General features: G+C 55.3%; 5 protein-coding genes and 4 long non-coding RNA genes across 24 annotated transcripts; 4 read left to right on the top strand and 5 right to left on the bottom strand.

The window, feature by feature from the left end:
* Positions 1 to 23,020: 23,020 nt before the first annotated feature.
* WNT7A (Wnt family member 7A) lies at positions 23,021 to 72,223 on the bottom strand. The gene is made up of 4 exons (XM_051852676.3): positions 72,020 to 72,223; positions 66,832 to 67,058; positions 55,303 to 55,574; positions 23,021 to 25,638 (listed from the first exon to the last, which is right to left on the bottom strand). The coding sequence occupies exons 1-4, from the start codon at positions 72,088 to 72,090 to the stop codon at positions 25,159 to 25,161; spliced, it is 1,050 nt and encodes a 349-aa protein (XP_051708636.1). The 5' UTR covers positions 72,091 to 72,223; the 3' UTR covers positions 23,021 to 25,158.
* A 9,736-nt stretch (positions 72,224 to 81,959) lies between these two features.
* LOC103349155 (uncharacterized) lies at positions 81,960 to 109,242 on the top strand. 5 transcript variants are annotated; one of them, XR_016214985.1, is made up of 5 exons: positions 81,960 to 82,353; positions 82,463 to 84,811; positions 88,049 to 88,320; positions 103,152 to 103,345; positions 106,405 to 109,242. It is a non-coding gene; the product is annotated as an uncharacterized LOC103349155 (long non-coding RNA). The 5 variants fall into 5 exon arrangements; XR_011379618.2 differs by lacking the exon at positions 82,463 to 84,811 and having other exon boundaries at positions 81,997 to 82,353; positions 106,405 to 108,328; positions 108,686 to 109,242; XR_016214986.1 differs by lacking the exon at positions 82,463 to 84,811 and having other exon boundaries at positions 81,998 to 82,353; positions 107,740 to 109,242.
* Positions 107,316 to 137,178, bottom strand: LOC127492463 (uncharacterized). Of its 3 annotated transcripts, XR_016214988.1 has the most exons (3): positions 136,305 to 137,178; positions 117,784 to 119,556; positions 115,607 to 117,042 (listed from the first exon to the last, which is right to left on the bottom strand). It is a non-coding gene; the product is annotated as an uncharacterized LOC127492463 (long non-coding RNA). The 3 variants fall into 3 exon arrangements; XR_016214989.1 differs by lacking the exons at positions 115,607 to 117,042; positions 117,784 to 119,556 and adding an exon at positions 107,316 to 109,242; XR_007922005.3 differs by having other exon boundaries at positions 115,607 to 119,556.
* LOC149124406 (uncharacterized) lies at positions 111,020 to 116,701 on the top strand. The gene is made up of 2 exons (XR_016214990.1): positions 111,020 to 111,631; positions 113,462 to 116,701. It is a non-coding gene; the product is annotated as an uncharacterized LOC149124406 (long non-coding RNA).
* A 4,055-nt stretch (positions 137,179 to 141,233) lies between the features above and the next one.
* LOC103349154 (uncharacterized) lies at positions 141,234 to 162,432 on the bottom strand. 3 transcript variants are annotated; one of them, XR_016214983.1, is made up of 4 exons: positions 162,306 to 162,432; positions 154,004 to 154,188; positions 152,165 to 152,298; positions 141,234 to 141,454 (listed from the first exon to the last, which is right to left on the bottom strand). It is a non-coding gene; the product is annotated as an uncharacterized LOC103349154 (long non-coding RNA). The 3 variants fall into 3 exon arrangements; XR_016214982.1 differs by having other exon boundaries at positions 141,234 to 152,298; XR_007922003.3 differs by having other exon boundaries at positions 141,234 to 152,298; positions 154,004 to 154,770; positions 162,306 to 162,425.
* Positions 162,433 to 162,456: 24 nt separating this feature from the next.
* Positions 162,457 to 207,883, top strand: WDR48 (WD repeat domain 48). 2 transcript variants are annotated; one of them, XM_008260280.5, is made up of 19 exons: positions 162,457 to 162,514; positions 175,611 to 175,751; positions 178,747 to 178,825; positions 179,894 to 179,976; positions 180,094 to 180,223; positions 182,485 to 182,573; positions 182,910 to 183,011; positions 186,234 to 186,458; positions 188,936 to 189,010; positions 189,662 to 189,764; positions 190,406 to 190,503; positions 196,648 to 196,755; positions 196,996 to 197,092; positions 197,807 to 197,902; positions 200,232 to 200,337; positions 201,171 to 201,258; positions 203,555 to 203,631; positions 204,938 to 205,130; positions 206,012 to 207,883. In XM_008260280.5, exons 1-19 carry the CDS (start codon positions 162,467 to 162,469, stop codon positions 206,105 to 206,107), a joined length of 2,034 nt encoding a protein of 677 aa, XP_008258502.2. In that variant the 5' UTR covers positions 162,457 to 162,466; the 3' UTR covers positions 206,108 to 207,883. The 2 variants fall into 2 exon arrangements, with proteins under 2 accessions (XP_008258502.2, XP_051708618.2); XM_051852658.3 differs by having other exon boundaries at positions 162,457 to 163,029.
* On the bottom strand, positions 207,877 to 216,734 carry GORASP1 (golgi reassembly stacking protein 1). Of its 3 annotated transcripts, none has more exons than XM_089306541.1 (9): positions 216,558 to 216,734; positions 213,744 to 213,824; positions 213,185 to 213,274; positions 211,969 to 212,055; positions 211,701 to 211,831; positions 211,310 to 211,499; positions 210,265 to 210,415; positions 209,883 to 210,035; positions 207,877 to 209,649 (listed from the first exon to the last, which is right to left on the bottom strand). In XM_089306541.1, the coding sequence occupies exons 1-9, from the start codon at positions 216,618 to 216,620 to the stop codon at positions 209,381 to 209,383; spliced, it is 1,215 nt and encodes a 404-aa protein (XP_089162667.1). In that variant the 5' UTR covers positions 216,621 to 216,734; the 3' UTR covers positions 207,877 to 209,380. The 3 variants fall into 3 exon arrangements, with proteins under 3 accessions (XP_089162667.1, XP_089162666.1, XP_051708632.3); XM_089306540.1 differs by having other exon boundaries at positions 213,071 to 213,274; positions 216,558 to 216,732; XM_051852672.3 differs by lacking the exon at positions 216,558 to 216,734 and adding an exon at positions 215,823 to 216,466 and having other exon boundaries at positions 213,071 to 213,274.
* Positions 216,735 to 216,903: 169 nt separating this feature from the next.
* Positions 216,904 to 252,366, top strand: TTC21A (tetratricopeptide repeat domain 21A). 3 transcript variants are annotated; one of them, XM_051852632.3, is made up of 29 exons: positions 216,904 to 216,930; positions 218,813 to 218,942; positions 219,686 to 219,796; positions 220,319 to 220,485; positions 222,016 to 222,138; positions 222,590 to 222,747; positions 227,115 to 227,199; positions 230,259 to 230,357; positions 231,491 to 231,683; positions 235,867 to 235,964; positions 236,100 to 236,300; positions 236,943 to 237,072; positions 239,309 to 239,466; positions 239,682 to 239,897; positions 243,681 to 243,919; positions 245,513 to 245,585; positions 245,679 to 245,789; positions 245,950 to 246,088; positions 246,223 to 246,326; positions 247,679 to 247,867; positions 248,732 to 248,842; positions 249,453 to 249,534; positions 250,175 to 250,325; positions 250,485 to 250,643; positions 250,759 to 250,951; positions 251,044 to 251,268; positions 251,749 to 251,869; positions 252,043 to 252,110; positions 252,196 to 252,366. In XM_051852632.3, exons 1-29 carry the CDS (start codon positions 216,904 to 216,906, stop codon positions 252,271 to 252,273), a joined length of 3,939 nt encoding a protein of 1,312 aa, XP_051708592.3. In that variant the 3' UTR covers positions 252,274 to 252,366. The 3 variants fall into 3 exon arrangements, with proteins under 3 accessions (XP_051708592.3, XP_051708591.3, XP_069907106.2); XM_051852631.3 differs by having other exon boundaries at positions 246,220 to 246,326; XM_070051005.2 differs by lacking the exon at positions 251,044 to 251,268 and having other exon boundaries at positions 246,220 to 246,326.
* A 3,192-nt stretch (positions 252,367 to 255,558) lies between these two features.
* CSRNP1 (cysteine and serine rich nuclear protein 1) lies at positions 255,559 to 268,020 on the bottom strand. 3 transcript variants are annotated; one of them, XM_089306538.1, is made up of 5 exons: positions 267,996 to 268,020; positions 260,795 to 261,036; positions 258,492 to 258,751; positions 257,722 to 258,039; positions 255,559 to 257,630 (listed from the first exon to the last, which is right to left on the bottom strand). In XM_089306538.1, exons 2-5 carry the CDS (start codon positions 260,994 to 260,996, stop codon positions 256,653 to 256,655), a joined length of 1,758 nt encoding a protein of 585 aa, XP_089162664.1. In that variant the 5' UTR covers positions 260,997 to 261,036; positions 267,996 to 268,020; the 3' UTR covers positions 255,559 to 256,652. The 3 variants fall into 3 exon arrangements, with proteins under 3 accessions (XP_089162664.1, XP_051708623.3, XP_089162663.1); XM_051852663.3 differs by lacking the exon at positions 267,996 to 268,020 and adding an exon at positions 267,162 to 267,332; XM_089306537.1 differs by lacking the exon at positions 267,996 to 268,020 and adding an exon at positions 262,260 to 262,398.
* Between the last annotated feature and the right edge of the window lie 10,497 nt (positions 268,021 to 278,517).

Here is a 278,517-nt window from a genome sequence, read left to right as displayed (position 1 = left end):
GGGCTTGTGCTGCCTCTGCCCCCAGCTCACTGACCGGGCCAGCAGAGGCAAAGTGTGCAAGGCAGTGTGAGACCAGCTTGGTTAGGGGGAACAGTGTGAGCCTCAGGTGTGGGACTTCGTGGAAGTCACATTTGAAATTATGGAGGGGGGCGGGGGATCAGCACTATGACACAGCAGGTTAAGCCTGTGCCCACAATGCCAGTATCCCATACGGACACCAGTTCAAGACCCGGCTGCTCCATTTCCAATCCAGCTCCCTGCTAACGCATCTGGGAAAGCAGCAGAGGATGACTGCAGTCCCCAGGCCCCTGCATCCACGTGGGAGACCTGGATGAAGCTCTTTGCTCCTGGCCATTGTGGCCACTTGGGGAGTGAACAGCAGGTGGAAGGTCTATCTCTGTCTCTCCTCCTTTCTCTATAACTCTGCCTTTCAAATAAATAAAAAATAAGTCTTAAAAACAGAAGAGATGAACTGTAACGCTATAATTTCTGTAACTCCGTGTGATGGTGTGGTTTATTCATGTAGCTGAGAATGTGATCACTCCAACACGTAAGCTGTATTTGAAATACGCATGCTGCTCTGCTTACAATGTGGCACACCCTGAAGAACCCCTTTTAAGTCAAAAATACCCTAAGTCAGAAACACATTTAAACCCACCAAACCCCCCAAATGGCATCAAGCAGCCTCCAGGCCGGCAGGGCCGTCATACCCAAAGCTTCTTTGTAATCGGGTGGGAGATGGCCCCGTCGTTGTCGACTACTGCACTGAAAGTGACAAACAGAACGGTTGTGTGAGTTCACACCAAGTCACAAAAGCATAGCGTTGGCTGGCGCCGCGGTTCAATAGGCTAATCCTCCACCTGCGGCGCCAGCACACCAGGTTCTAGTCCCGGTCAGGGTGCCGGATTCTGTCCCGGTTGCCCCTCTTCCAGTTCAGCTCTCTGCTGTGGCCAGGGAGTGCAGTGGAGGATGGCCCAAGTGCTTGGGCCCTGCACCCCATGGGAGACCAGGATAAGTACCTGGCTCCTGGCTTCGGATCAGCGCGGTGCACCGGCTGTGGCGGCCATTGGAGGGTGAACCAACGGTAAAGGAAGACCTTTCTGTCTCTGTCTCTCACTGTCCACTCTGCCTGTCCAAAAAAAAAAAAAAAAAAAAAAAAAAAACATAGTGTCAGGAACCTCCTGTCCCACCCAGGAGACATCTTGCAACCCTTGTCCCCACTGTGCTTTGAGGTCGGCTGTGCGTTGGGCACTCACAACCCACCTCTGGGCACACTTGGCACTGCTCAGGTCCATGGTAGCCCCCGGGGCAGACGGCTGGCGTGCTGGGCGGCACAGCTCTGAGGGGACCTGTGGCTGTGGCCACGGCCTGTGCGCAGGCTGCTTGTGGGTTCTGCAACTGCTTCCATCGTGAATAGGAGCCCCGTGATTCCCAAAGGCCTGGCCCGGGGCTGCTCTCTGGGACCCCCTGGTCATTCCTCTTCCTCCCAACCCTGGCCAGCCCCGGGCACCTTGTAGCAGACTGAGCCCCCACTGCATCTGTACTCTGTCCCTGGGAGGGGGTGCTGTGGGCCATGGCACTGGGGAAGGGTCAACCTACATGGGTAGCTCCTAAGTCAGGGCGGGGTCCCCAAGGCCGTGTCGCTGTGCGAAGCTGCCCACACAGAACCTATTTTGCAGCACTGGAAACAAAGGCCTGAGGAAACTCGCACTGGCCTCTTACCGCTGGGGGTCTTGCCCACCCCCAGTTTCCTGAAGGGCCTCCAAGGCTCCTTCACTTACAGAGTGGAAGCCCGCAGAAAGAGGCAGCTGGGGAGAGTTTGCCACCAGGAGTCAGGGCTGCTCCCACCCCTATCCCTGCAACTCCAGGTCAGTCACTGCCCCTCTGCCTGGCACTGGCCAGGTGCTCCCCACAACAAGTTCAAGGTCCTCCTGGCAAGGGCAGGGTGGGTGGGCACCCTTCCCGGCTCTGGGTAGAATGGCACGCAGGGGTACGGATACGGCTCTGTTCTCCCCCGCACCCCAACCCTGCACCATCGATCTGAGGAGGCTCGCATCCTCAGAACCACAGGCTGGGACGCTTTGCCAACCCCAGCTCCTTTCCATTTGCGATTGGATGACATCCAGGGCCGGAGCTGGCACAGGTGATAATGGAGCCCGGTGTGAGTTATGGAGCCCGGGAGGCCCCTCGTGGGTACCGGGGGCTGGGCTCAGTGCAGCTAAGGTGCTCCCCTTCCTGCCCCATGCCCTCCGCCCTCTGGCTCTACCCACACTCTTCAGCTGAATCTCCCAGGTTGGCCTGGCAACTCCATTTTGCAAAATTGGAGACTGAGGCATGGAGGAGGAAGGCAGTTTGCCCAGGGCACATGATAAATGAACTCTGGAGTCCAGGGCCCTTCGTGCCCTGGTCTGGAGGCTCTTGGGGACCACCCCCCACCATCAGCAGCCTGAACCTCATGCTCCCCACTCACCTGCTGTAGTGCAGACTCCACAGACCCTAACCCTCTGGCTTGGGCTGCCTGCTTCAGGTCCCATGGCTTCCCAGCTTTATGCACTGTGCGCCTTTGGCCAGCTCACCACATCTCAGTTTCTGCCTCTGTGAAATGGAGAGAATGAGCCGTCCCACGCCTGGGCACACAGTGCCTGGGACTATCTAAGAATGTTTGTGAGGGCCTTGGTCCTTTAAGGCATGCTGGGAGTGCCAGGTTGGCTTCATCGTGTTGGAGACACCCAGGAGATGCTCAGTGTGCAGGATGACGATGAGATTCAGGGAGGCAAGCATGTGGCTGAGCCGTCATGCCCTCGGGTCCCATTTACCAAGGTCTGTGTCCAGAAGGAGGGAGGTGAACTTAGCGCTCGATGCCGGCCGGCGTCCCTGGGGCTGCCTGGGAGGAGTCTGCCAGTGCCCTTCGGCAAGTGGCACTGGGCAGGGCTCTTCTCCCTCTGTAGGATGTGGCTGTGGGCAGAGGCCCCAAAGGCTGTCCAAGGACAGGGGGGAGGAGACAGGGCTCCAGCGGCCAGAGCAGACAGACAGGTCCCGGTGTGGTGTGGGCACTGTCCACTGAGGAAGGAGCCGCAGGAAGTGTGTGTGGACAGCCTCTCGTGGAGCGGGTGCAGGGTGGGGGCTGGGCTCTGGGAGCCGTGGGGAGTCCTCCTGCTCAGAGAGGCAGCTTCCACCAGGAAGCAGCGTTCCCAGGGAGCAGCAGAGAAGCCTAGGCTGTGTACAAATGGCTCTGCGTTGTTCTCCCGTTTCCATGGTGACAGCAGGCCTCGCATCTTAAGCAGCAGCAGGATGCAGCGGGGCCGTTGCAGCTCTTCAGGGTCCTTCACGTCCTGGCTCTGCTTACTTCTCCCCTTGCCCCCTCGACTCCCCCATTCCTGCCCTCACTCAGACTCTCGTGCCCCCGCTCACTCTCGCCTGCTCTGCACCTGGCGTCAGGAGTCACACCTGTCTCCTGCTCCCTCTGTGCGTCTCGTGCCTTCGCCCTGGAAGCCATCACATCCCCAGGCTGAGCTCAGTATCTGTAGACAAGCAGGGTGTGAGCAGGGGCGACCCTCTCCATCCCCACTTGCCCAGTGTCAATACTTCCTCCTCCAGAAGTCTCTCGATTTCTCCAGTCTGTTCGTTCTCTTGCCCTTTCTAAGATGGTCTCCAGCAGCCAGCCACAAGTGACTGCTGGACAGTGGAAATGTGCCTGGTGCCAGGGGTTGAGATAATATTGGGCCATATATGGGGTTAAATGACATATACTAATAAAGTGGATTGCACCTGTCTGTTTCTGTTTTTAGAAAATTTCCCATGGCCTGTGTGGCTCACGTTTTATTTCTATCGAAAATGGTATTACACTGAGTAGTGGGGACCACGGCAGGTGCTGGGGATAGAGTACAGTTATTCGAGAGCGGTGTCCATGCCTACTCCGCCCGACAGGTGACAGCGAAAGGCTCCAAGGAGGGGAGCAGCTTGTGCACGGTGCATAGCTCCGGCGGGGGCCTCTGGCCCTGGTCTCTGTCAGAGGCTTTTGGAAATGAAGCAGACAGATGCAGTGCTGAAGGGAGGGAGCCTGGAGCTCTCGCTGGTAGGGGTGAGGGTGTGGTGGGTGCAGCACCTCCCAGCAGGCACTCAGGTGGGTCGTGATAGCCGGATACTCTCCAGGTGTCCAGGACACCAGGTTGGGGGTCACCGTCAACCCCAGTCACCCTGAAACACTAGCTTAAGTTCCTGCTACAGCCGCACCTAACATCAGATTGCCCCTGCTACTCTGCCTGCGGGTGACACGATGGCCCCACTGATATGCAGCTTCATTGCAACTTGGGGCAATTCTGTCTTGTGAACCTGCAGAGTCCAGTGTCTCTGCGGGCACAAGTCCTTAGAAGGACACGGCAGGGCCACAGCTCAGCCTGCTGTGGGGCTGCCCCCTGGGCCCAGCCTAAGTGGCTTCGCGGAGTTTGCGTGGCCAGTCACGGGGCTGGTGGTTTTTCATTTCCCTGCCTCCACCCACTCCTGCCCCCTCTGTGCTGTGCTGCACATCACTCTGGCTCCCCTCCCCTTCTGCTTCCCATGGAGCTGGGCCAGCAGGGGAGGGCTGTGGGGTCTGTGTTGCTGTCACCTCCCTCTGCCCAGTTTGCCCGAGCTGGCTGTGTGCCTGCCCCTTCTGCAGCCACAGCTCCTGCCTAGAGGACCTTCTGTGGCTCCAGCACCAGCCAAGTTCCTGTCCTCCTGCCTCCCGCACCTTTGCAAACCCCAGGCAGTCACAGCTGCCCACTGTGGCTGGCCCTGGTGGGTGCAGCTCCATCCCCGGAGGGCTCCCTGAGGCCTGCCTGCACCCCTGGCTGCAGTGCCTGTCCCAGTGCTCCTCAGTCACCTGCTCTGAGGGAGCTGTGTGCTTCCTGCCTGGCCCTGAGGGGCAAACCTGCTGCCCATCCATGGCAGGAACTGGGCTCTCAGGGAAGGCGGCTGTGGCTCCCCAGCCCAGCCTCCCTGCCTTGGCAGCCACCTCTCTGACTGGTGGTACCTCCTGCCTCCTCTTCCTCCGGCTCCCTCACTGGATCCTGGAGACCTGAAGGACAAGGCCTGGGTTTCCTCTCCCCAGCCTGTGGCTCAGGATAACTCAGTCCCGCCTGGGAATCCAGGGCTTCTCAAACCCACCATCCCGGGCCCAAATCTTACTTCTCGACCTAGGAGCCTGGCTCTCAGTTGACCTCAGGGCATTTTGTTCAAAGATAGAACAGATGAAGTCCCACAGGCCTGTAGAAAGTCTAGAAATAGTGGTGGGACTGTGTGTGTGTGCCCAGTGTGTACGTGGACCTGTGTGTGTGTGTGATGGGCCTGTGTGTGTTCCTAGAGTATGCACAGACTTGTGTGTGTGCATTGTGCCCAGTGTGTGCGTGGGCCTGTGTGTGTGTGCATGTGCCCAGTATGCACAGGCCCATCTGTGTGTGTGCATGTGCCCAGTGTGCACAGGCCTGTGTGTGTGTGTGCATGTACCTAGTGTGTGCATAGGCATCTGCACACACATACCTGAGGCTACACAGGATCAAATTCACACACTCCACACATCAGCACATGGAAGGCTGCACAGTGCATGTCAGCAAAGACATCTCACCTTGGGCAACCATTAAGGAAAGTCAAGATAGGCCAGATGCCCTGGAGCTGAGTTAGTACCAAGGGCTTACAGCAGGGTGGAGGCCAGAAGGCTTGGAGCAGCCTCCAGAGCCCGTGAGGTTCACTCTGTAGCCTGCAAAGCACGAGGTGCCTGGTGTGCCCTGCATGGGGAAGCACGAAGTAACCAGATGAATGTTGCTTGCTACACAGAGGCACGGTGTCCTTGTGGGCGTCAGCCCTGAGGTTCCTGGCTGGCCCTGGTCCCTGAATACAGGGAGCTGGGGGCCAGGAAATGCAGGACGCAGGGCAGGTGCACGATGCTGGCATTTTCCGGCTCCACGGACACAGCCAGGCTGGCTCTTCTCTGTCAGCCCCTCTGGCCCCTGCCCCCCTGGCTGTGCCCACCCTGCCCTGTGCCTAGAGGCTGCCTCCACTGGCTCCCAGCCCACAGGCTTGAGCTGGCCTGAAAGTGGGTAGGAGGGCGAGTGGAGCTCCCTGCCTCCTTCCTGCTGGGGTGCAGGTGGCTGTGCCCCCCAGAGCTGCAGCTCTGGGTGGATGCCTGGCACCTCTCAGGCCTGGGCGGGCACAGCTGCTGCCCACCGCTGCCAGCCCCTGGTGCTTCCCTTGCCAAGCTCCCTTCCCCCCAGGCTGAGGAAGGGGGTGGGGGAAGGACAAGGGAGGAGTCAGAAGCTTGGGTTCTGGAGCCAGATGGTGTGGGTTCAAATCCTGGCTGCAGGGCCGTGGGCTGAGTACTCAGCGTCTCTGTGCCGCACCTGTGCAGTGATGACAGCACCTGTCACGTGGCCGTGTTGTGACACCCAAGGGCTTGAACATCAGTCAGCGTGTGAACAGCAAGTGCTGGCAAACACTAAGTGTTAAACAAGCAGTTGGTTTCCACAAGCATTCATCCCATTGCCATTACCTCGTGGCCTCCAGACTCCCCACCCCCAGGGCTGGTCTCAGGGTCTCAGCAGCATGCATCAGCAGCCACCCACGGCCTTGGCCCCGTGGAACAGACAGTTGGCTGACCACCACCACTCTGGAAGCCGCCTGCATGCCCACCTTCCATATTCTTCTCAGCGTTCCATTTCCACCGCGCAGTCGGCCGCAGCCTCAAGTCCTGGGCTTGTATGACCTGAGGCATGGGGGCAAGCCCACAGCTGAACACCCTCTTCACACCTGCCTACCACCCGAGGCCTCATGCAGCAAGGCGCACGGAGGGGATTTCAGCCGGGCCGGCAGCTCCATGGGACCTCCCCGGAGCCAGGTGCCCCCCTGCCTGGCTGACTGTGTAACTGGAGCTGCAGGCAGTGGAGCCGAGTCCCGGTGGCCAGATTGTACAGGTATCAGCTGACTGCCCCTGTCCCGCTTTCCCTCACTCGAGGCACAGCTAACAATGGCTGACAGTCCTCACAGGGGCCCGGGCCCCCCCAGGGAGAGGCCCCGGTGTGCTATCAGGCCACATGATCTCACTCCTTAAAAGGTCCTGCCCGCCCTGCTGACATCTCGCACAAATGGGGCCTTCACTGGCTGCCAGCGCCCGTCTGCCGCCTGGGGAGCGCAGGCGGAACCCGGCCCTCATGCCAGCCGGGCCGCTCGGTTAGTTCTTCCCCTCCATGTGAACCTGCCTTCACGGTGCACCTGACCATTCTTCTCACCCCGGCCTGGATTACACCCCGTGAAAGCCCTTTGTTCCACGCCCTGCACAAAATGGGGCCTGGCACCACAGGGGCTGTTGCCCCGCCTCTGCCCAGGCAGCCATCTGCCAGTGGGCAGTCCCCCAGCCTCCAGCCACTCTAGCTGGGACAGCAGCTCTGGGCTACAACTCAGGTTGGGGTGGTGGGTGAGGCTGTGATTGGTCCAGGTAACCCTGCTTTGTCTCTTTCTTGGCTCAAGATGCTGGAGTCAGGCTCTGGAAACTTCTTTGCAGAAGCCATGGGAAGTCTGGGTTTAGGGTCCATTGTGGCCGTGGCTTTCCTAGATAGATGGACAAAGTCTTTGCACCTTGCTGAGTCTTTTTCTTCTTTATCTGCAAACTGGCCATAAAGACAGCTGCCTCCCAGTGTGGCTACAGGGCTGAATGTGCATGCCCTGCACACAGTAGGTCCTCAGTCAGTGCTGGCCATAGGCGTGAAGGCCTGATTGGGGACAGACGGGAGTGTGCCCGGGGTGAGGATTGCTATACAGATGGCAGGGAAAGGCCTGGGCTCAGCTCCTGCATTTGGGGTTGAGATCTGTACAGATGCACCTGTCTGATGGGGGGGGGGGCGCATGGGCTAGGAGGGCTTCCATTGCAGGCAGGAATCAGGGTCTGAGTCCATGAGAGAGCCCAAGACCTGGTAGACTTAAGAGCTGCTCCGTCCAGCCCTGTAGCCTCTAGACCCATGTGGCTATTCACATTTTATAAACTACAGATAAAAAGCACTGTTCCTCAGTTGCACCAGCCACATGTGCAGCACTTCCGCCGCCACCCATGGCCAGTGGCCACCACTCCTGAGCAGTTGGAAGCCACCATCTGCCAGGAGGCCCTCACTGGAGACCAAACAGAGGGGCCAACGGTCTCAGACTTTCAACCTCCAAATCTGTGAGCTGAAGCAACCCCCTTCACATGCCCCGAGCCCCAGTTAGTCAGTGACTGCAACAGAAACCTGACCCATCCCAGTGCCTGGGAATGGTGGCCGCTGGCCACCGGTGGTGGCTGAGTGAGAGGAGCGGGCACGGGGCTTGACAGGAGGCCAGGGGCGAGGCTTATTCCTGCTACAATTCCCTCCAGGAGAGCCGTGGGACTCCCTTCAGAGGGAGCACCCCCACGACCTCGGTCCCTTCCCCTTGTGCCATGTCCTGTGGGTCACACCACCTCACTGCTGCTACTTTGGGGACCAGGCCCCAGGCCTCTGGGGCACATACCCCACCAGCATAATGCTCTGCAGCCTGCAGGGGAATTAACCCAACACCCACTGGTGCGGCATCTAGGACGTGCCAGGCCCTGGCTGGGCCACCTGTGCCCATAGCAGTCATGGGGCCCTGTGTGTTTCTGTTACCTGCTTTCTCCATGACTGTCTCATAAGTATGACCAGGCCGGGGCTCCAGGGAGAGGCCTGGGGCTCTGTCCTCAGCAGGTTCATGGGCCAGCAGTGGTGTCTGGGTGTGGAATGTCCCCCGGGAGATGCATGGGCTAAGCCCTGGAGCCTGGGGAGGAGCATTCACCTTCACTGGGTCCAGGAACATGCTGGATGGAGCAAGCCCTCTGCGCCCGTGAAGGACAGCCCTGCTCCGCTGTGGTGGGTGGGCTAACAGCCCCCTAATAAGTCCATGCTCTAACCCCCAGAACCTGCAGATGGCAACAGGGACTTGGACTCTGTGAACGAATTGAAGGTCTGGAGATGAGGAGAAGACCCTGGATTATGCAGGCGAACCTGAAGTTATCGTGGGGAACTTAGGAGAAGTGTGTAGCCTGTCAGCTTTGGAGGAGGGGGCTGTTAGATGATGGGGCAGGGATTGGAGGAAGGGGCTGCATGCCAAGGGGTCCCGGTGCCTCTAGAGGCCAAACAAGGCTGGGAGACGCACTCACCTCTCAGGGTCCCTGGAGGGACTGAGCCGTGCCCACACCTTAACTTCAGCCAGAGGTGCTGGCTTCAGGCTTCTGACCCTCTGGACTGAGGCTGAACCTGCCTTGTTTCAGGGCTTCTAGTTTGTGGTCCTTTGTCACAGCAGTGAGAGGAAACAGGCTCAGTACCCACCCCCAAGTCTCTTAGCCACGGTTTTGTTTTCTGTGGTCCCACTTAGCTGTGGTCAGCCGTGATGTGAAAATGGTGGGTGCGAAGTTCCTTGTTTGGAGAGAAGGAGCGCTGGTCGCCTTTTATTGCAGTGCACTGGGGCCGTTGTTCCAGTTGCTAACTGATTGTTGTTGATCACCCCGCACCTCGCTCATCTACTCCTCGCAAACACGGATGGGTCTGCATGGATTTTGACACTGTGGCACCCCAAGTAAACTTACCTTTTAATCTTTGTGTCCACCAATTTTTCAAAGTACTCCTGTATGTATAGAAAAAAAAAACATAGCATGTTCTACTCATGTGGGGTCTGGCAGTAGGCATGGTTTCAGGCTCCCACTTGGAATGTATTCCCTGCAGACAGGGGACCGTGTGTCTGAGACTCCTGGGCAAGGGGCTCCATGCTTAGCTTATCTGAAGATGGAATTATAATGAGACCCTCCCAAGGAAGACATTGAGGGGCTCATGGGAAGTGAGGCACACAGGTGATTCCCAACACGCTCCCTGCTGACCTCATTTTCTCCCTTGGGGTCAAGATATGGTCGATGGAGAGTGCAGTGTCCAGAGAACCAGAACATCTGGGCTGTGAAATCATCTCGTCCAGCCTCACTCTCTATCTGTAACATTAGGGTGATGACAGCAGGTGCTCGAAGTGAAATACTCTGTTTGTGGTGCTAAGAATTGGGCCTGGGCTCTGGGAAGTGTTTTGTCAACACTAATTATTATCAATGTTATTTAATTCCCAGGCCCAGCCCATGATCCTGACAGCGAGGCCCATGGGCCCGAGCTGGGCATGCGGCCACAAGGGCTGCCCAGCCATGCCCTAAAGAGGAGTCAGGCAGGGATGGGGGCACAGGCTGGGACCACGGCTGGGCTGGACTGGGCTGGACCGGGCTCGGCTCTGCGCTTCTGCTCTCTCTGCCCCCGCACCCCGCAAGCTGTCCAAACACGGGCCGGGCGCCCGAGGAGGACTCCCAAGGAATGGGCCTGGGAAAAGCTGGCTGGCCACAGCGTGCGGCTGGAGGAAGCGGCCCTTGTTTGCTTTCCCGCAGCCCCGGGAGCTTCCTTCCCTCCGCGTGTTTGCTTTGCTTTCCAGCAGCTGCCCGCTGCGAGGGCCCTGGAGCCCCGGATGCTTGCAGACTTGCGAAGCCTCCTGGAACAACAGTCCGGTCCCAGCCTCGGCTTCTAGAATCCCCTCTTGGACTTGGCAAAGCCATGGATGCCGGCGGGCGCTGCTTCCCCGCTGGGCATGAGGCTGTGATCTCTGTGCACACTGTGAGCCCATCACTGTGTCCCCATCTCCCACACGGGAAACTGAGGCATGGAGCTGGCAGGCGTTGTGCCCCAGGTGTCAGAATGAACAGGGGCCGGACTTGGTCCTCAGCAGCCTCCTGTCAAAGCCTCTTGCTCTGGGCGACCTCCCTGAGCCTTCCACTTACGAGGGGGACTTTGAAGAATTCATGGAAAAATGGGATTCAAAGGTGAGTTTATCTTGGTGCAAAAACAATTTTTTAACAAATCCATGCATATGAGAGTTCTTCAGAAACTTCATGAAAAACGTGAAGCACGAGAAAACTGTGTATGGATTTCAAAAAGTTTTGCGACAAAATAAAGTTATCTTGTAATCCCATTTCCATGAACTTTTTGAAGTCCCTGGTCGCAGGAGAGACTGAGAGTCACGAGAGCACAGCGTTTGCACGCAGCATCACAGGATCCCGGGGGGGGGACGGCAGCCATCTCAGCAGTGTTACGGGATCGGCCATAAAATCCCAGCGGCGTCTTTCTCAGGCTGGTCACAGGTCACTGCCAGCGGAGACTCCATCGGTCACCCTTCTTGCCTCTCCTCAGGATGCATTTTCCTTACCTTGCAACCTCCAGAGCCGTGCTCTCCCTGCCTCCCCGTGATGTGATGGTTAGAACGGTCTCCCCTCCTCCCCTTACTCCTTGCCTGCATAAATTAGCACACACACACACACACACACACCCCACTGCCTATGAACATCTGGTGACAAACAGTGGCACCAAACTCTAAAGGGCTGTGCATGTCTAGTGTAGAGTCACAGGGCTGTCGGGGGGAGGGTGGGGAGGTTCCCACCTCAGGCTGCCGCCCCCCCATCCCCCACAGCAGGCTCGTGGGAGAGGGAGCTGTGGATGATAGCTGTGAAGGAACCTCGTGCAACTCTCAGCCAGATCCATCCCCGAAAGGTTTGTAGGAAAATAAAATCTGTTAGTGCGAGCAAGCAGAAGTCATCCAGGGTGACCCGGGCCTTGCTGGAGGAAGCTGTGCACCCAGCTGGGGAGGGGAGCACTGCTGGGAGCCCCTTGTTTCCCTCCAGTGGGGGGAAGCTCACTACCTCCCCGGCTGGGTGGGGTTCAGCCAGGGTGGTCCTGTTGTGTATTCAGCCCCTCCTCCAGGCTCTGATGTCCTCTGTCAGTCAAGAGTGTTCCCTGGGGTGGGGGGGTCATCTCTTATAAGAGGGGGAATCTACCAGAAATGTCAAAGCCACCCCGTCTCACTCACCCTCGTGCAGAAAGAGAAGCAGCCCAGGTCCTTTGTTAAGATGTTCTTTGTGGTTGGTGGATGCACAGCTGGAAGCCCCTGCCCGGCTCCTCCGTTGGCAGCTAAGGACGTAGATGCGGCCGCTGAGTTGCTTTGTGCTGCTACGAGGGAGCCTCTCTGGTGGGGTCCTATATAAAGGACAGAGGCCTATTTGGCTCACGGTGCTGGAGGTTGGGATGTCCAAGGTCTTTATTTTTATTTTATTTATTTTTTTGACAGGCAGAGTTAGACAATGAGGGAGAGTGACAGAGAGAAAAGTCTTCCTTCCGTTGGTTCACCCCCAAATGACTGCTTCCTCCTGGTCTCCCATGCGGGTGCAGGGCCCAAGCACTTGGGCCATCCTCCACTGCCTTCCCGGGCCACAGCAGAGAGCTGGACTGGAAGAAGAGCAACCAGGACAGAATCCGGCGCCCCAACCAGGACTAGAACCCGGGGTGCCAGCGCTGCAGGTGGAGGATCAGCCTAGAGAGCCGCGGTGCCGGCCCTGAATTATTTCAATAGTGATGGGAAAGCCAGTCACTGTGAATGAGGCTGACAGGTATGAGGGCAGAAATTGTTACCCAGTCAGTCTATCACCAGCTGGGGGGACCGAGCAGCAGGGAGTCCCAGGAGCCCTGGGGAGTGGCGTGCCAGTGCCGGCTTGCTAAGGAGAGGACACATGAGGAGCAGAGCTTGGCCGCTGGGAAGCTCAGGGGAGGTTTGGCAGGCAGCGGCCCCAGTGTGAAATGGGCCAAAGGTAAACCAGAACTTGCAGAAGAAGAGACAAAACGTGTAGGAAGATAAAGGCAGACGCCATAGGAACCAGAGAGATGCAAATTACAGTGATGGGGGAAGGGAGGACACTGTACACTGATGAGAGACTGGCAGGGATTGGAAAGGTGGGCAGTGCCCATGGATGTGCCCCACAGTGGGGGAGGGGGACAAGTGGTGACTCGGGGAACCAATCACGAAAGCTGCCTGCCAACCTTCTGGTTCTTATGCAAATTAAGTTATATCAGCAATTCTGCTTCTGGTTATTTAGCCCAAGATGTTCTCCCCTGGTCACAGGCAGTGTGTGAAGGTACACCCCTTGGGCACCTGGTGCCCCCGGCTTGGGAACTGGGTGGACATATCCTGGCACCTCGGTGTGCCAGGCTCGGAGAATGCACTTGACTTTATTCTTTCCTTGCAGAAAGAATTGGTTCTCGTCCCCATTTTACTGCTGAGGACAGTGAGGCTCAGCAGATGGAAGCCTGGCCCAAGGCACACAGGGTTGGAGGCTAAGGTGATTGGACCCTGGGGGCAGCTGGCAGCTGGCAGTGATTTCACTCTGCTCCCGCTAACGGAGCAGCTCCTATGGAGACAGAGTGAAAGGCTGAGTGGAACTCAGAGGGACTCCAGGGGCCCCAGACAGGAAAGGAAGAAACAGGCGTGATGGAACCCTCCAGGAGCCCTGAAGGAGGTGGGACGGGAGAAAGACAATGGAATCTTCAGATGTTCTTCCACCTGCTGAATGGGCCTGCTTGAGGACTCTGCAAACTTCTGTGCAAAATGGGCGATTCCAATGTCAGTTCCCTGATTGGTTCACGTAGATACCTCATTAGCATACACCTCAACCAATTGGGGAGAACTTCCTGCTTTAGAAACATTAAAGTCTGAGCCAGGCAGTCTGAAGCTGCAGCTCAAGGCAAGCAACCTTCCGGGGTGGGCAGCCAGGCAGCCCCTTGTGGGCAGGCGGCCCCTTGTGGGCAGGCCCTCCCGGCTGCACGAGAGCTATCTCTGCTTCCATCTATAAGCTTCTTTTACTTTGTTCACTCCTTCCTTGTCCAGGTGCCTCATTCTTCGTGGTCACAGGACAAGGAGAGAAACTAACTCAGGAGGCTGCAGCACTCCTGTATGAACCCCACAGAGAGGAGAGACCGCAACACGGGAGCTGTGCTCTTCCTCAATAATCTAGCAGAAAAGATGAATCTGCCACGCCTCTCGGGGACCAGACGCAGATTCCTGCCCCGACTCCTGCTCACAGCCTGGCTGGTGACAGGAGCCCCGCTTGGGATCCTACAGCGTGGCTCAGTATCCTCAGGAGTCTCACCCGTGAAATGGGCAAAATGAGACTCCCCACAGAAGCATTAGCGAGGTTTCTTGTGCCAAACACAATAGACGTTTCCTTCCATATTCCCCACTCAACTTCAAGGAGAAATCGCCCATGGCTGCCCCAGTCCTGGACAGGGAAGGCTTCTTGGAGGGGGCATGTCTAATGGAAACCAATTTTGCAAAAGTGAGCTCCAGGCGTTGGTGTTAGTATCTCCATCTCTTCCACTGTTTAGCACGGGGGCTTGACCAGCTGGGCCAGGTAAACAGTGCCCCTCTCACCCATCCCATCCTACTCATTCAGGGATTGGGGGTCTGGGGGCAAAGCCAGGGCACACTGTGGAGGAGACGGGGACCCCAAAAGAGTGTGGGCTCCTTTGTGTGCTGACATAGGGGGCATGCTTGAACAGCTCCAAGCAGCCAGAGATGAGGCTCCCTCACCCTCTCTGCCCAAATGCCCCTCTCTCCTGTATCCACCTTCTGGCACCTGTGCCCTTAACCTGACCCACAGGTGACCTGTGGTGTTGAGCTGCAAGCTGGGCCAGTGGCAGCAGGAACTTGGTTAATAAGAGGCAGAAACAGAATCACCTGCTGTGTGGCTCCTGGGTTCAGACACTGGACTCAAGTCCTGGCCCTGCACCTCACAGCCATGCCCCCGGGGGTCCTCTCTCCTCTCTGTACTACCTAGGGGACAAGGGCAGTTCCTAGTCACTGGGTTGTTCTGACAAAGTGGGGGCGCAGAGGATTCTAAGCACACTGCCTCCACCAGCCACCAAGATCACTGCTCTTGCAGGCCCCTCCCCAGAGCCGATGGGCACAAGCCCCAGGGGAACTTGCACACCAGGACTGCACAGCCATTGTGTCAGGACCAGAAATCCCTTGGCATCAGGCAGGAGTAGCCAAGTTAGGCTGCAGTAAGAAATAGCCCCAAGTTCCAGGGGTTCTACACAACAGAAACTCCCCTCTCGTTCACATCACACGGCATGCCCAGGCCAGGATGGCTGTGGCTACGCCCTTTTCCGTCCTCGCTGTCCTCGCTCTTGGTCATCAGGAACCCTGCTGGTCATGGGGCTGAGGGGACAGCAGAGAGCTGAGCGGCACTCTGGCTCCTATGTGCCTGCCTGGTGATGAGGCTCAGTACCTGCCCTCCCATTCATATAGTTGTTTTATAAAAATTTGTTTGAAGGGCAGAGTGACAGGGGGAGGAAGAGACAAAAAGGTGGAAATGATGGAGACAGAGACGGAGATGGGGACAGAGATAGAGGGGGGAAGTGGAGATGATAGAGATGGAGATGGTGGAAGGAATAAGCAATAGAGAGATGGGGAGAGAGAGGTAAAGAGAGAGAGAGAGGGAGAGAGAGATTGTCCATCTGCTGGTTTACCAGTTCAGGAGCCCAGAGATCCATCCAGGTCTCCCATGTGGGTGGCATGGGTTCAAGAACTTGGGCCACCCTCTTCTGCCTTCCCAGGTGCACGAGCAGGGAGCTGCATCAGAAGCAGAGCAGTGCACGTGGTGGGTTAACCCACTGTGCACAATGCAGGCATCTCCCCTCCCTTTCAAAGTGGCTGGAACAAGTTACCCGGCTGACCCAAGGGGCACGAGGCACAGCCTTCAGGCAGCAAAGGGTGTTGTGGAAGGTGGGGAAATGTGAGAGGTGCTGGGGACTGTCATGCCTGCAGTAGTACTGTTATTGTTGCTGCTGTTGGTGGTTTTTGGTTTATTGAGAGGAGATACATAGACACGTGCACATGCAGGCGTGCACACACACACATTCACCCCTCTCTGTCTGCAGGGGATGGGTCTCAGGGCCCCTGAGGGTCTCCAGATCTGTAGACATCCATGTCCCTTGTATAAGGGGCTGCAGCAGTGGCGGGAGAACCACGCTCTTCATCCTGCAGACTCAAACTCGCCCATAGACTCCTTAGGGCGACCAATGCAAGGTAAGTGCCATGCCAGTTCTTGTTACATTGTGTAACTTAGGGAAGAAGGTAAGGGCATGTGTTCTGCCTGCATGGTACGGCAGTGGTGCTCAAGACAAATAAGGGGCTCAGGCCTGTGCTGGTGGGCAGCGGGAGCTGAGGGTGCCAGAGGCCACAGCAGCGTGAACCTGCCGGTGCCTTCGTGCACCTCAATTCAATGCTCAGAGCAAGGCAAATTTCAACCTTTGCGTTCTAGAGCTTTCTGGAATTTTTGTAATATTTTCCAATGATGGTTGGTTGAATCTGTGGGTGGGTAAGCAGGGCCAAAATGTTTCTTCATCTCAGGCCTTGTTGCTGGCGCATCCCAGGCTTTCATCGCTGAAGATCGTTTTATGTGTCTTCTCGGTCTTGGGAATGTAGGGGTTAGGCTTGCGGTAATTGCTGCGATGTTCTTCTCCGTCAGGGCTGCCCCGTGCCAGTTCAGGGCTGGTTCCTATGCATGAATTTCTCTCATCGTGGGTGATGTTCGTGCCCCTCTGCGTGCCTGGTCATTTCTGATTGGATGCTGGCCATTGTGAATTTTACCTCGCTGGGTGCTAGATGTCCTTACACATTTGTGAATCTTCTCCGCCTTTATTCAAAGATGCAGTGAATTGCTTGGAAACAGCATGGGCTATTTCAAAACTTAAAAAAAAAAAACAACCTTAGTGACAGAATGACTGTTCTAAATTTTTAAAAATGTCTTTACTTTGCAAATAAATACAAGGTATTTCAAAAAGATGGTAGGAGATGTAATTTAAAGGTCACTTTATTTTAGTGTATAAAGAACTTTGAAGCCCATGCATATAAGTTTTTCAAAAAGCACCTGTAAAATGTGTTCTGAAGGAAACACTATGCATTGATTTCCAGCTTTCCTTGCACCAAAGTAGATTTATTATTGTGTTTCCATGAGCTTCTGAAGCACCTATGACGTCATACATCACGCTGCACCAGGAAGGCCTGAGTGTAGGCAAAGCAAGGATATCCGCGCTGCTGTGACTGGTTTGATCCTTTGATCTGGTCCCAGGAGAGAGGTCCCGCACCAGGAGGCTGCTCAGTGTGGCACCCAGTGGAGCGGGGCTGCGTCGAGGCTCGCGGGTTGGGGGTGAGGCCGGTGCAGGTAGGCGACAGGGGCCGTCACAGCTGCCCGCTGGCCCCAGAGCACTGGGGAGGCATGCACAGCACTGCTCCAGCGCTTGACCTGAAACACATCGTCCCTGCCCCCACACAGAGAGGGGCGGATCTGCAGGTTTTTTGGAACCTGGTATTTTGGGCAGAGCAGGGACTCTGCAGGAGATGTTCTTGCTCTGTGTGAGGCGGGGCCCTGAGGTTCATGCTCCAGAATCTTCTCTGGGTGTGGCTTCCCAGGCAGGTGGCCCTGGTGTCCCTTCCTCCTGCGCATCCCTGAGTCCTCTCTGCTCCCACTGCATCTTGCGTATGTGCGTGCACACACTCATACTGTGCAGGTGCCAGGGGACTGCGGGTGAACGAGAAGTCAAGCCATGGCCTCCCAGGGGAGCCAAGTTTCTCAGGCCACCAGGAGTCCTGGTCGGTGGCCTGTCTGGGTGGGGTGTGTCCTACAAGTGTGACTCTATTCCCTCTGGGTTGCCTTGTGTGTCTGTGCCTTGGAGCCTCTCATGGGGGTCTGTGTGGGGCTCTGACCGTGGCTGACAGGTGTCTGCACTGCCCTTCATGAGTGGGGGTCCTTCTGGGCGTCTTGGCCAGGGTGTACGTGCAGACCTGTTGTGATGCTTCCTCTGGCTTAGGATCTCTTGCCTTTTGGGGGCTAAGCTGAGGGTGGCTATGGAGCTCTCCTTGTTTCCAGCTCATTCTTCTGGGGCCAGGAGTGTTGCTGTGGCAACCAGTGGCCGCCCTGTCAGTGAGCAGCTGTGCCTGGGACCACATCACGGGGGCCCGGTCTGTCTCCACACCCCTATAGGGCCCGGAGCAGGTGGTAGCTCTCAGGACAGGCCAGCCCCTTGACCTCCAGCCTCCTCATTCTGGACGCTTGGCTGAGCCCACCCCAGCCCAGTCTTGGCCTGGGAACAGCCTCTGCATCATTCATTTTTTTTTTTTTTTTTACAGGCAGAGTGGACAGTGAGAGAGAGAGAGACAGAGAGGAAGGTCTTCCTTTTGCCGTTGGGTCACCCTCCAATGGCCACCGTGGCCGGTGCGCTGCAGCCGGCGCATCGTGCTGATCTGAAGCCAGGAGCCAGGTGCTTTTCCTGGTCTCCCATGGGGTGCAGGGCCCAAGTACTTGGGCCATGCTCCACTGCACTCTCGGGCCATAGCAGAGAGCTGGCCTGGAAGAGGGGCAACCGGGACAGAATCCGGCGCTCTGACTGGGACTAGAACCTGGGGTGCTGGCGCTGCAAGGCGGAGGATTAGCCTATTGAGCCACGGCGCTGGCCCATCATTCATTCTTAAGCATTTGTTTACAGATGCCGTTTATGTGCTGGGCACTGGGGACCCACTAGCAGCTGAGTGAATTTGCATGTGTCTGAGGGAACTGAGTGGCTTCATGAACCCCTGGGGCTCTCCCCGCAATGGCTGCCAGCGTGCCTGGCACCGTGCTTAGCCGTTCCCATGCGTTCATTGATCCAGGCACTGGGGCAGTCCTAGTACAGATGGTGAAATGCAGGCGCAGCGAGGCTGAGCTGCTCCCCTAAGGCACACAGCCGGCCGATAGCAGAGCAGGTTTGAACTCAGGGCATCTGACTGCAGAGTCCGTGCTCTTCATCATAGACCGTACAGCCCCTCATGAAGGAGCAATGCCCTTTCAGGACAGTGGCAAGTGCTACAGAGAAACAAAGAACGGGGGCCAGGGACACAGGGCCAGAGGGTAAGTGCTGGCATTTGAGACCTGCTGGTAAGAAAGAGCCAGCCCCTTGAAGATCAGTGGAAATGGGACGTACAAAGGCCCAGAGGCAGGGTGGGACAGAAGGAAAGGCATGGTGGCTGGAGCATCATCAGGCAGGGCTCTGGCCTGTAAGAGGTGAAGTCCCAAGTCTCAGTGGCCCCCACGATGGACATGCATTCCTTTAAAAAAAAAAAGATTTTGTTTATTTATTTGAAAGTCAGAGAGTTACACAGAGAGAAGAAAGGCAGAGAGTGAGAGGTCTTCCATCCGATGGATCACTCCCCAGTTGGCTGCAACAGCCGGAGCTGCGCCAATCCAAAGCCAGGAGCCAGGAGCTTCTTCAGGATCTCCTACGTGGGTGCAGGAGCTCAAGGACTTGGGCCATCTTCCACTGCCTTCCCAGGCTAGAGCAGAGAGCTGGATCGGAAGAGGAGCAGCTGGGACTAGAACCGGTGCCCATATGGGATGCTGGCGCTTCAGGCCAGGGTGTTAACCCACTGCGCCACAGCGCCGGCCCCGGACACATATTCCTTACATGTGGGGATTCCTGATCAGTGGGTGGCTGTTCTCCAGGTGGCCATGCAGGACCCAACCAAGGCCCGCCCCTCTGTGACTCCATTGCCCCTACCCACAGCCCCGAGTAGCCATGCTGAGCCTGTGTAAACCTGGGAGATGCCGATGGCCAGGAAGCAGGGCACATTGCCTCTGCCCTGAAGTGCAGAGGAGGGCTTGAGTGTGGCTAGAAGCCAGCCAGACTCGGCCACGCTGACGGCTGCTGGGTGTGCAGAGGGAGAGAGCTCAGGTTCGGGCGTAGTTTAAGGGAGCACCAGTGGGACTTGCTGCTGGATGGGGCGGAGGAAGGCGAGACGTAAGCTGGCTTTAGGGTGGTGCAGCCGACCGAGGGGAGGAGCCGAGGCTCCAGGGCGGACATGACTGCCACGCTGTCAGGATCTTCACACTGGTTCTCCGGTCAGGTTTTTGGAAACTGTTCTCCTCACTGTCCCCACGCCCTTTATCACGTGCTGGGGCAGGTCCTCCTGGCAGGAGGTGGCCTCTGCCTCCCTGCACCTTGTGTCTTGGTGGTCCCACAGCTCGCTTTGGCCGGTGGCCAGTGGCAGACCTAGTGCAGTGCCAGCTCTGAGCCTGCGCCCAGAAAGCCTTGTGGCATTCGCTGCCTCTGATGGCAGTCACCTGGGCTCAGATGTTGGAGGATGGGGCACAGGGGGAGGATCCCAGGGTCTTGGCTGAAATCTTCATACACAGCCCCCAGTGAGCTGACCCTGAAGCACAAGACCAGCGGGGTCAACAGCCGGACCCACAGTTGCCCATGGGGCAGGAGGGCGTCCAGCGGAGACCAGAAGAACCTGAGGCACTGTGGACCCATAGATAAAAACAGACTCAGTTAGGGGCGGCGGACAACTCTAGGGCAGCTACAGAACGCATTTACCATGGGGGTCCCGTAAGATTGCAGCGGAGCTGGGAGCTTCCTGCTGCCTCGACTCTCCTGGGCCCAATCTGTGTTCAGATACCAGGCTTCCACGGATGTCCACGGTATCCATTGTGGGGACAGGCAGAGCAGTCTTTGGCCTGGGAACCACCGGTGGGCCCATAGAGCCCAGGTTTGGGTTTGGGTTTGGGTTTGGGGTTGGCTACGTGCACTCCACGACATGCACGTGGGGAGGGACTCACCTGATGCCTCTGGTCAGGACTATGCTTATCGCTGGAGGGCGCCGAGTCTTGGGGACGGAGCCTGGGACTCAGCACTGGCTGACTGCTGCACTCTGCAAGCAGGACAGGAGCGCTCGGCATGGGCCCGGGACGTGGGCTCAGTTCTGTGCCTGTCGGTGACAGCTGTCGGGGGTCCTGGTTCTGATTGCAGCAGGTGAGGATGAGGAAGGGCAAGGCCCCCTGCAGCACACGAAGGCTCCATCTGGGGCACGCGTTTGTCAGGTGGAGAGGAGGGAGGTGAGTGCTCTGGGTGGAGGAAGCAGCAAGGATACAAGACGGACAGGGGCCCGTGAGGACCGCAGGAACCCTGCTGGGAATGAGAAGCTTATCCGGCCGGCACCATGTTCTCTTGATCAGTGGCACTGCTGAGATTGCAGGGCCCAAGGCTGCCAGCCGGGGCCAGGCTCAGTGGGTAGGAGCTCAGATTTTGTCGACAGGGCAATGGGGAGCCATGGCTGGTGGCAGACAGGGTATGGATTGGTCAGGCCTGAGCTTGGAGGCTAGCTTGATGGGGCATGAGGACAGGCAGGGAGACCTGAGAGGAGGCAAATGATGTGGTAGCCATGAGTGATGCAGGTATCTGGGGTTAGTGGGCAAGTCCGTGGAGTTAGTGGTGTGGGTGGGTAGGCGGAGTTAAGTGTTGTGGGTGGAGTTAGTGATGCAGGTGGCTGGGGTTGGTGGGCAGGTCCGTGGAATTAGTGGTGTGGGTGGGCGGAGTTAGGTGTTGTGGGTGGAGTTAGTGATGCAGGTGGCTGGGGTTAGTGGGCAGATCCATAGAGTTAGTGGTGTGGGTGGGTGGGTGGGTGGAGTTAAGTGTTGTGGGTGGGGTTAGTGATGTAGGTGCTGGGGTTAGTGGGCAAGTCTGTGGAGTTAGTGGTGTGGGTAGTGGGTGGAGTTAAGTGTTGTGGGTGGGGTTAATGATGCAGGTGGGCAGTCAGTGAGGGTGTCTAAGAGACTGACAGCAAAACTTCACTCCTGCACTCTATTGACTAAGGTCCTGCTGAGGGGCTCCCAGGGCCAGGATACCCCCAGCAGAGTGGTTCAGAACCCAGTTTACCTGTTCCGTGGAGCCTTGAACTGGCTTTGAACTCAAGTCTGGAGCGTGGGTGTGTGCGTGTGCCATGTAGGAACTTTATCACTGCCACACTCCCCTTTGCACCAGCTTATTTTGCTCCCTTGGTGGGTGCCCTGTGCCCATGAGAGGCTGTACCCAGAGCCTCGAGTCTCCTGCTCTGACTTCCCTCAGTCAAATTTGCTCTGTGGCCTTGAGGAAATCCTGGACCCTCTCTGGGCCTTGGCTTCTCCATCTCTGGACCGAGATTGGGTCCAAGTCAGAGGCTGCAGGCCGGTGGCACAAAAGCCATGGTCAGTGTGCTGCTGGGCTCTGCATGGTCATGCAGGTGTCAGCACACTGACAAAGTAGAAGGTTAGTGTTAGAAAGCTTTCTAAACTTTCCAGGAAATACTCAACGGATCTGGCCTCAGTGACGCCCACACCACTGACCCCAGGCACCTGTACTTTCAACACCATCGCCCTGGCCTTTCTGATGTTTTTGAGTTTGCCTGTTAAGATTGCACCCTTTAAAATGTCAGTTTGCTGAAAAGATGCGTTAGGAATAGATTCAAGGGAGTTATGTTTGCCCCACCTAGAGCCAAATATTTATTCCCATAAGCCACGCTTGAAGAAGCCTGTAATTGTGGAGAGAACAGTGATGACAATAACTAATCATGAGATTGAGCCTTCATCCCTTGCTGTGTGACTCAGAGTGCTGCAGCATCATGACTGGGAGGACCCTGCCCCAGCTGGGAGGGAGGTGGCATCACCATGAGGCCTAGAGTGTAGCTGAGGCGGGCACCCAGAGGGAGGGGAACCACAGTGGGCTATGGGACCAGGTGACAGGCTGCCAGGGTACCTGGCCCTTCTCACAGTTCCAGTGGCCCGTGTGCCAGGCCCATTCCTCACCTGGACAGTAAGGGAAGACATAGTGGTGACTTCTCTCAGGCCATTTTTTATTTCTTTAGCATCCAGCAGTCATAGGGGAGGGGGCTGGTCAGAAGCTCCCCACTCCCAGGTGCCAGTGAAGTCAGGAGCAGAGGGTCTGCAGGCATGGGAAGCCCACCACCCAAGGAGGACATTCTAGGTTTTCTAAAGCCAAGATGAAATGTGACACGCTTCCTCCCCCCAGATGCTCCTGTGTTAACTCCTAACCCACCTACCCAACTGCCCACCCACTCATCCGTCTTTTCATTCATCCATCTATCTACCAGTCTACTCATCATCCATCCATCCATCCATCCACCCACTAGTCTACTCATCATCCATCCATCCATCCATCCACTAGTCTGCTCCACATCCACCCACCCATCCATCCACCCACTAGTCTACTCATCATCCATCCATCCATCCATCTGTCCATTCACTAGGTCTACTCCTCATCCACCCACCTACCCATCCATCCACTAGTCTACTCCACAACCACCCACCCATCCATCCATCCACTAGTCTACTCATCATCTATCCATCCATCCACCTGTCCATCCATCTGCCTACTAGCCTACTCAACACCCATCCATCCCATCCTTTGCTCACATGCCCACTCATTCAGATTTCCAAATAAGGACAAAAACTGTAAAAATAAAAATCCAAGGGAAGGAATCGACCAACCATCCAGCCATTTTTATTTGTTCATGCTGTGATCCAGGCCTGGCGCTGACGGCAGGGAGCTAGACAGAGGTGGTGGGGCTCCCAGCACATGGCAGCATGGGGCTGTGCTCTCGGAGGTCTCTGAGCTTCCCCAGTGGCTGGGGGAACACCATCCAGAGGGGCCATCGCTTATGGCTCAATATGACCAGAAGGGTGCTGCTGTCTGCCTCACCTGCAAGCAAAGACCCCCAGGAAGCAGCAGAGGGGCAGGCACACAGCTCCATGCACAGGCACCTGGAGAGGGATAAACAGATACCTGGGGACACTTGGGAGTGCCAGAAGTGCTTCCAGGTGTGAAGTCACAGAAACATCTCAGGATTCCCCAAGGTGTCTCTCTCTCTCACACTCACACACACACACACACATGCAGACAGACACAGGAGAATGTCCACAGCCCTCTAGGGCAGAGCTTTCATGGTGAGAAGCACTGGGCATGGCTGGCCCCAAGGAGCGGGTGCCCCGCCCACCTCTCCCTACAGGTCTGCCCTGGGGTTGACATCTAGGAAGTGCCAGCGGGCTGTAGCCCCTGCTGCACCTGCTTCTCTGCCCCCTTCTGAGGACTGCACCTCACCCCGAGTGACACACAGGCAATGGCGGGGGTGTCCCGGTGGGGCCAGGGCTCCCTGAGCTGGCTGCTGCTGATGGTGACAGCACACAATGCTCAGGGCAGGACTCGCTCACTATGGCCACTCCTCCCCGGGGTCAGCCCTCATGACCCTCCCCTAACAGGGGCCACAACAGCCTGAGGCCAGGGATTTAAGTTCTTGTTCCATTAACCCCGAGACGGCTCAGCTCCAGTACCCAGGGGTCCTTGGCAAGCAGGACCCAGCATGGGAGGGAGGTGGAGGGCCTGACCTCTCGCCCAGCCTCACCCATCCTTGCCCCAGAGTGAGGCTGAGCATTAAGAGGAGGCATAGGCTGTGGGGTGACGCAGGCCGACTCATTATAAATAAAATATTCATATAAAAATAGCCTCTTACAAAATAGTCTCTTATCCAGTGGCTCACTTTCCAAAAGATAGACACTGCTGGGAATCTAGCACTCCCTTTCTCTTTCTCTCTCCGTCCTCTCTCGCTCCCTCTCTCCCTCTCTCCCTTTTTCTCTCTCTCTCCCTCTCTCTCCCCTCCCCCCCCAACTCTGTATTCCAAACTGAATTTTTCTAATGCTGAAGTCTAAACCGGGGAGGGAAAAGGGTGGGAAACGTTTTCACGGCAAACATCTCCAAGTCTGGACCAGCGTAAAGTTCTGGATAGGTAGCAGCAAACAGCAAAACAACAGAAACGTGCGTGGATGGAGAGCTGTACATGTGTACAGGTGTCTGCTCTCGTCCTTAAACGCCTAGTGGTGAAAAAAGGAAGGGGACACCTGCAAACCCAGCTCGTCGCGGCCGCTGCGTCCAGATGCCTGTGTTTAGTTCTGCTCAGTTCCTGTTCCTAGTGACAGAGTCGGCCTGGCAGGAGAGCACGTGGTCCACTTTGATTGCAGAAAACGGATCCGACGAGGTGGAAGAACTCTTTTAATTAAATAAATTAATATTATTTTGTATCAGAATAAACTGTTAAATATTGCTATGATGAGGCCCGAGGGTCCAGAGTTCCTGCTGCGAAGGACTTCACTCTAGCCACGGAGGGACCTGGGCGGTGTCTGGGGGAGGGTGGAGCAGCATTGGATGTGGAACAGAATCGTCGAGGGCTCTGAGCGATCTTCTCCACGAGCATCCCATCCGCGGGAAACCCAGGAGAAGAGCTCCGCCCCACTCAGCAGAAAAAGACAAACTCAGCGTTCCCGGGGTTCCCCGGGAAGATGGAGGCAGCGGCCTCCTGGGGAGCCTGCAGCCTGGAACGGCGCAGTCCCCGAAGCAGTCTTGCTCACAGCCGGAGGGTGGCGCGCGGCCCGTCGCGGGCTCACTTGCACGTGTACATCTCAGTGCGCTCGCTGCACGTGTTGCATTTGACGTAGCAGCACCAGTGGAACTTACAGTTGCACTGCCACACGCGGGCGTACTGGTGGGTGTTGTAGCCGCGGCCGCAGCACATGAGGTCGCAGCCGCTGGCCTGGGGGGCCGTCTTGTTGCAGGCACGGCCCTGCGTGCCCACGCTGCCCGTCACCGGGTCCTCCTCGCAGTAGTTGGGCGACTTCTCGATGTACACCAGGTCCGTGTCCATGGGCTTGCGGTACGACAGTGGCTTCTTGATCTTCAGGAAGGTGGGACGCTTGTTACGGCTGGCGCGCACCGGCTCCACGTGCACGGCCTCGTTGTACTTGTCCTTGAGCACGTAGCCCAGCTCCCGGAACTGGGGCAGCGTGGTCCAGCAGGTCTTAGTGGTGCACGAGCCCGACACACCGTGGCACTTGCACTCCAGCTTCATGTTCTCCTCCAGGATCTGCAGGGGTGGGCAGGAGGAACACAGCACACATCACTGCACACCAGGGCCAGCGAGTGCAGCACCCCTGCCAGGCACCGCCCCGTCCCGCCTCCAGCGCAGGACGCGTGTTGGAAGGAGGCTTCACCCACCTCATCCTCTGCTGCGTCCCCAGTCCCTGCATGACCCCTGACCACCCCCACCTTCACACACAGCAGGTGCCACCTGTGGCCCCAGTCCTGAGCCATGCGCTGGCCCCGAGGTAGAGGCGAGGGGACCTCCACCCCCATCATGGGATCTGTGCTCTGGGTGGGTTGTGGACCCCAGACACCCATCAGGGTACAAGGCAGAGAGCTGCCCAGTGCCGAAGCCCAGCCCCAGGCTCACAGGCTTCTTCCTCTCGTTTTCCTGTGGCACTGAAGCAGGCCTGTGTCACAGGATGGTAACACGGCAGAGGCCAGCAGCCTCTGTGCCCCGTCTTTAATCCAGGATCCAGAGTGCTGCCACTGACAAGACAGCACTGACCTCTTTCCCTGCCTGCTGCACCATGCTCTCAGCTGCCCTTCCCTGCACCATGGCTCTGGCCTGCGCCCCAGGCTCCCCCGCACCTGGAGATGCAGGCTTGGTGCCTGGCCGGCCCTGCAGGGCCTCAGGGACCCTGAGCAGTAGTTACTTGGGTCTGGGGCATAACGGCCTAGAGGAGTCTGAATGCACCCTGGTGGTGAATTATCTGCGGGCATTCCCTGAGCACCTGCTGGGTGCCAGGCAAGGGGGAGGTTGCACAGGATCATGTCCCTGGACCCTGAGGCCCAGGTGGGAAGGGGGCTCGTAAGCCCTCCTCTTGGGCAGCTCAGAGCTGGGAGCCAGCCTGGCCTCAAGTGAAGAGAGTGGGCTGCAAAGAATGCAGCTGTGTCTGTTCCTCACTTCCTCTGCTGTTGTCCCCTGCCCTGAGGAGAGGGCTGGGTGCCCGTCTGGGAGACCAGCCCCGGCTGGGGCAGCTGTGATTGTGCCCGGCTTACTGCAGTCACAATGCAATCGCTGAAGCTCTCAAAATGCAGCGTCGGCAGGATTAGCCAGGATGTCACCTGACTCGGGGCCCAGTCACTGCCTCTATGGCCCCAGGCCATCAATGGCCACCAAGGTAGAGGGAGGCCGTGTGTGGGAGGCTGCTTGGGCAGCAGTGGCAGCCAGAAGCCCAGATTCAGCCCTGGGCTTATGGCCATGATAACTTTCAGAATCCCCGACTCGTGCCACTTTGCCTCTGAGACTTCCCTGGGACTCCCCACCACCTGTTTTTAATAAAACAACTTTATGAAGATACAATCCACACACCCTATAAAGTAACCACGTAACACATGCATTTCAGTGCCATTACTAGGTCCACAGATAGGGCCGCCATGATCAGTTTTGTGATATTTTCATCACCTTGGACAGAAACCTGACCCCTGGAGAAGTCACTCTCCCTTCCCCCAAACCTCCCCGCTGCCCACCTACCTCTCCTCTGTGCCTGCAGATCTGCCTGTACTGGGTTTTTCCTGTGAAGGAGTCACACTGCTATGCAGTATTTTCAAGGGTAGTCCATGGCCTATCATGTGTCAACCCTTCATCTCTTCCTAGGCCCAGTTAATGTGGCATTTCCTGGGCAGATCACATTGTTTCTCCACTCACCAGGAGGTGGACATCCAGGTGGGCGTTACTTTCTGGCTATCTGGGATGAGGTTGCTGGGAATATGGGTTTACAGTTGTTTGTTTGGGCGTATGTTTTCAGTTATTTTGCGTTAAGTAGTGAGGGATGGGATTGCTGGGTCCTAGGGTAACTGTGAATGTGGAGGAGCTACCAGACTCATCCAGAGCGGCTGCACCCTCTCACTGTCCCGCCAGTGGCGAGTGAGCATGCCCGTTTCTCCACGTCATCACCAGCACTTGCTACTGGCTGCCTTTCTTGCTCTAGCCATCCTGGTGACCGTGAAGTACGCAGCGTCTCGGGGCTCCTCTGGTTGGTGTTTCCCTGCTGACTGATGACACTGAGCATCTTTTCAGGAGCTTGGGGCACTATGCATGCTGCATTTTTATAAACTGTGGAGTGGCGTCTGTGTGTAATAGGAGCACTGAATGCCGTGTCCATTTTAAGGGAATGGTTATAGAGCGTGATCCCTATGAACAGAACCTGGACAGCACCCCCACAGCACCCCAGTGGTCTTCCAGCCCCTCTGCCCATCCACCCCAGACCTGAGATCTGGGCTCCTGTGTTCCTAACTTTATTTTCCTTAAAGATTTATTTATTTGGAAGTCAGAGTTACACAGAGAGAGGAAGAGGGGCAGGGAGACAGACAGAATGAGAGAGAGAGAGAGAGAGAGAGAGAGAGAGAGAGAGAGAGGTCTTCTATCTGCTGGTTCACTCCCTGTTTGGCTGCAATGGCCAGAGCTGTGCCGATCCGAAGCCAGGAGCCAGGTGCTTCTTCTGAGTTTCCCACATGGGTGCAGGGGCCCAAGCACTTGGACCGTCCTCTGCTGCTTTCCCAGGTCATAGCAGAGAGCTGGATTGGAAAGGGAGCAGCTAGGATACGAACTGGCGCCCATATGGGATGCCGGCACCGCAGGCAGTAGCTTTATCCACTACGCCACAGCACCGGCTCAGTTCCTAACTTTTATTTATATTGTCTTCCTGTGGCTGGGCTCCTAAGCAGTGCAACCCAGTTTTGTCTGACCTTGCACTTGATGCAAGTGAAACTATGCTGTGGACATGGTTTACGACTTGATTGCTTCCCTCCACATGGTGCTGCTGAGCTCATTCGGGGTTAGTGTGATTTTCTGTAGGGGTTCTGGTCACTGCACTGTGCATCTCATGGACCTGCACCACACCCACACGGCCCTCTGAGTCAGCATTCCAGGTGCTCCACATCCTGGCCAGTGCTCCATACGTCTGAGTCTGTTCTGAATGTCCTGCCCAAGGTCACAGAGGGTACCACCTCCCTTCCAGGTGTCTCTTCTCGCTCCTGTCTCCTGCCCCAGACAGCCAACCTGTGCGTTGGCATCAGAGCTTGCTCCAGGACACAGGCGTGCCCGGGGGTGGTGGGTTAGGCCTGGGGCACACCACGGTCATGGTGAATGGCTCACAGCAGGAGATCAGAAGGCAGAAGCAGCACAGTTCTGGGAGTTCTTCCCCTGCTGTCTCCCCACGAGACACCCCCGGATGGCTGTGCTCGCCCGGCTGAGTTCACAGCCCCTGCCGGGACAGCCTCACGTCGCTGCCCCCGCATGGGAGCCTCCCCAGCTCCCCACGCCCTCTCTGGCCAACCCCAGGGTGGTGCACCAGCCCTTTCATGCTCCTCCAACTCGGTTCTGCTTCATTCGCAAACTCTCCTTTAACAGCTTTATCTCAAGAGAAGTCCCATAGCACGCGGTGGAGGTAAAACGTACGATGCGGTGGTTTTGTATGGCACTCGTGGAGTTGCTCAACCAGCCCCACCAGGACCCTGGAAACTTCGCCATCAGCCCCACGTGCAGTCTGCGCCCACAGGCAGTCCCCCCTGGCCCTCCTGTAGCTGTCGGGGGCCTAGGCCCACGTGAAGGTGGAAGCATGCCTGGCTGGCTCCGCTCACTCTGCACAGCGCTGTCAAGGTCGGGCCACTTTGTGGCTGGGGTCAGGGTTTCCCTCCTTGTCACAGCTGTGCGACCTTCCAAGCTGTACACCAGCCATGTTTTCTGCAGCTGTTCATTGGGTGTTGGCCAGCCGTCTCCTTTGACACCCTCTGCCCACAGCACCCAGCCACAGCCACGGGGGACACCTGTGACTCCTCCGTGGCAGGCCCGAGCACCAGCCGTGTCCTCCTGGCTTCAGGCCCACAATCCTTCCACTGTGGCTACTCTCACCTCTTCCACCACCTGGCACTGCACCTGCCAGTTTCTTAGCCGGAACTAGGCTGTGTCAGCATCACACTGACAATTCCACTGCGGGCCACAGGCCTGCACAGTGACCAAAAGACCATTGGAACCATCATAAGGATGGAGCCACCAGGGAGACTGGTTTTAATAATGCCAGCAGACGTAGCCACTGGAATGTCTTGCAACTGTTCCCGTGAGGGAGGTAGCTCTGGACTTGCCAGCCGGGGCCCGCTGGCCAGGCACTTGGGTAGGAGAACAGAGCAAGGGCCATGGCACGGTGGTGAAGCAGCTGCTTGTATGGCTGGCATCCCATATGAGCACCGGTTCGATTCCTGGCTGCTCCACTTTGAATCCCTGCTGCTCTCTGTTAGTATGTTTGGGAAAGAAGCAGCAGGTGGCCCCTGCCCCCAGCATGGGAGGCCTAGATGGAGTTCCAGGCTCCTGGCTTCAGCCTGGCCCAGCCCTGACCGTTGTGACTACTGGGGAGTGAACCACTAGATGGAAGACCTCTGTCTCAAGAGACTGTGCTTGTGAGAGCGCACAGTATCTCCGGATAGTTTGTGAGGAGTCAGTAGGAAATGCAGCCTCCAGGGAGGGCCCCATGGGATGCACATGCAGGAGCTTTCCTTTTCCCGGCCAAGGAATGTGCAAGCCCCCAGTCTAATTATAAACTGATGGGCACCGTGGCGTGTGAGGGAGTGCAAAAGAAAAACTGGACCAGGTGGAGGTGCTCTTGTGTGGAGCTTAAGCCTCCCCCAAGAGGGCTGGGAGCTGGGTGTCAGGAAAGATACACTAGAATGAGCCATGCTCTGGAGGCGCACGCGCCAAGGCCCAGCAGCGTGGCTGGAGGGCACAGGGTGAGGGTGACCAGCAGGCCAGGTAGGCATCTGCAGGAATTACCACTGGGCCAAGGGCAGCGACTGGTGCAGGGTACCCTGGGAGAGCATCAGCTGAGATGGTCCAAGCAGAAGCAGAGACCTGGGTGGAGCCCTGCCCACCCCTGGGCCCAGATGGTGGCAGCGGAGAGATGGGAGGAAGCTTACTGGTGGCACTTGGTGGTGACCGCTCTGCAGGGTCTGTGGGTGACCCCTGGGCCTCCATCGGACAGGAGGCCCTCAGTCACGCATGAGCCACAGAGGGACTGGTCTGGAGGAAGCACACTTGCTGAGGGCCAGGGCACAGGGGGACGTGTCAGGCGTGGTGGGTGGCCAGGAAGAGGGGCAACTGGATGGCAGAAGGGTCTTTTTATGCTGCTGAAGTCGGGCTCCAGTCCCCTCCAGGACCCACAGGGCTGTGTGGGAGTGCAGCATAAGGCAGGATTCAGCCCCTGGCCCTGATGAAAACAGGAGGCTGAACCCAGCCCCAAGAGGGGGAACACCTACAATTTGTTATTAAAAACAATAGTTGCAAAAGCACAGGGTGGGAGAGACTGAGAAATGTAGAAAGCTCTAGAGCATGGGCTTGATACGAGCCAAGAGGCCAGGAGCAGTCAACAGCCTGAAGCCATCTTGACTGAGACACTAGGGACTTGTGTCTTGCTGTGGGGTTTCTGGAACTGGGCTGTGCTCCAGGGATGGCCAGAGCCAGACAAAGCAGCCCAGGGAGCTGGAGGCCCTGCACTAACCGAGGGGGAACAGCTCAGGGAAGGAAGTTTGTGGGGTCCCCGGCCACAGCCCCATGGGCTCTGCAGGTCTGTCTGGGGACAGGGTGAGCACGGAGCAGCACCTGGATCCTACCCATTAGGGAGTCACGGGGCTCCAGGAGGGGCCAGCCTTCCTTACCAAGCTCACCAGGGCTGGCGGGACTGCTGGGGAGGTGATGAGCTCCCCATCACGGAGTGTGTGCAAGCAGCAGCTGGGGTTTCTAAAGGCATTTCTGGTTCCCAGTTAGGTGGGGCTGCACCTGAGCTCTTTCCCTGCACGGAGCAGCAGGTTTTCCTGCAGCCCTGGAGGGAGAGAAATCAGTTTCTCTCTGATGGAGCTCCAGGAAGTGGCAGCCACGTCCTAGGTGCTGCCCGCAGCCCAGAATCCACCAGGGTGGAGTTCTCGGGCCTGGGAGGGGTCTGCGGAGGAACTTGGCTCCAGAAAAGTCCTGATTCTTAATGCCAAGGAGATACGATCAAAGGCAGCTTCCTGGGCCTGTCCCAGCCCCTCAGGGCTGCCCGGAGAACCAGGGTGTGTGTGTTGGGGGGTACTTCCTGGAGGGAGGAAGGGGTTTTGAGGCACTGGCTCCCACGCGGTCGGTGCCGCAGGGCAGCCCTGGATGGCAGCCATCACAGGGGCTCTCGTTCTAAAAACAAAAGCTGCGTCCACCTGTCTTGCCCATATGCTTGGAGCGCCAGGCACACTTGGGAGGGCTTCCCACTGCCCAGGAGGACCCTCCTGGTCCCGGGCAGCCACACAGGACCCAGGCCTTCCAAGCCCCACCCTGCCCAGCCCGGACTCCTCCACACCTGGCACCCCTCTCTTGCCCCCTTGCTTTCTAGGTAGCTCAGTGTGGCCCTGCAGGTGGGCACAACTTCTCTCCCCAGTGAGGTGTGGCACAGAAGCAGGCCCTCCAGCCCTTGGCCCTGCTCCCAGGGGTCATCATTGTAGCTCCCCAGATGGCACCAGTCATCGCCAGGGACAAGTGGATGACTCAGGCTGGCCCAGGCCCCTCAGAGCTAGCCCTGGGCATTCTGTGGGGACAGAAAGGAGAGCCACTGCCTCATTCTCCCCAGACAGCAGCAGGAGGCGACGCAGGACTCAGAGCTGGGGAACGGGTGCCCGGGAAGCAAACAGCTGAGTGAGAGGAGGGGGGGAGGGGAGTGCACTGTGGGTTCCTGACACTGGATGAACCTGGATCTGAATTCATGACCACAGGACCACTCGGTCCCAAGGACGCATGAATTCCCTTTGTTCCTAAGCCGCCTGAGTTGAGTCTGTCCCTGACAGCGTAGTGCAGCCCAGGAATCGGTTCACGTGTGGGAGGAGCAGCGTTGGTGAAGCGTAGGGCTGGTCCCTCAGTGAGAAGGTTTAAGTCCCAAACAGCAAGGGGCAGTTGTGGGGAGCTGGGGACCGGCTCCTTATGAAAGAGGTCTCGGGGGAGGCCAGGCCCTGAGGGCTGGAGGTTGGGGCTCTGGCTTAGCTGCACATCTGCTGCTCCCTCCCCGATCCCCTCTGAGGTTGGCCATCCTGCTCCTGTGCAGGGGGCGCTGGGTGTGGAGCAGGTGCACGGAATGCATCGTTAGTGATTTGCCCATTATAAGGTAGGCGTGAGTCTTTGGTCAGAGAGAATGGTGCAGAGGAAGCGCGAGGATGTCTCAGCAGGGTCTGACACCGCGTGTCTCACACACCAGGCTCCCACCGGGAGAGTTCTCGTTTTGTTCCTTGAGTGCTGGGAGGCACTGGCTCGGAGGCGGCAGCCTTGTGCAGGAGAGGAGCCATGGGAGGAGGCCCTGATTCTGCCCCTGCACCGCTGTGTGGCTCAGGCAAGCTGAGAAGGCTGTGCAAGTAAAAGGAAGGCCGAGGCAAGGAGAGCAGCCAGCCACCTGCCCCAGAGGTCAAGGGGGAGGAGCTGATGGCTGGGTGGAGCAGCAGTTGCAGACACCAGGGAGTCACGGTTTGCCCCGTGTGCCCAGTGGGACCCTGCAGACAAAGCTCCAGCCCTCGTTCTCCCTCCTGCCTGCTCCCACACCCGGGCTGACCCCTCCAGGAAGCCCTCCTTTCCTAATACCCCGCCCCCGGATCCGGAAGGGTGTCTGCACTGCAGGTGCCCCCACCATGATGCCACTGCTGGCGTCCCCTGTACTCGGCAGCAGAAGGGTCCCTGAGCCTTCCCCAGCAGAGCCCAGCTTGGCCGATCCCATGGAGGAGGTGGGGGCTGGTCAGGGACCTGCACAGAAAGTGGGGGCAGGTGTGCGGTGGGCAGCTTCCTCTCGCGGGGATGATGCTCTGGTTTGTCACAGATCCCAGGGCCCTCGGGCCAGGAGATGGCCCTGGAGTCCTCTGGCTCTGTCTCCAACCCCAGTGGCCCACAGTTCTCACTTCCAGCCCAGCACACCTGTACCCTCCCAGCGAAACACGCGGCCCCATCCTCGGTGTGTGACTGGTGTCTGCCCTCGCTGTCACTCCCTTCTCCACCCTGGGAGGCTGACCAGGTCACCCCTTCCCTGGGCGCCCGTGGAAGGAACAGCCTATGGGAGACAGACAGGGACTGGAGGGCAGAGGATGGGGACCAGGGCATATCTGGATTTCCTTCCGCGGGGCACCGTGGTGGCAGCGCCTGCAGTGTGGCTCCTCTCCCTGGGCTGCACTCTCTCCAGTCCTGGCCCTTCTGTCGCCAGTGCCAGTGCTGCTGCATGCCTTTTGGGTTTCCCCAAATGCCACTGGCTCCTAAGTCACCCCTGCACTCGCGACTCTGCCACCCTGCAGGGCTGGAGCACTGGCGGAAAGTGTGGGAGGCGCCGCACTGGGCACAGGGCCTCGCGCTCGTGATGGTTTGGTTACAGAAGGCACTGCGTGGCACTGTGGGGGTCTTGGGGTCATAGTGGTGGCCATGTCCCAGCCCAGGCCTCAACACTGACCGACTCTGCCTCCATCCACCCGTCCCCCACCGCCAGAGTGAGCACCGCAGGGTGGGAGCTGTGCCCCCTGCTGCTGTTTCAAGAATTTAACACTGAAGCCACCCGGAGAGGCAGAGTCACTGTCACCGCTTCTCAGAGATGAGGCAGCCGGGTGCCCGAGGGTCCCGGTGCTGGCCGTGGCGGCACAGTTAGGATGTCAGTAGGGAACATGACCCCAGGCGATGTGATGCTAAGGGCCTTGTGATACAGCAGGACGAAGGGTGGCCTTGCCTTGGAGCAGACCCACAGCGGGCCCCCGAGACCCTCCAACTTCCTGGGGGCAGCCGCCTCACCCAAGGCCTCCCTGCCTCCGTGGAACCAGTGCAGCCCCACGACAGCTGCGGGCCTCCTCTCTCTCTACCTGCACGTCCTCTCCATGTCAGAGCTGGAGCTGCCCAGCCCTGCCCAGGAAACCCCCGGACGCACGCACATGTCCCCATGTGGGGTCCTTTCCAAGGACCTGGAACTGGACAGGGGGAACCTTGTGGGCAGGCAGCCTGGAGGACAGCGGGGCTGAGGGCCCTCCAGGGGCACGTGGCAGAATCCCCCCCCCAGCTCCTCCTCCTAATCCTCCCTCCGCCTCCTGCCCGGTTCTTCCTCCCCTTGCTCCTCCTGCTCTCATCCCTGGCCCTCCCCCTCCTCTCTCTCTTCCCCCCTCCTCTCCTCCTCTCTTCTCACTCCTCTCCCTCCTCCCTCTCCCCCTCCCCAAGCTCTTCCTCCTAATCCTCCCTCCACTTCCTCCCCCATTCTTCCCCCTCCTCTTCCTTCTCCTTCCCCGTTCTTACTCCTCCCTCTCCCCCTCCTTCCCCTGCCCTTCCTCCCTGTTCTTCCTCCCCTTGCTCCTCCTCCTCCTCTGCCTCCCTTGCTCCCCATTCCTCCTCCTCTTGCTGCTCCTCTCCTTCTCCCCTCTGCCCCCCTCCCCCGTCCCCCGCTCCCAGCGTCTATCCATCACGAGCGGTAAGCTGCGGCTCAGCTCATGGCAGCAGCTGTGTTCCTCTGGGCAACTCAGATGAAAGAGGGGAAGAACAGCCCCCTCTCCCTGGTAAATAGTCAGAGTATTTTCTTGTTAGTCGCATTCTTTAAGTCATACTGGATGCACCGACTACAAGTGAATATTCCTGTCTTACCCAGGTGGGGCTGCTGGGGAAGCTGCATTCCACAGAGAGGGCCACCGCAAGGCATGCTGGGTAGCCCTGACCACACAGCAGGGTGCAGAGGCCAGCCTAGGCTGCAGGAAGAGGGGCTGCAGCCCAGCCCAGAGAGAGATACATTTCCTTATCCAGACCTGGCCTTGTGGAACTCGGCGTCTGTCTGCCAGGTTACGGCAGCTCAGGTGCTGTCTGGATCCCGGCATCCTGGGCCAAAAGCTGAGGTTCTGCGGCCAGGCTCTCGGGACCCCCTGTGAACTGACCTCTGTCCGTGGGCCACAGCGCGTCCCCCCAGGCTCGCCTCCTTCTGGGTCCCCACGTGCACGCACCCTCCCTCACAAGGCCCCCCACTCTCCATGGCCCTGCCCCCAGGACACACGCGCACCTGTTCCTTCAGCCACAGTCTCAGCCACAGCTCCTTCTGCACTCACACACCCCTGCTCACACGAGAAGGAGCCCGAGTGTGGGACCACAGGCCGCTGGCTGGGCCTCAGCTTTGCTCACCTGCCAACTGGGCCCTCCCCGTGGCCACACCCATATCGGAGGCGGAGCTGACAAAGCCCCCCTGAGCTAGCAGCTTGGGAACTCGGGATTGGCTCCTGCACAGGCCTCGCCCTCCCAGCTGCGTCCAGGCTGCCTTCACGTTTGAGGGCCTGAGTCCTGGTGGGCAGGGGCTGGGCAGCCCTCTGGCCCCTCTGTGCCTCCCTGCTCCTGGTGTCCCGGTCCTCTGGACTGAGCCCCCCCTCACATCTTGCATCTGCTCGGGCTTCTGGCCTGTCCGCTGCATGGCCGCCCCAGGGAACTCCTCACGGGGCGTCCAGCACACACCCCTGTGTGCTGAGTGAGACCCTGCCGGGCCAGGAAGCGCCGACCCTCTGACCTCCCTGGCGGTCTGCACCCCCTTCCACACCAGGCCTTGGCTGGGCTCTTCCCTCTGCCGGTGCCACCTGCTCCCCCTGGGGTCCTGTTTCCAACACAAAGGGTCACCCCTCACCACTGCACTCCAGTTGGATCCTCTGTTCCCGCTCTGATCATTCATTGAGCACCTACTTACTGGGGCCAGCTGTGTCCCCGGCACTGGTCTAGGTGCTGGGGACACAGCAGGGGACAGGCAAAACCCCAGACACGGGATGTGTGCAGCCTGAGGTCCAGGAGTGATGCGTGCAAGGGAGCAGAGCCGGGAAGGGCGGGGCAGGGTTCAGAAAGGGCTTTCGGAGAGCTACTATGGTGCAGAGGCCAGAAGGCAAGGAGGCAAGTAGGTATGCAATGCAGAGAGTGAACAGAAGGGCTGTGGGCTGAGGGACAGCAGTACAAAGGCCCTGGGGCAGGGAGCACCTGGTGTGTTGGAGGAATGATAAGCCACCTGTTGTGACCAGAGTGGAGGGCACAAGGGCACAGGAGATGAGGCACAGGCAGCCAGGGATGGCTGGACAGAAATGCAGAGAGCAGTGCAGGGACCCCATGGGCCAAGCCCCTGCCTCAGCAGCCCCAGTGGTTATCAACATTGTCTGCTCTCCACCCTGGCTCTCCACAACTGGAATGGCTTTGGGCAGATCTCAGTGGGATGCCAGGGACAGGGGCAGTGGCTCAACCCGCTGTAGCACAGCACTGGCCCCGAGTGTTGTCAGAGGTCAGAGGTTGGCATCCTCGTCCCGCTGCCCCCCAGCCCCAAGCACAGCATAAGCCTCAAGGGGGCCGGGCCTGTCTCTGCTTGCCTGCCATCAGCCCTGCAGCCTGGCTCGGGGGCAGGGCGCACAGTAGAGTGCATGGATGAACGAAGGAGTCCCTGAGTGCCGGTGTCTGTCGCTCCCCCTCTTCATGGAGGAACGACACTAAACCCTGCCTAGGCTTCATATCCGAGTCACGGCACCATTATGTCGCTCCCCCTCTTCGTGGAGGAGCAACACAGGACCCTGCGCTGTTCTTTCGTCTGCTCGGCCCTCCCCGGGTTTGCTGCTGGTTCTTCCCGGGTTGGCTACTATCCCTTCCACCTCCGTGGAAGGGCAGTTCCCCCTGGCCGCATTCCCCACTTCCGCAGGGGAGCGGCACACCGCCGGCCGGCTCTCTCGGGGGCTGCACAGGTGTTCCTTCAGATGTTCCCCATAGATGTTCCTGGTGCATGCCGTCTCTCTCCTCCTTTATAGTCCTTCTCTGCCAATCCCAACTCGGCTGAGTACGCTGCTCTCCAATCAGGAGCAAGTCCTACAGTTAATTGGTTGAACTGGAGGCAGCTGTGCGGAAGCTGCCTACTTCTCTCCCAGCGCCATATTGTGGGAGAGCAGATGCATAGAATAAGTCCTAATTCGAGTAACTTAGTCTAGTCCGGATTGCTCCCCACAGGTGTCCACTCACAGAAGCTCCCGGGAGGAACTTGGGATTTGGCATCACCCTTGCCCCTTAGCCAGGTCCACACAGGCTTTGCATACTCAGCACCACACGTGCGCACGCTCACACCTCCCCAGGCCCCTCCTCTGCCTGCGGAGCCCAGGCACACCCACAGCCCTCTGTGCTCATGCGCACACAGGCACGTCCCCGCTTCCACACGACCAGCTGTGCTGGTGAATTGGCTACCACCCGCCCAGCCAACAAGGGCCCAGCCTGTGTCTATGGCACTTGGTCACCTAGGTGGCCCTAGCAAACCCTATGCAGACGCACAGCCAGAGAAGTCAGGGCACAGCTGGGCTCATGCTGCACATCAGGTCCAGGCCTGTGTCTGTCCGGTGTCTCCTGCTCTGCTGGCCAGAGACCCGGGCTCTTTCAGGGACCAGCCTGGAGACAGTGGCCCACGGTTAGCCAAGCATGCAATCAGCAAGAAACACGTCCACGCCAACGCTTGCCCTGGGTGTCTCCAGCAGCATGAAACGTAACAGCCACAAGGTGAAGCAGCGCAAACGTGCAGTGATGGGGGGTGGGTGGTCCTGCAGCAAAATGGAGTCCCTGCTGCCACGCCCCACTAGGATGCAGGTGCAGGGCCAGGGACACCTGCTCCAGGGGCTGCCACACGGCCAAGCCAGGGAAACCCCTTGCTCCCTCTGAGCAAGTCCTGACACTCACCGTGACCTTGAGATCACCTTTACCCGGCAGCCGAGCCCTCTGCCAGTCGGGGCTTGGCCCCCACAAGCACCGCAGGTGCCACTGAACTGTGGTCAACATAGCGTGCCTGGATTTCTCGTCCTAACCCACCTTGATCCTGACCCTGCCAGAGGCCGGCGCGGCCTGGGCGTCTGTATCCTGGATCGCCATCCTAGCCTTTGTCTGCATCCCGGGAAAGCTCCATTATTAGAGATTTCTCTCCATATCATGTGACTTTGATGTTATGAAGTGTGGTCTGTGCGTGCACTGGGATAGTGTTCTGTGTAAGAAGAAGCAGGGTTCTGGAACATGCCAGGGCACGGATGAACCTGGAAAACGTCCCAGGACTGAAAGGAGCCGGTCACCAGAGCCACACAGCACAGGATTCTGCTCCTAGGAAACACCTAGAACAGGCAAGTCCCTGCAGACAGGAGGTGATGAGTGGCTGCCAGGGCACAGGGTGGGGCAGTGCCGAGGTTTGCACCCTGCTCGTGGGGGTGTCTCTGCAGCAGTCTGGGTGCCCTGACACCACTGGATGGATGCTGTAAAACCCTGACAGCCCTGGGTCCCAGCTGGCCCAGCATCCCTGGGAGCTAGGAGCACCAGGGCATGGACGTGGCCAGGCTGCCATTCTCTGCGGGCTCAGTCCCTTCCTCAGCCCAGCACAGCCAGGGGCCACGGGTCTCCCCGGCCCTGTGCTTGATCTCAGAGTCGCCTGCAGAGTCGGAGGCTTTCGGAGTTTGCTACTGCCTGTCCCCTCCCCAACCCCCGTCCTGCAGGTTCTGATTGCTGGGCTCAGGTGTGGCCCGGCCTTTGAAATTTTCAAAGGCTTTTTGGGTGACTGTAACATGCAGCCAGGGGAACAGAGCTTGGGGGTGGGGGGAGGGTCCTCTTGTATCCACGCCGCCTTTCCAGAGCCATGCAGAGGGACCTCCCCGCCGCCTGGTGGTCAGGCGGTTTCTGCTGGAGTCAGGGCAGCAAGTCTTCCTATGGCAGACTGGGCCAATGCACACTGCCCTGAGGCAAGTGGGAGTGTACCCTGAAGGCTTCCTAGGGGAGGTGTCCTGTGGGTTGTGAAGGATGAAGAGGAGTTTGCCACTGGCAGCAGAAGTGCTGAGCTGGACAGACCAAGGTGGGGGGATGGTAGAGTAGGAGAGTAGTGTGGTGCTGTGACAGTGGGAAAGGGGGGCAAGCCGAAGGGGCCCTGGATGGATGTGCGAGGTCCTGGAACCAAGCACCCTGCAGAGTATGGATGGGGACACACGGCAGGACTTAGAGGCTAAGGGAGCCCCTCCTGCTGCCCCTCAGCCCTGCAAGTACCCCCTGCGAATGTCAGGCATTGCGGGCCATGCCATGCCCATTCCCACCTTGGCACCCCTGCCACTGCTCTTCTCTCAGCCTGTGACCCTGCTTCCTGTTCCCCAGCTCCACTTCAGCAACCCAGAGCGCCCCTTGCTGGCCACCTCCCTGCCCCGACACACGCCCCCTCACACCACCCTGCTTGACAGCCTCCCAGCCATGCGGGTCACTTCAGGATGACCGGCCTGGCCCCTCTCCCTGCCTGCCTGCCTGCCTGCCTGCCGGCTCCAGAACCGCAGGGCCCGCCTGTGTCTTGCTCTGGAGACATCTGGAAGAGGCCAGGCTTGCAGGAGATGCTTCCCAAGCAACTGCAGGAGACCTGAGTGAACCAGCGAAAGAATGAATGAACGAGCGAATGAATGAATGAGTAAGGGAAGCCTGGATGGGCATTCCACCATGGTAGGATCTGGCAGGAGACTCCCTGAGTCCACAGGCGGGCAAGGGGAAGGGCACAGGGTGGGACGCCTGGACCGTGCAGGAAGGAGCCTGGAGCGGGGACTTTGCTGCGCACCCTCAGTGGCCTCGGCTGCCCGTAGCTGAACAGCCCAAACCCCAGCAGGGCCCCTCCCGGGGTGCCACCTGCCATGAAGCTCTTTGGTGCTCTACTCCAGAGCAGAAGCTTCCGGGGGGGGGGGGGGCTCTACCCATCCCATTCTGTGCTGGTGTCCCGGTGCGGGTGGTGCTGAGCTGAGGTTGCACGCTGCCTGCTGGCAGCCAGGCCACACAGAGCTGTCTCGGGGACAGCCCTTTTCTGGCCCCTGCTGCAGTCAGGGTTCTCCACTGGGGGACACCTTGGTAGTCTCCAGCTGAGCACCGGGCAGGGCCTCCCCAGACAGAGGTGGGGGTCACGGTGGCAGAGCCGCCAGCAGCTGCTGCAGGAGCCAAGACCCAGGGCTTCTGTGCCACCGAGAGCTGAGAGCTCTCGGAGCCCCACCCTGCCACTGTCCCTGGTGCTCAGCAGACACCTGGGCAGCCTGCCATGTCTGCAGGAGTGAGAGTGGGCCTGGAAGTTTCCCTGAAACCCAGTCCCCCAGGGGATCTGTCAGCAGAGGGAGTCGAGGCCTCCACATCCCGACTTCGAGGTCTAAGGTCACCCTATGGGTGTCACTCATTCGCTCCTAGGCTGGGTCTCCAACAAGAGGAGCAGGGGTTGAGAAGAGCAGGCGCCATCTCGGGGCTGCTGTGAGCCTGAGCTGAGCCTCGGCAGGTGTGGGCCTGGCTCCCAGGGCTTGGGGGGAGGGGGTCGGAGTCCCCGAACTGCCGTGGCCTGAGAACATCAACCACCCGGGGTTCACAGAGGCTGAGGCTGGACTCACCCTGCTGGTTCCAGGGGCACTCCCAATACAGAGCCCTCAGGCATGGAGTGGGCTTGCCAGAAGGGAGTGAGCTCCCTGCCACCAGAGGTATTCAAGCTAGCTTTGGATCTGTGTCGCCCAAAATGGGAGACACAAGCTACATGGGCACATGAAGTGGGGCAAGTCTGAACTGAGACATGCTCTGAGTTTACAACACCTGATTCCAAAGACTGATTACGGGGGAAGACAGAACGCCAGGAGCTGGGTGTTTAGATATCCATTACATATTAAAGTCACAATATTTTGGCTGTCTCGGATCGAATGAAACATGAGCTTATATCGAATGTCTCTTTACCTTTTTGATGTGGCTCCCACAACGTGTAAACGTGTAATTTTGCTCACGTGGCTCCTGTCTTGTTTCTATGGAGCAGTCCCAGGACCAGTGTCTTGGTTTTCTGTTGCTCTAGCCAAAAACCACAGCCACAGCGACTTAGCAAGGATGGAGGTGAATCTAGCTCATGGTTCTGGAAGTCGGGGAGTCAGTCCCAGGGCACAAGGCCAACCCCAGCTGCAGCCTCTGGCTGCATCCACACCTGGCAAGGGGCGGTCCATGGGCTGGGGTCTTGCCTCCCCTCCTTATAAAGCCACTAACGCAGTCCATGGTGGGACTGCCTCACCCTCAGGGTCTCATGTAACCCTCATCACTTCCCAGAGGTCCCAGCTCCTGCTGCCATCAACATCTGAACTTGGGGATGAGGTTCCTGACACATGAACTTAGGGAAGATGTGTTCCGACCACAGCAAGCCGCAGCAGGGGCCGTTATCTGGGCTGTGAATGTGGACTCTCAGGGCTTGCCCCTGACCTGCACGTGGAGTGGGAAGCTGCGTGTCCACGCTCTGCACAGCGTGTCCACACTGGCTTGAGCAGCCTGCTGCATGCTGGGCTGGAGGGCTGATGGGCGGCCCCGGCTTCAGGCAGGAGCAGGAGCAGGAGTGCAGGGCCCCGAGCCCAGCCCGTGTAGGCAGGAAGGCTCAGGACTCAGTGTCTCTACCCCTTTGGCGCACTCTTGCTGTGCGTGTCCTTTCTGCCCAGTGCTTTCACCCGGAAGCACACGTGGGTTTGCAGGAGAAGAGGGCTGGCCAGGAGGTGCCTGGGCACCTGCAACGTTCTAAAGGCTGGGAAGTCATCTTCAACAATTGAGAAACACATCTTCGAGCTTGTAACAACCCCCAAATTAGCCGATTCCCCCTCCTTTTTCTCTCTGCAAACTTGGCCAACAAGCACCAGCTGGCACTAAATATAGAACTGGTGAGCAAGTAAATCACTCAGAGGGGTGCAGGGTGCCCAGGGCCTGTTTCACGCTTCAGCTGTAAACCATTGAGAGCTGGGAGCTGTAATGAAAATGCTGACGGCCTCCCAGCTGGGCTCCCGTCCAGGGGGTTCCGGGAGGGGGTGCCCTCGCAGGGGCACAGCACCCCAGGCTCAGTGTTCCGTGCTGCCTTCCAGGGCACAGCCCAACCGGAACCCTTCCCAGAGCCCAGTGGTGCTGGGCCTGGGTTCCCCTGCAGCCCTCACTCGTGAACACACTGCTTTGGGCCCCCGTCTCCGCCCTCTTGCTCCCTGCTCGCTGGGTGAGAGCCACCTCCAGCCCCTTTGCCTCTGGGCACTTGAACTTGCCGTTCCCTCTGACTCAAACGGAACTCCCCAGCGGCCTCGCTTCCCAGTCAGACCTCACCTTCTCAGAGTGGCCTATCCTGCTCCCTCCAAAAAAAAAAAAAAAAAGAAAAAGAAAAAATGCCGCCGCCTTCCTATGACCCGTGCCCTCTCTGCCTCCTTTCTTTTTCGTCGCACCATGTATCACCCTCTGACAATGGACGCTCTCTCTCTATTCGATTATTTGTTTGTCATCTGCGTCCCCCTGGAATGTCGGCTCCATAAAGGCAAGGACCATGTCTAATCCTAGAGCCCGAAACAGTACCGGATGCATAAATAGGTGCTTAATAAATATTTGTTGAACAAATGAATACATGGATTTCCAACCCTTTCTTTCAGCTGGTCTGGTGATCTCACTGGGAAAATGTCCAACTTTCCAGCAATGAGCTCAGCTTTTCACCTTCCATTCAACTACTCATCCTTCCAAATGACTCTCCACCCATCCACCCATCCACCCATCCACCATCCAGCATCCAGCCATCCACCCTCCCAGCATCCAAACATCCAACGTCCAAACACCCAGCCAGCTATCCACCATCCACCCATCCACCATCCAACACCCAACACCCATCCACCCTCCCAACATCTAAACACCCAGCCAGCCATCCACCATCCACCATCCAACACCCATCCACCCTCCCAACATCTAAACACCCAGCCAGCCATCCACCATCCACCATCCAACACCCATCCACCCTCCCAACATCTAAACACCCAGCCAGCCATCCACCATCCACCATCCAACACCCATCCACCCTCCCAACATCTAAACACCCAGCCAGCCAGCCATGTAACCATTCACCCAGCCACCCTTCCAAATACTATCTATCCACTTCCCTAAATTGCTGTCTCTACCTCCCTCCCTTCCTCCCTCCCTCCATCCAACCAATACTCAGATGTAGGCCTCACATTATGGGGTCCTGCGGTTCTCTAAACTTTCTTCTATCAAATCCACTTCATCTTGTCATGTTCCCACACGATAAGTCACCCCTCTCCCTCTGCTCTTCAATGCGAACCCCTCAAAGTGGAAATCACGTCTTAATTGATCTCTGATTGCAAGGCTAAAACAGCTGACACATAGTTGGTGTCAGCGAATGTTTGCTAAATGAATCTCTGTCTCTTCTCTTATTTGCCTGCTCAGCACTTCCTACTAGAGTATGTAGGACCAGTTTTCAGTCATTGGTGGATTCTAAAATCTTGCACCAACACCCACACAGAAATACTCTAGAGATAGTTGATGACTGAGTGAATTCATGTGCCAAAGACAGCAAGCACAGCGACAGTACAGCCCCTGGATCCACAGCCTGGCTCTTCATGACTGTGTGACCTGGAGGGAGTCACTGAACCTCTCTGTGCTATTTACCTGTGTAAAAGGAAGTAAGGATAGCACTCGCCTCGCTGGGTCTTGCGAGGGTTTATAAATGAACGCGTACATTAAGTGCGTAGACTGGTGCCCCGAGTAACACAAGAGCCGCAGCGGTGTTCTAAGGAAAATATCTGTTTACTGTTGCCCCATTGGCACACAGATGGGAGGTGCCGGCTGGAGGTAGGAAGCTGGGGAGGGAGCCTCTGCCCGGGCCTGTGCTGCTCCCGCAGAGGCTCCTGCAGCGGCACTGTAACTGCCCAGCCACACGGAGACTCTGCGGCAAACCCCCAGCCTTTTGTCAGGTGGCTGAACGCGCTGTGGAGACCGAGGACAGAGGAAGGAGCAGGAGGTGCTAAGGCAGAGCAGGGCAGCTTCAGGCGGGGTGGACAGGAAAGGCCTCCTACCAAGGTGATGCTTGGAGGAGGTGAATGTGGCGGGGCAGGGGAGGGAGGGAGGGAGCGCAGAGCACTGCAGGCAGCAAGCAGGCAGAGCCTGCGTTAGGGACGGCCTCCGTGTGCTGCGTGCTCCGGGTGAGCGTGGTGTCGGTGGAACAGAATGTGCGAAGGGGAGCCAGCAGGAGGTAAGCTGAGAGAGACACAGGCACGCAGGTCTCGCGGTGAAGAATTTTGGTCTCTGCTCCGAGGAAGGGGAGCACTCTTGGGCTGAGAGCAGAGGGCGGCAGCATTTAACCAGTGTTTGCACAGACTGGAGGCAGCCAGCTCAGGAGGCTGTGGGTGGCAGGGAAGGACAGGGAAGGGACGTGGCCGGCCTGGGCTGACGACCGGCTACAAGGGTGTAGGTTCTGTAAAGGTGCTGGCCTGTACATCTGTGAGAGCCAGAAGGAGCCTCAGAAGAACACTAGGATTGCACTTTGCTTGTGGCTTGTAAGCTCCACGCACTACGGCCACTACTCCCGCTGTGCTCACCCCACAGCCCCTGCTGTCCTGTGCACTTAAGCCCAGGGCAGGGTGTCAGAGCATCAGTTCTCCTGGCGTGTGCCCAGCTCAGAGGAGTGCAGATTCTCTGCGCCCTTCCCCGATGAGGCGCCTAAGCTCAGAGGGGCACCTGCCCAGGGTCGCACAGTCAGGGGTTTTGAGCCACACATGTGTCTCGCCCGTTCCCCAGTGTGGTCACAGAGGCCCAACACATGCTGGGGAGCACGGGGTGCCAGGCAGGAGCCCGCGCTCCCTTAAGAGCGGCACGGGGTGGCAGGCAGGGAGTGGCCGAGTGCTACCACATCCCTGCGCACTGCTGCCTGGGGCTCTGCCACCATCCTCCGGGGGCCTCTGGGGTCAGGCAGCTCCAGGGGCCTCTGGGGTCAGGACAGCCCCAGAGCTGCCCAGGAACCCGGGCTGCTGCTTGAGCCCCTGCCTGCATCTCAGCTGCCCATCTGTGACGTGACATTGACAAGGACCACCCTCCCCTTCCCCGGATGCTGGATGAATTAAATGGGTTAACCCATGGCGAGCGAGCAGAGCCCAGCCCCTAGAGTACAGCCAGCACTCGTAGCTGAGCCATTCCGATGGGGTACATCTCAGGTGCACCCTGACGGTTTCCAGATGCCCCTTTCTCAAGCAAGGAGCCCTTCTGGGGCATAATCCCCTGCATTTGGCTTCAAAATACACGCACGTGTTCCAGGTCACAGAAAGGGATGGCTGTGGCTCCTGTGCCAGGTCCTCCAATCACCAGGCTGCCCCCTTCCCCTTCTTCCCCCCAGGACCACTACTGCCCCTGCCCTGGCTGCCTCCGGCACCCTCCCCTGAGCCAGACAGATTTGATAACACCCAGGACTCCTGGTCCCTCGCAAGGACAAAGGCGCTAATTGTCTGCAGTGGGCGCCTTCTGACTGGGTCTGACTGCGGTGTAACTGAGCCCTGACTCTAGCTCACCTGGGAGCTACACTGCCCCTCCCCACCCCAGGTCACTTTCAAATGAGCCCCCGGCTGACGATGGCAGCCACACTGGGAATTCCTCCCCAGATGGCCAGCACTGGAGACCCCCAGGCTGGCTGGTGATGGGGTGGGAGAGATCTTCCTGGGTCCCCTTGAATTAACACCAGCACTGACTCTCTGCCCACCACCACAAGTCCAGCACTGCCCCAAGGCGGCCACTAGCCACACGTGGCTACCAAGCCCTGGAAGCGACAGCTGAGGACCGGGACTTTCTTTCTTTCTTTTTTTTTTAAGATTTATTTATGGGGGCTGGCATTGTGGTGTAGTAGGTGAAGCCACCACTTGCAATGCCAGCATTCCCATATGGGTGCTGGTTCAAGTCCCGGCTACTCCATTTCCAATCCAGCTCCCTGATAAAGTGTCTGGGAAAACAGTAGAAGATGGCCCAAATGCTTGGGCCCCGGCACCCATGTGGGAGACCCACAAGAAACTCCTGGCTCCTGGCTTTGGTCTGTCCCAACCCAGGTCATTGCGGCTATTTGGGGAGTGAATCAGCCGATGGAAGATCTCTCTCTGTGTTTCACCCCCCCCACCCCTATAACTCTGCCTTTCAAACAAAATGTTTTTTTTTTTTAAATAAAAATTTATTTCTTTATTAGAGTTACAAAGTGGGAGGAGAGACAGAGAGAGGAATCTTCCATCCAGGGCTGGGCTAGACTGAAGCCAGGAGCCAGGAGCTTAATCCAGGTCTCCCACATGGGTGCAGGGGCCCAAACATTTGGAATGTTTTCTGCTCCTTTTCCCAGGCCATTAGTAGGGAGCTCAATGGGAAGTGGAGCAGCTGGGACGTGAACTGGTTCCAGTCTGGGATGCCAGCATCTAGGTGGCGGTTTAACCCGCTGAGCCACAGTGCTGGCCCCAGGACCTGGACTTCTGATCTGGTGTGCTTGTGATTCCTTTAATTATAAATAGCATGGGTGGCTCGTGGGGGCCCTGCTGGACCACGCAGACACCTGCACTTTGCATTCCTTCCATGATTTTGGCCTCACAGTCCTCCATGGAGCTATTACGGGTTCTGTTTTCAGATGGAGCCACTGTGGCCCAGAGAGGCAACGAAGCACACCCAAGGCTGCTCAGCCAGGAAGCAGCAAAGCCAGGAGCAGACATCTCCTACACTGCGACAGGGCTGGGCTCCGGACATGCCAGGTGACCGCCTAGGACAGGGGCTCTGCAGGGCGAGTGGACGCATGTCTCCGCCTCCCTCCTTCAGGCTGAACAAGCAGCGCCCTCACAGGAGGTGCCCAGGTCTCCAGCCCAAATGCGGCCCTCCTGGACACGTCCCATCGGGCGTCTCCTCATCCAGGCTCACTCCGAATGCACTCACCTGCTGGGGGAGGCAGTGTGCAGAAGCCTCCTCCTCACACTGCCCAGCTCCCCTCCGACTCGAAGGGTCCCCTCCCAAGCAGAAGCTCATGGCCCAAGGCCTGACCCAGGGCCACCAGTGCCCCATGACCCACAGTCCCCGACAGGGGGGTCACTGTCTCCAAACTCCCAATCCAGACGACCCCAGATTCTTGGATAGCACCCTAGAATCACAGGATGCCAAGGACCAGGGAGGGGAGGATCACAGCTTGGGAGCCCGGGCATTCGGAAATGCGCAGCCAGAGAGCCTGCGTGCAGACTGCTGGGCAGTGCTGGCCAGCTGTGCGGCCCGGGAAACTTCGCTTCTCTGTGCCTCCCTTCCTCACTGGTGACGTGGACAGAACAGAGCCAGCTAAGCTCACAGGACAGCTGTGGGACAGAATCAGCGCCCGCCTGTCAGGGCAGCTGTCAGAAAGAAGGGGCTTGATGTTCTCCCAGCGTAGGAGACCGAGGGACCTTACCCCGCCTCCTGGGCACAAGCTCTTTCTCACCCAGGCTGGAACCACCTCCAGCCTGGCGCCCCGCCCTGCCTGCTACCCACCCAGCCCCCCCAGCCCCTCCAGGGCGCTGGGGGACAGTGATGCTGCCCCACTCCCAGGTTGAGCCCCCTAGGCCCTCTCAGGCCAGGTGTCCGGCCACTTCCGCTGGGCCTGCCCCAGGCGGCCCATGCCCGTGCCAGCTTGGGAATGGGGGTTTCTTAGCTGGGGACCACCTGGCCCCTCAGATGTTTCCCTTTTCTGTGGGAGGCACTGCGCCTGCCCTGCCCCCATGGCCTCCCTCCCTGGGCACTGCCCGCCATGATCACCACGGCACCACTGACGGGACCTGGCTAGGCTCTGCTCTGCTTGTGTCATTAGAGAAAACTGGAAAAACCTCAGGCCCCCGCTGTCCTCTGCTGCAGCCTGTGCCGGTCACTCTGGGCTTCCCCCATGCTCCGGCTCCAGCACACCCCGCCCCCTCCTGGCCCTCACTGCAGCCCTCATCCCACCTTGAACAACTGCAGGGAGTAGAGGAGTTCGCAGCCAGAACGCTGGTCCTGGATGTGAATCCTGCTTCTCCACTCCCTGTGGTGTACGGCCTGGGCAAGGGCCCCCTGGATCTGAGCTTTGGCCCCCACTGATGAGATGGGCCCACAACAGGGGAACCATACAATTCTTTTTACTTTTTTTTTTTTTTTTTTTTTGACAGGCAGAGTGGACAGTGAGAGAGAGACAGAGAGAAAGGTCTTCCTTTTGCCGCTGGTTCACCCTCCAATGGCTGCCACAGCCGGCGTGCTGCGGCCGGCACACCGCGCTGATCCGATGGCAGGAGCCAGGTACTTATCCTGGTCTCCCATGGGGTGCAGGGCCCAAGTACTCGGGCCATCCTCCACTGCACTCCCTGGCCACAGCAGAGAGCTGGCCTGAAAGAGGAGCAACAGGGACAGAATCCAGCGCCCCGACCGGGACTAGAACCTGGTGTGCTGGCGCCGCAAGGCGGAGGATTAGCCTAGTGAGTCACGGCGCAGGCTGGGAACCATACAATTCTAAAACAATCCCACAGTTCCCCTCGGCACTGCCAGAGTCAGGGCATAAAGAGGCCAGAAACTGACTCCTGGCCGAACGCTCACACAGTGGCTCACGGAACCTCTAAGACACTGCAGGACACAAGCCAGGCACAGAGGCTAAGCCCGTACGACCCCATGTTCACACTTCCAGGCGTCCATCCTAAAGAATGCAACTTTATGCTGGCAAGAGACGCTCTGTGGGAATGTTCATGCGGCCCGAGTTGTATCAGCCCCCAGATGCAAACTACGCCGGACGCCATCCCGCTCAGGCTGAGTGGTTAAGCCGACGTGGGTGCATCTCCACCAGGCGTGCGTTCAGGAATGAGAGAGAAGGAACCACTGACAGATGCAGCGATCTGAGCGAGAAGTGAATCCCTAAGACTGCGAGTTGTCTGATTGCATTCATAAAACATCGTTGAGTTCAGACTGTGCTGTGACAGGAAGAAGCAGGGTGTTGCACAGACACTGGGGAGACAAGTCGGGGACGGCCTCTCTGAGAAGGTGACATCTGAGAGGAGACCTGAAGGAACTCATCGCACAAAGGTGTGACGGGAGAGTGACAACTGGAGGAAATGTGGCAGGTGCAAAGGCCCCGACTGCTATAAGCAAAACCAACCCCAGGAGTGTGGCCGCACGGCGGTGAGCAGGCCAGGGTAGCTGGGGACAAGATGGATGTGCAGTGGTCCTGTGAACCCTGTGTCCTTCCCGCTGTGCAGGGCCAACCTGGAAGACCCACGCACATACACCCAGGGGAGAAATGAGACCCTGGAGTGATGAGATTTCCCCAAGGCCACTGTTTGCTCCAAGTTCTCCAGGTCACAGCCTTCTGCAAAGGCGGGAACTGTAGCTGTCAGAGGTGGCTCCTCCCAGCCTGGCCAGGCAGTGCCTGGCTCCTGGGGCCCTTGGCGTGCCAACACGGACCACTCCATTGGGGCAAATATGCAAGTGGCCCTTGGGACAGCCGAGGGGGCATAGCTGAGCATGTCTTATCTGGGCCCCGCCCCAGCTGCCAGGGGCTGGGTCCCTAGCGTCCCCTGACTCACTGCAGTCAGAGCAGGAGGGGGAATCCAGCTCCCAGGAGCCACCCGACCCGACAGGGCAGGGCAGGAAGGGACAAGACCCACCGGCCCCTGTGAGCAAGAGGCTGCGCAGGGACTGGGAGGTGACTTTGCACCGGGGGAATTCCATCCCCCTGAGCTCACCTCCCTGGGAGCAAGCAAGCGCGCATTCCAGCAGGGGCCGCCCGTCCCAGCTGAGCCCCCCGGCCCTAGGGCTGCCTCTCCCGGGCTCCCCACTCCCGGGAAGGGGTTGCTGAGGGCCCCACCCTGCCTGAGGCCCCCAGAGCTCCCTGTGGTGCAGGTACCGCTCGGGTACAGCCAGGCTCGCCCCTGGCAGCCAGGTGCAGCGTCTTCACCGCGGCCATGCCCGGGCAGGAGGTCCCGAGTGCGGAACCTGCAGAGGCTGACTCGAGGTGCCGCCTGGGCTTCTGGGCACCGTCCCCCGCGGCGGGGGGTGGGGGGGAGGGGTTTCACAGAGGCTCAAGCATGCCTCTGGAAGGGCTGGGTTCCCTCCTCTTCCTCCCGCCTCCCTGACTCTCTCTCCTGTGTTCCTATTTTCAGCATCCATAGGGCACTCTCTGGGGGCGGGGGGGGGACAGTATGAGACCACCTCCCACTGGTGGCTGCCAGGAAGTCACTGCAGTGAGAAGCCACGGGCGTTTCCCCGGTTGGCCCAAGGATCACTCGCTGCCCTGGAAACCAGTCTCCGCGTCCCCGTTCCTGACTCCAGCTCAGGCGGCGCCCACCCACCCACACCAAACACAGCCCCCAATATGCTCCCTAAACAGCCCTCCCTCCCCAGCCTGAGGCCCCTACTGGGGTTAGGCACCCACAGCAGCCACAGCCCCTGCATTCCGCTCTCCGCTCTGTCCCAGCGAGAGCCCCCCCACCCCAAGTCTCGCCTAGATACCTTGACCTGGCCCTCAAGACCTAGTGTTTGCCGCCAGCCCCCTATGCAGCCCCACCCCGCCACACTGAGCTTCCCCACGCGGCGCTCCTTGAGGACTTCACGCCTTCCCCACGCCTGCTTCCCCCTGGCCTGCCCTCTTCCTTCCCAGCCCAGCATCCGCCTGGAGGACTCCTGCTGATCCTGCAAAGCCCTTTGGAGTGAGCCCTTCTCCCCACTCCTCTGCGCTCTCGCTGGCTTCCTCCTGCGGCGAGTAGCCGCCAACATAATTTCCGCTCCTCTTATCTGACTCTCGCTAGGCTGAGCATCCCGAGGGCGAGGACTGTGCCCGGTTCGCTTGCCCGCTGCCTGCTGCAGGCTGGGAAGAAATGACTCAGCGCCACAAAGGAGCTGCCACCCAGAGATTGCAAATCAACGCTTCTGACGCCACTCTCCATCCTCCGATGCTAGCCCCGTCCGCCAGGATGTGACCCTCACATTCCACCACCCCCAACCTGAGCGGCCTGCGGTTGCGATCCAAGACTATTATGATCCCCAAATGCCGATAAGAGAGACTACAATTCTAGAATCTCCGCTCCCCCACCCCTCAAAGGCTGTGAGCAGCCCCCGCTGCCGTCTCCTAGCCTGAGCGCTCTGTGATTCACATCTGGACCACACAGCCGCAGGGCACACGAGGAAGAGGACGAGGCCCACCTGGTGGTGCCCCTCCCTCTGTAGCCCCGTGGCCCATACCCACCTGCCAGGGCCTGACTCTTCCGGGCTCAGACCCCCCCGGAGACTTGCTGGGGGGAGGGCCGGAGGCCCCCAGCAGCCAGGGGCCAGACCCCGCTGGGCTGCGGAAGGCCCTGGTGTGCCCCCTCCCCGGCCCCCACACCCCTTCCTCCCACACCAGCTGCCAGGCAGCGCCAGAGCCTGCAGTCAGGTCGAGTCTTGTCTCCTGGCAGAGGAGCAGGCGGCGGGCACTGCACGCATCTGTGCTCTCTCCAAGCCACACGCGCAGCCGGGCTGGCGCTGGCCCTTTTGCTGCGGTCTGTCCCCGGGCAGGGAGGCGCGACTCCCAATAAACGCACATCCCAGGGTCCTGGGGACCCAGCTGTCCAACTTGTAGTTGGAGTAACTGAGACCCCAGGAGGAGTCCTGCCCAGGGGGATCCACATCCGGGCCGTTGGGGTGCCCTGCGGCAGGGAGTGAGGGTCTGAGCACCTGGGGCAGGCTCTGGCTGTGCTGTGTGGCCCCTGCCTAGGTGCTGGGGGCCAGCCAGCACCCTCTCCGGGCCTTCACTTCCTGCATGACACAGAGGGGTGGGACTGACAGGCAGTCAGGCTTTCCTTGTGTGCATGGAGGAGCCCCCAGTTCCACCTCCCGGTGAGGGAGGCAGTGGCTGGCTGAGCTCTGTCACCGGGGAGCCACCCTCAGGGGTCTCCCTGCAAGAACGTAGCTGGGCTCTCCACTGGTTCCAGAGCTGGGGGAGCTGGGCCTGCCCAGAACCTTCGGGTGTCAGGTCATCTGCACTCTGCCCAGACCCTGCACCTGGACTAGCCCAAGGCTCCCCTGAGTCTCCCGGGGGTCTGTCTGCCCCTGCCCCTGCCCCAGAACCGTCCGTCAGTGGCTCTGCTGCCCTGCAGGCTGCAGAGGCCTCGTGGAGGCTGTGTGAGAGGCCCGGCTCTCTGTCTGCAGTAAGCTTGCAGCCTGGGCAGGGAGAGTCCCCTGGGCAAAGTGACAGCCGGGAAAAGTGTAGGAAGGGAGTGAAAGGGAAGCTTCCCCGAGGCCGAAACCTGGACACCAAGGAAAAGGCGGCCATAGGGAAATCAAGCAGTTCCCCTGGCCGGTACCTTGCAGGCCACCCCGGCTGTGGCTACTCCTTCAGCAACCCACAGACGAGCAGCCTAGGCTGCTGAACTGGCCCCAGGCCCCACCTCGGGACCTTTGACCCCTACCCTCATCCCGAGACTTGGTTGTCTTCATTTATTCTCTGCTTGGCCAAATCTCACTCATCTCTGGGGGCCTGCCTCCTCCAGGAAGTCCACTAAGGTTGGTCTTATGAACGCAGACAGTGCCCAGGGTCTACCTTGCCCTGGGACTGGTGACGGCCCCTCCAAACAGTGGCCCAAGCCGCAAGGCTGGTGGGGCTGGGCGGTTTGTAAAACTCTCTCCCACCTGAATCTACTACTACCTAGCTACACAGCCCCCAGGAGGAGACAGGCTAAGAAGGGGCAGCCACTGCCATGCCTCGGGGCTGCCTCCAGTGGGTAAGGATTCAGGGCAGGAAGGAGCCTGAGATGGGTTACCTGTGACCTGGGGGCGCCTGACAGAGCAGGGAGAAGGTGCGGCTGGGAGCACTGCAGGTATGCGCCCCCTGGACAGGAGCCCCGGCTGCGACGGGACAGGCAGGGCCTCGTGACTTCACTGGGACAGCATCCCCGGGCAGGCCAGGTGAACAGCTCCCTAGGGTGACTCACCAGGGCCCCCTGGGAAGCTTGACACACCGGAAGTGGGAGGGAAGGAGAGAGGGAGGGAGAGGCGGCCCCCGGCCCCTCCCACTGGCCCTGTACAACGGGCCTTGTTTCCCTGCAGGGTGTGCAGGTGCCCCGGAAACCAGGCCCCATACGCAGCCGCACGACAGACGCACAGGAGCGCAGCCTGGAACCTCACTGTCCCGCGCTGAGCACCTTCCTGCCCAGTCTCCTCCTCCTCTCCCCTCCGTCCTGAGCTCACAGGAAGAAGGGACACAGCTGGGTCTGGACCCAGGCAGCCCCACGGCCCAGCCCCACTCAGGTCACCACGCCACACCTGCGTGCATAGCAGATGAAGCTGCAAACGCCACTGCGGCGGGCAGTGCACATTCTGGCCTTGCTGCTGATGGGCAGTGGGACGCTCCTCAGTCTGTGACTTAGCCGCTCTGTGCCCCCAGTCACTTCACCCGTAAAGCAGGCATAATGACACTGCATCAGGGGACGCTTGAAGAGGAAGTGGGTGAACACGCCCTGGCGAGAAGCCTGCCTGGTCCCCAGAGCCACTCCCACCACTTTGTCACCCAGACCCCAAGCCCAGATGGGCAGCTGTGGCCCAGACTTGGCCAGCAGGTGTGTCTGTTTCAGCCCCTATGGGTGGGTCTCTCTCTCTCCTCTCCTCTCCTCTCCTCTCCTCTCCTCTCCTCTCCTCTCCTCTCCTCTCCTCTCCTCTCCTCTCCTCTCCTCTCCTCTCCTCTCCTCTCCTCTCCCTCTCCCTCTCCTCTCCCTCTCCTCTCCCTCTCCTCTCCCTCTCCTCTCCCTCTCCTCTCCCTCTCCTCTCTTTCTTTACTGTTTTTGTAAGACTTATTCATGACTCCCAGTTTTTAAGAGGCAACAATTAGAAACGAGCTGATTGCCCCTAAAACACCTGGTAGGAAATCCTACGCAGCCACACCTGGGTGGAGCCCAATGCGAGGAGGCACCGAGGACCCGGCCTGCGCCCCGGATTCGGCACAGGCCACACACGGTCTCCCCTGAGGTTGCCGCTGCCCAGACTCTGTGGGTGCCCCTGTTGTGGCCCTGGTGCTAGCTGTCCACATCCCATCACCAAAGCACCCAGCCTGGCTCCCACACACTTCTCTCCAGTGTCCCAGCCAGACGCCAGAACCTTCCCTCCTGACACCTGCCAGCCTCGTCCCACCCCCATCCTGCCGCCAGGGGCTGGGGGTTGGGTGTCCTGAGCCCACTCCCAACCTCAGCCTTGGCTCAGAACACGGCCCACACCAAGCAGCACTGACCTGGGGGCTCCAAGATGTCTGGCCAAGCTGCCTCCACTTGACTACTTCCTGGGATGGGGAGCTCGCTGCTTTATTGAATCAGTTCCTCAGTGGTGGCAGGACCTGCCTCCCCATGACACTCACCCACTCTGTGGGTCCTTGTCCTGTCCCCAGGCTTGCTGACCCCTCTGTTCCTCCCACTAGGGACCACCAGCTCTTCGTGGGACGGGGCCTCCAGCTGCACTTTCCACCCACGGCGCTTCCACTAGGCTCCTAGGACGTCCCTGACTAACGTGGACACAGAATCCAGGAGGAGCTGAAGAGGGAACATTCACCTTCTTTACCTGAGGCTTCAGACCTCGGCTAATGTGACCAAGGACAGGTTAGCCACAGGAGCGACTGCCACGGAACTCACTCAACACCTCCCCCCTCGGAGTGTGGCCCTGTGGATCTCGTGGACCCACGGACCAGAGTCCACGTCTGCCCTTCTGCCTCGCTGAGTTCCAGCCAAACTGTGTCAAGGGGGATTCAGTCATGCAACCTCTCCACGAATGGGCACGCTTCCTGCCCCACACAAATACTGAGCAGCAGAAAGAGGCCAGGGACCGAGCCCTGGGCTCACCACCACCCCCCGGCACCAGCTGTGCATGGCGCGGCCGTCAGAGCCACCACGTCCCTCCCTGGCTGCCTACCTTGCGGCCCGCCTCGTTATTGTGCAAGTTCATGAGCGTCCGGGCATTCTGCTTGATCTCCCGGGCATCCACAAAGACCTTGGCGAAGCCGATGCCGTAGCGGATGTCGGCGGAGCAGCCACCCCACTTCCAGCCCTCGTCCCGGTGGTACTGGCCTTGCTTCTCCTTGTCGCAGCCGCAGTCGCTCAGGTTGCCCTGGGTACAGGCCGCTGTGATGGCGTGGGCCACGCCGGCAGCGATGATGGCGTACGTGAAGGCAGCCTCCCGGCTCCCTGTGGGAGGAGAGAAGAGGGCAGAGATTGTGGTCAGCTCCCTGGGCCCCTCGGGAGAAGGCAGGGCCTGGCCAAGGCGGGAGGCTGAGCCTGGAGCAGTGAGCCCCAAAGTCCACTGTGAGGTCTGCGCTCCTAACATCCCAAACTGCTCCCCTGCAGGGTGATGCCAAGGCCTGAGCACCCCCCTTATGCAGCCACCCACCCAGGCCCCACTCCTTGGGGGAGTCGGCAGGGCAGGGGGTCCCTCTTGCCCCTCCTGCCCGCCCCCCACTGCCAAGCACACTGGACACGTGCTCAACACTCTCAATGTCACAAAGCAGCGTTCCTCAGACACCTGCGGGTGCACCTGCTCTGGGGCCAGAGGCCTGAGCTTACATGCCACGCACAGCAGGGCCTGGGTCTGTGACTTTCAGCTAGTGACTACGCTGCCTGGGCCTCAGTGCCCTCGGCTGTACCATGGGGACATCAGTGCTTCCTCGCAGCAGCGGCGGCGGCAACACCAATAGCATGTCTGGGTCAAGCTTTGGGCCCCACGCTTGGCTCCTGGCACCTGCCTGACACAGTAGGTCTCATGCGGTCCTATAGGCTGTGGTGCGGTGACAGGACCATGCTCGGGCCAGATGTGACGGTGGCGCCATCCTCCCGCCTCTGAGTCCTCCATCTCCCCACCTGCAGAGTGGGACCGGAGCAGGGTCTACAGAATGAAGACTGACCCCGGCCATCTGCAAGAAGCCCCACGTGCACTACAAGCCCCACATGGGCAGTCGGTGAGGAAGCGCTCGCAGCCGGAGTGTGGGGTTGGCTTCCTGGAGGAAGAGGCCCTGAGCCCAGAGCAGGTGGAGGGGGTAGAGATGCCCAGGCCACATGGGGCCAGGAGCAAGTGTGTGGGGTGTCTGGGATGGAAGTGGCCTCACCAGTGGGTGACAAAGTCGATGAAGTGACCTCCACAATGCTTCGAGCCCCAGGTCGCACCAACCTACACTCACACAGGTGCTTTTCCCACCCACCTCCTCGGGTACCGTGTGCCCCCTCACCAGGCTGCTGAGTCACGGACAGCCCGTGCCCTCTCCCAGTATCACTGCTGTCCCCACCACAGGACAGAGCTGTGCTGGACCTTCCATGCCAGCCCACCCCCATGTCCCTATGAACCCGGAGCTCAGCCACCTGGGTTCCAGTCCCAGCCCCAGCATTCACTGCCCGTGACTTGAGTGAGCTCCTTGTCCCACCAGAGCCTCGGGATGCGAAGTGGAGACCATGCAGTGCCTGCCTGACAGCAGCTGGGAGCGGACAAAGGAGAGGGGCAGGCGAACTGCCGAGCCCAACACCTGGCTCAGCAAGCACCTCCAAACAGAGCACTTGTGGGGGACACGGCCCCCGCCCTCTCCCTGCTACTGCACCTCAGCCTTTATGACTTGCAGGAGGGCGTTATCGGGGCACTGCCTGGGTCCCCAACTCTCCACATGGATTGCTTCCTTGGACTAGAGAACACCTGGGGGTGGCATGCACTCAACAGAGGGCCTGGCCCTGAGCAGCAGGGACAGGGTAGCCCCCAGGGCTCAGCTTCTGCTCCCGTGATAGCACCCAGCAGTGCTTTGCTTACATGAAGTGAGCAGGGCCTGGGATGCTGGCGAGGCCCCGTGTTGAGGACGGAGATGACTCCGTCCCACAGTGTCCCACTGTGCACTGCTGCCTGAGTCCCTGTGCCACGGGGGCTGACAACAGCCCCCACCTGATGAACAGTGGGAAGCACTCGGCATGAGAATGTGGCCCCAGCTAGTGCTATGAGCAACAGCTGTGACAATTCCTAACACAGGGACCGCGGGGAGAGGCATGGGATAGCCAGGCCCACCCTGAGGGGCAGCACTGCTACGTTACTGCCCTGGCCTCTGGACGCCCCGTGCAGATGAGAGCCAGGGGTTAGAGGACTCCACGGTACAGTGAGCAGTGCCCCGGCCCCTGTGGGCCAGACACTGGACCTCCCTGAGCCGCTACTTCCTCTGTGAACAGCACCCAGCCTGCAGGGAGAAGCAGACATGGTGGGGCACAGAGCAGGTGCGTCAACAAGCAGGAGTGGGTGTGACAGTGACAATTGCGGGTGCTGCTGTAAGCTGCCAAGGGCAACCTCCCTCACTCTAGCTCTTTTCGCTGCGGCCGTTTCTGGCTGATTTGCTGTCTCCCACCGCCAGATCACCCTCCGGAGGGCAAGCATATTGTCCTGCTCCGTATTGTGTTCTCGGAGCCCTGCACTCAACAGATGCAACCACATTTCCCAGAGACACCTGGCGACGGCACGTGGTTGGGCGATTCTGTCCTGGTGCGAACATCGCGGTGGGCACTCATGCCCACCACCGGACGTGCCCGCCCCCCGAGAGACGGAGTACAGGTGGGACGCAGGTGCTGCCATGCCCGTCACCGGGTGCTCTCGTGTGCAGGTAGTCCTTTAGTAACTCAAGCAGTGATTGCACGGTCCACACGCAAGCCAGTGCCAGAGCCCGGTCCCCATCCAGCGTACTGCACACGTGGGCGTGTCGACGCGCTGGGCCTCAGTGTCATCTCCAGGCAATGGAGTTGCTCAGCCCCATGACAATGCTCTGGGACCCCTGTCATCCCCATGGCCGTCAACGGTGCTACCAGAGGGAGGCGGGGAAGCTCAGAGCCGTGGCCGCCACCAGTGCTCTTTCCTGCGCACTCGCTGTTGGCCCAGAGAGCACAGCTGCCCGTTCCTGGGGACGCAGCCCTGCATCTGCCCATGTTTCTTCGGAAGATAAACCAAGACTCAGCCAGACTCTGACTAGGCAGGTGCCAGCGTTGACGTCCATTGGGGACCCTCCCCCACACACGCAGCCAGACTGCCCCCAGTCTCCCACATGTGGCTGGGAAGGAGCCACTGGGCCGGGCCTAGCTGTCACTGACTCTGGCCCCTCCAGGAACAGCCAGCCCTTCTCTGGGTGGCGTCATTCTGCCCTACAGGACATGCCTCTATCCAAGCCCACCCCTCCCCCACCTGGACCAAGCCACGCAACAGATACTTCACCCAACAGATACTTCGTATACCTACTATGTGCCAGGCACTTTACTGGGGGCTGGGGCAACCGAGGTGGGGAGGGTGCAGCCCTGCCTTGCCTCGCGGCGGTGAGGACTCCGAAGAATGACAAACAGGGCTGCGGTGGGAGCCCCACTGGGGCGCCCAGCCCGGGGACTGGTGAGCAAAGAGGCCACGGCTCCCTGTGGGCAGGGGGCTCCAGCATGAGCCGCAGCCCCCAGCGACAGCCCTGATGGGGTGTGGCTGATGGCAGGAGCAAGTAAACCGGGGTCGGGGGTGGGGGGGAGCAGTGAGGCTATAGCAGTGGACAGCCGTGGTCCTTGCCAGCCCCAACCCTCCTGCCCTGTGCAGAGAACCTGAGTCCGGGAGCTCACAGAGGGCAGGAGAGTCACCAGTGATGCTGAGACTGAAGGCTGAGAACCGGGTCTCCCCAGGCGGGGTCCCTGTCCGCACCTCCACCCCACCATCCTTGACGCTCCGTCCACCCGCGTCACTCTGCCAAGATTCCTTCTGGAAACCCAGGAAGCCTCCGTCTCGGGACACCTGGGTGATTCCAGCCCAGAATCCGGAGAAGCTGAAGCTTGGCACTGCTTCTCCTCCATGTCTTACTTGGCTGGACGGCCCTGAGCAGGGCTCTGCTTCCCCCAAGTCTCAGCCTTCCCGTCTGTGAAATGGGAGCCTTTGGCAGGCCACTGCCAAGGCGCCGTGAAGATTAAACGAGGCTCCCATATAAAGAGCCCCCAGCAGGTGCTGGATGGGGGAGGGGAAGGGTTGTCCCTGAGATGGGGGGCCCTTGCTGACACCCACCATGCATTCCAGCCCCGCACAATTCCGGCGGGCACAGAGGAAATCAACTGATGTCCAAGCCTGCCCAAAAGATTCCATTGCACCGCCCTGTGCAGCCTCTGTAAGTGGTTTGCACCGGAATATTATCAGGGTGTGTTTATGGTATCTTACTGGAAACCACAAAGTGCATTGTATTTTTTTTTCTCTTCTGCTATTTAAAGCCAATGGGTCAAAAAGGGAGCAATCTGCAGTGACACAGGCTGAAATAGATGATGGTGTGGAAAAGATACGGATGGAAAAAGGTTGTTCCTGCCAGCCAGCCCCGTGGCATGGCAGCCCACAGCCCCTCTGAGCCCAGATGCCACGTGTGGCTTTCTCTGTCCCCAGGAACCAGGGGCCGCTCCATGAACAGCAGGGAGATGTGGGGGTGCAGGGAGCTTGCGCCTGGGCTGAGCCTGGTAGGGTGATGGGCCCAAGGAGATGGGGATGGGGGCGGGGGACAGACCCAAGTGCATGGCCCTGGCCTCTGCGCCTGCCTCAGCTCATCTCTTTTCTCACAGAGAAAGTCCAGAGCACGCTGACCGTCTACCAAAGGTCCTTAAATCCTTTGCACCTGCTGATCCCGCCGCCTGGAAATGCCCTTCCTGTCCCACCCACCTGGGGAGGGGCAGCAGATGCATCACGTGACTTCAAAGTAGGCCACATTCCACATCCAGTCCCCAGCGACTGGACCTTGGGTGAGTTAACTCGGCTCTCGGGGCCCCAGTTTGCTCCTCTGTGAAATGGGCATGATACAATGTCTGCCCCTAGGGTTGCTGGGAGGATTAAGTCACCCAATGCACATGGCAGTGTGGGCCTGCTCCTGGTTCGGTGCACTGTTGATCAGTACCACATCCATCAGGCCTGGCTGCCTGTCCCCTCCTGGGGGACACCTTCCCCATCCTCCTTCCCGCCACGTGTGGCCAGCTCCCTGTCCAGCGTGTTGTGTACTGGATTGAATGGCCTGTCTGCTCCCATCCCCTGTGGCGTGAGGAGCTAGATTATGTATCTGTGAAGCCTCAGCAGCTGACTGAATGAATGTGCGTGAGAAAACGAGTGTGTGTGGCTGTGTGTGTGTGTGTGTGTGTGCGCGCGCGCATGCATTCGGGCGTCTCCTGTGTACCACAGGAAAGCTGCAAAGGGAGCATTCTCACAAAAGACTCATCTCAAAGAACGGTGTCAGGAGAGCTCAAACCCAGGAGGAACTGAGGCTTGCAAAAAAAAAAAAATGCTAACGAGACAAAAACTCCTTTGTTGGCCGTGTTCTGAGCAAGAATGGGGGAAGAATGGATCTTTTGCTTGGGCAAGATGGCGCATTGTGAGGGGATGGCAGAGGGAAAGTGGAGCCAGCCCGCCCCTTGCGCCGCGTCTCTCTTGGAGAAGGCTTCCCGTCCGTCACTGCTCACATGCATCAGCTAAGCACACAGCCCAGACGGGCGCAGAGACGGGCTCATTTCTGCCATACATGCGGCTTCCCAGGCCACAGTCGCCTCCAGGAGAGGAGAGGTGGCGATTAGTTGGACAGAAGGACAAGCCCGGGGACCCATGAGTGCTTCCCGGGTCGCTTGGGCCCATCCCTGGTAAGATTCGGCCATGGGGTATCAAGCAGGTGGAAAACTACAGCCTCCCCAGGGGCACAGGTCAGGACACGGCCAAGGCTCTGCTGGTGACACAGCCAACCCGATTCTCTTCCTGCGTCCTATCCTCCCCGTATTACGTCCCTCTGCCTCTTCTCTCCCGAGAAGACCCTCTAGGATCCCTTGGACCCCACTTCCTCCCCAGACTCACTCTCTCCTCTCCGCCCCACTTCCGAGAATCCCCTGCGCCCCAAGCTCTGTGGACCCGGATGGCTCCTGTCTGCATCACAGACCCCAAGCCATGGCCCTGCTGCCCCTCCAGTCCTCTGTTGGGCTGTGACAAGCCCCCTCTGCCAAGTGACCCCTGCGGGCAGCCCCAAGCCATAGTGCACTTGCCCAGCCCCAGAGCACGCGTCAGCTCTGACTTCCCAGAAGTCTGTCCCTGTGGGGCAGAGCCCACAGCCAGTTCCTCTGCTGTTCACCAGCGTTCACAGGTTTTCTGTGGGCATGTTGGTGAACAAGGTGGGAGCCTGTAGGAGTGAGGAGGGGTCTCAGCCCGCGAATGGTTAGCTCGGCAATTGAGCCAGGTGCACCTGGGAGAAAAAGGACCAAGGGTGGGAAAGATCAGGCCTCAGGTGAAGCTTGCTCAGGCTGCTTTCTTGTCAGCAGGATTTCCAGAGCCTTGACTCCGCTAGTGGCCCCTGGTCCTCTAGGAGCAGGGACATCACCTGCTGAGCTTCCCAAACTTGTGGTCCATGGAAGCTTCCTTTTGTTTCCAGGGCAGCCAGCAGCAGGGACGGGGCAGGGGTGGGGACCAGCGTTCTGCTGGGCACAGGTCCGCGTGAGTCAGGCCCCAGCAGTCTTCCTTTAGCCCTGACCTACTCAGCATGTGTACCCCATCGAAACCAAATGCAGTGGGTGCAGGGGCAGCACGGGGAGGCGCAGCACGGGGTGGGGGTGAGTCTGCACTTGGTTCTCCGAGCTGCGGAAACAGCAGGCCTTTGCGAGTGGGCCCCAAAGCCTTCATGCGTATTTGGGTGCAAACAACTTTTGGAAGTCACGCATAGGTTAAGCGCAATACCCATTTCCCGTGAATCTTTTGCAGGCCACGACACTCCGAACAGCACAGCAGAGAGGAGATGCTGGGATGTTCAAAGGCTGATGCGGTTGTCCAGGCAACAGCTGGGTGAGGGGGGAGGTTGGAGGTGGGAGGGGCAAGAGGGGTGGAGAGAAGCAGACAGACTTGGGGATATGTTTTGTAGGTAGAGTCAAAACAGCAAGAATAAAATCTAGAGCAGGCATCCCAGTTCCTCCAGCTTGTGTTCACATGAGATGAGCAGGTGGGGCTCCTGGAAGGGGGGAAGGGCATCCCCCATATCCACAGCCCATGAGGTGCCAGGTCTTACACCTGCTGTCGTGTGCTGCAGCTGCCGCCTGGCCAGGTAGGCTGTATGGTTCTCCCATTGTGCAGCTGGGCACACTGAGGCCAGAAAGGCAAACCCTGCACTCAGCGTCATCAACAAATAAGAGTGGGCCTGGGATGGGAACCTGGCCACGGGACTCCACTTCTGGCCATACAGCCCAGGAACAAAACAGGAGGCTCTCAGACATGCGACAGCGTTGAGCGTCTCAAATCTGGCAGTGCCATGAGTGGCGGGAACCCTCCAGCAGCAAGGAACTCCCTACCGATCTCAGCCCTTCATACCACAGCCCCACGGCTCCGAGCGGCCTCGGCCTCGCTCCAGTCCTGTCCTGCAGGAGTGAGACAGAGGAGGCCCCTCTTTGCAGGGTGGCAGGAGTCAGGGAAAGGAAAGGTGATAGGACCCTCGGTACCACCATGACCCTCGGTACCACCACCAAACCTGAAGGGAGGCCTCACAACCCAACAGGAAAATGGGCAACAGGCAGGAACAGGCGGCTGGGGCAGAGTAGACAGTTGCGCAAGTATAGGAAGGGATCTCACCGCCTCGCTTCTCTAGGAAATGCAAACGAAGCAAGGATGGCACCGTGTTTTATGCCCTTCACTGGGCAAAGCTCTGGAAGTCCAGACAGTAGCTGGTGCTGGACAGGCCCTGGAGCAATGCTGTGGGCTGGCGCAGCCAGAAGTTGGCACAATCCCAGCGAAACAGGATGAACGTGAAATCACTCACTTTGAGATGCATGGGCTGAACCTACACTGTGAGGGAACGGGCAGGCCCAGGCCTCGGGGGACGGGGGGTGAGGGGGGCTCACGGAGCTGAGGGTACCTGCCCATCCGTGCTTTGCTTGTGCTTGGTGGTGGATTCTAGGGGTGGCACTGTGGTGACACTGAAGATGCCAGGGCTTTCTTGAGACCCCAAAAGGTCACACTGGGGCTGGGGCAGCAGCGGCCAGATGGCTGTGGGGGCCACACATCACACTGCAGTACCCACTGGCATTGCGAGAGCTAGGCCGTCACTTCACGTGAGCCCCCAGACTCAAGCCTCGGGAACACAGTTCCAGGCCGTGGGCTGCTGTTACGGCCGTCCGGGGGCATTGGCACACTCGTGAGCAGTCCTGCTCGCCCTGCAGGAGGTCAGGGTGTGGCTCTCAGGCCCAGCCAGCAGCACCATGTTGTCTTTGGCCCCTGGGCTGCATGTGGCATGGACACACGACCGGAAGTCAAGCCCCCGTAGCTGTTCCAATCAGAGGCAGCCCTAGGACACCTGCAGGTGCCGCCAGAGAGAGGCCTAGGCCCTTTCCTGCAGGACTCGGAATTTACAGCCCTGGCTCTGGGGCTGCAATGCGGAGCTGCTGCCGAGAGCTGTAGGAAGCAAACAGGCACTCTGCTCCAGGCCACGCCGCGACAGCCAGCACCATCCCCTGGCCTGCCCGTTTCACAGCCATACACAAATCTTCCCTGTTGCATAAGGCGGTTTCCATTGCAAGCACAAAAGGGCCCTTGCCTGGCACATGCCCACTGCTGGCCGGGATCTATGTGGGGCCCCGGACACAGCCATGGAGCACGAGCAGAGCTGGGAACGCTGGAGAGGGTGCAGAGGGGGCGAGGCTCCGGTCTCAGCATGGAAGAGAAGACCCCTGCCAAGGGCTACTGCTCTCCAACACATCCACTCTCCCTTCCCCCTTGGGCACCAATCCTGGGTCTCACGGTACTCCACATAAGAGACTACACTTCCCAGCTTCCCTTGCAGCTAGGTGCGACTGTGTGACTGACGTGTGGCCAATGAGATGTGAGCAGGGTGTGGGTGGAGCTTCTGGGAGACCTCTTCAAAGGCAGAGCTTGTGCCCTGTAGTTCAGAGCCCGCCCGGAGCAGGTGGCCCTAGTGAGTAGGGCACCCCCAGACCACTAGGAGAGGCCACTAGGAGAGCACTGGGGAGGCACCAAAGGCTCCCGAACCCTAGGCCTGTGGGTCTGTGTGCCCCAGCAGGCTCCCTGGTTACACGGGAGGGAGCTGAGCCCGAGGGGAAGGGACTTCTCCCAGCGCCGAGTCTCACTCTGCTCTTCCTACACTGCCACTGCCACCCTCCTAGCAGCCCCAGACCGCGACGCCTCCTTCCTAGCTGGCCTTCCGGCTCCGTCTGGCTCCCCGCCGGCAGCTCAGCTCTGAAGCCCATGTCCACGGCTGTCCCACAGCCCCCGCCACCGTCACCTCCTGCCCGGAAGACCTGGCGAGACTCCTGCTCCCACCCTCACTCCTCTTCCTGCAGCCGGAGAGCTGCCGCTGAGTCCTGCTAAAACTGGGTCCTGCCCATCCCCCCCCCTTCCAGCCAGGAGAACCCGCACCCCTGAGCCGGCTCCCTGAGCTCCCTCTAACGCCCACCCTCACTGCGCTGCAGCCACGCTGGCAAACGCGCTGTTCTCATTGCCTGGCACACTGCTCCCTTCCCCGCCCCAGACACACCCAGGGCTCACCTGCTCAGGGGCTCCCCTGGCCATACACGCCCAGACAGCAACCCCCCCAGCCACCTGCGCCCCCAAGAAACACCCAGTGAACGCATGAATGAATCAGCAGTGACATCCTGAATGAATTTCTGTACCCATCCTTTAATTCTAGAATTCCTATCAGGTTGGCTCATAGGATGGTGATGTTTCTGTGAGTCAAACACCAAGGAGTAGCGGCCGTTTCCGACGATCTGACCTACACCTTGGCACGCACTCACGCACACACGAAACATTGCATCCGACCCCACGCGCCTCCCAGCTCTGCTTCCCGCTCCCTTCCAGGCCCTCGAGCCTGGTTGCATGAGCATCACTCCCTTGGGCTTGCTTGAATTCCCTGTGGTCCCCTCCCTGCCTCAGCCTGCAGTGGTCACTCGGCTCCACAGTGATGGCCCGCTGGGGAGGGCGCACCATGGGACTGCAGCGGGTGGGAGAGAGGCATTCCGAGGATACTCCACCCCCTTAGGAGTGGTGCCACGCAGCGTTGGTAGGACTTCCAGGGAGTGATGGGGAGGTCCCAGGAGACCCGAATATGGGAGGGAGCAAGCGGCACCCACCCAGTCAGGGGCCAGGGGCACATGGCTGTGGAAAGGCGCTAAGGCCCCGGAAGCAGGACCCGGTGTGGTGCATGTGGGGGCAACTGGGAGTTCATTCTGATAGAAAAAGCCCCCCCACAGGCTGCGAGCAGGGAAGGGACGTGATCTGGTTTCCCTTGAGAAATGGGGACCCCGCCTGCTGGGCACAGGGAGCCCAGGAGGGCCTGGGGGGCCGGAGGGGGAGGCGGGGAGGATGCGGGGTGGGCTGGGTTGGGGGTGGGGTTTCTCAGCATTCCCCTGGATTTGCTGCAGCTGGGGCTAAGGACAACAGGGAGCCTGCGGGTGCCCTGAGGGTGGCCGAGTGGCCGGGGGCACTGCCGTAGCCTGACGCCCACCTCACTTTCAGATAAGTTCCCCTGGCCACAGCGAGCTCAGCATGCACAAGCAAGAGAGACCCAGCCAGGACCGAGGTGGAGACCCACAGCGCTCTCCCCTGTGGTCCACCACAGCTGTCTCACCCCGCGGCAGAGGTCAAGTCTGTGCCTGCACACTGTGCGCACACGTGTGTGTATGTGTGTGCACATTTGCACATACCACCCTGTAAAACAGGGGTTGCAAGATGAAAAGCCCACACGGACCAAGTGGATCCCGTGATGAATTCCACAGGCTGGGGGACTGCAGGGAGTGGTGGCGACTGCGGCAGGGAGTGGTGGGACTGTCCAGGCCCCGGCTAAAGGAACGGTGTTCTCAGTGCCAGCTTGTCGCAACCACGCGGACACACCTGAAAGCCATGAGCGGATCTGCCACTTTTTCAGAAGAAGCCAGGAATACACATTTTTAGGTGACATGATGTCTAAGTCTGCACTTTCACTTAAAACATATCAGAGCTGTCCCTGCGGCCAGCACTGCTGGTTCCCGGCTGGCAGCTTTGCCAATAAGTGGCTGGAGTGGTGAGGATTCGAAGCTGAGTTCAGGACTCAGTTCATAGCTCTTGCGGGACCATCTCAAGGGGGCATCCAAGCAGGGCCAGGGGAGGGGTCCCAGATGGTCCCCGAGGTCATTCTGGTCTCCCCTGACCCTGCGAGGTCCCACACCGCGCACACATGTCCCAGGCGAGCACGCACCTGCCCCGAGCCTGAGCTCCCGCACCGCGCATGCGTGACCGTGTCGGGGTCGAGCACGCACCCGCCCTGAGCTCTTGGACCACGCACGTATGACCGTGTCAAGGTGGAGCATGCACCCACCCTGAGCTCCCGCACTGCGCACGCGTGACCGTGTCGGGATCGAGCACGCACCCGCCCTGAGCCTGAGCTCCCGCACCGCGCACGCGTGACTGTGCTCGGCGGCGAACACGTACCCACTTTGAGCTCCTTTCCGAAGACCGTGCGCTCGCCCAGCGCCGAGCAGTTCCAGCGGCCATTGCGGAACTGAAACTGACACTCGTCCAGGCCCATTTGCGAGCCTTCTCCTATGACGATGATGGCGTCCGGCCGGCTCTGGCAGATCGCCCGCTGTCTGGGAGCCAGGCCTGGGATCTTGTTACAGATGATGCTGGCTCCCAGAGCAACCACCGAGGAGAAGCCACTGCAGGAGAGGGCGACACAGAGAGAGGGAGCATTAGCAGCAGGGTGGGGGCGCTGCCCAGAGACCCTCCCAAGGCGTCTGGCCTTGGCCACCCTGCTGCCCGCAGAAACCAAAGCTGATGCGTGCCACCAACGTCATTTTGCATGAAAAGGTGAGTGGACTTTGAGGTGGAGGTGGGGTTCAGTGGGGATGACGTTTAAAAATGTGGGCGGTTCAGAGGGTTAAGCCACGTTATGGCATTTGCCCAGCCAGCATCTCACAGAGGAGCACCGGTTTGAGTCCCGGCTGCTCCACTGCCGATCCAGGTCCCTGCGAATGTGCGTGGGAAAGCAGCAGAAGATGGCCTAAGTGTTTGGGCCCCTGCCGTCATCCAAATGGGAGACCCGGATGGAGTTCCTGGTTTCTGGCTTTGCCCTGGTCATTGAGGCCATCTGGGGAGTGAATCATTAGATAGGAAATCTCTCTCTGTGTCTCTCTCTCTCTCTCTGTCACTCTGCCTGTGAAATAAATAATTGAAAAAATCAAATAAATAATGAAGACCTGAGAAATAATACCAAAATGGTTTTTCCAAATCGGCTGTGCAGGGAAAGTGTGGCAGCAGGAGGAGGGGGAGGGGAGGGCAGCAGCAGTGCTGGCGTCACAGATTCCCATGAACGCCTGGGGCATGCACTCTCCTCTATGCATCAGTGTGACTATGAAACAAGCCTTGAAAAAGTAGTTGTAAGTAGAAGTTCTAGTAGTTTCTTCCTGCCCGCCTGCTGAGTGGGCGTCTCCTCCTTTGCAGAAGTCTGGCCTGGAAGACCCTGACCACTCTTAGGCTGACACGCAGGCACTCAGCACTCAGACACCTGCTGGGTGCCAAGCTGCGTGCCCCACAGACGGGCAGGGCCCTGCCACAGGAGCTCCGGGCCGAGCGAGCACGCAGGCTGCGGATGAACCTAACAGGTGGTTCCAGACAGCGAAGCCACCGCAGGGGCTGCCGTGCAAGCAGGGGCGGGAAGGCGGGGAGGAAGGGTGAGGACCTGGGGGCAGCAGGTTCAAGTGCACGCATCCCTCATCAGAGCACCTGTTAGCTCCCTGCGGATGCATCCTGGGAAGGCAGTGGGTGATGGCCCAGGTACGTGGTTCCTGCCGCCTACATGGGAGACCCAGATGGAGTTCTCAGCTCCTGACTTTGACCTGCTCCCCACCCCACCCCACCCCCGACTATTGCAGGCATTGGGAGAGTGAACCAGCAGATGGAAGACACAGCTCTCTCTCCCTCTCTTTCACTCTACCTTTCAAGTGGATAAATTAATCCTTAAAGAAACAAAAAAGGGCAAAGGGCCATGTTAGCTGGGGTGACCAGGGAGGACTGCTCTGAGGAAAAATATCCTGGGCACGGGGAACAGAACATGCGAAGTCCTGGGGGAAAGACAGGCTTGAGGTCCCCAAGGAATGGGAAGAACTCACACAAGCTGGCGTGGAACCAGGGTGATTCTGGGGAGAGGAGACTGCACAGGGCTGGGGGCAGGACAGGCAGGGCCATGCTCTGAGGTCCCCTGGGGTAGGGGCGCGGAGCAGGCAAGAGGGCGCAGTGGTGGGGCGGATGCAGGTGGAGTTGATGGACCAATGCGAAGGCAGAGGCAGAGGGAGCGGTGTGGATGTGTCTAGGGGAAGAGGAGGCGCCAGCAGGGCCCCCGTGTGACCCACCAACCATGCCCTGTCTAATGGTGAGGTTGCTCCAATGTCCACCCCCCCTTTTTTAAAAAGATTTATTTTATTTATTTGAAAGACAAAGTTACAGAGAGAGAGAGAGAGAGAGAGAGGTCTTCTATCTGCTGGTTCACTCCCCAGATGGCTGCAATGGCCAGAGCTGAGCCGATCCAAAGCCAGGAGCCAAGAGCTTCTTCCAGGTCTCCCACCTGGGTGCAGGGGCCCAAGCACTGAGGCCATATTCTGCTGCTTTCCCAGGTGCATTAGCAGGGAGCTGGATCGGAAGTGGTGCAGCTGGGACTCGAATCGGCGCCCCTATGGGATGCCGGCACCGTAGGTGGGGATTTAACCCGCTGTGCCACAGTGCTGGCCCCTTGTCTACCCTTTTTATCTTCACCTCAAAACACTGTGCTCAAGAGAGCTTTTAAGGAGAAGCCCCTCCCCCAACCCCTCCCATTGGGTATAGCAGTAAGAGCCTCCCTGTGTTGGGGAGCGCCCCTCTCGGAGCTCAGCTGGGGGAAGTGGGCCTGGGGTTAAGTGAGGCTCCCTGTAACAGTGACACCCAGAGGGGAAGAGGCATGCCTGCTCCCGTCTGCACCCCCCAGTCCTGGCTTCTTCCTACCCAAGCTCTTAGCCCCAGGCCCTGGAAGCCCCCTAATCCCTGCCCCCCCCCGACGTTTACCAATCAGCTTCTTGCCCTCTGGAGTGACCTCCCTGGGAACCCAGGGCCATGGCGCCTCCCTCCCCGCCTCTGCGGCCTCCTGCATTGACGCCCTCCATCCTCGGGGTCTTCTGCCCCATCGTCTCCTTGTGTGCATTTCCAGGTTCCTTCCTTGGTTGCACCTGCCTAGCTCTGCTGCTTCCCTGGCTGCTGCCGGACGCACGGGGTGTGAGCCTCCCTCCCAGTGTCCCTCGGGTGAGCTCCTGTGACATAGCAGGTGCCCCCATGTAGGTACTGGATGCTTGGGGGATACTCTGGGTGCTGAGGTGGCCTGACAGGTGCTGACACACAAAGGATGCTCTAGACTGCACTGGTGGGCTGGACGGACACTCCCAGATGGTGAGGCCGGGCAGGGGGCCCTGGAGGTGGTCAGAACCTCCCCTCAGCCACCAAACAGAACCCACCCACAGCTAGGAGGGAGGGCCAGCAGGGCCCTGCCACGTGGAGGGGCTTTGGTGCGCACCTGGTGCTGACCGGTGCTGCTGGACAGCAGCAGAGACGTGATGATTGTATTCATAGCAAGGACAGTCTAGCGCCTGGGTCTGGCTCACGGGGCTCCCTCTGGGCTTCCTTGGCTTCCTACCTGTGTGACCCTGGGCAGGTTGCATGGCCTCTCTGTGTTTCCATGGCTACAGTAAGGGCATGAATTGGCACAAGTGCCTGCCCCACAGGGCTGCTGTGAGAACCAGGTGTGTTACAACGTGGAGGATGCCAAGTGCCAGCCTCCTGATCAGGATGCTTGCCAGACAAAGGGCTACTGCCGAAGTCCCAGGAACCTCCCAGACAAAGGGCTACTGCCGAAGTCCCAGGAACCTCCCAGGGACCTCACCCCTTATGCCCATTTCATAGATGGATAACCTGAGGTCCAGGGAGTAGCAAGGTCAGGTGCAACCACCACTTCCCAACCTGGACTTATGCCAGCACCGGGGGACAGCCTGGGGCGGAAGGCCTGCGCCCTGCGCCTCTGGGGGCATCCCTCCCTCCCACTAGGGCAGCTGGACCCCGGCGGGGCCAATGAGACCGCGGCGCCGGCGGGAGGTCCGGGGCGGGCGGGGCGGCCAGGGGAGGTTATTTTCTGCTGTTTTCCCTTTCTCTCTCCGATCGCCAGTCCCTCCGCCCCGTTTCTAATTAAAAAGGAGATAAAGCCGCACGCGGCCAGAGCCAATCGGCCCCAGCGGCTTCCTGGATGCTGAACGCGCGCGGGGCGGCGGGGCGCGGGCCAAGATGAAGATCAAAGCAGGGGGCGGGGGTGTGTGTGTGTGGAAGAAAAGCCACCCAGACGCGGGCGAATCAATAACACTTAAAAAAAAAAATCCGGCAGACGGGCAGCGCGAGAGCCCTGCAGCCGCCTCTCGGCCAGTGGTCGTGTCTCGGCCCGCGGTCGGGGCTGGTGGCCGCCTGCCCCGTGCGCACCTGCTAGCCGCCGCCTGTGCTGCCCTCGCTCCAGGGACGCGGGGCGGCGGGGATGGGGTGGGAGTGACAAAATGCAAAGGCTCTGCCACACACACCCTTGTCGCCACAGCGCCTGCGGTCGGCCCTTCTCTGAAAGGGGCGGTCACGGCTTGGGGTAGAGAGGCAGGTTGTGCGGGGCGGGGAGCGCCCCAACCTCTACCAACCCATACAGGCGCCCGTGCGGGCATCGCACGCATTATCTCCCGAGTACAAAGAGGGCCAGGCGGCACAAATGCGACCTCGAGACGCGCCCCAAGCCACCCCTCCCACTCTCCAGCCAGAGCGCCGCCCCCGGCTCCGTCGGCAGAAACGCTTAGGTGAAGCCGGAGGGCCGTTCTGCGGGCGCCCCGGCGGCTCCGGGTATCCAGTTCCCGGGGTCCGGGGTCTCCTGTCTGGCTTTGGCGCTGCCTCTATGGGTGCCCCGGGTGATCTCTCCTCCTGCCTTTGTATTTGTGTGTGTGTGTGTGTGTGTGTTGGGGGCGTTTGGCGCTGTCCGTTTGGGAAAGGGCTCTGAGGGTCCCTGGACATCGGGCGGCGCCAGGGTTCCGGGCAGTAGTTTGTTTCGCCAGCGAACGTCTCTCCCTCTGGGTACCTGTTCCCTGTTTGCACCGACCGGCCCCGCCTGCCACCTGGAGGCTGCCCCGACTCCAGGAGTCTATGCCCGCGCCTCCGAGCGCAGAGTTCCCCTCCCCAGCCTCCGGGGCGGCCGTGGTCTTGGCTCAGTGTCCTGCCGGACCTGCCGTCCCCGAGCCCGAGTCCGCAGGGCCCCTGGCGGACGCAAGCCCGTTGCACCGGCTGGCCCTCTCCTGACGCCCTTAGGCTGATGGCCCTCAAGGCTGCGCCCGATTCTGGAGTTTTCCGGACCCACGCGTCCCGGAGATGCTGGGTGCCCCCCGCCTGTGCTGTGTGCGCCCCTGGGGCGTCCGCCCGCGGGGGGCCTTTGTGCGCCCGCGGCTCGCGCACCGCGCCCACCCAGCCTCTCCGAGGTGCTGAGCAAGTTGGTGGCCGCGGCGGCTCGCGGGCAGCGCACCGCCCTCCGCGGGCCGCTCCAACTTTGCCGAGCCGCGCACGGAGGGTCGCGAGCGGCCCTTACCCGATCCGGAGGTAGGCCATGCCCAGGCTGAGAAAGAGGTGGCCCAAGCAGCGCCGCGCCTTCCCGTTCATAGTCCCCGCTGGTCGCCGGGGCCGCGGGCCGGGCAGTGCTGATCCCGCGGGCCGGCCCCCGCGGGGCAATCCACATAGCCCGCCCGGGAGGCGCGGGCCGAAGCGTCCCCGGGGCGGTCGGCGGCTCGGTGCGCCCGTCCGCGCGCTCCGCGCCTGAGACTCGCCGGGAGCGCGGGAGCCACGGAACGGGAGGAGGGAGGGAGGAGCGAGCGCGGCGCGGGGCGACGCCGGGCTGCGCGCGAGCGGCCGGTGCAAGTGCGCTAGGCGCGGGGAGTGCGGGGGCGCTGCTGCCGCCCGCCCCCGCCCCTCCCTCCGCTCCCCCTTCCCTCTCCCGCCCCCTCTCCCGCCCGCCTCCCCGGAGCGCCCGCCCCGCGCCCGAGTACCCGCGGGACAGAGCTGCCTGCCCCGGGCGCGCGCTCGCGCCTTGCCCCGCGCGCTTCCGCCGCGCCCCCTCCAGCTCCCGGGCGCAGGTGGGAGGCGGGGGTGAGGCACCCCTTGCGCCCCCTCGGTCCCAACTTGCAGGTTGCGGTGTGAGCCAATGTCCAGGGGCTACCCTCAGGTGGGGAGGTTCGCACGCCCAGGCCAACCGCCCTGCCCTCCCGCCTCACCCCTGGCGCTGGGGAGCGGGGAGCTGCTGGGTGCTAGGGCGCGCCCAGGTTTCCCCTGCACCAGGTTCACCAACCCCGCTTCGGGAGAGAGGGGGTGCCCTTCGGCGGAGCTACTGACAGGCAGGGGTAAGGGGCTGAGCCTGTTCCTTCCTCTATTCGAGAGAGGGGCGGCAGGTGGGCACCCAGATGTGGCAGCCTCCTTGGCGTCCCCCTGCCAGCGGCTGGCCGGACTCGGGCTGAGGTCGGGCTGCCCCGCGCAGCAGAGTCGCGCGGCATCGCAGCTGCCCCAGGGCGCTGGGTGCACCTGGCTGCCCAGGACGCGCTCGCGGCGACACCTGGCGGAAGCGGCGGGTGGTGCAGCCCGGCTTGGCACCCTGGGCGCTCGCGAGTCGTCGCTGCGCTGAGGTGTGGCTCACCTCTGCCTTCCGTACGCACCTCAATCCCTGAACCAGGAGGGCTCAGGCTCAAGCTGCAGCAGCAGAAGTGGAGGCCCAGGAAGTGAGCAACTTTTGTTTTCTAAAGTCTCCAGCTAGGGAGTAGCAGCGCCAGATTGGAAACAAGGCGTGCCCAGCTCCAGTGACCCACTTTGGGCCAGCCTAGCATGCATGGTTGCCTCTAAGCCACAAGCACACACGTGTGCAAACATACATGCACTCCTTCCCAGAAAGCCGCTGTTCACATTCTGCTAACGTGTGCCGGGTGCCGGGGTGGGCATGGGGGCTACAGAGAAGGAGGAAGGTAAGGGTGTGAGAGGCTCCCAGGAAGGCAGAGCCAGACAGCGCCCGTTCAAGTGGAGACGATAAACCTGGTAATGGGAGGAAGAAGTGTGGGGGGCAGAGGGTTCCTCTTCTGTGGGAGGAGGTGGCACTGAAGTTAAGACCTACAGGTCAGCCAGTGCCGTGGCTCACTAGGCTAATCCTCCGCCTTGCGGCACCGGCACACAGGGTTCTAGTCCCAGTCAGGGCGCCGGATTCTGTCCCGGTTGCCCCTCTTCCAGGCCAGCTCTCTGCTGGGGCCAGGGAGTGCAGTGGAGGATGGCCCAAGTGCTTGGGCCCTGCACCCCATGGGAGACCAGGATAAGTACCTGGCTCCTGCCATCGGATCAGCGTGGTGCGCCGGCCGCAGCACGCCAGCCGTGGCGGCCATTGGAGGGTGAACCAATGGCAAAAAGGAAGACCTTTCTGTCTCTCTCTCTCACTGTCCACTCTGCCTGTCAAAAAAAAAAAAAAAAAAAAAACACTACAGGTCCCAGGTCTGCCCAGCCTCCTAGGAGAGTGGACTGGCAGGTGAAAAAGCTCCGGGGTGGGGGGTGCTGGGACTGTGCTCCAGAGAGAGGGTGGCCCTTGGGGTCTAAGGGAGGGGCCGTGGCTAGGCAGAGCCTGGGGAGCCGGAGGAGCATGCCAGAGCACCCACATTTCGGCTGGGAGCTCCATGAGGAGTCCCTGCAGGGACGAAGGAGGGGCTGGCTCATCTGTGTTTAAAGCCCCCCCCCACTTTGTTGTGCTCTGAAAACTCCTCGGGGGGATGAGAAGGGGGAGGACCAGGCAGAGTGGAGCCAGGCAGGCTAGCGAGGAGACGCTGGTGCGGGTCCAAGTCCCAGATGGAAGTGGCTTGGGTTAGGGTGATTTTTTAGGACATGGCTGGGTCCTCCATGTGCCCCAGGGAGGCTGGAGGTAGCATGGCTGTTGGGGGACACGGGGCACAAAGGCCTCTGTGGGGGAGGAGGGAGGAAGAAGAGGGAGCAGGGCCTGTGTGTTGGCGGGGTTCCCTGGGTGGCTGGAGGGGGCAGTTAACGGGAGAAGTCAGAGGTTCCGGAAGGAAACTCCTCTTCCTTCTCCTCTTCCCTCACCTGCCCGTGCAGTCAGCACCACGCGCTAGGCACCGGGTGTCTGCCCAACATGGCCTTGCTTTCCTGCAGCCATCCCAGATGTCGGGCTATGTGCCCATGGCCTGAACGTTGGCACAGCAGTGGGCCAACAGAACCCCATCTCTGGAGCAACAAATCTGAGGCCGGTGGCATGGTCACAGCCAGAGGGAGCACTGCTGTGTGCCGGGTGCCACAGCTCAGGGCTCCAGCATATGGACTCAGCTCTGCTGCGCTGTGTTACCAGGCAGGTGCTGCTCCCCTCCCAGCTGCCGCTACCACCACCACCACATTCACCACCACCACCACTACCACCACCATGACCACCACCACCACCATCATCACCACCATCACCATCACCACCACCACCATCACCACCATCACCATCACCACCACCATCATCACCACCACCACCATCACCACCACCACCATCATCACCACCACCACCACCATCACCACCACCACCATCATCACCACCATCACCACCATCACCACCACCATCACCACCACCACCATCATCACCACCACCACCACCATCACCACCACCACCATCATCACCACCATCACCACCATCACCACCACCACCATCATCACCACCACCACCATCACCACCACCACCACCACCACCATCACCACCACCACCACCACCACCATCACCACCACCACCACCACCATCACCACCAACACCACCACCACCATCACCACCACCATCACCACCATCACCACCACCACCATCACCACCACCACCACCACCACCATCACCACCACCACCACCATCACCACCACCATCATCACCACCATCACCATCACCACCACCACCATCATCACCACCATCACCACCACCACCATCACCACCACGATCACCACCATCACCACCATCACCACCACCACCACCATCACCACCATCACCACCACCACCACCACCACCACCATCACCACCATCACCACCACCACCATCACCACCACCACCACCACCACCATCACCACCACCACCACCATCACCACCACCATCATCACCACCATCACCATCACCACCAACACCACCACCACCATCACCACCACCACCACCATCACCACCAACACCACCACCACCACCACCATCACCACCACCACCACCACCACCACCATCACCACCACCACCACCACCACCACCATCACCATCACCATCATCACCACCATCACCATCACCACCACCACCATCATCACCACCATCACCACCACCACCACCATCACCACCACGATCACCACCATCACCACCACCACCACCACCACCATCACCAGCATCACCACCATCACCACCACCATCACCACCACCACCACCATCACCACCACCACCATCACCAGCATCACCACCATCACCACCACCATCACCACCATCACCACCATCACCACCATCACCACCACCATCACCATCACCACCACCACCACCACCATCACCACCACCACCACCATACCACCACCACCATCACCACCATCACCACCACCACCATCACCAGCATCACCACCATCACCACCACCATCACCACCATCACCACCATCACCACCACCACCACCACCATCACCATCACCACCACCACCATCATCACCACCACCACCACCACTACCATCACCACCACCACCACCACCACCATCACCACCACCATCACCACCACCAAAACCACCATCACCACCATCACCACCACCACCATCATCACCATCACCACCACCACCATCACCACCACTATCACCACCACCACCATCATCACCATCACAACGACCACCATCACCACCATCACCACCACCATTACCACCACCACCACCACCACCATCACCACCACCATCACCACCACCACCACCACCACCATCACCACCACCATCACCACCACCACCACCACCATCACCACCACCACCACCACCACCACCATCACCACCACCACCACCACCACCACCATCACCACCACCATCACCACCATCACCACCACCATCACCACCACGACCATCATCACCACCATCACCACCACCACCACCACCACCATCACCACCACCACCACCATCATCACCACCAACACCACCACCATCACCACCATCACTACCATCACCACCACCACCACCACCACCATCACCACCACCACCATCACTACCATCACCACCACCACCACCACCACCACCACCATCACCACCACCATCACCATCACCACCACCACCACCACCATCACCACCACCACCACCATACCACCACCACCATCACCACCATCACCACCACCACCATCACCAGCATCACCACCATCACCACCACCATCACCACCATCACCACCATCACCACCACCACCACCATCACCATCACCACCACCACCATCATCACCACCACCACCACCACTACCATCACCACCACCACCACCACCACCATCACCACCACCATCACCACCACCAAAACCACCATCACCACCATCACCACCACCACCATCATCACCATCACCACCACCACCATCACCACCACTATCACCACCACCACCATCATCACCATCACGACCACCATCACCACCATCACCACCACCATTACCACCACCACCACCACCACCATCACCACCACCATCACCACCACCACCACCACCACCACCATCACCACCACCATCACCACCACCACCACCACCATCACCACCACCACCACCACCACCACCATCACCACCACCACCACCACCACCACCATCACCACCACCATCACCACCATCACCACCACCATCACCACCACGACCATCATCACCACCATCACCACCACCACCACCACCACCATCACCACCACCACCACCATCATCACCACCAACACCACCACCATCACCACCATCACTACCATCACCACCACCACCACCACCACCATCACCACCACCACCATCACTACCATCACCACCACCACCACCACCACCATCACCACCACCACCACCATCACCACCACGATCACCACCACCACTATCACCACCACCACCATCACCACCACGATCACCACCACCACCACCACCATCACCACCATCACCACCACCACCATCACCACCATCACTACCATCACCACCATCACCACCACCATCACCACCACCACCACCATCACCACCATCACCACCACCACCACCACCACCACCATCACCACCACCACCACCATCACCATCCCCTGCAGCTGCACTTAGATTACAAGGAAAGTGAGCCATGGAGGGGAGCAGTAAAGTCCCTGAGTCTCACAGCCAGGCTGTGGGGTTACAACCTAGACAGGCTTAACCTTGCAACTCTGCACCCATCTCAAGGGGCAGGAAGACTGAGGCCAGGGCACTAGAAACGGTGACGTTAGGCGCCAAGAGGGGGTCGCACCGAGGGCTGTGGGAGACAGAGGAAGGGCTCCTAAGCTAGTCTGAGTAGATCATGGAAAGCTTCCTGGGGTAGGTATCCCTAAAATGGGGTCCTAAAAGAATGAGTTAGGGGGCTGGTGTTGCAGTCCGGTGGCTTAAGCCACTGCCTGCAATGCTGGTATCCACAACCCATGCTGCTCCGCTTCTGATCCAGCTCCCTGCTAATGCACCTGGGAAAGCAGAGGAAGATGGTCCAAGTGTTTGAACCCCTGACACCTACATGGGAGACCCGGATGCAGCTCTGGGTTCCCAGGTTCTGCCTGTCTTTGCCATAGCAGGTGTAGCCATTTGAGGAGTGAAGCAGCTGATGGATGATTCTCCTCCCTCTCTCTCTCTCTCTCTCTCTCTCTCTCTCTCTCTCTCTCTCTCTTTCTCTCGGTGTGTATGTTTGTCTCTTTATGCATCTCTCCCTCACTCAGTGTCATGATGCCTTCCAAAGAAATAAAATGCACTTAAAAAAAAAAGGAATGCATTGGCATGAACCGGGTGGAGTTTTGAAAACTCCAGGCAGCAGGGCCCATGGGATTCCGAGGCCAGGAGAATTGGGTGTCAGAAGAAGCTGGGTGGGGACACTTTGGAGAAGAGCCCCGGGCAGGAGTCTGGCGTATTGGCAAGTCTGGGCTTTACCATGGAGAGCAGCAGGTCAAGGCTCCTGGTGGCTGTGGTCGGGTGGACTGCAGGAGCGGGGAGTGGGAGCACCTGGGGGGGTTCACCGAGTGCTCAGCCCGGGCTGGATGGGCTCGGGAGTGCCCCGTCCAGGGGGAGAAGTGGATGGACCTGGGGCAGGGCAGAGGGGCTGGGAAGGCCTCCAGCATGCCCTTGTCTCCCGAGACGGGGCAGGTGCTGAGGGGCACTCGGAGCGGCGAGCTTGGTGTGGGACAGGCTGAGTCCCAGGTGTCAGCTGGGTGCCCCGCCCCGCGGGAGGGCGGGTGTGGGTGTGTGCTGAGAGCGATCGAGCCCGCGGGCAGCTCTCCAGGTGAGGGTGTGATGGGGTGCCTTGGGAGGCTGAGAGAGACCAGGAGGGCAGAGCCCCAGTTGCCCAGCAGGATTTGAAGACCTGGTTGAGAAGAGGATGCCTGGACCAGCCCGGGGCAGGAAGTTCATCCCAGGGCCAAAGAAAGAAAGGAGTCTGCAGGGTCTGGTTTTGCGGGGACAGAGAAGGGCCCAGTCTTGTTACCCCAGCACCCAAAGGTCCCCACGGTCTGGCTCCACTGTGCCCCTCCCCAACCCCGCTGTGCTTGTGTCACAGTAAATCAGTGAGTTCCTGCCAGAATTTACATACAGGGAACAGGACAGAAGGCAGGACATCCCACTGAGCGAGCGTCCACCTGCACGTGGGTGCCCAGGGCGTACACTGTGTGTGTGTGTGTGTGTGCGTGTTGGTGGACTGGGATCAGACAGCAGCAGAGTGAGCACCACTCCATCCCAGCTCACTGGGAAACCTTCCCTGGGTCGGCAGCAGGAAAGTCCTAGGCACTTGCCCCCTTCCTCATTCTTTCATTCACCACAGTTTTCAGCGAGGGCTACAGTGCACCGGGCCCGTGCCAGTGCAGGGATGCAGCATTGAGTGTAAGGGACCCATGGCCCCCCAGGGCATTTCTTCCTTGTGGCTCCCATTGACCCTGTGCTGACCTTGGCAGAGCCCTTCCCAGGCTGAGTGATGCCTGCCCCCCCCTCGCCCTCTTCCTTTAGAACATAACCAGCTTGCGGGAGAGCCACGGCCTCCTCCACGGCTGTGCCCAGCTCCTGCACAGGGCTTGCATCAAGGGAGGACGAGAACTTGGGATCAAACAAACCTGAGCTGTGAAGCCCGAGTCCCAGCTCTGCCACTTAAGAGCGTCGCGATCCAGGACAGTTTTTTTTTTAATTTGTTGAGCTTTCTCTGGGGCTAATAATTTACAAGCCATTGAATCCTTCACTTGACTGGGGCTGCCCCAAGGGGGCGATTTCTACCTGATTCAGTTTAAGAGCAGAAAACAAGTGTTAATAACTGTTTTTTAAAATGTTTGTCTTTTCATCTCTTTGAAATATGGAGGGGGAGGAGGACAGAGAATCTTCCCTCTGCAGTTCACTTCCCAAATGCCCACCACAGCCGGGGCTTGGCCAGGCCAAAGCTAGGAGCCAGGAACTCCATCTGAGCCTCCCACGTGGGTGGCAGGGGCTCAAGTACTTGAGCCACAATCTGCCGCCTCCCAGGATGCATTAGCAGGAAGCTGGGCCAGAAATGGAACAGCCAGGACTCAAACCAGCACTGCAACAGGGGATGGGAGCATTGCAAGCAGTGGGCTCAATCTGCTGAACCACAGTGGCGGCCTCTGAATAACTGTTTTGTGGGTAAGCGGGACCCACTGCAGAAATCCCATATTGGGCAGAATCATGGCAATCCAGAATCTTTCACACATTTGGCTCTCTTTACTTCGGCCAAGGGAAGAGAAGAAAGGTGCCCCTCTCTTCAGCCAAACCAATCAATTGTACCTGGGGCAGGTGCACAGTCGGCTTGGTGCTTTGGCGCCCCCTGCTGGAGACAGGAGATGCTGCTTAGATCCCAGGGTCCGCAATGTTCCTAATTAGCGGTAACTCTCCCTGAGGCCGGTTAGGGGTATCGCAGACGCTGCTGTGAGGGCTCCGGAGGGGTTCAAGCGATGGGCCTACCATTTCTCTGACATTTCTCAGCACGGATTTCGAACCATCAGGATGGCGACTTTATCACCGAGAGCTGAGTTTGCATTTGTGCTAACAGCCGTGAGCCTGCCATTTTCATAATTTGGAGCTCCCGAGATGAAGGCAGAGGGTGATGGTATGTGAACAACGCGCTGAAGCCCGCGCTGTGCCGAGGGAGGCTCGGCGGAGCTGGACTAGATGGAAGGCACAGGAGGCTGATTCTCCCCTTGACACAGGGCCATGCCGGGTGCTGCATTTAAAGGGGCCCATGCAGCGGACAGCAATGCCTTTGGCAAATCAGCATTGTGTGCGGGGCGGTCCGTATCATTCATTTAAAAGGTAGGTTTGGAGCAGCAGTGGTGGTTGTTTCTATTGCATTTGGGACGTGTTGCATTTAGAACAGCAGAGCCTGCACCTGCCCTTAGCACACGGGGAAGCAGTGAAACCCCCGGGAATGAGTGAAGCCTTCCGCTTCATGCCCAGGGAGCAGCACAGTGGCAGCGGCTCCCTCTTAGAGAGACCGCACTCTCTCAAGTTTGAGGAACAAATCCCTGTTGATTTTGAAGGAGCTGTGCACGCTGGTGGTTTGTGAACCCGCAGAGGGGCCACCAGGTGAAGAGGATTTGAAACCATGGCAAGGACATTGGTGAGGGTGCGCACGTGTGCATGCAGACCCGCGTGCACTGTGGGGTCTGCAGGCATCAGAAGCCGCCTGGAGGAGGACTTGTTAAGGGGGAGGGGCGCTCACTGCCTCGCTAAGGGTTGGTCCATCTGGGTGCGGCCCGAGAATGTGTGTTTCTAACAAGTCTCCCAGAGATGCCGAGGGCAGGGAGCAGATCAGTCTGGCCTGGCATCCTGAGGAGGCCCTTTGCCCGCCGTCGTGCAGTGAGGAGTCTGGACGGGTCTGCCTCCCCAGGGAGCAAGCAGCAGCCCAGCGTCCTGGTTTGCAGTTAGGAGTCTGGACCCCGAGTGTTTCCGCAAGGGAACTTCGCGGCCACCCAGGAAGCACCCAGAGGGGAGGGGAGGGCAGGTGGTAGCATCACTAGCCCCCTGCTTTGGAGAAGCCAATAAGCAGTGGTGAAATAGGCCAACTCCCACGTCCGGCCCAGGGACCTGGAACAGGGGACTCCTCCCCAAGGCTTATCCTCATGAGGGAGGTCACGGAGGATTCGCTTCCAGAAAGCACCTGCTACGTGGGTATCCCTGGGCTCCTCTCTGTGCCCCCGGGCACCCGTGGCCTTGCTGCTCCCTGGCCGGCTGCCTGTGGGCTCCTGGTCACCTTGGGAGGAGGGCGCTTATCACAGTTCCACTCCCAAGGTCTTCCTCGGGATGGTCTCCGGCCCCGTGACTCATCTTGTGGGCTGGGCCCTTCCTCTCTGGCCATCACCGTTCCGGGGTCAGGCTCGTGACCGTGGCCATGTGACTTCCTCTGGGAACTGGCCCCGGGGGCCCCTGCCTGCCTGCAGCCCTCCCGTCCCTGGCTAGTGACATATCAGGCCAGGCTCAGCTGGGGAGGAGGAAGCCCACAGCTTGTTGTGCTGGGGAAAAATGCATCCCCACCTCTGGCTTCAGGGGCTGGGCTTCCGGCCGACATCCTGGCATGGCCAAGCCTGTTGATCATCCGCTTGTCGCCTGGCACCCTGCCCCTGGTGCACACACATTCCCTGGGAGGCCTGTGGGGCTGGCTCAATGGCCGCCGGGACCCCCAACCTCATGGAGGCTGCCTTCCTCTGGAGCCAAGGACAGCTCTTTGGAAAAGGTAAGGAGACTTGAACCTGCACCCCAGGTCCCCTGTGGCCTTGCTGTGTGACTTAGGGAAAATGAGTCTACCTCTCTGCTTCTTGTTGTCCCTGATTTTAAATACACAGAAAAATACATCCATGTCCGGTTGTGTCGAGGATGAAATGAGATGATGCAGCACGGTGGGGAACCCCTTGTGCCGAAGGACTGTCCATGGCCGAAGCTGTGGACTTGACTGGTGTGGCTTTGACTTTGGGCTCTGCAGTGTGGTTCCAGCTGGTGGAGTGGATTCGCCGCCCCTCAGAGCCTCTGTCTGCCTGTCTGTGAGATGGGGATAACAGTGCTCATTTTCCAGCACTGTCACGGGACGGAAGCACAGGACTGGACAGTTGGCGGCCTGCCCAGGAGCTCCATCAGCACATCAGGCGAGGACAGGGCCCTGGAGACGGCGCCGCGGGCTCCCTGCCTGGCCCGCAGCGGGCGCAGCCCCTGGGTCTCTGTAACTGTGTCGTCATGAGCGCTGAAGAAGCACCGCTCATCATGGAGAGTGGCATCCACGCCCCTGTGGCCTCCCGAGAAGGCCCAGGCAGAGGGAGGGACTGTCTGCCTCCCTGAAGCCCCCCTGGCTCCCGTGGCTCACTGAGCGTTCTCTGGGGAGTCTGGCAGAGTGGGCACAATCACAGCCCCTACGCTGATCGGCCACAGGCACGGCGACTTCGAGAAAGCCCCGGTGCTTCCTGGTACAAAGTGGGGCCGTGCCGACCAAGGGACAACTCCAGACAAGGGTTGGAGGAGGCAGTGGACTGGAGGTAACTGCCAAGTAGACCCGAAGCCAGGGGTAAAACGCCCAGGGCAAGGGAGGTGGCGGAGTGCATACAGACCTCGGTGTTACAAAGAATAATACACGAGGAAAACCAATGTCACGTAAGAAAAAAAAGGCTCCTGACCGCCAACGTGCAGTTAGCAGCTGCTGCCTATTTCCCTTAAATGTCTTTCATTAAATTCAGATGAAGCCGGATGGAGTTTCGGCACCTGCAGGACGATCTCATGTTAATACAACGGTCTCCCTGCCTTCGTCCTCTCTCCCTCCTCCCCTCAACGGCGCCGATGTTTTCTGCTGTGAATTCTGGCGCTCAGGGCACCAGGACCTGTGGAGGGTCCCCTGCCCTGCTCCATTTTTGCAGCCTCTTGCTGCAGAGCCCGAATTCTTTGAAAAGCCCGGAGTGTTTTTAAAGGCAAGGCGGATAACATCCCCGCAGATCAGTAACCTCCATGCCTGTGCCCATCTTGTGGGCTCTGAATGACGTCATCAGGAGAGCGTGGCCCCCAGACTCCCTGCCAGTGCGGGTCATGTGCCGTACACGCTCCTGCTCTCTTTAGCAAACTCCCACTCGACCTTCAAGGCTTCGTTCCTGCCCGTCAGCCGGCCTCTCTGGACACTCCGCATCGCAGCAGGGGCAGAGGGGCGGCGGGAAGGTCGGAGGGCGTGCACGGCTGCTGAGGTTTGGGGCGCTGACGTCACCCCACGCCGCCCAGCTCTGCTTTTCCAGCCCCGGCTTCAGCTCCCTGTACTCCACGCCCACCCTAGTATCCATCAGGGTTCTTATCTAACGTAGCCCTTCTCGCCAGGCCGTCCGATCTGTGTGGGGTGCCCTGTGGCTCCGCAGAGGGTCATCCAAAGGAGCTATCCTCACGGAGACCCAGGCTCCTGAGAGCTGGGGGGTGGGGCAGACAGTGCAGCCTCGCTGTGGGATGCGTGCGGCTGCAGGACCAGGCAAGCTTGCCGAGGAGCGATGCCCACCTGGGCATCGGGGAATCGGGAGGCAGAGGGCCAGGCCTTTCGCAAACACACCCCCTTATCTACTCTGCGCTGGTCCGCGTGCAGGGGCCTGCGCTGCCTCCAGTAGGCCTGGCGCCCAGAGCCAGTATTGCCAGCTGCTGCAGTTTGCCCATGGAGACAGAGGAATGCCTCCGGTTCATGCACTTGGACGTGGAGGCCCCGAAGGCGACGCCAATTCCACGATATTCCGGAACCCTGGCTCGTCCCTCGGCCTGCTCCGTGCGCACGGCGCCGGAAATGCTGCCAGCTCCCTTGCAGGCCCTTTGGGATGGCGCTCCCCGGAGCGGCCAGGTAGTGCAAATGCGGCCTCCCAGAGGAGTGAATGGGAGCGAGCCGGTAGGGGTGGAGCTGAGCCGTGCTGGGCGCTACCCGAAGTGGGCCGAATCCAGCCGAGCCAGACCTAGCGAGCGAGAAGAGGACCAGCGAGAGGGGCCGCTGTCAGCGGAACCTAGCGGAACCGAAGGAGTGGACCGAGGTGGAGCCGAACTGGGCCGAACACATGGGCCGCGAGGGTCAGGAGGAACCGAGGGGAGCCAAGGGGAGCCGAATGGCTGATCGGAGCGGGTCTGGAGGAGCCGAACGTCCTGGGCGACGTGGGTCTCGGGGCTGCCGAGCGGAGAGGAGTGGAGCCAGAAGAGTAAGAGGCGTGGATGGGGTGGAGCCGGGTGGGGGGGGGGGAACGAACGGAGCCGGGCGATTGGGCGGACGAGGTGCTGGGCGGAGCCGAGCGGGCTGGGCGGAGCCCGAGGGGCTGGGAAGTGGGCGGGGCCAGCCTAGGCGGCACGCGTCCGCGGAGGTGCAGGACCGCTCCGGAATCCCGCCAGCCGCCGCCCTGGGGCCTCGCCCTCTCACACATACCCACCGGGGACGCGGGTCTTTGAGTTCCCGCGGCCCAAGACGGGACTCCTGGCGAGAATCTGTCCGGTCGGCGGCCTCGGTTTCCCCATTTGTCAAATGAAGGCGATGGAGGGAGACAGGCCGCCGCGGCCTGAGGCCTCTGCTGACAGGACTGGATTTAAAATTAGGTTAATAATTGATTTTTCTCCCCTAGTTTCGAGGGGGCGACGGACGTTGCGGGCCGCGAACCTGGGAGGGGTCCGGCGGGGAGACTCGGCCGGTCGGGTGCGGGTGTCCTCGGAGCGCTCTGTGCGGGGCAGGGCGGACGCCAGGGGCGCGGACCCCCCCCCCCCCCCCCGGCCCTCCCTGCAGGGAGTCCCCTACATCGGGGGCTGGGCCTCTGCCTCTGCCCCTCTGCCGGGGAGCAGCCCGGCTGGGCCTCGCTGTGCGGGCTCCCGCCATCATTCTCGAAAAGGCGCTTCGCGGGGGGAGGTATAGGGCTGTGGATCCGGGCAGTAGGACCGCGTCGTCGTATAACCCGAAATATCCTATCGCCCCCGTTTCATTTTGGAACGTCACCTTTGAGGTGCCAGGCACTAGGCAGCCGGGGTCTAGACACGAGCCCACCATGAATGACCCCCGCGGACATCCTAGCAGGAGGCTGCCGTCTCAGGGTCTAGCGCAGTGCCCTAAGGGGCCCTGACCCCTTGGGTCTCCGACCTGTTGTCACCATCCGTGCCCGTGTGGCCAGTGCTGGAATCTTCTAAAGCACTCCTGTCCACATGTCACTTACCTGCGGAAAGGCTGTCAGCGACTCAGATTCAGGCCTCCCGCAGCCGCTGGCCCTCGCCTCCTTCCCCAGGTGCGTCTCCCCCAAATTGTCAGAAACAGCCGGCTTTCCACCAGGTCTTGGGAAGCGCTGGGCTCAGTAGTGGACACCAGGTGGCGCCACAACCGCACTTAGAGCTGGCTCTGCTGGTGCGGAGGATGGGCCTGCCGGAGCCCGGGGTTGGCTTGTTGGAGTTTTCGGAAAGCCACCTTGCACTTGTGTTGTACAGAACGTGTATTCTTAGTACAGCTCCCAGGGAATGCAGGCGTGGAGTTGGGCCTCCAGGAAGGGGCGCGTTAGGACACCATGCGGTGTCCCAGTACCCACACGTGCTCTTGGGCAGGAAAGCACGCAGCCTTACCCGCAAGGATTTGTGCTCACTCAGCAGCCTCTCGCTACTGAACTGTTGTTGGATGCTTGGGGAGCGGGGGCCGGGGACTTGGCCACATCTGGAGACCTCCCCTTCTCTGCTAGGCTCTGATTTTCATGAGCCAAGAGACAGTGTTCTTAAGGCCTGTGTTGTGGTGTAGCAGGTTACCCCTCCCACCTATGATGCCCATATCCCATATGAGCGCAGGATGGAGTCCTGGATGCTCCACTTCTGATCCAGCTCCCTGTTAATGCATCTGGGAAAGCAGTAGGAGATGGCCCAAGTGCTTGGGCCCCTGCATCCATAACGGAGACCCGGATGGAATTCCTGGCTCCTGGCTTCACCCTGCCCCAGCCCTGGCTGGGGAGTGAACCAGTGGATGGAAGAACTCTTACCTTCCAAATAAATAAATCTTTAAAAAAAAAAAAAAAGAATATTCAGTCAGAAGAATCCATATCCCCTGCTTCCCCCCCCCCCAATTAAAAAAACAAATCCCATTCATTTTCCACCAAAGCTAGTCTTAGGTAAAAATCAGATACTACCTGCCATGGTTTCTCAGTGAAATATGTGAAACCAGGGGCTTGTCCCCATCTGAGGGCCGCAAAATGAAATTTCCTCCAAGATGAAATAGCGGGCGTGGCCTGGTCTCGGCTGGCAGTCTTGGTGAGCCCACCGTCCTTTATAGATGAGCTGTCTATGAAGGCAGCGTATTAGGGTGGGGGGATGCTGGAAGGATGGAAGAGGGACTGGCTCATCTCACCTTGTGAGAGCTCTGTGGCCCTATAATTGTCACACATCTGGCCTGTGTCTGCCAGGTGGAAGATGGTTACAGGACAAATGGCCAAGAGTCGTGTTGGATTCTCCCAGGCTCTTCCACCCCAAGGCGAATCACGGGGCTCAAGGGACCCCCTTGACGTATTGTCTCTTGCAAGGCTGTGTATTTTCCACATCTCAGCCTCAGGTTCTCATTTATCACATGGTGCTCACAATCCCTACTCCACGATGCTGTGAGAATTCAGCGAGTTCACATGAGTGAAAAGTTGTGAAAGCTGGCAATGGATGAACAGGGTTTCTCTTGGCCCACAGAGCACCTCTGGATCCTGGTGGATCCAAACCTGTGCTGGGCTGCATGGCCTGGATTCCAGCCCCACTTGCCCGCTTGGCCGAGTCACCCTAAGACATGATCTGTAACCCTATGGGTCAAGTCCAAGTTCATACAGAGGGATCTGCCCCAAACGTGTCTTCTATCCATATACCCCGTGTTTCTACCAAGCCATCAGTGCCTTGACAGAGAAAGATCATCATTTCTGTGTTTTTATTATTTATTTGAGAAGCAGAGTTACAGACAGAGAGAGGGAGAGACATAGAGAAAGATCTTCCATCTGCTAGTTCACTCCCCAGTTGGCTGCAATGGCTGGAGCTGTGCCGATCCAATGCCAGGAGCCAGGAGCTTCTTCTGGGTCTCCTGTGTGGGTGCAGGGGCCCAAGTGCTTGAACCATCTTCTACTGCTTTCCCAGGCCATAGTAGAGAGCTGGATTGGAAGTGGAGCAGCCATAGGGGATGCGAGCGCTGTAGGCGGAGGTTTAGCCTACTACACCACAGTGCCAGCCCTGAAAGATCATTTCTTACCCTCTGCACTTGCCCGCATGGGGCCCTCTGCTCACATGTGCCTGCTCTCTGGGTGATCTTGTGAACTCCTGTGCAACCATTAGCACTTGTGCTAAAAAGGTTTTTAAATCTTCCCAATGTGATCCCTTCCGTCTCTGTCCCCTGTTCGAGCACACTCCTCTATCCTGGCCACAATGCAGTGATTCCTTTTGTTTTGCCTCCTGTGCAGCTTTGGACACAAATGAAGAAAAAACTAGAGAGGGGGCCCCCTCGGCTCCCAGCTGTGTTGGTCTTCAGCTTTCGTGAGCTTGTTCCTGGTGCAGAGTGGACTCTGGAAAGAAACTGCCCGACTATGCAGATGAAGTCGTCGAAGGACCAGAGAGCAAGACTCAGTCACTGCTTAGTGCCCAGCAGGTAGCGACCAACTGACTAGCTGTGTCTCCCAGTTCCCTTCTTGCCCAAGCACTGAACCAAGGCCGGGGAGACGACGCAGTTATGGAGGTAAGAGAAGAGCAGCTGGTGAACAGGCAGGGCCCCGGGTCGCAAGGATGGCACACAGGGATTGTCTTTGCCATGTAATTGTCATCTATATGTGACATACGTTCATTCCCTATCCTTGTGGGGGAAAAAAAACCAGCAATCTCATAAGGTCACTTTGACAAACCCACAACGGATTGTCTCTAAGTTGCTGACCTCTGCCCGTGACTTACGTGTGTGTTGGTTAGAGTGCACGCCAGCTGCAGCGTCACAAAAGCTTCCTGGTCTCAGTTGCTTAACACAGAAAAGTTTATTCCTCACTCACTGGACAGCTGTCCCAGAAAGTGTCTTGGGGTCTGGCTTCAAGGACTTGGGACTCTGGTCAGCACCTTTTCCCTGCTTGTACCTTGTGAGAGGAAGATTGAGATTGAATGGGGTGTTTTGGGGACTCAGTTGGAAGTAGCATGTGCTAATTCCTTCCATACTCCAATATCCAGAACTCAGTCTCCTGGTCTTAAAGTGATGGCCAGGGAGACTGGGAAACATGGTGTTGAGTGGGTAGGATTTAGAAGCATCTGGTAGACCTTCCCAGTCTAGGTCTGGGTGTGAGTAGGATATGTCTTGTGTAACATGGTAGCATGACAGGGGAGAAGTAGAATAAATGTGGCTGGATTGCACTACATCTATAGATTATTGTGGCTCTAGGGCAGATGGGATTTTCTCATGGATTGATGTGGGGGGTGAGGGATAAAAGGAAGCAAAATCATTCCTGAGGTTTGCCTTGTGCAACCTAGGGGGTTTATGGCACCCAACAGTGGACACAGGGGAAAGCAGATTTGGGACAGGGCAAGTATTACTGGCTTTGCGTGTGTGTGTGTTCTGTGTTGATAGACAAAACTTCCATATCCTGGCTCAGTCCCCAAATGGCCATAACAACCATGTCTGGGCCAGGCTGAAGCCAGGAGCCAGGAGCTCCATCCAGGTCTCCCACGTGGGTGGCAGGGGTCCAGGTACTCGGGCCATCTTCCACTGCCTTCCCAGGTGCATTAGCAGGGAGCTGGATTGGAAGTGGAATAGCTGGTACTTGAACTAGCACTCCACTATGTGATGCCAGCTTCGCAGGAGGTAGCTTAACCTCATATGCCACAGTGCCTGCCCCAAGGTTAAATTTCCATGTGAATGTTGGTGAGGACATTCCAACCACAGCAATCAGAAACAAAAAATGGGGAAAATGTTGAAATTATGGCAGCATCAAAAAGTAACACAATTAGGAGTAAATTTTTTTAGAAAGCAGTACTAGGCCGGTGCCACGGCTCACTAGGCTAATTCTCCGCCTGTGGTGCCAGCACCCTGGGTTCTTGTCCCGGTTGGGGCACTGGATTCTGTCCCGGTTGCCCCTCTTCCAGGCCAGCCCTCTGCTGTGGCCAGGGAGTGCAGTGGAGGATGGCCCAGGTGCTTGGGCCCTGCACCCCATGGGAGACCAGGAGAAGCACCTGGCTCCTGCCATCGGATCTGTGCAGCGCCAGCCGCAGCGGCCACTGGGGGTGTGTGTGTGTGTGTGTGTGAACCAACGGAAAAAGAAGACCTCTCTCTCTCTCTCTCACTGTCTAACTCTGCCTGTCCAAAAAAAAAAAGGCAGTACTAGACATACACTCTACTTGTTGAAAGGAATGTAAGTGGTTCTAGAAAAATGGAAATATATTGGATGATCATAAATTGAATTAATATTGTAATGATGACTGCTCCTCAAATTGATCTACAAACTGAGAGCAATCTCCGTCCAAATCCCAATTGCTTTTTATGCAGAGATAGAAAATTAATAATGAAGTTCATAATATTGGAAGGCACCTAAAACAGAACAAAAATATTGAAGAAGAACTGAGTGGGAAATGCATACACTTTCTAATTTCAAAACTTAGTACAAAGTTATAGTAAATAACACGGGTGCACAGAGAGATACTGGCATAGCCGTAGACACAGAGGAAAGCTCATAGAGCATCTATGATTGAACTTGTACGTCTCAGGTGAACAATAATCATTCAAATAATTAAAGTTTATGATGGGTAAATATTAGAGTAGGCAGTATCTGACCTAATAAGCACAAAATGCCACTAAGTGCAGGAAAAAATACTCAGACATTAGCCATTACGGAAATGTAAATAAAAACCACAATGACATATCATTTCACAACTACTAGGCTATACTCAGTACCCATGAAAATAGTAAGTGCTGCCAAGGCCATAGAGAGATTGGAGACTTGAGACATTCCCCCCACATCTGAACAATTCGTCATAGCAGAATTTTAGTATAAGAAATGTTGAAGTAAATCCCCCAGGCATAAAGATGCTAAAATTACATAAAAATTTAAAAACTGCCAGAAATGGTAAATTATAAAAATATGGACAAGAGGCCGGTGCCATGGCTCACTTGGCTAATCCTCCGCCTGTGGCGTTGGCACCCTGGGTTCTAGTCCTGGTTGGGGTGCCAGATTCTGTCCCGGTTGCTCCTCTTCCAGTCCAGCTCTCTGCTGTGGCCCTGGAAGGCAGTGGAGGATGGCCCAGGTGCTTGGGCCCTGCACCCGCATGGGAGACCAGGAGGAAACACCTGGCTCCTGGCTTCAGATCAGCGTAGCGGCCATTTGGGGGGTGAACCAACAGCAAAGGAAGACCTTTCTCTCTGTCTCTCTCTCACACTGTCTGACTCTGCCTGTCAAAAAAAATATATAGACAAGAAAATATTTTATAAAATAAAACAATTAAATAAAATTGTCATGTATAATTGACTTAAAACAAAAGTCATATCAATTAGCCATACTTAAATGAAAAGGTCTGCCCCTCCACAGCCCAGCAAGATTTCAGAGTAGACAGGTGTCTCATTTCCCAGGGTTCTGGATGGGCAGGGCCTGCCTCTTGGAGTGGGTGGCCTCACATATTCACACCCACCAGCACACTCAGATAAAACTCAGTAGAGCTTCCCTGTCCCCAGAGAGAGGGATCCACCATCTTTGTTTCTTTGCTGAATCATACTTTTCTATATCATATAACTGAAAAATATTAATTTAATGAACTTAAGATGGAAGAACCAATCACATAGGTTCTTGCAGAGTTTAAAATAAGGCCTTCACTCATTATACAGCTCTCTGCCTCCCCTTACACTGTCCCAAGAGCACTTCTAAAATGTGATTTTTTTTATTAAAGTTTTTTTTATTAATTTGAGAGGTAGAGTTACAGACAGTGAGAGGGAGAGACAGAGATAAAGGTCTTCCCTCCATTGGTTCACTCCTCAGACGGCCGCAACAGCCGGAGCTGTGCCAATCCGAAGCCAGGATCCAGGAGCTTCTTCCGGGTCTTCCACACAGGTGCAGGGGCCCAAGGACTTGGGCCATCCTCCACTGCTATCCCAGGCCATAGCAGAGAGCTGGATCGGAAGAGGAGCAACTAGAACTAGAACTGGCGCCCATATAGGATGCCGGTGATGCAGGTGGAGGATTAACCTACTGCGCCACAGCGACCGCCCAAATGTGATGTTTATCATGGATGTAAGATCAGAGATTTAGCATTTTGATATTTGACATTGCTGTTTACTCTTTGCTCAGGCATATTCATTTTAGTTAAGGAAGCAGGTTTTCTTTCCTAGATGAGTATAACCTTCAGGCCCTTCTCTACCTAGTCCCAGTGTCCATGTATTTCATCCGAAGAAAGGCCTTTGTGTAGGGCAGTTCAAGTGGTAACAACCCCCCGTCAGCTACTGCGTGTCTGAGAATGTCTCAGTTTCTCCTTCCGATTTGAAGGACATTTTTGATGTTTATGGGTTTCTTAGTCAACACCTTTTCTCTCTACAGTTTGACTATATTGGCCCATTGCCTTCTGGCTCCGGTGCTGGGGTTTCTGATGAGAAATCTGATGAAGATAGGGGAAGTGATGTTGGGAGGTAACTTCTCTCCTCTATGTAGATGTTGATACCGAGCCTGGTGGTGTCTTGGGCAACAGGATGTCTTGTTCTGGTGTCCTGATTGCAGGGAAGTTGTGCCAACATTTTGAGAGTAGTCATTCAGAGGTTAAAGAGAAATGAATTGAATGTTTGGTGTAGACGTCAGGAGGTCTTCAAATGCCAACAGTTATTACAGATTTTCAAATAGGAATGGAATGGCTGTTGAAACATACAATAGGTTTTCATTTCATTTCTTTTTTTTAATAAATCTTTTTTTTATTTAGTAAATATAAATTTCCAAAGTACAGTTTATGGATTTTGATGGCTTCTCCCCCACCCCATAATTTCCCTCCCACTCACACCCCTCCCATCTCCTGCTCCCTCTCCCATTCCATTCACATCAAGATTCATTTTCAATTATCTTTATATACAAAAGATTGATTTAGTATATATTAAGTAAAGATTTCATCAGTTTGCACCCACACAGAAACACAAAGTGTAAAATACTGTTTCAGTACTAGTTATAGCATTACTTCACATTGGACAACACATTAAGGACAGATCCCACATGAGAAGTAAGTACACAGTGACTCCTGTTGTTGACTTAACAATTTGACACTCTTGTTTATGGCGTCGGTAATCTCCCTATACTCTAGTCATGAGTTGCCAAGGCTATGGAAGCCTTTTGAGTTCGCCGACTTTAATTTTATTCCGACAGGGTCATAATCAAAGTAGAAGTTCTCTCCTCCCTTCAGAGAAAGGTACCTCCTTCTTTGATGACCCCATTCTTTCCACTGGGATCTCACTCACAGAGATCTTTCATTTAGGTCGTCTTCTTTTTTTTTTTTTTTTTTTTTTTTTTCAGAGTGTCTTGGCTTTCCATGCCTAAAATACTCTCATGGGCTCTTCAGCCATATCCGAATGCCTTAAGGGCTGATTCTGAGGCCAGAGTGCTATTTAGGACATCTGCCATTCTATGAGTCTGCTGTGTATCCCACTTCCCATGATGGATCATTCTTTCCCTTTTTGATTGTATCAGTTAGTATTAACAGACACTAGTCTTGTTTGTGTGATCCCTTTGACTCTTAGACCTCTCAATGTGATCAATTGTGAACTGAAATTGATCACTTGGACTAGTGAGATGGCATTAGTACATGCCACTTTGATGGGATTGTATTGGAATCCCCTGGCACGATTCTAACTCCACCATTTGGGGCAAGTCCGATTGAGCATGTCCCAAATTGTACATCTCCTCCCTCTCTTATTCCCACTCTTATATTTAACAGGGATCACTTTTCAGTTAAAATTTAAACATCTAAGAATAATTGTGTGTTAATTACAGAGTTCAACCAATAGTACTAGAACAAAACAAAGAAAAAGTACTAAAATGGATAAAGTATTACATTGTACATCAACAGGCAGCACAAGAGCTGATCAAGTCACTGTTTCTCATAGTGTCCATTTCACTTCAACAGGTTTCCCCTTTGGTGCTCAGTTAGTTGTCGCCGATCAGGGAGAACATATGATATTTGTCCCTTTGAGACTGGCTTAATTCACTCAGCATAATGTTTTCCAGATTCCTCCATCTTGTTGCAAATGACCGGATTTCGTTGTTTTTGACTGCTGTATAGTATTCTATAGAGTACATGTCCCATAATTTCTTTATCCAGTCTACTGTTGATGGGCATTTGGGTTGGTTCCAGGTCTTAGCTATTGTGAATTGAGCTGCAATAAACATTAATGTGCAGACAGCTTTTTTGTTTGCCAATTTAATTTCCTTTGGGTAAATTCCAAGGAGTGGTATGGCTGGGTTGTATGGTAGGGTTATATTCAGGTTTCTGAGGAATCTCCAGACTGACTTCCTTAGTGGCTTAACCAGTTTGCATTCCCACCAACAGTGGGTTAGTGTCCCTTTTTCCCCACATCCTCTCCAGCATCTATTGTTGGTAGATTTCTGAATGTGAGCCATTCTAACCGGGGTGAGGTGAAACCTCATTGTGGTTTTGATTTGCATTTCCTTGATTGCTAGTGATCTTGAACATTTTTTCATGTGTCTATTGGCCATTTGGATTTCCTCTTTTGAAAAATGTCTATTGAGGTCCTTGGTCCATCTCTTAAGTGGGTTGTTTGTTTTGATGTTGTGGAGTTTCTTGATTTCTTTGTAGATTCTGGTTATCAACCCTTTATCTGTTGCATAGTTTGCAAATATTTTTTCCCATTCTATCAGTTGCCTCTTCACTCTCCTGACTGTTTCTTTTGCAGTACAGAAACTTCTCAATTTGATGCAATCCCAATAGTTAATTTTGGCTTTGACTGCCTGCGCCTCCAGGGTCTTTTCTAGGAAGTCTTTGCTGGTACCTATATCCTGCAGGGTTTCTCCAATGCTCTCTTATAATTTGATGGTGTCAGGTCATAGATTTAAGTCTTTAATCCATGTTGAGTGAATTTTTGTGTAAGGTGAAAGGTAGGGGTCTTGCTTCATGATTCTGCACGTGGAAATCCAATTTTCCCAGCACCATTTATTGAATAGACTGTCCTTACTCCAGGGATTGGTTTTAGATCCTTGATCAAATATAAGTTGGCTGTAGATGTTTGGATTGATTTCTGGTGTTGCTATTCTGTTCCATTGGCCTATCCATCTGTTTCTGTACCAGTACCATGCTGTTTTGATAACAACTGCCCTGTAGTATGTCCTGAAATCTGGTTTTGTGATGCCTCCGGCTTTGCTTTTGTTGTACAAGAAGGTTTTCATTTCTTAAGAAGAAAATACCCATCTGCATAACCCACCTAAAACAAAAGTATTTGAGATCTCATTTTTATTGTTACGGTGGAAATGGTTCTTAGACCAAAAAGTGAGGAAGCCCCTGTGAACTCTCTCCAGCCAGGGTCAGTCCATTTCTTATGCAATTATCAACACCCTCCTAGGCACCGGCCTGGACCAAGACTTTTTTTTTTCTGTCCTGATATCACAGGAAGGATGGCTCCAGTTGCCACTTTGTTTATATTTTTCTTTTTTTTTTCCCTTTTTTCTTTTTTCCTCATTCTTTATCCTTCTGTTACTTTTATTTCCTTTTTCTTAATTCATGTGTTTTCCCTATTCTTTTCATTTTCCCATATTTTGCTTATTTTTCACATATTTATTTTCTTTGCCTCTTTCTTTGAGAGGTGGAGAGAGAGATATAGAAAGTTCCAGTCCCCTGGCTCACTCGCAGATGCCTGGGTTGGGCCAGGCCAAAGTTGGGAGCTAGGAACTCAGTCCAGGTCTCCTCTGTAGGTGACAGGAACCCAATCATTTGAGCCATCATCTTACCCTTCCAGGAAGCTGGAATCAGGAGCCAGCGCTGGATGCTGGCCTCAGGCTCTAGGATGTGGGATGGGAGCATCCTAGCTGGTGTCTTAACACCAAGGTGAAATGCCTACCCTTTGCCTTTATTTTCTTTATTTTTTTCCTTTTTTCTCATTAAAATTCTTTTAGTTAGCATTGTTAGTATGATTACTTAGTATTAGCATAGTTAACATAACTAGTAGTTGGTTAGTACTGCTAGCATAGTTGTAGTTGATATTCATAGTATTGTTAGTTAGCATCACTAGTTAGGAGTTGTTAGAGCAGTTACTTCTGATGAGGTAACGCTCACTGGTGATTGCGTCTCCCAAAGACCATCGGCTGGGTGAAGCTAGTCACCCGTCTGTTAGCTGGGACCTGAGTGGCCGTGAAGGTCATCCGAGAAGATCATCAGGACTCCTCCAGCCTTCAGCAAGTTTCCATGGAAGAGGCCTAATGAAGCTTTGGGTTACCCAGCATGCTAAGGCTCTTCCAGGCAATCGTAGTACCAGCAGTCTGCACTGATGTGGAGTTCACCCGCAGAGTCTACACTGATGTGGAGTTCACCCACAGAGTCTACACTGGTGTGGAGTTCACCCACAGAGTCTACACTGATGTGGAGTTCACCCACAGAGTCTGCACTGGTGTGGAGTTCACCCGCAGAGTCTACACTGAGTGTAAGAGACTGTGGCTGCCTAAGGTAGGAAAAGGCTGAAAGAATGTCTAGACAGATGGTGTGGGCTGGGTACTTTTGACAGCAGAAGAGCTTCGTGCCCAAGGACTTGACACTGGACAGTGTTGTGAATGATGCCCCCAGTGTAGTAATTGCTGATTTTGGCTTGGGCAGTAGGGCTGCTGCTGGCCAGAGGCTGGGCACGTTCTTTGTCGCTCCCACATATTCTGCTCTGAAAATGTTTCAGGGCCACTAGTATGATGGCTCCGTGGTGGATATGACGGCCCTGCAGTCACAGAGTCTCTGCTGTTTGTCAGAGAGATCCTAGCACAGCTGTAGGAGTGGCTGCTGTGCAGAACACACAAGTTCCATTTGACATGTCTTTGGAAATGGAGAGCCTTCTTAAAAAGTTACTGACCCTTCACCCCACACTAGACCATATGATGGAGGCTTGGATGGCTCAAGATGGGCCAGGAAAAGTGCTGAAGACCATGTGTGGAGACTGACCACCAGGATGCCTGAAGCGTTGAGCTCATAGTCTGGATGAACATAGGCCAGGCCAGATCCAGGAATCCTTCTTAAGATGGAAATTCCATGAAGCCATGGCCACATACCTCATCCTGAGTTAGCAAACCTGCCAGGGGAAAGACTCCACCATGAGAGTGAGGCCGTGAGTTGGGCCTGTCCCAGCCATAGAAGCTCTCAAATTCCATGGAGCTTTGTGTCCACCCAGAGCCTGCCCCTCCCGCCTTTACCTTGTTTCCCTCCCAACTCCAGCTGCCTGAGGAGGACGAGGAGTCAGGGTCCTAGTCCTAGTCCTGCCAGTCCCCTGGCCAGCCAGCTCACTCCCAGCTCACACCCAGTGTAGCACTATGGCTGATTGCTGCACTCTCAGCACCAGGGACAGTGCTTGAGATGCAGAGGAAGGAGACTTCTCCCTGGGAACTCACCGGAAGAAAAGTCCCTCCCTCCTGCCTGGCCTCAGCCACTCCCCACAGAAGAGCCAGGGCCAACAGCATGTCAATAGGAGGACTGTCACCCTTTTTCTGAGGGCCTGTTGTTCCTGCTGGTCCCAAAGATTCACCAATCAAGTGGATCTGTTGAAGCCCATGGACTGCTGAGGCAAGAAGATAAACCAGGTGAGTTCTTAACTGGATGGTTTGTTTTGTTGTTGAATTTCTTGGCTCCTTTGATATTCTGGATACCAACCCTTTAACAGAGACTTAGTTGGCGAATACTTTCTCCCATCTCATTGCCTGTCTCTTCACTGCTGACTCTTTGCTGTGCAGAAGCTTCTCTTGGAGGTCTTTTGTGTTTCCATATGAATATTAGGGTTGTTTTTTCTAGTTAATTCAAGAATGACATTGGTATTTTGATGGGGTTGCATTAAATCCATAAATTGCTTTGGGTAATATGGATACTTTGATGATATTAATTCTTCCAATCCATAAACACAGAAGAGTTTTCCATTTTGGAAGGGGTCTTCTATTTCTTTGATTAGTGTTTTGTGATTTCCTTTTTTTTTTGACCGGCAGAGTGGACAGTGTGAGAGAGAGACAGAGAGAAAGGTCTTCCTTTGCCGTTGCTTCACCCTCCAATGGCCGCCGAAGCCTGCGCGCTGTGGCTGGCGCACCGCGCTGATCCGATGGCAGGAGCCAGGTGCTTTTCCTGGTCTCCCATGCGGGTGCAGGGCCCAGGCACTTGGGCCATCCTCCACTGCACTCCCGGGCCACAGCAGAGAGCTGGCCTGGAAGAGGGGCAACCGGGACTAGAACCCGGTATGCCGGCGCCGTAAGGCGGAGGATTAGCCTAGTGAGCTGCGGCTCCAGCTTGTGATTTTCTTTATAGAGACCTTTTAGATCCTTTGTTAATTTTGTCCCAATGTATTTAATTTTTTTTTATTTTTTGACAGGCAGAGTGGACAGTGAGAGAGAGAGAGAGAGAGAGACAGAGAGAAAGGTCTTCCTTTTGCCGTTGGTTCACCCTCCAATGGCCGCCACAGCCGGCGCGCTGCGGCCAGCGCACCGCGCTGATCCGATGGCAGGAGCCAGGAGCCAGGTGCTTTTCCTGGTCTCCCATGGGGTGCAGGGCCCAAGCACCTGGGCCATCCTCCACTGCACTCCCTGGCCACAGCAGAGAGCTGGCCTGGAAGAGGGGCAACCGGGACAGAATCCAGCGCCCCGACCGGGACTAGAACCCGGTGTGCCGGCGCCGCTAGGTGGAGGATTAGCCTAGTGAGCCGCGGCGCCGGCCCCCAATGTATTTAATTTTTATAGTTATTATGAATAGGATTTTTCTTATAAGTTCTTTCTCATCCAGACCATTGTTGGTGTTTAAGAAATTATAGTTTTGTTTTTTGTTTTTGTTTTTTTGCGTGTGTTGACTTTATATCCTGAACCTGTGTATCCCCTTGATTTCTTTTATGACCTAATGGCTCTGGTTAAAAATTCTAGAAATATATTAAATAAAAGTAGTGAGAGTGGACATCCGTGTCTGGTTCCAGTTCTTAGTGAAAATGCTTCCACATTTTCCCTGTTCAATATGATGTGGGCTTCTTATATATTGCCTATTGTGTTGATGTGTGGTCTCTAAATAATTTTTAAGGTTTCTATTAGGAATGGGTGTTGTATTTTGTTGAATGCTTTCTATGCATCTACTTGGATGATCATATGATTTTTATCTTACATTCTGTTGATGTGATGCATCATATTTGTTGACCTGCAGATTTTGAACCATCCCTGCATCCCTGGGATAAATACCACTTCATCAGGATGGATCATCTTTTTTTTATTATTATTAAAGACTTATTTATGGGGCCAGTGCTGTGGCGTAGTGGGTTAAGCTGCCTCCTGTAGCACTGGCATCCCCTGTGAGTGCCACTTTGAGTCTTGGCTTCTTCACTTCCAATCCAGCTCCCTCCTAATGCTCCTGGGAAAGCATTGGAAGATGGCCCAAGTCCTTGGGCCCCTGCACCCACATGGGAGACCCGGATGAAGCTCCTGGCTCATTGCTTTCGTCTGGCCCAGCCCTGGCCGTTGTGGCCATTTGGGGAGTGAAGCAGCAGATGGAAGACTTCTCTGTCTATCTGCTTCTGCCTCTCCCTCTCTGTAGCTCCACCTTTGAAATGAGTAAGTAAATCTTTAAAATACACTTGAAAGGCAGTTACAGAGAGTGATCTTACATCTGCTGGCTTACTCCTCGATGTGGTTAAACTGTGCCAAAATAGCCAGGACTGGAAAAAGCCAAAGCCAGGAGCCAATAGCTTTGTCCAGGTCTCCCACGTGAATGCAGGAGTCCCAACACTGGGGCCATGTTCTGCTGCTTTTCCAGGTGCATTAGCAGGGAGCTGGATCAGAAGTGGAGCAGCTGGGACTCACACCAGCACCCGTGTGTGATGCTGGCATCACAGGTGGCAGCTTAGCCTGCTAGACCACAGTGCCTGCCCCTGGATGATCTTTTTGATGTGTGGTGATTTTTGCATCTATGTTCATCAAGGATATTGGTCTATAGTTCTTTTGCTGTTGTATCCTTATCTGATTTGGGAATTAAGGTAACACTGGCCTCACAGAATGAATCTGGAAGTGTTCCCCTCCATTTTAATTGTTTGGAATAGTTTGGGAGGAATTGGTGTTGGTTCTTCATTAAAAGTTTGGTGGAATTCAGCGGGGATGCCATCAGGTCCAGGGCTTTCTTTGGTGGGAGACTCTTCATTATTGATTTAGTTTCATCATTGGTCATTGGTCTGCTTAGTTGTTTTTTTTTTTATGTCTTTGTGACTCAATTTTGGTGAATTACATGTGTCCAGAAATATATTTATCTATTTCTTCTAGGTTTCCAATTTGTTGGTTTCTAGTTCTTCACGATAGTCCCTAATGACCCTTTGTATTTCTGGGATGTCAGATATCAGTTGTTACATATCCCTTTTCATCTCTGATTCTGTATTTTAATAATTAAAAAAAGATTTTGTATATTTATTTGAAAAAGAGAGAGAGGTGGTGGGGGTGGGTTCCATCCACTGGTTTACTCCTCATATGGCCACAACATCCAGGGTTGAGCCAGGCCTAAGCCAGGAGCCTGGAACTCCATTTGAGTTTCCCAGATGGGAGGTAAGGACCCAAGTAATTGGGTCATCTGCTGCCGCCTTCCCAGGCTCATTCTCAGGAGGGCTGGACTGGGAGCAGAACAGCCTGGACTTGAACTGGTGCTCCAGTGTACGAGGCCAGCATTGCAGGCAGCGGTCTAACCACCTGACCACAGCGCTGGCCTCATCCCTGATTTCATTGATTTGAATGTTCTCACTTTTTCTTGGTTAATCTGGCTAGTGGCTTAATCAGTTTTGATTATCTTTTTGAAAAGCTAGCTCTTGATTTCACTGATCTTTTGTAATTTTAAAATTTCTATTTTGTCTATTTTTAAGTGTCTTTCCTTGTACTAGTTTTGAGTATGGTTTTCTCTGGTTCTTCTAGGCCCTTGAATTAAATTATTTATTTGATACCTTTCCTTTTTTTTTTTTTTTTTTTTTTTTGACAGGCAGAGTGGACAGTGAGAGAGAGACAGAGAGACAAAGGTCTTCCTTTGCCGTTGGTTCACCCTCCAATGGCCGCCGCTGCAGCCGGCGCACCACGCTGATCCGATGGCAGGAGCCAGGATCCAGGTGCTTTTCCTGGTCTCCCATGGGGTGCAGGGCCCAAGCACCTGGGCCATCCTCCACTGCACTCCCTGGCCATAGCAGAGAGCTGGCCTGGAAGAGGGGCAACCGGGACAGAATCCGGCGCCCCAACCGGGACTAGAACCCGGTGTGCCGGCGCCGCAAGGTGGAGGATTAGCCTATTGAGCCACGGCGCCGGCCCCCAACCTTTCCATTTTTTAATGTAGGCACTTAATGCTATAAACTTTCCTCTCACCACAGCTTTTGCTTTGAGCCATAAGTTTTGATCTGTTGCCTTCCCATGTTCATTAGCTTCAAAGAATTTTTAAACTTCCTTTTTGATTTCTTCAATGACCCACTGTTCATTCAGGAGCGTGTCTCCCAAGTGAAGTAGGCAGTTACAGAAAATATATGTGTGGGATACAAATGAGCAGACTGTCTCCACCATAAGAGTCTGCAGTCCAGGTGGGGTGGATGAATCACGGTGAGTGCGTTATTTCAAATGCTGACACAGGCTGAGTTGTGAGGTGCACACTAGAGCAAGTCCAGAGATCCGAGAGGTTGCCTGCTGGGTCGTGGTTGACCTTGGGTCCAGGTGGGGATTTCACAGTGGGATCACAGTAGCGGAGAAGGCACTTCCACCTCTGTCCACAAAGTCAAGAGTGTTTGTGGGTCATATGGGTCCCAGTGAAGCTCAAGTTCATGAGCCACCTGGACTTGGGTTTACTGAGTGAAGACTGCAGGTGTCCCCATGCTGTTCACTGTCTTCTGCCTGTGCAGTGGGGTGGGTAGGTGGGCACGGGGCCCCATGGGGTGGGGGTGTCTCTCACCAGGTGTGTCCTGCAGGAATCACAGCTCTCCGGCACTTGGATCTGGGGGGTGATGTAGCATCGTGTGGTTTTGTTTTTCTCAAGGCTGTGCTGGGTGTTCCAGCCTGGTGCTCTGTGAGAGACGTGCCTGACTTCAGAGCTGACTTCAGTGATGGCGATCCTGGGTGTTGGATTTGCCTCTTGTTTTGCTTTTGTCTACCTCTGGCTCCTTAGAGATGAGTTTGGAGTCCAGAGTCCAAGTTCTCTGCCATAATCCCAGTAGCATGGCACCTAAACAGCACTGTTAGGTCTTTTTTTTAAAGATTTATTTATTTATTTGAAAGGCTAAGTTACAGAGAGGCAGAGGCAGAGGCACACACACACACACACACACACACACACACAGAGAGAGAGAGAGAGAGAGAGAGAGAGAGAGAGAGAGATCTTCCATCTGCTAGTTCACTCCCTAAATGGCTGCAGCAGCCAGAGCTGTGCCGATCCGCAGGCAGGAGCCTGGAGTTTCTTCCGAGTCTCCCACACAGGTACAGGGGCCCAAGGTCCTGGGCCATCTTCTACTGTTGTCCTGGGCCATAGCAGGGAGCTGGATGGGAAGTGGAGCAGCCGGGACTTGAACCGGCACCCATATGGGATACCAGCACTGCAGTCAGCAGCTTTACCTGCTATGCCACAGTGCCAGACCGTGCTTTATTATCTTCTAAAGAGGAGATGGCTGGGTCAGGGTGGGGAGGGGGGGACCAGCAGGAGCTTGAGGAAAGGGAGAGGTTAGGGAACCCCACCAGCTGCTTCCTGTTCCTTTTGGGTTTCTTCAGCACCTTCCACAGTAGAAGTGAGAGGTTCGGGGCCAGCGCGGTGGCTCACTTGGTTAATCCTCCACCTGCGGCACCAGCATCCCATGTGGGTGCCAGGTTCTAAACCCAGTTGCTCCCCTTCCAGTCCAGCTCTCTGCTGTGGCCTGGGAGGGCAGTGGAGGATGGCCCAAGTGCTTGGGCCCCTGCACCTGCGTGGGAGACCAGGAGAAGCACCTGGCTCCTGGCTTCAGATTAGTGTAGCTCCAGCCATAGCAGCCATTTGGGGGCTGAACTAACAGAGGGAAGACATTTCTCTCTGTCTCTCTCTCTCTCTGTCTAACTCTATCTGTCAAATAAATTAAAAAAAAAAAAACTGAGAGTTTCAAACAGCAATAGGGATGTCTCTGTCTCTAGTTTGCTTTTGACTCTGAGGGGAGAGGTGGCAAATGTCTTTTACTTTCTACCTCGACTTTGACTCATTGCTAATGACTGCCCAGAGGACCGTGATGAGACAGTTAGGGCCTGAGACTGCGGTGCAGTGGGTTAAGCGGCCATGTCATTGCCATAATGGTGTGCCAGCCCTCCACTTCTAATCCTGCCTTGTGCTAATGCATTCTGGGAAACAGAGGGTAATGGCTCAAGTATTTGGGTCCCTCTCCCCAAGGTCTGTGGCTTTTCCACTCTGGAACTCACACAGTGACCTGGGACTCCCGGCTGCAGCCCGAGACCAAGAAGAACCCGGCGGCTGCTGGGTCTCGGGTCCAGGGTCCTGCAGACTTGGTCTGTGCCTGCTCCCAGCTCTCCTGGTTTCCTGCTTGGCAGACGGCCGCCCCTGGGACTTGGCAGCTGCCGTCACAGGTGAGCCCTACCCATGACAGACCCCTTCTGTGGCACCACTCTCTTGCGCCGTGTGTTTGGCTCCCGGGGAACCATGGCTGGACCGGATTCTGAATCCTCTGGGGACCTTGCTGGGCACACATGTGCCAGAGAGGCGGGGCTGGGGTTTCTGTGGTTCTGGAGTCTCCCAGGTGGGTGGGGGCGAGGACCTCAGTCAGGCGTCCTCAGAGCCTCTGTGGATCCCTGCTCTTGACCGTGAGAACCAAGAGGGCCCACGTGGCTGTGTGGACAGAGACCGGGAGCTGCCCCTTGCACAGCCAGCTGTACATTAACAGGGCCATGGTAGTGGGAGGCTCCTCCCACATCCCTCTGGGATTAGAACCACCTGCTGGCTGGAAGCCACGGAGTCCTGGGTATCACCATAAACAGAAGCAGGTGTTAAATATCAGGAATATTTTATATTGACTTGCCTGGGTCCCAGGAAAGGTTAAGCTTGGGCCTTGTTTAGTGTGGAGGATTTCATGGGTGTGAGTTGGGGCACAGCTAGGTTCAGGCCTGGGGCTCTGGGTGTCCTCTAGGGGTAGGGGTGCAGGACCTCTGATTAGGCCCCCAGGTTGTTTCTGCCTTGATACAGCCCTGTCCACATGGAAACCCACACGTGGACTTGGGGAGGTCTCAGGAGAACAGGTGCCTGCCGGGTTCAAGGTCCAGTCCAGAACAAGGGAAGGCCCCGGAGTGAGCTCTGGGCTGAGCTGGTGGCCCGGGTGCTTGTGACTCCTCAACCCAGTGCTGGCAGGAGGGGCCAGGGCCACGGGCAGAAGAGAGATGGAGGGAGAAGGGGCTTCCTGGGGGCCCTGTGGGTTCTGACGGAGGAGTGTGGTCCCACCCTAGCAGGCTGCAGCTCCCCCAGGGTGGGAGCAGACACAGCACCGCCCTGGCTGACTCTGCCCCCACCCCACCCCCGGGTCCTCATCTCCAGAGGGGCAGCCCCGGCCTCTGCCAGCACCTGCTCCTGTGTGCAGGAAACTGCTCAGCGCAGGAACACCTGGGCCTGAGGCGTCCGTGACCAGGAGTGGGGAGCCCAGCACCCGGAGTCCAAGTGCCTGTGAGGGCTCGGGGAATCTGGAAAGGAGCACGGGGGCTGTCACGTTCATGGGGGTTCCCTGCTTTATTTCAGCTGGGGGAGGCCCCCAGCAGTCGTGCTCACCACCTGCAGGAAACGCCAGACCCGAGCCGGCCCTGCCAGCGTCGGATCCTGCAGTCTACAGCGATGCTGGCCCCTGCAGAGACACGGCCCTGTCCGTCAGTGAGGAGGCGCTGGCAGCACCTCCACCGCTCCTGCGGGTTGGGGTTGGCCCTCCAGCCCTGAGGCACACCTGTGGCTGTGGTGTGGGGGCGTGGCCCAGACCCCCCAGGCCCTGGCCCATGAGGAGGACAAGGCAGACAGACCCGGTGCTGCACAGCGCCTCCAGGAGCAGAGGAGCAGTGGATGTGGGTGGGGCACCTCCCGCTGCTCACCACGGAGCCCCCAGGGCAGCTCTGTGCACCCCTGTCACTGCTCAAAGCTCACTCCAAAGGCAGAGCTCAGCCCAGGCAGGCAGCAAGGCTGCATGGCCCCCAACACGGCCCCACTGCTCTTGAGCCTCAACAGCCAATGGCCAGTGACAGCTCTGCAGGTGGCAGAACAAGTCTGAGTCAGCGACGGAACCCACAGCAGGTGCACCTGCAGGGACACCACCACCTGCCATCAGGGTCACCATCCTGTGACAGCCTGCGGGGACAGACGCTCAGCAGCTGACCTACCACAGGGTGACCGCAGAAGCTGGACTCGCCTGCCCTCGGCAGTGACCTCATCCCAAGAGGCACAGCCGCCTCTGCCCGTGAGCCCCTCCAGGAGGCTGGAGCAGGGGAAGAACAGGGCCAACCGTGGTCACAGCCCTGGGCACTGACCAGGCCACCAGGGAGGGATCTGCTGCCACCTCTGCCCCTGGTCTTTGCACCCAGCGAGTTAGAACTTCAGAGTGGGCGTGTGTAAGGGAGGACACTGCACCGTGTCTGTGGTTGGGGGAGATTGGAGCCCTGGGGCTGTCCCTGTCAGGAGGGTGGCAGACGCTCACTGGCCATCAGGAGCAGAGTTGGGCCTTCCAGTGGTAAAGGGACTCGGGCGAGGGACGTTGGGCTCCTGGGTCAGGGTTCTGTCCTCACATCTGGCACCAGGTCTCCAGGCCATGTCCATCCCTGATGTCAGGCCCAAGGGCATGGGCAGCCCGAATGCAGGGCCCAAGGCTCAGGGAGGCAGGGTACCAGGCCCCAGGTTGCCCTGGGACCTGGATGCATGTGGTGAGCGCCCCCTGCTGGGGCCCTGGAGAGGTGCTGTTGGGCAGTGCTGAGTGCAGGCCCAGGAGGGAGCAGGCACTGCTGAGCTGCCCTTCTTGGCCCCTGCTCTGTGCCTCTCTGTCCTCCCCTGGGGGAGGGCCTGAGCTGAATTTGGGGCTCTCTCTCCACTTCTCTGTCCTCAGGGGGACCCAGGAGCAGCCAGGCCGGGAGCACCTGACACTCCCTGTGCCCCCTACTGTCCCTCCCACAGGGAACCCCAGTGGTCGCTCGTGGCCATCTTCCCTTTCCTGGCCTATGGGCTCCACCCCAGGCTGGGACTCCAGCCTCCCTGGGTGTCCCATATTGATCCCATATTGAGCTGACCACCCCCCACACTGGGAAATGGTGGTGGTCATCCTGCCTCCCAGGCTGGGGCCAGAATGAGTGAGGTTATGGCTGCGAAGCTCCCAGCAGTGGACAAGACCATAGGGGAGTCCTCAGGGCAGACAGAGGCTGTGCTGGGGGCTCCCCTGAGATCCGGGACACCAGGACCTGCAGGAGCCCCCTGCAGCCTCTGTAGTAAAGGACTCCCCACCAGGTTGAACACTGGTAGCCTGTGGGATGGCCCAGGTCAGTCACGTTTGCTGGGGCTCCTGCTGTGCAGAGTTTGTGGTGCTAACACAGGGACCTTCTCTGTCTCCCTCTCTCTGTCCTTCTCCATCTGCCTTCGAATAAATAAATAAATCCCCTTTAAAAAAAAAAAGTGGAGCAGCTGGGACATGAGCAGACATTCGTACCGACGCAGACCCCGTGAGCCGTGGCTTTACAGCTCCATCACAGCACCGCTGACTTGAGTGACAGAACATTTTATGTAGCGTCGTGATGCCAGTGACCTGCACCATGGTTTGAGGCGATCATTCAGGGGATGAAGAGAAAGCAGTGGATATTCTGAGTCTTCAAAAGGCAAATGTTATTAAAGATGTTAATCCAAGAATGAAAACGTTTTGAAATAGCCTACAGGGTTTAATTTCTCAAAACACTAATATCACTCTCTTCAACCCAAGAAAGAACTGTGCAGTCTCACTCAAGTGGAAAGGTTCCTGTGCAAACCAGCAGAGGGCAGCACCGGCTGCGGTTTCCTGCTCTGACATCAGAAGGCGCCATTGTGACGTCATGCCCGCTGCCAACACAAAGCCTTGGCTTGGCCTGGGTTCTGTCATTTGCCCAGGGAGCGCTGTCCCGGTGACCTGGGGCTGGGAACAGCTGCCTTTGTTTCCTTTCCCTTGTTTGGTTTTTGTTCCTCCTGCTGCTGTTGTTTTGGTCAAATTTGTTTTTTCTTTTTCCGTTTTGATTATTTTTCTTTTTTTTTCTATTTTGTTTATTTTGATTTCCTCCAGCATTCATAGTCTTTTTCCCTTTCTTATTGATTGTCCTAGGATATTTCATTTCCATTTGGATTTTTCTTCACTTTTTTTTTTTTTTTTTTGCTTTCCCCTAGTTTGTGGTTGTTCTTTACATTTTCTCCCATTGTTGGGTTTACATTTTTTCACTTTCAGTTTTTTTCCTCATTTTGATTCCTTTTTTTAAAATAAGACTGTGAGACCATCTGCTTTGGTTGTTATTACAGTTCAGGTTCTTGGAATTTTTTCTTTATAGTTTATTATTCATTTATTTTTGTGTTTCCTCACTTTTAACTGCTTTTAGGGTTAGCCTCAGTTGTGAGTCTGTTGAATTCATTTAGTTCATGTTTTCTGTTGGTGATGTGAGCTGACTTTGTCCATTTTGTGTTTTGATTTCTGTTCATTTCATTTCTGTTGGTTTCATTTTTGTTTGTGCTCAAGGAGTCAGAGCCGGGAGAGCTGATCTGTGTCAGCTGCTGGCTCGGGGTCTCCCAGACGTCAGCCCTGCTTGACCCTTCCTGGGGGAGCCCTGGAGAGGGAGAGGAATCCGGAGGAAGAATCGGATCCTGCTCCTGCCATTTTGGTCAAATTTGTTTTTCTTTTCCATTTTGATGAATTTGTACTTTTTCTATTTTACTTTGTTTCCTGCCACCATTCACATTCATTTTGTGTTTTCTCATTTAACATTTTATTCCACAGAGCAGTCTCCGTGGTTGGTCTGGTGTAGTTGATACAGTTCATGTTTTCTGTTGGTAACGGGAGCAGAGTGAGTTTGTTCATTTTGTGTTTTGATTTCTGTTCATTTGATTTCTGTCGTTACATTTTCATTTGTGCACCACTCGTCTCCCTTCCTGGGAGCCCCGGGAGAGGGAGCAGAATCCCGAGGCCAGAGTCGCATCCTGGATGGGGACTTCATGGGGCGGGACTGACTGCCGGTCCCCCAAGCCCTCTGTGTCCCCAGTGGCTCCCGCGTCCCTCAGCAGAGCGGGGCAGGAGGTGTCCATGGCGGCTCCTGGGGCCCGAGCTGAGAAGGCTGTCAGGTGGGACAGGGGCTGTCTGCATGGGGGCAGGAGAAAGGGTTGTCACTGCGAGATGGAGCCTGCGGGGGTCTTTCAGCTTTGGCGCCTCTGTCTGCAGGGCAGGGGCAATGGCAGTGCGGGCCCCTCTGTCCTGTGCACAGGGGCTCTGCTGCCCTGTCTGCGGTGGCTCTACAAGGTTCAAGACCAAAGAATCCCAGAAACTCGATCTGCACCAGCAAGAAGACTTCCTGTGGAAGGACCTCTTGGTGGTAAGGGACTCACCCACAGGGGGTGGGGTCACCCCAGACAGCCAGGGTGTCCATTGCCTTTGCATCTGTGTGCAGGAATGGAGCAGGTGCATGGGAGGGGGTGGGACTCACACCGATGCCCATGGCCCTCATGGGTCGGGGGAGAGTGAGAGGGGCTGTGGGCTTCACCCCTGCAGTCTCTGGAGGCTCCAGCAGCAGCAGCCATACTCCGCTTTGCTGTCTGTGCCCCTCAGCAGCGTGGGCGCTGGCTGTGTGCAGCTCTGTACTCGGGTCTAAGGAGGGGAAGAGACCGTGGCAGATCCGGGCTGGATGGACTCTGAGACACCCAGCTTTGGATTCCTTGCCCTTCCTGTACAGGTTTCAAATGTCCCTTGTACTCGCAGCCCCAAGGACAGGACCCCGTGGCTTCTCTGGCTGCCCCCAGGTCACCACGATCGTCCACCGGGAGATGGACTCCGAGACACCCAGCTTCGGAATCCTCGCCCTTCCAGAAAAGGGGTTGAATGTCCCCTATCCTCGGTGCCACAAGGAGAGGACCACTTGCCTCTCTAGCTGCCCTCAGGTCACCACAATCATCCTCAGGAAGATGGATTCCAATTCGCCCAGCTTCAGAACCCTCGCCCTTCCAGAAGAGGTGTTGAATGTCCCTCGTCCTCGCTGCCCCAAGGACAGGACCCCGTGGCTTCTCTGGCTGCCCCCAGGTCACCACGATCGTCCATCCCCAGGAGATGTAATCGGAGATGCCCAGCTTCAGAATCCTCGCCCTTCCAGAAGAGGTGTTGATGTCCCTCGTCCTCGCTGCCCCAAGGACAGGACCCCGTGGCTGCTCCGTCCCGGGGAGCAGCTGCTGCCTGGGAAGAACTTCGTTGCCTCTGTTGGTGCCCAGGGATTGCCCTGCTCTACTGCCTCTGTGCCTGCAATGAACAGATTCATGAGTTTAACAGAAACCAGTTAGGTGAATAAATTGTGGATGGAAAAGCATCAAGGACTTAGCGCCAGTGATGGGCACCTGTGCTCACACGCGGGGAGCGGAGCGCTGGAGCCTGGAGGAGGCAGATTGGAGCCGTGCCCGGGGCCTGGGCTGAGTCCCGGCTCCAGTGCCCACGCCTGCCACTGCCTTGGTTTCCCACCCCCTGGGGCTCTGTTTCTGGCTCTCTCAAGGGGGTGTGAGTGACAGGAGCACCTGCCTCCAAGGAAGCCCCCAGAACAGCACCAGACTCCCCTGGCTGCTGGGTAGGGCTGGGTCCTTAGAGGCGATTGGCTGCCTGGGTGGGGTTCTGGGAGCTGTCAGCGTCTGTGGGTCCCGGGCTGCGGGGGAGCTGGCTCCTTCCTGTGACCCCACTGGCCTTTCCTTTGTCCTTGCCCTTCTCTTTGCCTCTCTGTCCTTCCCCTCTTGGAGGTCCCAAGCCTGATTTAGGGCTCTCTCTCCCCTTCTTTGGCCTCAGCGAGACATACGAGCAGCCAGGACGAGGGCACCTGCACCTCCCTGTGCCCCTCCTCCTCCCCTGCACACAGGGAGCCCCCGCGGCCTGCTCTAAGCCATCTTGCCTTCCCCGACACTTCTCCAGCCCAGTCAGGAGTGCTGCCTCTTCCAGGCGTCCCACATCCCGTATGGACCTGACCCACAGCCCCCATATTAGGTAATGGTGGTGGTCATCCTGCCTCCCAGGGCTGGGGCCAGAGTGAGTGAGGTTATGGCTGCGAAGCTCCCAGCCGTGGACCAAGAACATAGAAGAGTCCTGAGGGAAGCGGCTGTGCTGGGGTCTCCCCAGAGATCCGGGACACCAGGAACAGGCAGGATGCACCCACACACCAGGCTGCAAACTGGCAGCCTGGGGGACTGTCGCAGCTCAGTTAAGTTTGCTGTGGTTTGTGCTGTGTGCAAAGTTGTGGTGCTGATGCTGAGACCTTCAATCACACGGAGCTGTCGGGGCTTCTCCGGGCACAGGGGGAGGTGTGGCAGCACCAGGCTCCGGGGTCTGTGGCCGCGGTGGCTGCATGTGCTCAGACACGCACCGCCCTCTGCAGGTGCCCGCAGCCCCCCTGGTGGGGCGAACCTGGAGTTGGAGTTTCAGCCGGGAACCTGTCCACGCGCAGAGTCTCATACTGGGCCAGGCGACTCCCACACACAGAGCCGCGCTGCTGGGGAATCAGAGCCCCGACCCCACAGTCCTCGGGGGCACAGGGGAGCCTGGACATAGGGTGCTTGGTAGTGGGTGCCCAAAGTGCACCCCAAGCAGCACTCAGACAGAAGGGTCTTTAGTGTTTGGGACAGTACAGAAGGCTGAAGGTCACTGCTTAAGATCCCACCACTGCTGCAGCTCAGGTCACAGCCTCTGTCCCCATCCGGGCACAGACACCAGGCAGAGTGATCCAGGGTCGTGGGGGAGGGGCCCAGTGTCCCTGATCTTCAGTGGTTCAGGGCTCCCTGGGGACGTCCATCCGCAGGCCCCTCCTTCTCCTGTGTGTGCAGGGAGAGTGAGTTCTGGCATCTGGATGCCCACGTGACAGTCTGCCTGTGTGCCCTTCCCTGACACCAGGGAGGCAGAGCAATCCCCCCCAACCCGGGACAGGGCGGGGGGGTGTGTGCTCAGGCTCCAGGTCCAGGGCTGCCGCCCCTCCCCCACTGCCTCCCTGGCTCCCTGTGGAGGGGGCCTCTGCCTCAGGCTCAGCTTGCATTTCACAGCCTCAGCCCCACCCCTGCAGACCTGGGCTGTGGGCATGGGCCCCTCCTTCACAAACAGGGAAACTGAGGCCAAGATGAAGAGCCAGGCCCCTCCCCAGTGAGCGGTTCCTCCCAGGCCCAGGTGGCTGCTGATTCCTGCCCCACACAGGGAGCAGCTGGGGCAGAGCCGGGGCGTCAGCACCCGGGAGCAGCTGCCAGCCCTGGGCCCAGGGCCTCAGTGTGGAGGAGACAGCTCCACCTGTGACAGAGGAACGTCCTTAGGCCAGTGCATGGAGTGGAGTGTATCTGAGAAGAGCATCGTACAACAACGATGATACAAGAACCAGGCAGCTCCGGACACGGAGCAGGTTCTGAGGTGGCTCATCCACGACAGGTGCACAGCACTGCTGGACACGGGAAGTGGGTGCCGAGATCAGCGCCATGGCCCCACGCAGTGCCCACAGCTGCAGGGCGGCCACGGCTGAACTAGTTAATTACTCACAGCCTAAGTAGTGACCTGGCTACGGGGCCTTGTGCTGCAGCCACAGCACAGTGCCAGGATGAAGCTGTCTGCGTTGGGTGTTGGCCCAGTGCATGTGTCTGGTCCACGTCTTCCTGTGAATTTTATTTAGCACCTGGTAAGGCTTCCCGTGACGTCATTCTTCTGACTAGAGGTAGAAGTGAGGTGGCTGGGTGACGTTTCAATGGAATTACCAACGTCCGAGTGCAAAGACTTGTTTTAGGATCTTGGTGCTGCGGCTCCCTGTTGACCCGGCCACTGAGCTGGGACGGTTGTTCGGGCGCTGCCAATGAGGATACCCGGAGAGGCAGGGGGCGCCCAGCCCAGGGTGGAGCCTCAGAGCCTCTGCTCCTGCTGAGCCCGCCCCTCTCCTGCCCCCAAGATGGGAAAGACTGAGCGACCCGGGTGAGTTTTGGTGGAGCCCAGATGAGTGGGTCATCACCGTGGGGGTCCGCCCTTGCCGTGGGCAGCACCACCCAGCCCACCCAGAACTCAGAGAGAACAGGGCCGCAGGGCAGGGGCGAGCTCGGGGCTCTCATGGAGCCTGCGTGTCTCAGTGCTCCCCCTCAGGGCTCAGAGCCCCCGGTGCTGTGGCTTTTCCACTCCGGAACTCCCACCCGTGATCCTGGGACTCCCAGCTGCAGCCCGAGACCGAGAAGAACCCGGTTGACCTGGGTCCTGGGTCCTGGGTCCTGTGGACTCGGTCTGCACCCGCTCCCAGCTCTCCTGGTTTTCTGCTGGGCAGACAGCCGCCCCGAGACTTGGCAGACACCAGCGCAGGTGACCCCTCCCCCTGACAGACCCCTTCCCCTGCACCACTCTCTTGTGCGTGAATTGGCTTCCAGGGAACCCTGGCTGGAAGAGATTCTGAGTCCTCTGGGGACCGTACTGGGTGCACAGGTGCGAGAGAGGCGGGGGCTGGGATTTCTGTGTTCTGGAAGCTTCCATGTGGGGCAGGGGACAAGGACCACAGTCAGGCATCCTCTGAGCACTCTGCTGATCCCGGCTGTGGACCCTGAGAACCAAGAGGGCCCCCGTGGCTGTGTGGACAGAGACCCGGAAGCTGCCCCTTGCACAGGCGTCCACTGAGCAGCTGCATACTGATGGGGCCATGGGCGCTGAGTGGCGTCTCCCACACTCGCCCTGGGATTCGAAACACCTGCTGGCTGGAAGATAGCGCGTTCTGGGCATCTCCCTGGGGAGATTCAGGTGTTCAATATCAGGAATAGTTTGTACTGACTTGCCTGGGTCCCAGGGAATGTTGAGCCTGGGCCTGCATTAGTGTGGGGATTTTGTGAGACGGGAGTTTGGGCAGAGCTAGGAGCAAGCCTGGAGCTGAGGGTGTCCTCTTCAGGCTGGCTGCAGGACCTCTGACTAGGCCCCCAGTTCTGCCTTACCAAAGCCCAGTGCTCTGTGACAACCACGTGGACGTGGGGAGGTCTCAGGAGAACGGGTGCCTGCTGGGTACAAGGTGCAGGGCCAGCCCGCGGGAAGGCCTCAGGGTGAGCTCTGGGCTGAGCAGGTGGCCCAGATTCTTGTGATCCAGTGCCCAGGCTGGCAGCAGGGGCCAGGGCACGGGCAGCAGAGAGGGAGGAGAAGGGGCTTCCTGGGGGTCCTGTGGGCTCTGCTCTGGCTGTGGGAGTGTGGTCCTGCCCTAGCAGGCTGCAGCTCCTCCAGGGTGGGAGCAGACACAGCACCGCCCTGGCTGACTCTGCCCCTCCTCACCCCCGTATCCTCATCTCCAGAGGGGCAGCCCCGGCCTCTGCCAGCACCTGCTCCTGTGTGCAGGAAACTGCTCAGCCCAAGGGACACCTGGGCCCGAGGAGTCCGTGACCAGGAGTGGGGACCCAGCACCCAGGGTCCCAGTGCCTGTGAGGGCTCCGGGGAATCTGGAAAGGAGCACGGGGGCTGTCACGTTCATGGGGGTTCCCTGCTTTATTTCATTCAGGGAAGGCCCCCAGCAGTCATGCTCAACGCCTGCAGGAAGCGCCGGGACCCGAGCCGGCCCTGCCAGCATCGGATCCTGCAGTCTGCACGCGATGCCGGCCCCTGCAGCGACATGGCCCTGTCCGTCAGTGAGGAGGCGCTGGCAGCACCTCCACCGCTCCTGCGGGTTGGGGTTGGCCCTCCAGCCCTGAGGCAGACCTGTGGCTGTGGCAGGGGGCGTGGCCCAGACCCCCAGGCCCTGGCCCATGAGGAAGACAAGGCAGACAGACCCGGTGCTGCACAGCGCCTCCAGGAGTAGCAGGAGCAGTGGATGTGGGTGGGGCACCTCCCGCTGTTCACCTCGGATCCCCCAGGGCAGCTCTGTGCACCCCTGTCACTGCTCAAAACTCACTCCAAAGGCAGAGCTCAGCCCAGGCAGGCGGCAAGGCTGCATGGCCCCCACCACGGCCCCACTGCTCTTGAGCCTCAATAGCCAATGGCCAGTGACAGCTCTGCAGGTGGCAGAACAAGTCTGAGTCAGGGACGGAACCCTCAGCAGGTGCACCTGCAGGGACACCACCACCTGCCATCAGGGTCACCGTCCTGTGACAGCCTGCGGGGACAGACGCTCAGCAGCTGACCTACCACAGGGTGACCGCAGAAGCTGGACTCGCCTGCCCTCGGCAGTGACCTCATCCAAGATGCACAGCCGCCTCTGCCTGTGAGCGCCCCTCCAGGAGGCTGGAGCAGGGGAAGAACAGGGCCAACCGTGGTCACAGCCCTGGGCACTGACCAGGCCACCAGGGAGGAGATCTGCTGCCACCTCTGCCCCTGGTCTTTGCACCCAGCGAGTTAGAACTTCAGAGTGGGCGTGTGTAAGGGAGGACACTGCACCGTGTCTGTGGTTGGGGGAGATTGGAGCCCTGGGGCTGTCCCTGTCAGGAGGGTGGCAGACGCTCACTGGCCATCAGGAGCAGAGTTGGGCCTTCCAGTGGTAAAGGGACTCGGGCGAGGGACGTTGGGCTCCTGGGTCAGGGTTCTGTCCTCACATCTGGCACCAGGTCTCCAGGCCATGTCCATCCCTGATGTCAGGCCCAAGGGCAGGGGCAGCCCAAATGCAGGGCCCAAGGCTCAGGGAGGCAGAGTACCAGGCCCCAGGTTGCCCTGGGACCTGGATGCATGTGGTGAGCGCCCCCTGCTGGGGCCCTGGAGAGGTGCTGTTGGGAGGTGCTGAGTGCAGGCCCAGGAGGGAGCAGGCACTGCTGAGCTGCCCTTCTTGGCCCCTGCTCTGTGCCTCTCTGTCCTCCCCTGGGGGAGGGCCTGAGCTGAATCTGGGGCTCTCTCTCCACTTCTCTGTCTTCAGGGGGACCCAGGAGCAGCCAGGCCGGGAGCACCTGACACTCCCTGTGCCCCCTACTGTCCCTCCCACAGGGAACCCCAGTGGTCGCTCGTGGCCATCTTCCCTTTCCTGGCCTATGGGCTCCACCCCAGGCTGGGACTCCAGCCTCCCTGGGTGTCCCATATTGATCCCATATTGAGCTGACCACCCCCCACACTGGGAAATGGTGGTGGTCATCCTGCCTCCCAGGCTGGGGCCAGAATGAGTGAGGTTATGGCTGCGAAGCTCCCAGCAGTGGACAAGACCATAGGGGAGTCCTCAGGGCAGACAGAGGCTGTGCTGGGGGCTCCCCTGAGATCCGGGGCACCAGGACCTGCAGGAGCCCCCCTGCAGCCTCTGTAGGAAAAGGACTCCCCACCTGGTTGCAAACTGTAGCCTGTGGGATGGCCCAGGTCAGTCATGTTTGCTGGGGCTCCTGCTGTGCAGAGTTTGTGGTGCTAACACGGGGACCTTCTCTGTCTCCCTCTCTCTGTCCTTCTCTCTCTGCCTTCGAATAAATAAATAAATCCCTTTAAAAAAAAAAAAAAGTGGAGCAGCTGGGACATGAGCAGACACTCACACGGGACGCAGGCCCCGTGAGCCGTGGCTTTACAGCTCCGTCACAGCACCGCTGACTTGAGTGACAGAACATTTTATGTAGCGTCGTGATGCCAGTGACCTGCACCATGGTTTGCGAGCGATCATTCAGGGGATGAAGAGAAAGCAGTGGATATTCTGAGTCTTCAAAAGGCAAATGTTATTAAAGATGTTAATCCAAGAATGAAAACGTTTTGAAATAGCCTACAGGGTTTAATTTCTCAAAACACTAATATCACTCTCTTCAACCCAAGAAAGAATTGTGCAGTCTTTGTCTCACTCAAGTGGAAAGGTTCCTGTGCAAACCAGCAGAGGGCAGCACCGGCTGCGGTTTCCTGCTCTGACATCAGAAGGCGCCATTGTGACGTCATGCCCGCTGCCAGCACAAAGCCTTGGCTGGGCCTGGGTTCTGTCATTTGCCCAGGGAGCGCTGTCCCGGTGACCTGGGGCTGGGAACAGCTGCCTGTTTCCCTTGTTTGGTTTTTGTTCCTCCTGCTGCTGTTGTTTTGGTCAAATTTGTTTTTTCTTTTTCCGTTTTGATTATTTTGCTCGTTTTTTTCTATTTTGTTTATTTTGATTTCCTCCAGCATTCATAGTCTTTTTCCCTTTCTTATTGATTTTCCTAGGATATTTCATTTCCATTTGGATTTTTTCATTTTTTTTTTTTTGGCTCCTCTAGTTTGTGGTTGTTCTTTATATTGTCTCCCATTGTTATGTTTACATTTTTTCACTTTTGAGTTTTTTTCATCATTGTGATTCCCTTTTTTAATATGACTGTGGGGGCCATCTGCTTTGGTTGTTATTACAGTTCAGGTTCTTGGAATTTTTTCTTTATAGTTTATTATTCATTTTTTTGTGTTTTCTCACTTGTAACTGCTTATTAGGGTTAGTATCACTTGTGAGTCTAGTTGAGTTCATTTAGTTCATGTTTTCTGTTGGTGATGTGAGCTTTGTCCATTTTGTGTTTTGATTTCTGTTCATTTCATTTCTGTTGGTTTCATTTTTGTTTGTGCTCAAGGAGTCAGAGCCGGGAGAGCTGATCTGTGTCAGCTGCTGGTTCGCAGTCTCCCAGACGTCAGCCCTGCTTGACCCTTCCTGGGAGAGCCCTGGAGAGGGAGAGGAATCCGGAGGAAGAATCGGATCCTGCTGCTGTCGTTTTGGTCAAATTTTTCTTTTTCCATTTTGATGAATTTGTTTTTTCTATTTTATTTTGTTTCCTGCCACCATTCCTATTCATTTTGTGTTTTCACATTTAACATTTTATTCCACAGAGCAGTCTCCGTGGTTGGTCTGGTGTAGTTGATACAGGTCATGTTTTCTGTTGGTGATGGGAGCAGAGTGAGTTTGTTCATTTTTGGTTTCTGATTTTTGTTAATTTGATTTCTGTTGTTTCATTTTCATTTGTGCACCACTCGTCTCCCTCCCTGGGAGCCCCGGGAGATGGAGAAGAATCCCGAGGCCAGAATCACATCCTGGATGGGGACTTCATGGGGCGGGGACTGACTGCCGGTCCCCCAGCCCTCTGTGTCCCCAGTGGCTCCCGCGTCCCTCAGCAGAGCGGGGCAGGAGGTGTCATGGCGGCTCCTGGGGCCCGAGCTGAGAAGGCTGTCAGGTGGGACAGGGGCTGTCTGCACGGGGGTGGGAGAAAGGGTTGTTACTGCGAGATGGAGCCTGCGGGGGTCTTTCAGCTACGGTGCCTCTGTCTGCAGGGCAGGGGCAGTGGCAGTGCGGGCCCCTCTGTCCTGTGCACAGGGGCTCTGCTGCCCTGTCTGTGGTGGCTGTCCAAGGTTCAACACCCAAGAAGCCCCAAAAACTCGATCTGCACCAGCAAGGAGACTTCCTGTGGAAGGACCTCTTGGTGGTAAGGGACTCACCCACAGTGGGCAGGGTCACCCCAGGCAGCCAGGGTGTCCATTGGCTTCGTGTCTGTGTGCAGTAATGGAGCAGGTGCATGGGAGGGGGTGGGGAATCACACTGATGCCCATGGTCCTCATGGGTCAGGGGAGAGTGCAGAGGGGCTGTGGGCTTCACCCCTGCAGTTTCTGGAGGCTATAGCAGCATCAGCCATACTCCACTTTGCTGTCTGTGCCCCTCAGCAGCGTGGGCACTGGCTGTGTGCAGCTCTGTACTCGGGTCTAAGGAAGGGGAGAGGCCGCAGCAGCTCCCGGTCAGGCCCCATCGCTGCAGCAGCCGGGGGTCCCTCTCCTGAGACTTGGAGCCGAGGTCTCGGCACTGCTCGTCCTTGCCCTGCTGCCCCAGCCCTCGGCCAGGCAGTGTGGCCAGGCGGCTCAGGGCATCCTCACCGCGAAGCCATCCTCAGGACAGACAGACTGCCCCGGGGTTTCCATGGGAGATGCAGCAGCTCTTACCTGGACAAGGTAGCGCAGACCCTGGGCAGGTGGAGGTGGGGCTGCCAGGTGCAGGAGGACCGTGTCCTGGGCGTTTCTGTCCTTCCTGCAGGCCATGGCTCCTGTGCCGGAGGCCCCTGGATGGAGGTGAGTGCATCTGCTCCTCTGAGACTCAGACGTCCGGATCCCGTCCCTCCTGAGAGCCCTGACCTTCGAGTCGGGCCCTTCAGGCCTCGGAGCCTCAATGTGCCCCCCTGGGAGATGGGTGTCTCTGAGGGCCACAGTGGCCCCATGAGTCTTGCATGCAAGGTCCTGCATGGTGCGCGATGGGGGGTGAGCACGTGAGAGAGGGGACCCCTCTGTGGCGGCCGGGCTTGGAGGTCCCTGCCCATGAGCTGTAGACCAGGCCAGCAGCCGGGGCTGTGCTGGGGCCTGGCAGGTGCGCTGGCATCACTACAGCTCTGTGCTGCCAGCACTGCCTCCCCATGTCTGTCCTCGGGGGACCGAGCCCCAGGGTGGGCATCTCCTCTGGCTTGGACGAGGCACCTGCCACCTCCCTGCTGGTCTGTGGGCTTCTTCACCAAAGTGCCCTGGGGTCTCAAAGGGACAGGAACCAGGGACCAGGCCATGGCATGACAGGGCCGTGTTCTCCCCTTGTCAGCTTGTCCCTCTGACCTCTGAAGTGAAAGAGGGTCCTGGGGCCACCAAAGGGTCTACACAGCAGATGCTGCAGCAGAGCTATGTCTCTGGTGACCCACGTCTCCACGATCTTCCACGGGAAGACAGACTCCAAGACTTGCAGCTTCAGAATCCTTGCCTCTGGGGTCATCAAGCGTATAGTGTCCTTCGTCCTCGCTGCCCCAATGACAGGACATCATGGCTTCTCTGGCTGCCCCCAGGTCACCACGATCGTCCACAGGAAGGTGGACTCCAAGATGCCCAGCTTGAGAATGCTAACCTTCCAGAAGAGGTGTTGAAAGGCCCTGGTCCTCGCTGCCCCAAGGACAGGTCCCCATGGCTACTCTGGCTGCCCCAGGTCATCATGATCATCCATTGGAAGACTGATTCCAAGATGCCCAGTTTCAGAATCCTCGCCCTTCCAGAAAAGGGGTTGAATGTCCCTCGTCCTTGCTACCCCACAGCCAGGACCCCATGTCTTCTCTGGCTGCCCCCAGGTCAACAGGATCATCCGTCCACAGGAAGATGGACTCCGAGATGGCCAGCTACAGAATCCTCGCCCTTTCCAAACAGGTGTTGAATGTCCCTCATGCTCGCTGCCCCAAGGACAGGACGCCGTGGCTTCTCTGGCTGCCCCCAGATCACCACCGGGAAATGGACTCCGACACCCAGCTTCAGAATCCTCGCCCTTACAGAAGAGGTGTTGATGTCCCTCGTCCTCGCTGCCCCAAGGACAGGTCCCCATGGCTACTCTGGCTGCCCCCAGGTCACCATGATCATCCATTGGAAGACTGACTCCAAGATGCCCAGTTTCAGAATCCTTGCCCATCCAGAAAAGGTTGATGTCTCTCATCCTCGCTGCCCCAAGGACAGGACCCCGTGGCTTCTCTGGCTGCCCCCAGGTCACCATGATTGTCCATCCACAGGAGATGGAATCGGAGACGCCCAGCTTCAGAATGCTCACCCTTCCAGAAGAGGTGTTGATGTCCCTCGTCCTCACTGCCCAATGGACAGGACCCCGTGGCTGCTCTGTCCCCGGGGAGCAGCTGCTGCCTGGGAAGAACTTCGTTGCCTCTGTTGGTGCCCATGGATTGCCCTGCTCTACTGCCTCTGGGCCTGCAATGAACAGATTCATGAGTTTAACAGAAACCAGTTAGGTGAATAAATGGTGGATGGAGAATCATGAAGGACTCAGTGTGGGTTCGGGCACCTGTGCTCACACACGGGGAGCAGAGCGCTGGAGCCGGGAGGAGGCAGCTTGCAGCCACGCCCGGGGCCTGGGCTGAGTCCCAGCTCAAGTGCCCGCGCCTGCCACTGCCTTGGTTTCCCACCCACTGGGGCTCTGTTTCTGGCTCTCTCAAGGGGGTGTGAGTGACAGGAGCACCTGCCTCCAAGGAAGCCCCCGGAACAGCACCAGACTCCTCTGGCTGCTGGGTAGGGCTGGTTTCCTAGAGGCGATTGGCTGCCTGGGCGGGGTTCTGGGAGCTGTCAGTGTCTGTGTGTCCTGGGCTTGGGGAAGGGAGGGCCGCGATGAAGCTACACAGGCTGCAGGCTGCCTAGACTTCCCAACAATGCTTTGGCAACACGACCACACTTTATACAAGACCCTGAGGTTCAGAGCTGAGCAGTGATCCTCCCAAAGCACCGCAGCCAGTGCCTGCCAGACACGCCAGCCTGTGCCCTCCCCACCACACCAGTGCCACACCCCACAGGACACGCCAGCCTGCACCCTCCCTACCACACCAGTGTTTCACACAGACATGACCCCAGGGAGCTCAGCCAACTGCCCACAGTGTGAGCCTGGGGCTTCGGCAGTGCCTCTCCTCTTTTCCCACCTGGTCTTCGGACCCAGGGCAGGTGGAGCAGCAGAGAGACGGACAAGGCACAGCCAAGTGACCGCACACTGCACTCAAGCATCCCGACTTATGGAGCCTCTCCTTACAGACCACAGAGGACACAGGTACAAACAGCCAGTGAGGCCGTGGGTGGCCAGGGGGCACGGGGGTATCCCAGCCCAGTGGGGATTTCTGGTGTGGAGAGGGGGTGCTGGGGCAAATGCTTCCCAGAGGAGACACCGAGCAGGGGCCAGGAGACGACAGGCACCGAGTGGATGACACTGGCACGAGACTCCTGCAGGGCAGTACAAGCCGCTAAGCCAGAGATTTTCAATTAGGAATCACCAAAGGTAGGGGTGGGGCCAGGGGAGCAGAAAGGAGGGCTGTGAATTCCAGAGATTTTCAATTAGGAATCACCAAAGGCAGGGGTGGGGCCAGGGGAGCAGAAAGGAGGGCTGGGAATTCCAAAGCTCTCCAAAGGTTCAAGTTCAGTTGTTCCTGAATGCGTGGTTGTGTGCCACTTGGATGAATAAAACACACAGCGGAAGTTGAATCCATGCTCACTTGTTATGTAACTTACTGCAGGGTCTCAAAGCAGAGACTGGGCAGGCAGGGTTGTACACAGCAGGTAGTCAGGGAGTGCAAAGACTGGCACACGACTCCTCTGAACTTCTAGGAAGGCCAGCACTGACTCCCAGCACTCTAGCGAGGGGCTGGGAACCTCTGGGGCGTGGTGCCGGCCCCAGCTGGCTGCCAGCACTGCTCGGGTTGGAGGACGGAAGGCCTGAGCTCCTTGTCCCTGCCTGCAGAGGGAGGCGCACTCGGGTGCCAGCCTCTGCACTTCAGCTCGGAGGCCTCTCCTCCAGCCTCCTCAACACCTCGTGCTTTATCACTTTCACTGCCACACAAGGGTTTCCTTCTACCATTTTCAGAGCTAAATTCTCGACCCAATTTCCCCCAAAGCGATATTCAGCCTATTCTTTCAACAGCCCCTGTCAGCCCCCGTGTTTCTGGCTGTGGATCAAATCTTCTGACGACTCCAAGGGAAGACGCCCTAACTCCAACCTTGTATCGCCCAATCAATCTTTTTTTTTTGACAGGCAGAGTTAGAGAGACAGAAAGGTCTTCCTTTTCTGTTGGTTCACCCCCCAAATGACCACTGTGGCTGGTGCGCTGTGCCGATCTGGAGCCAGGAGCCAGGTGCTTCCTCCTCGTCTCCCATGCGAGTGCAGGGCCCAAGCACTTGGGCCATCCTGCACTGCCTTCCCAGGCCACAGCAGAGAGCTGAACTGGAAAAGCAGCCGGGACAGAACCCGGGCCCCAACCGGGATTAGAACCTGGGGTGCCAGTGCCGCAGGCAGAGGATTAGCCTAGTGAGCCATGGCGCTGGCCCCGATTAACCTTTTTTTTTTTTTTTTTTTTTTTTTGACAGGCAGAGTGGACAGTGAGAGAGAGAGACAGAGAGAAAGGTCTTCCTTTGCTGTTGGTTCACCCTCCAATGGCCGCTGCGGCCAGCGCACTGTGGCCGGTGAACCGCACTGATCCGATGGCAGGAGCCAGGTGCTTCTCCTGGTCTCCCATGGGGTGCAGGGCCCAAGTACTCAGGCCATCCTCCACTGCACTCCCAGGCCACAGCAGAGATCTGGCCTGGAAGAGGGGCAACCAGGACAGAATCCGGCGCCCCGACCGGGACTAGAACCCGGTGTGCTGGCGCTGCAAGGCGGAGGATTAGCCTAGTGAGCCGCGGCGCCGGCCCCCGATCAATCTTTACTTGGCCTTTTTTCAATCTCTTTTAGTATTTAGGTGACATGGCAAGCAATCCTACTAGTACCACCAAAACAAAAAACAAAAAAACAAAAAAACAAAACCACATCTGTCGCTCCCCGTCTTCGTGGAGGAACGACACAGGACCCTGCGCTGTTCTTTCGTCTGCTCGGCTCTCCCCGGGTTTGCTGCTGGTTCTTCCCGGGTTGGCTACCGTCCCTTCCACCTCCGTGGAAGGGCAGTTCCCCCTGGCCGCATTCCCCACTTCCGCAGGGGAGCGGCACACCGCCGGCCGGCTCTCTCGGGGGCTGCACAGGTGTTCCTTCAGATGTTCCCCATAGATGTTCCCGGTGCATGCCGTCTCTCTCCTCCTTTATAGTCCTCCTCCGCCAATCCCAACTCGGCTGCCCACACGCCGAGCACGCCGCTCTCCTCCAATCAGGAGCAGCTCCTGCAGCTTGTCAAGTTGGTGAGAGGCAGCTGGGTAGAAGCTGTTTACTTCTCTCCCAGCGCCATATTGTGGGAGAGCAGATGCATAGAATAAATCTTAATTCCAGTAACAGTATAGTCCGAATTGCTCCCCACAGATCCCCCTTTCTTTTTATTTTTTAGCGTTGATACGCGCCTGTCTTCGGTGTCCCGCGGCACACACTCTGCTCTACTTGCTAGAGTTGCCACAGGCTCTTACAGGTCCTATCAATCAGGAAAACCGAATCCGGGTCCTCTCTTCGCCATGTTGTGAGGAGGTTTTTAGGCGCTGATGCGTGCCTGTGTTCGGTGCCCTGCAGCGCATGCTCTGCTCTGCTTGCAGGGGCTTACAAGCCTATCAGGCAAACCGAATCCAAGCCTTCTCATTGCCGTATTGTGGGGGAGACTTATTAGTGTTGGTTCGTGCCTATCTTCGGTGACCTGCAGCTCATACTCTGGTCGAGCTGCTTGCTGGCGCTTACCGCCTTAAATCAGGCAGACCGAATCCAAGCCTCCTAATTGTTGCATTGTGGGGAAGCCTTACTGATGTTAATTCGTGCCTGTCTTCGGTGACCTGCGGCGCACAAGCTGCTAGCTGCCCGCAGGTGCTCATCGCCTCACTTGATTAGGCAGACCGAATCCAAGCTCTCACATTGCAGTGTTGTAGGGAGGCCTTTTTATTTCTCTATTTCTCTATCTCCGGGCATTCCTACCTCTCCCATTTCACTTCTATCTTCCAGCATTCCTATTTTTCTCACTTTACTTCTAAACTTCTGTTTCTCTTATCCCTGCGGCTTCCCGCTCTCATTCTTATCCCCGCGGCTTCCCGGCTGCGCCCGCCCCGAGGCTGCTTCTCGGCGGCTTCCTGGCTGAGCCGCTTCAGCCCGCGCCTCTCTCATCTGCGCAGCTTCCCGGCTTTGCGCGGCTTCCCGGCGCCTCGCCCCGCCGGCGCCCGCCCCGCGGCGGCTTCACGGCTCTGCGCGGCTTCCCGGCGCCTCGCCCCGCCGGCGGGTTCCCGGCTCTGCGCGCACGCTCCGCGGTCTCCACGCACTTCGCGCCTGCACCACGGCCTCGCGCCAACGCCCCGTGCTCTCTCTGCACGCGGCGGCTTTCGCGAATGTTTCCGCCACCACCGGCATTCAGTCCAAGTTCCCCGGACTAACCTGGCGAATCCTGGCGGCCCACGTCTCTGCCTCTGGTTCCAGATCTTCGCCTCTTGCTCCCCGGGGTGACTTGAAGAATTCCAAGATGGCTTGGCCTGCACTCGCGGCTTCATCCTCCCTAACATTTTTCTCTACCCGGTGTGTTTCCCTAAGTTTTCTTCCAACAATATTCCTCTCATTTCTCCTGGCTTCTCCCCACAGTCCGTATCCGAGTCCAAGCCTCTTCCAGGTTTCACTTTCGCTTTCAGTCTTAACTTCTTTCCCACAGTCCATATCCAAGTCTATGCCTAGGCTTTCAATAGCTTCTTCCGGCACCTTTCTCGTCCGGCTTTCCCCTAGGCTCTTCGCTAGTCTCTCTCTCCGGTAATTTTCCACTTCTTCCCGTTTCTTCCCTCCTAGGTTTCCTATCCGTCCTAGGTTTCCTATCCGTGCTAGGTTTCCTATCCGAGTCATGGCACCATTATGTCGCTCCCCGTCTTCGTGGAGGAACGACACAGGACCCTGCGCTGTTCTTTCGTCTGCTCGGCTCTCCCCGGGTTTGCTGCTGGTTCTTCCCGGGTTGGCTACCGTCCCTTCCACCTCCGTGGAAGGGCAGTTCCCCCTGGCCGCATTCCCCACTTCCGCAGGGGAGCGGCACACTGCCGGCCGGCTCTCTCGGGGGCTGCACAGGTGTTCCTTCAGATGTTCCCCATAGATGTTCCCGGTGCATGCCGTCTCTCTCCTCCTTTATAGTCCTCCTCCGCCAATCCCAACTCGGCTGCCCACACGCCGAGCAAGCCGCTCTCCTCCAATCAGGAGCAGCTCCTGCAGCTTGTCAAGTTGGTGAGAGGCAGCTGGGTAGAAGCTGTTTACTTCTCTCCCAGCGCCATATTGTGGGAGAGCAGATGCATAGAATAAATCTTAATTCCAGTAACAGTATAGTCCGAATTGCTCCCCACACACATCAGAAATCTATTTTCTTTGGCATGTTCAATCAATCATTGTCCCCTTATCTCAATGGCAAAGGTTGTTCCAGGGTTGAAGGCCTAGGAACCAGGCTTCCACTGCTGCTGGAGGGAGCAGGCCCTCACCCCCTTTCCAGCCCGCAACTTGGCTGTGTGGATCAAGAACTGTGACCCAGTAATTCCAGTCAGACAAGTGTGCAGGGACATGGACCACACAACGTGCTTGGGAACAGGGAAGACGTGACGACAATGATAAACACCACACACTAGGGACCTGCTAACATTACATACCTGCGACACATGGAGAAATTCTGAGCAGTATCGAGTGCTAACATACTAAAGTTGTTGTGATGTACTGATAAGTAAAAATACTCAGGGCCAGAGCCGCAGCTCACTAGGCTAATCCTCCACCTTGCGGCGCCGGCACACCGGGTTCTAGTCCTGGTCGGGGCGCCAGATTCTGTCCCGGTTGCCCCTCTTGCAGTCCAGCTCTCTGCTGTGGCCCGGGAGTGCAGTGGAGGATGGCCCAAGTGCTTGGGCCCTGCACCCCATGGGAGACCAGGAGAAGTACCTGGCTCCTGCCATCGGATCAGCGCGGTGCGCCGGTCACAGCGCGCCGGCCGCGGCGGCCCTTGGAGGGTGAACCAACGGCAAAGGAAGCCCTTTCTCTCTCTCACTGTCCACATGCCTGTCAAAAAAAAAAAAAAAAATACTCAGACTGTAACATATCAAACACAGCAGAATTTAAGCGATGGACAGTATCTAAAAGACCCACAAAGCACCAAAACGTGAACAAGCAGCAGCTCTTCTGGGGAGGGGCTTCAAGTGATTGTTTCTTTTTGCTATCTGTCTGTATCCTCTAATTTGTGTATAATGTCTGGTCACACTAACAAGAAACCGGTCCCTCTACACAGCCCGTTGCCTAGATGGTCCCTCTGCCTCCCCAGCCTTTAATTCTACAGTCACTGAGCAGCCCTAAGAACCAGGAGTTCGGGGGAAGACGTTTCATCTGAGCCTTACTCGATGCTCCCAACACGCAGAGGGAGGCACTGCTGCACTCTGATCCCTGCACGGGGCTCCCCACAATGAAGATGTCTGCACTGCTACCAAGTACATGAGGGTAGGACGACGACGACGACAACAAAGCCAAGGACCGGAACAGACATCTCTTCAAGGAAGACACACAAATGGCCAGTGCCACAAGGAAAGATGCTGAACACGAGCAGTTATTAAGGAGATGCAAATTATGCCACAGTGAGACTGGACACCACCAGGAAGGCCACCACCTGTAACACGGGCACTAACGAGTGAGGTGAGGCCGGCAGGTCGCTCGCACCTGCCTGGTGGAATGCACAAGGAGCAGCTGTGCTTGCTGCCACTGCCCTATCTGCGGTGAAGTCTCCTTTCAGATCAGATACTGCGTGGAAAGTATTTGCAAACCGTACCTCATAATAAGAAAACTTTCTATCTAGAATATGTTAATTAAAAAACACTGATAAAACTGGTCAATGAAGTCAGTAAGTTTCAGGATATAAAACCAACATACAGGAGCTGCCGCTGTGGCGCAGCAGGTTAAAACCATGGCCTGCAGTGCTGGCATTTCATATGGGCACAGTTTGAGTCCCAGCTACCCCACTTCCAATCTAGCTTCCTACTAATGCGCCTGGGAAAGCAGCAGAAGATGGCCCAATTACTTGAGCCCCTGTACCTACCTGGGTGACCCAGAAGAAGCTCCTGACTCCTGGCTTTGCCTTGGCCTGGCCCCACCCCGGTCATTGCAGCCATTTGGGGAGCGAATCAGCAGATGAAAGATCTCACTCTCATCTCTCCTTCTCTCTAACTGTGGCTTTCAAATAAATATATATTTATTTTTTTTACAATGTTATAAAAAAAATCCATCATACAAAAATCAGTATCTTTTTTATACAATAACCAACTTGCTGAAAAAGCAATCAAAAAAGCAATCCTATTCACAATAGCAAAAAAAAAAAAAAAAAAAAAAACACTGAGGACTGAATATACCAAAGATGTAAATGATCAACAATAACATTACAGAACACTGTCAAAGGAAAACGAAGAAGTCACAGTAAGAGGGCCCGGAACTGTGGTGTAGCAGGTAAAACCGCCACCTGCAGTGCTGGCATCCCGTGTGGGTGCTGCTTCAAGTCCTGGCTGCTCCATTTCCAATCCAGCTCTCTGGTATGGCCTAAGAAAGCAGTGGAAGATGGCCCAAGTCCTTGCGCCCCTACACCCATGTGGGAAACCAGGAGGAAGCTCCTGGCTTCGGATCGGCACAGCCCCGGCCACTGCGGTCATTTGGGGAGTGAACCAGAGGATAGAAGACCTCTAAAGACCTTTCTTTTTTTTTCTAAAAGACCTTTCTTTTTTTTTTTTTTTTTTTTGACAGGCAGAGTGGACAGTGAGAGAGAGAGACAGAGAGAAAGGTCTTCCTTTGCCGTTGGTTCACCCTCCAATGGCCGCCGCGGCTGGCGCGCTGCGGCCGGCGCACCGCGCTGATCCGATGGCAGGAGCCAGGAGCCAGGTGCTTTTCCTGGTCTCCCATGGGGTGCAGGGCCCAAGCACCTGGGCCATCCTCCACTGCACTCCCTGGCCACAGCAGAGGGCTGGCCTGGAAGAGGGGCAACCGGGACAGAATCCGGCGCCCCGACCGGGACTAGAACCCGGTGTGCCGGCGCCGCTAGGCGGAGGATTAGCCTAGTGAGCCGCGGCGCCGGCCCCTTTCTCTTTCTTTCTCTCTCCCTCTTTCTCTCTTTCTCTTTCTCTCTGCCTCTCTGTAACTCCGCCTTTCAAATAAATAAATCTTTTTTTTTTTAATGAAGCCTTTTTTTTTTTTTTGACAGGCAGAGTTAGACAGTGAGAGAGACAGACAGAGAAAAAGGTCTTCCTTCCATTGGTTCACCCCCCAGATGGCTGCTACAGCCGGCACACAGCGAAATCCGAAGCCATGAACCAGGTGCTTCCTCCTCGTCTCCCATGCGGGTGCAGGGCCCAAGCACTTGGGCCATCTTCCATTGCCTTCCCGGGCCACAGCAGAGAGATGGACTGGAAAAGGAACAACCGGGACTAGAACCTGGAGTGCCGGCGCCGCAGACAGAGGATTAGCCTAGTGAGCCGCGGCACCGGCCTAAAAATAAATCTTGAAAAAAAAATCCAAAGTACAATGTCAAAGCAAAACATGAAATTGGCATAAAAACAGATACACCAACCAATGTATCAGAATAAATATCACAGAAATAAAACCACATACTTAAGTGATTTTTAAAAATATTTATTTATTTAAAAGGCAGAGATACAGTGAAAGAGAGGAAGAGACAGAGCGAAGTGATTTTCAACTAAGGCAGGAAAAATATACAGAGAAAGAAAAAAGGAAAATTTCTTCAGCAAATGGTTCTGGGAAAACTGGAACCCCCATGCAAAAGAAACAGCCCCCATCTCTCATCAGATGCAACAACTCAAAGTGGATCAAAGACCTAAAAATAAGAGCTGAAACTATGAAAATACTAGAAGAAAAAATACTTCGTAACATTGGTAATGGCAAAGAGTTTTTGGATGCGATCCCAAAAGCACAAGCAACAAAAGCAAAAACTGATACATGGGAACACATCAAACTAAAAGGCTCCTCACAGTATAGAAACAGCAAAGAAAAACCTACAGAAAGTTAAAAAAAATAATAAAAATAAAAAAACAGGGGCTGGCGCTGTGGTATAGTGGTGAAGCCACCACCTACAGGGCCAGCATCCCATATGGGCGCCGGTTCAAGTCCCCACTGCTCCACTTCGAATCCAGCTCTCTGCTGTGGCCAGAAAAGCAGAAGATAACCCTAGTCCTTGGGCCTTGTCGCAAGCGCCTACTGTCACGCAGCTCAACAGGGCTTAAGGGTGACATGTGGGAGTATGGGGAAGGAACACACGGACAACAGACTTTCTAACAAAAGGTTTTTATCTGCTCACACAGTATGACCATCCAGCACTGTGGACTAATATTCATTAGTCCACAGGTCAGGACACACATCTAGCATCAAGGCAATCCAGCTATAATAATATAAGGACAGCAAAGTACATTGCATTATCCTTAAACATAGGGTCTCAGCATGTTTTAAATTCATCATGGCTCATATCGCTATCACGAAATAAGTCCAATGACCCCAGTCCAGAATCCACATAAAGCCTTTCTTGTTATTTTATACATTGGCTGTAATATTAGGTTCAGATATGATATATGATTTCTCCAGTATCCGAATGTCCTATTACTTGTTGGGCTTCTTTCTTATTTCTAAGGGGTCCTATTGTTTGGATTTTATCAATTACTTGTTCTGGTATTTTTCGGCCTTCTGTATGTATTAGCAAGCCTAGGAATTGTATTGCCTTGTCTGGTCCTTGTACTTTGTCCCTATTTATGATCCATCCTTTCCTTATAAGGTGTTGAATTACTGTCTCCATATCCTGTTTTATAGTTTCGTTATTTGTGGATGCTATTCATGTCATCCACATATGTACATATATATCAGCTTCTATTTTTGGCATATCTTGCAATGTTTGTTTTAATATCATGTGGGCTATTACTGGGCTATTTTTATATCCTGGTGGTAAACGCTTAAACTGATGCTGTTGTGACTCCCATGTCAGTGTCGTTTTTCCCTAGCTTCTTCCGCTATCGGGATGGCAAAAACATATCCAACAGGGCTACTGGGCCGACACTTCTGTCCTTTTTTTATTTATCTGCTGTAAGACACTTGTGATGTCTGGTAATTCTCTAGGTATCTGGGGTGTTAATTTGTTAAAATTTCTATAATCTACTATAGATCTTCACTTACCATTGGTTTTAAAATTGGCCATATAGGGCTGTTACACTTAAAGGAAGTTGTATGTTCAATATCTTCCTGTAATAATTCCTTTACTTGCTCGCTAATTTCTTTCTGTCCTCCTTTTATTGGAAATTTAGTATATGATCCTCCTCATACAGGTCTGGGCAGCCGTATAATGTCCCATTATATTTACTATCGCTAGCACTAGCACAGCTACGACTGCTGATTTCATTAACTGGAACGGCGCTTGCGCCCACATGCGTGTTTCTGTGTCCCAGGCAGCCGCGTGTTGTTCTTCCCCGCATTCAACTGCTTTCTTCGTGACTGCCGGACACGCCGACTGCTACCAGCTTCTAGCGCAGCACGAGCAACTCCACTGTTATTTCTTTTTCTTCACTTATTGGTGGGTAGCAGTGATCTGTGACTCTTTGGGGCTACCAGTGGATTTCTCCACGGCCCACCTCCTTTTGATCCTTAGTAAGCGGTGATCCGTGATGCGTCTCTGGGACTCCTGTGGGATTCCCCACACAGGGGCCCAAGTACCTAAGTCATCTTCCACTGCTTTATCAGGAGCGCCGGCAGGGAGCTGGACTGCAAGTGGATCAGCTTGAACTCAAACTCCCTACGCAACAACGACAGCCCCTAAAATAAATCTTAAAAAAAGTCTAACAAAAAGACAAATACCACATGTTCTCACTTCCATGTGGAAGTGAAAGAGCTGACCTCAAAGAAGCAGGGAATAGAACAGTGGTTACCAGAGCTTGGGAAGGACGTGAGGTGGGAGGATGGGGAGAGGATGGTTACTGGGGACAGGGTGCAGCTGGACAGCAAGACTAACTTCTGGTGTTCTGCAGCACAGCAGGCTAACTACAGTTGACAACAGTTACCTGAATGTTCCCAAACAGCTACTAAAAGCAATTTTGAGGGGCTGATGTTGTGGTGTAGCAGGTGAAGCTGCCAGCTCTGACTCCAGCATCCCATGTGGGCGCCAGTTGTGGTCCCAGCTGCTTCACTTCTGATCCAGCTCCCTGCTCATGTGCTTGAGAAGTCCATGGAGGCCAGGCCAAGTACTTCAGCCCTGCACCCAGGAGGGAGAGGAGGAAGAAGCTCCTGGCTTCAGAACGGCCCAGCTCTGGCCTTTGCAGCCACTGGGAGAATCAAACAGTGAATGGAAGATCTCTCTCTCTGTAACTCTGCCTTCAGGTTCCGTTCGACTGATGCGGCTGGCCCGCACAAGGTCGGTTGCGGCTTAAATGGAAGGACCTTACCAGGTGCTACTGAGCATGACCACCTCCGTGAAGTTAGCAGTAAATGTCTACCTCTTAAGTCTTCACAGGTGAACTCAAAGACACGCCTGCTTATTCCTGTAAGCCCGAGATCCTAAGCACAAAGTCAAGTCTTCGCCTTCGTCACATCCAAACTGCTGCACCTTAAGGCAGACGTGCTGTACCTGCCTCTTTTGATTCTCTCTGGGAACTGTTACTGACAGCGGGTCTTAATCCAGTTTTGCTCATGATAACGAACAAACATGTTTCAGAACTCAATGTCTAGGATTATCTGACCACACAGGGAACGCAGACTTTGGCAGTGACCAAGACTGCTCCAGCTCACAAGGCAAATTTTTTTTTTTTAAGATTTTTTATTTATTTGACAAGTAGAGTTACAGACAGAGACCGAGAGAAAGGTCTTCCTTCCGTTGGTTTACCTCCCAAATGGCCGCTACCCCCGGCGCTGCGCCTGCTTCAAAGCCAGGAGCCAGGTGCTTCCTCCTGGTCTCCCGTACAGGTGCAGGGCCCAAGCACTTGGGCCATCCTCCACTGTACTCCCGGGCCACAGCAGAGAGCTGGACTGGAAGAGGAGCAACTGGGACAGAATCCGGCGCCCCAACCGGGACTAGAACCCGGGGTGCCGGCGCCACAGGCGGAGGATTAGCCAAGTGAGCCACGGCGCCAGGCCCCCACAAGGCAAATTTGTTAGATTAGATAGGCAGAGACTTCCAGACCCAAGTCAGGCAGGGTCTGCACTATGCCCCTCATAAGCAGGAAGCAGCTATAGAAGATACGATTCTGCAGCCTTCCACATCCCAGGGAATGGAATCTCTGAAAGGGGAAATGATGTAGGGGCCGGCGCTATGGCATAGCGGGTAAAGCCGCCATCTGCAGTGCCAGCATTTCATATGGGTGCCAGTTCAAGTCCCAGCTGCTCCACTTCCAATCCAGCTCTCTGCTATGGCCTGGGAAAGCAGAAGATGGCCCATGTCCTTGGGCCCCTGCACCCACAAGGGGAAGACCCAGAGGAAGCTCCTGGCTTCAGATCGACACAGCTCCAGCTGTTGCGACCTACTGGGGAGTGAACCAGCGGATGGAAGACCTCCCTCCCTCTCTCTGCCTCTCCTTCTCTCTCTGTGTAACTCTTTCAAACAAATAAATCTCGGAAAGCCTTAACAAGAGGCTTGGTGAGGGAGAATACATAAATAAATGAATCTTTTAAAAAAGGGGGCAGGAATGATATAGGCAGGTATACTGGATTAGGTTTGTGAGCTGGCAGACCACGCCTTCACCACGCCCCCTGTGTAATCTCATGCCCCTTCCTGACCACACCTGTTCACCTACCTGCCAATCAGAGAGGCCTGAAACATGGTAAGTCCAGCTTTTTTCCCCTTTGCCCTACTTTTCCTCCCTGCCCGTAATCCCCGTGCTAGGCGCTCTTTAATTTAACCCAAAAGCTTACTGTGGGTTGAGGCTTGATGCCGTACCGTGCTAAGCAGGGTCAGCTCGCCCTAAAACAAAGGAGGGAGATGGGGTGTTCCCGTGAGACTGCCTGCCTAGCCCATGCAGTTAGCCTGAGTGCTGGCAGGCGGTGGCAGCCCCAGGTACATTTCTCCCCACCCCCACCTTCTGCCAATCAGGTAAACTGCTCCCTGGTGTGGCCCAGGCCCATCTGGAAAGCTACCTTCAAGCCAATTGGAAAGGCATATTGGCGTCAGTGTCGGTTCTGTCCTATAGTTAGTGTTCCCCTTAGTTATGCTCCTTCTACCTGCCCTTCCGGAAGTGTACGTGGCTATGAGTTTAGTCGGACATGTTCACTGAAGAAAAAAAAGGTACATAACCTGCCTGCGGCAGAGGCCACACTGTCCCGTGACAGACTCCAGGAAGGCACCCACGGGCACGCATGCACTTCCTCCTCAGGTGTTTCCTGAGCATCTAATAGCAGCACGCAGGTTCTAGCAGGCAAAAACCAGCTTTTCCCTTCCCTCAAGGAGCTGACATCTCAGGGGAGCAGAAACAAACAAGAGAAGGCACCTCACTGCGGCTATGAAGACAATAAACCAGGGTAATATGGTCGGGCACCACTGTATCTGAGTGGGAGGAGCTCCCAAGGTCAAAAGACCCCTCCAGGAGATGACACTGACACTGACACTGACGGCTTGGGGCCAGGGCTGTGGTACAGCAGATAAAGCCGAAGCCTGCAGTGCCGGCATCTCATGTGGGCGCCAGTTCAAGTCCCAGCTGCTACACTTCCTATCCAGCTCTCTGCTATGGCCTGGGAAAGCAGTGGAAGATGGCCCAAGTCCTTGGGCCCCTGCACCCATGTGGGAGACCCAGAAGATGATCCTGGCTCCGGATTGGCACAGCTCCGGCCGTTGCAGCCAACTGGGGAGTGAACCAGTGGATGCAAGACATTCTCTTTCTCTCTCTCTCTCTCTCTCTCTCTCCAACTGGGGAGTGAACCAGTGGATGCAAGACATTCTCTCTCTCTCTCTCTCCAACTGGGGAGTGAACCAGTGGATGCAAGACATTCTCTCTCTCTCTCTCTCTGCTTAGCTCTCACTTTCAAATAAGTAAATCAATGTTAAAAGAAAAAAAAAACACTAAGGGCTGAACTTGGAGGGGAGGATTCTGGGCAGAGGAATGAAAACATGTCAGGGCCTAAGGGTGGGTCAAGGCACCTCCCCACCCTGCACTCAGGTGTGGAGTCAGGAATCTGGGGGTTCAGCAGCCTGCAGGGGAGCCCTGCGCAGCCCCTTCCTCACAGAAGTTTCTGTGGCCCTGGCTGCGCATCTGTGAGGTGTCAGCAGGCTCCCCGTTTCTGAGGCTCCCAGGCTGAAGTTGGAAACTTTATAACAACTGCGGTGCAGCCTGGCCCAACACCACACACATTTCACCACATGGAAAGTGAGTTAATGTTGTCTGTTTACTGAAACAGTAAGGAAGAGAAACCTTAAGTATTATGTACAGAATTGATAATGTTCCATAATGTCACACACAGAGAGTAAGAATGCACAAGGGCACCAACATCTATACATGACGACGAGATGGGAAATAACTAAAAAGTTGTTGGGGCAACCGTTCAGCCTAGCAGTTACGCTGCCACTGGGGATACCCACATCCCAGATCAGAGAGCCTGCCTGGGTTTGAGCCCGAGCTCCCCTCCTACTACTGTCCACCCTGGGGACAGCAGGTGAGGGCTTAAGTACTTTGGTTCCTGCCACCCCCATGAGCTTCTGGCCTCAGCCTGGCCCAATGCTGGCTGCTGCTGGCATTTGGGAAGTGAACCAGCAGATAAAAGACATTTCTCTCTCTCAGCCTTTCAAAGAGCAACAGAGAGGAAGTATTTGAGCCATTACCCACTGCTTTCCCAGGTGCACCGTCAGGGAGTTGAATCAGAAGCAGAGTAGCTGAACCTCAAACCAGCACTCCAGTATAGGATGCAGGCATCTCAAGCAGCAGCTTGACCCACTTCTCTACAATACCTGCCCCAATAAACAAGTTAATTTTAACTGAAGATGGTCAATTGCAACAAACAGTCTGTTATTTAAAGTCAGTACAGAAGTCAAATACATCAAAGAGATAAAAGTCAAGCAGCTGATTGAGGCTGCCGGTGTGCACAGAGTTCCAAATCTCCCTATCAATGTTCCACCCATCCCACAGTAGGCCCAGGGGCAGCTCCTGAAGTAATTCAGGTCCGACTGAGGACAGAGTGACAACTGCTGGTCTTGATGACCCGGTAGGTCTCTCCCTATTCTGCCATGTTCCTAAGGCCCCCAAAATGCTGAAGGGAATGTTGACACCCGATCCAGGGAAGTAGCCATGGATGGGCCTAAAAGTGGACACTGAACAACCAAAAAAGCACCTGCTGTCAGGTCAGATGTGGACAATAAGAGAAGTCAGAGATAACTCCAGGTGCGGGGTCTGGACAAAGCAATCCAGAGCTGCATTATCTGTGGTAAAGACAGCCAGCGGGGGAGCTAGTGTCATGGTTCAGTGAGTTGAACCGCCCCTTCCAAAGGTGGCATCTCCTACTGGAGCAAGTTTCAAATCCCAGCTGTTCTGCTCCCAAGCCAACTTCCTGTAGAGCCTGGGAAAGCAGAGGAAGATGGCCCAAGTACCTGGGACCTTGCCACCCACATGTCAGACATGATGGAGTTCCAGGCTCCTGGCTTCAGCCTGGCCCAGCACCAGTCCTTACAGCCATTAGGAGAGCCAATCAGCAGATGGAAGATCTGTCTGTCTCTCCCCTCTTTCTCTGTCACTCTGTCAAATAAATACTTTTAAAAAATAAAGGGCATCAGCGTTGTGGTGTAGCAGGTAGAGCCACCACCTGCAATGCTGTCTTCCCATATGGGAAACGGTTCCTGTCCCAGGTGATCCACTTCTGATCAGCTCCCTGCAAACAGCCTGGGAAAGCAGCAGATGGCCCAAGTGCTTGGGCCCCCTACCCACATGGGAGACCTGGAAGAAGCTCTTAGCTTCAGCCTAGCGCAGCTCTGGCTGTTGAGGCCACGTAGAGAGTGACCAGCAGATGAACGATCTCTCTGTTCCTCTTTCTCTAACTCTGACTTTCAAATAAATAAAGACTTTTTAAAAGGGGGTGGAGGCAGTGGGAGGAGCAGGCCAGGTGCAGACCAGGCGTTGAGTTCTGGATATGCTAATAGCAATCACAAACGCCTGTGGGATCTCAGCAGAGATCTGAGTAGAAAGGAGAGAAATCTCAGCTGGAAGGCTACATTTGCGCCACCAGGACGGTGACAGAATGGTGAGCCTCCCCCCTAACTGTGCTGGTTTTAGCTTATTCCTCCCCGCCCTGCTGCAGGCCTGTGCCCTCAGGCTGGTGCACACACAGGCACAAACCTGCGTTCTGGAGAAAAACCGTTCCCCACACTTTTAGAGACCTAGCTCCACACTTCCTCCCGGGGCAAAGCCCTCCGCGGCTGTCTCAGCGTCCGCCATCTGTAATGCCGCTCAAGCGGTCAACCCCAAAGAACACTGTGACAAGAACCCGCGTGTCGGCCACAATGATTCTCTTCTGCGGCTCAGTCTCTTGCAGCTGAGGAATCCCCCCCCCGCTACCCACGGGCCTGGGTTGGACCGCACATCTGTGGGGTCCTGACATCTCCAGTTTCATTTCCGGGATGCGGGGACAGAGGCTACAGTCAAATCCAGGCCTTCAAACTAAGAGGACGGCGAGGGCTTACGAGCCAGGGGACCGGCGGCAGGTGGCACAGGCACATCCCGGTCTAAGCTGGGCTTAGGAATCACACTGGAAGCCCCGCACGCTTCGGGACGCACGGCCCAGGGGACCGTGGTTGAGCGATCCCCTCGCCTGGGCTACCCAAATCGCCCTGAACGAATCCGCGGAGCATTGTCAAGGCTTCGCCGCCCCCGGACTCCCGCCCCGGAACGGGGCTCCCTCTCCCCGGCCAGGCACGGTCGGGGCTCGGGATCCGCAGTTCCAGGAGGGACCGGTGTCGGGCAGGCCTGCGGACGCTGACAAAGCTCGCCGCCATCCCCTCCCCACCACCCCCGCGCCTGACCCCGGCGAGGAGCGGCGGCGGGAGCGCAACGGTCAGCCCCGCTCCCCTCACCTTCTCGATTTTGCCCAGAAAGAGCTTCCAGGCGCAAGCCCCGCTCAAGAGACCTGGGGCACACAGCGCGCGTGGGGTCCAGGCGAGGCCACCAGAGCCCGACACAGAGCTTAACAGCCCGCGACAGCTCACCTCCCCCGCCTCCGCGACTTTGGCTCAGCGCCGCAGCGCCGCAGCTGGTCCGCGCGGCCTGATGACGCCACTGGCCTGCGCCGCCGGCTCTGGGCCGGCTTCCGGTTGCTGCGCGCCCTGGGAGGCAGCGCTGATGGCCTCAGGACTGGGGTCTGTGCCGCCCACGCGGGAGACCTGGATTGAGTTCAAGGCTGCTGGCTTCGGCCTGGGGCCTGGCCCACTCCGCACTGTTGCAGGCGTTTTGGCGAGTGAACCGGCAGAGGGAATGTGTGTCTCCCTCTCACCTCTTTCCCTGTCTGTATTTCTATTTAAAGAAAAACACTCAAATGTAATCCAACCAACCAGTCAACTAACTGATCTGATAATGTGTCAGATCCTGTTTACAGAGATCTCCCTAATTAAGCAAATAGCGCATGTTTTGAAAACACCAAGAAAATGTAGTCAGGCGCTGTGGCATAGTAGGTTAAGCCTCTGGGTGCCGGTTCCTATCCTGGCTACTCCACTTCCTCCCCAGCTCCCTACTAATGGTCTGGGAGAGTATTGGAAGATAGTCTAGTGCTTGGGACCCTGCACTCAGGTAGGAGACTGGGAAGAAGCTCCTGCCTCCTGGCCTGTACTGACCCAGCTCCGACCATTTGGGCAGCGACCCAGCAAATCAAAGATTCTCTCTCTCTCTCTCTCTCTCTCTCTGTCAACCTCTCTCTCTGTAATTCTTTCAAATAAATAAATGTTTAAAAAAAAAAAAAAACAGATGTTTACCCTGGAGTGGAGAGGGAGTGAGTGGAAGAAAGCCACCCCAGAACATAGAATATTCTCGTTCTCACTGGGGAAGAGCAGTGTTGTGAGTCTTCCCTTCAGCTCACTTCCCACAAGAACTGCAGTAAAGGGATGAAAACAAAGACCAGTCATTTATCTTAGACAGAACAGGAGAGGAGACAATGGGTAAGGGCAACTGGACTGCCCCAGTGTGGACAGTTGACGTGGAGTTGAAGGCTGAGACACACGCATGCGTGCATGTGCACACACACATGCACACCCACACACGTGCACTCACACACACATGCACACACAGTTGATCCTTCCAGTTCTCTCTTCTGGCTATGGTCAAGTGGAAATCAGAAATAGAAAACAAGCACTCTGGGCTGCTGCTCCCAAGGTCTCTCGTCCTCATTAGCACGTGGCTGCCCTTGGCTCCAGGCAGCTTAAAAGTGGCTTTGGGAGTCTTCTGCTACCAGTAACTCCTCTGCACCTTGTCTCCTGGGCCACCGGGGCAAGGAGACACCTCAAGGAGCTGTGGGACCCAGGCTGATGCGCGCTGATGCCCACATGGAAGTGCCAGGCAGCGAGCCCAGTGTCCTTCTAGGATAAGGGGCTCACACGCAGGCACCCGAACACTTGTTGCTGGGGATTACAGTAGCCCCGCCTTATCTTCAGTTTCTTTCTGTGGCTTCAGTTACCTGTGGTCCGCTGCAGCCCAAAAACTTTACATGGAAAGTTCCAGAAAAGGGCACTTGGTAGCTTTCAACCTATACAGCCTTCTGAGTAGGGTGAGGACATCTCACGCCATCGCACACTGTACCGTCAGGACACAAATCTTCCCTTTGTCCACACTGTATTTACTCACCTGTTAGTCACGTAGTCACGGTCTCAGATCTCAGGTCAGCTGTTGGGATATTGCAGAACGTGTGTTCAAGTAACACTTTTTATCTAATAAGGACCACAAGGTGCAAGAGAGGTGGAGTCAGCAATTTGCATGGGCCAAAACTAAGCTGCAAAGTGCTTCCTTTAAGTGAAATGGTAAACGTTCTGGACTTCATTAAAAAAGAAAAACCTCCGCCGGCGCCGCGGCTTACTAGGCTAATCCTCCGCCTTGCGGCGCCGGCACACCGGGTTCTAGTCCCGGTCGGGGTGCCAGATTCTGTCCCGTTTGCCCCTCTTCCGGGCCAGCTCTCTGCACCCCATGGGAGACCAGGATAAGTACCTGGCTCCTGCCATTGGATCAGCGCGGTGCGCCAGCCATTGGAGGGTGAACCAACGGCTAAAGGAAGACCTTTCTCTCTGTCTCTCTCTCTCTCACCGTTTAACTCTGCCTGTCAAAAAAAAAAAAAAAAAAAAAAAAAAAAAAGAGAGAGAGAGAGAAAGAAAAACCTCCTATCCTGAGGTTGCTCAATCTACCAAAAGAACGAATCTCCTCTTGGTGGTGCTGTGCGGGAGGAAAAGGAAATCTCGGCTGGTTCTGCTGCCGCATCTCCAATCACAAAATCCACAGCCCAGGGCATGGCACGGGCTCGGCTAACAGGGAGAGGGCACTCGATTATAAGGGTCCCTCAGTCGGCAGTTTCAGGCATCTGCCAGGGGTCCTGGAACAGGTCCTCTGTGCATGCGGGGGGCTGCCGTACCTGCTTTCCGTTTCTGGCTCTGGTGAGCATGGGGAGGAGCCAGGCAGTCAAGGCTGGTCAGAAGGGTTGGGCGGGTGGCAAAGTCATTCCCAGGGCTTCATGGCTGGACCGCGCACAGGCACTCTGACCTCTGACCTGTCTCATTACCAGAACGGGAATGGATGGGAAGGAAAGTCATCTGGTTTGGAGGTCAAGTAGGTTTTTACTTCCCTTACTCGCTGGCAATAAAATCCGGTGTGCATTGGATTCCTGAATGTTGGCGCACAGCCCTTTGCTTCTTCAGACCTGGGAAGGCCAAGGGGGACTTCAGCCATCTGCCATGTGGGGTTTAATCCCAGTGAGCCCTCCCACTGTGGTACGGAGCGCGAAGGCATCGCTGTTTGTGCCGTGTGCATCATGGTCTCTGTGCAAGGTCAAGTGTGCAATGGCTCTAACTGCCCAGTGTCCTTGTATTCAAGGTTGTCTCCCTTGAAAAGTGGTTGCAGTGGACTTGTGGGTACTGGAAAATAGAAGTGGGAGTGGGAAATACTCTGGAAATACCACGTGGGGGTGCACTGAGCTCAGCTTTACACATCCGCCTCCCATTCATTCATTCATTCATTCATCCGTTGCTTTAGTCACTGCCTCACAGAGCCCATGGAACGGAGTTCTGAAGCCACAGGCCCCTCTTCCAGGGCTGCCCCCTAACTTGCCCGGTGAGCTCAAATCCTGGGAAAACCATTCCAGGCAAGGTGATGAGCATTGGCAGGGGGTGGGCAAGGAGCCCTTAGGCTGTTGGGAGGAGGCACCTTTCAGGGCAGAGTTCCAGGTCCAAGACCAGCAGTGAGACGCCCTGTGGGTCAGGACCTGGGGGCAGCCTGCTGAGGCTGAAGAGGGGCTAAGGGGTAGCAGAGACCTGACAGGTCCTTGCACGTCGTGTCCTTCTGCAGGCCTCCCTGGGCAAGGGGTATCAGCAGGAAGTGTGTGTCCTTCTCAGTGCAGGTGTGCAGGAGAAAGCTCACTCACGTGGCATCAGGGTGTGGTTCAGTCCCGCTGTTGCTGTGTCCTGGGAGCCTATGGCCTTTATACAGCCGTGTGCTTTGGCGTCTCCCAGGACCTCCCAGGCCAGGACCCTGCTTCCTCAGCTGTTCCTCGGGGCCCTCAACTGCCACCGCCAGGGCCTTGGTGAGTTCTCGGGAGCCTCTGTGGACTTGGCGTCCTTGAGCCTGACCTCTGCCTCACTGTGCAGGCTTTCCTGGGTGCAGGGTGAGCTCTGAGGCGCTCACTGGTTGCTGGTTGTTCTTCCCTCTTGGGGGCTGGTGGTGGCCTGGTGAGCCTGGGCTCTGGCCAAAGACCAGAAGCTTCTATGCTTTTCTTCTCTAGGGCCAGGCTGGGGTGTGTGTGTGTGTGTGTGTGTGTGTGTGTGCAAGTCTCTGAGATGGTGGAACCTCTGAGTGTCACTGGTGGGTTTTTGTGTGGCAGGAACCAGAAGGCGGATCACCCTCACAGTGGTGCAGCCTGGGACCCCTGCCCTCCCAGCCCACCCATGGAAAAGAGGGTGGTTGAGTAGCGGAGTCTTCACCGGGAACACTGACTGGGCCAAGGGGAGGGGCGTCTCTGAGCCAGAACCCTGGGCCATCAGTGCCTTGGCCTGGGAGGCTGTACCTGGAAGGCCTCAAGGTAGGTACCAGGGGACCAGGAAGGCTGGGGGGATGGGGGGTGGGGGATGTGGCAGAGGGGCTCCCTGGGGCCGCCCCGTGCTAGGAAGCAGCCTGAAGGGGGCACTGTGGCACATGCCCTGCAGACTGCAGCTTTGCTGTGGAGGGAAACAGAGGGTGCTCTTGGTGTGCTGAAAGTTCCAGAACAAATCATTAGGTGAACGAAGCATGGCACAGGGTCATGCCTAACCTCATCCACTTTTGGGGTAACAAGCGGCAAGCTGTATATTCCTCTGTATCATTTCTGCATAGAGGAACAAGGGAAGGAGACACCTTGCGCTATTCCAGTGGGCCCTCAGAGGCAGGAGCAAGAGTCCTTCTCAGTCCTGAGCGTCTGGACCCTAACCTCCGTCTTACCGGACAAGCAACGAGCAAGGAGGAGCAGTCTGAGGTGACGGGGACTGCCCAGGGGAAGTGCGTGAGGGCTGCCTGCTCAGGGAGGAGTCAGTCCCCTCGGCCCCTGGAGCCCTCCCAGGCCTGCTCCCTCCCGGGTCACACTGGGATCTGAGCTCCGGGCAGTGCTTCTCTGTCTTCCAAGATGGCAGCTGCTCCCCCCCAACCCTCTGTCACACTGGCCCAGCCAGGACAGTCTGGTTTCCCCAATCCCCAGAGACTGTTTTAACCTCAAGGATTCTAGCTGTTCCAAGAAGGGTGAGGCCTTTTATCCTTTAACCCAATGAGAAGCCGAGTGAGGTAACAGGTCCTGAATCCATCAGTTTATTACAATGTACACTAAAGCAGAATAAGTAAAAACTAGCAAAAAGAACATAGGAAAAGATGGGCAAAACAGATACAAGACAGAAACTCGATTGCAGAGAGCCAGTAGTGAACCAAATACCAGGCGTCCACGAGGACCTCTTCCAAATGGTCCAGGAAAACACTCCCCTTCAAGGTGCGGCCGGGTGGGTCTGGATGCTGCTGGCTGTCGGCAAGGAAGACAAAGGCCTTGAACTTCAGCAGAGCCTCCAGCGGTGGATGCCTTTTCCAAGGGAATGCTGGGACATCTCAGGAGCCGGACATCTCAGCTTCTAGATGTCAGCCTTGCACGGGAGGCTCAGACCCAAGTTAGCATTTGCGTGTTGTCGCAAGCTGTCAGCGGGCACTCACAGGTCTCCCTGATATGAGCCAGCAGTTCCCATGTGGCTCTGGGCCCCCTGGGCAGAGCAGTGGGCCTCCTGGCTCTCAGCCAGCACCAGGCTCAGTCACGGCTTGTGTTGCGAGGAAGAGCTCAGCATGGAGGGAGGCCGTCAGTGCTCAGTCGTATCAATCACGATCAGAACCCCAACCCAGGTTCACAGGCTCATAATGCAGCAACACACACCCCGCCGCGATCTACCCCTTGAACCGCAATTTCCAAATCACCCTGCCCTTTCTCCTCAACCAAGCTAAAGAGCAAACATCAACAGAGTTCACATTCAAAAGGAAAAGTGGATCCACGCCCGTTGATTGAGGAGGAAGGCTGACATCAGAGCATCCTTAACAGAAAAGTCACAAAAGACCAAACACACAAATCATTTTGTAGTGATAAGGTAGCTTTCCCTAGGTCTTTATGCCATGGTTTGTGGTTACTATCTGCAACAGCTTCGACTGATCTTTAAGCAATCCACTAAGAATTTCAATGGCTCCTGGGGCAGCCGGAGTATAAGGTGGTACATGCTGTGATCCGGCCCCCTGTGGGACTTCTTTAACCACAAAGTGTGCGCTCTGATCAGATTCAGCAGGGTAGGGGTGCCAGCAGAAGCCGGACAGGACTTCACGGAACTGACAGCGTTAGATCCCTAAGCCTGCTCGCTTGGAAATGGGACGCCCAGACCTGAACGGCAGCGGGTACAGAGCAGCAACACTCAGCGTCACTATCACACATGCGAGGGCCTACAGAATCCACCTGGAAGATCCGACTCAGGCCCCGAGAGCCATCTTTCTCGGTTAACTCTTTATGTTTCTCTGGGAGTTTAACCTTCAGGCAGGTTTCACAAGGACTGTTTGTCCACTTAGTTTCCTGCACAGTGATCGGTCTGTCCCTCTGTGGAAGCCAATCAAACACATGAAGTGTATCCCTGTCCTGAGTAGGTCACAGATAAAAGGTCCCTTCTGAGAGCTACTTACAGGACATCATTGCTTCTTGTGTCTGTGTCACTCTCCTGCGAAGGGCAGCTGCTGCACCATCAAAAGCGAGCACACCATTATTTCCCTGGTGAGCTGGGACATGGGCAGTGCAAACGCCTCTGTGCGTGGAGGCATCAAACACCATTCCCATAAGCGTCTGAACCCTAACTCCTTTCCATTAATCTTCCAATTATTTTGTGGCCATTTATTGCACGACAAGGCTATGCTGTGGCAAGTGACCAAAGTCAGTAAAAACACGACTTGGATGTTGGCCTTCTTGCAAAGAGCGCCTCACAGCCCACAGAGGAGACTATGAATCGACGAGTTAGGCACTTTGGGACGCATCTCTTTGCACCAAGGTGCAACCATTCAGAGCACACAGAGCAGCTGCTGTCCGAGAGAGCAGGCCAGAGGTCACGGGGGCGATCCGTCCGTAAACCAGGCATGTGTTAGTTCACGTGACCAGGTGGGACCCCATTGGCCAACAGCACGACCACGGATGTGTCCAACCCTCAGAATTTCCGGCAAGCCAACGAGAACTCTCGGGGTACTTCCCCAAGGCCCTTGTCCTGGCTGACCCCCTGCCTCGGTCTCTGCTGAGTCTGCCCTTTCCAGGTGAGATTTCGCTGTGCGGCTTTCGTGCCCTTTTGTTTGTCCAGGGACGGGTTAACCCCTGTGGGGCAGCTGTTCTCGTCCTTAGTGCCATGGGAGAGTTAGACAAATTAGCCAAAGGCTCGGTAGGCATCAAGGCCTGATAAGCAGTTCAATTCAGTTTTCAGCATATTGAGAACATGATGTGAGGAAGGAGAGTTCTTAGTCCAGACGCTCATGGGAATGCATTTAGTGTAAAAGAGTCCTCACCCCCAAAGAGACCACAAGCCATATCCCTGCCCATAAACAACACCCGGTCTAGAGTTCATATCTTCCTTTAAAAATACAACCTCTGGACTGCCAGTATGTTTGCTTTCAAACACTGGGGAGCTGCTGCTGTTCTACCTTCCACTTGAAATCCTGAGACCTTCCTGTCACACAGGGATGGGAGAGTTCTCCCCTAAATGTGGTCTGCGCTGCCCTCCGACCCCAGAGAACGAACACTGTGAGACTTCAGGGCTGGTCGTTAGCACTCAGTGGCTGAGTTCTACATTGTTCTGGAGCAGTACCAGGGGTCACTCTCCCTCCACCTGTCCACAGGACTCCTAGAATTTTACCAGGTCAGTGGGACCATGAACCACGCCATCATTTATTGTCCAGCCATATTACCTCAAATATTGACAACATTCCCTCTTTGCCTTGGGTAGGTCATCAGAATTGTTTCCTACGACTACACTATCATCTATATCGGAGTAGATTTTACAATCTGGAGATTTAGGTTCAAATTGTCTAAAACACACAGCTTTTACCACGGACTTAAGATACTCATTTGGCAACACAGTAAACAGCTAACCTACTCCCTTAAAGCTGTTTTGAAAAATTAATCTAATGGTAAAGAGACCCCTTCTTCACTGGGGATTGGTTCGCTCCCCAAATGGCCACAACAGACAGAACTGGGCCAGGCCAAAGCCAGGAACTCCCTCTGGGTCTTCCACATGGGCGGCAGGGGACTAAGCACTTTGGGTCATCACCCACTGCCTTCCCAGGAATATTAGCAGGAAGCTGGAGCAGAAGCCAAGAGTTAGGACTGGGACTGGCATTCTGGTATGTGATGCCAGGGATGAAAGCCCCAGCTCAACCCACTGGGCCACAGTGCTGGCCCCTCCTTTTCTCATTTGAAGTTGACCTTTGACTTTCTCATGTTTGGTTTGATCATTTTTCTTTCTTTCTCATCCTTTTGTGTTTTTTTTTCCCTCAGTGTCCTTATTATTTGTTTCTCTCATTTTGTCTTTATAGTTTTCATTTTTCCTCCTTTCTTCACTTTTTCATTTGTTTTTCCTGTCTGCCACTTCTTCATTTCTGTTTTTCATTGTTTTTTTTTCTTTTTCTCTCTCTCTTTTTAAAATAGATTTATTTGAGTTAGAGAGAGAGAGAGAGGGCGCTTTCATCTGCTGTTTCACTCCCCAAATACTCAAAGCAGCTAGGGCTGCACCAGGAGCCCAGAACTTCAATCAGGATTCCCACATGAGTGACAGGGACCCTGGTACTTGGGCCATCACCTTCTGCCTCCCAGAATGCAGTATCAGGAAGCGGAATTGGAAGCACAGAGTAGCCAGGACTTAAACCAGGCACTGCTATATAAGACACAGCCGTCCCTGGTGGTGACTCAGCCCACGGTGCCACATGCCTGCCCTGTCTTTTCTCATTTTAAAATTTTTTGCGTCTTCCTCATTTTTTTCCTATTTTTGCTTTTTTCTCATTTTCTTCTTCATTTTTTTCTTTCCCCATTTTTTCCTTTGCATTATTTTCTCATTTTTAATTTTTTAAAATTTAGATAGCATCATTAATCTCATCCATTACTACTGTGTGAGTAGTTCATATAGTATTGAAGTTACTTATTAGCATTAACTAGCTAATATAGTTGGTGTTTGTCTCACTAGTTAGTATAGTTAGTACAGCTAGCATGCAACTAGTTAGCATTACTAGTTAGTATGTGAAGATAGCGCAGCGAGGAGGTCACCCAACAGAGGGGCATGTGGTCGTTTACTCCTATGAGGAAGTCCTCGCTGGTCATCCCAGGCTCCCGAGGACCACTGGCCTGGGCAGCTCTGGCCAAGTGAAGCTAGCCTGCCATCTGTTAACCAGGCCCGGGTGGCCGTGAAGGTCACCCAGAAACAGGACAGGGACCCTGCAGCCCTCAGCGCTTTCCTGGAAGAGGACTGAGTGCAGTACGTCAATCACCCCGACATGACACGGCTCTCCAAGACAATCGGGAGGGCGGACAGACTGTGGTCACGGGACTCGGCAGCAGACAGCGGCCAGTCCTCTGGGTGGCCGAGCAAGCGCCTGGCAGCGCAGGCCTCAGTTGGTCCCGGAGGACTGTGCCGGCCACGCACTGTTGCCATGGACAGGGGTAATGCGCACAGGGAAGTGGAACCGGGCAGTGTCCTCCTGGATGCCGCCCTCAGTGTTAAACTGACTTCAGCCTGGGATGCAGGGGCTCCGACGGGCAAGATCTCAGCACATCTTGTGGAACTCCCAGTATTGCGCTCCAGAAATGCTCTAGGGCCAACAATACAACCCCTTTAATGCAGACTTGTGGGGTATGGGGGTGACTCTGGCTGCCGTGTTTACGGGGATCTTGCCACTTGATGGAGAGGCCCTGTGCAGCAGCTGGAGTGCACACTCACAGGAAAATACCAGCTTCCCTGTGCTGCCAGCCTAGGGCTGGAAAAGCTTTGGAAGACTTTACTGACATTCAACCCCGGAAAGAGGCCCAAACTAGACCGCACTGTGGGCCGCTGATAGCTCAGCGTGGTCCTGGAAGAAACTCCAAGACCCCGTGCTGAGCCGCTGGCTTGTCACCAGGACCCTCAAATCATGCAAGTCCGAGTCAGCCTGGGCTATAAGCCCAGAGCAGATACAAGAGTCCTTGTCAGAGCATAAATACGACAGTGCCACGGCCACACACCTCGTGCTGTGTCGTGAGATATCCCGACAGAAGGGCCCCAGCATCAGGGCGAAGCCCAGGCTTCAGGCAAGTCCCATCCCTGGCAGCCCCAAAGCTCCACGGAGCTCCTCCGTGCCCCTGAGTTGCAAAGTGCAAGTGGCGCTACGTCTTCCCACCTGCCCGTTTCCCTCCCAGGCCCTGCTGCCTGGGGAGGAGAAGAGTCAGGGCAGTGCACAGGCAGAGGCGCCCCGTGCCTGACAGCCACCTGCTCAGCCTGCAGACACGGACCCCTACTCCCAGGTCAGCCCCAGCCAGGCCCTGTAGCACCCCCTCAGTCCTCCGCACCAGGAGCAGTGCTCACGACACAGAGGAAAGCAATGGCTCCCGTAGAGCACATGCGCACAATTACACCCAGGCCGGGCAGCCAGATGCCTGTGACTTCGGCCACTCCTTCCAGCAAGGGCCAGGGCCGACAAGGGGTCTCTAGAATACAGCAAGGGCTGGGGTGGCAGGGGGGTCCCTAATGGGATACAGCAAGAACCATGGCCAGGAGAGGGTCCCTATGGGATATAAAGGAACCATGGCCAGAGGGGTCCCTATGGGACACAGCAAGAACCATGGTCAGAGGGGGTCCCTATGGGACACAGCAAGAACCTTGGCCAGAAGAGGGCCCCTATGGGAAACAGCAAGAACCATGGCTAGAAGGGGCTCCCAGGGGGATACAGCAAGAGCCATGGCTGCAACAGGGTCCCCAGGGGGAATACAGCAAGAGTCGTGGCTAGAACAGAGTCCCCAGAGGGATACAGCAGGAACCATGGCTAGAAGGAGTTCCCAGGGGCATACAGCAAGAGCCATGGCTGGAACAGAGTCCCCATGGGATACAGCAAGAACCATGGCTGGGGCTAGGTCCCTAGGGGGACTTTCTCCGTCCCTGAAGGGCTTTGCTGCCTGCCATCCGAATAGCCAGGCCATGGATTCTGGGGGAAAGTGGCTCATGTGGAGTCAGTGGACAACTGAGGGCAATCCCAAAGGGCAAGGGTGGTCATGCCACGCTCCCTGAGCTTCTTTTCACACTTGCAAACGCTGCTCGTGAATAAAAATCTTAACTGTATACTGCCGCCCCCCTCAAGCTTATTATCTTTGCACATTTGCAAATATTCCTCATGAATAAAAATCGTAACTGCGTGCATGTATGGGGTCCAGGGAGATGTCTGGGTATGTGTACACACTGTGGAATGGGTCGTACATAGGTGCATCCGTCAACACAGAGGGACAAGTGCTCCCTGATCTCATGTCTATGGGGAATCTAACAGCATCGACCTCGTAGAAAAAGAGAAGAAAGGTGGTTGTCAGAGAGAGGGTGGACGAGGGGTGTGTCCAGTCTACGATGTATCAGGTGCTCAGCGGGAAGAGGCTCTGAGATCCACCCACCCCCCTCACCCCCACCCCCCGCCCAGGAGGCAGACTCTAGTGTCTAATAAGGCAAAGTTCAAAGCAGCTAAGACAGTCCATACCCACTGCCCCGCACATTCCCAGTGGAGAACAAGAGACCCCGAGTGCCACGGTATGGGGGCTCAGCTGGCTGTGGACGCCAACAGCTGCAGGTGGGAGCCAGGTACCAAGTCCACGCGCTGTGTGCCCCAGAAGCCAGAGGCCTTTATGCAGCAGACCACAGAGCAGGTGTAACAGCCGGGTCTCATCTACAAGGCGTTCAGGTGAACAGGCACCAGCTCCACCCTGGCCTTTGAGGGCACTGGGCAAGCTGAGAGGAGGACAGGGCCTCTCCGCCTCCAGCTGGGGAAGCCGCCAGGAGGGGACAGTGTTTCCTGGGCTGCCCACGCCTCCCCCACTCCTCTCTATCTCCTCTTCTGGGTCTCTGGGGGAGGGGCTATGGCTCTTAGTGAATGGCCCTTTCTTCCGAATCTTACAGTCAAATGGATCCACAAAGACGGATCACGGAGGTTTTTCATCCTCCGGGCAGAGACAGGTGCTGTCTCACTCCAGTCTGAGCAGGTCTCAATGAGTACTTGGAATTCATTCAAAAACATAAATGGAAAAGTGGCTTCAGAGAATTATCACGGGAACCGCCAATAGCAACAGAGGAGTCACAGTGGTCCCCAAGGGATACGGCTCAGAGCCATACGCAGGGCAGAGATGCAGGCTCTGTGTGCCACCTCCCAACACTCTCGTGACCTGGGTACTGTCTTCAGAAGGGCCCGTGGGACATTTGCTCCTGCTAACACATGCTCATCCTGCCCTGAGGCCCACAGCACAACAGGATAAAGTGGTCCTGTGGACTAGCTCGTGTGTCGGGAGTCTGAGAGGTGGCAAGGCCACGGCCCCTAGGGGGCGCTCGGCTGTGCTGTGCTGCTGAGTTCCCTGGGTGACAGTCAGGGAGGTAACATAGCATAGGGACGAGAATCCACCTTCAGCCAGGGATGGCTGGGAGAGGCCTTAAAGAGATTCAACAGATACACTCACACAGCCCCTAACACATGTCCTACTGGGTGCCTCAGCCAGCCAGGGATATCTGGAGGGAACTCCAGAGATGGGCTGTGGGGTCCCAAACCCCCAGGAACAGCTGCTAGATGCAGCATGTGGGTGACCAGGACTAGAGGCAAAGCTGCAGTGCAGAGGGCTCCAATGTCCATACGGCAGCAGCCACTGGAACCGGGCAGAGAAGCCCAAGGGAGAATGTTCTGGGTGTGGGAGGCCGGGACACTGGTGCAAGGACTGTCCCCACCCGAGAAGCCCACCTGGCCCCTGGCCCCACTGGAAACAACAGGGCGCTGGAAACCTGCTCACGCGCAGTTCCTGGGGGACAGGAGGAGTCCCGGTTGCCTCGTGTCCTAATGCAAGGACTGATGGGGCCTGGGAACTCAGGCAGCTCCCGCAGCCCTCGGGAGCACCCCGCTCCCGGAAGTGGCAGGTAAGAAAATCGATTTTCTAATTGACGCAGGTGCCAGTTCCTCTGCTGGGGCCCCTGTCCTCAGAGTCGTGTCATCACGGGGGCTGATGGCAAGCCCCTCTCCCAGCAGGTCACCTGGCCTCTGCCTTGCCAGACGGAAGATGCCGTTGTCTCCCACCAGCCTCTGCGGGCGCTGGCAGGTCTGCGACCCTCTAGGGGCGCTTTCTCAGGGCAGCCATCCTTACACTGAAATCTGTTATTAGCATACTAGTGAGTACCAACACAGCACCCAGCAGGAAGGACTAACAATAGATAGACAATGGCCTCACCTACAGTCACTCCAAGGAGGACTCAGTTGAAAATACCATTCAGATCTTAACGCTTTTAGGGGAATGGCGATATCAAGTTTTCCCAACCAAAACCCGGATCTCCCCATGGGAAGCCACACTGTGTATTGGGCTACCACCTACAAAGCGACAGCCGAGAACAGTCCTGTGAACAGCCGGCTGCTGCGGGAGCTGGATGCCAGGATTCAGGCTGATAACCAAACCCCTGAGAGAGGTCTTAAAGGCTGCTGAAACTGACCCACTGGAATAGACAGGGAACTAACACGGGGCCTTTCAACAGGCTTAGGGTCAGCTGACAACGGCCCCTGCACTGGGGATACCTGAGACAAGTCATTCTCCCCACTGGTAGCTGAAAGGAACAACCTGGGGGTACTCACCCCAAAACCGGGCCCATTCTGTGGCCCCTGGGCTACCTTGCTAATCAACAAGACTCAGGATGGCCTGGATGCTCGGTTGCTGCTACCGCACTTTCGGTGGAGAAAACCACGGACTCTGGGCCTCCTGAAGCTCACACTGCATGCCAAGGAGGAGGGGTTCCAGAGACCACAGGCGCCCGTGGCTGACGGGGGTGGGGGCCCTCACTGACACCGGGCTCTCCATTTTGGCTCACCAGGGTTCACTCTCGAAGGACGCCAAGGCCTCGACCCAGCTGCTCCCCTGGATTCCGAAGACTCTGAGAGACGAGCTCACTCTTGCATAGAGACCATACAGCAAGACTCCGCCCCTAGACCGGACCTACCAGATGCACCTCTGCAAAGCCCGGATGTTGAATGGCTCACCGATGCAGGAGTTGCACGAAGGAAGGGGTTAGAAAGGCAGGGTATGCCATAGAAGACCTTACTCAAGTTACGGAAGCCTAGGCACTATCGCTCAACATCTCGGCTCAAAAGGCCAAACTTACCACCTTGCCTGCAGCCTTCAAACCGGCAAAAGGCCAGAGACCCAATGTCCACACCAATGCGGACTACACATCCCTGGTGCTACCTGCACATACAGTGATTTGGAGACAAAGAGGCCCGACGACTGTGAAAAACTCCCCCGTTAAACATGGCCAAGAGACCCCGGCCCTCTCCCTGTCTTGGCATCTCTGGAGGTGGCTGTAGTTCACTGCAGGGGACACCAAAATGGCAACCATTCCACCCGAGGAGATGGACTGGGAGAGCAGAGGGCTGCGGCTGGGGAGGTTCCGCACGAGTGGCTCCAACACCCCGGCCTCTACAGGGTCGGCAGCACCTGCTACGGAGCCCTCTCCAGCCACGCCCCGCACGCACACCTCCAGAGCAGAGACAGCCCCGCCCCTGCTGCCGCCCGCAGCTCTCTCCTCTGAGCCGGCCGGCGCTGCTCCACCTGGCGTGTAAACAAATCTCCCTCCTCCGCTGACCTTTACCCGTGTCCCATCCTTGCAATCCTTCTTGCATTCGAGACAGGAGCCCGGACCCAAGCACCCCACGACGAAGAGACTGATAGCGAGGACTCCAGGGCCGGGGCGGGGGGCGGGCTGCCCACCTGCTTCGTTGATGCTCCCATCCTGCGCAGCCTGCAGGGCGCGTGCAGGGAGCGGGAGCTCTAGCACGTGTCGTAAACGTTCATCTTGTCGGGGCGCTGGAACACAGGTGCACAGGTCCTCTCCCCCCGCCCCCATCTCTCACCGGTGGGAGCCTCCACACCGCCTTGCCCCTCAGAGCCGGTGTCAGGCTTTGTGTCTTCATAGAGAATTCACGGAAGCCAACAGATCAAGAGAAGACTGCTGAGAAAAGAGAGCTGGGGACTCACGGTTCCCGAGAAGAGGGGCCCACACCCCGCGCAGGGCCACTCAGGGCGGGGCGGCGGGCAGAGGGACAGGGGCCTGGGGTCAGGAGCTTCGTGGTGCTTCTCCAGGAAGGACCGGTGAGGCGGAGCGAGCAGGCACAGGAGGGGCCGCGTCCTATAACGTCAGGGCCCTGGGCAGGGCGCCCCCTGCTGTCCGGTCCTGCCCTGCGGAGATCAGGATCCCCCCCCACAGACCCTGATCCAGGAGGCGGTTGGGGCTCTGTGGATTGCATTTGATTCCTCCTGCTGGTGGGGATATGATGGTGACAAGGGAGCAGGAGGCCACAAGGTGGCTCAGACCTGCGGTGGGCCTGTCCGGGACAAGGCGCGCCCTCCATGTGCACAAGGGCAGATGCTAAAGCTTCCTGGGCAGCAGCAAGCAACGTGGCCAAACCAAGGGCTCAGCTCAAATGCCACCTCCTCAGGGACGCCCTCCCTGCCTGTGCCACTACAGGGACAGCTTCCCGCACCCCACCTCTCCCTCCTGCTTACCCACTCCATCCCCTGCCCCTGCCCCTGCCCCTGCCCCTGCTCCGCTCAGCGCACCTGCCGTGGCTCCGACCTCACCCAGAGCAAAAGTCCTCAGGGCGGCCACAGGGCCCGTGTGTCCTGGCATGTCTCCGCTCACGGCGGCTGCAGAGCCCGTGTGTCCTGGCGTGTCTCTGCTCCCACCCTTGCCCCTCTCTGCCCCCAGCAGCCCCAGCCCCGCACTCCCGTCCCCTGAGCCCGACTCTGTCTCTGCAGCCTTGGGCTCTTCTGTCGCGCTGTCCTGTCCACTGTGCGTCCCCTCGAGCGTCAGCTCCACAGAACAACAGGGTTGCTCTCCTGGTTCTCAGGCCTCACCCTGCGTTGTGCCGGCAGCCCAGGGCAGGGCGCGGCACACAGCAGGGGCTCCGTCCACAGTGAGTGAACAGCTCTTACCTCCACCTGAGATGTGGTCTTTGTGGTCTGCCGCCCTTGCTCACGGAGGCCCTGCTGCTGCCAGCCAGATCCAAACACCAGGGCCCAGCAGCGAGTGGAGCAGGCCGGGGTCTCCATCCTCCTGGGCCCGTGGCCTAGTGGGAGAGACAGAGCAAACCTATCAGTGGTGCTGTGGACCATGGAAGGTAAAGTGACGAAGGACCTTCAGACCCCTGGAAGTCACTGGGAGAGCAGCAGTGCCATGGGCAGTGTTCCAGGCCAAAAGAACAGCAAGTTCGATCTATTAATTCAGCTAATTCTACTCCAGTGACTTGAGAGTAGAGAGAGAGGTGCAGGTGGGTCAAGTCAGCAGGTATCCTCTGAGTGGCCTCCCTGGGCCCAGTGTTGTGTCCGGCGTTAGGGGCTGTGATGGCCAAGATGGGGTGGACACCTGGATGCCCCACCGTCCTCACCACCCCCTCTGCACTCTCAGACTGCACACCCACCTCAAGCTCCAAACCAGCGACCTGCACACTTCTGCTAGACTCTGTGGCTGGCCTTTCCCAAAAGGCTGCCATGCGTGGTACCCAGCAGGCCTCGTTCACCAGGGTCACCCTGCTGAAGCGCCTCCCCGCCTCCCAGGCTCCTGGGAAAGCTAAGCAAAGCCCAGGAGCCCTGTGTTCCCTTGAGAAGCCAGGCAAGTGGAGTCACGTGGGGCATCTCATGCCCTGCCTTGGGCCTGTAGCTTCCCATGCACAGGCCCTGATAGCCCAGGAAGTCAGAGACAAGCCTTCCTGACTTGGGGAGCTCCTGGTCACGCAGGAGACTCCATTTCCAGGTGGTCCCAACAAAGAACAGAGCCCCTGGTCACTATGTTCGAGCCCCAGGGCCAGGTTTACAAACAGCTCTGTTGCTTCAGGGCTGGGGTGTGTGGGCTACAGGGCCCCTCTGCTGTCTGGGTGCCATCCAGCACTGTGCGCCTCCTGGAACAGGGGGCCGGCCTGTTCAGGTGAAGTACAGGTTTTGCCACTAGTGGCTTGCGTTCCCTGGCCATCAGGACACAGAGTCCAGCACTGCTGTCCCTTGAAGCCTAAAATACTCACTCTGGGCTTTTACAGGGAGTGAGTGGGACACCTCACCTCGCAGTGACAACAGCAGCAGGAACTTGTCCTGCGTGGGTGTTATTCCAGGCTGGCTCCTGAGTTTCCCCTCTGTGAATCCTCCCCAACACAAAGACGGGGGGATTTCAATACTCCTGGTTACAGATGAGAAAATAGACTCTTCGGACTGTGCTGATGTGATGGCTGGAGTAGGGGCAGCCATACATCAGCCATGAGGGAATGAAACCAGCATTCTGTCAGTAGTATGGTAAAGAGGTGGGTGGCACCTGGGCCACTGAAGACACCATTGGGTGATCAGACCACCCTGGCGCTGCCCACCCTGGGCCTCCCTTCCTTTCCACCATCATGAACACCACACTTGAGATGCCTTTGTAGTCTCAGCCACTCCGTAGGGCTTTCTGTCCCTTCAACCTCACACATTCCTAACCAAATCAGCTTTGGAGACTGCATGACTAATTCTCTGCCCCAACCAGTTCCCCAGAAGGCTCGGGGCTCTGGTCCTGTCCCCTTTCACACATGGAAGCAGCTCAGGCCTGCTGTCTCCCGTCAGGCAGTGTCTATCTGTCTGCTTGTCTGTGAGCACCTATGGCACAGGCTGCCTCATCTTGTCTGTGCACCCAGAGTCTGCACACAAGGGCCCTCAGCACACCTCAGGGACCTTGCCACACCTGCCGCATGGCCTGAAGCCCCCAGCCATGCGAAGTCTGGGAACTTCCGTGGCCAAACTGTCAGATCTCACCTCTGTGCCTTTGGGAATGGAGCCGCCGACTTCCTCCAGCTTGGTTCTTCCTATAGCAGCCACGGAGCCAGGATGCAGAGGAGAGAGCCCACGAGCTGGGAGCCAAGGCAAGTGAGGAAGGGAAGACGGACACATCCTGTTCCACACTGTGCTCTCTGCGCATTCTGGAAAGATCTCTGGCATGCCTGTAGGGAGCAGGGTCTCAGAAACCCCACAGTGAGGACCTGGCCCCAGGTCTGCTGGGGGTGGGGAGAAGCCTATGCCCCCCCACCCCGTGAATAGGGGACTGCCCATGAGCATGATTCTGTCATTGCCAAGCCAGGCCAGGGCACTGCTCAGAATAGAAAGAATTCATGAACGAGATTGGCACCACGCTCTGTCTCCCTTCAAAGCAGGTGATTTTCTGAGTTTCCCAGCCCGCAAGCGGCCAGAGCCTGGGTTTGCAGTCCAGCTCCATGTGTGCTAGCTCCGGCCTGGTCTTCTCCCTTCTCTGAGGCTCGGTTTTTGTCCTCCATAGGGGAGATGCGGGCTGTTGGCCTAACGTGTTAATCCTCTGAGGTTTCACATGGTTAACGCGAGCAGTCCAGCCTGCATCGGGCTCTCGGCAAATGTTGTCTGAATCCACTGGGTCTCCAGTGAATGCCCTGTGGGTGTTCATTTTGGAGTTTTGTGGGGTGCTCAGGAAGTTGGGTCTGGTGCTAGCCTAAATCCTCCTGTTCCAGCTCCAAGGGACACAATTTAGCCAGCCACCAGGAATACTCAGAACCCTGCAGATGAACAGTGACAAGAAGCAGGTGGCAATTCGGAGTGGCTCTAGGAAACGAAGCAGGCAGAGCGAGCACAGGAAGCAGGAAGTGGAACGGCAGGTGGCATCAGGCAGGGCCGTACCTGGGTGCTGGACGATGTCCCCAGGAGTTGCCTGCCCCGACCTCCTGGCTGTGCCTACTCCCTCTCAAGTGGATTTTCCCTTCAAGATGGCGCCGTGGGCACCAACTGTCTCAGCAGCCCAACAGTCACGGAGCTTCTCCTCCCCCAAGGTTCTACCCCTAAGACCAACCCATGAGACCTCACTGGTCACTTGCCCAGACCTTAGCCAATCTCTGGGCTGTACTGATTGGCCAGCTCCTGGTCATGTGACCACTCTCTGCAGGCTAACTTGGGAGGTGCTTGCTCTGTTTCCAGGTAGACTTTGTGATGCCTGAGAGAGCAGGGTTAGGGGTTGAGCCTCTGGTCCTCCGTGTTCAGCTCCTAGGAGGTGCCTGCTCGTACCCTCCTCACATACCCTCCTGTCTTCTGTTTAAGAATCTACAGCAGTAACTCTCCCCTTCCCGACTTTTCATCCCTACCAAAAACAGAGCAAGATTCGGGATTGAAGCTGGAATTTGGGATTCACTCCCAGCTTCAAGGCTGTTCCTAGTCCTCTTTTCATCAGTTAGTCACTGTGAATGTATTTCCCATGGGTCCAGTGTCCAAGCTGTTTAAATCAAGCCATTACCTTAAAAAGATACCTGATAGAAACTTTTTTTTCTTGGAAGTGAGGAAACACCATAGAGGTCCTTCTCCCGTTACAGAGGGGAGAGGAAATACATTTGTCCTATAGCTGCTCGCTGGCCTTGAGTGGAACATGTCAGCCAGAGCAGGCATCTCTCTTCCATCTGCACACCTGCTTGGTCTCTCAGTGGTGGACTACGATGGCATCTTTGACCCCCCTTTGCTCTCACTCTTGGTCAACCCTACCAACACCTACTTGGGCATCCTCACCTCCCTGTTCTTTGCAGCTCTGTCTTTCCCTTGTGTCCCTCCCGTGACTCTGTCCCTATCTGCACCCACTTTCCTGTCTCCTCTCCAGCCTGACCTTCCCATCACCACGTTGACGCTGGCACGTCACTGCTCTGTAACTGTCCATGGTTGCCCAGTGCCTTAGGGAACCAGGTGCCTTGAAGACCTTTTATAATCCGCTCCCCCCGGCTCCTTTCCTGCTAAAACTGCCACCTTCACATCCGGATGCACCTCCTGGTCCCTGAAGACACCACGCTCTTCCTCGTGAAAGGGCTGCCTGCAGGCAGGTGGCCATCCCACCAGCACGCTCAGTCCCCTCTCTCCATGCATCTCATCTGTCCTTCAACACTGAATGAACTCACACCCATCCCCCTACAATGTTGCTGTAGCTTCTGTTACCTCCATCCATTCCCTCCCTCCCTCCACTGGTTAATGGTTCTTCACACACTTGCTTGCTGTCACATGGGTTTAAGATCCCCTCTTGATAGAAATGAAAGGCATAGAGGGGTTCATTCCCTAGATGGACTCTTTGCTGCTGAGGGCCAAAAAAAAAAAAAAACAAAAAAAAAAAAAAACAAAAAAAAAAAAAACAAAAAAAAAAAAACAAAAAACCAGTGACAAAAAACAGGTGGCAATTCAGAGTGGCTCTAGGAAATGAAGCAGGCAGAGCGAGCACTGGAAGCAGGAAGTGGAACAGCAGGTGGCATCAGGCAGGGCCGTACCTGGGTGCTGGACGATGTCCCCAGGAGTCGCCTGCCCCGACCTCCTGGCTGTGCCTACTCCCTTCAAGATGGCGCCGTGGGCACCAACTGTCTCAGCAGCCCAACAGTCATGGAGCTTCTCCTCCCCCAAGATTCTACCCCTAAGACCAACCCGTGAGACCTCATTGGTCACTCTCTCTGACCCACGTATTTGAGTGTCAGATTCCTCATCCATAAACTGAGGTCAGGCTTGGTGGGGGGGAGGGGCGGGGTGGGTGGAAAAGGCAAAGCCTTCCTTAAAGTAAAATGCAATGCTTCACTTGGACATCACAGGTCAAGTATATAATGGTCTTATTTAAAGAAGCCATTGCCAGAGGGAGGCTGAGAACCTCTTCCAGAATTGTGTGTGGTTACTCTCTGCAGGTTCCTGCTTATGGTAGCTGCTTCCAAGGCAGCAATTCCAGGACAGCAGGGACCTCATCTATCTCACCCATTGCTGTAGCCCCATCATGGGAAAGAGACTGTCACATAGTAGGTATTCAGTAAGTGTTTTTGATCCACTGAGTTGACAACCCTTTTTTCTCCTGCCTGGTAGAGGAAGTGAGAACTTTGGATTTAAGTCATAGAAATTGCTCTCATTGGGCAGAAAGCCAACACCATCCAAGAAGAGTGAACCAGGAGGATGAACTAGAAAACCAAGACGAAGCAGGCGAATAGCCCAAGCCTCTGCAAAGGGAGTGGAGGTGAGCTTTTGGAGTGAGCTGCGAGCAAGGCCGGGGCAGGGAAGGCCGGGGATGTGGCTGCAGGTGCAGTGCGTGAGCACTGGTTCCTTCCTGGGCATCAGCCACTGCTGCGACTGCTGTGCTGTGAGGCTCACTTTGCAGGGTGGATTCCTTCTCGTTATTTGTTTGTGGGATGAGCACTTGGCATAGTGTTTAATATGCTACCTGGGATGCCTGCATCCCATGTCAAAGTACCTGTGTTCACGTTCCAGTTCTGCTCCTGATTCCAGCTTTTTGTTCATGTGCACCCTGGGAGACAGCTGGTGGTGGCTCAACATCTGGGTACCTTCCACCCAAGTGGGTGACCCACAGTGAGTTACCAGTTCCCGACTTTGGCCTGGCCCAACCCATCTGTCTTGGCCATGTGTGGAGGGAACCAGTGGAAGTGATCTCTGCCTGTCTGTCCCTCTCTTTCTGCAAATCAGGTAATAATAACAATACTTTTTGTTTTGTAACCTACCAAAATCTTTTCTGACTACAGAAGTTCAACATGTGGTTTTTAGAAAACTGAGTAATTACAGAAAAGTATGGAACAAACAAAAAACCCTATCAGTCCAGGAGCAATCTATCACCAGGAGCAATCAATGTAACATTTTGGTCACCATGTTATGGCAAATTTCCTTGATACTGTTCGAAGGCTTTTTACATTCTGAGGTAGTAATATATCATCATGTGTACTTCTCTATTTCCTTTGAAGCTCCCAGTACATTTCATTTGTAGTGACTACAAAACTGTTCGCTCACTGACAGCAATGTCCTCTACTCAACTATTCCCTGTACTTGGGAACGTGGAAATCTCCAGAGTGTTTTCAACAATCTCTCAACAGTGGGCAGGTGGGTCATTTCGTGAGGAGTAGACTTTCTTCTTCCTTTTTTCTCTTTAGGAAGTTGTGAAGGGACTGGAGGCCTCTTCTTGCCTCTGTTTTTCCAAATAATCAGACTCATGTTCATCATCCAAGCCCTCCATTACCATGACCAGGCCTTTTGTACTGAATATGTCCCACGGGCCAAGCCTCTGCCTAGAGGCCGACATTACAGCAGTGTCGGGGACCTTCATGTCTAAGTGAACAGGCATGGAGACATCTGCTAATAGTTCCGGATTCTTGCACAGCTTGAAACTTCTTCCATGAACTGGGAGGGGTGGGAAGAGTTGGTTACAACAGATGATCTTTCCACACTCTGGTCAGGTGGGAACTGTCGTTTTTAACGGTGGATCCCCTTTCATACTTGCTCTAAGATGAGTCATGGAAGATTCTTCAGTAATTCCAGTTACGCTGGAGCTCAGGCAGTCCAGCGGAAGTGAAAGGAACAGCAGAAGGGAAGTCTGTGTTGATGAGCACATGGCACAGATGAGACAAGGAGTTTCTGCATACTTGTTTTTTTTTTTTAATATTTATTTTTCTTATTTTAAAGACAGAGAGACGGGGGTGGGGGGGAGGTCTTGCATCAGCTGGTTCACTCCCCAAATGGCCACAACGGCCAGGGCTGAGCCAATCCGAAGCCAGGAGCCAGGATCTTCTTCCAGGTCTCCCACATGGGTGCAGGGGCCCAAGGACTTGGGCCATCTACTACTGCTTTCCCATAGCAGGGAGCTGGATCAGAAGAGGAGCAGCTTACTTGAACTGGCACCTTTATGGGATGTTCGCACTGTAGGCCAGGGCTTTAATGTGTTGTGCTACAGCGCCGGCCCCGTTTTTTGTTTGTTTGTTAAGATTTCTTTATTTGAAAGGCAGAATTAAAGAAATAGAGGTCTTCCATCTGCTGGTTCACTCCCCAAATTGCTGCAACAGCCAGGACTGGGCCAAGCCAAAGCCAGGAACTAAGAGCTTCATCCAGTTCTCACACGTGGCTGCAGGGGCCCAAGCACTTGGGCCATCTTCTTCTGCTTTCCCAAGTGCATTTGCAAGGAGCTGGATTGAAAGTGGAGCAGCCAGAACTTGAACTGGTAACCATATGGGAAGCTGGCATTGCAGGTGGTGGCTTTACCCACAATGCCACTGGCCCCTCTGCATCCCTTGTTTTGTCTTCTTTTATCTTCATGACAGTCACTTTGTGAGTTGTCCACAGGGTTCTTGGGGAAGCTGAGATCCCCACTCACACCCCCTAGCCTTCGAGCCTTTCCTGCTGTGAGCGCAGAGAGCTGCTCTGTGAGCCTCTGGGGTCCTGAGAAGGGTCCGGAGCAAGACTTCCTGGGAGCTGTGGGGCAGGGGTCATAGGGTTGGGCGGGGACCGGAAGCCCAGCTGGTGGTTTGTGGGGATGAGATGAAGAGGCTGTGTTATTAAACATGTTTTTAGCCCTTGCCTCTTTCCCTGCTGCACCATGGTCTTTTTTGCTTTTGATTTGTTGAACTCTTTATTTAGTAGGGACATTAAGCCTTTGACCATAATGTCAACTAAAGATATGTTATTTCAGTAGGTTGGAAAAAAAAATCTTGATTTTTGAAAATTGTTTTCACCTGCAGTTGACAGATTTGGGAAGAACTGACATTTTTACACCAGCAAGGTCTCCTCTCCCTGATCATGGTATATTCTCTCACTTGACTGAGATGTTTACAGGGTCTCCTCACCACATCCTTGGGGGCTAACTGTTGCTGTCATGCCTGATCCACTAACGAGGAAACTGAAGTTCACAGAGGTTAAGTGACTTTCAAGGTCATCTGGGAGCTGGACCTGTTACTAAAGATAAACTCATTAAGTTAAGGGAGTGGTTCAGGGGTCAAGCCAGCCCCATGGGGCTCCAGATTACAAGACTCAGAGTTCATTTACTGATTCCATAGATAATATCTTGCATTAGGTGTTTTAAGGAACCTAAGGCCCTGAGCAAACAACATAATAACTGCCTATGGCGAGACCCCAGACAAGCCAGAGTCCACCCTGCCATCGCGGCACCCCCAGGATTACACTGACCCCCCCGTCACTGACCAGTCAAAGGAAGGCCACCAGCACTGCGGACCAACAGAGGCCTGCATGCAATCGGATCACGCATCTCAACTCCAGCTTCCATCCTTAAGACTACTTTCCCTTAATCCCTCCGGGAGTCTTGGGTATTCAGCCTTAGCTCTCCAACTCCTTGCTTTACACTTTGCAAATAAAACACCTACTTCCGCCTACCTCCCCAGTGTCCATGACTGGCTAACCACACAAGGCAAGGGTGAATCCAGACTTGATCTTGCCTAAGTACTTCAGAAAGTCTGTCGAAAAGTGAAATTAAAAGATAAGTTTATTTTGGGGGGCCAGCGCTGCAGCATAGTGAGTGGGTAAAGCTGCTGCCTGCAGGGCCAGCTCCAGTTCACGTCCCAGATGTTCCACTTCCGATCCAGCTCTCTGCTATGGCCTGAAAAAGCAGAAGGCCCAAGTCCTGGGAGACCTGGAAGCAGCGCCTGGCTCCTGGCTTTGGATTGGCCCAGCTCTGGCCGTTGCGGCCATTTGGGGAGTGAGCCAGTGGATGGAAGACCTCTTTCTGTTTCTTCCTCAACCTCTCAAATAAATAAATCTTAAAAAAAATTATTTTGGCTCTAAAATTTTTTTTTGAAATCCACACATAGTTGTTTTGTAATAAGGATTTTCAGGAACTTTTTTTTTAAGATTTATTTTTTTGAAAGTTAGAGTTACACAGAGAGAGGAGAGGCAGAGAGAGAGAAGTCTTCTATCCTGTGGCTCACTCCCCAACTGGCCACAACTGCGCTGATCCAAAGCCAGGAGACAGGAGCTTCCTCCAAGTCTCCCACGCAAGTGCAGGGGCCCAAGCACCTTGGGCCATCTTCCACTGCTTTCCCAGGCCATAGCAGAGAGCTGGATTGGAAGTGGAGCAGCGGGGACTAGAACCGACACCCATATGGGATGCCAGGGCTTTAGGTCAGGGTATTAACCCGCTGCACCACAGCGCTGGCCCCATCAGGAACTTTTTGAAGATCCCTTGTATACCTTAATTTTCAAAAACTTTTTGCACAAAAGATAAATTTATATTTTAATTTTACTTCCATTAACGTTTTGAAGCCCCCTCATATTTTGATGATCTGTTATTAGGTGTGTAGATGTTTAGAAATATTTTATCCTACTGTGCTGAATCTTATATTAATATAATATATAATTAATATAGTCTTTATCTCATAAACTTTTGTTTAAAGAAGTACCTTTAGCCGGCGCCATGGCTCACTAGGCTAATCCTCCACCTAGCGGCGCCGGCACACCGGGTTCTAGTCCCGGTCGGGGCGCCGGATTCTGTCCCGGTTGCCCCTCTTCCAGGCCAGCTCTCTGCTGTGGCCCGGAAGGCAGTGGAGGATGGCCCAAGTGCTTGGGCCCTGCACCCGCATGTGAGACCAGGAGGAAGACCTGGCTCCTGGCTTCAGATCAGCACGGTGCGCCGGCCGCAGCAGCCATTGTGGGGTGAACTAACAGAAAAGAAAGACCTTTCTCTCTGTCTCTCTCTCTCACTGTCCACTCTGCCTGTCAAAAAATAAAATAAATAAATAAATAAATAAAAGTCTAAGATATGCCTCACTGAAGCACAAAATACATTCGTTAAAAAAAAAAAAAAAAAAAAACTTGCGACCATACCTCTCCAACTCCACCCAGTTTGAGTTACTGATGTCACAAAGTTGTACCGGTAGGCACTGTGTGCCCTAGGGATGGATGGATGGATGGATGCAGGCAGAACTGAGAAAGTCGTCTCTGGGCACAATTTTACCTGGGGTGTCCTCTCGCCTTCCTGTAACATCTGTAAGGCTTTTACTTAAATGGCGTTTTTGCACCTCCTGCAGACTGAGCCACCTCCTTTGCAAAGGCTTCTTGCAGTCTTTGGAGGCTGACTTAGAAATTCTCTGCATTTTTAGCGGCGTCGTGTCAAATCAGTGGGTCTCCCTGCCGCCTCTCCCAGGGCCCGCTCTGGCACGCCTAACCTTTGAAGCGCTTTCCTCTCGCCTAACCGTCGAAGTGCTTTCCTGCGTTCTGCAGGAGGCAGCCGGAGAGCGGCGCCCCGCGGGCTCCGGGGCCGCCCCTGCCTGTGCTCTCAAGAGCAACTCTTCCTCCATCACCACCATACCTGCACCACCGTCGCCACAGGGCCGCGGGTCACGACGACGAGCACAGGCCGCCCCACCTTCAGCCGCCCCCTACACCTGCCCTTGGCCAAAGGGGAAGAGGAGGGACACGCGCCCGGCCGCAGCCACTTCCGGAAGTGACGTAGGAGTGTCAACATGCAAGATGGCGGCCCATCACCGGCAGAACACGGCCGGGCGGAGAAAAGTGCAGGTACGGGATCCCTGCTTCTCGGCCCTCCGGACGCGGCTGCTAGCTCCGGGTCCGCTTGCAGCGAGCGGGTGCCTGCGATTGCGGCCGGCCGGGGCAGCGCCGCGGGGCCAGGGGGGTGGAGCGTGGCCGGCGGCGAGGGGTGGGGCCGCGGCGTTAACGGCTTGAGGAAGGGGAGTGGGTGGCCGATCTGGTGGCTGGGCTGGGTCCGGGGGTGCTGGCTCGTGGTTTCCTCGACTGCTGGTGCCGCTGTCCCGCAGGAATGGGCTTGCGGGGTCCGCATGGGCTCCTTCCCCGCCCACCTGCCGCCCCCTTCCCCTGCCGTTCTCGGACGCGCTCTGCCCGGGCTGCGTCCGAGCCGAGGCCTCCGGGCGGTTGGGGGCGGGTGGGCGGCGGCGGCGGCGTGGGTGGCGGGAGTGGGCCTGTGCGGGGGCGTGGCGAGGCGGCCGAGCGGGGTGTCTGCGGAGGGCTCCGCTCCTGGGAGCCCCCGGTCGCTTCTGGAGGGCGCTTTCTGCCAGGTAAGGTGGAAACGGCGTGGGTGTCTGTTGATGTTGTGGGCAGGTTATAATTTTAATTATTTCGGCATTTAATTTCATCTTGTTACTTCATCTTCACGGTGCATCTTCGGGTCGTTCATGTGTCTGTAATTTATTATCCTAACTGCCGGGTGTGCTGTATGCGTTCCGGAGTTCACTTTGGTTTGGAGTACGTTTAAGACTCGTGGGTATCCATTATTTTCAGCGATGCAAGGAGTGAAAGCCACAGATATATTGTATGTGGTCATGGCATGTGATGCATTTATTAAATAAACATTAATAAATTAAGATTTATTAAACTTAGATCTGTCCCCAAACGGTTGGGGGAGCAATCGAGAGGGTGTAGGGATGACTAACACCTAGGCTTTCTCTATTATGTACTGCACTACGTGTGGTTCTACAGGTTGAAACCCATCAATGTTTAATAGGGCAGAGGATTGCTTCAGGAAGGTGACCACAGCAGTTTGTGGTCTTGGGAGCAGTTCATGTCTTTTTTTTTTTTTTAAGATTTATTTTATTTATTTGAAAGACAGTTACAGAGAGAGGTAGAACCAGAGAGAGAGAGAGAAGTCTTCATCTACTGGTTCACTCCCCACCTGACCGCAAGGCCAGAGCTGTGCGGATCCGAAGCCAGGAGCCAGGAGCTTCTTCCGGGTCTCCTCTGTGGGTGCAGGAGCCCAAGCAGTTGGGCCATCTTCTGCTGCTTTCCCAGGCCAAAACAGAGAGCTGGATCAGAAGTGGAGCAGCCGGGGCTTGAACCTGCTGCCCATTTTGGATGCTGGCACTATGGGCCAGGGCACTACGGGCCACAGCACTGACCTCGAGCAGTTCACATCTTTGTAAAAATGCATTTGAGGCTGGCGCCGCGGCTCACTAGGCTAATCCTCCACCTAGCGGCGCCGGCACACCGGGTTCTAGTCCTGGTCGGGGCGCCGGATTCTGTCCCGGTTGCCCCTCTTCCAGGCCAGCTCTCTGCTGTGGCCAGGGAGTGCAGTGGAGGATGGCCCAAGTGCTTGGGCTCTGCACCCCATGGGAGACCAGGATCAGCACCTGGCTCCTGGCTTCAGATCAGCGCAGTGTGCTGGCCGCAACGCGCCAGCCGTGGCGGCCATTGGAAGGTGAACCAACGGCAAAAGGAAGACCTTTCTCCCTGTCTCTCTCACTGTCCACTCTGCCTGTCAAAAAAAAAAAAAAAAAAAAAAAAAAAAGGGCATTTGAAATGCAAAGAGACAGAGACAGAGATCCCCTATCTGCTGGTTCACTCCCCAACAACAACTGGGGCCAGGCCGGGCTGAAGCCAGGAGCCTGAAGCTTCATCCGCATCTCCCACTTGGGTGTTAGGAACCGAGCACTTGAGCCATCGCTTGCTGCCTCTCAGGGTGCACATTAGCAGGAAGCTCCATTGAGAGTGAGGCCAGGACTTTGATAGAGGAGGCTGGCATCCCAAGGGGTTGCCAAATGATTGCCCCTACCTCTGTTTTATGGACCTTATTGATCGGTGCAATATTCTGAGCATCACTAGGTATTTGTAGAACTGAGCAAAATTAGCAAGAATCTAAAGTAGCTTCCCTGTTAAGTGCCTTTAAATGTATTTATTTATTTATTTGCAAAGCAGAGGGAGAGACAGAACTCCCATCCACTGGTTCACTCTCTAGATTCCCACAGCTGGCCAAAGCTGGGAGGTGGGAAGTCAGTGCAGCTCTCCCACAGGATGGCTGGAAGCCAGTTCCTGGAGCCATCACCATGGCAACCCAACTGCAAGGAGCTGTAGCCAGTAGCCGGAGCTGGGAACTGAACCCGGGTACTCCAGTGTGGGATGCAGCATCTTAACTGCTGGGCTGAATGCCTGCTCTGTTAGGTGCATTTGTTGAAATGTTTACTTATTTTATTTGAGAGACAGCGAGAGAGAAAGAGAGACCGACCTTTCATCCACTGGTTCACTCCCCAGTAGCCCACAACAGCCAGGGCTGGACCAGGAGGAAGCCAGGAGCTAGGCACTCATTCTAGGCCTGCTGTGTGGATGGCAGGGATCCATGCTGCCTCCCAGCATGCTCATTAGCAGACAATGGGATGGGAAGCTGAGGGGCTGGGTCTCAAACCAGGCACTGGGATATGAGATGCAGATGGCCTGAGTGGCCACTTTATCTCTGGGACAAATGCCTGTCCCTGTTAGCTGGTATCTTTTTCCCCCTCAAATACTTAATCCTTTTTTTCTAGGTTGTCTTTAATAGAGAAGCATACAGGATGTTATTTATAGTCACCCTTCTGTGCTGTAGAACCCCAGAACTTCTTACTCGTATCTAGATATAGCCTAATACGCACAGTCAACATTTCCCCTATTTCTCCCTCCCCAATCCCTTCTCAGCCGCTGGTAACCACCATTACATTTGTAAATTCTATTTTAATTGATTTAGTGACAGGATTAAATAACTCCAGCATCCAGGCCAGATGATGCGAATGTCTCCTCCTCAATAAAATGTAATTCAAAATCGGAACTTAATTATATTCTAGAGACTAGATGGGCGACTCCTTAGGGGCTGGGGACAGGTAATCAGGCATCTCAGTTTCTTTTCTTTTCTTTTAAGATTTCTTTATTTACTTGAAAGAGTTACACAGAGAAGGAGAGGCAGGGTGGGGAGTCTTCTATCTGCTGTTTCACTCCCCAGTTGGCTGCAACAGCTGCAGCTGTGCAGATCCAAAGCCAGGAGTTTCTTCCGGGTCTCCCACGTGGGTTCAGGGGCCCAAGGACTTGGCCATCTTCTACTGCTTTCCCAGGCCATAGCTGAGAGTTGGATCAGAAGTGGAGAAGCTGGAACTTGAACCGGGGCCCATATGCCATAGGTGGCAGCTTTACTCACTACACCACAGTGCTGGCCCCATCTCTCAGTTTCTTGCACAGGACTTAAAAGGCGATTGTAGGGCCCAGCACTGTGGCATAGCAGGTAAAACCACCGCCTGCAGTGCTGGCATCCCATATGGGCACTGGTTCGAGTCCTGACTGCTCCACTTCTGATCCAGCTGTCTGCTATGGCCTGAGATAGCAATAAAGGATGGCCCAAGTCCTTGGGCCCCTGTACCCTCATGGGAGGCCTGGAAGAAGCTCCTGGCTCCTGGCTTCGGATCGGCATACCTCCAGCTGTTGCAGCTAGTAGGGGAGTAAACCTGCGGATGGAAGACCGACCTCCCTCTCTCTCTCTCTCTTTCTCTCTCTCTCTGTCTCTCCTTCTCTGTGTAGCTCTGACTTTCAAAGAAATAAATACATCTTAAAAAACAAAAAGGCAATTGTAAAAGTACAAGCTGGAGGACGGGGTTGGAGCTGTGGCATAGCAGGAGTCCCTGCTGCTCCACTTCTTTTTTTTTTTTAATTTTTTTTTTTTTTTTTTTTTGGACAGGCAGAGTAGACAGTGAGAGAGAGAGAGAGACAGAGAGAAAGGTCTTCCTTTTCCATTGGTTCACCCTCCAATGGCCGCCGCGGCCAGCGTGCTGCGGCCGGCGTACCGCGCTGATCTGATGGCAGGAGCCAGGTACTTATCCTGGTCTCCCATGGGGTGCAGGGCCCAAGTACTTGGGCCATCCTCCACTGCACTCCCTGGCCACAGCAGAGAGCTGGCCTGGAAGAGAGGCAACCGGGACAGAATCCGGTGCCCCAACCGGGACTAGAACCCGGTGTGCTGGCGCCGCTAGGTGGAGGATTAGCCTAGTGAGCCGCGGCGCTGGCCACTGCTCCACTTCTGATCCAGCTTCCTGCTAAGGTGCCTGGGAGAGCAGTGGAAGATGGCCCAAGTCCTTGGGCCCCTGCACCCACGTGGGAGACCTGGAAGAAGCTCCAGGCTCCTGGCTTTGGATCAGCCCAGCGTTGGCTGTTGCAGCCATTTGAGGAGTGGCCCAGCAGATGGAAGACTGCTCTCTCTATCTCTGCCTCTCTCTGACTGCGACTCTACCTCAAATAAATAAATAAAAGCTTTATATATATTTAAAAAAAAAAGTACAAGATGAAAAGGATGCAAATTAACTGTTGAAGATGTGGGAAAACTGAATACTTCAATAAACCAAGTGTGAGCCAGTGTGGGTGTCACATGAGGGAGGTGATCAGTCCACTCATCACTGGTCACGTCTTCATAGGTATGGCACTCAGATGAGAGGCGTGACCACAGACTGTTAGGAAGAGCCTTTGAAAGAGCTGTTAATATTAGGCTGCTGACAAGATGACTGAGGAAGCTCTCAGAATTTGTCCTCGATGTATAGGAGCAATGCAAGAAGCCACACGGATTGATCTCATCTCAGAATTCATTGTGTATGGAAGTGTTACTCAAACTAGCACTTGTTCATTGCAAAAATCCCACAAATAGGATAAAGAATAATGGTTGTTCAAAAAGAGAAAGCTACTGGAGGCCGTGTGATATGTGATCCTAGGTCATGTTTCTCAGCTTGAGCATTTTTATTTAAAGATTTATTTTATTTGAAAGAATTACAGAGAGAGGTAGAGCTAGAGAGAGAGAGAGAGGTCTTCCATCTGCTGATTCACTCCCTAAATGACCACAATGGCCAGAGCTGAGCTGATCCGGAGCCAGGAGCCAGGAGCTTCCTCTGGGTCTTCTCCGCGGGTGCAGGGGCCGAGCACCTGGGCCATCTTCTGCTTTCCCAGGCCATAGCAGAGAGCTGGATCAGAAGTGGAGCAGCCGGGACTTGAACCAGTGCCCATGTGGGATGCCGGCACTGAGGACTGGGGTTTTAACCCATTTCACCAAGTGCCGGCCCTCTGAACATTGTTGACTTCTTAGGCTGGATCGTTCTTCATTGTGTTGGGGAGGGGGCCCCATGTTGTAAGTTGTTTAGTGTCGTCCCTGGCTTCTACCCACTGGAGGGACTAGTACCTCCCTAGTTGTCACAATCAAAAATGTCTCCAGGGCTGGCGCTGTGGCTCACTTGGTTAATCCTCCACCTGTGGCGCCGGCAGCCCATATGGGCATCGGTTCTAGTCCTGGTTGCTCCTCTTCCAGTCCAGCTCTCTGCTATGGCCGGGAGGGCAGTGGAGGATGGCCGAAGTGCTTGGACACCTGCACCTGCGTGGGAGACCAGGAGGAAGCACCTGGCTCCTGGCTTTGGATCAGCGTAGCTTCGGCCGTGGTGGCCATTTGGGGGGTAAACCAACAGAAGGAAGACCTTTCTCTTTCTCTCTCTCTCTCTCACTGTCTAACTGTCAAATAAATAAAAAAAAAAGAATAAAAATAAAGAAAAAAAAGAAAAAATTATTTGAGAAGAGAGAGAGATTCAGACACAAAAGGGAACTACAGGGCCGGCGCCACGGCTCACTAGGCTAATCCTCCTCCTGCAGCGCCGGCACACCGGGTTCTAGTCCCGGTCGGGGCGCCGGATTCTGTCCCGGTTGCCCCTCTTCCAGGCCAGCTCTCTGCTGTGGCCAGGGAGTGCAGTGGAGGATGGCCCAAGTGCTTGGGCCCTGCACCCCATGGGAGACCAGGAGAAGCACCTGGCTCCTGCCATCGGATCAGCGCGGTGCGCCGGCCGCGGCGGCCATTGGAGGGTGAACCAACGGCAAAGGAAGACCTTTCTCTCTGTCCACTCTGCCTGTCCAAAAAAAAAAAAAAAAAAAAACAGGGAACTACACTTGAGTGGCAGGGACCCAAGTAGTTGAGTCATCACCTGCTGTCTCCCAGGGTCTCTGTTTCAGGGAGCTGGAATCAGGAGCAGAGCTGGAACCCTGGGCACTCCGGGGTGGGATGCCTGCAGCCCAAGGTGCCACTTAACCCCTGTGCCGAATGACTGTTCCCCCTTCAGACATTTTCAAACACCTTGGGAACAAAACTGCTACTGGCTGAGAACCACTTCTGTACTTCTTGTTTTATGTTCCAGATTTAAGTGATTTTGTTTTACTCTAAATGGTGCCATGTATTCACTGTTTGGTGTCTGACTTTGGTAAAACTTAAAAATGAACGTTCTCAGTGACCTAGAATTTCTTATCTAAAATGTGTTCTGCAGAAGTACACAGACATTTATCTGCTGCTGCTTACACAAGTGTTTATTACAGGAATGGTGTCATTGTGAAAAACAAAGTATCCAGATGTCCACTTTTCAGAACTCTAGCTGCCTTCAGTTGTCAGACCAGTTACAGTGCATTCATGTAGGGGTTAATTTGCAGTTGTTACATGATGAACTAGATCTGTGTTGTTATTATTAAGGAGATGTATTGGGAAGTCAACAGCATAATCTCATCTCCACAATGGAAATGATGCATTTTAAAAGTCTGGGGGGCCAGCGCCGGGGCTCAGTAGGCTAAGCCTCTGCCTGTGGCTCTGGCATCCCACAAGGGTGCTGGTTTGTGTCCCAGCTGCTCCTCTTCCGATCCAGTTCTCTGCTATGGCCTCTCTGCTATATAAAGATAACTAAAAATGAGTCTTAATGAAGAATGAGATGGGAGAGGGAGTAGGACGGTAGTAGGGGTGGGAGGGCAGGTATGGGGAGAAGAACCGCTATATTCCGAAAGCTGTACCTATGAAATTTATATTTGTTAAATAAAAGCTTTCAAAAAAAAAAAAAGAAAAGAAAAGAAAAACCCAAATATATACTCACACACACACAAAGAGTGAAAGAGCTGGTTTATTTCTCCAGTGCTGCAGAGCTGGGACCTCAGTTCAGGTCCCCATGGAAGGGGCAGGAAAAGAGTTGCTTGAGTCATCACTGCTGCCTCCCAGGGTCTGCATTAGCAGCAAACTGGCATCAGGAGCTGGAGCCAGAACATGGCACGTGGACATCTTAACCAGCAGGCTAAATGCCTGCCCCTGATTGAGTGATCTTTTGAGACTTTTTGAACTAAGTAGACTGTTGCCAAATCCTGGCTTCCCAAGGAGAGCTCCTTACAAATTGGCTGGGTGTCCACAGTGAATGACTTTTTATGTATGATGGGTAATAAAAAATTGGGCACCACCGTCACATTTTTTTTTAATTAATTTATTTTTATTTGCAAGACTGAGTTAGAGAGAATTCTTCCCTCCTCTGGTTCTCTCCCAGATGACCACAACGGCCCTGGGCTGGGCCAGGCTGAAACCAGGAGCCAGGAGCTAGGAGCTTCCTCTGGTGGGTGCAGGGGAGCAAGGAGTTGGGTGTCCTTTGCTGCTTTCCTAGGCCCACCAGCAGGGAGCTAGATCAGACGTGGAGCAGCCAGGACTTGAACAAGCACCCCTAGGAATTGCTGGCTGCCCAACCTGCTATGCCACAATGCCAGCCCCATGACATCTGTGAAAACAAGAGTCGGCAAGCTTTTTCTGTAGTGGGCCAGATAATAAAAATTCTAGACTTTGCAGGGTACTCTACTATATTACAGTCCCTCAGTTCTGAGTTCTAAGCATCTGACTCTGCTGTTACAGCTTGAAGCTAGCCATAGACAGCACCCAGGTGCCTATGTTCCAGTTAAGACTAGTTTACCAAAACATGCTTTGGGCTGGATCTGGCACACAGGATGTGTTTTGTTAACCCTTGGTTTAGAAGATAGCAGTCAAGAAGGTATCCTATTTGTGTATGCAAGACTATTATCACTGCTGAAATATAAGTATGAGCAGAAAGTCATGTCTATAGATTGGACAAGGAAAACAGATGCAGGAATTATTGTCTTTGGGGCATTTTCCTTGGAATGGACTGAACAGCCCATTGGCTGGGAAGTAGCCTAACGCACAAATCTGTGTGTTTTCATTTATAGGAAGTTGTGAAGCAGGCAGAAGTAATCTTTGGTGACAGAAGTCAGATCTAGATCACCTGGAGTGCAGTGTGGAGATTGGGAAGAGAATGAAGTAGCTTGTTAGGCTGGTGCCAATGTTCTGTATACTTTTTTTTTTTTTTTTTTTTTTTTTTTTGACAGGCAGTGTTAAACAGTGAGAGGAGAGTCAGAGAGAAAGGTCTTCCTTCCGTTGGTTCACCCCCCAAATGGCCGCTATGGCTGGCGCTGCGCTGATCTGAAGCCAGGAGCCAGGTGCCTCCTCCTGGTTTCCCATGCGGGTGCAGGGGCCAAGCACTTGGTTTATCCTCCACTGCCTTCCTGGGCCACAGCAGAGAGCTGGACTGGAAGAGGAGCGACCGGGACAGAATTCGGCGCCCCAACTGGGACTAGAACCCGGGGTGCCGGTGCCGCAGGTAGAGGATTAGCCAAGTGAGCCGCGGTGCTGGCCTATATATCTTGATATGGGATTGCATTAGCTGGGTGTATTCATTTGTGGGAAGTATCTATGGTATGCATAAGGTTTGTGCATTTCACTGCATTAAATTTTGCCTGGAAAGAGCCATAGACTCGTAACTGGTAAATGTTAAGCATGCTGAAGTAGTTGTGGGATATTTCCTGAGTATTTATTGGTGTGTGCAGCTTATTATTAAGGGCATCAAAAACATTAACCAAATGTGTGGATACGTAACACAGTAAAGCAAATGTAGAAAATGTTAATTGGAAAATGTAAGCGCCAGGTATGGGGCTGTTTGCTGTGTAAATTCATTTGATTTTTGTGTGGGTTTGAAATTTTTCATAATAAAACTGAGGGGAGGGTCCTCTTTAATGAATTAAGAATGATTAAATAGCAGTAGGCCGTGGAAGAGGGGAAGTGAGATTTCAGTTACGGGGCCAGAGGAGGCCTCGCTGAGAAGCTGACTTTTGAGTAAGGAGCTCAAGGAAATGAGGAAATCAGGGAGCCACCCAGCCATCTGGGGCAGGAGTGTTCCAGTGAGAATGTCAAGTGAGGCTGGCATGTACCCGGCCTGTTAGTGGAGCAGTAAAGAGGACTTTGTGGCTGGCCTTGCCTGAGGGAAGGCAGAGTAGAGATGGAATCAGAAAGGCGATTGACTGGCAGATCATGGAGGGTCCTGTGGGTCATGGTAAGCTCTGCACGACATAGGAAGCAACTGAGAGCTTTTGAGCAGAGAAATGCTATGATACAACATGATGACCCGAAGTTTCACTTTGCGAGATTTCACTGACTTGCCATCAACCATGGGCTGAAAACATAGGGTGGAAAGTTCCAGGAGTAAACAAATCATGAATTTTAAATTGTGTTAGGGCTGGCACTGTGGCGTAGCAGGTAAGGCTGTTGCCTGCGGTGCCAGCATCCCATATGGGTGCCAGTTTGAGAGTCAGCTGCTCCACTTCCGAGCTAGCTCTCAGCTGTGGCCTGGGAAAGCAGTGGAGGATGGCCCAAGTGCACCCTGCACTCGTGTGGGAGACCCAGAAGAAGCTCCTGGCTTCTGGCTACCAGATTGGCAAAGCTCCAGCCATTATGGCCATTTGGGGAGTGAACCAGTGGTTAGAAGACCTTTCTCTCTCTCTCTCTCTCTCTCTCTCTCTCTCTCTGCTTCTGCCTCTCTGTAATTCTGCCTTTCAAATAAAAATAAATAAATCTTAAAAAAAAATTTCAGTTATGCGCCATTCTGAGTAGTGTCATGGACTCTCAGCCTACCCAGCCCAGGATGCAAATCATCCCTTTGTCCAGTGTATCCATATGTGTGAATATGCCAGCCACCTATAGTCACTTAGTAGCCGTCTAGATTCTCAGTGTCTTGGCTACAGGGTTGACTGAGCTATTACTACAGAACTTGTGTTCATGTAACCATTAATAACTTAATAATGACCCCAGATCGAGAGTAGTGATACTGGCATTCAGATATGCTGAAGAGAGGCCTTAAAGTGCTTCCATTAACAGAAAAGGTGAACGCACAATACAGTATTTTCAGAGAGACCATATTCATGTAGCTTTTATTTCAGAATATTGCTGTAATTTTTCTCTTTTCTTATTACTTATTGTTAATCTCTTACTGTGCCTGATTTATAAATGAAGCTTTATCATAGGTATGTATCAACAGGAAAAGGCCTAACACATAGAAGATTTGCTACTGTCTGTGGTTTCAAGCATCCACCAGGGGTCTTGGAACAGATGCCCCATGGATAAGGGGTGACACCTGCACAGGTGTTTCATAGGTGCAGCCTGGTTGCTGTATTCGGAACAGGCCACAGTGGGGCCACGGTCAAGTAGAAAGACCAGGTAGAAAGCTATTTTAGTAATCCAGATGCTATGAGATAGTGGTTCCAACCTGAGTGGTGAGAAGAGGCTGAATTCCGGATGAGTCTTGAAGGCAGAGCTGACAGGGCACACTGACAGGTTGTGAGATGAGAGAAAGAGAAGTAAGGGAGGCGCTGAGGTTTTTGTTTGTTTGTTTAAGATTTATTTATTTGAAAGGCAGAGAGAGAAAGAATCTTCCATCCGCTGGTTCACTCCCCAGACGGCTGCCTGCACTGCAGGCTTCCCCCATACGCCACAGCGGCGGCCGTGGCACTAAGGTTTTGAGCCTGAGCAACTTGAAGGGTGGGATTGCCGTTAAGTGAGGTGGGGAGAACCACAGGCAAGGCAGTCTGGTGACGCTGTCTGGACATGTTCTGAGCAGGACATCACTTAGATAGCCGTGTGGGCATGAGTTAATGCCCTCCCTGGGGGAGCCTCCGGGATTAGCCCAGTGTCTCTTGTGAGCCTGAAATGCTTTAAATTCTGTTTTCTTACCTGTTTTTAAGTGAATTGCTCCATTATATGTCTGTAATTGATTTCATATAAGAAGAAAAATTGATCAGTTACCATGGTAGACAGGCTAGGCTCTCCCCCCAGGTAATCGTACCTCAGTTCCTGGAATTTGTGGACCTGTTATGTTAGCGTGATAAGAAAGATTCCATGGGTACAACAGCGTTATAGACCTGAAATAGGGGTGTTATCCCAGTGGGCCCATTTTAATCGTATGAGCCCTTAAAAGCAGAGGATTTTTCTCTGGCTGGAACAGAAGTCAGAGAGATGTGACATGTGCGTATCTTCCTTGTGAAATGTGTTCTGAGTGGTCTGTTTGTTATAATTCCCATTATAACATTATATATATATATATATATATATACACATATGTATACATACACATTAAGAGTTTTGCTTGCTGCCAAAAAGCTTTTTAACTTTTTCTTAGTTGTAATTATTTTTGGTCAATTCTCTTATGTTCTCACAAGGAGCAGCCAGAAATCACCAGCAGTAACCAAGTAGGAAGAATGCTTAGATGGGCAAGTTTACTGTGTTACAGGAACTCAGAATCCCATTTTGCTTGGCGAGTCAGGGTGGCTGTCAGAGGAGTGAGCCCTCACTAGGCTAATCCTCCGCCTTGCAGCGCCGGCACACCGGGTTCTAGTCCCGGTCGGGGCTCTGGATTCTGTCCCGGTTGCCCCTCTTCCAAGCCAGCTCTCTGCTGTGGCCAGGGAGTGCAGTGGAGGATGGCCCAAGTGCTTGGGCCCTGCACCCCATGGGAGACCAGGAGAAGCACCTGGCTCCTGCCATCGGATCAGCGCGGTGCGCCGGCCGCAGCACGCCGGCCGCGGCGGCCATTGGGGGGTGAACCAACGGCAAAGAAATACCTTTCTCTCTGTCTCTCTCTCTCACTGTCCACTCTGCCTGTCAAAAAAAGGAGTGAGCCCCGACAGGTGGGAGGGACCCGCACACAGAGTGTATACAAGGACCTGGAGCAAGGATGAGTGGCAGGAAGGGCTAGCAAGGGGCATGAAAACAGCTGGAGGATTTGCGCAGAGGTGAGACACATTCCAGTTTACGTTTTTAAAGGATTACTCTGATGGCTTTGGAAAATGGAGTAACAAGAAGACTAGGAGAGGAATCTGGTTAGGAGGCAGTTGGAGTAGTTTAGCGGCAGACTTCCTAAGTTAGCTACACTACCATCATGCCAGATTTCCTTCTTCCCCAGCCCTTTAGTGTTTATAGAGTAAACTAAAACTGGACTTTTATTGGCTTGAAGAATCAGTTTAAAATGTATTTTTTTCTAATCTATATTTGATTTATTTGAAACACAGAGAGAGAAATCGTCTATCTGCTGGTTCACTCCTTAAATGCCTGCAACAGCCAGGGCTGGGTCAAACTGAAACCAGGAACCTGAAATTAATCTGTATCTGTCATGTGAGTGGTGGGGACCCAAGTACTGCCTCCTGTAAGCTGGAATCCAAGTAGAGCTGGAACTAGAACCTAGGAGCTCTGATACACAGTGTAGGTGTTAAATACCCACCCCAACCCCCACCCCCAAGTTTTATATTGGAAAACATGAGATTTTTTTTTTTTAAAGATTTATTTATTTGAAAAGCAGAGTTAAAGAGAGGCAGAGAGAGAGAGAGAGAGAGAAGAGAAATGTCTTCCATTCTCTGGTTTACTCCTCAAATAGCCGCAGTGGCAGTAGCTGTGCCGATCCAAAGCCAGGAGCCAGGAGCTTCCTCTGGGTCTCCATGCGGATGCAGGGGCCCAAGGCCTTGGGCCATCTTCTGCTGCTTTCCCAGGCCATAGCAGAGAGCTGGATCAGAAGTGGAGCAGCCGGGACTAGAACCTGCACCCATATGGGATGCAGGCGCTGCAGGCAGCAGTTTCACCCGTGATACCACAGCACCAGCCCCAAACATGAGATTTTTTATATAGATTGACTGCTAATGGACTGCACTCCATTATTGCACAGCTTGTAAGTTCATACAAAGCGTCTGTCGGTGTGTCTGGCAGGTTTCCTATGTGATCCGAGACGAGGTGGAGAAGTACAACCGCAACGGGGTCAACGCCCTGCAGCTGGACCCGGCACTAAACAGACTGTTCACGGCTGGCCGGGACTCCATCATAAGGATATGGAGCGTCAACCAGCACAAGGTAAGGCCGGGCTCAGCTTTGCAGTCTGCGCTCAGGAAGTGCGGCTCAGGTGACTTGTCAGGGTCTCCTCCTTTCCACAGTTTCCCATTCGCTCTCTCTGAGCACCCTGGTGCTTGGTACACTTTATAAAGACACTGCAGCCAGCACTCTGTAAGCCTCTGAAAACGTCATCGCTCAGAGAGTTTCAGAAGTGTTTTAGCTAAGGCTAAATAACTTAATAATGGCCATGAACTAGATTTGTCTTAAGGACGCTCTACCACAATGACAGAGATTTGGCTGATGGGGAATTGTTTTCAACAATTTATTTTTCTTTTCTTTTTTTTTTTTTTAAATATTTTTATTTATTTATTTGAGAGGCAGAGAGAGGGAGAGACAGAGAGAAAGGTCTTCCATCTGCTGGTTCACTCCTCAAATGGCTGCAACAGCTGGAGCTGGGCCAATCCGGAGCTAGGAGCTTCCTCCTCCGGGTCTCCCATGTGGGTGCAGGGGCCCAAATTCCTGGGCCATCTTCTACTGCTTCTCCAAGCCATCAGCAGAGAGCTGGATTGGAAATGGAGCAGCTGGCACTTCAACTGGCGCCCTTTGGGATGCTAACACCACAGGTAGAGGCTTAGCCTATTAGGCCATGGTAGTGGCCCCCAAAATTTATATTTCTGCCTATTCCTCTTATCTGGCTTGCTCGCCAGGAGACTTCTGTTGAGGAGTGTTTTGTTATACCCTTCACCTAGAATGTGCCACATTGAAGACACTTCATGGGCAAAGAGAATAGTTTTCTACAAGTCTGAGAAATAACACTATTCAATCTTGACATAAAACAGACACCATAACAAGGCTATCTGAGGTAGTGCAGGCAGGCAGGTTGCCAGAATCTTCCAGGTTAGTGGCCAGTGGTGTTGTCCCTCATTTGTTTGAACTTCTTTGAATTCCCACAAGAGTGACATTCCAATTCAGACATTAAATATGCTCCCCATTATGGTATGCAGGTTTCAACCAGGAAAAAAAAAAAATCCCCAAAGCCTCTTGGCAATCCTACTTTAAAAAAAAGGCACAGATTGAATTTAAATATGTATTTACATTTTTAATTAATATTATATGAATGTTTGATTTTCTTTATTTGAAAATGAAGCCTATAGGGCCTTATTAGATCACATAAAGCTCGTGTGGAATTGTGAAGATTGGGGTGGGCGCTGTGGCGTAGCAGGTAAGGCTGCAGCCTACAATGCCGGCATCCCATATGGGTACTGGTTTGAGACCCAGCTGCTCCACTTCCGATCCAGCTCTCTGCTGATGGTCTGGGAAAAGCAGGAAAAGATAGCCCAAGTCCTTGGGCCCCGGCACCCAGATGGGAGACCCAGAAGAAGCTCCTGGCTCCTGGCTTCGGATCAGCTCAGCTCTGGGTTTGCGGCCATCTGGGGAATGAACCAGTGGATGGAAGACCTCTTTCTCTCTGCCTGTCTTTCTCTCTCCATGTAACTCTGACTTTCAGATAAAAAAATAAATCTTAAAAAAAGAAAGAAAGAAATTGTGAAGATACCATGCTGCCCTTCTTCATGAGTTTTAAGGTCAGCTTAAACAGAGACCAGGATTCAAGTAAATGTAACGATAAATCCCCAGATGGATAGGAGCCCCTTGTGGGAGTGTCTGTATTGTAAATGGCATAAAGAAGAAGATTCGGGGACGAAAAAGGAATGCTTATTGAGTTCTTAATTATGTGCCAGACACTCTTGGCACTTTGATACCCAACATGATTTTAATTGTCACAGTAGTCCCTCCAGGCAGCTGTTAGGATCCATTGTCATAGATGGGAAAACAGGGATGCTGGCGCTTCAGGCCAGGGCTTTAACACACTGTGCTACAGCGCTGGCCCCTAGACCCTGTATCTTTAAAAGTCTGTGTCTTTCTAGCAAGCTCCACAAGTCTGAAGTTCACAGCAGGAAAAGAACTACTGCTTTGCCCAGTTTCTGGATAATGTTTCTTTTAATGAACTCAGTCCAACCAGCTTTGAATTCTTTCACTGGTGAAAACTTTGGTGGCTCGATGTCAAAATCCTGGAAAGTGAAGTGAGGAAACACTGGATGCTTGACCTTGACATGCTTTTTAGTGCTTAGATTTGAATTGGACTGTCACTCTTGTGGGAATTCAGAGAACTTTTAACAAACGAGAGACAACAGCCCTGGCCACTAACCTGGGAGAATCTGGCAGTCTGCCTGCCGCACGACCTCAGATAGCCTTGTTCTGCTGTCTGTGTTTTGTGAAGCTGAATAACATTGTTTCCGACTCGTAAAGAGCTCTCTCCCTGCCCATGCGTGTCTCGGACGTGACGCGTTTTAGGTGTAGGGTGTAACAGCACTCCTCAACAGACACGTCCTGGTGAGTAAGCCAGATGAGCGCAGTAGAAGGATCTGGAGTTCCTGAATTGAGATGGTGATGCAGGAAGTCCTCTCCTAGCTCTCGGGTTCCATTTCTTCCCGGAAGGACTGTGCATATTGGGAGAGAAACATTCAACTCCGAAGGTAAAAATAGCAGTAGGAAAGTTAGCAGCAGGAGAATTCACTCCCTTCTGCTGTCAGACAGGCTCCACCGCACTCCTCAGACCCGCTCCCGGCCCTGCCAGCTGCTCTGAGAATTCCCATCCGCCACCCAGCCTGCAGGTTCCTTCAGCTCCTGTGCCTTCTAGTAATCCCTCCCTGCCTGTCGCCCTTGGGCTCCACACGGGCCTAGCCCAGAGCTTGCTGCCCTCACTGTCACAAGACAGAAAGGTGAGCACTTATCCCAGAGACTCAGGCTTGCGTTAACCCTAAACCTGCGCTGATACACAACTGTTTACATCTGTTAGCTGGAGTTATCACTGCTGCTCGGTGAAATTCTGCTCTGAATTCATTTGTCAGTTTGAAGATCTTAGAGCGGTGTGTCGCATTAACTAGATCCTCAGTGCTCCTCCGGTTCGTAGTGTACTTCATTCTCTAATGTGTGTGTTTATGGTGTGTCATTTCAGCAAGATCCGTATATAGCGTCCATGGAGCATCATACAGACTGGGTCAACGACATCGTGCTCTGCTGCAACGGGAAGACGTGTAAGTGTGTCCTGGGCTTAGCTGGCCTCCGGGAGTTTTTGATTCAGTTTGGTATACAGGGTTTTAGAAAGTTTATGGAAAATGTGTATTTTGGAAAAACTGTGCAGGCATTTCAAGTTTGTTTTACACCAAGATACATTGACCTGTTAATTCCATGTTTCCATGAACTTTTTGAAGTGCTTGCGTATTTTTCATGTTTTGTAAGCTTTTCCCATTTTTTCTGTATAAGCTTTTTAAAAGTGAAGTATAACATACATACAGAGAAGTACACACCTCTTTAGGTTACAGTTAATACGAGTTTTACAAAGTGATGCCTGAATTAAACAATGTTGCCTGAAGCCTCCTTGTGCCATGTTTTCAACGTTAACCCAGCCCCAAAGGAACTGCTCTCTTGTCTGAACACCATACATTAGTTTTCCTGCATTTGAACTGTGTATAGGTATACTCATACCATAATATGTTATTTTAGCCATATTAGTACCTCTTTTTGTTCTTGTCTTGGTAAGATCTATTTCTTGGTTTGCAGGCTGAATTAGAGAAATTTTTCTCAAATTGGTTGAACCTTCAACTGGAATATTATAAATATTTGTCCTGCCTATTAAAAAAAAAAAAACACCTGGGGATAGGCATTTAGTGCAGAGGTTAAGATGCTGTTTGGGACTCTGCATCCCATATTGGAGTGCCTGGTTCAAGTCCCGGCTCTGATTTCAATCCAGCTCCCTGCCAGTGTCCATCCTGGGAAGGCAGCACATGGTGGCTCAAGCCATATATGTGGGAGACCTAGGAGGAATTTCAAGCTCCTTGCTCAGCCTGGCCCAGCCCAGCTGTTGTGGGCATCTGGGGGAGTGAACCCACACATTGAAGACAGCTCTCTCTTCTGCTTTTCAAATAAGATTAAAATAGATAAATATTTTTTTTAAGATTGGAGGCAATATGCAGTAGGTTCTAGAAAGAACTTGCAGGTATGTGTGAATATTAATTTAGAATAATGTTATTTTTTATGTTGTTTTAAGATAGTTTGTTATAAGTCATATTCTAAAGGGCTTGTTCATTCTTTGCCTCTTCTAGTAATATCTGCTTCTTCTGACACAACAGTAAAAGTATGGAATGCACATAAGGGCTTTTGCATGTCAACATTGAGGACACATAAGGTAAAACACTATCATGGCTGTTGGTGTCTTTACTGTGGCACTGGGATCTTTGTACTTTGTGTGGCTCTTATCCTAGTGAGCTTTCGAGTAGATCATAGTGTGTCTGTTCTGTTACAGGATTATGTGAAGGCCTTAGCATACGCCAAGGATAAAGAACTGGTAGCCTCGGCTGGGTTGGACAGACAAATATTCCTTTGGGATGTGAATACTCTAACAGCGTTGACTGCCTCAAATAACACTGTCACAAGTAAGGTGTTTGAAAGAGATCCAAGTTGGCATAAATAAGGAGTACTTTATAAAATAGCTTTAATGGTTTTGTATCGAGACGGTGGTTTGTATTTTGAGAGTGCATCTGTCTATACCATTCTAGTCCCCAAGAGGATGATTGAACAGCAAGGAGATGGTTCCTCACTGTAGTCTGAAAATGGTGACTTTTCCGGATATAACCTGGCTGTTTTTTGTACATGTGCATGTCTTAGCTCCCTAGCTAGAGTCGGGGCTATATACTGTCTCATCATCTAGTCCGTGCTGGGGTTCTCATGAGCCATCACTAGGCCCTGACTCTAGATCTGAGACCTGCCTCAGACCCTGACAAGGCGGGAACAGAACCCAGAGAAAAGCACTCGTGTCGCAAGGTCAGGGACCAGGCGTAGCGGATAGAGTCTCTTCTAGATACACCTTGCTTAGAATTGTTTAAAGAGGATATCACACACACATTTTTTCATGATTATAAAAACAGTATTAATAGCTAAGCCTTACATAAGTAAGCTTATACATAAGTGCTTAATATAAGCAGGCGTTTTTCTAAACACTTTACATGTATTAACTCCTAATTTGTAACTCGTCAATGTTCTTGTTTATATTTACTTATTGTAAGATTAGGACCATATCACATAGACAGTTTGCTATGCAACTTCTTTGTTTTTTCCTTGAAAATCGTTGTTTTTTTTTTTTTTTTTTGCAGACATGCAATTTATTATAAGGTAAATTATACAAAAACCTTCACTTGCAACAGTTTACAATTTTGTTTCTTACTGTTTCATGCTGTGAATTTTAAAGTATTAAAAGCTGATAAGAATAAAATTAGGATCAATAAGACTCAAAGAAATGCTTAGCAATATTTTTAATGTCAATGACGTTAATGTTTTAGTTAAAAAGTTTTTGGGAAAGTGGAATTAAAAGATACTGTGCGTTTCCCATGAATCCTGAAGTCCTAAATGCAGCATAGTACTTCCACAGGCTGCTGAGCACAAGGCCTGAGGCCGGAGAGGCAGTGAGGAGAAGACCTTGATGTGCTTGGTGCCCTGCAAGAAGCAAGTATCTGTGTGCCTCGGAGCCCTCAGTCCTGGCTTCTGGGTTCCATGGAGCTGCTTGCACCTGCTGATTTCTCTTTTTAAAAAAAACAAACAAACAAACAAACTTTTATGTAATGAATGCATTTTTATAGGTACAACTTTAGGACTATAGTGATTGGTTGCCCCATACCATTCCTCCCACCCTGACTCCTGTCCCACCTCCTATTCCCTCTCCCATCCCATTTTTCATTATGGTTCATTTTTAGTTTATATACAGAGGACCAACTCTGTGCTAAGTAAAGATTTCAACAGTTGTATGTTACTTCTTGCACTTTGGTGATGCAGTGGGTAGGAACTTGATTCTTGCCATATTCACTCCCTGATTTCCTTCCCAAGTGGTTGGACCAAATTTCTTCTCTCGTGAGTAATGTGTGAGAGGGCTACTTGACTGTGTTCTTTCAGAATTAAGTTATCAGCCTGGTTTTGTATTTGATTTGCTACGTGAAAATGGTATTTTTGATATGATTTATGTTTTCTTGAACAGTAGATTGGACTTCTTTATATTGATGGGCATATGTACATCTTTGAAAATGCATTACTGCCGGTGCTGCAGCTCACTAGGCTAATCCTCTGCCTTGTGGCGCCAGCACACCGGGTTCTAGTCCTGGTCGGGGCACCGGATTCTGTCCCGGTTGCCCCTCTTCCAGGCCAGCTCTCTGCTGTGGCCAGGGAGTGCAGTGGAGGATGGCCCAAGTGCTTGGGCCCTGCACTCCATGGGAGACCAGGAGAAGCACCTGACTCCTGCCATCGGATCAACGCGATGCGCTGGCCGCAGCACACTGGCCGCGGCGGCCATTGCGGGGTGAACCAATGGCAAAGGAAGACCTTTCTCTCTGTCTCTGTCTCTCACTGTCCACTCTGCCTGTCCAAAAAAAAAAAAAAAAATACATTACTTATGTGGATAGTTTTAAAATAACAATGCAATTCAATTTAGCAGATACTTACTGAGCACGTGTGTATACTGTAGTCTGGAAAAGAGGTAAATGTTGCTAATGATGCTGTTTAGAATTACCTCCATGTGGGTGGATTTCTTTTCCTTAGAATTTCATATAGATTTTCTAAATTGAATAGTTAAATTTGCAATTTCTGCTAAGTAATTACTAAAAACTAAACTGATGATTTTGTTAACATTTAGCTCTGTTTGTCTCAATAGCTTCTTCTTTAAGCGGGAACAAAGATTCCATTTATAGCCTGGCCATGAATCAGCTGGGAACCATCATCGTATCAGGGTCCACTGAGAAGGTAAGGGGGGCCGCAGAGAGTGAGCGCTTGCAAGCCAAGAAGCCAAAATAGCTTTGTGTGTGTGTACATATACAGTGGTGCCCAGAGGGTGCTGAAGGAGTTTTTGTTGTATCTCTGTAACTACTGTGTGGCTAGTGATGGGAGGTGGCGGGGATGCTGTACATTATGGACGTCACAGAGGCTCCCTAAGGTTGGAGCCTTCAGTGGTGTCCATTGGCAGAGTAGTATTTCCTTATCCAGATTGAATGAGTGTCATTTGATTTGTGACAGTCGTCTGTTACTAAATTTTGATCACGAGTGTATTCAGTTTGTGTAACATGCTGTTAACATTCGCAGGTTTTAAGGGTGTGGGATCCCAGGACATGTGCAAAACTCATGAAGCTCAAAGGGCACACGGATAATGTGAAAGCATTGCTGTTGAACAGAGATGGCACACAGGTAAGCTAATGACCTCGTCAGAAATGTCCTCACTTCGTCTACTATTGTCTGGGTTGATGTAAACCAAAAACCATACAACTACAAATTGTAGTCTAATTTCAATTATTTAAAATGCTAAATTGCACGTGTAATATTCCACATTTAAAACTGTTTGCATCATTTTTCAATAAAGGCAAACTAAAGAATTGTTCTAATTCAAGTATGCATGTGCAGTTAAGGTACATGGTAGCAAAAATAACTAAAAACATTTCCTGTGTGAAGCAGAGGAAGCTTCGGTATTGATTGTTCTTCCGCCAGCTTATTAAGAGAAAAAATTTCTTCACAAGGTGTCTGACTTCAGGTTAGATTTTGTCAATGGCCTATGTAGATACAGTCTGTAGGTTTCAGTTTTCTAACATAATACTTAGAGTCAGTATTTCAAAGAAAAACGTGTTGGTAATGTTTGAACGTCAGCTCTGTTGGCCATGTAATAAGTGAACTGTAGATGACAGTTCTGTTTGCTCTGTAGCCGTGGGAAAGTCAGTTGTCACCAGCGTCAATCACAGAAATCCAGAAGACCTGAGCAGCGGTTTATGGTGTGACGTCCCTGTACCGTGCACCGCTGCCCCCCCCCCCCAAGCTGTGGCTTCCCCACAGGGCAGTGGTCAGCTCAGGGAGAGCCGGGCTGCTTTGTGATGGGGCGAGAGGAGGATGAGGGGACAGGTGACGAGGCAGGAAATGCCGTCGGTCTGTGTCACTCCTGTGGGAATGACGACCGTAGACAGCGTCTCCTACGTGAACCAGGGAAGCCTGCGTCAGAGCTGAGAGGAAAGTGATACACCAGCTGAGGGCAGGGGGTCACCTTTGAGAAATGGGAGAAGAGGGGTCTTGGGAGACGGGGACGGATCTTGGTGTTGAGAAGACTCGTCTTGAGTTTGCTCGGCCGCCAAGTGGGGATCGTGATCCATCATGGGATGTGTGGTCAGTGAGCGTGTACTTAGGAGCATGTCCTTGCTGGAAGCCAGGGCATTTTGTGGTATTCTTGAGTTCTGTGTAGCAGCATCGTGTGAGTCTGAGAGGCCCAGCGTGCTCGGTGAGCCCCTCGCTGTTGTGCCGTGTAGCTGCAAGACTGTCCTTGAGACGGTTGTCCAGGCCTGTTAAGTTCCCTTTGTCCAGCGCTGGGCTGCGTCACACGGTCTCCATGGTTTCCAGAAAGTGGCTGTGGGCCTGGCAGATGTCCTAGGGCTCCTCTTGTCTACTGCACCCCATGCTTTGTTCCTCTCCTCCCCCTCCTCTAAATGTAAACGTAAACAGTGCGGCATATTTACAGTAGTGAATTCATTAACAAAGCAACTACCATACTACCCATCCGGGGAGCGGTGCGGAGGACACTCGAGTTCTTGCATCCTCAGAATTGCTCTACAGGCTCGCAGTGTAGGGTCCTGGGTGGCGTAGACTTTTGGATATTACACATTTTCCGTGACTTTTCGAAGACCCCTTAGATGCCGTAAGCCAGTGGTTCCCAGGAACATCTGCGTGTTGCCTCACTTCCCTCCTGCAGGGGAGGATCCTCATTTACCCAGTCTGCCTGCCTGAGGTCCTGCCCAGGGGAGCTCCGCCCGGGAGGTCTGTTAGCAGTGTTGTTGGGGCAGAGCCATCCCTGTGCTCAGGCAGTCACTTATGTGAGGAGCTGGGACCCTGCCCCCCTGCTCCGGGTTTCGTCACATCCTGTGGATTACAGTGTTTTTCTGGTAACACAAGTCCTGCTGAATCCAGCTTTTGGGTCTGAGAGTCTCCGAGCATCTGGCCACTTCTTGCCCTGACTTGCCTTGTCCCCTTGACTGCGCTCTTTGGGCAGTTGAGATTGTGTGTGAGTGACCGTCCTGCATGCGCTCCTGTGGCTTGACGGCCACCCAGCCCCAGAACGCTGGCACTTCCCATCGTCCCTGGAGAAAAGCCAGAGAACCTGCTCCCGGCTGCAGAATCTGTCATTCTGCGTGTGATCCAGCCAGGCCCCTGGGGCTGTTGCGTCTAGTTTCAGGGCCACCTCCTAATGAGCATCTTCATGTTCATCCAGTGCCCACCGGTCAGCAGACACCAGAGTGCCTGTGAAACAGGAAAGCCTCTCACCGTGCTAGCACGCGCATAAAGAAGTTGGCCAACATTCGATGTTGATGGACAAGACATCTCTGTGTCCACAGTAGCCAGGGCTAGGCTGCCACTCATTTGGGGTCTCCCACATGGGTGCCAGAGCCATCACCTGCTGCACCCCCAGCCCCCACCCTGGGTGCACCTTATCAACAAGCTGGAATCTGGAGCAGAGCCGGGACCTCAAGCCCAGGCATTTGAATCGAGAATGCAGGCATCCAAAGCAGCAGCTTACCCAGTGAGCCACAGGCCCAGCCCCAGGGCCTTCCTTTCTCCCGGGAAAATGAAGTGCCTGTCCTCTTCTGCAAGTCCCCAGGGGAGCTGGTTTGAGCACACAGAGCACACGGAGCACGGATGTAGGCTGGCTTAATTCCACCTATTTCTGTCCGACTCCGTGTGCCCAGCCTGAATTTGTGTGCCCGCAAATTCCGTGTAGCTGAGTGTCCTGAGCCTTCAGACCTTGTCAGAGTTGCTAATATTAATTCCCTGGAAGTTCCTGTGGGAAGTACGCAGAGTCACAGAGAGGGAGTGTAAGCCTGGCACTAGATCTTGCTTCTGAGTCTAAGTAGGCGCGAAGAGACTCCCAAGAGATCAGAATACACGTTAACAGGAAGCCGGACTTGGAAGTGGAGCTGGGACTCGAACCCAAGCCCCCTGATACAGGACGCAGGTGTCCCAAGCGAGCTCTTAACATTTGCCGCAGCAAGCGCCTGCCCCAAGAATTCACTTTTTAATAAGTTCTCGGGAGGCTGATACTGTTGGGAGTACGCTGCAAGAACTGCAGGCCTAGTGTAGACAGCATCAGGTCCCTCACCGATGGCTAATCTGAACGGAACTTGCCTGCAGATCTACTGATCAGCAGCAGGTCTAGAGAGGACAAAGGTAGTTTCGCCAGGTGCCCCCCACTCCACATGAGCATGCGTTGTTACCTTTGTTCATTTCCGTGTGTGGTGTGTTCTGGTCAGAAGGCTGTCATCAGAGGCAGGAGTATGGGCTGTTTAGGTGTGTGAGACAGCATGGGGTCAGGGGAGAAGCCAGGTGCATGTGCGGGTAGGCAGGTCCTTGGCAGGCTTCTAAACTCACCTTTGTCCGCAGTGCCTCTCCGGGAGCTCCGACGGAACGATTCGCCTGTGGTCCCTCGGCCAGCAGAGATGCATCGCCACGTACCGAGTCCACGATGAAGGCGTCTGGGCCCTGCAGGTCAACGATGCCTTCACACACGTGTATTCTGGGGGAAGGGACAGGAAGATTTACTGTACGGACCTGAGAAACCCTGACATTCGTGTGCTAATTTGTGAAGAAAAAGCACCAGTTCTCAAGGTGGGTCATCGTGTCATCATCTTAGCTGTGCTATTAACATTGTCACGGGTGTTAGCCAGACACAAGCTGTGTGGAAGCCTGCGTCCCCCAGGGGAGTCTCACAGAGCGGCTCATCTCACTGCGGGTGTAGCTTGGCGGGATAAGGAAGAGTGTCAATCCCGGGCACTCGAGGTTCAGTGCTGGGCGGCTTTGGGTTTTGCTTGTGTTTGTTGGAAACAGGTTTGTAAGTGTCTTGCAGCGGTGATTGGAACGACTCAGGCCCCTGAGAGGTGCACAGCTCTCCCCTTGGGGAATCGTCCTGAGACTGTCTCTCACTTGGGCCTGCGCTTGCTTGACTTTGCCAACCTGGCCTTAGGAAGAGGAATACGAGAAGCTAAGGTTGTCTGTGAGCAGACAGCAAAATGCAGGGAGATCTGGGAAATACGCAAGTATTTCAGAAAGTTCATGGAACAATGCAATTACAAGATAGTTTATTTTGGTGCAGAAAAGTTGTATGATTTTTGCAGAATATTTTGGTAATGTGTATTTTCCGTGAACTTTTTGAAGTCCCCTCCATGTCCCTGGTCTCCGGAGTGAGGAGGTGGAAGAGTTCTGGTGATCAGAGTCTGCAGTGATAAGGATCTTCGAGGAAGTCTTTACAAGACTCGTATTAAAAGTGAAGCCAAACTAAAAACTGGCCACTCGCCATGACAAGATGCTCCACCTCACTGATAATCACAGAACAGCACGTTAAAACAGTAGGCAGGGGCTGGTGTCATGGCATAGTGGGTTAAGCTTCCACCTGCAACGCCAACATTCTGTGTGGGTGCCAGTTTGAGTCCCAGCTGCCTCACTTCTGATCCAGCTCCCTGCTAATGCACCTGGGAAAGCATTAGAGGATAGCCCAAGTGCTTAGGCCCCTGTATCCATACCCACGTGGGAGACCCAGAAGTTGTTCCTGGCCTGGCCCAGCCCCAGCTGTTGCAGCCATTTGGAGAGTCGAAGAGCTCTCTCACTTTCTCTCACCCACCCCCACCCCCATCTCCAGTAACTCTGCCTTTCAAATAAATAAATCTTAAAAAAAAAAAAAGCTTGCGGCGCCGGCACACCGGGTTCTAGTCCCGGTTGGGGCGCCGGATTCTGTCCCGGTTGCCCCTCTGCCAGGCCAGCTCTCTGCTGTGGCCCGGGAGTGCAGTGGAGGATGGCCCAAGTACTTGGGCCCTGCACCCCATGGGAGACCAGGAGAAGCACCTGGCTCCTGCCATCGGATCAGCGCGGTACGCTGGCTGCAGCGCGCTGGCCGCGGCGGCCATTGGAGGGTGAACCAATGGCAAAGGAAGACCTTTCTCTCTGTCTCTCTCTCTTACTGTCCACTCTGCCTGTCAAAAAAATAAAATAAAATAAAATAAAAGCAACAATAGGAAGTTTCTAAGTTTAAAAAGTAGACATAAAGAGGTCTCTACCCCCTTTTCTAAGAAATGATCTCCAATCAAGGAAAGCAAGAAACAGCTATAAATACTCATCTCCTGTGAGAGTGTGTGACACGTGAAACCCCGGCCTCAGTCAGCAAGGATGGGCCGACAGAGAGTGGAGGTCAAGCAAGACAGCGGAGAGCGCGCTGTGCTCTCCGCCCTCAGCGCTGGCCAGGTGCAGCTCTGTGACGCAGACGGCTTCCTTCGTGGGCCAAACCAGCAGTCCCGCAGAGACACAGGGAGTGGAAGCTGAATTAGCAGTTCTGTGAATTCAGTGTGCAGGCGGCCTCAGGCTGACAGGAGGGACGTGCGTGGAGGACAAAGATTCCGTGTCGTGAGTCCTGCAGCTCCCAGGATCTCCTGGCTGTGGAGAAAAGACTAGGAGCGCTGGGCCCAGACCTCACCATGCGTCACGGGGAACGTCAGTTTAAACGGCTAGCTAAGAATCCAGTCCTGTTCCCACCATTCGAGCCTGCAGTTGCCTGGTGAGGAGGAAAACTGGGTTAATGTAGAGTGATCCCATGTGTGCAGTAAACATGTTGTATGTACAGTACTTTAAATATACAGAAGGTAAAAAAAAAGAAATAAACCAGCTCTACACTAGCCTGTTCCCACGTGGGACACTTTTCATGTTTGCTGTGTAGTTACGCATTTAGTATGTTTTTACTACGAACATTTCCAAAGAAAACAGAAGTGTGTTTTCTTTTATTAAGAAAGAACAAAAACTGGGGTGGCAAAAACAATAAATTACAGGAAGTCTCCCATCCTTTTGACTGTATCCATTAAGGCCCCTCAAACAAGCCACACTTAAAACTTTGAGCTGCTGATTTTGGGGAGAATCACGTCGATTACACTTTGATGGGACTGGGAATTCCTTTAGCAGAGAGACTCTCCTGTCCTTCGGGGCAGCCCTGGCAGTCAGCACACAGTTGGTGAATGAAGGGCTGGCTACCGGATGCTGCCTGGCCACGCCTGGCTGTTCGGAGATGCCCGTCCCCAGAGCCATGCGCTGTGCTTTGCTTTCAGATGGAGCTCGATAGGTCAGCCGACCCCGCCCCTGCCATCTGGGTGGCGACAACTAAGTCTACAGTGAACAAGTGGGTGAGTGAGCCTCTCAGTACCTGTATGGTGAGTCGTGCTGCTGCCAGGCACCGGGAGCAAGTGCCCAGCAGGCTTCTGAGCAGTGGCCAAAACCTGACAGTCCCTGGGAGGGAGCTATGAGCCTACTAAACTTATGATGCAATCACCAGTCTCCACTTCAGGGGCCGGGATGCACGCCTGGTGTGCTTCCCTGGGGCACTGTTGCCGCAGGAAATAGCGGGAGTGGGAGAGCCCTTCAGGACTCCTGCCTCTCCTAACCCTACGGGGAGGGGGAAGACTGGGCTCCCGGGTTCCGTTCCCTTTTCTTCATAGCGTGAACACCAGGGACAGAAATCGCGGATAAAGAGGGAACCTATGCAAAGCACCATTAATTTTTATCTCAGTGAAAGAAGATTTGAGTTTTCTTGTTTGCCTGATTCTTTCTGGATAATAAAGGAGGAACTGCTTGTGTTTATCCCTGTTTACAAGCAGGTTGACTGCTCTCTAAATCGTAGTAAATAATTATGCTGCGACTGAATGATTTTTGGTTGCTACAGTAGTTGTAAGTTTTCTTGTTTGTCTTTTCTTTAACTTTATATTTCCTGCCCCTTTAAGCAAGCTGGCAAAACTTGAAGAGCAAAACCAACTAAATAACAAATTTTGTTCCTTTAGACGTTGAAAGGAATCCATAATTTCAGAGCATCAGGAGATTACGACAATGACTGCACAAACCCTATAACGCCCCTTTGCACGCAGCCTGACCAGGTTATTAAAGGTAAGGAAATTAGAAGTAGTGTACTTTGATTGGAGTTTATTGTTACTAACAGAACAACAGGAATGAAGATTTCTTTTAATATAATTTAGATGTAAACTAAAGGCTAATCATGTATTTATTTTAGTACAAGAAAAAAGTTATTTTAAAATATTTAGTGACTTTAGGTGCTTGGGCACTTTAAAATGGGCTTTCTTGAGTTAGGTTTTTTGTCTTGTTTTTTGCCCAGTGTCAGAATAGCCATGGTAAAGCCAACAGCGACTTTATAGAAGGTCTTCATGTTGTTTTTTGGCATAGCCAGGAAAGGACAGATGTGGTCTTTAAGTTCTACACGCTACAGCTGGTTGTGGCAAAAAAACAAAACAAAAAGCCAGGCTGTGTTTGATATCCTAGCTTGGGATTAGAATCTTGCATCCACCTTCCTCCCTAGTTGAGGTGTCTGTGTAGGCATCATTAGCATAGAATCCATTCAGGAGCCTGCAAAAAGAAGGAAGAGGAAAGCGAAAGTGACGCGCCTTGGGTTAGTTGTGCAGTCTTCGGGTTTTCCCTTCTGACGGGTGTGATCCTGTGCAGGCCAGGTAGCACACCATGACTTTAAATGCAGAAGGATCATTGTGCTAATTGTGTTTTTATTTTTCCTGTAGGGGGTGCCAGTATTATTCAGTGCCACATTCTTAATGATAAGAGACATATATTAACCAAAGATACAAATAATAATGTGGCATACTGGGATGTATTGAAGGTGAGTGCCTTTTTAATTAGGGCATGTTCTTTGTTTTTCATTTTGTACTATGATAATGAAGATAATAGATAAAGATTTAATTGTCATATCTTATTTTGGTAATACTTTATTATGTGAATGTTAGATAGAGCCACAGACTTTTTTTTTTATTTAAAGGTCTATTTAGTTAATTATTTGAAAGGTAGGGTGACAGGGAGAGAGAGAGAGAGAGAGAGAGAGAGAGAGAGATGCATTTTTCTGGTTCACTCTCCAAATGTCTATAGCAGCTGAGGCTAGGCCAGGGCAAAGCCAAGAGTCAGGAACTCCACCCAGATCTCCCAGGTGGGTGGTGGGAACCCAAGTACCTGGACCATCCTCTCTCGCCTCCCAGGCATGTTAACAGGGCGCTGGATGGAAAGCGGGTACGGGCCTTGATCCCAGGCACCCCAGTTCAGTCTGCAGCTAGCCCGGCATCACAGTGCCCACCCCACAGCTCATCATTTTAATCACCTAAATTGTTTAAATAAAATCTTTTCTCTGGTTATTCTATTACAAACTCTTATAGTCTGCCTTACCTTAACTACGTCAGAATGTCTCACGCTTTCAGCAGTGGTATTTATGAAGCCTGGGTAGTTCCTTGGCCGTGGGGAGTGGGACAGTTGTCCTGTGCACTGCAGCCACTGAGCAGCATCCCCAGCCCCTTCCCACTCGGTGCTGGTGACAGGTGCTTCCTTCCCTCCACGCTGTGACATCCAGGCATCGCCAGATGTTTGCAGGGAAGAAGGACAAAGAAGGGCACAAAATCATTGAGAACCACTAGAGTAGGAGTATTGGAGTCTTGGATTTCCAGCGACCACTGTAAGCACTATTTATAGCTCTCGTTGTTATGAGGATGGTTCTCTGGCACAGTTGGGATGTGTTAAGCTATTCAATCAACCATATTCAAAAAAGCACTGAAGAAACTCTAAGCAGATTGAAGTTAGTTTGCTTTTATAAATTTTTTTTTTGACAGGCAGAGTTAGAGAGAGAGACAGAGAGAAAGGTCTTCCTTTTCTGTTGGTTCACCCCCTAAATGGCCGCTATGGCCAGTGCGCTGCGCCAATCTGAAGCCAGGATCTGGGTGCTTCCTCCTGGTCTCCCATGTGGGTACAGGGCCCAAGTACTTGGGCCATCCTCCACTGCCTTTCCGGGCCACAGGTCTGCTTTTATAATTTTGATAAATGTCCCTTTTTAGTGTAGTTATTGGTTATCCATTTGTCCAAATATTTCCTGGACTGAGTGACTGTCATGAGGATCATGACTGATGGCAAAGTCTGTAGCATGGAGCCTTCTGGTAGGAGGGAGAAGAACAGAATGTGAGAGCAGATCACAGGATGGCGCATGGCCAAGGGTGGTTCCTTAACTTGGGGAGTCAGGAGAGCCGCATGGTGGAGACATCAGTGAGCCAGGGCATGCAGGCGTCCAGCGGGTGGGCATTTCAGGAAGGAGTGAATGATGAAGGCCCAGAAGAGCGAAGGGGTACGTTTAATTAGTCCACGGTGAGCGGTTTTGTGTTTGGAGATGAGAGTAATGTCAGGGAGCTGCGGGGGTATCAGGATGGAACATGCCTTTTAGGTCATTTCCCAAAGAGTGTGATGTTGCAGGACCCCGCCTTGGCCTTTCTTGGGTACTTCCTGAAGAATCTTCGATAATGTTAGAGCAGGAGAAGCCTGTGGTCAGTGCAGTCGTAGTGTTGTGTGATGAGAAAGTGGAAGCTGGGTGACCGTGGTCTTAAGCATAATAATGTGAGGATCTAGAGAAAGGAGCAGACGTTGGGCATATTACAAATGAAGAACTGAGAAGACCCTGTGTTGTCGTTACGCTCCTGGTTATAAGGAAGAGAAATTCACTTAAGTTGACTTCATGATCTACAGAGTAAATTAAGCAAGTCTCTTACTGGGGAAAAGAGAGCTGTCTCTGACTAGGAACCTTGGCCTGACCCCACCACTTTTCCTCCCTGGGCCACAGCTGTGTGGAAATCCATTAGGAGACAGGTGCTTAGTGAGTTTGGTTTCATGGCAGAACCCCCTAGTTGTTGTGTGGGAAGTTTAATTGTAGTAGGTTTAATTGTAGTAGTAGTGTTGGTGTCATGGGAAGTGTCAGGAGTCTCCAAGGGACGTATATAGGCTGAGAAGAGAAGAAAGCAGTTGTTACTCCTCATGGATGTGGGACAAAGAGGAAGCCACAGAGGTCTGAAAAAGGAGGCTGGCATTGTGGCACAGTGGTTAAGCCATGGCTTGGGACACTGGCATCCCATCGTAGACTACTGGTTCAAGTCCTGGCTGCTCTGCTTCTGATCCAGCTCCCTCTAATGCAGCTGGGAAAGTAGCGGAAGATGGTCCAAGTACTTGGGCCCTTCCCACACGTGTGGGAGTTCCAGCTGGAGTTCCTGGCCTCAGGCTTCGCCCTGGCTCAGCCCCTGCCATTGCAACCGGATGGGGAGTGAACCAGCGGGGAGAACTCAGTCTCTCTCTCTCTTTCCCTTCTCTCTGTCACTCTGCTTTTCAAATAAGTAAAATGTTCTTTTTTAAATTGATAGGGTGGTAACAGAACAAAGGCTGATGGTAGCTCCAGAACTAATTGAGTGTTTTAGAAAGGAGCTGGTAGTTAGTGACATCAGCCTGCTGCACTCGTTTAGGACATGGATGGACTGCACATGTGGATCTTACAGTGAAGAGAGCAGGCTTCTGGAAAGTTCTGTGGGCAACAGTCAGATGGAGTGGGTTGAGTGGCAGTTAGGCAGTGAAGGAATGGAGATTTTGAGTGGAGATGATCTGTGAAGAAATTTGACTTTATAGGGGCAGGAGAAGATCTAGGGATAAGATGGCCAAGGGGGGTTTGGTTTTGGTTTGGTATGGTTTTGGTGTTTGAATACTTTTTTTAAAAAATTATTATTTATTTGAGAGGCACTTAGAAAAATAGACTTCCATCTTCTGGTTCATTTCCCAAATGCCATACAGCTGCCAGGTCAAAGCCAGGAGCTGGAACTCAGTGTGGCTCTCTCACGGGCGGCAGGGACTCAGCTGCTTGGGGCATCGCCTGCTGCCTCCCAGAGCGCATTGGCAGGAAGCTGCACTCAGAGCAGAGCTGGAACTTGATTTGGGGTGTGGGTATTCCTAGAGCATCCTAACCACTGCTCAGATTGACCTCCCCTGAATATTTCTAAGATGGAAAAAATGCGAGCATATTTCACTGCTTTTAGCTGGAAGCCAGCAGACACGTGAGAGGGTACATCATGGTGCAGGGTTCCGAGAAAGGACAGCTTTTTCTCTGGGGCCAGGAAGACTGGTAGGAGAAGGTGAAGGGGATGCCGACAAGGCTGCTCTCACTTTTTTGAGGAGTCAGAGTCGTGTGCTAGGGGCATGGCACGGGGGACAAAGTGGAAGGCAGGGGGAGAGGAGACACTTGACAGATGTGTGGAGGACAACCTTGGAAACAGAAGAAGTCCCAGGCGACTTAACGATCCAGTCGAAGGCTAAGAGTATGTAGTTACAGTGGGTGAAGAGAGCAACGTGTCTGTTGTCATCTGTGTGGATGTGGATGTTGACATTGTCTGGGAGGAAAGCAAGAACCTGAGATGGACCACTGGCCGCTTAGCAGGACTCAGACCTCTGCTACATGAAGAGAGTGAGTGCAGAGACACCAGATGGCAGGAAGGAGGGTGTCCTGCAGCTAAATGACGTGGACCTCAAAAAACAGGAGTGTTTGGGTTTTATTTAAAGGTTTACTTATTTGAGAGGCAGAGTTGCAGGCAGAGAGAGAGGTCCTCCATCCTCTGGTTCACTCCCAAATGGCTGCAACAACCCAGACTCGGCCGATCCAAAGCTGGGAGCCAGGAGCTTCCTCCAGGTCTCCCACGTAGGTACAGGAGCCCAAGCACTTGAGCCTTCCTCCACTGCTCTCCCAGACCATCAACAGAGAGCTGGATTGGAAGAGGATCAGCTGGGGCATGAACTGGTACCCATGTGGGATGCCAGCACCACAGACAGAGGCTTAGCCTGCTACGCCACAGCACCAGCCCCAGGTGGGAGTTTTTATGGGAACAGAGAATAATGGTCTCCATGTGGCACTGGGGAGGGAATAAGGAGTCTCCCTTTGAGCAGATGACTGGGATGGGCCTCGTGGCACGGCAGGTTAGGCTGCTGCAGCAATGCCCGCATCCCGTGTCAGAGTGCCTGGGCGAGTCTGTCCGCTCTGCCCTTCCAGTCCAGCTTCTGACCGGTGCACCTGGGACACAGTGCCACCCACGGGAGAGGCGTGGCTGGAGTTCTGGGCCCCCAGCTTCAGTGAGTGCCGGCCCTGGCTGTTGCAGGCATTTGAGGAGTGAACCCGCAGATGGAAGATCTCTCTCCCTCTCTGTCACTTTGCCTTTCTAATAAATAAATCTTATGTGGGGAAAAAAAAAAGGCTGATGAAATGAGCTGAGGAAGAGCTGTTAAAATGAGGCTGTAGGGGACCAGCGCATAGCTGGTAAAGTCCCAGCTGCAGTGCCGGCATCCCATATGGGCGCTGGTTCGAGACCTGGCTGCTCCACTTCTGATCCAGCTCTCTGCTATGGTCTTGGAAAGCAGTGGAAGATGGCCCAAGTGCACCCTGCACTTGTGTGGGAGACCCAAAAGAAGCTCCTGGCTCCTGGCTTCAGATTGGCCCAGCGCTGGCCATTGTGGCCACTTGAGGACTGAACCAGTGGATAGAAGACCTCTCTCTCTCTCTCTGTGCCTTTGCTTCCGCCTCTTTGTAACTCTGCCTTTCAAATAAATAAATGAATCTTAAAAAAAAAAAAGATGAGGCGAGCCGGCGCCGTGGCTCAATAGGCTAATCCTCCACCTTGCGGCGCCGGCACACCGGGTTCTAGTCCCGGTTGGGGCGCCGGATTCTGTCCCGGTTGCCCCTCTTCCAGGCCAGCTCTCTGCTATGGCCAGGGAGTGCAGTGGAGGATGGCCCAGGTGCTTGGGCCCTGCACCCCATGGGAGACCAGGAAAAGCACCTGGCTCCTGGCTCCTGCCAGGATCAGCGCGGTGCGCCGGCTGCAGCGGCGGCCATTGGAGGGTGAACCAACGGCAAAGGAAGACCTTTCTCTCTCTGTCTCTCTCTCTCACTGTCCACTCTGCCTGTCAAAAAAAAAAAAAAAAAAAAAAAAAAAAAAAAAAAAAAAGATGAGGCTATAGTGGGGCATTGTGCATTACATGATGTGGTTCAGAGTTGAAGTGTGCGGTGCGTGGAAATACCACATGGTGCCGGAGGAAGTTCAGGACATGCTCTGGGAGGGCACACACACTTAGGAAACGAGAGAAGGAATGAGGAAGAATTATAATGGTCAGGAGAAAACGTAGAAAATGAGAAAACTAGATATTTCTGCCTGTTTCCAACCATTATCTGAGGGTAACCTCTCACTTCTCTTAAAGTAAGAAGTTAGTAACTTATTTGCTGCTTGGAGTTTTGGGTTGTTTTTGTTTTTTGCATACTTTAGAGTTTCATTTGACATTGCTTCCAGATGAGTATGGTGGCATGTTAAATCAGATCAGGAAAATTAAATAATGAGAATTTTTTTTTTAATTTGAAATTTTAGTACTAGCAGATAGTTATTTAAAGACAGATGTTTTGGGTCGGTATTGGGGTGTAGCAGGTTAAGTCTCCGCCTGCAGTGCTGACATACCATATGGTTACTGGTTCAAGACGCGGCTGCTCCACTTCCAGTCCAGCTCCCTGCTAGCATGCCTGGGAAAGCAGCAGAGGACAGCCCAAGTCCTTGGGCCCCACACCTGTGTGGGAGATCTGAAAGAAGCTCCAGGATCCTGCCTTCAGCCTGGCCCAGACCAATTCTTCTGGCTATTTGGGGATTGAACCAGTGGATGGAAGATATTCTCTCTCTCTCTCTCTCTCTCTCTCTCTTTCTCTCTGTCTTCTCTCTAACTCTGTCTTTCAAATAGATAAAAAATAAATCTAAAAAACAAGGCAGATGGTTTAAATTAAAAAAAAAAAGAATGATGTGCCACATTCCTTTTGAAACGTATTTTAGACTCTATTCATTTAGACAAATGTAAAAATGTGTGAAAATTTTGAATTGCAGAACCAGATCAGTTCACCACTTAGTATTGACCACTGTGCTTTCTCCTTGATGTATAGGCATGTAAGGTTGAAGATCTTGGCAAAGTGGATTTTGAAGATGAAATTAAGAAAAGATTTAAAATGGTCTATGTGCCAAATTGGTTCTCGGTAGACTTGAAAACAGGGGTAAGTTATCCATCAGCGTTTGTGTGAATGTGGAGGTGTGAAAGAAAACTCTGTTCCTGTTAATACTTAGAGGACGCGGCTGACACCTCAGTAAGCTACGCTGTAGCTGCTTTGCGTCACACAAAACACACTTGGTTGCAGCATCTGTGGCCTAGCACTTCAGTCAAGTAAAGGTTTAGGGACTCACTGGGAGAGCGGGTTGCCAGGGAATGTGGCTGCTAATGGTTTCTCTTGCGCCAGATGTTGACGATCACCCTGGATGAGAGTGACTGCTTTGCTGCCTGGGTTTCTGCAAAAGATGCTGGCTTCAGCAGCCCTGACGGGTCAGACCCAAAACGTGAGTCTGAGCGTCCTCCCCGCTCCTCCCCTTCTGAGAGGGAAGCTCGGTCTGTGTTGTTTTTAGTTGTTTAGTTTTTAGTCGTGAGAATCCCTTCTCTTCCACCTGTGCGATCCCTGGTCACATTCCTCTAAGAATGTAGCATGTAGACATACCTGATGTGTACAAATACAGTCTTAGTGGCTTTCTGTGGAAATACCTCTTTAAAGATGATGTGATTCTTGGGTTTTGTTTTGCTTTTTTTTAAATATGTATTTATTTGGAAGACAGAGTTATATATAGAGAGAGATCTTTTATCTGCTGATTTACTCCCCAAATGGCCTCCAGGGCTAGGCCGGGTGGAAGCCAGGAGCCAGGAGCTTCATCCAGGTCTCCCATGTGGGTGCAGGGACCCAGGGACGTGGGCCATCTCCTGCTGTTTTCCCAGGCATATTAGCAGGGAACTGGGCTGGGCGCAGAGCAGCCAGGACTCAGCTGGCGCCTGTATGGGATACCAGCATGGCAGGCGGTGGCTTAGCCCGTTATGCCACAATGCCGGCACCTTTTGGTTTGAAGGAATGGTGGGACTCACTTTGTGGGTTAAACCAAGCTTACAGTGCAGGTGTCCCATAGCGGAGTGGGTTAAGGATTTAACACCAGAATACTTTAGTTTTATTTATAATTTTTATTTAAAACTATGTTTTCCATTTTTTTCCTAATCAACTTCTTTCGCAGTGAACTTAGGAGGCCTTTTACTCCAAGCACTCCTAGAATATTGGCCTAGAACTCATGTGAATCCAATGGATGAAGAAGAAAATGAAGTCAACCACGGTCAGTGTTTTTCTGTTCACATAATTAATTAATTAAAAATTAGAACTAAAATATACTTAAATTGTTCGCTAACGTGTGACATAATATGTATGTATGACATGTCCATTTCATCGTCCTCCCTTCCACATCTGCAAGTAAGAGCATCCATAGCATCTCACCTGATTCTGAGACTGCAAGAGAGCAGACAAAATAAACCCCCCACACGCGCACGCGCACGCGCACAGCCTTTGTCTTAAAACTGGGCACCTCAGCAGGCCTGCTCCAGATGTGTCCCTTAGAGTGTCTGTGGCTGTCTGGGTGTGCCCCACAGCTAGGTAGTCAGGTGCACCAGAAAGCCAGGATTGCTGTGGCGTGGCCATACTGCAGTCGGTCTGAAATAGTGGCCTTACCTAGTCCGGTGATCTCCCTGCTTCCAGTGTCAGGTATTTCCAAGAGATCGAATCCCATCTCACAAGTGTCGGGTCAATGAGTGAAAGTGTCAGGGCCGAGTGTCACTGAGGACACTGGGAAGGTGCGTGTGTGCCCCAGGCAGCGCAGTCACGTTCTCTGGGCCCCAGAGGACAGGATTGGAGTATGTGTGTCTGAAGGAGGGGGAAGAAGGGATTCAGAGCTCCACATGTCCCTGGTCACCTAAAGCCAGTGGAGTTGCTGCACCCACCTCGGGGCCTCCCCTGCTGACCACCAGGAGTGAGCTGCCGTGGCGAGTAGCTCCTGGCAGGGGCGTGGTTCTGGCTGACAGAGTCATCCCTAGCGGTTGTGGACTGGACTCTCTCCTGATGACTTCCTGAAAACAAGTCCCCTGATGTCCCTGGCCGAGATGGGGCACCGAGCTTTTTCCTGCTGGTTTTCCTTTTGTATCGGCTGGCTCACTTCCCTCCCTGAGAGAATTGTACAGAGGACTGTGACCCAGAGAAACGGATGGAAGGGCCTCCACACAGGGTCAAGAGAAGCAGGTTCTGGTGTGGGCTGTGCTGCTTATCGGTTGTGTAGCTGGAGGCAGTTCATTTCCGGTAAGGCAGGATGCCGTCAGAGGCCCAAAATTAATAATCAGGGCTCGGTAATCAAAAAACAGTGGTACAGTGATGCCCCTTGGATCCAGGCTGTGAGTGGAGAGAGTGAGGAGGAAGTCACGAGACCCTGCATCCCTGTCCAGAGCCCAAGTCAGTGCATGCGCCACCTGTCTGGTGGTCTGCACCTGCGCCCTGCTCAGTGGGTGCTCCGGAGGTGGCTTGTGCGTGATGGGCAGCTGGTGTAGTCAGAGCCCCTAGCAAGTTGCAGGCGAGATACTGACGACCACTGGGCGTGGACCCTGTTCTTCAGGGGCTGCTGTTCTGGTAGGGCAGAAAGCACCTGGAGATGAGAGGGAAGTGTTGGCTGCTGTGTGAGAAGGTCCAGAGGAGCTGTTGGATTTCGGGATTGAAATTGCTTCCGGCCGGCGCCGCGGCTCACTAGGCTAATCCTCCGCCTATGGCGCCAGCACACCGGGTTCTAGTCCCAGTCGGGGCTCCGGATTCTGTCCTGGTTGCCCCTCTTCCAGGCCAGCTCTCTGCTGTGGCCCGGGAGTGCAGTGGAGGATGGCCCAAGTGCTTGGGCCCTGCACCCCATGGGAGACCAGGATAAGTACCTGGCTCCTGCCATCAGATCAGTGCGGTGCGCCGGCCGCAGCGCGCCAGCCGCGGCGGCCATTGGAGGGTGAACCAACGGCAAAAGGAAGACCTTTCTCTCTGTCTCTCTCTCACTGTCCACTCTGCCTGTCAAAAAAAAAAAAAAAAAAAAAAAAAAAAAAGAAATTGCTTCCGCCTTGGTTAGGGAGGACTGCGTGAATGGGTTGAGACTGGAGTCTTGGGTAAGTGCACTTGGGTGAAAAGATGACAAAGCAGAGTAGAAATGAAATCAGAGAACAATAAAAGTGACAGGGCCTCTTTTGAGAATTTTGTTTTTCACTAAGACCTGTGTTACGAGTTGGAGATGCTATAAAAGTTTTTCTGTCCCTCTCAAGAAAGTTTTCTGAGCTGGGTATATGCTACAAAAAAACACTAGATCATCGTGTATGAATAGGCTGTGTTGTGGCTGCAGGAGCTGGTGACGTTTTTGTATCTGAAACGGAAGTCCCTTCTTTTATAAAATCCACCGGTAGACAGTCATTTGTCTCTGGGATACCCCCAAGTTGCCCATTTTTCTCATTTTCAAGAATTTTACTCTTATTTTTTTTTCTTTCCACATTCCTTTCTAACCCTGATGGCCTTCCAGCACCTCGCAGGGTGTGATGTTCAGAGCCTGTGTCTGTAGCGCTAACTCTGGTACTGACTGCACCTGCCTCTCTTCCTAGTCAACGGGGAGCAGGAGAACCGAGTGCAGAAGGGCAACGGCTACTTCCAGGTGCCCCCCCACACGCCCGTCATCTTTGGCGAAGCTGGAGGCCGCACGCTCTTCAGGTATGGGGCAGAGGCCGGTGGCCCTGCCGGAGAAAGCACCCCGGTTGCCATGGAGGACTGCCCCAGAAGGGCGTTGGAGGTGGACTGGGATGCGCTCCCAGGCCTGGTGGGGCCCTGGGAGTTTCCAGTGCGGGTCAGAGGTCAGTGGCTGAGGCTGGTGGAGCACTCTCTGCAGAGGAGCAGCCCCCGCGTTCTGTGAGGTGATGCCCCGTCTCTAGGCAGCTCCCGGGTGGCTTCTGCAGGAAACTCACCTCCTCTCGCTTTGCCGGGGTCAGGAGCGGCTGACAGCTCCGGAAGTCCCCGAGCAGCTTCAGAGCGTCCCAGTGGGGCACCTCCCGCAGGCGGGATGGGAACTGTTGCGGCCGCACTGGCCCCATGGGTGGTGGCCAGCAGCCCTTGCTAGGGGCCACAGGGAAGGCCTGACCCGGCTCGCCTCCAGGTGGCCAGCAAGGCCCTTGTCTTCCGTAGGTGCCAGAGGAAGAAAAAGGCTTTTCTTGCTCTTGAGCATAGATTTGCTTCATTTATGGTTTCCTGAGAGTGCTAGCAGGCCCGCGCTGGTCCCCGCTGCACACGCAGGCCCGCGCTGTGCTCTGCAGCCCCGGCGGGGGACCGCACCTCGGCGCCTGGCGCACCCGCGGGCCCCCGTCGTCACCCCGGGGCTCAGTGCGCAGGCCGCCATGGTTGCCGAGCCAGTCACTGCGCCTGGTTACACAGTGTGTCCCCCACTCTCCGCTGGGGTGCTCTCCAGTGTGCTCTGCCATCCCCTCCCACAGGGGGTGTGGACAGTGGTTTTGTCGTGTGCTGTGTCACTCACTCCCTGCTGTTGTGTGTAGGCTGCTCTGCCGAGACTCCGGGGGCGAGACTGAGTCCATGCTGCTCAATGAGACAGTGCCGCAATGGGTAATTGACATCACTGTGGACGTAAGTGGCCTCCCCGCCCACCTTCCCCTGCTGGGTTTTATTTATTTATTTATTTTTTTCCAAATCATGAAATGAAGAAGTGCTTTAGACAGTGTTATCTTGAACTTTAATAAAAGCTAGACTGCCAAAGTGGAATCCTTCCCTGCCTGCCTGCAGTTCCCAAGTTGCAGAAGTATTGATAATTATTTTTTTTGTTTTTAATTATAAAAATAATACATGCTTTTTCAGTAAAATACTGAGTGAATGCAGTGAAAGTCCTGTCTCTTTCCCAATCACTCCTTCTCACCCCTTCACCCCCTGACCCTCCTCCCAGAGGTAAGAGCTAGGAATGATGAATGCATAGCCTTCAGTACTTTTATCCTTGCACACACAAGCATATATTATTTGTGTGCATATTTTTCTGTGCAGCTCATTTTATTTTGCACAAGATCCTTTATACATACTGTTCTGCAACTTTTTTTTTTCCCATTTAAAGTATATCTTGGATACCTCCTCATGTCTGTGGACATGTGGGTCATTCCCCTTTAGTGATTGCAAAGTGTTCCATTGTATGAATTCCATGCTGTATTTAGTCAGTCCCCTGTTGACACACATTTGGTGGTTTCCAATGTTTTCTGTTACAAACAGTGCTGCAGTGAACATCCTTGTACATGTATCTTTGTGTACTTTTTAGGATAAATTCCTAGAAGTGGAATTGCTGGATCAAAGGCTACGCGCATTTTCACTTTTGATAGATTTGTCAAATTGCCCTCCACAGACATGGTAGAGTTTACACGCTCACCAGCGGTGTGTGAGTGGCCCTTTCCCCACACCCACACCACCGCGGGACACTGCTAACCTCTCTGAGAGATAGGCAGATGTTTGGCGTTGCTTCCACGTGGATTTCTGGGTCCGTTCCAAGTGAGACGGAGTGTCTTTTCACAGCGGCCGTGATACCTCTTCTGTGAAGTGCCTGCTCCCATTCCATACCCATTTTCCTTTGAGATCTTTTGTCTTTCCTAATGATTTGTAGGAATCCTCTGTATTGAATATTAACCCTTTGACTGTTACCTCCATCTTTCAGTTGAATTTTTACTTTGCTCATGGTGTCTCTGGCCAGGTGAAAAGCTGTGATTTTTTTTTTTTCCCCCTAGTCAAATTGAGCCTTCCTGGCTCTGAGCTGCGTGACTTGTGTAGGTATTTCCACTCCACAAAGTAGCACAAGTGTTCTCTCCTCTCTTCTCTTCGAGTACCTTTGTGATAATGTTTATGTCCAGATCTTTATTCTTTGATATGAGGTATGATTCTGCTTTCCAGAAGGAGTAGCCAGTGTGGCAGCACAGCTAATTAAATTATCTATCCTTTTTTCTACTGATCTGAAGTGCAGTCTTTTGTTACGTACTAAATTTCTATACACAAGGGTCCATTTCTAGACTCCCTTATGTACTGTTGACCTGTTTTGTATATTCCTAAAGCCATATGAAAAGAGATTTAATCTCCAGAACCTTTAGGAAGTGTGTTTTCTGTCCCAAATAATATCTCCAAGAACACAGAGCCAGTGTGACAGCTGGTGGACACTGCATGGTCTTCTCCATGTCTGAGCTCCCTGGAAAGCACTCCTCCCATCAGGACACACTGGCAACTCCAGGCCTCGGGCTTCTGCCTGAGAGGAGACAGGTGCACAGGGTACACCAGGGAGGCTCGGAGAGGATCATGACCCTGAGAAAAGATGACCCCGATAATGTTTTCATCTAAGTATGCGGTGGCCGCTAGGCTGTCGGCTGAAGTTTCCCTGCTTTCTTAAAACCTCCGACCTTGCTCTGATGGCAGAGGGAAAAGAGGAGAGGGCCTGCTTGGCCGTGGCGTTGGCCGATGGGCCTCACCCCTGCGGAGCGCCTGGCTTTGCTCAGGGTCAGTTTGTGGGTTTCTCTCACGACACCTGAGTTTCCGTTTGGGACTTTAGGTATCAGCCCATGTTTTACACTGTTGAGAGTTTGGTTTGTGTGGCTTAAAAAAATTAAAGTTATTTTTTTCTTCACTTTAGTACCTTGTACTGTTACTTAAGAGCCATACTATAATTTTATATTACCACTGAAATGACATGTAGTTTACGTATCTTTTGTTTCAAAACTCAATGTCATACTTTTCTGATAAATTTTCTCCAAGGCTGACTTAGATGTATTAGCTTACTTCTAAATTTCATGAAAAACCACTTTTAGTTAAAAGTAATTATTACTTGAAAATCATGTTTTCCTATTGACAGCATTTTATCAGCTAATAGAAACTGTTATGCTTTTTTTAACTTTTAATATTTCAGAAAAATATGCCCAAATTCAACAAAATTCCTTTCTACCTCCAACCTCATGCATCTTCAGGAGCAAAAACCTTAAAAAAGTAAGTTCCTGTGATTTCACTTGGTCCTTTATGTAGTTAATTACTGATGAGCGTTGATTTCCCTATGGTTACTTTTATAGCAAAGGAGGGGAGGTGGAAGGCTGACTTTATGACACTGAGGAATCCTCTCTTCCCATAACCCGCAGATCAGGATAAACCTGCATGCCATGACTGCTTTAATGGATACTTAGGGAATAAGGAGAGTGGGGGAAGTGAGTCTGACCAGAGCTTTTCAGAAAGGCTTTTTGAAGGACTTGGGGTTTGTGCTGGACATGTGCGAATGGGTAGAACTTCAGAAGATGGCTACTCCAGGGGACGTGGTGTGGGCGGGGACGTGAGGACTGTGTACTTGCAGCGTGGGAGGGAGGGGAGCCGGCAAGGCAGTGAGTTTTCTTCACACTGCGCTGAGCGCCAGGCCGTAGAACGTGCGGTGCCGAAACACCAGGAATTTTGGAGCCCAAGGAGGGGCTCAAGGCAGGGAGACCAGGAGAAGAATGTTAGTAGCCGGAGAATGGGGTGCTGAAGACTATGAATGTCCTAGCGAGTAAAAGCAGCAAGATTTTTAAAAGCAGTTTTGTTTTGGAGCTTTCCAAATGTATTACCAAGAAAACTGGATAGTGAACACCCATTGATCCTACAAGACCGCCTTAGCGATCGCCACACCTGGCCACTGTCCCTCTGCCTCCCTTCCTACCCACCTCCGTCCACACAAGCAGACACTGAATGATTTCAAAGTGAGTCCTAAACATCACCTCAGCTAGAATGGGCCTGAAATTCGAGATGGCTGTTTGACAGTTACTGACGTCAGAGGAGCCGATGGGTCTAGTCTAGAACACAAGGGGTTTGAGGTGTCTGTGGAACATCAGCTGGGACGTGTCGTCAGCTGTTGGATTTGTGGGCAGAGCAGAAGGTTGAGGCTCGTGGGCTGGACCGTGGGAAGGCAGAGAGCCAGGAGCCCTGGGTCCTGCTGGGCACCGCGGGCTGCCTTGCCTTCCAGCGTTTTTTTGTCCATGCTCCGGGAAAGTGTGTAAGGGAATAAAACCCAGGAGGCTGTTCTGTGTGTGCGTGTAACCCTGAAGACGTGCATCTCGTCTCATTGAGATGCATGTAGTCTGTGCCTTAGGGAAGGTACCAGAGAAAATCTGCCATTCTAAACAGGGATCAAGGCAGTGACTAACAGTGTGTTCTATGTTTCTGTCTACCCGGCCTTTATAAACGAAGTGCCAGCACCAAAGAAAAACAGTATTGGACGAGCAGTTGTCTGGTTGAGTCCACTGGTGTCACGGTGTGCCATTGCTTTTTACAGAGATAGGCTGTCTGCTAGTGACATGCTCCAAGTCCGGAAAGTCATGGAACATGTGTATGAGAAAATCATCAACTTGGACAATGAGTCTCAAACCACTAGCTCTTCTAATAACGAAAAACCAGGAGAACAGGAGAAAGAGGAGGACATTGCTGTGTTGGCAGAGGAGAAAATCGAACTTTTATGCCAGGATCAGGTAAGTGGAATTGACCACAGTGCCCAGAAACAAAGAAACCTGTTGTGTGGTGGGAGTTCCCAGATCTGCTGCCTTTAAAGAGGCCCTTGGGAACCAGGGGTCTTTCCCACTGTGCTGTGAGGCCCCTTTAGAGGGGCTCTTTTTTTTTTTTTTTTTTTTAGATTTATTTATTTATTTGAAAGAGTTGCACAGAGAGGAGAGGCAGAGAGAGAGAGAGGTCTTCCATTCGATGGTTCACTCTCCAATTGGCCGCAACGGCTGGAACTGCGCCGATCCGAAGCCAGGAGCCAGGAGGTTCTTCTGGTTCTCCCATGCAGGTGCAGGGGCTCAAGGACTTGGGCCACCTTCTACTGCTTTCCCAGGCCATAGCAGAGAGCTGGATCAGAAGAGGAGCAGCCAGGACTTGAACCGGCGCCCATATGGGATGCCGGCATTGCAGGCCAGGGCGTTAACCCACTGAGCCACAGTGCCGGCCCCTAGAGGGGCTCTTTAGCCCACACGAAAGCCCCTCTTCACTCGTGGGAGGTTTTTCAGGAAGAACCCAGAGATTACACACACTCCTAGATCAGACTGCTGGTGGCCTTGTTTCCTAACAAGGAGACACATGGTCTAGATTTGCAAAACGTGTGCTGGGTTAGACTTGCAGTGGAGACGGCAGAGCTGTTTTAGATCAAGATGCACCCAGGCATTTTCCTGGAGCGGTGGCTGAATGCCAGCCTTGTGTTCCTGGCCTAACCACGAAAGACGCAGCTTTCTGCCCGGTCGCGTGCCTGGGTACCTGGAGGCCAAACACGAAGAGCAGGCTGGGTCACCTGGTGGGAGCACCTCGGCCAGCAGGTAGCAAGAGACTTAGAAGTGTTGTGTCTGTCGTGTGTGTTCAGGTTCTGGATCCGAATATGGACCTTCGAACAGTGAAACACTTCATATGGAAAAGCGGTGGGGACCTCACCCTCCACTACCGTCAGAAGTCCACGTGAAGAGCGGGCCAGCTCCTGGGTATTCATTCGCTACCTTCCTCTCTGGCCCCAAGAGTAGTCCTAGGAGAAGCCCACCAAGCCCCAACGGGAGCAAGACTTCTAACGGCCGACCTGGTACGGACCGAGATTCCCTTTCAGTTGAAGTGACTAATCGAAGTGTAATATAGAAACCAGTCTCCACGTGTAGATTAAGCTGTCCCCAGGGAAGCAGCCTGTCTTGGCGATGGACAGAGAACTGAGCACAGGCCAGTGCAGACTTGGCTTCCTCCTTTTGTTTGAAAGGACCTTGTCTTTGTCTGTTAGCACTTGTTAAGAGACACATCATTGGGCCGCATCTGTTACTGTGTTTCAATCTCAAACCCACATGCTCCATAGCTTTTCTGAGAGTACATTCCATTCATGCAGCACCTTTGAAGGCTTTTTCCAAGTTTGTCATAAAAAACTTATCAAATTGTTTTCACCATTTAAGACAATTATTTTTAATGCGAATTGCTGTTGCACAATTCGAGAGCCAGCCCATTTCGTAATAAATGGTTAATATTGGGCTTCTTTTTAATATTGCATCTCAGATGTGTTCTTGTAGAAAGATCTGCTGCAATTTTAGGTGCTGGGTCAGAGCACTTGGACTGTGGGGTGGGCGCTGCCTTGCTGCGGCAGCCCGGGGGAGGCACCTGTTTCCCTCCCTCCTCCTGCGTGCAGTTGTATTCATGGGTAGAGCCAGCTGAGACTACAGGTTTTCGCCGTGGGCGAGCAGTAGGACACCATCAGAACTTAAGACCATGATGAAACTATAATTTGATTCAAATGCTACCTAAAACGTATGGTGTCAAAGTAGAGGGAGAGCACAGCGAGCTTGAATGTCGTATCCTGGAAGTATACATGTTTGTTTTTCCAGTTTTGTATGCAGATTTTTGTTATCTGTATCAGATCTTCTTTTCACTGTTCTTTCTAACAATCTAAAGCTTTCATAGAATCATTTGGATCTTGTACAGAATATAACTTATTGGGGATAAACACTTGGACTTTTGGCAGGAAATTCTCTGGATTCCCCCCAAGTTCTTTGTATTCAGAATAGTTCGATGGTCCTGTACGCAGCCAGAAGCACAAGTGCCTTCGGCGGGCAGTTCACCCCCGTCGCCTCGCCAGCTCCCGGCTCTTCCGGCCTGGGACGGGGTGGGGGGTGGGAGGTGCGCAGGTGTTTTCTTTTCTACATCTTCGCAGGGTCCACCGGGGGCAGCTCATGGGCTCAGGCCCACCCCTTACTATTGAGATTCTGATCCGCACAACTGCAGACAGGGTTCCCTCCCCACTGGGCAGCTTCCTTTGGAAAGTGGACAGGTCACTGCCTCCTGCACTTTGAAGATGTGCGCAGTCACGTCGCCAACGAGCTGAAACGGTCTTTCTCCCTTCCTCGAGTCCTTTCTATTTGTTGAATACAGCAGTGTGCTTTTGGTGCACCTTTTTTTTTTAGCAATAGTTGTGAATTCATGGCAAAAAAAAAAGATAAAGATAAAAATTACCAGCCCTCAGTTGCATCTGCACACGGGGCCTTGGTGCGAAAGGCACAGCTGCTCCCAGGCCACTCTGCCCCGTGTGCCGGGCCCAGGGCGGCCGTGCTCCGTCACGGACCTGACCCCCAGCATGACCGTACCTATTCTGTCCCTCCAGTCAAACGGTAATACCATTTCCGGAAAATTTGAGTCTGCCATGCCAAAAGGGTATAAAACCGTATTTCACAGTTGTATAGAATAAAAGCTTTAGTTAAAATATTTCAAAGCAGAGTACATATTTATTTTTTTCACCTGTCACTTTCTTCGTAGCAGATTAGAGAAAGAAACCTCTGGGTTCCTGTGCACCCTGGAAGTCATTAGCCTCGATGCCCTCTTTATCCCCCGCTTTGGGGAGTAGCGGGCTTCAAAGTGAGGGATGAGCCAGAACCTTTGGGCAGGGGCAACTCTGGGTCAGGCTGCCAGCCCAGAGTTAAGGGACGTGAGCCTGGGGTCCCGTGTGTCGCTGCCCCACTGCCTTCACAGCTGCACTGGTAGCCTGACAGGGCTGGCTCTGAAGGAAGTCACGTGCTTGGAACCTCCCAGTGCTGACCTGGGGTCTCCCTCCGCTCAGCTGGTCGGCACCGCAGAGCACGGTCTGCTCCTGCCGGCCTGGCAGAGGCACACGTCACCAACACCAGAGCAGTTTTCAAGGCCACTGGCAAGGGAGTGGCTGGTGTGGGAAGGCGAGGGCCTCCGGCCACCAAGCAGAGCACTGGAGTTGTGAGGGGGTCATTCGTGGGTGGGCCCTCCTTTCTGCAGGGACAGACAGAGCAGGGGACACAACCCAGCCTTAGCTCCCAAAGGCACCAGGGCATGGGAGGACGGCTCTCCCTGAGCTTCGGGAACAGACGGGCTCTTAGGCACTCTCGGCCCCTAACTCCCCTCTGGGTGAGGGTCGTGTGCAAAGACCTAGTCACGTAGACCGGCCTTGAGCTCGCATAGGTCGGTGAGGTCAGTGAATGTAAATCTGCGATGCTGATTCGCCACTGGGGCTGGCTGGATGCCCCCTGCAGTCAGAAGGGGTGGTTGTGTAAGATTGGGCATTGACAGGAGTTGCTGTGGGGACTGGCTTGTAGCCCCCAGGGAAGAGCAACATTGTGACCGAAGACCCACAACAATGGGGGTCTGTGCTGAAGGGCCTGGAGGGTGAGCACACTGTCCCTCCTCCAGTGGGGACAACTGGACAGTGCAAGCAGAATCACGGTGAGCCTAGGAAGTGACTGAGCCAACACCAACACTATCCCCTTCCTCCCTCACCCCATTTTCACACTGGGTTGTGACCAGAGCCTGCCACCTCCTGGGCAGGCACGGGGACCACAGCAAGTCCTGGACCTGAGAAGGCGAGGGCCAAACGGTGCCCTCCCTCCAGCCCTTGGCCTCTCACCATCCACTGGGGCCTTGTGCCCCACCCGGGCAACAAACAAGCCATGCTCGTTTGCTGAGCGCCTACGCAACGTTTAACGCGGGGTGCTGCTCCTAGCCCTCGACCAGCCCAAGAGGACTTGTCTGAAACCCCCAAAGCCAGGACCATCAGGTGGCACACACGCTGTAGGGCAGGAGGGGGTCTGAGCAGCACGAAAGCCCGCTGCCGGCTGGTGTCCCTCAGGCCACTTGGAGCTGCAGCCCGGGAAGGTGAAGGCACAGGGATGAGTCAGACACCCACAGCACAGCAGGCCGCCTAGCAGAGCCCGGCCGCCGGGCCCTAGGACGTCACGGAGCCTCGTCACAGCCCAGAGTGTGGTTCCGGGGTAGAGAGGGGGCCCTGGCTGGCTGGCCCCTCGGGCTCTGGCCTCAAATCCGCGCTCTCCGTGTTTGCTGGCTCCTCCTCTGCCTGAGCCTCGAGCAGCTCAGCCGACAGCCCGTCCTCGGGTGAGGCTGCAGAGGTGAGGCTGTCGGGAAGGGTCAGCTGAGGCAGGTGGTCCAGCTGGGCCTGGGCACCGGGGCTGTCCAAGAAGGAGACTTCAAACTCGGACCCAGACCACGTGGCCTCACCTGAAACAGAGAGTGGGGCTCAGGAGGCCTGGAGGGCCCAGGCCGTGGCACCAGGGGCAGTTACCCACCTACCCCTGCCTCGCCCACAGGCTCTGATGTCAGTCAGGACCACGCCCAGATGCCTCGCTGTAGCGTTCACCTGAGGCCGACCTCCACCCAGCGGAGGGATTCAGGGCAGCTTCCTAGCACCCACGGGGCTTCCCAAGGGGTTTCCGAGGGAGCCAGCCACTCACCGCCCCGCTCGTGGGAACTGCTGCTGGAGCACACGTCCTCTGGCCCTGAGCTGGAGACAGCTGTGCAGGGGGGCACTGTGGGAGGGGGCAGACCGGGCCACACGCCGCCATTGCTGCTGTCCAAGAGGGAAATGCCTGACACGTCCAGAAAGCCTGCGGGAGAGGCATGGTTATTTGCCAGCAAAAAAACCCCTGACCCCTGGAAAGTCAATTCCCCACTGTGGAGTGCCCAGTGACGTGCCCACCCCACCCGAGGTTCCAGGCTGTCTCCAGCTTGCCCCATGATCTGAAGGAGGCTGCCGCCTGTGTGGACCACAAGGACTGGGGCCCTGTCCTACACCTAGGGTCACAGGTTCCTCAGCCTCCAGGGCCTGCCGGGTACCTGGGTCCATGACGCGCTGCACTGGAGGCGGAGGCTGAAGGGGAGTTTCCACAGGAGGAGGAAGTCCTCCAAGGTCTAGAGCGGTATGGCTGGGACTCCCAGGCCCAGGAAGCTGTTCCCCCACGGAGGAGCCAGGTGCCTGTAGCAGGGCCTAGAGGGGCAGGGAAGATGGACAGAGAGGAGGCGACCCACACAGTGCCTCCAGGGGAAGGAGTCTGCAGTGCAGCCTGGCCACCGCCCCTCCTTGCCACCTCAGCCCTCTCGCCCTTGACCCACTCCTTCCTCTACAGGTGATGTGAAGTCAGATCACAGGGGCCGGGCCTGCCTGGTCTCCCCCAAGCAGCCCCAGGTGCCCACCTACCCCCAACGCATCCCCTCTGCTGCTGGCAGCCTCGCGTGCCCCCAGCCTAGTGCCCAGAGGTGCTCTTGGGGGGCCCACCCATCAGCCATGCCCCACATGCCCACCCTCAGGGGCTCACTGAGGCACACAGCAAGGCTCTGCCCATCCCCAAGTCTGTTACCCACTTGTGAGGTCAGTGTGTGGCGCATTGAGTTAGGATGCCACGCAGTGCCAGCAGCCCCCATCAGAGTGCCAGTTTGAGTCCTGACTGCTCCGTTTCCGGTTTAGCTTCCTGATAATGCAAGTCCTTGGGCCCCTGCCACGCACATGGGACACCATGGCGGAGTTCCTGGCCCCTGGCTTTGGCTGGCCCAGCCCTGAGTATTGTAACCATTTGGGAAATGAACCAACAGATGGAAGATCAGTCTCTCTCCTGCTGCTGCTGCTGTTGCTCTTTTGAAATAAATAAAATCTTAAAAAGTAATAAAATGAGGGCCTTACCTCTACCTTCACTCTAGACCCAAGGGCCAGCAGAGCCAGTAGTGGAAGTCAGTGTCCTAGGCACAGCCTGTCTACTCTCAGAGCAAATGGGCCTCCCAGACGGGCCCCAAAGGACAGCTGCTGGAAATCCCCCCCAGGGTGGCTCTGAGTCTGCATGTCCCTGGCTGCCAGGCCCTACTGCCCCGATAGGTGCTCCCCACATACCTCCATGTAGTCACTCTGCCTGGAACCCATCTCTGGGCCCGAAGAGCCAGGAAAGTCCTGGAGGGTGGGTCCAGGTGCCGGGGCATCAGGTGGCACAGTGCCAGGCGGTGGGGCACCAGGTGGCTTCTTGTGGCTGGGGGTCTGGGTTGGGATCCGGTGTAGGTACCCGTAGCCAATGCCACACCCCAGACTGCCAAAGGCCAGAAGCACTCAATCCAGGGGACTGTCCCACAGCCCTCCCTACCTTTACCACCCCTACCAGCAGTGAGGGGGCTGGAAAGGGCATTCCTGGGCCAGTGCCTAACCCTGCGTCTCCACCAAGTGACTTGACAAGCCTATGCCCCCCACCGGCTCCCCACCAGCCCTGTAGCCCTCTGAGCCCGGGAAGTACCTGCCCTCTCCACCCCACGCTGCGTTGGGAGTTACGGTCACCTCCCGGCAGGAGTCCGACTCAGAGTTATAAACCATCAGCTTCAGGGGCTTCCCCTCGTGGGACTCGATGAGCGTGAAGAAGTCCTCAGACTACGAGAGACACAGCACCTGAGGCTTTCTCCCAGGGTTGGACTGGAAGCCCCAACAAAACGAGACACTTCTCAGGCACGGCGCCCATCTCCACCCGGTCCCGGCGGTCTGGGAGGCACAAGCCATGGACCACTCACCTCCTGGAGGACCTGGTCTGAGCCGACCACATAGTCTGTGTAGGGCAGCAGGCCAGCAAGGGCGGCAGGAGAAGACGGCTCTACGTCCTGGGGAAACAGCCGCAAAGCGCTGGCCTCAGAACTGACGCTGGGGGAAGGGGCAGTGAGCAGGACACCTGTCCCCTGTCCCCACGCAGAGCCTCGAGCCCAGACCTCACCTGGCTCCCAGGTCCTCGCCCAGCAGGGGGCAGCACCGAGCCCTGAACTCACCCTGGGCCCTGCTCCCGGCTCCCCCACCAGCCAGCTGTGTGACTGCACCTCTCTCAGCCTCAGTTTGCTCACAACTAAAAGTGGGAGACTGAGTCCTCCTAGGGCTACTGAGCAAACTAAATCCACACGCTGGCCACAGCGAGTGCCCGAGTGCACGGGCTGAGAGCCCCGCGGGTGAGGCTGCAGGTGAGGGAGCGGGCAAAACTGGGCATGAGGCTCGCTCCACCCATCTCGGTGTCTCCCGGGCAGTGTGGGCACTGCGCCGTCCACCCTGCTTCATTCGTGGGCCATCTGCAGGCAGGCTGCCAAGGTGGAGACACTCGGCCAGCCTCCCACCAGGGGTCAAAGCGGCCGCCTTCTAGCTCAGGGCACCCCTTTTCTACCACGCCAAGGGCCCAAGCCCTGGAGCATCTGCACGCCGCCAACAAGCACGGGTGTCAGAGCACACTTGCTTCGCCAGCTCAGTGGCTCAGGGGCACTGAGGTACGGGTTAGCTGTGTACCGACAGTGGGCCAGAAAGCCAGTCTGCACATCCGTCTCGCGTGTGTGCAGAGCTGGCCAGACGGACGCTAGTCACAGCAGCACCTGGGCAGTACGGGCACTGCACCAGTCTCCCCACCTTTCGAGAGAGGAAACCCAGGTACCACAGGGAGGGAGGTGCCCAGTCCCACGGCTGACGAGAAGCAGGGCCCACGGCACCCAATTCAGGGAGCAATGAGCCCACCCTCTCCGGGATGCCGGGGTGAAAGCAGACCCTCAGAGCCCTTCCCCGGACGCCCCCTGGCTGCTGGCCGCTCCCCCGCGCCCACCCACTCCACTCGAGCCGGGCCCTGGGCTCAGCTGCCACACTCACCAGCACGTGCCACACGTGCTCGCTGGCCCTGCGGAAGCTGCAGAAGCGCACGCTGGCGCCCAGCAGGCCCTGGCCGCCCCACATGTTGCTGGGCACCACCTCGACCTCGCGCACCTTCATGGTCTTCATGCTGTACACCTCCAGCTTCACGGGCTTCTCCACGTTGGCCTTCAGCAGGGCCTTCAGCGTGTCATTCTCTTTGTTCTGCGGGGGCAGCGTGGCTGACTCCCAGGGCCCCCCTCCAGACCCCTGGGACGGGCCCAGGGCTGGGCCAGGGCGGTGGCTGTGCCCGGGTTCACAGGCCAGGGTTGGGCCTGCGGCCGCCGTAACCCCCATCTCCCACCACCGCAGCACTGCCAAGCCTCCCTCCCTGCGTCTGCCAGGAAGCACAACCAAGCAGGCACAGCCCTCTGCCCGGAGCCCTCAGAACCCCCACTCTCTGAGGTCTGGGGGTGCCCTCCGACAGCCCCTCGGTCCCTGGCCCAACCCACAGAGCTCAGGAGCTAAGCACCGGGTAGGGTCCCAACCAAGCTCTGAGGAAGAAGGGGAGACAAGGCTGGTCCCCTCTCCTAACCCCAAACAAGAGGGAGGCAGGACAGGTGGCAGCCTCCTGTGGGACCCTGGGACACACACACACACACACAGCAAGGCAGGGGCGGGGGCGGGGGCTCACCAGCCTCGAGTGCCCGATGGTGATGATGAAGTCAAAGTAGGGCTCCAGGCCTGCCTGCTGGGCTGGGGAGTTCTCCTGGACCTGTCCCACGGCAGAGGCCACAGTCACTGCAAGAAGGCCCCGCCCTCCCGGCGGCCATCTGGGCACTGCAGAGGCTCACTCCCTCACTGCACGCCCTGGTCTCCTGTGTCCAAGTTTCCCTCTGGGCAAAAAGGCTCTGTCCCGACGATGGTCAACACATGCTTCCAGGGGTGTCCAGAGCCCAGAGCAGCCTCGGGGCTACCGGAAAGCGGCCTCCAGAGCAGCACAGCCTACGGGAAGGCTGCCCGGGGGGACTGGGCGGCCCGGGGGTCTACCAGAACTAGACGTGAAGTGAGGAGGAGGCAGGCAGGCAGAAGAGCAGCAACTGGGGCTGTGCCCAAACAGGGAGCCGGAAGAGCCAGCTGTGGCCAGATCGCACAGGGCCCCAGCAGGTGGGCAGAGCCGCTGGCACGCTGGCAGAGAGCAGACCCCGAGGCGGGACTGCACCTGCACCGGGGGTCTGCTGAGTGGGCACTGCCGATCCCTACAGCCTGGCCCTGGGCTGGGGCATCTCCCCTGCGGCTCGGCCACCTCACCAGCCTCACAGTCCAGCTTCCGGGCCCATGCAGGTCACCTCTTCCAGGAGGCACGCCCAGCCCCAGGGAGCTCCCCAGCTCACTGCAGGCTCCAAAAGGCCAAGCACCAGCCCGCGCAGGCCACGGTTGCAACCCACCTCAGAGGGCCTGACGCAAACAACGTGGCCTCTGTCCCGAGGACCTGGACCTGAAGGTGGGCCTGTCCTGCAGGCATTTGATGGCTGTTGGTCAGGCCCCAGCCAACCGAGCACAGGGCTCTTTGGCTCCTAGTTCTTGACGTGTTGGGAGGCCCTGGGGCTCCTGGTACCCCCAGCCCTTCCGCGTGGGATGTGGTGAGCTGCAGCAGAGCTCACGGAGGGCCTGCTGGGAACAAGCTGGGGCCTCTGGGTCAAGGCCAGTTTGACAGCTTCACCAAGCGAGCTCCTGCTTGCCACTTCAGCACCGCGTGGCTTCCAGCGGCCGAGGGCCCAGGAGCCAACTCCAGTCCCGACTGGCCTGGCCCAAGGGGCAAGCGGCTTCCAAGCCCTGCTGCAGGGCACCCGGAGCCCCACCCCCTCCATCAGGGCTTGCCGAGAGCCAGCGCTCCTCCCTGGTCAGGGCCACTGCCAAACCACTTCATCTCCCTCGGGCAAGGCCACCGTTCCTCAGGGCAGCGCTGCCCGCTGCCTGCCCGCTCCCCTCCGCAGCACCGGGTGTGGGCCACTCCCCTGCCCGCGCCCCCCCCCCCCCCGTGGTCTTGTCCTCTGCCCGGCTGCCCTCCACCTCCCTCCCTCATCATTGTTCAGGTGCTTCACGTCCAAAATCACCCACGCTGCTGCCCCCAACGCCCACACTGGCCAAACCCTTGTCCTCCAGGGGCTCACACCCCACCCCACAGCCCCACAGCTGTTCCTAACACGGCCACCCGACTTCTCAATCAGGGAAGAGGAGGGCAGCTTCCGGCACCAGCAGGGCACCGCACTGGCACGGCACCTTCCTTAGCTGGGAAATTAACCCTTTCACTAACCCCAATTTACACAAGGACCTCAGGACTCTGACCCCAGGAAATCCAACCCCGAGCCTCCCCCTAATCACTGCCTGTTAGTGAGGCACTAACTACCACTAACTGCTTCCTAGTTAGTCCTCCACTAAGCTACCTTCCTAAGCGCACTTGTTCTTCCTTTCTGGAAACTAAGTAGGGCACTATCTCCGCGCCCCCCCCCCCCCCATACACACACACTCGGAGGGCCCTGCACCTTGGAATGAATGACACGCCAGGTGCTCTGTGGCCCGGCTGCCCCCTCTCTTTCCACACCAGCCTCCCCAGCTGCCTGGCACACTCACCCTCACAGAGTGCGTGCCCAGAAACGGCTGCTTCGTCCGATGATGACCTCTGCTCTCTTGACCTCTGCAAACTGTCCTCCCCCCCACCCCTCCTGTCTGCACTCCCACCATCGCCCCACCCTCCCCGCTTGCCAATCACCTGAATTCCTTCGCCTCCGAACAAGCCTGCCTGCGGCAGGACTCTCGCACTGTCCACATTTCCTGTCCCAGGCCTCACGAGGAGCAAGCGCACTGCCAAGCACAAACCATGTCTGCTCCGGGCCCCACGCCAGCTGGCCTTTCACGCTGGAAAAGCCCACCCGAGCGGCAGCCGGCGGCCAAGCCTCGCCTTCCAAACACAGCGGCACCCTCGCCGGCCTCGCCATATGCACCAGCAGACCTGGGGTCAGAGGCCCTCCCTCTCCCCCGCGTCTCCTAAGGCTCTCTCGGGCCCTCCCGCATGCTCCGCCCAGGTCCTCCTGCGGCGGCCTCTGAGACCCTCGCGGCCAGCGTCCACGCGATCACCATGACCCCCCGAGCCGGAAGACCCGCGGTGCGGGCAAGCAGGCACGGGCGGTCGTGCAGCCGTGCCGAGGGCACCAGTGCGTCCCACGGCAGCCGGCCTTTCCTCTCCGGCCACAGGCCCATTCCGGCGGCCGGCCCAGGAACCGCTGCGGCTCTGCGCGCCGCGGACACCGGGCGGGAGCGGCGCTGGCCGCAGACAGCCCCGGGAGTCAGGAATTCCTCAAGGCCTTCTCTCCCGGCAGCGCCCGCCACGCAGGCGGCAACACCGGAGAGGGACGCGCCGCAGCAGCCAGCCGCTCGGCCAGCACACGTCCAGGCGCGTCGCGGCGGGCGCCCGGCCAAGGCCACCGGCGCCGCAGGAGCGACTCACCCCGTGCAGGTGGAAGCCTTCGGCGCCGCCGGCGGGCTGTTCGGCGCTGGCGCCCAGGCCCATGGCAGCGGCGTGGCTGGGCCCTGGTGTCCACCACGGCAAGCCGGACTCAGCGCCACCACCGTGGACTCACCCTATCGGCGCTCGATTACCTGCGCCTTGTCACGTGGGCTTCTTGTTACGCCCCCTCCTGACGCACAGGCTCTTAGCAACCGGCCGGCTGCCCTGTTTCCAAGGACGCGCGAGCCTCCAACTTCCGGCCGCGAGAGGCGTGCCCAGGACCCTGACCCGGGAATCTCTCGCGCCGCCCCAGCAGAACCGGACTCGGATCCGCCAGCAGCCGGAGATGAATGGCAGTGACTCCTCCGTCATGGTGCGTGGCCCGGCCGCTCCCTCTGGGGAACTCCGCCCCTGGCCGTGACCCCGCGCCCAGCTGGCCTCTCCTCCCCTGGCGCCAGCCTCCTCAGTCAATCCTGCCCTTACTAAAAATAGTATTTATTTTTTAGTTATTTATGAATGAATGAATGAGACACTGAAACAAGGCTCCCACCTCTGGCTCACGCCCTGCAGGCCGGCAACAGCCAGGGCTGCTGAACCAGGTGGAATCGGGGAGCCAGGAAGGCAATCCAGGCCTCCCCCACGGGTGGCGGGGACCCGGGATCCTCAGTCAGCCCTGCTGCTTCCCAGGGCGCGCATTGGCAGGAGGCTGGAGTCGGAGCGGAGCTGCCTTTGAACACAGGCACTGCGCTGTGGGACCCAGAGATCTTAACCACTGGTCTGAACACCTCGCCCCTTCCCTGCTTTTTTTCCCTTGCCTCCTCTCAAGGTCCCTCTGTGCACCCTGAACCCCAAACTGGTGTCCCCGTCCACTGAGTGCCCCCGAGCCAGGGCCTCCCCTTTCCAGCATCTTCTCATCCCCTTTACCCCCTCTCCCCGGCCAGCCCACACCTCTTCTGTGTCCCCCTCCTCAGTAGATGCCACCACCATTTCTCTCCCAGCCTTAGCTCCTACCTCTCATGCCCATACCCGTCTCCCATCCTACCTATCAGCAAGAAATGTCAGCCCCCCGACGTCTCCCTTCTTACTTTGAAGCCCGGGACCACTAGCCTCTCTCTGCTGGAGACCAGCGCCCTCCCTCCCACCTGGTTCCTCTGCCTCAGTTCCTCCCAGCAGCACCCACAGAAAAAGCGTGCGATGGAAAAACCGGGCACGGATTTCAACGTGTGCACCCAAATCAACCCATCTTCTAGTTCCTTCTTCCGTGATCTTTCTGAAAGCAGCCTGCCTTAAAACACGCCCCCTCCCCTACCTAAAACCTTCCCACCTGCTTGCTATTCTAGCCCGGAGGGTGTCTGGGCTCTCTGAGACGGCCCACAGGGCTACTTAACCATCCTACCGCAACTGTCCCCACCCCCACAGACCTCAGGGGAAGTGAGACTTGGCTTTGAAATCTCAGCCCCTGGTACTGCCTGTCCTTTGTCAGGCCACAGCCTCCACGGGCTTCGGCCTCCTTAACTACCGGAGATGTGCGTAACCTAAGGGAGGTAGTTGCCCTCGGAACACCTCCTAACAGGTGGTTGGCCCACAAGCACTTGTGACTATGGTTGCTGGTGTAATTTCTCTAATTTCCCTTTTTTTAATTTATTTTTTTATTTTTTGACAGGCAGAGTGGACAGTAAGAGAGAGGGACAGAGAGAAAGGTCTTCCTTTTGCCGTTGGTTCACCCTCCAATGGCTGCCGCGGCTGGCGCGCTTCGGCTGGTGCACCGCGCTGATCTGATGGCAGGAGCCAGGTACTTATCCTGGTCTCCCATGGGGTGCAGGGCCCAAGCACTTGGGCCATCCTCCACTGCATTCCCTGGCCACAGCAGAGAGCTGGCCTGGAAGAGGGGCAACCGGGACAGAATCCGGCGCCCCGACCAGGACTAGAACCCGGTGTGCCAGCGCCGCAAGGTGGAGGATTAGCCTAGTGAGCCGCGGCGCCGGCCTAATTTCCCTTTATTCCCTATGAGACGGAGTTCAATTCCCCCCATCACTCCTGAACCAGAACCTGTCGGTCATGCCCAGACTCCCCCAGACTTCCTTCTTGGCAAGCTGCGAGGAGCTGCTCCCGGGGCTGCCAAAAATAAAAAGACAAGCCGAGCGAGGCCCAGGCGTCCCCCTCTCCTCCCTTGGCCGAAGCGAGGAGCAGTGCAGGGGCGGCGGGAGCGGGACAGGAGCGCTGGGGCTGCTGCAGCCGGGTCTTCCTCCACACAGGCCGTGATTGTGCACTACAGCCTGGAAAGGTGCTTCCGCCACGTGCAGCAGGCCGCCGCTCTGGGCCTGGAGAGGTTCAGCAATGACCCCGTGTGGCACTTCTTCAGAGCCTACGGAGTCCTCAGGGAAGGTAGGCACGCGGCGGGGTTGGCCGAGCCCAGCCTCCGCCGGGATGCCCACTTGCATCCTAGTTGCGTTCTCACGGGAAACCGCCTGGTCCCCGGGGGTGGCATCCCCAGGCGGGGCCCCCGGAGCCTGTGCAGTCGGCGTCTGGCTGACTCCCGAGGCCTCAGAGCGCTCACGCTCCCTGCTGCGTACCCCAGTTTCCCTGTCTGTGACGTGAGGGGCTGGGGAGCTGACTGCCTGACTGCTGAACTAACCCCAAGCTTGGAAGCCGACAGGCTGTCCTGCAGGAAGAGGAGGAGGAAGTGGCAGGTGGGGGACAGGCAGGCCTGGCACAGGTGCGGGCTCTCCAGTGTAGCTGAGGGCTGGCTGAGCGGCCATGGCCAATGTCAAGGAACACGGCGGGTGACAGGCAGGTAGGTGATGGTTCTAGCAGCTGGCTGGGAACGCCAGGCCGCCTTCAAAACTGACCCCTTGCCAAGAACCCCAGCATTACAGGTGTCCTCATGAGTACTCACAGGTGTGCGTCTCAGATCCAAGGCCCCCAGCACCTGGCAGCCTGGTGGCCCACGGAGCCAGCAGCCTTTTCAGGAAACGTCTGCTTTGAGGAACTTGAGCTCCTAGGGACCCTGCAGAGCAGGCCGTGCCCTGCCAGGGCCCAGCTGTGCTAGGGATCCTGTGTGTCGCCCCTGAGGCTCCCGCCCTTGGGGCCTGGTGCCCGGGGCATTAGCGCGTGGACTGTATTTGCAGAACGCATCCAGGATGCCATCAGCGAGCTGGAGAGCATCCGGAATCACCCGGACGTGGCCCTGTGCTCCATCATGGCCCTGCTATACGCCCACAAATGCTGCGAGACCATCGGTGAGTGCAGCCGTGCTCGGCCAGGCCTGGCCCGGCAGGGGAAGGAAAGCCCCAACTCCCCAGCCCCAGCCCCAGTCCCTCAAGGGCTGCCGAAACAGGTGTGTGCGCACTGCTGCTCCCCTCCCCTGTGGGCCTCTTGAGTGGGAGCTGGCAGAGAGCATGCCGGGGAGAGAGGGCTCCTCCCGGGGTGACAGCCACCTTTGCCTTGCCAAGATCTTGTCAGGAAACCCAAGCCACTCTGGGCCATCCTGCTGCTAACTGCCAGCTCTCTAGAGTCAGGGAGAGGATAGGCCTGAGGCCGGGGAGCCAGGCCTGCTCTGAGCAGAAAAGAGATCTCTGGCAGCAACCCTGAGTCCAGATCTGGCTGCAGGTGCCACTGCTTTGCAGGCCCTGGGCTGGCGCTGATCAGCTGCACGTGTGGAGGGTGAACCAGGCTGCTCCAAGGGCCCTTGGAGTCCCACGAGGAGCCGGGCAGCCCTCCTCGTCCTAATTCACCCTCTTCCTCCGCCCCTGGGTTTGCAGACCGAGAAGCGATCGAGGAGCTGGAGAGCAGCCTACAGGAAACCCACAGGACAGCCAGTGGGTCGGCGCAGTACTACGCCAGCCTCTTCCTCTGGCTCATGGGCCACCACGACAAGGCCAAGGAGTACCTTGACCACACACTGAAGGCCTCCACTGGCTCCAGAGAGGTACCGGCATGGGACAGCGTGGGTGCCCAGCTCACCACGGCAGGCTGGCCCGTCTCGCCCCTGCAGGGCCCTGGGGCCGGAGGAGGCCATACTCAGGGTCACACAGGAGCCCCACCCACCTTGTCTCAGGGCGAGGCAGAGGCCACCCGTCGCCCTTTGTCCACAGATTCTTATCTCTAGATGGGTGTTCTGTGGCCCACATTGCATTTTTTAAAAATCCTGAATTAGCCGCACACATTTAGAAAGTAGATTTCACCTGCCAGTCTGGCTTTCCTGGTTTTGTTTTTTTTTTTTTTTTTTTTGACAGGCAGAGTGGACAGAGAGAGAGACAGAGAGAAAGGTCTTCCTTTTGCCGTTGGTTCACCCTCCAATGGCCGCCGCGGCCAGCGCGATGCGGCCGGCGCACCGCGCTGATCCGATGGCAGGAGCCAGGAGCCAGGTGCTTTTTCCTGGTCTCCCATGGGGTGCAGGGCCCAAGCACCTGGGCCATCCTCCACTGCACTCCCTGGCCACAGCAGAGGGCTGGCCTGGAAGAGGGGCAACCGGGACAGAATCCGGTGCCCCGACCGGGACTAGAACCCGGTGTGCCGGCGCCGCAAGGCGGAGGATTAGCCTAGTGAGCCGCGGCGCCGGCCTCCTGGTTCTTTTGAAAACTCCAGGTGAGCTGGCCAAGCTGGGCAGTCCCTCCCCGTGGGGGTCTCTTGGTTCGTATATGAGGGGTTTTCACTGCCTTCGTGGAAAATGAGCGTTTTCAGAAAACTCTGCATGAACTGCAAAAACGTTTGCACCCAAATGATCTTTTAATCTGATTTTCCACGAACTTCTAGAAAGACTGTCGTGGTGTCTGTCTGTCCCAGGGGTGCAGTCTGAAGCCTCGTTCTAGGCCACACACTCCCAGCAGGGCTGATAGCATTTTGGGAGGATGTAAAAATTGGTTCTTGGAGGAGAAAATGAAAAAGGTGTTACTGTTTCTGCATAAAACACAGTTCTCCTGGAGTACATAATACACAGGTACTCCATCTGTGATGTTAGCTTTTCAAGGGCTGCTTCAGGGCAGGGGTCTTCCAAGTGCCTCCCAGACCGGGCCCTCCTCATCTGCTGGGAGAAGGCTACTGTGCAACTCGGGTCCATGCACTCCACCTGGCGCCTGCTCAGCCGCGCAGAGGCCCTTCCTGGCTTCCTGCACAGGGCCGGGCCTCAGAGGGGAGGGGCCAGGAGCAGCCGTGCCATCCCCTGTGCTGGCCCTGACGCCGGTGTAAGCAGGACGTGGTGATGGGGAGAGAGCCGTGGGGCACGGGAGGGAAGGCCTCCTACGGGGGGCCTCCTGGGTTAGCTGTAGTGAACCAGGCGCAGGGGTTAGGGGCAGCTGCTGGCTGGGCCTGGTCCAGAGGAGCCCTGGGATCTGCATGTGGTTGTGTCTGGCGGGGCCTCAGGGTGCAGGGAGGCCAAGGACAGGACGCTATAGCAGGCAAGGCCAGAAGGCCAGGGCACGCAGGACCGAGGGTCGCATCCTTCTCGTCCCTGCCTCAGGACTCTGTGCTCAAAGGCTGGGTTGACCTCACCTCCGACAACCCCCTCGTGGTGAAGAAATCCATCAAGTACCTGGAACAAGGACTTCAGGACACCAAAGACGTGCTGGGGCTGATGGGAAAGGTGGGCAGCAGGGAGGAGAGGGGGTTGTCCCTGGCTGGGGTCCACCGGGGGACCTCACGATAGACCCTCAGTCTTCAGATGCCGCCTCTGGTAGATGAGAAACAGGGGTCCAGAGAGGGTCGGCAACTGACTCAGGGTCACACAGCAGCCCCAGGCCCACTCCAGGGCTCCCCCTCCTTCCCGTTGGTCTCAGTTTCCAATTCATGCAGTGTGGGGTCTCCTCGGGTTTCCACTCTGTCGCTCTCGGTTTGACTCCAGCCCCATTTCCCTGGGGTCCCCGCCCCACCCCTTCAGGAAGCCATACTGATGTGAAACTGTGGTCCAACACTTCCCCGGGGGCTGCTGCCCTGGCCTGCTCCTCAGTGGCCACGTGTCTGAGCCCCTCTGGGTGGACACTGACCAGGGGCTCCTCTCTCGGATCCCACCCCGCCCACTCCCCGCTCCCCCACAGGCCAGGTACCTCATGACGCAGCAGAATTACTCAGGGGCCCTGGAGGTGGTGAACCAGCTCACGGTGGCCTCGGGCAGCTTCCTGCCCGCCCTCATCCTCAAGATGCGGCTGTTCCTGGCTCAGCAGGACTGGGAGCAGGCGGTAGAGACGGCACACAGGTGAGGGCAGGGCCCCTGAGTGCAGCTGCACAAACACACGCTACCTTCCTCGCTGAGGTACGTGAGGGCGCTTCAGGAAGTCCATGCGTGGTGGAAAATGCATTGAAAGCTAAGTCCATTTTGGTGCCCAAAAGCGTGACATCCACGCATGGTGTTTTCATAGTATGCATTTTTCATTAACATTTCTTTAAAATATTTGTTTTATTTGAAAGACAGAATTACAGAATGAAGGAGGAAGAGAGAGAGAGGTCTTCCATCCTCTAGTTCACTTTCCAAGTGGCTGCAATGGCCAAAACTGGGCCAGACCGAAGCCAGGGGCCGGGAGCTTCTTTGGGGTCTCCCCATGGAAGTGCAGGGACCCAAGCACTTGGGCCATCCTCTGTTGCTTTCCCAGGCACGTTATCAGAGAGCTGGATTGAAAGTGGAGTGGTCAGGAATCGAACTGGTGCCTATATGGGATGCCAGCACTGGAGGCAACGGCTCTACCCGCTCTGCCACAGCGCTGGCCCATTTCATCAACTTTTGCAGACTCTTCATACACTCCTTTCTTAAAAGATGGGGATAGTGGCCGGCGTCACGGCTCACTAGGCTAATCCTCCGCCTGCGGTGCCGGCACACTGGGTTCTAGTCCCGGTCGGGGCGCCGGATTCTGTCCTGGTTGCCCCTCTTCCAGGCCAGCTCTCTGCTGTGGCCCGGGAGTGCAGTGGAGGATGGCCCAAGTGCTTGGGCCCTGCACCCCATGGGAGACCAGGAGAAGCACCTGGCTCCTGCCTTCAGATCAGCGCAGTATGCTGGCCACAGCACGCCAGCCACAGTGTCCATTGGAGGGTGAACCAACAGCAAAAGGAAGACCTTTCTCTCTGTCTCTCTCTCACTGTCCACTCTGCCTATCAAAACAAAACAAAACAAAAAAAAAACCAGCGTGAAGATGGGTGTGGCAGAGGGCAGGGTTATAGATAAAGATAGGATTGCAGTGGAGGGGACAGTGAGGGAGGAGGATGGCTGGGAGCCAACCGTTTACTCAGCCATGGTGACTCAAGGCCAGGAGCTCTAGTCCAAGATGGGTCAGGAAATTGAGGGGCAGGCGTTTGGCGTAGCTGTTACAACACCCATTGCAATGCCCACATCCGCTATCAGAGTGCCTGGGTTTGAGTTCTGGCTCCACCCTCAATTCCAGCTTCCTGCTAATACACACAGTGGGAGGCAGCAGTGGTGGTTCACAGTAGCTGGGTGCCTGCCACCCACCCACGAGATCTGGGTTGAGTTCCTGGCTCCTGGCTTCGGTTTGACCCAGCCATGGACTGTGACAGTCATTTTGGAAATGAACCAGAGGATGGGAGCATGGGAGCACTGTGTCTCCTAAATCAACAAGTGGAAAAAAAAAAAACAACTAGGCCTGGCGTTGAGAAGAGACGTGCAGGAAACCAGCAAGGAACGCAAGGCAGCGAGGACTGCAGGTGGAACATGGTTGCCTCTGTGGAGCCGCGGAGCTGCGGGGGTGGGGGAGGCTGAGACCACCACGCTCTTGAATCATTTTAAACTCCAAGGATGACATACTTCACTGAACACCTTGGGGGCCAAGGTCACTGGGGACTTTGAGAGAAGAGTTTGAGTAGTAGGCAGCAAACCTGGGCCAGGGAGCTGTGAGGTCAGGAGTCGAGGGAGCCATGTACCCAGTGAAAGTGACCTTGGGCATACGGGCAGGTTGACGGGGAGGAGCGTCCGATGGAGGCTTTCTGAGGACATCCTTTTCTAGATAACTGAAGTATATCCCTCAAACTTTTTTTTTTTGGTAAAGATTTATTTTATTTATTTGAAAGAGTTACAGAGAGAGGTAGAGCCAGAGAGAGAGAGAGAGAGAGAGGTCTTCCATCTGCTGGTTCAATCCTCAAATGGCTACAGCAGCCTGAGCTGTGCCAATCTGAAGCCAGGAGCCAGATGCTTATTCCAGATCTCCCACGTGGGTGCAGGGGCCCAAGGACTTGGGCCATCTTCCACTGCTTTCCCAGGCCATAACAGAGAGCTGGATTGGAAGAGGAGCAGCCAGGACTAGAACCGGCACCCTTTGAAAAGTTAGTGAGAAAACATAATTAAAAGATACAGTAGTTTTGGTGCAAACATTTTTTTGTTTTTGAAATCTCTGCATGGTTTTTTCCTAACGCACATTTTCCCTGAACTTGCTGAAGACCACTCATATATAATACCAGTTCTAAGAAAAAAAAAATCGCTCTTGGCCTTTTGACTAAGATCAAGTATAGTAAAAAAAAATAGATACATGAAAACCATAAACAGACCACCTCCTTCCTTCCCTGTGAATGGATGCTAATGCCTCTGATGAGAACTGGAACTTAAACCACTTTGTAAATATATATATATATATATATATATATATATATATAATTTTGAGAGGCAGAAAAAGAGAGAGAGCTCCCATCTGTTGGTTCCCTCCCCAGGTACCCACCATAGCTGGGACTGGGCTGACCAAAGCTGAGAGCCAGGATTTAAGTCCAGGTCTCCTATGTAAATGGTAGGAGCTCCAGTTACTTGAACCATCACTACTGTTTCCCAGGAGTATGTGTTAGCAAGGCATTGGAGTTTAAAGTCAGAGGCAGCTGCTGAAGCCAGGCATTCCAGTGTGGGACACAGGCATCTTTTTTTTTTTTTTTTTTTTTTTTTTTTTGACAGGCAGAGTGGACAGTGAGAGAGGGAGAGACAGAGAAAAAGGTCTTCCTTTGCCATTGGTTCACCCTCCAATGGCTGCCGCGGCCGGCGCGCTGTGGCCGGCGCACCGCGCTGATCCGATGGCAGGAGCCAGGAGCCAGGTGCTTTTCCTGGTCTCCCATGGGGTGCAGGGCCCAAGCACTTGGGCCATCCTCCACTGCACTCCCTGGCCACAGCAGAGAGCTGGCCTGGAAGAGGGGCAACCGGGACAGAATCCGGCGCCCCGACCGGGACTAGAACCCGGTGTGCCGGCGCCGCTAGGTGGAGGATTAGCCTAGTGAGCCACGGCGCCGGCCAGGACACAGGCATCTTAATTGGCAAGTCATCTGTGAGGCCAGATGCCCGCCCTCCGCCCCCTTGAATCTTGCAGAGAGGTGGCAGATCCAAAGCTGTCGCACCCTGGCCAGCCTGCAGGTGCCATGTGTTTAATGTCATAGCGAGCCCTCAGCTCCCCTCTCACAATGTAGACCTGGCCAGGGTCCTGAAAGCCTGCTTTGGAATCTGGGCCTTGGGCCAGCAAGCTTACCTGGAAGCACCTGGCTGAAGGCCACAACCGTGGGCGTACATAGGCTCCCTCGCCCTGGCCCTGTGCACCCACATGCAAGGAGCCAGTGTTTGTTGCCAACAGGTTGAGTGTGATACCACAGTCCATGCATAGTTAGTCTATATTGTGCTTTTTAAAAATATTTACTTTTTATTTATTTGAAAGGCAGAGTTACAAAGAGGCAGCAGCCTCAACAGCAGAGGCGGGGGCCGGGGGGGAAGGTCTTCCATCCGCTGGTTCCCTCCCCAAATGGCTACAATGGCCGGAGCTGTGCCAATCTGAAGCCAGGAGCACAAGCTTCTTCCAGGTCTCCCACATGGGTGCAGGAGCCCAAGCACTTGGGCCATCTTCCACTGCTTTCCCAGACCATAGCAGGGAGCTGGATCAGAAGTGGAGCAGCTAGGACGTGAACCAGCACCCATATGGGATGCTGGCACTGCAGGTGGCGGCTTTACCTGCTACACCACACCCCGTTTTTTCTTTCCATCTTAAGTCAGACTGCTGCTGGGCACCTTTCTGCCTGCCCCCCACCCCAGACCATGGTACTGTGTTCCCATCTGATTAGTCAGGTGGTATGGATGAGTCTCTGTAACAGTTCTCAAAGATACAGGGCACAGAGCATAGAAGGCCATTCCTCTCTCAGAAGTCTGGTCGTTCAACTTCTAGGATGGTGGCTTAACAATGTGGGGTCCCAGGCCCCTTCCCTCTTGTTGCTCTACTGTTCCTCCAGTGTTGTTCACATGGTCCACATTCCAGCCAGCAGGAAGGAGGGAAGAGCAGGAAGGGAAAGTTTGTTGGCGCTTATCACTCTGATGTGCTTCTCATTGGTCAGAACTCAGTCACATGACCACACTGAAGCTGCAGTGGAGCCTGGGAAATGTAGTCTTTAGCCTGGGCAAGCATGTGGCTGGCTAATTTGGAAATTATGTCATTAAAAGAAGGGGAGAATGGATATTAAAAGACAGGGTGGGTGCAGTGGCTCACTAGGCTAATCCTCCGCCTTGTGGCGCCGGCAAAAAAAAAAAAAAAAAGAAGTTGCCAACCTGCTTGTCCCAGTCTTGCCTCTTGACACCGATTCACATGGCTGTCCTTCCCATTTCAGAATCCTGGAGAGGGACGAGAACAGTATTGATGCCTACCAAATGCTGGCTGTGCACGAGCTCGCAAGAGAAGGCAACATGACCACGGTAAGTTGTTTCAGGACTCAGACTCTGGTGGGTGTTTGTTTGTTTGTTTGTTTGTTTTACAGGCAGAGTGGACAGTGAGAGAGAGAGACAGGGAGAAAGGTCTTCCTTTGCCGTTGGTTCACCCTCCAATGGCCGCTGCGCACTGCGGCCAGCGCACCACGCTGATCCGATGGCAGGAGCCAGGAGCCAGGTGCTTTTCCTGGTCTCCCATGGGGTGCAGGGCCCAAGCACCTGGGCCATCCTCCACTGCACTCCCTGGCCACAGCAGAGAGCTGGCCTGGAAGAGGGGCAACCGGGACAGAATCCGGCGCCCCGACCAGGACTAGAACCTGGGGTGCTGGCGCCGCAAGGCGGAGGATTAGCCTAGTGAGCTGAGGCTCCGGCCCGAGGACTCAGACTCTGAACCCTGAGACAGACGTGAGGAGGAAGCCCTCGTAACCTGTAGCATCCCCAACCTCAAGGCCTTAGGGGAGCCCCTGGATCTGAGCTGCCTCCTCTCCATCCCACCCCAGCCCTTGCTGCTAAGAGGGCAGGGGTCTGCTCCGATTTGGCCCTTTGGGCCATGCAGCTCAAGACTTTGGTAGTGAGGGTGACACTGGCTCGGCCTTGTGCTTGCAATGGGAACCTGGCCAGGGACCCGGCCAAGCCTCGGGCTCCTCACGCATTGAGTGGACGTGATGGCACACAAGTGTGAGGTTGTGGAAATGACTAAATGAGATGAGGCAGGAAGTGGAGAGCAGTGCCTGGCACACTGTAAATTTCAGTCAGTGTTAACAGAGGTCAGGGCAGTGTTTCAGAATTCAAGAAATGCCATTTTTTAAAAAAAAGATTTATTTATTTAACTATAAGGCAGAGATACAGAGAGCAGAGACAAAGAGAGGTCTTCCACCCGCTGGTTTACTCCCCCACCCCCACCCACCCAGTGGCTGCAACAGCCAGAGTTGGGCCAATCCGAAGTTAGGAGCCAGGAGCTTCTTCCGGGTCTCCCATGTGGGTACAGGGGCCCAAGCACTTGGGCCATCTTCCACTGCTTTCCCAGGCCACAGCAGAGAGCTGGATCAGAAGTGGAGTAGCTGGGACCTGAACCAGCACTCACATGGGATGCCAGCACTGCAGGTGACAGCTTTACCTGCTACACCACAGTGCCAGCCCCCAAGAAATGCCATTGTTTAAGGGAATGGTTATGGAATTGCCTGGAAAATGACCAGATAGTAGCTAGCCCCTAAGCCTTGGTGTTTTCCAAAGAAATCCAACATAGTCCTCAAAAGCAGTCAGGAACACCTATGATTCCTTTTATTATTACTATTTTTTTTATTTATTTTAATTTACTTGAAATGTAGAGCAACGTACACAGAGACAAAGAAAGAACTTCTCTCTGCTGATTTACTCCCCTAATGTCTGCAACAGCCAGGGCTGGACCAAGCCAAACCTCCGAGTCCAGAACCCCATCTCAGTCTCCACGTGGGTGGCAGGGGCCCAGGCACTTGAGTTATCTTCTGCTGCCTCCCAGGACGCGTTAGCAGGGACTGGGTGGGAAGCAGAGCAGCCGAGACCCTGAGTTGGCACTCGGACGTGGCATGTGAGCGTCCCGAGTGGCAGCTGAGCCCACTGCACCACAACACCCACTTCTAGAATTCTTAATGAAACATTGGTGTTCAGATGTGTTGCTTTCAAAAAAAAAAAAAAAAAGAGTTTGTATTTTTAGCTGAAGCATCACCTTTTGAATAAACAAAGTGCACTGGTTTGTGGAGCCTGGAGCAAATTGAGAGTCTCTGTGGGGTCACGGCAGGAAGAGGCAACTTCCGGTTCCTGCTGCACAGCTCTGAGATTGTGGGTTTGGTGGGGTGGGGTGAGATGGAGGGGACAGACCATATTTAGAAGGAACCTTCAACGAGGGCCCCAGCACTGCCTCTAGGTGGGAACCAAAGAACAAAACCATCCTCAGCACCTGGGCAGGCCTTTCTGGGCCCTGGCCTGGGGGTTAATCCCAGCGGCAGAGTTCACATACAGTAGCCTTGTGTGCCTCACCTCAAACCCTGGCCTGTGGGCCGTCACTGCCTGGGTTTCTCCTTTGACACTAGGTTGCTGCCAGAACCAAGAACTCCCTCCTTCTGGGTGAGGAGAGGGCGCAAGTTCCTCAGGAAGAACCCAAGCTCCGGGCAGGCACTGTAGTGCAGGGCGTCAAGCCACTGCTCGGGACGCCCACATCTCCGATTGCAGTGCTGGTTTGAGTCCCAGCTGTTCCACGCTTTGCATCCAGCTTCCTGCTAATGCACCTGGAAGGCAGCAGATAATGGCCCAAGTGCTTGGGTTCCTGTTAGCCACATGTTAGGCCCAGATGAGAGTCCCAACCCTGGCTATTGCAGGCATTTGAGGACTGAACTAAAGAATGGAAGATCTGTTTCTCTCCCTCCCTCCCTCCTTCTCCCTTTCTCCTTCTCTCTCACTCTCTCTCTGGCTCTTGCTTTCTCAAGCAGATGGAAATAAATATACACATACACACACACATACAAACAGCAACAACAAAAACCAGAACCCTAGCTGGCAGACTGATTGCCTGACCCTTCTGACCCTTCACTGCTGTAGTGGGAAGTTTGGGCAGTGACATTGACCTACAGAGCTGTTGGGAGGGTTTTCTGTACTGACAGAGGTGCCAATACGGTGACAAATAGCAACATGGAGCAGAGGCCCCGTGCTAGCCCAGGTGGTTTGCCAAAGTCCTGGCCTGCTATGGTGTAGACCCTTGTATGACCTTGCTCCTGGCTCTGCCTCAGTAGGTCTGAACGGGCAGCTTCTCATCACAAACTCAGAATTGAGGGGTAGTGCCAGGTCCTAGCTGAATAATGTTCCAGCAAGCTCCACCTGGGAGGTTTTGAAATAATTCTTAACGCCAGGACCACCCCAGCCTGGTTTCATCTGAGTCTCGGGCTTGGGCGATGCCTGAGCATGGGTATTTTTTACATCTCCCAATTGATGCTAATGTGCAGCCAGGGCTGAGAGCCACTGCCCAACCCTGGCTCTGCATGCTGCCTTTGACGTTGTCTGTTTTGTCCCGGCAGGCTGCTGATCATGTTAGCAACCTGATTAAGGCGCTGGAGATGAGCGAGCCCCAAAATCCAAGACTCCATCTGGAAAAAGTTCTGGTGGTTAGCAGGCTGGTAAGAAGTCTCCCCTGGCTTCTGGCATGGTCTCCTTGCTTTCCTTAGGGGACCTCAGCTCCCCCGGGGAGCCCCCTGCACACCGGAGCCTCTCCTTCTACTTCAAACTTAGCCCATCCTCTGTGGCTATTCCTTGCCTCTGGCTGATGACTGACATGTGGGCTGGATATCCTTGGCTCAGATGCTCCTCGTGGGGTCTTAAGGTGCCTTACTTTGGGAAAGAAGGCAGTGTCCCAGCCATTCTGCAGAAGAGCCACGTCCAGCCCTGGCTTCAGGTGCTGGGGCACCCAGCTCCAGTATTTATTTATTTTTTTGAAGATTTTATTTATTTATTTGAAAGAGTTACACAGAGAGAGAAGGAGAAGCAGAGAGAGAGGTCTTCATCCACTGGTTCACTTCCCAATTGGCCATAACGGCCAGATCTGCACTGATTTGAAGACAGGAGACAGGAGCTTCTTCCAGGTCTCCCATGCGGGTGCAGGGGCCCAAGGACTTGGGCCATCTTCTATTGCTCTCCCAGGCCACAGCAGAGAGCTGGATCAGAAGTGAAGCAGCCGGGACTCGAATAGGCACCCATATGGGATGCCAGCACTGCAGGCAGTGGCTTTACCCACTATGCCACCGTGCCAGCCCCTCCAGTATTTATGTTTATGGAATCAGCCTGGGGCAGCTGCCAGTCTTCTTAGGTCTGTTTGACACCAACGAAGGTCCAAATAGAGCAGCTTGTCCAAGGATCTGTGTCCCTGTCAGATCCTGCGGCCCCAAAGCAAAACTAAGAACGTAGACAGCTCTGGGACCTTGGGGACCGAAGTACAGAGTGGGAGGCCACGAGGATGCCTCCTCTCCCTCCGTCTGTGCGTGCACTCCACACGGGGCGGGGGGCAGATGGTGGCTGGCGGGAGCGCTGCCCAAGACGGGGCATAAAGGGCTTCTCTCTCCCAGCTTTAGTCTTTGAAAAACCTCTTTGTGAACGCTTGGCCAGACAGGAGATGGGTCCTTGGGAGGTCCCTGTGGCCGAGGCAGGTTCCTAAGGCTGCACAGCCCTGCCAGGGCGTCCCCCATTCCTAGCGTGCCCTTGCTGAGGAGGGCTGGACTGACGGGACTCCCCGTCCCCACGTGCCTGTTCTGTGCAGTGTGGGAGGCACCAGGCCGTTCTCCAGCTGGTGGGGAGCTTCATGGAGCGCATCTTCCTGGCCACCCCTTCCTACGCCCAGGCGGCCACCGAGCTGGGCTACCTCCTCGTCCTGCGGAACCAGGTGAAGGAGGCGTTTCTGTGGTACTCAGAGGCCATGAAGCTGGACGAGGGCAGCGTGGCTGCCTTGACAGGTCAGTACAGGCCAGGAGGGGCGGGGTTGGGAGCCCAGCGCAGCCTCCGGGGGTCTAGAGGAGGAGCCGTTCTCCACAGAGGGTCTGTGAGTTGAGGGGTACGCTGCGTGACGGGGTGGCCTTCTGCAGATCCACAGGCGTGGAAGTGAGAGGTACGGGACTGCTCAGAAGTGTGGTCAAAATCAGTCCCTAGTTGTCCAAACTGGCTCTCCCGGAAGACTGGCAACCTCAACCTTCTACTTGGTGGGCCCTGCTTCCCCTTGGAGACCAGCGTTGGAGACAGTCCCACCCCCATGCCCTGCTCACACATGCACACACACTTACACACGTGTACTCACACACACGTGCAGACACAGACGCTCACACACTCGCACACACACACACATGCACACGCACACATGCCTCCATATGTGCCTCCCCCGCAGGTCCCAGAACTGAAGGCCACCAGCAATGGTTATTCTGAGAGTTTTATTTCCCTGTCCAGATGCTTTTTTACAAATCCCTTCTATAAATGTCAAATAATTTCCTCCACATTCCCATTTTCATTTTACACTTTTTTTTCCCTCAAAACTTCCCATACCATGGTCTCTGGCACATTTTTTTTTTTAGGTTGATTTTATTTATTTGAAAGGTATAGTTACAGAGGAAGAGAGGGGGAGACAGAGATCTTCCATCCACAGGTTCTCTCCAAATGGCCACAACGGGCAGTGCTGGGTCAGACCAAAACCAAGAGCCAGGAACTTCTTCTGGGTCTTCCACATGGGTGCAGGGACCCAAGCACTTGGCCCGTCTTCCACTGCTTTCCCAGGCTATAGCAGAGAGCTGGGTTGGAAGTGGAGCAGCCAGGACATGAACCAGGACAGGGATGAGAAGTGGAGGAGTTAGGATCCAAACCCATCCTCTCATATGGGATGTGTGCACACTAAAGTGTGCTTCTCCAGACAGTATGGTATAGCCTGCCCATTTTCTTTGCTCCATTATCAGGGAGCTGGATGGAATATGGAGCAGCTGGGACTGGAACCAGCACCCATATGGGATGTGGGCACTGCAGCTGGTGTCGCTGGCCCCCTCTGGTGTATTCTAAATGACCACATTTGATTTGGGTTGAGGAAGCCATGTGACCCAGTGCTGAGAGCTGGTCGTTTCCTGCCCTGGCCCGAGGGCAAGTCAGGCACATTTGCCCCACCCTCCAGGCTCCTCTTATTCCCAGTATCCTCTGAGTAGATGCTCATGGTTTCTGCCAGGCTGGCCCCTCAGATCCATGTCTCTCCTCCCGTCCTACATCCTCTGAAAATTGTAAAAGACATTCTGAACAGATAACAAATCCATTGCAGCCCAGCAACATGGTTCAGTAGGACCAGCAACTTTGGAGAACTTCGAATTTCTACAAGATGCAAGGTTTCGTTTTTTTTTTTTTTTTTTTTTTTTGACAGGCAGAGTGGACAGTGAGAGAGAGAGACAGAGAGAAAAGTCCTCCTTTTGCCGTTGGTTCACCCTCCAATGGCCGCTGCGGCCAGCGCACTGTGGCCGGCGCACCGCACTGATCCGATGGCAGGAGCCAGGTACTTATCCTGGTCTCCCATGGGGTGCAGGGCCCAAGCACTTGGGCCATCCTCCACTGCACTCCTGGGCCACAGCAGAGAGCTGGCCTGGAAGAGGGGCAACTGGGACAGAATCCAGCGCCCCGACCGGGACTAGAACCTGGTGTGCCGGCGCCGCAAGGCGGAGGATTAGCCTAGTGAGCCGCGGCACCAGCCCAAGGTGCAAGGTTAATGATATCAAACACATGACAATTCCAGGTAGAGCTAGAAACCCCTAAGTTGGCATGGGCAGAGCTGGGTCAGCTAGCGAATGAGCTTTCCCCAAAGAGCTCTAGTCAAGACTGAAGAAGCAGCTCAGGGCGGCCAGGGGCTGCGAGTCAGGCAGGGCAGCAGGCAGTGAGAAGACCCTGGGGGGGGGGGTGGAGCCATGCCCAGCCCAGGGACAGGCATCCAGGAGCCTCTCTCTCATGGGCCTTGGGTCAGGTGACTTCCCACTTGGCCCAGGGACTTGAAGGACAAAAAGGCCAGGCTGCTCAGCACACAGGCAAAATCCCCTAAAATGTTCTTTTATCAGGGAGAGCCCCAGCAGTCAGCCAGAGGGAAGTGCAGTGGCCAGAAAACCTGTGTCACTCACCCCAGCCCAAGCCCTACCCACTTGTGTGCCTGGAGTCACCATCCTATCTGCTCGCTGTGGGAAAACTAGTGACCCTAACAGTTTGGGAAATCTGCCTGGCAACTAGCGCTCAGCGGTCTAGTCCTTTATTTGTAAATCTGCCAGCAGCCTGGAAGAGGGGCCGAGTGGACCATGCAGAGCAGTGGCCCTTGGAGCAGCAGAGGTGAGGCTGGGTGCAGAAAAGACTTTTCTCCTCCAAAACACCTGCAGTGTGTTTGGCCAAGCTTTTATGTCAAGTTGAGAACAGACTGCTATGAAAGAGGCACAGAGAACAAAAGAGCGTTGCTGAACATGGAAAACGTCATTAGCGAGTGAAGAAGCCCGTGGGCAGGCCAAATAGTGGCCAGGAAGTAACTCACTCACCAAGGTGGCGATGAGGACAACAGTGAGGAGGCGTGAGTGCTCCCGAACACCCGGGAAATTATCTGTGAAACGAGTAAGAGGAACCGAGAGTGGTACTCTCAGCATCAAAGCGTATCACAAAACCACAGAGAGTAAGTCAGCCCGAGGCCGGCGCCTGTGGAATAAACAGACAAACGAGACATGGAAGTCCTGGTTGCAAACCAGTAGGTTGTTCAGTGACTCCTGCTTGAACACCTGGCTTTCCATTGTAAAATAAAAAATGCATACGTATATACGCGCATGCCATTCCCTGCCTCACACCATATTCAAATTCCAGGTGCATTAAGTATTTGAACATAAAATTAGGATTTTTAAACCTGATTACAGGCTCAGAAGTTGTAGAGGCAACTATTCTATCTATTTGCATAAATACTAGATGGTGATAGACAAGGTAAAAACATAGTTAAAATATAGGTGGGAAGCATGTAGAAAATGCAACACTGGTTCATCTTAGTAGGTCAGACAAAAACAGCACCCAAAAATAAAAACAAGTAGGCTATGAACAGGCAACTCACAGCAAAAAAGGAAAGGCTGTGAAAAGATTAGTATTCTCCCTAATAAAGATGTGGATTGAAACTGGTTCCTTTTCAGTTTCTAAATTGGCAAAGATCAGCCTGTGAATTTGTTGGGAAAGGACACTTAAAATTCTTGGCAATAATGTAAATTCAGATAACTCCAGAGAGCAAGTTGGCCTTATCTGTTGGTGATTAATTAAATGAGTTTTTTGAGAGGCGGATAGACAGAGTTCCTATGTCCTGCTTTACTCCCAGGTGCCCACAATGGTCAGGGTGGAACAAGGACCAGGCTGGGGATGAAGCTGGGGTGCAGGAACTCAACCCAAGTCTTCCACATGGATGTCAGGAATCCAGTTGAGCCATCACAGCTGCCTCCTAGGGTCTGTGTTAGCTAGAAGCTGGGTATCAAACCCAGGTACTCTAGCACGGGACATGTATGTCTCAGCTGTTAGGATAAACTCTTGTCTGCCCATCTGTATGCATATTAGATATTCATGCCTCTTGACTCGTCAGCTCTAGTTCAGGAATTAGAACATAGGAAAATACTCACCATGGCATCGTAATACAAAAACACTGTAAACAAGCTAAATATGCAAATGTTAAATGGTTATATCCGCAGAATATTGTGTGTATTGTCAGTAAAGAGAATGGGGTAGGCTTGTATGAAGTGATGGGAAAACAAGTCCATCATATATAAAGTTGTAAGGTGGTATATATGCACTTTGATTGCCATGTGTATGCACGTCTTGAAACCATTGGTAGGCTCATCTGTGTGTGTACGTACATTAATAACATATACTTAAAACAGTGTTGGAAGGAATAGCCCCCACATGCTTACTGGTGGTCACCTGTAGAGACAGAATTGTTAAGCCAGAGGATGAGCTGGAGTTGCTTTTCTACATTTGCCCGTATGATTTGAATTCTTTCCTTTGCGGGTGTTTCACACTTTGAGAAGACGCTGGGAGAGATCTGCCCTGGGACACCTTCCTTCCTCTGTCTCACCCGTGTCCTTGACCCTGTGGGCTGCTCAGCCTCGTTCTGTCCATTCACAGGGATCATCTGGTGCCAGATCTTGGAGGGCCACCTGGAAGAGGCGGGGCACCAGCTGGAATTCCTGAAGGAGGTGCAGCAGTCCCTAGGGAAGTCGAAGGTCAGCACTCCCGGGGGCGTGGAGGGCTCCGGGTCGTGTCCCCTGCCCTCTTCCCACTGCCCTCTTCCAGCAGGGAACAGCCGAGGTGGCCTGCGCCTCCACTTTGCCCCTGAGACTCGGGCCTCGCTTCTGCAGGTGCTGGTTTTCCTCCAGGCTCTTCTGGCCTCCAGGAAGAGCAAGGGGGAACAGGAGGTCACGGCGCTGCTCCAGGAGGCCGTGGAGCTCCACTTCTGCGGCATGCGAGGCCTCCCCATGGGCTGCGAGTACTTTGAAAAGCTGGACCCGCCCTTCCTGGTCTGCGTGGCCAAAGAGTACTTGCTCTTCTGCCCTAAGCAGGTTAGGGAAGGGTCCATCTTCACGGCAGGGCTTTGAGGTGCAGGTTTGGATAGGGCACAGTCCCCAGGCTGGAGTGGGGCTGGGGTGGGGGAAACCAGTGCTTTTCAAACTTGAATGTGCAGTGCACAGATCAGCTGGGAGGTGGTTGTCCCAGTGCAAATGCTGACTGTGAGAGCCTCGCAGCCCTGACCAGCTCCCAGGCGATGCTGATGCTGCTGGCCCAGGGAGCACCCTTGGAGGAGGAGGGTGTTGGCCTCTACCCTGCCTTTACCCTGGATTAGAACTTGGCTCCCCATTTTTCCGGAGCCTTCTAAGGTATGTGTTCATCTTGACTTGCTCATGCCACTTTCTAGGCCAGTTAAGGTCCCTTGTGGACAAGGACTGTATTTTCATGTGTCTTGGTAGCCCCTCCACGCCTCACAGCGCGTCGTTCAGCAGGTATCTGCTGGGTGCTGTGCCCTGTGCCAGACATCACCCTGGGTACCAGGGAGACGAGAGTGAGCAGAACAGGGTCCCCGTTCTCTGGAGCTCAGGCTCTAGGAAGAGCGGGTCATAAACTAGTGTGGGATAAAGCAGGAGTCCTGCCTCGTGAGTGTCTCTCAGAGCAGCAGACCACACAGCAGGTCCCCTGTGCTCCCGCAGCCCCGGGCACCCGGCCAGATCGTGGCTCCACTTCTTAACCAAGTCACCGTGATCTTGACTCCTGTGGTCAAGGCAGCACCAGCTCTGTTCGACTCCATGTATGTGATGGCTCAGATCAAGTATCTCTCAGGTAAGCCAGTGGATCCTGGAGACCAGGCAGGGTTGTGTCTTCTCACAGCCCTGTTCGTCTGCTCAGGCACCTGCTGGGATTTCTGTTCGCTCACCCCCAAATCCTTGTCCACAAGATGTGTCCACAGGCTCCCTGCCTGGGATACTTTAAACACAGACTGCACAGAGACACAATGGGCCTCTTACCAGGCCTGCCTGCTCCTTCCAGCTTCCAGTCCCCCAGGGATCTTCTGACCTGCACCAGCAGGGGTCTCTCCCATCCAGGCCATTTTTGGATGACTAACTTGATCTGTGCAGGTTATAGTTATTGAACTTGGATAAAGTAGTACTCAAAATAGGCAAAAAAAATTCTCTCACGGAGCTTGCATTTTATTTTTATTTATTTATTTTAAATAATTTTTTTAATCCAGGGCCAGTGCTGTGGCATAGTAGGTTAAGCATCGTGTGTAACACTGGCATCTCATATGGGTGCCAGTTCAAGTCTTTGCCCCTGCACTTCTGATCCAGCTCTCTGCTGTGGCCTGGGAAAGCAGTAGAAGATGGCCTAAGTGTGTGGACCCCTGCACTGTGTGGGAGACCTGGAGGAAGCTCCTGGCTCTGGATCTGTCCAGCTCCAGCCTTTGTGGTCATTTGGGGAGTTAATCAGTGGATGGAAGACCTCCCTCTCTCTGTCTCTCCCTCTCTAACTCAGCCTCTCAAGTAAATAAGTCATTTATTTATTTGAAAGGCAGAAAGACAAACAAAAATCTCCCACTTCATTTCACAAATGCCCATTATAGTCTGGACTGGACTAGGGCTGGGACAGGTCAAAACCAGAAGCCTGGCGTTCCATCTGGGTCTCCCATGTGGGTGCCAGATATCCAAGTGTTGAGCTGTCACCTGCTGCCTCCTGGGGTGTACATTAGCAGGAAGCTGGAGTTGGGAGCACTGCTGGGACCCAAACCCTGTCTGTCCCACCCCAGGCTGCTCTGGTGTCCTGAGGGCTTCCAAGGATCCAGAGTCCAGTAGCCATGTCTGCCCTTCAGCACTGCCCCGTCTTCATCCCCCACCCCCGCTCATCTGGGTGCTAGTCTGCCCACAACTTCGAGGTCTCCTGGGGACAAGGCCGGGAGGGAGGACTGTAGCCAGCAGATCTGGGGCCAAAGCACAGCCTCTTGCTGCTTAGGTTGCCATGGTGACCTCTTCCCATTTCCACAGCTCACAGGGAAGGAGCAGGGAGTTTGGGACCTGGCAGCAGGGTTTTCCCCACCCACCAGGTTATGGACCCCAAGCAGAAGCTGCTGAGGGACACAGCCGCAGAGAAAAGGGGGGCTCGCCTAGCAGTACATCACATGCATGCCCAGGCCGCTACCACCACCCCAGAAACACCAGCCTGGCAGGCTCCTCGGCCCCCGGTGCCCTTGGGCTCGGAGCTCTGAAGGGCCTGCATTGGAGTGCTCACCTCATCCCCTGCAAGCAGAGTGCCTTACATCAGTGGAGCCCCAGGCCTCCCATCTCACAGATAAGGACAGATGTCAATCAGACATGCTGAAGTCCTTCGCATGTGGCATATAGAGCAGGTGCTGCATAAACCGTGGCTGTTGCCATTGCCGTTGTTATTAGGTTTTGTTCTGCTCTTCGGTGTGGGAATTGAAATGTGCGTGGTCCCTGGAGCCTCCAGGTAAAACAGCAAAGTGACTTAGCCAAGGGCTGCAGGGACCAGCGGGGTGTTACACCTGAGTTGTTGGGTTTCCTGGCTTTTGTCTGGTCTTAGGCAGGAAACTCTTTTTTTTTTTTTTTTTTTTTTTTTTTTGACAGAGTGGACAGTGAGAGAGAGACAGAGAGAAAGGTCTTCCTTTGCCGTTGGTTCACCCCCCAATGGCCACCGCGGCTGGCACACTGCGCTGATCTGAAGGCAGGAGCCAGGTGCATCCTCCTGGTCTCCCATGCAGGTGCAGGGCCCAAGCACCTGGGCCATCCTCCACTGCCTTCCCGGGCCACAGCAGAGAGATGGACTGGAAGAGGGGCAACCAGGACAGAATTCGGCACCCCAACCGGGACTAGAACCCGGTGTGCCGGCACCACAGGCGGAGGATTAGCCTAGTGAGCTGCAGTGCAGGCCCTAGGCAGGGAACTCTTGAGTGAGGCAGTAGAAAGCCCGGTCCAGTGCCCAGCGTGGCTGTTTCTGAGTAATAACTTGAACCTCATTCTGCCTCTCCAAGGACCCCCACATGGAGAGGTTTATTTGTGATTCCTAGGAGAACTGGAGAATGCCCACAGCACCCTGAAGTGTTGCCTGGAGCTGGACCCCACCTTTGTGGATTCCCACCTCCTCATGGCCCAGATCTACCTGGCTCAAGGCAACTTTGCCATGTGCTCCCACTGCTTGGAGCTGGGCGTCAGCCACAACTTCCAGGTGGGGGTCCTCTGTTCCCTGTGCCTGCTCAGCACCCAGAAGCCCAGCTGGCTGCAGCCCCTGCGCACCCCAGGGTCCCCCTGCTTCCCTCTGTCTCTCTTGCTGGCCTAAAGGGCAGGGGTAGGCTCCTGGGGCTCGTGGGGCTTTCTCCATGGCTGCTTTTCTTGCAGCCACAGAGGCAAACTGGAGCCCCCGCTGTACTGTGTTCCTCCTAGGTTCGAGACCACCCCCTCTACCACTTCATCAAGGCCAGGGCACTCAACAAGTCCGGAGACCACGCAGAGGCCATCAAGACACTGAAAATGATCATGAAGCTTCCCACTGTGAAGGTGGAAGAAGGCAAGAAGTTCCGGGGGCACCCTGTGCAGCCCAGCGAGCGGGTGTCCATCCTACTGGAACTGGCAGATGCCCTCCGGCTGAACGGGGAGCTGGTAGGCAATGGCATGCTCTTTTCCCTTGGGTGCGGGGCATGTTGGAAGCCAAGGAGAGCCTGGAAACCCAGCTCTTTAGTTCTGCCAAACGTCTACTTGTGCTGGTGTTTGAGCCTTTACCGTTTGGGGAGTGTGGGCCTTCTCTGCCTTGAAGGCTTCAGTGACTCCCCTTGCCCTCAGGATAAGTTCCCAGCCCAGTGGATCCTGTGTGATCTGCTCTCTGGCTTGCTCACTGTCCCCGTGAAGATCTCAAGGAGGCAGGCCCAGCAGGGCCACCACCAGCGCTTGTGCAGACTGGATACTGCACAGCTGCAAGGCCAGTCACATGATGATCTCTAAGAACTATGTCCCCTGGGAGTATTGCAGTGCACAACATGCTTAACTGTATGCGACAGCTCCAGGGCCTTGGAAAGCCCAGGTGGGCAGAGCAGGAAGAACCTGGGCATCCCCAGCTGGTCCGTGGAGGCCGTGAGGAACACGGAGGCGGGGACAAGGCCTGGGGCCAGGGCTGGAATCTGCGTGTTTCCTTGGCCTCACTGGCTGCTGGCCTCAGCACCTTGTGGGAGGGGCCTTGTCCAGGACCCTTCTGTGATCCAGCAGTACTGGGACCTGCAGCCTTCTCCTGGGATGATCTGGGGGAGAGAGAGAGATTTAGCATCTTCCTTAAAGACGGGAAAGTGGAAACGTGTATTTTCCTTCCTTAAGTCTTATAAAAAGGAACAAAAGAACTAAAGTAGTGAAGGACTCTCCCTCTGTAACAAAATGAGGGAACAGCCGTGTGCAGGAGGAGTTGATTCATGCAGTCACTGAGTCGGTCCCTAGTTCCCGAGGACCTCCCGTCCGCCAGGCATTATGATGGGGGCTGGGGACAAAGGTGAGCAAGCCAGTGAGGAGCCCTCTGCTCCCAGAAGTTACCCTGGGCCGCAGCACGAGAAAGCAGGTGCTGGGCCAGGAAGCCTGAGCTGCCAGTGTGGGCTTGGAGCCTTCTGAGCAGAGGATGTGGCCAAGGCACGGGAAAAGCAGGGGCGTTCCTGGAGGAACCCAGTCCCACCCCCGGAGAAGGGCAGGGCTGCTGGACGACAGCCAGCCCGGGGCGTTGTCAAAGAGGAACCGAAAGGAGTCGGCGAAAAGCCCGAGACTCACATCTGTGATAATGAAATGAAGCAACTGTACCTATTAAATGAAAAATGACGTTCGTTTTCAACAAAGAATGGAACCGCTGCTCTCTGCACTCAAAAAACTGGAGAGCTCAGAGTGAAAGTGCAAAGATGGCCCGCCTGGCCAACAGCAGAGGGGCAGGCTCCAGGCCCAGAGAGGGACCTAAGAGAACTCCACTGACAGGCCCTCAGCTGGAAAAGGTCTTTGAGCAAAAGCAGGAACGTGCAAGGGGATGGGCCCTGGGCCTCATAGGGAGGGAGACTGTCAGCAGGTTTTGAGGTCCAGCGAATAATCAGGTTATTACAGTTGGGGGTTCCCGTACCCCAAGCTAGTCAGGCATCGTCTCCTGTCGTCTGGAACCGTGGCCATGAACTTGAAAAGGATTTTCTGCCTCCAGAGCTGCTCTGCTCTGCAGACCGCCTTATCCTTGACTTCTGTGTGCCACGGCTGAGCCCAGCTCTGTCTCCATGTTTTGTGGGGAATTTTTTTTTTTTTAATGATTGATGTATTGATTTGAAAGAGTAACCCAGAGAAAAAGAGATCTTCCTTCCACTGGTTTATTCCCCACCAGTGGCTGCAACAGCTAGGCCTGGGCCAGGCCAAAGCCAGGAGTCAGGAGCTTCATCCGGGTCTCCCATGTGGCTACAAGGCCTCTAGGAATTCGACCATCTTCTGCTACCTTCCCAGACACATTAGCGGGGAGCTGGATTGGAAGTGGAGCAGCCAGGACCCAAACCAGCCCTCACATGGGATGACAGCGCTGCAGGCAGCAGCTTTACCTGCTACACCACAATACCAACCCTTACGTGCTTTTATTTATTTATTTATTTTTAATATTTTCTGGGGGCCAGCATTGTGGCGCAGTGGGTTAAGCCATTGCCTGCAGCGCTGGCAACTCCTATGGGCGCTGGTTGGAGCCCTGGCTACTCTACTTCTGATCCAGTTGCCTGCTAATATACCTGGGAAGGCAGTGGAAGATGGCCCAAGTACTTGGCCCCTGCACCTATGTGGAAGACCCAGAAGAAGCCCCTGGCTCCTGGCTTCAGCCTTGCCCAGCCCTGGCCATTGCTGCCGTTTGAGGAGTGGATCAGCAGATGGAAGATCTCTCTCTGTCTCTCCCTCTTTCTCTCTGTAACTCTGCCTTTGAAATAAATAAAATAAGCCTTTAAAAAAATTATTTTCTGGGCAGCCACTGTGACCAGCAGGTTAGGCCACTGCTTGGGATGCCCACATCCCATATCAGAGTGCTGAGCTGAGTCCCATCTCCTCTGCTTCTGGTCCAGCTTCCTGCTACTGCCTCCTGGGAGGCAACAGATGACAGCTCAAGTGTTTGTGTCCCTGCCTCCTACATAAGAGGCCCAGATGGAGTTCCTGGCTCCTGACTTCAGCTTGACCCAGCTCTGACTGTTGTGGGCATTTAGGGAGTGAACCAGAGGATAGAAGTTTCTCTCTCTTTCTCTGTCCATCCTGTTTTCTGTCATACTGCTTTTCAAATCTTTTTAAAAAGTTTAGTCTACTTGAAATGCCACATGAGAGCAAAAGAGAGAGAGAGAGAGGTCAGTTTTCTGTCTACTCGTTTACTCCCCAAATGGCTGCAATGGCTGAAAACAGACCAGGCTGAAGCCTGGAGCTTGCAGTTCCTTCTGGGTCTCCCGCATGAGTGGCAGGGATCCAAGGACTTGGACCATCTTCTGCTGCTTTCCCAGGTGCATTAGCAGAGAGCTGGATTGGAAGGGAAGCAGCCAGGACTCAAACTAGCTCTCCGATATGAGATGCTGGCATCAAAAACAGTGGCTTATCCCACAGCACCACAACACCAGCCTGTAAACATTTTATTTATTTATTTTAAAACTTACTTTATTTATCTGAAAGAGTTACAGAGAGAGAAGGGGATAAACAGAGAAAGAGTTCTTGTATCCATTGGTTCCCTCCCCAGATGGCTGCAACGGCTGGGGCTGGGCCAGGCCAAAGCTAGGAACCCGAAGTTCTATCCCGGTCTCCCATGTGGGTGACAGGGGCCCAAGTACTTGGGCCATTCTCTGCTGCCTTCCCGGGCACATTAGCAGAGAGCTGGATTGGAAGCAGAGCTGGGACTTGAGCCGGTGCTCTGATATGGGATCCAGTGTCGCAGCTGGAGGCTTAACCTGCTGTGCCACATCGACAACCCTAAGTAAACATTTTTAAAAAGTTATTGACTTTCATTGTATTTGAAAGGCAGGAAGGCAAAGAGAGATCTTGCGTCTGTTGTTTCACTCAACAAACGCCTACAACACCCAGGGCAGAGTGAAGGCTTGGCCAGCCCAAAGCCAGGAGCCCAGAACTCCATTCAGGTCTCCTGTGTGGGTGTCAGGGACCCAAGTACTTGAGCCATCCCTGCTGCCTCCCTCGGTGTGCGTTAACAAGAAGCTGAATCAGAAACGGAGGAGCTGGGACTTGAACCAGGAACTCTGATAGGAATTGCAAGAGTCCCGAGCAGTGAGCCATCTTCCCGTGTTGTTCCTCGCCCAGGGCAGGAGCGGGAAGGAGGATCACTTTTAGTTTCCCAGGAGGGGCGTTACGTGCTGTGTCAGCCCACCTGCAGCAGATGATGCTACATGGAGGGTCTGTTTGATTCCCGTGACTTAGCACGAGGCCACCAAGGTCATGCAGGATGCCATAAACGAGTTCAGCGGCACGCCGGAGGAGATCCGCGTCACCATCGCCAACGCGGACCTGGCCCTGAGCAAGGGCAACGCGGACATGGCGTTGAGTATGCTGAGAAACATCACGCCCAAGCAGCCCTGCTACATGGAAGCCAAGGAGAAGATGGCCGACATCTACCTGCGCACCCACAAAGACAGGAGCCTCTACGTCGGCTGCTACCGGTGAGCCCCGCAGGCAGCGTGGGGAGAGCCTGTCCCGAGCGGTCCTGGGACCTTCAGCTCGGGTCTGCTGCATGTGTGTGTGGAGTGGGTTTGGTGAAAGCCTGGGCTCTCCCACGGGTTAGGATTTGAGCGCTGGGTCAGTGCGCCCGGCTCACAGGACACAGAATCGAATTGCCGCCCCCCGCCCGCGCTTCCCCTACCCCTTGCGTGGAAGCCTGTGGGCCTGGCACCCAGAGCAGATGCCAAGGAACTGTGAGGTCACAGGCTTCCACCCTGCCACTGGCTCTGCCTGACCTTGGAGTGCCAGGGACTCGGCTATGACCAGTGTCCGAGGTGGCTGCGGATGGAGAGCCATGGTCTCTACAGGACTGGTGCTGGAACCCTGAGGGTGCCTTCCCAGCGCTTCCTTCCACAAAATTTCATCTGGGCAGTTTCCGGAGGGTTGGGGGGTGCCGGGGATGAAGGGGCGTCTCGGTCCAGTGATCGGAGGCCTGTGGACGACAGGGGGCGTGGTCAGACTGGAGCTTCAGAAAGAGCAGCCTGGCCGCCTCCTAGGGAGGGCTAGGAAAGGGGAGGGGTGGGGATGGGAGGGACGCGGGGGTGGGGCTCCAGCCCTTGCCACAGGACAGTGAGGAAGGCCCAGCTCAGGGAGCCAGCACAGGGCCTCGCGCACTGGGTTTTCTGAGGTGTTGGATGACAGAGGCCGCTGGGAAGAGGAGGTTACAGACTCAGAGCGATGAGGGTGTCCAGTTGGCTCTCTGCAGCACACTAGTGTTGGTTTTATGGATAGGAAATCATAGTTACTGGGTGTGAACAGTGCACGGTAAAGTGAGGAGAGCATTACAGGAGAAGTAGGGGGTGTCGCTGGAGGAATTTATGTATGGGAGGGGGTTTCCATTTATCTTTTAAAACTTCTACGTGTATTTTTCAAAACTTAGTGCACATATAAAAATGCTGCATATTTCTGGGGTGCTGTGGCATGCTCTGCTGCATGGCAGTATGTGCAGATATACATCACGTGGTGGCCCATCAGGGGAAATACGTGCATCTCTGCAGATGTTTGCCACGTCTTTACAGTAAAGAAATCCTGACTCCTGTCTCCTAAGTAAAAAAGAGAAATGCACAGTAAATTATCTGTACTCACCCTACCGCATAGCATAACCCCAGGACTTCTTACTCCTGTCTAGCTGCAACCTAGTAGCCACCCATCGATCTGTCCTCACCCCTCCCTCCCTGCTTCTTGCCCCAGACCCTGGTAACCACCATTAGATTTTTAACTTCTGTAAGCTTTCGAGTTGGGGAGGGAAGGAGGAAAGGAGATATTCTTCTACCCACTGGTTCATTCCCCAAATGGCCAGCTGGGACTGGAATTGGGCCAGGCCCAAGCCAGGAGCTTCCTCCAGGTCTCCCATGTGGGTGCAGGGGCCCAAGTACTTGGGCCTCCTGCTGCTGCTTTCTCAGGTGCATTGTCAGGGACCTGGATCACAATTAGAGCTGTTGGGACTCGAACCGGGCCCCATATGGGCTGCTGATGCTGCAGACGGCAGCTTAAGCCGCTACGCCACAGTGCCAGCCCCTCGATTCCTCTTGCAGTGAGCTCTGTGAACACCTGCCTGGCCCCCACTCCAGCCTGCTGCTGGGCGATGCTTTCATGAGCATTCAGCAGGTGAGTGAAGGGCCTCACAGTCTCACCAAATGGCTCCCAGCCTCACTCCTCCCACAGGAGAGGAGAAAGACCCCCGGACATTTTCCCTACCAGCCCGAGAAGGCCCTGGAAGTCTACGAAGAGGCCTGTAGAAAGAACCCGCAGGACGCCTCCCTGGTCAGCAGGACCGGACAAGCGTACGTGAAGACACACCAGTACACCAAGGTCGGGCTGGGCCGGGGTGGGCCCCGGTGGTGGTGGGGGGCCAGCCCAGCAGAGGAGGTGGAGGAGGGCGCAGCAGTGGGGGGACTGGATGGGAGGAGCACGATGCCAGGCGCTTGGGGCAGCCCCGCACCCGAGGCCAGCACTTCCTGTTTGCACCAAGGCGGTTAACTACTACGAGGCCGCGCAGAAGATAAGTGGACAGGACTCCGTGCGCCGCCATCTGGCTGAGCTGCTCCTGAAGCTGAAGCAGTTCGGCAGAGCGGAGAAAGTTCTGAAGCAGGCCCTGGCACGCGGCGGCGGTGAGACGGCGTTCTAACCCGCCTCCAGCCCTCGGAGTGGGCGCGCCGTCCCACCGCCTGTGGTGGCCCAGCCCCGCCCACCTAGCCGGCCAAGCAGGGGCCGGGGGACACTGACGCGAGTTTGTGTTTAGCAGCCACAGACATCCCGTCCATGATGAAGGATGTTGAGTGCTTGCTTTTGCTGGCAAAAGTGTACAAGAGCCACAGGAAAGACGACGTCTTGGAAACTCTGAACAAGGTAATGGCCGGGTGGGCTGCAGCTCATCACCTGCCGGCTCCTGATGGGGGCTGCAGGTCTGGAAGGCTCCAGACCTCCTCTTCCGAAGAGGACCTGGGTTACACCTCTGACTTTCCACTTATTCTCCATGCTTGGTCTTCCAGTATCAGTGAGCCAGAGTGCTCTGGGCTGGGCTGGGCTGGGCTGGGGAGCACAGGAAGTGAGGCGGTGGTAATAATAGTGATAGCAACAATAGCTCCTGTGCGTTGAAAGCTCCACGCCAGGCTTTTTGCCTTCTTGCTTAGTTCACACTGCGACATTCCCATTGAACAGATGAGGCTCAAAGAGGTTAAGAAATCATGCCCAGCATCAGGTACCAGCAAGTGGGGGAGCTGAGGTCAGAGCTGGGTCTGGCTTGTCCAACCCACGTTCTTTCCACGCAGGGCTGCCCCTGACCCTGGAGCCCTTGGCATTCCTGACATACCTTCCTCACTTTGCCCACCCAAGGAGGTGTTGCTGGGCTGTGCTCAGGGGCGGCAGAGAGAGGCCCTCCTCCTGACGCCCTGGGATCATCTCTCCCTGCCTCCCACTGGCTTCCCATGCACACCCAGCTGCTGCAGCTTAACCCAGCATCCTCATGTCCTCTTGCTGCCTACTTACCTGATCATTTTCTGCCGTGGGTATTTGTGGGGCCGCCTAAGATTCCCAGCAAGGCAACACAAAAACGCAGCCCGTGTGGGGCACCTACCATGTGCTTGTTCTAGCCTGTAGGGAAACCAAAGCAAATGAGAGACAAGATGTGATGCAGGAGGAGGTAAACAGGTCAGTGTGATAGAATGTCTTGTTCAGCCCTTGCCTCTGCTCCTGCCCCCGGGGACATGCCAGCCTGCCTCCTGTGTACCCAGCAGGCGGCCTTGCCTGTCCAGAACAACCCACATTTGTCTAATTGAGTTGCACTTTCCAACACTGTGACTCAGGAAAAAAACCTTGGAATTTTCTCAAGTGGCATATCAAGCCCTGGGTTTGTTTGTTTATTTGAAAGAGTTACAAAGAGGCAGAGAGAGAGAGAGAGATCTTCCATCCATTGGTTCACTCCTTCCAAATGGCCACAACAGATGGAGCTGTGCCAATCTGAAGCCAGGAGCCAGGAGCTTCTTCCAGGTCTCCCATTGTGGTTCAGGGGTCCAAGCACTTGGGCCATCCTCTGCTGCTTTCCCAGGCCATAGCAGAGAGCTGGATCGGAAGTGGAGCAGCCGGGACTCGAACCGGCGCCCACATGCTATGCCGGCACTACTGGTGATTGCGTTTACTCACTACACCACAGTGTCGGCCCTGCCCTGGGGTTCTGATCCTGGCTTTGTTGGCTTTCCAAGGCCTTTGACTTCCAGTCTTGGATACTGAAGCGCATTCCTCTGGAGCAGCCGGAAGTGATGCCCGCCCAGAAGCAGCTGGCAGCCTCGATCTGCATCCAGTTTGGCGAGCACTACCTGGCAGAGAAGGAGTACACCAAGGCGGCGCGGTCTTACAAGGAGGCTCTCTCCTACTCTCCCGCGGACACCCAGGTGGCTGGCCCTCACAGCTAGGCCCTGTCCCTGCCGTGGGGCACAGTGCCTTGCCTCAGCAAGGCCTGTGCCTCACCTGCACAGGGGCCAGGTCCTTGCCGGCCCTGCCTGAGGAGCTGCCGGCAGAGGCCAGGGGAGGCCAACAGCAGCTCCTGGGGTGAGCATCCTGTTCCAGCTGACCCCGGCCCTCACCTATCGCAGCCCCTGAAGCAAGGCCGAGCAGGCTCACTCTGGACGGCTGTGTGGGGAAGGCGTTTTCGAAGGTCGTGTTAGTCTGACATTTCCAGGTGTCCCTGGGAAGGTGGGGGGCGGCGGGGGGATGATAGAGGTTGCGGCTGCCAGGGCTCAGCTTCCCGGGGTCATGGAGCCGTGAGGGAGGAGTGGTGTCAGATGAGGGGACAGTGGCTGGAAGTGCTTAGTGACAGATCATTCACTTTATATTCACTCCATAAACCGATACCTAACATGCACCGGGAACTTGTGCTAGGCCTTGGAGATACAGTGGGACAAGATGTGTTCGCTGCCCACAGGTGGCCCTGGGGCAGGGGCACCCAGATGAGCACATGGGGTGGTTCTAATGCCAGGAAGTGTCCTGACGCTGGAGGATGTGGATCTCAGGGTCTGGGGCCCAGATTGCTCCTGGAGGCTGAGCCAAGGCTCAAGGATGAGTATGGGTTGGGTGGTGGCACCCGTGGGGTGACTGGAGTTCTTACTGGGTGCAGGAACAGGAGGACCAGGGACATCATCCTGGGGAATTTTGAGGCACGGCCATTAGGATTGGGGTATGGGGAAATGAGCTGAGGACATTCCCGGGTTTGTCCCCAGTGTTCCCTGGGGAGTCTGTCACACCAGGCCTTCTCCCAGGTGATGCTGGAGCTGGCACGGATCCACCTGCTTCAGGGGAACCTGGATTTGTGCGAGCAGCACTGTGCCACCCTCCTGCAGATGGAGCAGGCCCACGAGACTGCTTCTGTGGTAGGAGACCCTGGAACCCCCTCGTCCCCGCTCCGCAGGGTCCCTGTGACCAGGTGCAGGCTGCTTGCCAGCCCTATGTCCTCACAAGCCTCGCTGACCCCTCTCCTAGGGGCTGTCAGACAGTGAAGACTCCAGGCTGCACCTGCTCTGCGCTACAGCCTGGAGAAGCAGGCTGGCCAGCAGGGGGCAGCAGCAACCTCCCGGGGCTGGTCTGAGGGGAAAGGGTGAGGTTGATTCACTCCAGGGGAAACCACACCCACCGTAGGTGAAGGCGAGGGCGGGACAGGTTCCTGCCTTTTTCCTCCCTGTCACCCAGACTTCTTGTGGGGTCCCTGCAGGGTGGGGTGAGCCTAAGTGGGGAGGCCGGCTCTGTAGGTTAAGGCCCCGCTGGGCTCTACATCTGGCCCCACCTTCCTTCACCCTTCCATTCTCAGCCCAGCCCCACCCCCCACATATCCCCTTCCCCAGGTGGAGCCCACCTTCTGGCCCGTCCTGTGGCGGCTGCCTTGCAGTCCTTTTTGATCTTCCCTTCTTCCCGCCCCCGCCCCCGCGTCCTCACACCCATCACGATGCTGTCAGCAGTCCCGCAGCCTTGTGTGTCTTCTGCTAGCTCTTGGCTGACCTGATGTTTAGAAAGCAGAAATACGAAGCAGCCATCAGTCTCTACCGCCAAGTCCTGGAGAAAACGCCAGGTAACTACTTCACTCAGCCTGTCGCGACTGCCCACACGGGTTCCCACCGAGCCAGGGCCGCTCTCCGGGAGAAGGGTGGGCCCTCTCCCCTCCTTCCTGACTGGGCAGAGGAAGCCCCTTCCTCTCTGATTGTTCCCAGAGAAGCAGGAAACTGATAAAGACCCAATGGAACGTGCCGGCCCTTCCCAGGTCCAAGGGGCCAGTTCCTGGTCCCAGGCACTTGGCACTGGACCCAGGACAGCCTGTGTGTCCCCGAGTCGCAGCCACCGGGCTTCGCCCAGTCCCCTGCTGAATGAAGTCCCAGCCTCCTGCAGGGAGCGAGAAGCTCCCCGGGCTGAGTAGCTCCATTCCCACTGAGGTTCAGGCTGGAGCCTGGCTGGCGCACAGCGCCGTGCTGCGTAGGTGTTAGCTGCTGTTCTGACTACGTGGAAGCATTATCGTTATTCATTCAGCACTGGAGACCAGCAGAAGCACAGCGGTGTTGCAGTGTCCCCTTGCTCACTCGGCCCACGTGGGCAAGCGTCTCCTGGGTCTTCCAAGGGACCCAGCACCCCCCTTCTTCTCTCCACAGGGGCCACGGGACCCCCATAGGGTTCAGCTATTGGCTCTCACAGCCTGGAGATTTCTGTTCTTGTTTCAGACAATTTTTCGGTATTGGATAAATTGATTGACCTGCTACGAAGAAGCGGCAAACTTGAAGACGCTCCTGCCTTCTTTGAGTTGGCCATGAGAGTGTCCAGCCGGATGCCTCTGGAGCCAGGGTTCAACTACTGCAGAGGCATCTACTGCTGGTGAGTTGGGGGCAGCTGTGTGCAGGGCAGACGAGGCTGTGGCTTAGCGGAAGGAAGCAGACAGCCTCTGGACGCGGAGCCCCGAGGCAAGTGATCCACCCCCCAGAGCGTCCCGGGTACTCCCCCTCTCCCTGATTCTTGGTGCTTCCTGCACTGCAGGCACAGAGGACAGCCCAACGAAGCCTTGAAGTTCCTAAACAAAGCGCGCAAGGACAGCACTTGGGGCCAGAGCGCCACCTGCTACATGGTACAAATCTGTCTGAACCCAGACAAGGAGATTATGGGTGGAGAGGCTTTGGAGAACCTGTCCGAGAGCAGGTAAGGGTCCGCGGGGAGCGAGCAGGGCCCCGGGGGAGACAGGGAGAGCCTTTGACCCCTGGGTCGAGGCCAGGTGAGGGCCACGTGGGCAGGCTGTGCGTCCCACGCCCCGCAGCACTGCCGACAGGAAGGAGTCGGAGCAGCACGGCTTGCGCACGGCCGTGAAGCTGCTGTTGGAGTTGTGCCCAAGCTCGGCCCTGGACCACACCCAGCTACGGCTGCTGCAGAACCTCTGCCTGCTGGCCACCCGGGAGAAAGCCAACATGGAGGCGGCGCTGAGCACCTTCATCGAGATAGCCCAGGCCGAGGTGCGGCAGCCGGCGGGGACGGGCAGGCGTTGGGGCAGGGGCCAAGGGGAGGGCCGAGGCGTGCCTACCTCCACTCCGCACCTCGTACACAGAGGGACAGCGTCCCCGCCCTGCTGGCCGTGGCGCAGGCCTACATGCTGCTGAAGCAGGTCCCCAAGGCGCGCACGCAGCTGAAGCGCCTGGCCAAGGCCCCCTGGGTGCTGCCCGAGGCCGAGGACCTGGAGAAGAGCTGGCTCCTGCTGGCTGACATCTACTGCCAGAGCGGCAAGTTCGACCTGGCCTCGGAGCTGCTGCGGCGCTGCGTGCAGTACAACAAGGCGAGGGGCTCCCTGGGTCGGGCCAGCTGGGCTGGGGGCAGGCTCCAGGGGCACCGGGAAGGCTGGAGGGCCTCAGGAATGGAGGAGACCCTGGGGAGGAACCCAGCAAGAAGAGTGGGAACAAGAGAGACACAGGGGTGACAGAGCAGGACGGGAACGGGTGACGGCGTGAGGCTGGAGGACGCACGTAGGGATCGTAGTGGGGGATGCGGAACACAAGGAGGGTGCAGGGCTTAGGACGGGCAGAGGGGCCTTCCGAGGTCACAGTGCAGTGCCAGCGGGAGCAGAGAGGACAGGAGGGCTGAGCTGAAGGGCTATGGGTGGGGAAGGGGGTATGCAGTTCACCCCCTGCAGGGTTGGGGTGCGCCTGGTTCCCTGAGCAGTTTGAGCAGACACAGCTCCCCACCATCGCCCCGTGCATCCGCCCGAGCCCCGCGGTGCCTTCCCCGCCACAAAGGCTCTGCTGGACTCTCCTTGCAGTCATGCAGCAAGGCCTACGAGTACCTGGGCTTCATCATGGAGAAGGAGCAGTCCTACAAAGACGCGGCCACCAATTACGAGCTGGCCTGGAAGTACAGCCATCACGCCAGCCCCGCCATCGGTAAGGCGGCTTGCCATGGTGCACGCAGGGTGCTGGGGAGCGGGGGAAGGTGGGCACCAGCCCCCCACCAGGGCCCTGGCCTCCAGGCCTCTCTACCCTGGTGGTGGTGGGAACCAGAGGGGTTCTCGGGTCATCAGGGTACCACCTTCTCCACTCCCCCTGCTCCTGGACAGGATTCAAACTCGCTTTCAACTACTTGAAGGACAAGAAATTTGTGGAGGCCATTGAGATCTGCCACAGAGTAAGCCCCCCACAGCAGCTGGGAGGGCCTGGGGTGGGGCGGGGCACCCCGCCTGGCGCTGCCCACCCGGTTCTGTCTCTCTCAGGTCCTCGCGGAGTACCCCAACTACCCGAAGATCAGAGAAGAGATTCTGGTGAAGGCGCAAGTCTCCCTGAAGCCCTAGCTGCGGTCAGGCGGAGGCTTTGTGCAGGGGTGGGCGGCGGGGCGGCCGAGAAAGGGGAATGCGGACAATGACATATGCTTCCCCACTTCCAAACCATGTGTGATTTATTCTGAATCACGCCTCACCTAGCTTAAGGGGCATCCCGAAGCTTCGCGTTCTGGAAGCACAGGAAGTCCTGTGGCTCTGAGGAGGAAGGACCTCAGCTGGCTTAGCATGTGCAGGGCTCGTCTGGCACCTGCACCACAGACTCTGGGGCGCCCTGCCTGCCGTGAGGGTGTGGCGGTTAACACGCGCCCTGCAGAGGGTTCTCCCTCGGGGCTTCCCTGTCCTGGGCGGTCCTCAGCGTCCTGGAGCTAGGAAAGCGGGGAGACTGCTCTCCCTGCCACGCTGCCCACCGGGCCCGCCCTGGCAGTGGGCCCAGGCTGCCGCGGGCAGAGGGCCCAGATAGCAAGACCAGCTGCACGAGGCCCCCACAGCCGAGGTTGCAAGGGCCATTGTCCCACCCTGTCTGTACAGTCTGTCCCTTCCCCCCAAGTCTCAGCTGGCTCCTGCTGGTCCCCACCAGTTTGGGTAACTCTGATAGCCCTTGCCTGGCACAGGGAGACACGTGCCAAAGAAAAACCGTGCCCACTTCAGCTTTCGCAGAAGACCTAGGCCAACTAACCCTCCTCCAGAAACCCTGTGGAGATGAATAATGCCCATTGTAACTGGCGAAGGGTGACAGAGGTCACCTTTGCTGTGTCCCAACACTGCTCTTCCTGTTTTTCAGGACGGCAGCAATGGGCCTGCGTGGCCTCAGGGAAAGGAACTCAGGAGGCCTGGGATCTTCCCACGTGACCTCCCCGATTCCCTCCCCTTCCCCAGTCTCCACGCCTGGCAGGACGTTAGACGGAGTCTGTTTCCCAAATCGTGGTACAGGTCTCCCAGCGACAGATGGCAGGCGTTCTAAAGTTTAGTAACTGTGGGTTCATACATCATTATTTTTTACATTTTTTTACTTGAGAGAAAGAGAGCACCCCCGCTTCTACTTGTTCACTCCCTGGGCCAGGCCAAAGCCAGGAGCTAGGAACTGGGAACTGGGAACTGAGTCCAGCTCTCCCACATGGGTGGCAGGGACCCAACTACTTGAGCCATCACTTGCTGTCTCCCAGGGTCTACATTAGCAGGAAGCGGAAATCAACCAGAGCTGGGGATTGAACCCAGATACCCAGGTACTTAGCCAGTAGGCTAAGTGTCTGCTATATATCATTTTTATGCAACAGAAAAAAACAAACAAACAAAAAAAACAGCTCATAAATTCACGGGTGCTGGTAGAGAGCCTTTAAGTGGTGTAATTGATTTAAAGAAAAATACGTAGCACGGGTAGAACTTTACAGGTACGGCAGTGTTTTCAAGAGAAGTTGTCCTGTGACTCAGGTTTGGGAGCAGCAAATCAGCTGGGGTCCCTTCTACCTGGTGGCTGCCAGGCCTTGTTTTTCAAGCATCATGCTGACTGCGGCACGGCTCCTGGTGAGTCGGCGACCAGGAATGTTTGCCGCACGTTAGGCCATCCTTCCTATGAGCTGCTTCACAGCCCAGTGTTGTTGGGACAGGGTTGTTGCTAGAACTGTCTACGTGTAGAGAGGACGCCACTGTACACGGATTGTGCATTAATCAGGTTTGTGTTGCCGTAAAACCAACGGTGTCTCTCTTCACACACACACACACACACACACACAGCCTAAAATTGACCCTGTGGCCCTAGATGGGAGTAGGCAGGCCTCAGAGCAGTTCTTGGCTGAGCCTGGGGGAGCAGGGATGGCAGCAAGATACTGGAGCCACTGTTGAGCTGCCACCCAGAGCCCTGGGAGAGACCCGGCTTTTGGATCCTGTGCGCTGAAGCAATCTCTACTAAGGGTGGGCAGGGGCCAGTAAAGAGGAGAGACAACTGGGGGCCCCAGGGTTCTGTACCTGAGCTCTTACATCTTTGACTAAGGTAGTTACAAGGGACATGCTGCCCCCACCGCAGGCCAGACTCTAAACCCCAAGGTCTCAGATGGCCCCCCCTTTTTTTTTTTTTTTTAAGATTTATTTATTTATTTGAAAGAGTTACACAGAGAGGAAAGGCAGAGAGAGAGGTCTTCCATCTGCTTATTCACTCCCCAGTTGGCCGCAACAGCTGGTGTTGCACTCATCAGAAGCCAGGAGCCCCTTCCGGGTCTCCCACACAGGTGTAGGGGCCCAAGCACTTGGGCCATCTTCCACTGCTTTCCCAGGCCACAGCAGAGCTGGATTGGAACCGCTGCCCATATGGGATGGCACCCATCAGGCCAGGGCACTAACCCACTGTGCCACAGCACCAGCCCCTGAATGGCCACTGTTGATGGCCATGGGGTCTTTCATGTCTGTGTGTGTTTGGAGGTAAGGAGGATGGCACGGACAAAGAGGGATTAAACCTGTAGAAAACGAGAGGCAGAGACATGAAGAGAATGCAGGGGCTTGTGGATCCAGGCATTCTTGTAAGCATGTTGCATCCCTGAAACGAACAAAGCGGTGAACAGTATCATTCACACATGGAGGAAGCCCAGGCACAGAGCAGGTAACTAACTTGCCTGTCATTGCACTAGGAAGTGGAAGAGCTCAGATTTGAACCCACGTTCTGGGTCTGTGCATGCTGAGTGAGCCCAGCACAGACCAACCAAGGCAGATTAGGAGGGGCTCCTTCAGTGACCCCCCTACCACCAGCACTGTGCGAATCTCATCCTAAGTGGGAGGGAGGTCGACCATTCTCCTCCTCAGGCTCCCAGACCCAGGCTCCCCAGGGCAGGGTGCAGCCTGCTGCTCTGGCCCACAGCCCAGCCGAGCTCTGGGGACAGGTCCAACAGGTCTAGCTGGTGCAGATGGATGAGGCTCTGCAGCTTCCGGTGCTTCAGTCCCCAGGGACCACAGCGGCTGAGCCCACTGCCAGGGCAGGTCTCCACCAGCCACAGGTGGGTGACTTCACCTTCAGAGCCAGGCCCTAGCTAGGAGGGCACCTTCATTCATCCCCAGCCCCACTGCTGCCCCAAGCAGCCACTGGAGAGGAGTGGGTTAATCCACAGGCGAAACTGCTCCATGTGCCAGGCCAGCCTTAGCTGGCTTCCTGCCTCTCAGATTGACTGGTCTGACTGAAAGGTGGCCTGATGTGCCAGGTACCCTTAACACAGCCTCAGCGTACACACTTGCCCCGCAGGGCATGCCTTCCCCCCTCCCCCCCCACCCTTGCACCCACCTGCATCCCCCATCCCACAAATGCAGACCACACCATTAAAAATAGAGCCTCTTTATTGGTACCTGCAAGCTCAGGTACAAGGTGTTCCCACAAGCACACAGGCTGGCAAGGCCTCCTGGGCAAGGGGGCAGGCCCAGAGACTTGGGTTTCTTGGCACAGACACACAGAGAAATGAATAAATTACAGTCTGACACTCGGAGACAATATAGAAATTATGCAAAATTCATCAGCAGAAGTCCTAAGGAGCCACCACCCACCACCTGGGCGCATGGCACAGGCAGGTGGGCCAGGATGGAGCAGGGTGCCCGGGAAGCCGAGATCGTGGGTCCATGGCTCGCTTTGCGCTCCAAGGCAAGCTCCTCACCCTCTCTGGGTCGCCCACTCCCCCCTCCTACATCACAGGCAGGGAATAAAGGGTGTGGCCTTTAGGGAGTAGGGACTCAGGGCAGCTGGCAGGAAGCAGAGGACTGGGTGGGGCAGAAGGGAGTTTTGGTCAGCCCAGCCCCCACCTGCTCCACCATGCAGGAGCCAGGCGGCTGACGCATGATCCTGGGGCTCCAATTCACACCTGATCTGCAAAGCCCAGGCAGGGGCAAGGTCCAGGGCTAAAAGGCAAAGGGGACTCGGGGTTGGTACCCACCCCTGCCCCTGCCCCAAGCCGCCTCAGTCTAATAAATTATGGAAATAAATTATAGTCTTCACAGTCCAGAGGATTTAGCCACCCAAGGGTCTATGGTGCAGGGTGGCAGAAGAAGCCGCCAGAATGGCGAACTGCAGCCTGGTCTCGGGGCTAAGGAACCTCATCCGGAGACCACAGAGGGGTCTGCCTGCCAAGCTCCAAGGGAGCGTCACCTTCTTCCCAGCCTGCACTGCGGAGGCGGAAGAGCGCTGTGTGAGTGTGGGGAAGTCCCCTCCCCCACCCTCCTTCAGCACAGGAAAGTTAAAAAAAATTTAAATAAATAAATCCAGAGTGTTGCATAAAAACCAGGGGTGCCCACATAGCACCTCAGGGCTGAACCAGTCCACCAGAGCCCGTTACCTACAGACCTTGGTGGGGGAGGTCCCCCCACGTTACAGAACAGCAGCGATAGGGCTCTGGGGGCTGGGCCAAAGGCACCCCCCGAAGTCCTCACACCAGCACAGGCTCCATCAGAGGCGCCGGGGCAGCATCCTCAAAGGGGCTGTCCGCCAGGGGCGTGAGGGCTTCGGCCGCAGGCTCGGACAAACCCATGAGCGACTCCAGGAAGCAGGTGCTGATGTCCCCTGGTGGAGAGAGGCTGGGTAAGGGGAGGTGGGGTGCCTCGAGGTTGTCCAGGCTGTCAGAAACCTTGTGGGAGGTGTAGTGAGGTCCCAGGCTATAATCTGGCAGCGCCTGGAGCAGCTCAAAGGAGTCGCAGGAAGACAAGCTGAGTTCCACCGAGCTGCTCTGGGCAGCATCCATGCCGGCCGGCTCTGCCGTGCCAGCAAGGCTGCCTTCCCTCAGCCCCTCCAGGCCGCTGTTCAGGAAGCAGCTGGCGTCCAGGTTGGCGTTTTCATCCAGGATGCCTGACGTGAGGCTACAGCCAGCGTAGCTGTGGGTCCAGCTGGCCAGGCCACCGGGGTCACCAGTACCGAAGATGTCAGCCGGGTGGAAGCAGCTGAGGTTGTCCAGGTGCCCCACCCCACCTTCCTCCTCCTCTTCATCCTCCCCTCCGAAGTCAGAGTCACTGAAACTCAGGATCCGTGCCAGGCTGTCGTCATCCACGCCAGGCTGGAAGCCAGGGCCAGGCAGGCTCGGGTGGGCGGGCCGGTCAGCGGCCTCACTGGTGCCGGACGCCGTGGAGGAATCGGTCATGTCGCTGCTGCAACTGTTATCTCCCAGTTCGCTGCTCGCCGGGGGTTTAGCCAGTGGAAAAGAGGGCACCAGGGCCTGGTCGTCAGGGCGGGGTGGGCTGCCCTGGGTGGGGGCCTCCACCTCCCCAAGGCTCTCGGCCCCTTGCTCCAGCTGCAGACGGGTGAGCGTGTGGATGAAGTGGGTCTGGACTCGTGCCTGGTTGAATTCCACACGGCCCTTGGGGTTCTCACAGCCCTCCTTGCAGCAGCCACAGGGGAATGCCGTGTGGTCCATCTGTGGAGAGAGCAGAGCTGCGGGTGAGGCCTCCACAGAGCACAAAGACATCCCCAGGCCCAGGCTCCCCACCCCAGCTCGGTCCTCGCACCTGGCACTTGATGCCCGCCAGGCTGCAGCTGCAGGTCTCAGGGTCACAAACCCTGTCACAGTGACAGCCACAGTCCTCTCGGGACTGGCGCAGGGCTTGCAGCTCCCGCTTCTCCTCCCGATCGATCCTGCGCACGCCCGCGGCACGCAGCAGAGCACGCCGTCGCCGGGCTGGGTAAGGCTGGAGGCAGCTCACTTCTTCCAGCCGGCCGCTAGCCACGGCCACGGCCAAGTCCTCCTCCACAGAGGCATCATCGATGCTGTCCACGGTGAGCGGAGGGCCCGCCTCTGCCGCCTCGGGTACGCCGGCCGCCGAAAGCTGCATGGACAGAAGAGGGGGGTGTGAGGGGCACTGGTGCCCAACAAAGGTTCCCCAAGTGCTCAGCCCCTGTGCTGGGCACTGTGGCTACAGCAGAAAGCCAGCCAGCCAGGCACCCTGCCCTAGGTAAGTTCATGTCCTTCCACCGATCACAGGCAAGCCAAGCCCTCTCTCCTAGCTAGACAGACGGGCCCCCACCGACCCCACCACATCACATCAACCCTACATCGCCCTCTCCAGTAAGGGCAGATTCAGGCACTAAGCCCCTCCCACCCCGGCCCCTGCACTTGCTCTGAGCCCTTACATGCCTCCCCTCTGCAGATAACCTAGGCAGCCAATCAGTGGATCCATGGCCTGTTTCCTACATAGACCAGGAGCCAATCAATCAGCAGCCACTCCTGCCCCTCCCCACGCAAGGCCGGGGCGCAGGCCACGGAGAGGGGTCTCCCTACCTTCCACCGCAGCACCTCCAGCTTCTCCTCCTTCAAGCGCTGCCGCAGCTTCTCACGCCGCGCCCGGGCCTGCTCCTGGGTAAACTCAGCCAAGGAGAAGCGGCGGCAGGCGCTATGGCGAGGGGCCATGCCCAGGGTACAGCCGCCACGGCCAGGCACGCTGGTGAAGCCCTGGCACCGGGGGAAGTAGAAGACGGTAATGCCATCAAAGGCCACGCGGCCAGGGCGCTTCCGGGGAGTCCGCTTCAGGATGGACAGGGCTGGAAGGCAGGAAGGGAAAAGCGGAAGGTTAGTTTGCGAAGCCAGCACCACGAAAAGCTGCCTCCCTTCTCCCCCACCCTGAGAGAGAGACGGATCTGAACTGAGGAGCCAGCCTAGGGCTGAGGCTGGTACAACAGAACACCACACCCACATCAACACTCGGTTACTGGAATTTGCCAGCTCAGATGGAAGTACTTAGAGGATGAAACATCTGCCCATCTTCAGCCATTCATTGGTCCCTTGTCCAGCTTTTACAGTTATTGATTTGTAGGAGCTCTTTATATATGACATGAGAGACAATAATTATCATTTAACTTATCTGCAAAAATATTTTGGTCTTTCTGTTCAGGGCATTTTACAAAATAATTTTTAACATTTATTAAATAAAAAATACAATCTTTTCCTTTATAGTATCTGTTTTGCGGCGAGACCTTCCCTTGAAGAGTAAGCTGTGAATTGGTATAGTTCTTGGCTCTGGGCTTTGGCCTGGCCCAGCCCCAGCCATTGTGGCCATCTGGAGAATTAACCAATAGATGGAAGATCTCTTTCTCTGTTTCTCCCTCTCTCTCTGTAACTCTTTCAAATAAATAAATAAATCTCTGGGAAAACAAAATCGAAAACAAAACTATACTGGTTTTAAGGTATGAGGAGGTCTTGAAAAAAACTGCACAGATTTAAAAAATGTGTGCAGCAAAATACACTTATCTTTCAATTTCATTTTCTACAACCTCTTTGAAATTCCCTTATATAACACAGTTGTATGTAGACAGTGGCTACAAAGGTAAACAGATTATCTGTGATATTAAAACTTAATGGCGGCTGGCGCCGCGGCTCACTAGGCTAATCCTCCACCTTGCGGCGCCGGCACACCAGGTTCTAGTCCCGGTCGGGGCACCGGATTCTGTCCCGGTTGCCCCTCTTCCAGGCCAGCTCTCTGCTGTGGCCAGGGAGTGCAGTGGAGGATGGCCCAAGTACTTGGGCCCTATAACCCACATGGGAGACCAGGAGAAGCACCTGGCTCCTGCCATCAGATCAGCGCGGTGCACCGACCACAGTGCGCCGGCCGCAGCGGCCATTGGAGGGTGAACCAACGGCAAAAGGAAGACCTTTCTCTCTGTCTCTCTCTCACTGTCCACTCTGCCTGTCAAACAACAACAACAACAACTTAATGGCGGAGTGGAGTGGGCAGCGTTGAGGCCCAGCAGATTAAGCCACCACTTGCAATGCCGGCATCCCATACTAGAGCGCCAGTTGAGTCCTGCCTGCTGTGCTTCCAATCCAGCTCCCTGCCGATGCACCTGGGAAAGCAGTGGCTGACGGCCCAGGTACTTGGATCCCTGCCACCCACGTGGTAGACAGGGATGGAGTTCCTGGCTCTTGGCTTCAGCCTAGTCTAGTCCTGGTTGTTGTGGCCATTTGGAGAGTGAATCAACAAATAGAGGATCTTTCTCTCTCCCCCTCTTTCTGTCACTCAGCCTTTTGAACAAATACATAAATCTTAAATAAAAATAAAAAACTTTATGGGCAGAAGTGATTATGGAAAAATATATCTGAAAAAGCTCTCAGGGCTTGGGGGTGGGGGTCAATGAAAATAAAGTTGAGAGACTCCGCTTGCCATCTTTGCCAGTTTGGAATCGGAATTACACAAGCAACCAGACGAGGCTGCAGAGCACTCTGACAGGTGAGGGCCTGGCTTGGCAGCTCCCAGGCAAGGCGTGTGGGGTGTGGGACGCCAGCGGTTCAGGCTGTAGGAAGGCAGGGTGCACGCTGGAGAAACGAAACTGGAACAGAAAGGGCCCAGCGGGAAGGCCCAAAGGGCCACTCTGAGCAGCTGCATCCTGTACATCATTACTCCCAAGACCAAAGGTCAAGCTGGCCCAGGAGCCTTGGAATAGTGGGCACTGGGTGACAAGGTGGGAGCCAGAGTGGGCTACCTGGGGACCTAACTTCCGGAGGCCAACACAGTCTGGCCAGGGCCTTTTAACATCATCTTTCAAGAAGCAAAGGAGTGCACTAGGGCTCCCGGGGGAGAGAGGACTCACGGGTGAAACTCCGGGGGCCACGGCAGTCCCGGTCAGGCTGGGGTGTCTGGTCCCAGGGGCCCTCCTCATCCGAGTACCAGGCAGGGGGGTCTGAGGAGCTCGGGGAGCAGGAGCGGGAGTGGCAGCCGGAGGAGGAGGAGGAGCACAAGGAGGAGGAATCCTCATCCAGCTGGTCAAACTTCCTCTTCAGCAGCCCAGACATGGTGGTGCAGGGTGTGCCCTGGGGTCTGGGGACAGGCAGCCTGGAACAGAAACAAGAGCTGTAAGTGGGGGGAACCATGGGGAGGAGGTGGGCTCTCAGCCAGACTCGTGGTTCCTCCCACTCCCATCCTCCCAGCCCCACCCTGTAGCTCCTAGGGGATGGGGCACACGACCAGCACCTCCTCTCTGCAAACTCACGTGCATGTTCAAGTCCACATCCTGGTGCTCCCAAACGCCCACCACCTCTGCCCAAAGCCCACCTAGGAAGCCGCCAGGCACCCTCCCCGCTGCCTCCCACAACCCCCCACCCCCACCCCAGCACACACACACTTGCATCCACACCAGCAGGAGCAGGAGGCAGACAGACCACCAGATGGACTGACAGCCCTGGGCCAGGCCTCCCTCATTCCCCGACAGGAATCCTGGGGGCTGACTCACCGGCTGGGTGATTCACACAGCTCGCATCTGTGTGCCTTTGTGTGTGAGGCCGTCTGCGCCCCACAGTCCCTCTTACGGTGGCTCTGCCTCCTCCGCCTCCTGCACACCCACACACAGACGCGCCCTGCTGCACACACGGGGTCGGCTGCAGGCCCTTGCTCCAACGCCTGGCTGACCAGGCACTCTGGGAACAGGCTGGCTTCCACCCCAGCCCCCGGCCCCCGGCCCGGCCTGAGGACTCTGCCGAGCCCCTCCTCTGACTTTCCCCTAGAAAGCCCCGCCGCGAAGGAGAGAAGTCTCATGCCTCCCGGCCTGGCTGTGTGACCTGAGCAGCTCATCTCGCCCGAGTGTTTAAAAATGCACCAAGTGCTCCAACATCTGACCCTGCCAGTACGCATGAACATCCCATGGGAATCATTTTTTCCCTTGGAAAGAACTCAAATAGTGCAATGACTCCCTACCTTAGCTGCCCACGCTAGCTCACGTCCCCCGTCTCTCCTGTCCGCAGCTCTGTGCCATGGGGCCTGAGTCTCCCCTGTGAGGAGCAGAGACTCCCACAGCCAGCTTGGGTGGGGGGCATCTGGGGCTCCTTCCCTTCAATGCTCCAGCTGACAACAGTCCCTCCCAAAGCCGGGGAACCCCCAGGAGTCCGCGCCATGGGCTCAGCACAGACACCTCGCCTCTGTTGCCAGGTCCTGCTGCACTCTGGGCTGGGCCCCGGGGGAGGTCAGCAGGAGGAAGGGGAAAGGAAGCCAAGGCTGGCAGGGCTGGGGAGCCCCTCCCCCACTGCCATCACAGGAAATGAGAGAGAACAGGAAAAACCTACCAGAAGGCTGTCTGTCTCCTGTTCCTCTACTCAGGTGTCCTCTCCAAACCCCTTCCTCTTCTCTCAGGCTTCCCCTGAAGCCTGGAGGGTGTGCTGCCAACTGATTACCTGCAGCCTCCCTCGGACAGGCACAAGAGAGACAAGACAGTCTCCCTCCCTGGCTGATCCCCCACCCTGGCCTGGGGGAAGAGCGTGCACAGGTGTTTCCGGGGGTTTCTAGCAGTTGTTTCTCAGGCGTGGCAACCCCCCTCCTCCAGGGTCAAACCACAAACACAAACAATCCAGCTCCCAGCTGACATGCAGCTCTCCCAGGAGAAGCGGGACTTACAACCCAGAGCCACGCACACATATGCACACGTGAACCAACCACAGACACTCAGGCACACACACGTGGACAAACAGCCCCCACACATCCTGTCCCTGCACAGTTGTAAGGGGAGATCCCATCCCTTCGCAAATTCGGGGTGCTGCTACACGGCACAGAATGCCTCCCTAATCCCACTCCAGAGCCCGACACCCCTTGGGACCAACTGCCTCTTGCTATCTCCCCCAGGCTGTCCCCTAGAAACAAAATTCCGCAGGCCCCAAATCGAACCCCTTGTCTCCGTTCCCCACCCCCCACGCCATCTGTTCCTCTTCCTGTGTTCCCTATCTTAGTAACAGCACTGCCACCCACCCAGTTACTCAAGCCAGAAACCTGCAGTCATCCTCCACCCCCTCCCCCCTCTCCCTCCATCTACACCGAAGCACCCAGCCCTGGGAGTTCACCCAAAGTGGTTTAATCCACAGTGCACCAGGCACACACTCAGGAAGGCCACGGAGGCTCCTGGTGTGAGGTTAAGCACCTTGGCTGCAGAGCCAGACTGCCTCCCTCGGAACCCCGGCTCCACTATTAACTGGCTGGGCAGTCCTGGGCAAGTTCCCTAATCTCTCTATTTCTCTGGGTCTTTGTCTTATAACCTCTTAGGGTTGGGAAGTTTACAGGACCCGATACGTGTCAATTCCCTAAACAGCACCAAGTGCTCAGTGCATGAATTACCCTACACCGTAAAAAGACAGACACCCAGATGAATCTCACAGACATCGTGCTGAGCCGAAGCAGCCAGACACAAAATACATGCAAATGACGTTCAAGAGAAGGCAAGACCGCCAGTAGATGATGGCACAAGTCAAACAGAGGTTCCCACGGGGAGGGTCAGCAGGGACTATTCCAGGGAATGATCATCAGGCGGTGGCTACGTGGGCGTCTGGAACTGCATGAACACTCCTCTGACTGTACACCCAAGATTCACAAACTTCAAGCATTCCAATTAATTTAAAAAGTGCGCTCTCCTTATCAAGTCTGCTCCCACTGCCATGAGCCAGAATGAACACAGCAAACCTCTTATCTGCCCACTACCCCCTTGCTTAAACCACTCTGAAAGTCCCCTAGGGAGGCTCACTAACAGGACCAGGTCCAGAATTCCCAGAGGCTGAAGGTCTGGCCACTGCTTCCTCCCCCAGCCTCCACGTGGGACTCTCCCCACCCCCTCCATACCCAGCTGAACTTGCAGTTCCTCTCCTGTCCCCACTCCCCCTCCTGCCCTTGCACAAGCTGGATCAACCCGGCCTCATTCCCTTCCAGAATTTCCTCCAAAGGGGCCCCCTGAACCTCCTAGTCCTTCTTCCTGCGTCTCTGGGCTCCTGCTATGGACTGAGTATTTGGTTGTAGCCCAAATGTGTGCTGGAATTTGGAGGTGGGGCCCTTGGGAGGTAAGTAGATCCTTAATGAGATTACTGCTCTGGTAAGAGACACAGCAAGACCACGACTTTGCCAGCTCAGCAGCTTGATCTCCAAAGCAGAGAGACCTACGTCCCCTTTGTCTAGAAGACCCCTCAATCGCAGCAGGCCCAACAGACTGAGACGGGCCCCCCCACAGGCCTTGGATGGCCGCGTATGGCCTCGTCAGAGCCCTTCGCTGACCATCCTGCAGCGGCCTCCCTTCCGGTCACTGACAACAGGCTGCAGGACCTCTGCCTGGCTGTCAAGAGCCTGCGGCATGGAGAAGCACCTGGCGACGTCAGAGGAAGGCAGGCTGGCCCCACACATGTCTCCATGCCTATGAAGCCCAAGGGAGACCTCCTGCTCTTGGCACTGCAAACGAGGCGGGGGGGGGTGGGTGGGGTCACACGCCAGTTTCCCAGCATGTGCAGAGGCTCGGGGCAAGGATGGGGCTCAAAAGGAGCAGCTTGGAGGGGAGCAGGGGGTGCTCAAGGCAGGCATCTTAGGGGCTCCCTGTCCCCCCAGAGCAAACAGAGGGAGAGCTTGAGGGCAGGGCAGGGAGACACTGGTTCTGGGTCGCAGGGATGTGCCCCTAAGGAGAACGTAAGGAGAAGGGGTTGTAGCTTCCAAGGCCGCAGAAAGGGGCACAGGACTGCAGGGTCCGGTGAGAACGCCCTCTCAGGGCAGGTGCAGGCTGGGACTGAATGAGAAGGAACCCCCCTCCCCCACCCCCGCTGCTCCTTTTCAGGGAGGGAGGTGGGAGGGGGAGCCTGGTGTTCCTCTGTCGCACCTGGAAATCCACAGGTGGAGAGCGGCAGAGGCAGAAGAGCAAGGCAGAAGAAAGAACGAAAGATAGTGAAACAGTCCAAGAAAAGTGTCAGACAGTGAGTCACAGGATGGGGGCGGGGCCCTCCGCAGCCACCCAGGAGTCAGGATCTGACCGGGGCACTGTTCCCAGGGGGTGTGTGGCCCCCTCCGAGGTCCTGGTGGAGGAGAGAAAGGCCATTTCCAGGAGCTGGCTCAGACAGAAATGCCACACCCCCACGCGCCTGGAGACAGGCTCTGAATCAGAGAGCACCAGGCCTCTTCCGGGATCTGAGAACCCGGCAGCCCTCCTGCCACTACGCACGCACGGGCACCGGACAGCGACTGGCCCAGGGGACGCGTCCCAGCCCCGCAGCCACAACCCTCCACACACTCAGGCCATACTGCCAGGCAAAGGCCCCCTCACCCGGCATCAGGTGCTGCCTGGGGACAGGGAGGGCATCAGGCCCCTCAGGAGTCACGGAACCCTGTGCCCACCCTGTGCCCACCTCAGCGGTGCCACCAAAGCCCCAGCTCCCAGGCACAGCTGGCACCCGGGAGGGGACACCTTTAGCTGCCTCTATTCCCCTTCTAGGAATCCAAAGAATGTATCCTTTAACAGAGCCCCAGGGCTGCGCCTACGCCCCCTCCCCTCCAATACCTGGGGGGGGGGGTGTCACACAACCCCAGGCCCTAAGCAACTACTTCCTGGGAAAAGGGAGAGGCACCTCTGGCCCCCACTGGGGAAAAAAAAAAAAAACAGCTGCCCAGAGACAGCAGACAGGAAGCCTGGGCACACCCCTCCCCCACCCATCCCTCTAAAAGTGATCTCGGGGAGGGGACAGTTCCTCAGCCTTGGCCTCCAGGGCCTGGCACTGGGGAGGTGCCAAATATTTGCTGGCAACAGGAGGCAGCTGCTCCATGCTAGGAAAACTACACCTGACAGTGACTGCATCCTCCATCTAGGGAAGGTTCCTGCACCCTCATTCATTCACTCATTCATTCATTCCTCAAATAGGTACTGAGCTCCTGTGCGGTGCGGGCACCCGGGCACACAGGGAGCAAGACCTACACAAATGCTGCCCCCTCAAGTCCAGCGTGGAGTGGAGAGGGCCAGGCCAGAGAGGGTGGGGCGCAAGGCTATGGGAGGACAGGATGTAGGCAGAGTTACAGGCAGGGGGCCGCAGAGTGGGTGAGGGGCTGGAGGACCCAGAACCGAGTCCTAGAGGGGGAGGGGTGGCCGGAGAAGGGGCTGAGCCGGGGTCACAGGGCAGCCTTTAGCCTGAGGGCACGGGAGGCCACCCTAGGGCTTAAGCAAGGCGTGACGATACCAGATTTGCATTTTTAAAAGATGGCTCAGCACTGGGGCTGGAGGGGGTGTGATCAGTTGGCCGGCCAGGTGAGATGACAAGACGAGGACTTGGGGAGAAAGAGGGTGGATTTGGGGAGCACGGGATGAGAGGACGAAGGGCAGGGCTGTCCGAGATCTGGGGGCGGTGATGAGTAAGTCTCCAGAGGCCCGCCAGACTTCGGGGTGGGGGGGTAGCAGGAGCCGGGGAGGGATTCCCCCCCCCCCGCCCCGCTGCGGGGCCGAGCCAGGGAGCGCGGTGACTAAGTAAGTGTGTGACTGTCGCTGCGGTGTGGGCATCTCCGCAAGTGCGTGAGGGTGCCAGGACTCCCAGAGAGGGGAAACTGAGGGCGGCAGGAGCGCGTGGGAGGGAGCCTACGTGTGCCCGCGGGTGGCCGGTGTGACTGCGCCCCGTGACTCAGAGCGGTGGCCTCCGCGTGTGACGGCGACCGACTGACAAACAGGTGAGCGCACGACACAATCGCCCTCCCCCCCGGGGGTCCGTGACTCACCGCGCCTCGCCGCGCGCTCATCCTCCGCCCGCCGGGGGCGCCCGGCACACGCCGCAGCCCCGGCGCGGCGCCCAAGGAGGAAGGCGCAAATGTCACCTGCTGCGGCCACGCGAGGAACTTCTAAAAAGTTCTCAGGCAACTGGGTCAAAAGGAAACTCGGCCGCAGGCGCGCGCACCCCCGCTACCCCACCGCTCACCCCGAGCTCGGGCTGCGGGGACACCGACGGAGACCGGGCACGGCGAGGGGGAGGGGTGCGGGAAACTCGCGGCGCCCGGCCCCGGCCCCCCGACCCAGACCCCGGCCCCGGCCCCGGCCGCGGCGCGTCTCCGGCCGAGCCGGGTAGCCCAGGTCCCCCGGGCCCGCTCAGGGTGCGAGGCAGCGACTGGCAAGCGGCAGCGTCTCCCCCCTCCCCGGGCGCGGGACGCCCCCTCCTCGAAGACCTGCCCGGCCGAGCTCGGGTCCCCACCGCGCTCACCTGCGTTCACCCGGGCGGCTCGCCAAGGACACCGACTGGACCCGCGTTCTCCCGCCGCGGACGACTCCCCGGCGCCGCGGCTCCGCGCGCGCTCCGGCCGGCAGCCGTCGGTCAAGCCGTCCGCGGCTCTGCGCGTCCGGCGGCGGCGGCGGCGGCGGGAGACTGGCTGCGCGGGGCCCCGCCCGCAGCTCCGCCCCCCTCGTCAGTGGAAAACTCCGGGGCTCGCAGCGCTGACGCACGCCGGGCCTCCCGCCAGGCCGCCCGCGGCCCCGCCCCGGAGGCGCCGCCCCCTCCCCCGCCCGGAGCCCGGCGCTGCGGCCGCGGGGCCGCCCTGCGGACTCTGACCCCGCCTCGGCGGCCTCCCGGCCGGGCCCCGCGCGGCTCCCGGCTCGGCCCGCCGCCCCTTTCGCGGATGTGCAGACTGAGGCCGGGAGCCCTGCAGCGGCCCCCGGGGCGGCGAGGCCCCCCCCCCACCCCGGCCTTGGCCTTTACCCCGCCGGGGCGAATTGATTGTGTAGCCCCTTCCAGACGTTCCTGCCCCGCCGTCCCCATGCCCACTCCCAGGTTCGCGGGGACAGGACCCAGAAGAACGTGGGTAGGGAGAGAGGGAGGAGGTCACCCACGGGCCTGGCCGTCGGCCGCTGCAGAGGCCCTGAATTCGGGGTTCTTGGAACCAACCGGCTCCCCCCCTTAAAATGGCCCAGCGCCTTCTCTGCGCGTCTCCTGGCCTGGGCCGGCCCTGCTACGCCGGGAAAAGTGTGCATGCCCCCCTACCCCACTCGCGGCAGTCGAGTCGAACCCTTGAAGCCCACCCGTCTTCCCGCCACTTCACACCTGCGCTGCAGCCGCTCCAGCTCTCGCTCGGCTTCCCGAAATCCCAGCGACTTGTAAAGGACTCAGCTTGCAGTTGCCTCCTCCGGGAAGCCCTCCTGGGAGCCCGACACCCCCACCCCCACCCCCCCGGGGCTGCGCCCGCTGCACGCTGAGCTCTGGTGCGCTCCTGGATGCATCCTGTCAGCGCTTCGCCCAGCCCTCAGGATTCCATTCTGCCCCGCTCGGCGCGCCCTGCCCTCAGGATTCCATTCTGCCCCGCTCGGCTCGCTGGGGCGGGGGTTTGTGACCACCGGGATGGCTTCGCGGGTGCTGAGGCTGGGGAGTGCGGAGTAGGCCTTCGCCCGTCCTTGGAGGAAGGGGGGGAGAACAGGTTGCTGGGACCTGGCCCCTGCCTCTCCATAGCTTCTGTGTGTGTCCTGGGGGCTTGCAGGAGGAGCTGGCTGGGCAGCGGCCACCAAGGCCCTAGGGACCTCCCGGAGGCCTGCAGAGCCCCTTGTCCACCTTGGCAGTGAAACTGTTTGCAAACCCCTATTCCACACTCCCTTCGGGTCCCCTCCGTGTCAACGTCATCAAAGTGTGCCTATGTCTTTTTGTTCATTCGTGTTTGTTATTTTTATTTTTTTAAATAAGTATTTACTTGAGGGACAGAAACAGCTCCCCTCCACTGGTTCATTTTGCCAAACACTCACACAGCCAAGACTGGGGCAGGCCAGAGCTGCGAGCCAGGAATTCAATCCAGGTCTCCACGTGGGTGGCAGGAGCCCAGCTTCCTTGAGCCATCACAGTGGCCTCCCCCCCCAGCTGCACTTTAGCAGGGAGCTGCAGTTGGAAGCTGGAGCCCAGCGCTGAACCACCCCCGCCTCTGCCGGCACGCTGATACAGAACACCCCACCCGTGTAGTAACCGCTAAGCCGAATGCCAGGCCCTGTGCCTCTGCTGTTTGCATTGGTCCCACAGCATTTATACACCAGGTATTGCTGTGTTCTGGCCTCACCTCCAGACTCCCCCACTCCACACACTTCCAAAGCACACCCCAGTCCTGTCTGCCCGTGGTCAGCGCGTGGAGTGTATCAAGGTTTCAGCTTGCCAGGCTGCTGCACCTGCCTTGTGCCCACTCAGTAGGATGGCTTCCTTGGGTCATTCATCTGTGAGCAGTGAGAGGTCAGGGGCAACTGTGTCCAGCTTGATCTCTGCTGATGAATAAGATGTGCTAGTAAGTGAGTAGAAGTTCCTATGGCTGAAGGACAGGGTAGGGCTGGAGGTGACACGGAGGACTCTTCCACACACAGCCGGTGCGTTGCAGCTGTGCTGTGGCTGAGGCTGCCCAGAAGGCTACAGAGCCGAGTGTCTGGTGCTAGGAGTGATTCATTTCCCCCCTAGGTCACCTCCCAGCACCACCACTACCCTGACACTGGGCTCTGGGCTCTCAGTGGCTACCAGTTGCATACTTTGCTGGTCCCTAGATGCCTGCCACCCTGTTTGCTTCCAAGCCCCAGGCCAGGTCACCAGCAGAAAGGGGGTTTCTGTGATACCTGGAGGTGGATTTCTAGTTTGGTTTCTGTCCCTGACTCTCTCTCTCTCTGGACTTTAACTTTCCAGTCGGTTAAATAAGGGCGCTGGGTCAAAGAACCCCACCAGGCTCTACGTTTCTCGACTCAGTTCCTAGCAGACTTCGAGTGCTGGCCAGGTACTGAGCAGGGCTGGGCCCAGAGTTACTAATGGTCTCTCGGGCACTGCCTGGGTTTGCATTTTGCTGGACTGTGCACCTGGGGAACCAGACAAGACAGGGGCTTCGTAAGGGCAGGAATGGCTGCTTAGCACAGGGAGCCCAATGGGTGACAGACTCTGGGGGATCAGGAAGAGGAGAATAAGGGAAAACATCATGGAATTAAGATTCAGATAAATGATATTTTCTCTGGAAAAGTATCTCCCTGTCCTGGGTTGGGCTCACCAGATGTTCCCCAGATGTTGCTGGTGAAGGGAAACATGTCCCTCTGGGATCCCAACATAAGCCCTTCCTGTTCGGGGGAGGCAGGCGAAGGATCGGTTCCAGGCCGGGAGGGTGGGGTCTAGGGCAGCCTCCGTCTGTCTACAGCACACGTGTAGGCAGAAGCACATCCTTGGGCAGCTTCTGGACACTTGGAAGAGCTCTACAAGTCTCTCAAACATTCAGTGTCCATGGACCACCCGTTTCACCAAATAAAAATTACTACGTTTTAAATAAAAATAGTTCCGTGTAAGACATTAACCTTATAGTCCCACCAGGGAGGCTGAAATTAAAGGGGCTAAGAATACCAAATGAGGCAAGAGTGCAATTAACCCATCAACTAGACATTATTGATGTGATGGTGAATTGACATAGTTGGGAAAATAATTCATTGGGGCCAGCACTGTGGCACAGTGGGCTAAGCCTCCACCTGTGGCACCAGCACCCCATACAGGTACTGGTTTGAGTCCCTGCTGCTCCACTTCCAATCCAGCTCTCTGCTACAGCCTGGGAAAGCAGTGGAAGATGGCCCAAGTCCTTGGGCCCCTGCATCCACATGGGAGACCCAGAGGAAGCTCCTGGCTCCTGGCTTCAGATCGGTGTAGCTCCAGCCATTGCGGTTATCTGGGGAGTAAACCAGTGGTTGGAAGACCTCTCTCTCTCTCCCTCTCTGTGCCTGTCTGTAACTCTGCCTTTCAAATAAATAAATAAATCTTTTTAAAAAAATAATTTGGCGGTACCAAATAAGACTTAGCACAAACTCTATTTAATATTTACATATTTGATAACCATTTAATTCTACTTAAAATAAGTGCCCAAGAGAAGCAAAGTGCTCAGAGCCAAAAGACATTCATGTTGTAGCAGTTTTATGTGTGATAGCCAAAAACTAGTAAGTGAGCAGAAACAAGCTATAAATTTGTTTCTAATGGAATCCATCAAATACAATAGTATACAGACCTGAAGAAGAACAAACTATTGCTTAATAGGACAAGTGGATGAAGCTTATAAACATTGTTTTGAGTAGAAGGAGGCAGGCACAAAAGAATAACTGTGTTGCATTTATTTATGGGACGTTTCAAGGCAGGCTGATGGAAGTATGGTGATAGTTGGTACTGCCTTTGGAATATTGGCTGGAAAAGGGCACAAGAGAGCCTCCTGGGGTCCTGGAGATGTTGTGGATCTCGGTAGTGGGTGGACAGGTTTATATACCCCACTTGACTGTGTTTTACCTTGAATACCTTCCCGCCCAGGAAACTCAGCAGTTTTCATAGTTCAAGAGTTTTTGCAGAGCTCTATCTCTAGTCCCTTCCTGGAGATGCAAGGGTGGGCTTGAAAATTTCAACCTTCCCATCACTGTCTTTCCGGTGACCAGCCCCATCCTGAGATTAAGGGCCCCACCCTAAAGGACTTCATTAGCATAAAGCCATTTGTGATCCAAAGGCGCTCCTTGTAAGGAACCAGGAAATCCAGGGGTTTTTGGAACTCTGTGCTAGGCATTGGGGACAAAGACCAGCTCTTTTTTCTTATTTTGCGCAGTTGGGTAAGGATTTTTTTTTTCCTATGGTTCTCAGGTGCAAGGAGCATCATGCGATTTTTCATCAAAGACTTTCATTAAATTTAGTTCTTATGTTTAGGCTTAATCTACTTATAATTAAATTTCGTGTAAGTGTAAGTAAGGGTCCAACCTCATTATTTTGTGTGTGCCATCTAACTGTTGAAAAGAGCGTTTGTAATTAAAGCAGCAGAGTTCCAAGGACAACTGCAGCCCCAGTCAGGGGCACCCTGCTGTGTGCCATCTCAACCCCAGCCCAAGGCTGCCTTCTGTCTAGCGCGGTCCGCCTCTCTGCTTTTCTGCTCATGATTGACAGATTCCTGGTCCAACCCAGGGATTCACTGAGAGCAGAAGCTGAGCCCTGCTCTTTCTGAGCCACCCAAGATCGCAAGGAGGGAAGGCCGGGGCTTTTTTACTTTTATTTATTTATTTATTTTTAAGATTTATGTATTTGAAAGGCAGAATGACAGAGAGAGGGGGAAAGAGAGAGGGAGAGAGACCCAGATGCTGGGTCTGGGCCCCGGCCAAGCCAGGGGTCTGGAACTCCACCTGTGTGATGGTAGGGACCCAGGTACGTGGGCCTTCCCCTTCCCAGATATATTGTTAACAGGAAGCTGAATTGGAAGCAGAGTAGTCAGGACTTGAACCAGCACTCTGGTATGGAATGTGGTACTTAACATGCTGCACCCCAACACTGGCCCTATTAGGACTCCTGCGTGAGACTGAGAATGGCAGTTAGGGTCCAGTCTCCCTAGGAGGTGTTAGCATTCCTCTGGGGAGCCACACCCCGCCTCCGTCCTCATCTCCCTAGTCCTCCCTAGGCACCCACCCCTCTATATGCACCCCAAGATTCTCGATGGACTGAAGCAATGGTCCTGAAGTTGTGGCTCCTGGACCAGCAGCATCAGCCTTGCCTGAGAGCTTGTCAGAAATGCAGATTCTTGGGTCCTCCCTAGACCTACAGAATCAGAACTCTGGGAGTGGGACCCGCAGCGGGTGTTTAACCAGGCCTCCAATTCCAATGCATTCCATTCCAGTTTTGGGCATTGGAAAACAAAGGCCAGGACAGGAGGCTCTTCAAGCACACACCTTGAACGTTCTTATCTAAATAGGGAGACTTTTAAGCAGAGATTAAAAATCCCAGCAGTTGCATTCTGGGTCAAAGGATTTGGACAGATGTTGCCAAACTGCTTGTCTCAAATTGCACCAATTCCACTCTCAACCAACAGTGTCTGAGGGTGACTATTTCCCAACACCCCCCCTGGCACTGAGAGTTATCAAGCTTATTGATATCTGCCAATCTGATAGGAGAAATAAAGAAATCTCAATGTTTTAGTTGGCAGTTCTCTTATTATGAGTGAAGTTGAGACTTTTATGAGCCATTTGTATTTCTCTCTAAAGTGCTGGCTTAGATTCTTCACTCTTTTCGTGTTGAGTAGTTTTAGATCTTCGAGGATAAAGGAGGTGGGCTCTAGCACTTATTCCTGGCTTATAGAATGTTTTACCATACAGAAGTTACAAATCTTACCCTTTTTTATTATTTACTTATTTGAAAGGCAGAGTTGCAGAGAGAGAGAGGGAGCAACAAAGGAAAAGATCTTCCATCCACTGGTTCATTCCTTAAATGGCTGCTACAGCTGGGGTTGGGCCAGCCCCAACCTAGGAGCCAGGTACTCCATCTGGATCATCTTCGTGGGTGGCAGGCACTTAAATACTTGAACTTCGCAGGAAGTTGGAAACTGAAGCAGAGAAGCAGGGACTCAAACCAAGTACTTCTATGGGATGTTGTAAGTAGTAGCTGATCACTGAACCAAAAACCTGGCCCTCTGTTTTCTGGTGAGTTTTATGTGATTGTATTTTAGTGTGTGCTAACTAATAATTGTATGCTAACCTTGGAAACTGCCATCATCCTGAATTGTCTTATCATCTCTAATAATTACACATTTTTAACCACATCATTTATACCTAATTTTGCTTCTCTTTCTAATATTTACCTTCCTGATTTTTGTTTTCTCTAATTACTGTGGTTTGACCAGCCAGAGCCATGTTAGATGATAATGATGATGATGGTCCTTCTCATTCTGGTGTTGACTTTGGTGGGGATGAATCTCTGCTTTACTCTCTCTTTTTTTAAAAGACTTATTTTATTTATTTGAAAGACAGAGTTACAGAGAGAGGTAGAGCCAGAGAGAGAGAGAGAGGTCTTCCTTCTTCGGTTCACTCCCCAAATGCCTGCAACACCAGAGCTGAGCTGATCTGAAGCCAGGAGCCAGGAGCTTCTCCTGGGTCTCCCACTCAGGTGCAGGGGCCCAAGGACTTGGGTCATCTTCCACTGCTTTCTCAGCCCATAGCAGAGAGCTGGATTGGGAGTGGAGCAGCCGGGACTTGAACCGGCCCCCATATGGGATGCCAGTGCTGCAGGCTGGGCCTTTAACCCACTGTGCCACAGCGCTGGCCCCTCTGCTTTACTCTAAGTATGGTGCTGACTTTTTCTTTTTGTGAAGCACCCTCACATTCATGAATGTATGAAACATGTCAAGGAACTGTCAGTCAGCTCCTATTCTGTTATGACTTATGGATTATTTTCACATCCACTTTTGGCATTAATTGAGAAAATGTTACAGAAGGTACTTTGAAAAGTTCATGGAAAGGGGAATTAAAATTATTTAACTGCAGATGGAAGATTTTTTTTATATCTATCTGCCTTGGAAGTAAAATGAAAATAAATAAAAATTTAAAAATTTTGAAGTGCATGCATATTAACAGCCTTCCAGAATATTCTTGGAAAATACATATCATAAAAATATGCTTACACCAAAATAAATGCCTTTTAATTCCATTTTCCCACAGACTTTCTGAAATATCTTCACATTGTTCTCCAGTCTGATTAAAAATTTTGTTTTATTAGAGTTTTCCTAGCATTATTGTCTTGTAGAGATTTATTTATTTATATGAAAGATAGAGTGACAAAGAAAGAGATAGACTATCCATCCATTGCTTTACTCCCCAAATGCCTGCAACAGCCAGGGCTGGGCTAGACCAAAACTAGGAGCCAGGAACTTCCTATCTGGGTCTTCCACATGGTGGCAGAGGCACAAGAATTTTGGTCATCAGCTGTTGTCTTTCCAGGTGCATTAGCAGACCCAGAACTTGAACCAACACTACAATATGGGATGCTGGCATCACAAGTGGGGGCTTAGCCCACTGTGCCACAACGCCAGATCCCTAATTTAGCACCTTTATTTTGAATCAAATCTTGGCTTTAAATTTTACTTTAACTTAAATTAAATCTTGGTAACATTGTAACTTCAGCTCAATATTCTAGTATACCCTTGTTTGCATTTTGTTTATTTATGTATTTTTACAGATTTGTTTATTTATTTGAAAGTCAGGGTTACAGAGAAGGAGAGGCAGAGAGAGAGAAGGAGAGAAAGACAGAGAGAGAGAGAGAGATCTTCCATCCACTGGTTCACTCCACAAATGGTCATAATGACCAGAGCTGGGCCAATCCAAAGTCAGGAGCCAGGAGCTTCTTCCAGGTCTCTCACATGGGTGCAGGGGCCCAAGAACTTAGGCCATCTTCCACTGCTTTCCTAGGCACATTAGCAGGGAACTGGATTGGAAGTAGAGCAGCTGGGACTTGAACCAGTGTAGGCCGCTGCATTTTATTTTTCACTTTTCTGAGTTATCTTGGTAAAGATGTATTCCTGTAAACAACATATAATAGGACACTGTTTTATCATCCAATGTGAGTTTCTTTTTTCTATTTTAAGGGTGAATTTACCCCATTTACATTTGTTGATATAACTGACACATTGGCCTTAATTTTGTCATTTTATCTGCTGTTTTCTATTTTAAAGCCCCTCTGGTTTTTCCTGTTTTAGTATGTGTGTATTTTGTTTTCTTTGATATGCAGATGTGTGTGCACATATGTTTGTGTTTTTGCCTGATGATATGAAGGTTTATAGTCTGTTTTTAATTTTTTTCGTGGGTGCTTTTATATTGGTTTAAAAGAAGAGGCAAAAACTTTCAAGTGTAAGGAAAGCATTATGTTCTCAAAGGCTATGCTTTGTACCACAGTTCTGTCTTCAAAATCTTGAAGCCTGTTCTTCAACACGAAGTATGGTGATAATCTCACCCTGAAGCCAAAGTTTTGAGGTAATCAAGATAATGAAAGTGCCACTGAGATGCTCAAGCTAACCACATACATCAAAGAGCCATCAGGGCCACAAACGGATGCTGTATCACCACTCGTATTTCAAAACCCCTTAACAGCCAGCGGCCTTTGTTCAACAGTGTCTTTTACTTGCTGTCCTTCTCCACACAGTATTCTGAAAAGGCGTAGTCAGAGAGGCCATGAATTGAAAGCATTGACTCTTCTTGCTGCTGGTTTCTATATATATCGAGATCAGGAGGCAGACTGTTGCCGGAGAACTGGCCTTTGTGAATACAGTGGTGTGTGCTTGGTGCTCAGATGCAAGCATTTTTCTGTATTTTTTTTTAAATATGTGAATTGATCAGTCAACATTCCAAAATATAATGGCATAGTCGAAAATGGAATTATTTGGGGCAGGCGTATTTGCAAAGGGACTATTTATCAACGTGTGGACACAGATGTAATAACCTGGGCAAGCAGCAGCAGAGGCTGAAGAAGAAGAGGGTAGGAGGCACCACCAGAAAGGAGAACACTGAGGGAGTGGGCTGCCCCGGGAGAATCCACGCAGCCCTTGGTGACTCACGGGCGGGGATCCAGGGGATTAAATGCCTTGATCTCATTCTCTTCCTTCTCCGTTTCCTGCAGGGGATCCCCATGGCTGAAGCCAACTGGAAGCCAGAACAGCTCATTCAGCTAGTATTGCAGGGAATTCAGTGATAAATAGAACAAAAAAGCCATCAAGCACATTTCCCTCATGTGTTTTTCAGAAATATGTGAAGAGCTGACTTAATAGTCACACATCAGTGGTGTACTCATTAGAAAAGCTTTCGGGGTGGGGGAGGGAGGGCGGGCGTATGGCTCAGGGTTAAGTGGCCACTTGGGAGGCCTGCGTCCCCTATTGGAGTGCCTAGTTTGATCCCTTGTATCCTAGCTTCCTCTAATGTGTACCCCAGGAAGCAGCAGGTGATGGCCCAAGTACTTGGGTCTCTGCCAGCCACAGGGGATACCCAGCCAAATAAAGTTCCAGGCTCCGGAGTTTGGCCTGGCCCAGCCCTGGCTGTTCTGGGCAGTTGGGGGCTGACCCAGTAGATGCTTCTCTCACTTCCCTTCTCTCTCTCTGTTTCTGCCTTTCAGATAAAATGAAAGAAATGAAAAAAAAAGAAGGAAAGGAAGAAAGAAAGACAGACAGGCTTTCAATTACCAGTAATAGAAAACCCAGGCTACCGTGATTTTCACCATGGAGGGGCTGGCTTCTGTGCTATAACTAGAATTCCGGAAGTAGGCAGCCACTGATGTTCATTCAGTGGCTCCACAGTATCAGCGCAGGTATCTGTAGGATTCTCTCGCCCTCTCCCTGGTGCTGTTGCTTCCTATTTGCAAGGTGGCTGCCTAGCACCAGGAATCGTGTCTATGGTCAAGTCAGGAAAAAGGGGAAATAGGCATACCACTGTGCACACCTTTTTTCTTTTTTCCTAAGAAAGCCCAAGTCTTCAAAAGTACCCTCAGCAGGCTTCCCACCAAATCTCATTGGCCAGCACTGGGTCTCTTGGTCTCCTCAACAGCGAGAGACTGGGAAAGTAGGAAATCGGCTAGTTGTGATGGGCTTAGATGACATACTAAAAGACTGGAGAACTTCAGTGCATGCATCAAATGTTATCAAGAACAAAGGGGAAGCGTGAATTTTGGGTCGATAAGGAACAAGGTTTGCCACAGTGGTTTGAATCAACAATAAAGCCAGTTGTCTACCAGCACCCACTTGGGACAGCAATTTCTTGTTCACAGTGTGTGCCATAGATTCTATGTAACATCCACAAGTATTGTTTGATCCATTAATTTTGGATTCTCTGTTTTTTCTCTGATCATCATATTCCTCAGTAGATTATGGCTCACTATATAAGACATAGCATGAATTGTGTTGGTTTTCATTCTAAGTTGGGCAACTTTAATAACATTCCTATGTTTTTGATCTTTTCTCTGACTTTTTTAAGCAAACACATCAATATCACATTGGACTTTTATCACTTTACCCATATTCTGGAAAAAGTTTGTTGACTTTTTTTTTTTTAAGATTTATTTATTTGAAAGTGACAGTTACAGGCCGGCACTGCAGCTCACTCGGCTAATCCTCCACCTGCGGTGCCGGCACCCCGGGTTCTAGTCCCAGTTAGGGTGCCGGATTCTGTCTCAGTTGCTCCTCTTCCAGTCCAGCTCTCTGCTGTGGCCCAGGAGGGCAGTAGAGGATGGCCCAAGTCCTTGGGCCCTGTACCCACATGGGAGACCAGGAGGAAGCACCTGGCTCCTGCCTTCGGATCGGCGCAGCAGGCCGGCCATAGCAGCCATTTGGGGAGTGAACCAACGGAAGGAAGACCTTTCTCACTAACTCTGCCTGTCAAAAAAAAAAAAAAAAAAAAAAAAGTGACAGTTCACTCTCCAAATGGCCGCAATGGCCTGAGGTGAGCTGATCCAAAGCCAGGAGACAGGAGCTTCTTCTGGGTCTCCCACATGGGTACAGGCACCCAAAGACTTAGGCCATCCTCCACTGCTTTCCCAGGCTCACTAGCAGGGAGCTGGATTGGAAGTGGAGCAGCGAGACTTGAACCGGTGCCCATGTGGGATGCCTGCCCAGCAGGTGGCAGCTTTACCTGATAGGCCACAGTGCTGGCCCCTTAGTTCATTTTCTGAGTAGAGCCTAAAGGGAAGATGATGCAAACAACTCCTCTTTGTCAAGAACGGGCTTTCTATTTGACAAGGTTTCCTAGTGGAAGATGCACCAAGGACTAGAGGAAATGCAGTAGCAGAGGACAGAATCCCCCTTGCAGACGTCCAT

This window comes from Oryctolagus cuniculus, chromosome 10 (genome assembly GCF_051225735.1).
Source record: "Oryctolagus cuniculus isolate XC-2025 breed Fujian yellow rabbit chromosome 10, ASM5122573v1, whole genome shotgun sequence".
Classification (NCBI taxonomy): Eukaryota; Metazoa; Chordata; class Mammalia; order Lagomorpha; family Leporidae; genus Oryctolagus; species Oryctolagus cuniculus.
Note: the sequence above shows the minus strand (reverse complement) of the source record. Positions and strands in the feature narration are given on the sequence as shown.

What these genes read in the sequence shown, in the direction of transcription:
- TTC21A (XM_051852631.3), top strand. Translation starts at nt 216,904, where the DNA reads ATGAATGGCAGTGACTCCTCCGTCATG. An exon ending in GCAGTGACTCCTCCGTCATG is followed by an intron (nt 216,931 to 218,812) that starts GTGCGTGGCCCG and finishes TCCTCCACACAG; the next exon opens with GCCGTGATTGTGCACTACAG. An exon ending in AGACACACCAGTACACCAAG is followed by an intron (nt 245,790 to 245,949) that starts GTCGGGCTGGGC and finishes GTTTGCACCAAG; the next exon opens with GCGGTTAACTACTACGAGGC.
- WDR48 (XM_051852658.3), top strand. Translation starts at nt 162,460, where the DNA reads ATGCAAGATGGCGGCCCATCACCGGCAGAACACGGCCGGGCGGAGAAA. An exon ending in GGAGCGTCAACCAGCACAAG is followed by an intron (nt 175,752 to 178,746) that starts GTAAGGCCGGGC and finishes GTGTCATTTCAG; the next exon opens with CAAGATCCGTATATAGCGTC. An exon ending in CTGCTGCAACGGGAAGACGT is followed by an intron (nt 178,826 to 179,893) that starts GTAAGTGTGTCC and finishes TGCCTCTTCTAG; the next exon opens with TAATATCTGCTTCTTCTGAC.
- GORASP1 (XM_089306540.1), bottom strand. Translation starts at nt 216,620, where the DNA reads ATGGGCCTGGGCGCCAGCGCCGAACAGCCCGCCGGCGGCGCCGAAGGC. An exon ending in AGCACGTGTGGCACGTGCTG is followed by an intron (nt 212,056 to 213,070) that starts GTGAGTGTGGCA and finishes CTGTTTCCCCAG; the next exon opens with GACGTAGAGCCGTCTTCTCC. An exon ending in GCAGCGCGTCATGGACCCAG is followed by an intron (nt 210,036 to 210,264) that starts GTACCCGGCAGG and finishes CCTCTCCCGCAG; the next exon opens with GCTTTCTGGACGTGTCAGGC.
- WNT7A (XM_051852676.3), bottom strand. Translation starts at nt 72,090, where the DNA reads ATGAACGGGAAGGCGCGGCGCTGCTTGGGCCACCTCTTTCTCAGCCTG. An exon ending in CGGAAAGGAGCTCAAAGTGG is followed by an intron (nt 55,575 to 66,831) that starts GTACGTGTTCGC and finishes CTCCTCCCACAG; the next exon opens with GGAGCCGGGAGGCTGCCTTC. An exon ending in ATAACGAGGCGGGCCGCAAG is followed by an intron (nt 25,639 to 55,302) that starts GTAGGCAGCCAG and finishes CCACCCCTGCAG; the next exon opens with ATCCTGGAGGAGAACATGAA.
- CSRNP1 (XM_089306538.1), bottom strand. Translation starts at nt 260,996, where the DNA reads ATGTCTGGGCTGCTGAAGAGGAAGTTTGACCAGCTGGATGAGGATTCC. An exon ending in TGGCCCCCGGAGTTTCACCC is followed by an intron (nt 258,752 to 260,794) that starts GTGAGTCCTCTC and finishes CCTGCCTTCCAG; the next exon opens with CCCTGTCCATCCTGAAGCGG. An exon ending in TGGCGGGCATCAAGTGCCAG is followed by an intron (nt 257,631 to 257,721) that starts GTGCGAGGACCG and finishes CTCTCTCCACAG; the next exon opens with ATGGACCACACGGCATTCCC.